Source organism: Hyla sarda, chromosome 3 (genome assembly GCF_029499605.1).
Source record: "Hyla sarda isolate aHylSar1 chromosome 3, aHylSar1.hap1, whole genome shotgun sequence".
In the NCBI taxonomy this organism is placed as follows: Eukaryota; Metazoa; Chordata; class Amphibia; order Anura; family Hylidae; genus Hyla; species Hyla sarda.
Window position 1 is genome coordinate 161,567,204 of NC_079191.1, and position 273,917 is coordinate 161,841,120.

At 42.7% G+C, this 273,917-nt stretch overlaps 1 protein-coding gene across 1 annotated transcript; it reads left to right on the plus strand.

The window, feature by feature from the left end:
- The first annotated feature begins 35,485 nt into the window (after positions 1 to 35,485).
- Positions 35,486 to 171,018, plus strand: LOC130361838 (probable cation-transporting ATPase 13A4). The gene is made up of 30 exons (XM_056565397.1): positions 35,486 to 35,598; positions 42,764 to 42,937; positions 43,031 to 43,177; positions 43,395 to 43,465; positions 46,173 to 46,253; positions 49,744 to 49,813; positions 55,659 to 55,793; positions 56,042 to 56,114; positions 60,132 to 60,263; positions 82,295 to 82,465; positions 82,596 to 82,753; positions 84,269 to 84,457; positions 92,958 to 93,019; positions 106,103 to 106,253; positions 107,421 to 107,507; positions 110,434 to 110,590; positions 118,523 to 118,640; positions 121,487 to 121,611; positions 127,815 to 127,975; positions 128,430 to 128,552; positions 130,168 to 130,247; positions 131,456 to 131,498; positions 143,017 to 143,126; positions 144,721 to 144,817; positions 146,330 to 146,402; positions 146,495 to 146,669; positions 158,628 to 158,815; positions 166,769 to 166,857; positions 166,961 to 167,041; positions 170,463 to 171,018. Exons 1-30 carry the CDS (start codon positions 35,536 to 35,538, stop codon positions 170,688 to 170,690), a joined length of 3,612 nt encoding a protein of 1,203 aa, XP_056421372.1. The 5' UTR covers positions 35,486 to 35,535; the 3' UTR covers positions 170,691 to 171,018.
- The last annotated feature ends 102,899 nt before the right edge of the window (positions 171,019 to 273,917 follow it).

Sequence of the window (273,917 nt, forward strand, 5' to 3'; positions counted from 1 at the left end):
ATGCATAAAAAGAGTAGAAAATAAAAGGGGTGTGGTTTAAAGGGTAGGCATGTCTTTGTGAGATGGTGTGTGGCATGCGGGGAAGGTGTGGCTTGCAAGTCAGACTGACGCACTCCCCAGGAGATGCAAAGGGGAGCTTGTGGAGTAAGGTACCAGAAGCCATACTTGCATGAGAAAATAACCCAAAATCACCAAAAAGAGAAGGCAGCGCTCATCTAAATAAAAGTTGGTATGCAGGGAAAAAATGGATCAGACTCACCTGGTGTAAGTAAAGGGTCACCAAGATTTCTCCCTGTTCCAATTCATTAACACCCATAAACCAAGATGGCGTGTCAATTTAAGTAAAATCCACTCCAAAGATCTAGTCCGTTTGTGGATAGAGAGCACAGGCTAAGCCCCAGATCCTCAGATGCTTAGCAACAGCTCCCAGCATGCAAAAAGGGCATGCTGGGAGCTGTAGTTATGCAACAGCAGGAGGCAGACCACCACAACTCTCAGCATTCCCTTATGGGCATGCTGGGACTTATGATTTTGCAACAGCTGGAGGCACATTTTTTCTATGGAAAAGTGTACCTTCAGCTGTTGTATAACTACAACTGCCAGCTTGCACAAACAGCTAAAGTGCATGCTGGGAGTTGTAGTAGTGCATCTGCTGGTTGCATAACTACAACTCCCAGCATGCCCATTGGCTGTCAGTGACTGCTGAGAGTTGTAGTTTTGCAACAGCTGAAGGCGTTTTTTTTTTTACCTAACTCAGTGTTTCATGACCGGTGTGCCTCCAGCTGTTGCAAACTACAACTCCCAGCAGTCACCTTACACCGTACATGCTGGGAGTTGTAGTTTTGCAACAGCTGGAGGCACACTGGTTTTGAAACACTGAGTAAGGTCACAAACTCAGTGATACATAACCAGTGTGCCTACAGCTGTTGCAAAACTAAAACTCTCAGCTTGTACAGTCTGTCAGCGCATGCTGGGAGTTGTAGTTTTGCAACAGCTGGATGTCCCCCCCCAATGTGAATGTACAGGGTACACTCACATGGGCGGAGGATTAAAGTAAGTATCGGGCTGCAAGTTTGAGCTGTGGCAAATTTTCTGCAACAGCTCAAGCTGCCAGCGAGAAACTACTGTGAACCCCCGCCCGTGCGACTGTACCCTAAAAACACTACACTACACTACCACAAAAATAAAATAAAAAGTAAAAAAAAACACTACATATACACATACCCCTACACAGCCCCCCTCCCCTTCTCAATAAAAATGAAAAACGTCTGGTACGCCACGGTTTCCAAAACGGAGCCTCCAGCTGTTGCAAAACAACTACTCCCAGTATTGCCAGATAGCCACTGACTGTCCAGGCATGCAGGGAGTTTTACAACAGCTGGAGGCACCCTGTTTGGGAATCACTGGCGTAGAATACCCCTATGTCCACCCCTATGCAATCCCTAATTTAGGCCTCAAATGCGCATGGCTCTCTCACTTTGGAGCCCTGTCGTATTTCTAGGCAACAGTTTAGGGTCACATATGGGGTATTGCCGTACTCGGGAGAAATTGTGTTACAAATTTTGGGGGGTATTTTCTGCTTTTACCCTTTTTAAAAATGTAAAATTTTTGGGAAAAGAAGCATTTTACATATGCAAAAGTCGTGAAACACCTGTAGAGTATTAAGGTTCACTTTACCCCTTGTTACGTTCCCCGAGGGGTCTATTTTCCAAAATTGTATGCCATGTGGTTTTTTTTTGCTGTCCTGGCACCATACGGGCTTCCTAAATGCGGCATGCCCCCAGAGCAAAATTTCCTTAAAAAAAGCCAAATGTGACTCCTTCTCATCTGAGACCTTTAGTGCGCCAGCAAAGCACTTTTCACCCCCATATGGGGTATTTTCTGAATCGGGAGAAATTGGGCTTCAAATTTTGGGGGGTATTTTCTGCTATTACCCTTTTTAAAAATGTAAAACTTTTGGGAAACCAAGCATTTTAGGTACATTTTTTTTTTTTTTTTTTTTACATATGCAAAAGTTGTGAATCACCTGTGGGGTATTAAGGTTCACTTTACCCCTTGTTATGTTCCCCGAGGGGTCTAGTTTCCAAAATGGTATGCCATGTGGGGTGTTTTGCTGTTCTGGCACCATAGGGGCTTCCTAAAGGTGACATGCCCCCCAAAAACCATTTGACGCTCCTTCCCTTCTGAGCCCTCTACTGCGCTCGCCGAACAATTAACATAGACATATGAGGTATGTGCTTACTCGAGAGAAATTGGGTTTCAAATACAAGTAAAAATTTTCTCCTTTTTACCCCATGCAAAAATTCTAAAATTGGGTCTACAAGAACATGCGAGTGTAAAAAATGAAGATTGTGAATTTTCTCCTTCACTTTGCTGCTATTCCTGTGAAACACCTAAAGGGTAAAAACGCTTACTGAATGTCATTTTGAATACTTTGGGGGTGTAGTTTTTATAATGGGGTCATTTATGGGGTATTTCTAATATGAAGACCCTTCAAATCCACTTCAAACCTGAACTGGTCCCTGAAAAAAAGCGAGTTTCAAAATTTTGTGAAAAATTGGAAAATTGCTGCGGAACTTTGAAGCCCTCTGGTGTCTTCCAAAAGTAAAAACTCATCAATTTTCTGATGCATAAATAAAGTAGACATATTGTATATGTGAATAAAGAAAAAAAAAAATTTCATCAAATTTTGGGATTTTTCACCAAGAAAGGATGCAAGTTACCACAAAATTTTACCACTATGTTAAAGTAGAATATGTCACGAAAAAACAATCTCGGAATCAGAATTATAACTAAAAGCATTCCAGAGATATCAATGTTTAAAGTTACAGTGGTCAGATTTGCAAAAAATGTCCGAGTCCTTAAGGTGAAAAAGGGCTCAGTCCTTAAGGGGTTAATACATGATGCAATGTTGAATGAATGAATGAATGAATGCTGCATGAATGATTGATGTGTTTGATCGATGTGTTCGATGGGTGATTTATGTATGACATGTCATGTTGGCTATTTTTAAAATATGTGTTTTAAATATATACTTATTGTTAATACATTTACTTTTATGTAATGTGTATTTTTTTTAACATAAAATATGTTAGATACGTGTTTTACACTTGCACTAACCCGGTATTTCTGTTTTCCAATGGACTAGGGTGCCTCCAGCTCTTGCAAAACTACAACATCCAGCATGCCCTGACAGCCAAAGGATGTTCGTGCATGCTGGGAGTTATAGTTTTGCAACAGCTGGAGGCAACCTGGTTCATTGGGAAACACTGCACTAACCAATTTCTGTTTTTTCTTTTTAAAATTTTCCTCTGTTTACTAGACATATAACTGTAATAAAGCTAAAACATATAGACAATTATGGATAAAATGAAATACACCTTCTACTGTACAAAAAAAAAATATTTAGGATATACAGGATCAAACCTAAAATACCGACTCTAAACACTCATTGAGGCCATAAGGGGTCAGGGTGTTCAGTCGGACGATCCAGATAATCTCCCTATGACACAGCCGAGTATAATTACCTACTAATACTGAATCTAATGGGATGGCCCTTAGTTCACTGGAGTCCCCATATGGTATCTAGAAAAATGGCTAGAGACACTATGAAGCTTATATGTTCTTTATGTTTGATCTATGTTTATTCAATCTCTGTCTCAATTAAAATACTGATTTATAGTGTATGGTTGGGCTTCTCCAAAAATAGTAATCTGAGTGGTCCTATGGGCTATATGCATACAGCACTTACACCGCATAGTGCCACACTTGTAGGCCCCTTTCATACGGGTACAACACATAGTTTTCACTTTCATTTTCTTATGCTATCATGGTACTGATGGAGCTATTATATTTTTTAATGTGCGGGCTCTTTTAAAAATACATTTAGGTCTCTTATCAATATGTTTCCCCAAAATAGGATCACTAACTAAAATGCTCCAGCTTTTTTCAAGTATCTTCCAAATATCTGTATGGAACACATTACAGTTGGTAAGAAATTCTATGTTATAAAACCCCTGATCTTTAACCTCACTGTTATATTTATTAGTTTGAGGCCTATCTAAACATTCCTCCTGTGTTGTATTTTCCACTCTTCTTCTTCAGTCAAAGATTTAGGATGTAATGGAGAAGGCTTCAGTGTAGGTGCAGGCTTCAGCGCAGGACACAGGATATCGACAGGTGAGTTAAAAGTGGAGGTAGTTTATTCTCCCAACATGCTAGGTGTTTCAGTGCTACAGCAGCTTCATCAGGCATTCTGTTTTTAAGAAAGATTTAGGATAGCCCTTTTCGTAAAATATACGTTTTAAAACAGACAATTGTTTTCTACATTCAATGTTGGAATTACAATTACATCTGATATGTTTCATTTGTCTAAATGGTATGTTCTGCATTCAAGAATTGAGATGGCAACTACCAAAGTCCAGGTAGCTGTTCACATCCACCTGTTTGAAATGGGTATTGGTGAGACCTGGTCAATGCCGATAATAAGATCCAAAAATACCACCTACTGGGCACTAATAAGGGCAGTGAACTGCAAACCCCAGTCGTTTAGGTTGAGGCTATGGATAAATCCAAATAAAGTTGTTTCAGGACCATCCCAAATAATAATAATATTTTTGATAAATCTCCGATAAAATTTCACATGGGGATCACATATACCCCTCTCCAAAGCTCCCATATACAGATTGGCATAGCTTGGGACAAACTTAGTCCCAATAGCCATGCCGCAAACCTGCATATAGAAGCCCCGGTCATAGGAAAAGTAGTTGTGTCCCAACGTGAATTGTATGGCATCTAAAATAAATTGTTGTTGTTTAGCGGGCATTAGCGGGTCTTCTGCCAGAAAGGATGCCACAGCCTGTACAGCTCTATCATGAGGGATGTTACCGTACAAGGCAGTGACATCCAAAGTGGCCCACAGATATCCCTCTGCCCACTGTATCTCCCTCAGGAGGCTCAGTAACATACCATTGAAGTTAATGGTCAATATATTCAGACACATTTCCTGTTATAGAGCCCATACTGGCAATAATGGGGCGTCCAAGGGGGAGGAAAAGATCCTTATGGATCTTGGGTAAGATATAAAAATATGACACACTAGGATTGGGATTGTAAATACAATCTCTCTCTTTTGAGCAGGCAATATTGATCATAGGCCTCATCCAACAGAATTTTTAACTAAAACCTTCAGTGGAGTCTTGTTCTAGCCTTCTATAATATTTTTCATCTGACAATATATTGAGGAATTCTTGATCATAAAAGTAGTCCATTAGGACTACTTCTCCCCCTTTATCGGCCGATTTTATGACCAATTGATCATTCTCTGCCAGTTCCTTTAACGCTCTCATCTGAGCTTGATTACGATTTTTATTACATCTATTCTTCTCTCTGTTATTTTTCCGATTCAAGTTTCTAAATTCTTCTAAAACTTGAATATAGCCTCCAAAAAGGTTTCTCTACTTCCCAAAGGATAACATTTGGAGGGGGCTTATACTTGCATATCACTTGAAACAAAACCCACATCCTTCACGTAAGGGGTAGGTTAGGGTTAATCTAACTATCATATTTTTATTTGTTTTATAAGTAATAGGTGAAAAATTAATATATATTGATTCACATATACAATATGTCTAATTTATGTTCGCATCATAAAGTTGACATGTTTTTACTTTTGGAAGACATCAGAGGGGTTCAAAATTCAGCATCAATTTTCCAATTTTTCTAAAAATTATCAAAATCAGAATTTTTCAGGGACCAGTTCACTTTTGAAGGGAATTTGAGGGTCCTTCATATTAGAAATACCCCATAAATTACCCCATTATAAAAACTGCACCCTCAAAGTATTCAAAATGACATTCAGAAAGTGTGTTAACTCTTTAGGTGTTTCTCAGGGATGGCAGCAAAGTGAAGGAGAAAATTCAAAATCTTCATTTTTTACACTCGCATGTTCTTGTAGACCCAGTTTTTGTCCTTTTGTGTAAAAGGAGAAAAATCACCCTAAAATTTGTAATCCAATTTCTCTCGAATGAGGAAATATCTCATATGTGTATGTCAAGTGCTCTGTGGGTGCACTAGAGGGCTTAGAAGGGAATGAGCGACAATGGGGTTTTGGAGAGTAAGTTCCTGAAATGGTTTTTGGGGGGGCATGTCACATTTAGGAAGCCCCTATGGTGCCAGAACAGCAATAAAATAAAATAAAAATAAAAAAACACATGGCATACTATTTTTGAAACTACACCCAACAGGGAATATAACAAGGGGTACAGGGAGCCTTAACACAGGTGTTTGACGACTTTTTGTTAAAGTTGGATGTGTAAATGAAATATTTTGTTCACTAAAATGCAGTTTTTTCCCCAAATTTTACATTTTTACAAGGGGATGACACCAAAAAGAGAACCATACCACACATTAAACAGAAAGGTAATAGAATGTACAAAATCAACTTTATTAATACAATTTAGTAATAAAAAATAGATATTAAAATTAGAACAGAGAATGAATAGGCACTGGTGGACATACAAAGATATAGGACAATGGTAGGACACAAATACATCAAAATATGCAAGTATAAGGAGTAAATGCCACGGTAGCTGGTAGGATACAAGGGTGATACCTGCCAAAAGTATGCAATAAAGGGTGCCAAACCATACCTACACCTGAACCCCAACGATCGTTTCGCTGTTATGCCGCTTCTTCAGGGGGCGTCACTTTTACAAGGGGTAATAGGATAAAATGTCCCACAAAATTTGTAACCACATCTCTTCTGAGTATGGGAATACCCCATGTGTGGACGTCAAGTGCACTGTGGGCGTACTACAATGCTCAGGAGAGATGGAGTCACATTTGGCTTTTGGAAAGCAAATTTTACTGAAATGGTTTTTGGGGGCAAGTCACATTTAGGAAGACCTTATGGTGCCAGAACAGCAAAAACAAACCCACATGGCATGCTATTTTGGAAACTACACCCCTCAAGGTACGTAACAAGGTGTACAGTGAGCCTTAACACTACACAGGTGTTTGACAACTTTTCGTTAAAGTTGGATGTGTAAATTTAAAAAAATTTAGTTTTTTCCCCAAACTTTACATTTTTACAAGGAGTAATTGAAGAAAATGACCCCCAAAATTTGTAAACCCATTTCTTCTGAGTATGGAAATACTTGTTTGGACATCAAGTGCTCTGCTGGCGCACTACAATGCTCAGAGGAGAAGTAGTGCAATTGATCTTTTGGAGAGAAAATATGGTTGGAATAGTAGTCGGGGGCCTTGAGCATTTACAAAGTCCCCATGGTGCCAAAACAGTGGACCCCCCCCACATGTGACCCCCATTTTGGAAACTACACCGCTCACAGAATTTAATAAGGGGTGCAGTGAGCATTTACACCCCATTGGTGTTTGACAGGTCTTTGGAACAGTGGGCAGAGCAAATGAGCTATTGGGCTGTGGGCTGAGCAATTTTTCATTTTCACAGACCACTGTTCCAAAAATCTGTCAGACACCTGTGGGGGTATTTCTCCCAAGTACGGAAATACCCCTTATGTGGCCCCTAAATTTTTTCCTTGAAATACGACAGGGCTCCGAAGTGAGAGAGCACCATGTGCATTTGAGGACTAAATTAGGGATTGCATAGGGGTGGACATAGGGGCATTCCACGCCAGTGATTCCCAAACAGGGTGCCTCAAGCTGTTACTAAACTCCCAGCATGCCTGGACAGTCAGTGGCTGTCCGAAAATACTGGGAGTTGTTGTTTTGCTACAGTTGGAGGCACCAATTTGGAAACACTGCTGTACGATATGTTTTTATTTTTATTGCGGGGACAGTGTAAGGGGGTGTATATGTAGTGTTTTACCCTTTGTTATGTGTTAGTGTTGTGTAGTGTTTTTAGGGTGCATTCCCACTGGCACGGGGTTACGGTGAGTTTCCCGCTAGGAGTTTGCGCTGCGGTGGAAAATTTGACGCAGTTCAAACTTGAAGCAAGAAACTCACTGTAAACCCGCCCATGTGAATGCACCCTGTACATTCATATAAGGGGGGGGGGGGGGGCAAGCCTACCTCCAGCTGTTGCAAAACTACAACTCCCAACATGCACTGACAGACCGTGCATGCTGGGAGTTGTACTTTTGCAACAGCTGGAGGCACACTGGTTGGAAAACCTTCAGTTAAGTTCTGTTTTCTAACTCAGTATTTTCCAACCAGTGTGCCTCCAGCTGTTGCAAAACTACAACTCCCAGAATGTACTTATTGTCGAAGGGCATGCTGGGAGATGTAGTTATGCAACAGTTGGAGGTACGCAACTACTAGAAAGACGTTTGCTGTTCATGCATACTGGGAGTTGTAGTTTTGCAAGATTTAGAGGGCCACGGTTTAGAAACCACCGCACTGTGATCTCCAAACTGTGGCCCTCCAAATGTTGCAAAACTACAAATTTCAGCATGCCCAGACAGCAAACTACTGTGTGGGCATGCTAGGAGTTGTAGTTTTGCAAGATCTAGAGGGCCACAGTATAGAGATCACTGCACAGTGATCTCCAAACTGTAGCCCTCCAGCTGTTGCAAAACTACAAATCCCAGCATTCCCACACAGCAAACAGTTGTCTGGGCATGCTGAGAGTTTGGCAGGAGTTCCGGCGGCTGTGGCCCCAGGCAGAGTTGGAGGGATATCCATGTCCGGATGGTCTGAGGGAGCTCGTGGTGATTGCCTGATATCACTGGTCCATGCTTCTGTAGCACCTGCTACGTGGTCTTCTTATGGTAAGGCGTGGAATGAGTGGCTGGAGTTGGTGTACAGTCATAATGTGGTGGGTGTGGTGCCGGATCGGCTGGAGGTTACGGTGGATTACCTGCTGTCCTTGCTGGCTAAAGGGGTTTCTGGTGCTGTTGCTGCATGGCACATGGCGGGGGTTTCCTTTAATTTTCATCTTCTGGGCTGGTCGGATGTCACCAAGTTTTTTGTTATACGTCAGGCCCTTAAGGGGTGGTCCCGCCCGTGAGTGGGTTGGGCTTGATGTTCAGCGCCCGGTCTCTTTTCCGCTTCTGGGTCGTTTGGTGGAGAGTGTCTGTGCGTCGCCTTTTAAGTCAGTTTTGTTCTATACGGATTTTGCGTTTGCTTTTTTCGGGGCTTTGCGTATTGGGGAATTGCTGCCGCCTTCCCGTTTTTGTCCTGGCGGACTGGGGGTGGCGGACATTTTTCTCCATGGTGGTTTTGTGCACCTGCACATTAGCTGGTCTAAGACCGATCAGGCGGGCCGGGGCTCGTGCCTGGTGTTGCAAGCGGTTTCAGGGGTAGCATGCCCTTTCTTTTTGATGTCCTCCTTTTTGGCCTCTCGTCCAGCGGGCCCGGCGTTTCATTTGCATGAGGATGGCTCTCCGCTCACGCAATTCCAGTTTTTGTCAATTTTTGGGGCACTGCTTGTCCTGGGGTTGGATCCTCATGAGTTCGGTACTCACTCTTTTCTGATCGGGGCTGCCACAGAAGCTGCACGGGCGGGTTTGCCGGAAGGCTGCGGTACATCACTTGGGGCACTGGCAATCTGCTTTTTATGCCAGGCACATTAGCCCGGATCTGTTATTTGATTTTTAGCTTTGTTTTGCAGATGGTGGTCGTCAAGTGTTGTTAGTGATTTGGCACTCCCATGTTTTCCGGGTGGCTCAACGTGCGGAAACCCGTCCTGGCGGCAGAAATTTGGGCTTCCAAGGTGTGTAGGTGTGTTGGCGAGGTGTCGGGGGGGCTGCAGTGGCCCCAGGTGCTGGCAGAGATGGTGGGCATCAGTCGGATGTTCTGGGGTCCAGTGCTGCTTGCTCTGCATGTCGAGGGGAATGATCTTTGTTCCACACCATTGGAGGAGCTTCTGACGATGATGCTGGTGGATCTGGTGCAATTCCCTGCCATCATTTCAAAGCTCCTGCTTCTGTGGTCAGAGATCGTTCCTCGGGCTGTGTGGCATGGGGCCCGTGATGTGGATGCTGTGGAAAGGGTGTGCCGGACGGCGAACGCGCGGATGTCTAGATTCATGCGGCTCCGCTCAGGCGTGGTGGTCAGACACATGGAGCTGGAAGGGGACAACCGTACTTTACTTCGGTCTGATGGGGTGCACTTGACAGACATCAGGCTTGATGTCTTTCTGTCAGGTTTGCAGGATGGGATTGAACATGGCCTGTATCTCTTGGGTGGGGGTAGGAGCCCAGTGTAGGGTTAACCGGTCTCCTCGGCAGAGAAATGAAGAGGATGCAGGTCATCCTGGGTAGACCTGTGCACCGGTGGGTGAGACAGTACCTCCTGGAACGATAAGAAGCCATCAGTGCCTTTGTTGAGATGTTTATATATTTATAGTTATTTATTTTGTTATTTATAAATAAAAGCTGTGGCCGACTTTCACCCACATATAAAGTTAATTTGTTTGTCTGACTTTTATTTTAGTAATTAAGGGGAGGGGAATGGGGCATTTGCTTAGGAGCAAAGGTTATGGGTCTCAGCCGTTCATCCTTTTTCTCTGAGGCTTTTTTAGAGTGCCCATTCGCTGCCATGGCAGCCTGTTGAAGACCACCATGGCTGTCATATCATCCCTGCTGGCATAGCTTGCCATAAGCAGGCAGTGCTAACTAAGTGCTATTAAAACAGACAGTACATTAGTATTGCAGTGTTGTGTGTATAATACTCTTTTCACACTAAGCTCTTTCCGGAAGGCATATACATTGATGAACCTCACTGATGAATACCTCCACATACAGTATATGCTATGGATTTCATTCTACAGATTTCATGCTGCAGAAATCTGCAGCATGAAAACTGCAGCATATACTGTCTGTGTGAGCATACCCTAAGGTTGCTTTTAGACACACAAAAACATCAAGAAAATATGTCATGGAAAACAAATCAAAGGAAGTGTCTGAATTTATTTATTTATTTTTTGTTTTTTTTTCCGTTTATTGTTGTTTTTATGGCCACTATTGGAAAAAATTTGTAATTTTTTACATTTTAAGTTGCACTATAGATAAATGTAAGACATCCACATAAATACAGTTGAGAAAATATTTTTAAAACAATAAACAAATGTACATAGGGATCAATAAACACAAGGCTAATGCTAATAGAGTAAGTAACAAAACCAGTACTGGTATAAGCCAGAAACAATAGGAGACTGTCTGCACCTGCATGATAGAAATCTAATATGAGAAACAATCGTGTGTGAGACGCTATTATTGTTGGATTAGAAGGGTGTTTTAAGGAGAGCTGATGCCTCTCAATAAACCACCTAAAACCTTGTCTCCTATGTTCTAATAAAATTAATAATAGAAAAGTGGTTGTCTTTATCTACCAGAGCGATCACAATTAATTATATTGCGGATTAATTGGGTTCTGCAAAATAAGACATTATACCTAAAGCACATGGTAGAAACGTGTGCATGAAGCCAGTACTGTCACATGGAGTCCCTGCAGCTCCATACTACAGAAGTATTATCCCTACATACAATGCTTCTAAGGGAAAATATTTCTTTGGGGCTGTTCACATCATGTTTTTCCTCTACATTAAAGGGGTATTCCGGTGGAAATTATTTTTTTTTATCAACTGGGACCAGAAAGTTAAATAGATTTGTAAATTACTTCTATTTAAAATCTTAATCCTTCCAGTACTTATCAGCTGCTGTATGCTCCACAGGAAGTTCTCTTTTTGAATTTATTTTCTGTCCGACCACAGTGCTCTCTGCTGACACCTCTGTCCGTATCAGGAACTGTCCAGAGCAGGATAGGTTTGCTATGGGGATTTGCTCTTGCTCTGGACAATTCCTGACATGGACAGAAGTGTCAGCATAGAGCACTGTGGTCCGACAGAAAAGAAATTCCCGTGGAGCATACAGCAGCTGATAAGTACTGGAAGGATTAAGATTTTTAAATAGAAGTAATTTAACCTCTTCAGGACACAGGGCGTATGGATATGCCCTGCATTCCGAGTCCTTAAGAACCGAGGGCATACGTCCGTGGGAAATCCGGTCCCCACCGCTAGCCGGTTGGGGACCAGAGCCGGATGCCTGCTGAAATCATTCAGCAGGCACCCTGGCACATCGACCCCCCATGTCGGCGATCGGAGAAAATCGCATGTCAATTCAGACATGCGATTTTCTCCAATTCCGGGCTTATCGGGTCTCTGGTGACCCAATCACCCGGAAAATAGGGCTGATCGGAGTTGTCAGCAACAGCCCCGATCAGCCTAAAGGATAGGAGTGAGGTTGCAAAGCTGCGATCTCCTCCTATCCCCTGCCATTACTAAGAACGGAGTTCTGACCAATGGCAGCGCAGGACAGGGGGTTGCTATGGCAACCCCCCGTTCTGCCCGCCCCTGGATGTCGAGGGGCTCTGGGAAGAAGATGGAGGCCGTACCTGCAGGAGAAGATGCCTGGTGACCCGGGATCTTGGCTGGAGCCTGCTGGATTTTTGCTCAGGTAGGGAATCGACAGTGGGGGGGGGGGGGAATTGAAAGTAAATCGATCTTTACTGTGGCAACCACTAGGGGGCATGCTGGGAGTTGTAGTTCTGTAACATCTGTCCCTTCAGATTTAGCAATTTTCATGACATTTTTGAAAATTGCTGCTCTACTTTAAAGCTCTCTAATTTTTTCAAAAATCAAAAATATGTCCATTTTATGATGCCAACATAAAGTGAACATATTGTATTTGTGAAGAAAAATAACATTTATTTGGAATATCCGTTTTCCTTACAATTAGAGAGCTTCAAAGTTAGAAAAATGCTACATTTTCAAAATTTTCATGACATTTTGGGATTTTTCACCAAAAATGGATGCAATTAATGCCGAAAATTTACCACCAAAATAAAGTAGAATATGTCACGAAAAAACTATCTCAGAATCAGAATATTCGGTAAAAGCGTTTTGGCGTTATTAATTCGTAAAGTGACGGTGGTCATAATTGCGAAAAAGGGCTCAGTCCTTAAGGTGAAAAAGGGCTGCGTCCTTAAGGGGTTAAAAATCTGTATAACTTTCTGGCACCAGTTAATTTATAAAAAAATGTTTTTCACTGGTGAACCCCTTTAACCCCTTAAGGACACATGACGTTCTCATACGTCTCCATTTCCGAGTCCTTAAGGACACATGACGTATGAGAACGTCATGTGTTTTACCGGCCCCCCGCAACCATCTGGAGCGGAGCCGGTCCCCGATGCCTGCTGAAATCGTTCAGCAGGCATCGGGGCATATCGCCCAGGGGGGTCATTATGACCCCCCATGTCGGCGATGGCCGCAGATCGCTGGACAATTCAGTCCAGCGATCTGCGGCGGATTCCGGGTCAATCGGGTCTCCAGTGACCCGGTGACCCGGAATTATTGGCTGATCGGGGCCGTCAGAGACGGCCCCGAACAGCCATAGCCAGCAGGGGTGAGGTGGCACTGGTGCCACCTCACGATCGCCCTGATTCGTCGGCCGGATTACCGGCCGACCAATCAGGGCGCCTGCTGCGGGTGTCACTCCCGCAACCCGCTCCGCCCCTCTTCCGGAGGACGTGAGCGGGTGCGGGACGTGCACCCCGGGTGCTGGGGACCCCGATCCCCGGCGTCCCTGTTGGGATCGGGGCCCCAGGAGCAGCGGCGGCGGAGACGACGAGGGACTGACCTGATGCGGCGAGGATCGTTGGAGGTGAGTGACAGCCTCCTGCTGTTGCTTAGCAACAGCTCCCAGCATGCAAAAAGGGCATGCTGGGAGCTGTAGTTATGCAACAGCAGGAGGCAGACCACCACAACTCCCAGCATGCCCTTATGGGCATGCTGGGACTTGTAGTTTTGCAACAGCTGGAGGCACATTCTTTCTATGGAAAAGTGTACCTTCAGCTGTTGTGTAACTACAACTCCCAGCTTGCACAATCAGCTAAAGTGCATGCTGGGAGTTGTAGTAGTGCATCTGGTGGTTGCATAACTACAACTCCCAGCATGCCCGTTGGCTGTCGGTGACTGCTGAGAGTTGTAGTTTTGCAACAGCTGAAGGCACACTGAGTTAAGTAGTAAACCAGTGTGTCTCCAGCTATTGCATAACTACAATCCCCAGCATCCCCAGCCAAAGTAGTATGCCTCCAGCTGTTGCATAACTACAACACCCAGCATGCCCTTCCGCTGTCCGTACATGCTGGGGGTTGTAGCTTTTGCAACAGCTGAAGGCACACTGGTTGCAAAACACTGAGTTTGTTACCAAACTCGGTGTTTCACAACCAGTGTGCCTCCAGCTGTTGCAAAACTACAACTCCCAGCATGCACTGATAGACCGTACATGCTGGGAGTTGTAGTTTTGCAACAGCTGGATGTTCCCCCCCCAATGTGAACGTACAGGGTACACTCACATGGGCGGAGGATTACGGTTAGTATCCGGCTGCAAGTTTGAGGTGCGGCAAAATTTCTGCAGCAGCTCAAACTGCCAGCGAGAAACTACTGTGAACCCCCGCCCGTGCGACTGTACCCTAAAAACACTACACTACACTAACACACAATAAAATAAAAAGTAAAAAACACTACATATACACATACCCCTACACAGCCCCCCTCCCCTCCCCAATAAAAATTAAAAACGTCTGGTACGCCACTGTTTCCAAAACGGAGCCTCCAGCTGTTGCAAAACTACAACTCCCAGCATCCACTGATAGACCGTACATGCTGGGAGTTGTAGTTTTGCAACAGCTGGATGTTCCCCCCCCCCAATGTGAACGTACAGGGTACACTCACATGGGCGGAGGATTACAGTAAGTATCCGGCTGCAAGTTTGAGCTGCGTCAAATTTTCTGCCGTAGCTCAAACTGCCAGCGAGAAACTACTGTGAACCCCCGCCCGTGCGACTGTACCCTAAAAACACTACACTACACTAACACAAAATAAAATAAAAAGTAAAAAACACTACATATACACATACCCCTATACAACCCCCCTCCCCAATAAAAATGAAAAACGTCTGGTACGCCACTGTTTTCAAAACGGAGCCTCCAGCTGTTGCAAAACAACTACTCCCAGTATTGCCAGATAGCCGTTGACTGTCCAGGCATGCTGGGAGTTTTACAACAGCTGGAGGCACCCTGTTTGGGAATCACTGGCGTAGAATACCCCTATGTCCACCCCTATGCAAGTCCCTAATTTAGGCCTCAAATGCGCATGGCGCTCTCACTTTGGAGCCCTGTCGTATTTCAAGGCAACAGTTTAGGGCCACATATGGGGTATCGCCGTACTCGGGAGAAATTGGGCTTCAAATTTTGGGGGGTATTTTCTGCTATTACCCTTTTAAAAAATGTAAAATTTTTGGGAAAACAAGCATTTTAGGTAAAAAAAATATATATTTTTTTACATATGCAAAAGTCGTGAAACACCTGTAGGGTATTAAGGTTCAAATTACCCCTTGTTACGTTCCCCAAGGGGTCTAGTTTCCAAAATGGTATGCCATGTGGTTTTTTTTTGCTGTCCTGGCACCATAGGGGGTTCCTAAATGCGGCATGCCCCCAGAGCAAAATTTGCTTTCAAAAAGCCAAATGTGACTCCTTCTCTTCTGAGACCTGTAGTGCGCCAGCAGAGCACTTTTCACCCCCATATGGGGTGTTTTCTGAATCGGAAGAAATTGGGCTTCAAATTTTGGGGGGTATTTTCCGCTATTACCCTTTTTAAAAATGTAAACATTTTGGGAAAACAAGCATTTTAGGTAAAAAAAAAATTTTTTTTTTACATATGCAAAAGTCGTGAAACACCTGTAGGGCATTAAGGTTCACGTTACACCTTGTTACGTTCCCCGAGGGGTCTAGTTTCCAAAATGGTATGCCATGTGTTTTTTTTTTGCTGTTCTGGCACCATAGGGGCTTCCTAAATGCGGCATGCCCCCAGAGCAAAATTTGCTTTCAAAAAGCCAAATGTGACTCCTCCTCTTCTGAGACCTGTAGTGCACCAGCAGAGCACTTTTCACCCCCATGCGAGGTGTTTTCTGTATCGAGAGAAATTGGGCTTCAAATTTTGGGGGGTATTTTCTGCTATTACCCTTTTTAAAAATGTAAAATTTTTGGGAAACCAAGCATTTTAGGTAAAAAAAATATATATTTTTTTTACATATGCAAAAGTCGTGAATCACCTGTGGGGTATTAAGGTTCACTTTACCCCTTGTTACGTTCCCTGAGGGGTCTAGTTTCCAAAATGGTATGCCATGTGTTTTTTTTTTGCTGTCCTGGCACCATAGGGGCTTCCTAAATGCGGCATGCCCCCCAAAAACCATTTGTCGCTCCTTCCCTTCTGAGCCCTCTACTGCGCCCGCCGAACAATTAACATAGACATATGAGGTATGTGCTTACTCGAGAGAAATTGGGTTTCAAATACAAGTAAAAATTTTCTCCTTTTTATCCCTTGCAAAAATTCAAAAATTGGGTCTACTAGAACATGCGAGTGTAAAAAATGAAGATTTTGAATTTTCTCCTTCACTTTGCTGCTATTCCTGTGAAACACCTAAAGGGTTAATACACTTACTGAATGTTTTTTTGAATACTTTAGGGGGTGTAGTTTTTATAATGGGGTCTTTTATGGGGTATTTCTAATATGAAGACCCTTCAAATCCACTTCAAAACTGAACTGGTCCCTGAAAAATAGTGAGTATGAAAATTTTGTGAAAAATTTCAAAATTGCTACTGAACTTTGAAGCCCTATGGTGTCTTCCAAAAGTAAAAACTCATAAATTTTATGATGCAAACATAAAGTAGACATATTGTATATGTGAACCCAAAAAAAATATATTTTGAATATCCATTTTCCTTACAAGCAGAGAGCTTCAAAGTTAGAAAAATGCAAAATTTTCATTTTTTTCATCAAATTTTGGGATTTTTCACCAAGAAAGGATGCAAGTTACCATTAAATTTTACCACTAAGTTAAAGTAGAATATGTCACGAAAAAACAATCTCGGAATCAGAATGATATCTAAAAGCATTCCAGAGTTATTAATGTTTAAAGTGACAGTGGTCAGAATTGCAAAAAACGCTCCGGTCCTTAAGGTATAAAATGGCCTGGTCCTTAAGGGGTTAAGCATCCATGTCAGAATATCTCATGCACCCTTAAAATTTCTCCATAGGGTTCCATTGTCATACAGGGGATAGGATAACAAAGACTAGTCTCTCTAGTAATTACCATAGATTAAATTAAATTCCATATTGTTTTAAGATTTATAATATCTTTTAAATGTTTTTTTTTTTTTTTTTTTATGTTTTTTTTTTGCAGACTGAGCACATTAATAAATCAACTCTGAACACCCTAAGAAGCAATTTGATGCACCACTATCTCTCCACTGGTATTGATAAGTCCATGTTTGGAGGAAAAAAATACTGCTCAGCAACACTGAAACATCGCCCTACTATATATGATAAAGGAGGGACCATCATGGGTAGGGCTGATTTATTGCCTTCCACTCTGGATGTTTTGGCAGTCATTGGGGAACAATTAATTCAAATGTGTATCAAAACATTTTTCAGGGTAATAAAGGAATGGCAGTTCATAACCTCAAGCTGTTGAATGATGCAAGTAAATAATGATGCAAGAATGCACACAGGGAAATTAACTAAAGCATCCTTGCAAAGGAAGATTAAAGTGGTATAATAGACAAGTCAGCATCCTGACTAACCCTATCGGGATGCTATACTATTTTAAATCAGCTGGTGCCACTTCTATTTAAAAATCTTAATCCTTCCAGTACTTATTAGCTTTTCCCCAGGAAGTTTTTTCTTTTTGAATTTCTTTTCTGTCTGACCACAGTGCTCTCTGCTGACACTTCTGTCCAGGTCAGGAATTGTCCAGATTAAGATTTTTAAATAGAAGTCATTTACAAATCTGTTAAACTTTCTGACACCAGTTGACAAAAAAAAAAAATCACTGGAATACCCCTTTAACCCCTTAACGACGCAGGACGTAAATGTACGTCCTGGTGACGTGGTACTTAACGCACCAGGACGTACATTTACGTCCTGAGCATAACCGCGGGCAACGGAGCGATGCCGGCATAATGCGTGGCAGGTCCCGGCTGTGGATCGCAGCCAGGGACCTGCCGGTAATGGTGGACACTCGCGATCCGCCATTAACCCCTCAGATGCCGTGATCAATACAGATCACGGCATCTGCAGCATTGCGGCCACTTAACAGGATGATCGGATCGCCCGAAGTGCTGCCGCGGCGATCCGATCATCCTGCACGGCAGACGGAGGTCCCCTCACCTGGCTCTGCTGCCTTTCGGGAGTCTTCTGCTCTGATCTGCCTTCCCGCAGACCAGAGCAGAAGATCACCGATAACCCTGATCCTATATGTCCTATACATAGCACTGAACAGGATTAGCAATCGAGTGATTGCTTTAAATAGTCTCCTATGGGGACTATTAAAGTTTAAAAATAAAAGTAAAAAAAGTAAAACAATAAAGTAAAGAAAAAAAAAAACCTCCCCCATTAAAAACGTAAATTGTCCCATTTTCCCTATTTTCCCCCCAAAAAGTGTAAAAAAATTATTTTATATACATATTTGCTATTGCCGCGTGCGTAAATATTCGAACTATTAAAATAAAATGTAAATGATCCCGTACGGTGAACGGCACGAACGTAAAAAAAAAAAAAAGTCCTAAATAGCTGCTTTTTTATAACATTTTATTCCAAAAAAAATTAATAAAAAATGTAATAAAAGATTTGTATAAGCAAATATGGTAATAATAAAAAGTACAGATCATGGCACAAAAAATGAGCCCTCATACCGCTGCTTATCCGGAAAACTGAGAAAGTTATAGGTGTTCAAAATAGGGGGATTTGAAACGTACTAATTTGGTTAAAAAGTTTGCGATTTATTTTTAAGCGCAACAGTAATAGAAAAGTGTATAATCATGGGTATCATTTTAATTGTATTGACCCAGAGAATAAAAAACACATGTCATTTTTACCATGAATTGTACGGCGTGAAAACAAAACCATCCAAAATTTGCTATATTGCGGTTTTCTTTTTAATTTCCTCACACAAATAGTATTTTTTTGGTTGCGCCATACATTTTATGATAAAGTGAGTGACGGCATTACAACAGACAACTGGTCGCGCAAAAAACAAGCCCTCATACTAGTCTGTGGATGAAAATATAAAAGAGTTATGATTTTTTGAAGGGGAGGAAGAAAAAACGAAAACGTAAAAATAAAATTGTCTTAAGGTCCAAATGGGATTAAGGGGTTAAGGACCAAGCTCATTTTCACTTTAAGGACCAGGCCAATTTTATTTTTGAGTTTTTGTTTTTTCCTTGTTGCCTTCTAAAATCCATAACTCTCTTATATTTCCATCTACGGAGACCCATATAAGGGCTTGTTTTTTGGGTGACCAATTGTACTTTGTAATGAAACCTCTCATTTTACCATTAAATGTACGATGAACCCAAAAGACTATTTATTTTAGGGAGGAAATTTAAATGAAAACCACAATTTTGCACATTTTGGAGGGTTTCGTTTTCACACTGTACACTTTACGGTATAAATGACATGCGTTCTTTATTCTGTGGGTCAATACGATTAAAATGATACCCATGGCTAGATACTTTTATATTTTTGTACCGCTTAAAAAAAATCAAAAACTTTTTGTACAAAATCAGTAATCTAAAATTTCCCTAGTTTGACAACCTATAACTTTTTCATTTTTTCTGTATATAGGGTGGTATGAGGGCTCATTTTGCGCCGTTATCTGTAATTTTTATTAATATCACATTTGCATATATTAAAATTTAAAAAAAAATTTGAATAAAATGTGATAAAAAAGCAGCATTTTTGGACTTATTTTTAATTTTTACATTTACGCCGTTCACCGTACGGGATCATTAACATTATATTTTGATATATCGGACATTTACGCATGCGGCGATACCAAATATGTTTATTTAAAAAAATTACGCTTTTTGGGGGTAAAATGGGAAAAACTGACAATTTTCTTTTTTATTGGGGGAGGGAATTTTTTACTTTTTTTTTACTTTTTATGTCCCCATAGTGGACTATCTATAGCAATCATTTGATTGCTAATACTGTTCAGTGCTATATGCATAGGATATAGCACTGATCAGTATTATCGGCTATCTCCTGCTCTGAACCGCTCAATCTCAGACCAGGGCAGGAGATGCCGCGAGATGGACGGAGGCAGGTGAGGGGGCCTCCATCTGCCACTACAGCTGATCGGATCGCAGCGGCAGCGCTGCGGGTTATCCGATCATCTATTTTAACTTGAGTATTGCTGCAGATGCCATGATCTGCACTGATCACGGCATCTGAGGGGTTAATGGCGGAAATCTGCGCGATCGCGGATGTTGGCCATTACCGGCGGGTCCCCGGCTGCTGAATGACACGAGCACCGCTCCGATGCTCGCAGTCATACACAGGACGTAAATGTATGTCCTGGTGCGTGAAGTACTGCCAAGCCAGGACGTACATTTATGTCCGTGGTTGTAAAGGGGTTATGTGGCTTTAAATTGAAACATTTTTCCCTGTGCAGCGATGTCCCACCTTGGCCAGTGATGTCAATATATATATAGTTATATAAATAAATCAAAATGTAAATACAAGAGAATTAATAATATGAGTTGAGCAAACTTAAAAAAAATAAAAAAAAAAAAATAAAAAGTTTGGTTTGGTTCTATGTGAACAGGCAATGAAATTAGCCTCAAAACATGTGCATAACATTGCCTAAAAGTTCAAAAGCCATGTATAACACTGCTAAGGTCAACTAGCAATGTTTTCAAGTAGTTATAAAGGGGTTTTAAGGCTAAGTAAATGTCAAAGATGCGGCAACATGTGGTAACCAATGTAAACTAACATCTTGGTTAAAAACTTTTACATTTCGTATCATTTTAACTCTAAAATAAAGTTGTATAAGGCTATGTTCACACGGCCGTTTACCTCTGTCCTGCTTTTCTCCCGTCACAGCCTCCTAAACGGACCATATTACTAACGGATGCAAAGTGATGCAAACGGATGACATTCTGTGGCATCCTTTTGAATGAATTTTTCATCAGCTAGTATGAAAAGTCAGCCACCTACAGACTCCGGCATCCAGGACTACTTCTACTCCCATCATGGAACAGACTTGTTTCCATGATGGGAGTAGTAGTTCCTGGCTGCCGGAGCCTGCAAGTGACTGAGGAGGCTACATTAGTGTTTGTACTACTACCCCCATCATGGAACAGAGTATGTTCCATGTTGGGGGTAGTAGTACAAGGAATGAGGGATTGATCGCACCTGGTCTCACTTCTGAGACCCGATGGAATCAGCAGTTATTAAGCAGGTGAGCGGGTGGCATGCTCCACTCCTCTGCGATGTATAGAGTGTTTTTACTTTCATTTTTAAATCCCCCGCTGGGAGCCTAGAATAGCCGGTACCAAGGATCCATTCAGGGCTCCCGGCAGGGTTTTTAAATGAACATTGTGAGTGGGAGCAGGGCCATATGTCTATTCAAAGTGCTGTGGGGGGCAAGATATATAGCGCTGCAGGGGGCAGACATATAGCGCTATATATCTAGACCCCCCCCAACATATTTACAATATATTTCCCTCTTCATATAGTTTTTTTTTTATTATGACATACAGTTTAAGGTAAAAAGGTGTCCTTACAAAGTACAATCGGTTGCGTGAAAAAACAACAAGCCCTCATGTTGTCAGCAAGCAACATGTAAAAAGGTATATGAGAGACATGTATTACAGGCTTCTTGCCTGAATGACATAAAACTGGTGTTTTGGTTTGGGTCGCAATTCAAATTTTATTCGCAAATATCGCATATTCGCGAATTTGCGAATATTCGCAAATATAGCACTATATATTCAAAATTACGAATATTCGCTTTTTTTTCACAGTACAAATCACAGTGATCATCCTTCTCTGCTTACAGCTTGTGTGGTCTAAAGAAGGCTCTAATACTACTGTGTGAGACCGCCGGGCGAGTATTCGCATATGCGAATATTCGCATATGCGAATATTCGCAAATATTGATCCCTCCCTTCTGCTGCTTCTATCAAGTAACATTAGTATACTTGCTATAAAGTTCATCAATTTTCACATATGCGAATTTTCGCATATGCGAATTTACGCATATGCGAAAAAACGTGAATATTACGAATATGCGAATTTAGCGAATATATGGAGAATATTCGTCCATATATTCACGAAATATCGCGAATTTGAATATGGCCTATGCCACTCAACACTATTCTGTATATGTTGCAGTCCTGAACCTGATCTCACGGTTGTGTGAGCACTGCCATAGGAGTTGCTCTGAAGCAAGATCAGTTTATCCCTGGTATGTTGGGCACAAAGCTCTGAGGTGGATGGGTGGAGAAAAGTACAAACTGCATTGCAGAAAATGACTATGGAGGATGATGCTGAAACCTATTTAACCCTTTTTTTTCTCCTCACCTTATAAGACTCATGTCTTTTTTATTTTTCCAAACTTGTATTAGGGCTTTTTATGTGGGACACATTGTACTTTTGTACTTTACTTTACCATATAATGTATTGCAAAGCTAGAACAAAAATAATATGTCAGTCATATTTGAAAAAAAATATGGAATTATGTAATATTGTAAGGCAATTTTTCAAAAGTTCGCAAAATGGTAAAACTGACATGAAGACTTTATTCTATGGGTCAGTACAATTCCAATGATACCAAACTCAAAAACTTGAAAAAAAAAAAATGTTCATTGCTGTGTTCTGACCCCTATTACTTTATTATTTTTCCACCTACGGAGCTGTGTTTGGGTTTATTTTTTGAGCCATGAGCTTTACTTTTTGTGTAGTTCACACTTTTTGATCACTTTTTGTTCAATTTTTTCCTGAGGTGTGATATGTGTGTTTTTATATTGTTGATCATGCAGGATCAGGGATGTAAAAATTTACTAGCTCAGTCAATTATGCACGCAGTGATACAAAAATATAATTTGTTTGAAAAATGGGAAAAGGGAGTTGGATTTTTACTAGGGGGATGGGGTATATGTCTGCTGCTAATCAGTTAAATAGATCCATGATCGGCGCTTGAGGGACACATAAGGCTCCGGGCATCCCAAGCAACCCATCGGCACCCTGTGATTATATCGCAGAGGTACCGATGGGAGCCCTTGGCACTGATTAACAGCATTTAATGTTTAAATGCTGTGAGTGCTATTGATCTCAGCATTTACTCATTTAAATAGCTAATGGAATACATCCTTAGGGTATGTTAACACTACGAATAATGAACGGAATCTCCGCTCGCAGAATTCCGCGAGCAGAGATTCCATTCTGGCGGCCGCCGCCACAATACTTCGGCAGTAGGACCGCTCGGCACTGCACCATCACCATTGACAGCTATGCAGTGTTCGCGGACTTCCGCGCAAAGAATGAACATGATCTCTCTTTGCGCAGAACAATTTCAGCGGCGGAATTGTCCGCCGCTGAAATTCTGCAGTGTGAACGGGTCTCGCGGAAGACCCATTCACACTGATGTTTATGTTCACAGCACGTAATTCCATTCGTGGCATTCCGCTCACGGAATTCTGCAGGAATTACGTAGTGTGAACATACCTTAGGTGAAAGGTGCAACCTGAGTATTGGTGCTTGAAATGTCTGCCAGGAGACTGTTGATGGCAACATAGTTTCTGCAATCCTGGTCTCATGATGCCTGGTAACCTTGCTTAGAGACAATGTTTCCCAGATGTGGTTACTTCTGGAAAAGGCATGGGAGTGATGTGTGCCCATGCTGATGTAAAAGACAATCCAATTGCTCTACTGGGATCATGTATCTTACCAAGTAGGCATAGTCAGAGACTTAAAGTGGAAATCCGGTGGAAATTTTTTTTGTTAATCAACTGGTGCAAGAAAGTTAAATTGATTTGTAAATTATTATTTTTTTTGTTTTAAATCTTAATCCTTCCAGTACTTATCAACTGCTGTATGCTCCAGAGGAAGTTGTGACGTTCTTTCCAGTCTGCCCACGCTGCTCTCTGTCAGCTTCTTTATCTAGGTACGGGTAACCATAGGTCCTCCACTGAATTGGGCGTTGAGCTGGCATCCAAATTTATTACATACTTAGGTGTCAAGGTCGGAACGCATTCAGCCTCCCTGTATGGCCTCAACTATGTGCCTCTATTTTAACATATAGAACAGGAACAGACTAGATGGCAATCTCTCCTGATGTCACTATTTGGCAGGGCCTATCTTCTAAAAATGGTAAGCTTTGGTAGGTTACTTTACCCCTTACAGATAATCCCTTTGCTGCTCCATCATATTGATGTGTCTAGATTACAATCAGCCTTCACAACCTTTCTATGGAAAGGCAAGCGACCATGCATAGCATTTAGGAAAATGTGTCTTCCAGTACTAGAGGAAGGTATTCAGTTACCTGATTTACGCCTGAATAATTTGGAGGTGCTATTTCGTCATGCTTGTGACTGGCTCCTGGAAACTTTGTTGTTCACCTATTCACACCTAGAAAAAGAGTTAGCGGACCCCTGAGACTGAAAAGCTCTGTTGCATGTGCCATATGGGTCTCTACCTCCCTTGATCAAAACGGATCCCCTCCTGAAAGACACTATTGCTGCGTGGAAGGAGTCTAGAAAGCTTTATGGTTTACCGTACATTATGTGGAGTTTTCTCCCTCTCTAGAACTCTCCATCCTTTCCCCAGGGCAGGGTCTAGGAGGATGGAATATGTAGATCAGGTGTATGCAGAGGGTGCTGAGCATTTAATGGATTGGGGGGCGCTACAGCGCACATTGGACTTACCTCCGGGCCACTACCTACAATAAATGCAGCTTAGATCTTATCTTACCAGACTTCCCAGAAGCCATGATTAGGTTACCTCACTAAGGAGGCAAGGTTCCGGGGTTTCTCAGGCCCTGATGATAGTAGTCTCTTCTTGTCTTCCATTTATTTGGAACTTAAACATGTTTCTTTACACCCATTGCGAGAATCTTTGTTTGCTTCTTGGGGGGAGGAACAAGGCATCACTGATGCAGGACCAAAATTGCTCGTGGGATGGAAACATGTTAGGCGGGCCATTCTGAATGAGATATGGTGAGAGACGCATTTTTGCATACTTCATAAGGCCACTTATGCGTTTAATCTATCGTTTAGGGATGCTCCTGCCCACTAGCTTAGTAACTATCCTAAATGTGCCTTAGCTAAAGCCCCACTCCTACATGCTTTGTGGGAATGCCCGCGCTTGACTTCCTTATGGGAGGAGGTGCATAATTACATTAAGTTGGTGTGGAGGTAGAGGTCCAACTTTCCCCTTTGGCCATGATCTTCCATTATTTTCCACTCTCTGCACAGGAAGGGGAAGGCGGTTCAGTGGTGGCAAGAAAGGTGATGCATTTGATGCTATTATCCACAGTTAAATGCCTGCTAAGGCAATGGTTATAAAGTAATTGATGTAATGAAGGGATTGCTCTTTATTGACAGACTGGATACTTTAAGAGACACGGAACGAATGGCCAGTAAATTCTTTCATACCTGGAGGTTATTTATGGAGCATGTATATTTACCCAGTGAGCTACCTGACTTAATGAAGGAGTTTTGCGACTCTTCTTGGTACTGCAGAGCAAGTCTTAGTGGTTCACTGGGTGGGCTACGAGTGAACTGAGTATAAGAGATAGAGGTGTGGGATGGCACAGTGGGTCTTTTGACTTTCTCTTCTTCTTTTCTTTGACTCTTTTTTCTTTGTTCTTTCTTTCCTTACTCCTTACTCCTCTTGTGTTTTTTTCTCCTGTGTCAGTGTTTGTTGTTGTTACGCCTAGCGCTCCGGGTCCCCGCTCCTCCCCGGAGCGCTCACGGCGTCTTTCTCCCTGCAGCTCCCCGGTCAGTCCCGCTGACCGGGAGCGCTGCTCTGTCATGGCCGTTGGGGATGCGATTCGCACAGCGGGACGCGCCCGCTCGCGAATCGCATCCCAGGTCACTTACCCGTTCCCGTCCCCTGCTGTCATGTGCTGGCGCGCGCGGCTCCGCTCTCTAGGGCGCACGCGCGCCAGCTCCCTGAGACTTAAAGGGCCAGTGCACCAATGATTGGTGCCTGGCCCAATTAGCTTAATTGGCTTCCACCTGGTCCCTGACTATATCTATCCTCCTCCCATGCACTTCCTTGCCGGATCTTGTTGCCCTTGTGCCTAGTGAAAGCGTTTTGTGTGTTTAAGCCTGTGTACCAGAACTTCTGCTATCACCCCTGACTACGAACCTTGCCGCCTGCCCCCGACCTTCTGCTACGTCCGACTTTGCTTCTGCCTACTCCCTTGTACCTCGCCTATCTTCAGCAGCCAGAGAGGTGAGCCGTTGCTAGTGGATACGACCTGGTCACTACCGCCGCAGCAAGACCATCCCGCTTTGCGGCGGGCTCTGGTGAAAACCAGTAGTGTCTTAGAACCGGTCCACTAGCACGGTCCACGCAATCCCTCTCTGGCACAGAGGATCCACCTCCTGCCAGCCGGCAGCGTGACAGTAGATCCGGCCATGGATCCCGCTGAAGTTCCTCTGCCAGTTGTCGCTGACCTCCCTACGCTGGTCGCCCAGCAAGCTCGTCAGATCGCCCAACAAGATCACCAGCTGTCGTACTTGACCACCATGACACAGCAACTCCAGTCACAACTACAGCAAGTACAGTCACAGCTACAGCAGCAACAGCCATCTCCTCCGCCAGCTCCTGCACCCCTTCCGCAGCGAGTGGCCACTCCTAGCCTCCGCCTGTCCTTGCCGGACAAATTTAATGGGGACTCTAAGTTTTGCCGTGGCTTTCTTTCGCAATGTTCCCTGCACATGGAGATGATGTCGGACCAGTTTCCTACTGAAAGGTCTAAGGTGGCTTTCGTAGTCAGCCTTCTGTCTGGAAAAGCTCTGTCATGGGCCACACCGCTCTGGGACCGCAATGACCCCGTCACTGCCTCTGTACACTCCTTCTTCTCGGAAATTCGAAGTGTCTTTGAGGAACCTGCCCGAGCCTCTTCTGCTGAGACTGCCCTGCTGAACCTGGTCCAGGGTAATTCCTCCGTTGGCGAGTACGCCATACAATTCCGTACTCTTGCCTCTGAACTATCCTGGAATAATGAGGCTCTCTGCGCGACCTTTAAAAAAGGCCTATCCAGCAACATTAAAGATGTTCTGGCCGCACGAGAGACTCCTGCTAACCTGCATGAACTCATTCATCTAGCCACTCGCATTGACATGCGTTTTTCTGAGAGGCATCAAGAGCTCCGCCAGGAAAAAGACTTAGATCTCTGGACACCTCTCCCACAGTCTCCACTGCAATCTGCGCCTAGGCCTCCCGCCGAGGAGGCCATGCAAGTGGATCGGTCTCGCCTGACCCTGGAAGAGAGGAATCGCCGTAAGGAAGAGAATCTTTGTCTGTACTGTGCCAGTACTGAACATTTTTTGGTGGATTGCCCAATCCGTCCTCCACGTCTGGGAAACGCACGCTCGCACCCAGCTCTCGTGGGTGTGGCGTCTCTTGATGCTAAGTCGGCTTCTCCACGTCTCACGGTGCCTGTTCGGATTTCTACTTCAGCCAGCTCTTCCCTCTCAGCCGTGGCCTGCCTGGACTCTGGAGCTTCTGGGAATTTTATTCGGGAGTCCTTAGTGAATAAATTCCGCATTCCGGTGACCCGTCTTGTCAAGCCACTCCACGTTTCCGCGGTCAACGGAGCCAAGTTGGATTGCACCGTGCGTTTCCGCACGGAGCCCCTCCTAATGTGCATCGGACCTCATCACGAGGAAATTGTATTTTTGGTCCTTCCTAATTGCACTTCTGAAGTTCTCCTTGGACTACCCTGGCTTCAACACCATTCCCCAACCCTGGATTGGTCCACTGGGGAGATCAAGAGTTGGGGTCCCTCTTGTTCCAAGGACTGCCTTCAACCGGTTCCCAGTACTCCCTGCCGTGACCCTGTGGTTCCTCCTGTATCCGGTCCCCCTAAGGTCATTAAGGACTCTGCCTGCCACAGGAAATGCCTCTCCCCCCCTCCCAGTCCCATCAGGCAAGCCCCTGTGTCCCCGCATGGCCCTCGTCCTGGTGTCACACTGCCCCGTGCCAGGTCTCGCCCTCTGCCCTCTCTCCCCATTCCTACTCCTGCTGTTCTGCCTGCCGTTGAGGAATCCCTCCATCCTTTCCCGGTGTCCTCATCCCAGGGGAGGCAGTTACCGGATAAAGAGAAGGGGAGACCTAAGGGGGGGGGTACTGTTACGCCTAGCGCTCCGGGTCCCCGCTCCTCCCCGGAGCGCTCACGGCGTCTTTCTCCCTGCAGCTCCCCGGTCAGTCCCGCTGACCGGGAGCGCTGCTCTGTCATGGCCGTTGGGGATGCGATTCGCACAGCGGGACGCGCCCGCTCGCGAATCGCATCCCAGGTCACTTACCCGTTCCCGTCCCCTGCTGTCATGTGCTGGCGCGCGCGGCTCCGCTCTCTAGGGCGCGCGCGCGCCAGCTCCCTGAGACTTAAAGGGCCAGTGCACCAATGATTGGTGCCTGGCCCAATTAGCTTAATTGGCTTCCACCTGGTCCCTGACTATATCTATCCTCCTCCCATGCACTTCCTTGCCGGATCTTGTTGCCCTTGTGCCTAGTGAAAGCGTTTTGTGTGTTTAAGCCTGTGTACCAGAACTTCTGCTATCACCCCTGACTACGAACCTTGCCGCCTGCCCCCGACCTTCTGCTACGTCCGACTTTGCTTCTGCCTACTCCCTTGTACCTCGCCTATCTTCAGCAGCCAGAGAGGTGAGCCGTTGCTAGTGGATACGACCTGGTCACTACCGCCGCAGCAAGACCATCCCGCTTTGCGGCGGGCTCTGGTGAAAACCAGTAGTGTCTTAGAACCGGTCCACTAGCACGGTCCACGCAATCCCTCTCTGGCACAGAGGATCCACCTCCTGCCAGCCGGCAGCGTGACAGTTGTCTTTGATGTGTGTCTGTGTTTCACCTGTGAGTATTTGTTGGGGATGTATTTTATTCCTCTTGGGAGTGGCTGTGGGGGTTAGGGGTCTTTGGGATAGAGACCTGATGTTTATTTTGTTGTTTGATAAGTATTGTGGTAGTATGGAAGGGGACCGTGAAATCATTATGCACCGTTAATGTGTGCAACTTTTACCTGGGCCCTATATGCGGAGGCCTCACTTATCACATGATACAGCACTGGACTTTGCCTACATATTGACTCTAAAAATGATGCAGTCTGGAGTGAACCTCAGCCATCTCTCACATTTTATTTTCTATCTGGTTTTCTGTTACTCCTTTGACCGCTTGTCGTGCTGTATGATTGTACCTGTATGATGTCTTTCTGTACGGTACATTGTTCCATTGAATATTTTACAGTAAATCAATTAATGATAAACAAATGTCCCAATAATGTCCTATATTATCACCAAAAAAAAAAAAAAAAGTAGGTATCATTAAGTTCCTATTGCTCCTTATTTATCCTGCACAATTGTCTTTAAAAAATAAAAATAAAAACATTCACAAAATAAAAATAAGATAATTTTTACCACATGGTGAACACCTTAAAAAATAAATAAAAAAACACACCAAAATTGCTAGATTTAGTCACCCTGCCTCCAAAAAAGTGGAATAAAAATTATCAAAAGGTAACATGTATCACAAAAATGGTACCAATAAAAAGTTCAGCATGTTCCCACATAAAATTACCCCTCACACAACTTGGTTGGCCAAAAAAAAAGCAGATGGCAACACAGAAAAGGCAATTTTTTTAGCCCCTTTCTGCCCCATGACATATTTTTACATCATGGGCGGGTTGAGGATCACGCAATGAGCCATATATTTACATCATGTGGTACCTCATGGTGACATTTTTGTAATCGCTGCTGCTATCTGTAGCAGCCGATCACAGACAAATTGCCTGCATACTGACCAATCACAGAATTTGTGATGTTGCCTTGCCCCACCTTCTGCAGCATCCCACTCTCTGCACTCAGCAGTATTTAACTGTAGATCAGTCAGTGAGTGTAGAGTGCAACAAGAAGCAATTTTCCAGCCTGTCCCAACCTTCTCCCTGCTGTTAACCCCTTGTTGTCAGTCAAAAATCCTAATTACCCACCCTTATATCACCCTCCCTGTGGGGTCACACTCCCAGTGGGGTTACCCTCCCTGTGTAGTCACTCACCACTGTTATCACCCCCTACCCTGTCATCAACTACCCCCACCCCACTGTGATCAACCATCCCAAGGTCACCCATCCCCATGGTCACGCTTCTTGTGATCACTTCCCCCATAGGTATCTAAAGTACTCCAAATAAATAAAAGGTATACACGTGTTGAACCACCTTCTTGCCTCAGACACATCAGTTCACTAGTTAAAATATGTCCACCATCCTCCTGTCTTCTATGTCCTCTAGTGACTCTGAAGAGCCCCCAAAAAAGACATCACAGGATAGTCACTGCAAAGGCCACTGAGTCATCTGACCCTGAGGGCAAACCCTGAGGACTATGTACCCCAAGTCCCTAGGTTCACTGGGAACACAAGGATACAATTCACCAGAGCAGGGCTTAGGGAGCAGGACTTTTTTAAGCTCTATTTTTTCAGATGAGCTGCCTAGTATAACACTCCATATTTTCATTTTACCAAAATTATTTCAGCAAAATCCATGCTTTAATAGGCTCTGGACAGTCCTTCACTACAGTGTACTACTGTGTGCCCAGTCTGCACATGGTATTGCTGTGTTCAGGAGAACCCACATAACAATTTCTGGAGTCTCTGGGGGCACAAGCTGTATACAGCATATTAGGCACCAAAATCGCCTATTTGTGGAAAAATTTTAATTCAGTCGCTCTGTACAATCCCCCGAGTGCTTTAAATTTTGTAAACCATCTGTTCATATAGAAAGTTTATGTATCTTCAGCTTTCCCATAAAGAAGCACAGAGGGGATGTGTTGGCCCTGCTCTGTGCACAAGGAGAGCTGGGGGTCTGTACAGGAAATTGTGCAGGGTTCCAGCAGTCAGACCCCCCGCGATCAGACATATATTCCCTATAGCGGATACGTGAATAATCACTGAATAATCTCTTTAAGGTGGTATAGTCAATGAAAGGACATCCCACAGAGACCACATGCCTTGGTCCACTTCCTTAGAGGAATAGGGCAACGATACATGGAATATATATATTTTTTCTTTTTGCACTGTGAATGTTTATTTAATGTATTCCACAAAAAACACTAATGGTGAAATTGTGTTTTATTAGTGTTAGATTGTGTATACCTGTAAGGCTAGGTTCAGACTACGGAATTTCAGCCTGCTATTCCCCTTTGAAATTGCAGGCGGAAATTCCGCTTGCTAAAATGTATAGTGTAGTGAATGAGTTTCCGTTCACAAATTCACACTTCGGAATTTGTGAACGGAAAATCCGCTTGGAAATTTCAACCTGAAGAATGGCGTTGCTCTTTTTTCTGGCGGAAATACTCGCGGAACATATTGCAGTCTATTGGAGACTGCAGTGTCCGTGCGGTCCTAGCGCCGACCTATTCAGTCGGAGCTGGCCGCACTCGGAATCTCCGGAAATTTTCTGCCCATAGATTCCGTAGTCTGAACCTAGGGTAATTGTCATTTAGAGGACAATCAGACCACACTTTTATAGTAATCAATGCCAAAGTCAGAGTTTTCCAAAGGATTCATTAACTTTTTCTTGCAGATGAACTTATAGGGGGTGATTTACTAAGAGTGAAGTATAGTTTTCTATTTTTTATTTTGTTTTTTGAGTCAAAGCCAGAAAGGAATTGAATGTATAAAGGAATGACTTAGAAACTCCACCTAGTTTTTATGCCTCAGTGTGTGCCAAGGTTGTTCTTACGTTGTATAACTATACTAGTTTCTGCTGGTAGATGTATCCTATACTTTTCATTATTGACTTCTCATAATGTCTGGAGTTCATTCTCTCCCCATTTTTACGAACTCCAGATTTATGCCTGACTACATCGTCCGTCTGGCTACTAGACTTTATTTACTAGTTACCATGTCTAAAAAGGGACACTCACAGGCCATGCTACCGTATGTCTATCATCTCAGTCACTAGGACACGCTTGTATAGGGCTACTATAATAGTTGTTCATACGGATTGTTGTATACCTTGAACCACCTTTCATTTTCTTTTTCTTGTACCATTTCTTGAAATACAATAAAAATTGTTACTTAAAAAAAAAAAGGAAGGACTTACACTTTTATTTTCTACTGGATCCACGTCTGTCGATTGATAGATCAAGTGTTTCCCACGCCTGGCAGGGGCGGTGGTAACTGCAGAAATTCTGATTGCAAGCTTAGACACCTGGCAGCTGGTGACTTCTGGCTGACATGTCTTTATATCCAGGAATCAGGTCAGTAGAATGGCAGAGAGAGCAGCTATTTACTAAGCAGTCAATGCTGATAATATGACGTACAGAAACTTGGTCTGGCACAGCCCATGGTAATAGGAGCTGCAGTAAAATCTGTAAACTACAGCTAAAAGAGAAGGACATTTTTTTATTTAAACCAAATTAGAAATATTTTTAGTAAGTTTCAAAGATGTCTATAGCTTTTAACCACATAGTAAGCTTTCCGCTCCTGGATAGGGGATAAGATGTCTGATCGCAGAAGACAGCTGCTGGGACCCCTATGATCTCCGGGCCGTACCTCGGCCTTCTGAACCAAAGATCTGGCTGCTGGTCTGGCCGCTGGGACACTCCACGATCAGACATTTTATCTTCTATCCTTTGGACAGGGGATACGATGTCCAGGGGCAGAGTACACCTTTAGTGTACAGTGGTACAAAAAGAAATATGGGGAAAAAATGCAATTTTGCAAACTGTTGGAGGTGTGAAAAAGCTGTGAAAAAGGCTTTCTTATATTTTTTTAGTTTCACAGCCTTCTTTAGTGTACTTGCGCAAATTTTACCACACATCAACTCAAAAATTTAAAAAACAAAAAAAGAGTTGCTATAATTGTCACTGAGGAAGGAACCTATGGCGGTTCTGAAATGACATTTGAAATGTTCTGTTTGATGTATTTTATATATTTTTTTTTATCTTGTACTGATCGCTATTAACCCCCGCTGCTTGTTCAAACTTCGGTCCAGGATATTGTTACCACTCTCAGATATCCGAGCGTCACTGCCACAAGGACACCACCGGGCAGGACACTGACTACGAGAGGTCTCCTTGCTCACCATCATTTAACTAGCAAGAGACGCAGAGCTGAGAGACACTCGAACTCAAGCAGATCTGCACCCTACGCAGGGGGTCATGTTTTAAATAAATGTATAGGATTTATACATTCTTTTGTTCAGTGACCCTTGAGCTCCACATAGAGAATATTTTAGAATATTTTAGATTATTTATCTATTTTTCTCCTTGGGGTATAAAGTAAATGTGGATTGCTTGGACAAGGTGTTTTTTTTTTTGGAGTAAGCCTGATCTGCTAATATTTTTGTGTTATTCAATGTTATGGAAAACTGCTGCATTTATTTGAGTGTTAGCTGTACTTTTTCACACTTTTTGACTAGGTGTGGAATTTCTCTATGCAGGTGTTTTTCCTACTTAAAACAAATGTGTTGCTTTTGTTTGGTGATTTAAATTGCAGTTAAGTTTCTGCATGGATTCTATGCAGATTTTTATTTATTCCTTTTATTTATGAGTGTCGATTAGTTTTTTTTTTTTTTTTATCCATATTGCTGTTAGTGTAAATGCTGAAGTTTTTAGGCATATGCTATGTACCAGAATCTTGGTGTATTTTTCTTAGTAAATCTTAGTAATTTCACACTTTCTTATAGACTACTAGTAAACATCTGTCTGGTCCTTTTGTTTAAGAAAAAAAAAACTCCTGAATAAGGTCATAAAAATGTAATGTGCACTTTTTAACATCCATATTATGGCTCCAAATCTTTGTTCAACTGCAGATGTAATAACCTAAACTAACAGCAACAAAGATCATCCATACAAGTGAATCCCTCTAACACATCCATATACTCTAATAGGGCATACAAACGAGGAGTATCTATTAAAACAGCCCCTTTAACTGTCATTAGAAACACATCAAAAGTTGAGAGACCCGGTGCGATGTGAACTTCTGGGCAAGAGATGTTTTGTATGAGACTAACACTTTACGTTTTTGACTGCAGAATCCCATGATAACCAGGATATAATATTTATGCCCTTGGTAGTCAATCTTGTGATAATAATACAGGCAGTCTGATATTATATTATAAGGGTATTTGTGCAATATACCGTATTTTTCGCCCTATAGGACGCACCGGCGTATAAGACGCACCCAATTTATAGGTGCAAAATCTAAAAAAAAAAAGATTTTGAACCCAATAGTGGTCTTCAACTTGCAGACCTCCAGATGTTGCACAACTACAACTCCCAGCATGCCCGGACAGCCAACGGCTGTCCGGGCATGCTGGGAGTTGTAGTTCTGCAAAATCTGGAGGTCCGCAGATTGAAGACCACTGCATAGGAGGTAGTACTCACATGTCCCGGCCGCTCCGGACCCGTCACCGCTGCCCTGGATGTCGCTCCATCGCTGTCGCCGCGTCCCCGTCGCTCCGGAACATCTCTGCTGCCGGCTGGGTATCCTCGCTCTCCGTCGCCGCCATAACGTCGTTACGCACGCCAACGCACGTACGCAACGACGTGATGACGAGGAAGGAGAGCGCCGGCCATACAGCGGATCCCTGAACGGCGAAGACACCGAGGAGGCAGGTAAGGTCCCTCCCGGTGTCCTGTAAGCACTAACCCGGCTATTAAGTCGGGCTGTTCGGGACCGCCGCTGTGAAATCGCGGCGGTCCTGAACAGCCCGACTGAACAGCCGGGTTAGTGTCACTTTCCCTTCAGACGCGGCGGTCAGCTTTGATCGCCGCGTCTGAAGGGTTAATACAGGGCATCACCGCGATCGGTGATGTCCTGTATTAGCCGCGGGTCCTGGCCGTTGATGGCCGCAGGGACCGCCGCGAAAGGGGTGTATTCGCCGTATAAGATGCACCGACTTTTACCCCCCAGTTTTGGGGAAGAAAAAATGCGTCTTATACGGCGAAAAATACGGTAAGCAAAATAAATGCAAGAAATCGGCTGCACGTGAACATACTGTAATGTAAAATTTCACATTATTGAAACAGAAAATAAAAGAGAACTACGGCAAATAACAAGTTCAACCTTTTAGTAGCAGATTTGGGCTTAACTTTTTAATATTTATTTGTTCCTACAGATAACTTAACCTTGTAAATTCGTTTTAGATTCTTGTCTTAAATACTTGGCACTTATAGAATTCCATTCATGCAAGATTAAAGGGATTTTACCTTGAATTTATAACCCTAATCGTGAACAACAATGTCTGAGGAGTTGGGAGCTAATAAACCCATAAAGCTGCTTACTTGACACACATTGAATACAATGCAATGCAAGAAGTAGGAATGCTTGTTGAGGAAGTTAAAGAGGTGTGTGTATTATTTAAATGGTAATGACTGTTTTGTTTCCCAGAACTTGTGCTGCTTGGTGATGTTAAAGAGAACTGATCTCTTCGTCCTGTGTTTTGCGAAAAGGCAACAGGTGACTGTAAAACATGAAATCGAAAGAACACAAAGACCACCGAGCAGTGATAAATGAAGGGCAAGAAAATGAAATGGTGAGTATTCTGTGCTGCGAGAAATGTTACCTTTCTTATTACTATTAATAAGTAGCTGAGCATTCTCTTTGTCTTAACTATTATGTAGAGGCTTTGACACTGTTGTCGTAGTTCAGGAAAGGTAAATTTCATGAATCTATTTTTATTCTAATTGCCCATCATATTGGTGTATTTGTCTTCTGTGTCTTAGTTTTCGGTATTGTACACAAAGGTTGTTCATTACTTCAGAAGAATGAATGCATTAGAGCAACATTTCATTGTCATTTAATGGTTAAATAATATGATTTGTATGATTTCATGAGTTTGGCTTAAACATTTTTAGTAAAAGCTATATCTACGGCCACTCTCACACAGAAGTATTGTAGTCAGTATTTTACATCAGTATTTGTAATTCAAGACAAGGAGTGGAACCTGCATAGAGAAAAACTACAATGGAGATATTTATAGAGATGTAGCTAGTGCCAACACTATCACATTGGTGTGGCATTTTAAGTTTGACACTTATTGAACAGTAAGTCAGCGATGCTTTGTTCATTATTAATACTGATTCAAAATACTGACTACAATACTGTGAAAACACAGAAAAAGAAGCTATTGTTAATTCATGTTTTTTTTTAATCACATTGGCCCTGATTTACTAAAGCCAAACCAACATTTTTTCTCGGTTTCTGCGCCTAAATTTTTGTCGCACCATCCGTGCGACCAAATTTTGCACCACACAACCTACACTTTTGAAAACACTTGGGGTGCTTTTTTATTACAAGAAAATGGGTGTGGTTAACCCAAAAAAGTGTTCCCGACAAAAAGCAGAAATTATTCGGTGTACTTCCAAAACCACTGCTGAAAAAGCATGAGTCTGGTTCACAGAATAACCAACAGCCATGAAGATGTGTAAAAACTACCAAAAGCGAGTGATTTGGAGTGCTTAAACTATTTTTTTTCCATTGTTTTACAGTTCTACACAAGAATTTTAAGAATATGCAATGCATTTTAAACTTTAAAATATGCCTTTAATTGTGTATATATATTTTTTTTGTGGGGGGGATGTTTTTAAACTCCTATATTAGATGGTCTAAGTCCATAACATTTTTATAGTTATATTTTGTTGCTTAATTCCCATTAAATCTTGTGTTTTGCATGTTTGGTTTGACACATGCTATTGATGATTTGTATTCTATACCCATGTTTTTTCGGAGTATGTGCGGCACATTTTCCCATGCGGCACAAAAAAATCCCATGCGACAGAAAATGAACTGACACGTGTGACACATTAGTAAATCAGCTCCCAGAAAAAGAGGAGTCAAATCTAAAACACTCCAGAAAGAACACTCAGATTTTAGTAAATCAGGGCCATTATGTATCTGGAAAAAAAAATCAATGAATAGAGATCAAAACAAAAATGTCATATTGATAAAAAGTACAGATAATGGTGCCAAAAAATGGGCCCTGATACATCTCCATATACGGGAAAAAAAAAAAAAAAAAGTTATAGGGGACAGAAAAGCACAATTGTATGCATACCAGTAGATAAAAATGATAAATGGCGCTGTGGAAGGAGAATTTTTAGACAAGGTTAACTTAGACAGACTAGACAGTTTTCAAATGCATCAAATTTATTACTGCACACCTTTGGTTTTTATAATCTATTAGCTGACACAGATTATGCACCAGATCATTTTTGATGCTTTTAAGCCACGTCCCTTTTAGTGAGGTCATACTTACTTTGTGGAAAATCATGCACCCTTGTCAAGCAAGACTGTCTAAAAATTATTTAAAACACATAAAAAATGTGGTGCAAGTCACATAAGTTTATTGTTTTATTTTGGCTTAATTGCACCAGTTTTTTTTTTTTCAGTCTTATTTACCTATCTTAATGTGTTTATTGCTTCATAATTGTTAATGCTTCTTCCAGTATTATCAATTCTAAGATTATCTTTCAGATAAGTATTTTTAAAACACCATTCACAGCTGTATGCTCCCTCAAATGGAGCATATATGGAACACAATATAAACTGAGTAGCATTGACACATTCACACAGGTAGAACCATTTGCGAGTAAACCTGCAGTGGACCCCATTAAAGTCATCAAAATCTGCAGTGTATTTTCGCAAAGGAAAACTTGTAGATGATCTGCTCCTATGAACATACCCTAATAGAGATCTCTAATTAAAATATAGCACACAAAAGTACTAACCACAAATAACAGTAAACAGACAACAGTCCCTTATCAAATCTCTCAAGGTCACTCAATCTCAAGTGTCATGTTTAAAGCGTACCTGTCATAGTGCAAAAAAAAGTTTAAAAAAATATATATATGTTACTCAGTACCTAATCCTGATCATGTGCATATAATTTTTATGTGTCTTGGACCTTTATATTCAGAGATAAAAGCATTTATCTGCTGCTGAGTAACTTTTTCATCTTGCTGGCTGGAGGGGGCATGTCAGTCTGTCTCCCTCACAGTGATGACTCATCTGCTCTGAGTCCTGGGAGGAGCCTGAGCTGTCAGCCAATCACTGCACTCTACTCTGTAACCCTTTCCTTTCTGGTTTCATGCTGTACATGTTACGCAGCGGAAGATGCTTGGAGCTTACCTGCAGTATTCCTAAGAAATTATGGCGAGTTCATAACAGGACAAAATGTATAAATATAAGATTAGATCTTTATAAAATTAGTGCAAGGATTTTTTAGATAAAAGTACAGTATTTTTATTAATACATTTTGTATCTGTTTTATCTTTTCCTAGTAAAGCTATGGGGACAGAGATGTCTCTGTGGTCCTAGTGCAGACTTATTCACTCAGTGCTGCATGCACTCAGAGTCTCCGACCGGATTTAATCTGGACAGAGATTTTGCATTGTGAACCTGGCCTTCCAAAATCTGATGGTCTCACACAGCTTTTCTAGGCTCCTGAATAGCACATGTGCTTAGTTCAGCAACCACATGGCGGCCATTCTAGGGATTAGTACTTGTTTCCTGAAATTTGGCTGGTCCTAAAGTAATATAACTATAAGCAGAAATGCAATTCTGGAGCATAGAAAAGCTAGGTGAGAATATCTGACATAGCTTTTCCATGCTCCTGAATGGCATATCTATAGACAATGCAGGAGGTCCAACCTGTCATCTAATTGCTGGCAATTTGTGCTGTACAAAGAAGAGCCCGATGTGGGACTGGTTTATCAATACCACTCCTACCCATTACCAATGATATTTTTCCTGCCCACTCCCGTAGGATTTTTCTCCACTCCCGCCTTCTCCTGCTAAAATGTTTGTCCAATTCCACCCGCTCCTGCTAAAATGTTTGTCCAATCCCACCCGCTCCCACTAACTTAGGAATGTACAGACACTAGGGTGCAATGCTCTGCACATACTCCCCCTGTATACATGTAGTACACAAACTGCTATACATGGAAGGTATGTGCAGAGCATTGCACCCTTGTCTGTAGTACATTTGTGTGTACAATTCTTTTTACATTATTTTATTTTAAAAAATGGAAAAGGCGGAGGGGTGGGGATTCAATTTTTATTTAGGGAAGGGGTTCTGTAGAAGACCCTAGGGTACAATGCTCTGCAGTCTGCACATACCCCCATGTGTATAGCAGTGTGTATGTACATCCCTATAGAGGTGGGGGTATGTGCAGACTGCAGAGCATTGCACCCTAGGGTCTTCTACAGACACGTGTGTGCAATGCTCTGCAGTCTGCACATACCTCCACCTGTATAGGAATGTACATTCACACACTGCTATACACATGGGGGTATGGGCAGAGCATTGCACCTTTGTCTGTAGTACAGACTATGGTGCAATGCTCTGCACATACCCCCACCTGTATAGGAATGTTCATACACACACTGCTGTACACATGGGGGGTATGTGAAGACTACAGAGCATTGCACCCTAGTTTCTGTAGAAGACCCTAGGGTGCAATGCTCTGCAGTCTGCACATACCCACCATGTTTATAGGAATGTACATACACACACTGCTATACCCATGGGGGTATGTGCAGACTGCAGAGGATTGCACCCCAGTGTCTGTAGAAGACCCTAGGTTGCAATGCTCTGCAGTCTGCACATACCCACCATGTATATAAAAGAGTCTGTGCGTATGTACATTCCTATACAGTTGGGGGTATGTGCAGAGCATTGCACCCTTGTCTGCAGTACATTTGTGCATAATTTATTTTTTTTTTTTGCATTATTTTATTTAAAAATGGGAAAGGCGAAGGGGGGATGAAATATAAAAAAATTTAATTAGGGAAGGGGTTAATGGGAAGGTTTTTTTTTTACTTTTTACTTTTTGTTATACCTCCCATAGGGTGTGTGCAGACTGCAGAACATTGCACCCTAGTCTGTAGCATACCATAGGGTGCAATGCTCTGCAGTCTGCACATACCCCCCCCCCATGTGTATAGCAGTGTGGGTATGTACATTCCTATACAGGTGGGGGTATGTGCAGAGCATTGCACCCTTGTCTGTAGTACAGAATAGGGTGCAATGCTCTGCACATACCCCCACCTGTGTAGGAATGTTCATACACACACTGCTATACACGGAGGGATATGTGCAGACTGCAGAGCTTTACACCCCAGTGTCTGTAGAAGAACCTAGGGTGAAATACTCTGCAGTCTGCACATACAAGGGTGAAATGCTCTGCACATACCTCCACCTGTATAGAAATGTACAGACACACACTGCTATGTTATACACATGGGGGAGGGGGTGTATGTGCAGACTGCAGAGCATTGCTCCCTAGGGTCTTCTACAGACACTGGGGTGCAATGCTCTGCAGTCTGCACATATCCCCCATGTGTATAGCAATGTGTGTATGAACATTCCTATACAGGTAGGGGTATGTTCAGACTGCAGAGCATTGCACCCTTGGATCTGTGGAAGACACTAGGGTGCAATGTTTTGCAGTCTGCACATATCCCCCAATGTGTAGAGCAGTGTGTGTATGAACATTCCTATACAGGTAGGGGTATGTTCAGACTGCAGAGCATTGCACCCTTGGATCTGTGGAAGACACTAGGGTGCAATGTTATGCAGTCTGCACATATCCCCCCATGTGTAGAGCAGGGTGTGTATGAACATTCCTATATAGGTGGGGTTATGTGCAGAGCATTGCACCCTAGTCTGTACTAGCTATCCTCCCAGCCCCATGTGCAAAGGCAGTGGCTGGGAGGAGAGCTAAGACGCAGTCACTAACAGACCCAGCCGGGGCTGGAACAGGGGCCGGAGCAGGGGCAGGGGACACAGCAGGTGACGGGGACGCAGCAGGGGACGGGGACGCGGCGATAATCCTCCAAGGCCAGCTCCACAAAATCCAAGGAGACAAAGGAGAGAGGCACAGGAGTTCACACAATGCTGCTGCAGGATTTTGCAGCACTTGCAGGACCCGCAGAGATAGCGCCTGACCGTCCACAGCAGCAGCCTCCAAAATGTCCGCATATTTTGAATTGTGCCCGCGCCGCCCGCAGCAGCCTCCTGACATAATTGGGAATGTATCCTCCGCAGCATGCGAGCATGCGAGGTAAGGCTTCTCAGTGCTCTGTAGGGGCTGAATTAGCAACTTCCCTTGGTGCTTGTCAGGATGCAGTGGAGGAGAGGAGGAGCCTGAGTGACGGCCTATGTGTGCACGCTCCCTTTGCTCGTTCACAGGCAGTACGTGCCCGCGCATACTCTATAGGGATCTCCTATATTGGATACAACTATGCTTTACGGCCGGTATCCAGTATGCTGCAAAATCTAGACTGGTCTGTCTGGCTAAAAAACAGGCGACCCCTAGTGGCAGCTATTTTGAGCTTTTCAGGGTGAAAATCTAAATTTTTGTAGTAGTTGTATATTGTGAAATGACATATTAGAATGAGTCCAGCAATATATGAAAAGTTTTCAACAATGACAGTGCCTCTTTAATCACCATGCTGAAAGTTAGTCCTCAAGCTACAGAACTACTCTACTGTTTTATATACAATACATCACTGTACAGTACTATTGCATAGCCTGTAGTATGGTCCTTGAAACATTGCTAGACTGTAGAACTAGGCTTCACCTTTAGCATTCAGCTTTCCTGGGCCCTAATAATGTCTTCCAGTACCCAAAATCCCCCAAGATTTATAGTAGGGCAAAGTAGAGCCAAATAGGTTTTTCAGCAGTGAGCAGTAAGTAACATTTAGTATCAATGTCTGAAGCAATAATACAAATTGTTAATTTCTCTATGGCAAGAACAAATGGTGGTGGTTTGCTAGGGCTGGGTTCACATATGTCTGGCATAGTTTCCCCTCGGCCTGCAGTGGAGGGAAACTGATGCTAGAACTGATCCAATTAATTTGAATGGGACAGTTCACTATCATCAAGTGTCTCAATTTTGCTTTGGTTGCTTTCCCCTGTCCAGTGTCCAAAAAGAATGGACGCAAGATGCCATACAATGTTGTCATCAGGTATTGCATCAGTCGCGTTGAGATTTAGGCTGACTTCACCTATGCCAGATGCCAGACATATGTGAAACCAGCCTAAATAAATGGTTCAGATGGAGGAAAAACAGCAGACAGACTGGAAACTAGTATTGAAAAAGGATAAAACTATTTAATATGAACAAGGAAAGAGCACAGAGACTCAGATAAATTCAAAAACAGGAAACATTCTGAACTTCACCAAACTGTAGCATAGGGAAATCTCTCCTTACTACTAAATTCAGGAAATAATCATGAAACAGGCAGAAATCAAGACAAACACAAATGGAACAGGTTAGATTAATTATTCCGGCATAAACAAAATGACTGCTGCCTAGCAACAGATTTCACATTAAAGGGCAGGAAAAAATGACATGGCAGGAGAATTCCCGTCATATCTAACAAATATCTACATGTGCAATTCTCCAGACTTAAGAGCGAAAATCTTCAGTAGTAGTCAATTTCCTTATTACAATGGATTATGGAGTGATTTTTTTTTGTCAAATTCCATATATAAAAAAAAACTTCATGCGCCTTTATATATAAGCCAAAGTCTATGGTCTTATGGGTTTTTTGGTCTACAGTTTGGGCACAAAGACTACTATCAGGGACATGGTACAAGTTTGGACAATTCAAAACTGCTAAGAGCTGAACATTACTAAATATATGATTGTGTGCATGAGGCCTTTTATAACTGCTACAATTAATTTTTTTAGGAAATTTTCGGCTACAGGCTGAGTGTTCCTTGGATTATTTTGTGTGTCATTGGATACTGTATATCAGGTGGGATTCTTCTGCTTCTCTTCTATTGGAAGCCTGAGTGGAGTGTCTGGGCAAACTGTGTCCCCTCATCTTTGGAGAAAGCCAATGTGGTTTTACTGAGATCAAATGTAAGGAAATTAGCTTTTTTAAAAACAAAATATTTACAGTACACATTTTATGGATAATTTTTTTTATTTCTAATATTATACTGCTGTATATAGGATGAAAGAAGGAAATACACTAGGAAGAAAGTTCGCTGGTTAACTCTGGCTGCATTTGCAGATTTCTTCCAGAGTGGATTACAGTGTTCTGCCATCACAGACAAAAATTCCATTTTAAATAAAGCTATAAGAAGGCCTGATCTTAAAGTAAGTGAGATAACTGAATAATATATTTTATAAAGAATTTCCCAATTAGGGCAAGTGGGTGTGAGTGTTGTCCCCCTCCTCCCTCTAGAAGTATGGACTGGTGGTAACAAAAATATTTCACTATTTTGTGTATGTAGCACTACTAAAACTTGTTACACATGTGCATATACATTTATATTCAATTATTTAAATCTTGACAAGTTATTTCTTTTTACAGGTTAAGTTCATTAGAGTGCAGAAAATTCGATATGTGTGGAACTTTAGTCAAAAGAAGTTTGAAAATATTGGGTAAGTGCCAGGGTCTTGCGTTAACCTGTTAAGGACATAAGGGGTTATTTATCATCGTGTTATATTCCTTTTTAATTCCGTCATTTTGACCTTTTGGTCTTGCTAGACCAGTTTTTGAAGTGACGGATGCAGTGGTAACGTGTCTATTATCTGCTTTTTTTTATTTTTGCGCAATTTTTTCCACAAATGGTGCAAGGTCCCGAACAGGTCTGAAAAATAAAATTACTACTCCTGTCTGTTTGCCCATAAAAAAAAATTAAGTAACATTAAATATTTTAAAATAAAAAAAATATATAAAAAAAATACAGTAGACATGGAAAAATTGTATTTAACTAGATTTATCTTTTTTATAACAGCATTTTTTATAAATTTTTAAACAGGGATCAATTTATATGTGCGGGCAGGGTACTAAAAAATGTACCCAACAATAATAAAAATTAGTGTGTGTGTTTTTCACTTTTTTTCTTCATTTTTTTTATTTTTTAGATAGTGTTACTACTGCCTGTAGTACCTGTACTAATTGACAGATCGGCCCGGGTCTATTGCAACCCTCCTGTATAATGTATAGATGCAGACGGCCGCTCTTCTATGGTCCCCTGCACTGCCGTATATTGACACCTATTCATATTTCCTGCAGAGACCTGTGATTGACCAGATGGTTCCAGACAATCACAACTCTCTGTGGGAAATATGAATAGGTGTATACATACATCAGTGCAGGGGACCATAGAAGAGCGGCCGGCTGCATCTATACATTATACATGTCAGAAGTGACATCACTGTGATCTTTCCATAACTGCAGGTACTACAGCTCCATACATGGAGCACACTTTAAAGACTAAAGATAATGTATAATTTTTACCATAAAATGCACTGCATAAAAACCAGCCCCCCCCCCCCCCCCCCCCAAAAGTTGCAAAATTGCTATATTTCTTATAAATTTCCGCTCACAAGAAAAGTAGGAAAACTTGACATACATCTGGCAAGGGAAAAAGATAATTCCAGCTATACACCTGGCCAGAGTTCTAGAATGGGGAAGCAACCACATAAGTTATGGGTAGAGGTTGAAGATGCACTGTCTCCCCGGCCCCTGAGGTCACTAATACTCCCTTCTTTGCCTCCTGAAGTTGATACAAAAGCTCTCTGTCCCTTGACTAGGGTAATTTGGAATTGTCAGCTTTCCCAACATAACCTTAGCCCTATAATCCAGGTCAGGGATGTTATGGGGCAAGCTCCAGAACCCATTAAGCTTGGCTGCCCTGGGACTCCCGGCTATCCCTCTCAAACCTTCCGGATGATGAGGGTTCTATCCTTCCCTCCAGTTTCCTCGCACTGCACTCCCTGAAGCCCTTAATACTAGATGTAGCTAAATATGATACCTTTTAAAACCAACTTAAATGGTTTGAAGAAATGTTGTCCATGGTTCAACCCCCGACCAAACCCATATCCACCCTATACAAGAACCTCATCGCTTATCGACTCCCTCGAGCAATCCCCCATTCATTGCTTAATGAGAAACTGACCTGGGACTATCACTTTCTTCCCCTCTGTGAAACACATTATGCGTAAAGCCGCTCAAGATATCGAGACGTGTGTGCATACAATAGAATGGCTACAAAATGGCTACACTGGGTTGCAAAAATAGACTAATTATATTGCTTCGAAGAAATCTCCCACTCGAAACTGCACACCAGATCGCAGTTTTGTAAGGTCTGGTCGCTGTGGAGAGGGTATAGGAACTTTTAATGACCCCCTCACTTTGACATTAGATATAACAAACTATCCTTTACTACTACACATTTTAATCTACAATTTAGATGATCCAGCTTTTTCACTTTAAGCCTAGAGAGACAACTCTTATTCTTTCTCACTCACGCTGATCTGTCACTGTCCTCCTCCTGTTATGTCAGACCACCCACCACCATTTCATGGTTTCTTGATTTTCTTGATGTTATGTTACAGCTACGTTGGTTGATAAGTTTTGCCATTTATAATATGCCCATCTGGTGTGAAAAGTCTCTCAGCATGTTGTTCTCTGCTACATCTATACAAGGCCAATTGTATTTGACACGTATAACTGTTTAATGACCACAGCTGCCTATGTGTCCTGCATTTCAAACTCATGCTTGCATATTGTATTGGTGTTAATATTAAATATTCAATAAAAAAAATTATAAAATAAATAAATAAATAGAGGAAAAAAACGAAAATACAAAAATGAAAATTTACTGTGTCCTCAAGGCAAAAATGTGCCCTGTCCTTAAGGGGTTAAATAGGAATTATGTGTGTTGTTGGCTTCAAGGTTGCATAACAATACCTTTGTAATTAGTGTGAGGGTAACAATAGTTCTGAGCACATGTATGTTATGTATACTCTGTAGAGAACAATGGAGATGCTGACAAGGGGGTCCAAGAAAAACCTAAAAGGGGTGGTTTAGACTGGAAAAGAGGATTGACTTTTCTTCAGAAAGTGGGAACAGCCATAGTATCTGGCATAGGCCCTAGAGGAAAAGTGATGTAGAAACTATACCGTGTGGAGCCTCAACAATTCCACCATAGCGTTGATGTAACTGAGATTTACCCAGACTATGAGCCTAACAAGAATTAGAGAGGATAGACAAGTTAATCATTTTTAAGTAAGAAATTCTTGTTATAAGCTTGCTTAGTTTGGCATTTAATTCAATAGTTTGTATTTTCTCTCATTCCAGCACTTTGGAAGATGAGCATTCTTGCTTTAGCATACATTCTAATTATGGATCTGGCTTAATGGAAAAGGAGCAAGCAATCAGGTAATATAATCATATAATGTAAATAATGAATTGAATATGTTTATACAATGGCTTGTGTACAAAAGAAAATAAGTTCTTGGCATTGCCACAATATAATAGAGAAAAAAGCTGCTTTTGTTGTTTATCCTTTGTGTCTTTGGAGTATTTTATTGACATATAAAAATAAAACAACCCTTACTTACCTCTCTGCTTCCCCACTTCCTTGGTACCTGTTTATCTCCGCTTACTGTTACCTTGTTTTGACACTTGGAATGCCCACTCAGCCAAATAATAGCTTTGGCAGATTTCTGCTGTGGCCAGTGATTGGCTCAGTGTGTATTTCCAGTATGTTGAGACAAGTATCCAAAAAACTGAATAGAGTCTTGGGTAGTGTCAGAATGATTAATCTATATTAAAAAGTACAATATTAAAGATTACTCAAGATACTAAAAATTATTTTCTAGCCTTCAAAATGTGAAATATTCATCACTGGCAGGGCTGGTGCAAGGATTTTTACCACCCTAAGAAAAAGCTAATTTTGCCGCCCCCTTGACTCCGCCTATTAGATCCACCCTTTGACACACACCCACCTTATTACTGGGGTGACACACTGTAACAAACCTCATCTTCATGTAATCACCTTACCAATGGGGTTACACACTGTAACAAACCTCCTTCTGATATATTGGATTACAACACTGGATGTAAAGGTACTTGCACACCACAATTCAAGCAGCAGGAACTGAAGAAACAGGATATACAGGATATAACTCAGGATCAGTACAGGATAAGTAACGTAATGTATGTACACAGAGACTCCACCAGCAGAATAGTGAGTACAGCTCTGGAGTATAATACAGCATAAGTAATGTAATGTATATACACAGTGAAACCACCAGCAGCATAGTGAGTATAGCTATGTTGTGTATACAGGATATAACTCAGAATCAGTACATGATTAATGCAGCTCTAGAATTCACAAGATGTTACTCCTGATCCTAAGTTGCATTCTATATTAAAAGGAATTTGTCATCAATTCCAAGTTGTACAGGCTTGTAGTGTGGGTGACATTGTGACAATACCAGTCCTGGCTCCGTGCCTCCCTTCTGTCGCTATCCTGACTCTTTGGTACATGCAAACACCTCCTCCTATGTGCAGATCCTGATATATATTCTGTATTATATTCCAGATGTGCACTCACTATGTGTAACACACATAGGTACAAATATGTATAAACACACACACAGACACACACACACACATAGACGCATACATAAACATATTGGTCACTCACTTTTTTTGATGTTTGGATGCTGCAGGAGTGGGTCCAGAGCTGAATACAGAGCTAAGGGGGGGGGGGGGGGCGTACAGAACTGGGGGTGAGGGGTGAGTACAGAGCTCGGGGCAGTACAGAGCTGAAGAGCTGGGGGTACAGAGCATAGGGGTACAGAGATGGGGGATGGAGTACAAAGCTTGGGGGATACAGAGCTGGGAGGAGGGAGTACAGAGCTGGAGGATGGATTACAAAGCCGGGGGAGTACAGAGCAGGGGGGGTTGGAGTACAGAGCTGGGGGAAGTACAGAGCTGGGGGGGTACAGAGCTGGGGGGGGGGAGGGAGTACTTAGCTGGGGCGGAGTACTGAGCTGGGGGAGTACAGAGCTGGGGGGGGGAGTACAGAGCTGGGGGGAGTAAGTACAGAGCTGGGGGAGGAAGTACAGAGGTGGGGTGAATACAGAGCTGGGGGGAGTACAGAGCTGGGGGGAGTACAGAGCTGGGGAGAGGAAGTACAGAGCTGGGGGAGTAGAGAGCTGGGGGGGAGTACAGAGCTGGGGAGAGGAAGTACAGAGCTGGGGGAGTAGAGAGCTGGGGGGGGTACAGAGCTGGGGGAGTACAGAGCTGGAGGGAGTACAGAGCTGGGGGGAGTACAGAGCTGGGGGGAGGAAGTACAGAGCTGGGGCGAGTATAGAGCTGGGGGGAGTACAGAGCTGGGGAGAGGAAGTACAGAGCTGGGGGAGTAGAGAGCTGGGGGGAGTACAGAGCTGGGGGAGTACAGAGCTGGAGGGAGTACAGAGCTGGGGGGGAGTACAGAGCTGGGGGGAGGAAGTACAGAGTTGGGGGGAGTATAGAGCTGGGGGGAGTATAGAGCTGGGGGGAGGAAGTACAGAGCTGGGGGGAGTATAGAGCTGGGGGAGTATAGAGCTGGGGGAAGGAGTACAGAGCTGGGGGGAGTACAGGGCTTGGGGGAGTACAGAGCTGGGGGGAGGGAGTATAGAGCTGGGGGGAGGGAGTACAGGGCTGGGGGGAGTACATAGCTGGGGGGAGGGAGTACAGAGCTGGTGGGAGTACAGAGCTGTGGGGAGTACAGAACTGGGGGGAGGGAGTACAGAGCTGTGGGGAGTATAGAGCTGGGGGGAGGGAGTACAGAGCTGGGGGGAGTACAGGGCTGGGGGGAGTACAGAGCTAGGGGGAGTACAGAGCTGGGGGGAAGGAGTACAGAGCTTGGGGGTGTACTTAGGAGGCTGTAAGGTGTTGTACAGGTCTCAGCTGGAGGGCAGGCTGGGGGCTCACTGCATGGTTAAGGGAGCAGGGCTGCCTTTCCTTTCTTCACTGCTGGGTAGGCTCTCCCCAGCATCCAGCATGACATGAGGAACTGCAGGCATAGGGCTGCTGGGAGGAGTCAATAGAAGTCAGCTGGCACATGTCATGTGATGAGTCTGCGCCTTATTGGCTCAGTGTGCCTGCTGAAATTTATTGATACTGCCCAGCAGTCCCTGTCTTGTACCTGTGAAGCGCTTTCCAATGCTGGGCTGTAGCAATGAGGGGATTTGATGGACATGAATGGGATTTTTTTTAAACCGTTTTGAATCCGTTTACAACCTGCAAAAAGGAAACAAAACAGGGATAAAAAAAACGGGGACAGACGGCCATGTGAACACAGCCTAAGAAGAAGAAAACAGCACAGGGCAGCACAGATCAGATGTAACTGTGAATGCAGGGAGTATGGAGCCGCTCAAGTCCCCGGCATACGCTGACAGACTTGCAAGCATTTTTCCCCATGTTCTCTTGTCAGCTCCTGGGGGTGTGTATCTCCTCTTCTACTGCTAGAGCATACTGTGGGGACTGGCCCGGGGCACAGCACAGTAATAATTACTTTGTATGTAATGGCTCGCAGCACCATCAATATTATAATTGAGGCGACAGGCAGCGCCCTCATCAAGGGGGCGCTCTAGGCAGCCGCCTACTTAGCCCATGGCAGGAGCTGGCCCTGGTCACTGGGGCAGTGTAGGTAAACGGGTTGCACAGGTAGCTATTGATAAAGTACTCCTTTGATACATAATAAGGCACCAGTATCATAAAAAGCACATAGTAGATCAAGGCTTGAATTTGCATTGGAGCTTTCAGTTATGTTGCTGATCCTCCCAGTGCTGGAAGCAAAATATACTTTTTGGAAACTGTTACAATTATAATATAATGATCACCCTTTTTTTAAAGATGTTACTTTTTCCTAAAGGAGATTAGTTTGTGGACATAACACCATTGAAGTTGAAGTTGCACCACTTTGGAAACTTTTGATTTTTAAGGTATATTTTCATGTTCTTTAGAATTTACCAAAACAAGATTATCAGATTTTTTTTGTTACATGTTATATTATCTAATCTAACAGTTTACTTAACTTATGTATTGATACAAATGTAGATTAATTTTTCTTACTGCTTCTATTATTGTCCAGAACTAAATTTTAACTTAAATGTGATGTTTGTTCCATGTTTAAATAGGGTGTGTTCTGTTGATTTGCATCCATAAAATACAGTTATTGAACAGTAATTTCTTGGAAGAAAAAATACCCCATTATATAGGACCTGATAAGATGTATCTGTCAATCTGTCAACAAGTTTGTTGATTGTCTGTTTCTAATAGCAAAGAGAATATTTTGATTTTTACCTATGAACTTTACTAAAGTTATCCGGAAAAAAATCTCAGCAATTCTTTCCTTAACCCCTTAAAGGGGTACTTGCTAGAAAACATTTTTTTTTATCATCTGGTGCCAGAAAGTTAAATAGATTTGTAAATTACTTCTATTTAAAAATCTTAACCCTTCCAGAACTTATCAGCGGCTGCATACTACAGAGGAATTTTTTTAACTTCCTTTCTGACAACAAGTGCTCTCTGCTGACACCTCTGTCCATTTTAAAAACACTGGACAGTTTATTTAGTAAACCATAAAACAATAAAACAGAAGGATTACGCGTTTCGAGGGAGCCTCCCCCTTCTTCAAATCAGCATGTCAGATATTACAATCATGCAGGTATATATACAGGAGAAAATGGGCACCAAAAAGGTACTGGGAGGGGCTAAGCACAGGACTCTGGTGCAGTCCTCTTACACCAGAGCTTTGTCCAGGTATCCTGCTTACTTCCAAAATCTGTACCCACCACTGAGCCTACAGACCGCTCACACAATTTTGTCACTACTTTCAGCAGAGAGCACAAGGCCATTAGAACTATACTATCCAAACATTGGTCTGTCCTTCTACACTTAAACCATTACTCATGTTCCGTTGGGCACGTACCCTAAGAAATTTGGTGGCTCCTAGTAAATTAAAATCCACATCCCAACAGTCCCACCCATCTATTATTCCAGACACTACAGCTAGCTTCAGGGGTGGTTTGTCTCGCTGTAAATGTTGTACTAATATCAACCACAGATGACAAACTTTTTCCTCCACTGTCACTGGGGAGACCCATACCTTCAAATGATTCCTTAATTGTGGTTCTCAATACATCATTTATCTACTGCAATGTTCTTGCAACAAGCAATAAGTAGGCAGAACTATACAATGCTTTAGGGAATGCATGAATAAGCATCGGAACAATACGGTACACGGCTTCCTTCTGCACATCTTCTCTCGCCATCTCACGGAACATCACAATGGAGATTTTTAGTGTCATTCAGGCCACACCCATTGAACACATCTCCAAAAATGGGAACCAGAGATTTAAAACTCTGAGAAGACGTGAACATTTCTGAATTCCCGCCCTCCGTACCCTATCCCCAGGTGGTTTAAACGACATGATAGAATGCAACTTATGATCCACCTATCCTATTTTATACCGTGCATTTCACCCCCTGCACCACTATACCGTTTAGAGATATTCGACTCGTAAAGTATTCAGCCATTTAATGTATGTCTGTACATGTCCTTTTGTTTTTATTGTAACCGATCGTTCTTACAGAGCTAGCTCCCATCTAATTTTATACTTGTCTGTATTTGATACACATATTTTTATGTTTATTTAGTGACTCCCATACCTTTTTTAATTTTTTTTATAGTATTTTGTTTTTACTCTTTTACCTTGGATACTTTGAAAATTTTTACATACAGTCTTACGTATTTGCATTCTTATCTTTATCGATATTCAATATCATCCACATAATAAGTACTTTTATTACTTTTACTTTAGACATTTATATACATGGTGTTCTCATGGTCTCAGATATATATCCACACATATTTATAATCAGACCATTAATATGCCCTGGGATATATACTCTATACCTATACATATATCTTGCCTTTGTACATATACATTCCCTAAACACATGAATCATGGTGTTCTTAGGGTCTCATATGTAGATTCACACATATGTTTAACCAGTTCTCTCGCACTATGATTGATAGCCCTTACCTATATACATATATATTGCCCTGGTATATGTATATATATATATATATATATATATATATATATATATATATATATATAAATATATATATATCCCCCAATACAAGAATTATTGGTCCCTATAATACTTGCTTATACTTCAAGCAATGTGTACCACAAGCATTTATACATTTATACATTTTATATATCTTGCCCTCTATCTTAGTCTGCCCCATAGCTGACAGCTGCCTGCGGTTTTTGCGCCGCCGACGGTCGGCACCTACAACATACACCCCTGATAAGCCCGATATCCCATATCACTGTACTCTTACACGCACCAATATTGTGCCAGTATAAAGTACCTCCTTGCCCTCCGATCTATTCCACCTAATAGCGCAGTTCAGCGATGTCATCGGCAGAGCTTGTACACACATATTACACTGCCCCGCTAACCATTGGACAAAGCGCGTCATGTGGTACCTGCCCCTGTGCGACGCGTCCTTAGCAACCACTCTCACTACTGGAGATCACGATCACATATTAGGCTACAGCTTCTACTAACAGTGCTGTAGCCCGCAGTATGTGCATCTGGAGTCTGGATGTTTACATCTGGACGCTGGATGTGGATGCTAGCTGCTGGCAATGAATTAACTGTACTACATATTAGTTTTACACCATATTTGTATTTGTGCAAACTGCCAGATGTCCTTCAATGAAGTTAATCATGCACCTTATTAAATTAAAACAATATGGCCCACATTTATCATATATCATTGCAGTGCAAGTGAAGCATTTTTTACACCTTTTTTTGTGTGTGCTGATAATGTGTAGGAGAACCAAATTTATTAAAAGGTAAAAGAGTTTTGATTAATTTTGTGCAGGTCACATTTTCTGAAATTTCTGTCTACACATACACCAAAAAGCTACACCATGTCTGGGCTGGTGTAGTTTTAGAGACTTTTCAGTGGCTTTGTACCTTTTTTTGCTCCTTTTTACAAAAAGGGGCAATGATAAATCCCTTCCATATCATGTCTATTGCCAAAATCAGTGGATTGCAACTCAAAATCAGTGGATTGCAACTCAAAATCAGCAGAAATGTGTAAACAAAAAGGGGCAAAAAAGGTGCAAAAAAACCATGCTTGCGCCTTTTTTGCCCCTTTTTTAGACACAAAAAACTGTCTAAAGACAATGATAAATGTAGGTCTATGTTTTGTGACCTGTCTGAATATGTGACATACCTGTGCTTAGCCCCTCCCAGTACCTTTTTGGTGCCCATTTTCTCCTGTTTTTATACCTGCATGATTGTAACCTTTGACATACTGATCTGAAGAAGGGGAGGCTCCCCCGAAACGCGTAATCCTTCTGTTTTATTGTTTTATGGTTTACTAAATATACTGTCCAGTGTTTTGTACTACCTACATCTCTGGCTACAGTTTGTTACCCCTACCATTGGAATCAGCAGTGCCATCCAAAGGTTTCTTTTTGCTATTATTGGTCCGGTCTCAGGAGGCGGATTCACATCTCCTGCAAACTAAGGCTCAGCAGCGGTTCCGGCTTCCTCTCTATACCCTATTGTGGGTTGATATGCAAGTTTTTACTTGCTGCAAGGTGAGCAGCTACTACCTAGGGGTCAAATAGGCACCACCATTTCTCTCTCTTTCACCATCCTTACGGTATCACACGAGGCGCCCCCTCCGGTTTCCCTATTTTTTCTCCATTTATAGACATTTTAGGAACTGTCCAGAGTAGAAGCAAATCCCCATAGCAAACCTCTCCTGCTCTGGACAGTTCCTGATATGGGCAGAGGTGTCAGCAGAGAGCACTTGTGGTCAGACAGAAAGGAAATTCAAAAATAAAAGAACTTCCTCTGTAGTATACAGCAGCTGATAAGTACTGGAAGGATTAAGATTTTTAAAGAGAAGTAATTTACAAATATGTTTAACTTTCTGGCACCAGTTGATTTAAAAAAATATATGTTTTTCAATTGAGTACCCCTTTAAGAACACTGCCCATTTTGGCCATAATGACACAGACAATTTTATTTGTGAATTTTCTTTATCAGCAATACCAAATATGTTGATTTATTTTATTATTATTATAATTTTTTTTTTGTAAAATGGGAAAAGAGGGAAATGTATTTTTTAATTGGGGGAGAGGTATAGACGGTATAGACGGGGTACAGGAAAGGATGTACAAAGGAGGTATAAATGAGGTATAGACGGGGTACAGGAAAGGAAGAGAAAAAAAAGAGTAGGTAGGGAAAAACAATAACAACAAAGCATGTTGAGATTAATGACATGAATACAACATATATATGAATATAACAAGTAAACCACAATACCATTGCTGGAACCGATCCAGACACACGTTAGGAACCCTTAGAAAGCTTATGCGTAGGACACATGAGAATTACACAGCCTAGTAAAATATTGAACCACAATCACTTGTAATCAATTAAAGGTTATAGCTGTGCCATGAAAACAAAAGTAAGAGCAATTAGATCCACAATAGAAGGATATCGAAAACAGGAATGAAGACCTACAAAAAGAATCAAATTCAAGACCATACCAGTAAGCTGTGTATTACTGGAGAGGTAGAGATTGTTATAATCCTTTGAGGAAGTATATTACACCCAAGGAAACCATAATCTTGATTGCGCTTCTTACTCAGAAGTATTTGCTACCAAGAGCTCTTCTACACAACTTGTTGATTTCTGTTAACCATTCAGTGATCGTGGGAGGTTGTTGGACCTTCCACAAGTGAGGGATAAATGTCCTGGCAGCTAAGATCAGGAAACAGAAAAGAGATTTGGGAAAGACTTCCAGAAAACATAGAAAGTAGCAGGAGAGCTGGATCATTCTCTATTGACATGCCTGTAATTTTATGAATTATCTCTAAGACTTTCCTATTATTGGATCCTATTTTGTCTAATATTGCAATTCAAACAAGGAAATACAAGGAAATCTCTGTGTATCTAAGAAACTATATATACTTTATATTATATACAAACTTCCGCCCCGCCTGCACATCATTTTTGAAAGCCCCTCCCATTATTAAACCCCACCCTTCCAGCCATCTCACAGATAAAAATGTAACAAATTGGCAGCAAATTCACAGTTACGTAAAATTTTTACAAGACTGTTTGTCTCAGAGATATGCTTACTTGTATCAATCATATCTAGGTTTAGTGTTTCTTTAAGTTTCTTTAAAGGGGTACTCCGGTGAAAAACTTATATTTTTTTAAATCAACTGGTGCCAGAAAGTTAAACAGATTTGTAAATTACTTCTATTAAAAAATCTTAATCCTTCCCGTACTTATTAGCTGCTAAATACTACAGTGGAAATTCTTTTCCATTTGAAACACAGAGCTCTCTGCTGGCATCTCTGTCCATTTTAAGAACTGTCCAGAACAGTTTGCTATGGGGATTTCCTTTTACGCTGGACAGTTCCTAAAATGGACAGATATGTCAATAGAGAGCACTGTTTTCATGATGTCAGCAGAGAGCTCTGTGTTTCAAACGGAAAATAATTTCCACTGTAGTATTCAGCAGCTAATAAGTACAGGAAGGATTAAGATTTTTTAATAGAAGTAATTTACAAATCTGTTTAACTTTCTGGCACCAGTTGATTAAAAAAAATAGTTTTTCACCGGAGTACCCCTTTAAGTCAGTAGATATAGATAAAAACACATCTACGGTTTAGGGAATAAGACTGGTTGCGCACTATTTACCCACATTGATTTCTATGTTGTTTCTGTACACAGGTTTTGAATTTCTTATATATCTACCAGTTTGCTGCTATAACTCTTATGCTGGTAGAAGGATATCTGGGTTACGCCCTGGCCATTCTGGTGCTTTGTATATGTAACATAACATTATCAATGGTTGAATATTATCAGGTATTTAATTCAAGTTTTTCATTCATCCAATTTAACAATTTCTTTGTTGTAAATCATGAACTGTATTGTGATGTATAGATGTATGTATAGATGACAGCTTGCATTATTAGTATGATTATAACTGCTTTTGTTACCACATTTTTTTGCATATAAAAGCTGAAAGTTTTTCAATTTTAATGCTAGCTTTTAATTTATTTGCTAAACAATTGAGCTTACTATATTACATTTTGTACCTGATTTTTGCATAGCAATCCTCAAAGCTCCACAATTTGGTCAAAGCGCATAATAACATGAAAGTGACTGTCTGTAAAAGAAATGAAGGTATGCATATACAAACAGGTAATAAATATGTGGGAAGATGTACTCCAGGTTGTATTAAAGACAAGTGGGGATTTGTATAGGTTTGTCTTGAACAGTATTTGTAACTATGATTATAATACTCAATCCAGGGGTTGCAGAACTGCTTTTAGTATTTCCATGTAAGAGACGTTGACCTGTTTTATAGGGTTTTCTTATAAAGACAATACATATCAGTGGACTTTATAAAAGGGGGCCCCCTTCTCAAGGCTCTGAAGGAACAATTATCTTCCACCCTAAATGATTTACCCCATCTGCTTCAGGGTAAATGTTTGGCCAGTTTATCATCAGGGGTTCCAGAAGCCAAGCCTGCAATGATAAGATGATGATGGCTTGGGTGACTGTCTTAAGAAAAGTTGGGGGACATATTAAAAAACTTGCTTGACTTAGATTAGGCAGTCTGACATTTTGCCAGTTTTTTTTTTAACAATGACTCAGGATGTTTTTAAATCTGTTGCATCTTAAACTGTGTTTAGTCTACACCACCTTTACCTCTTAAAGGGGTATTCCAGGAAAAAAACTTATATATATATATATATATATATATATATATATATATATATATATATATTAACGGGCTCCCGAAAGCTAAACAGATTTGCAAATTACTTCTATAAAAAATCTTAATCCTTTCAGTACTTATGAGCTTCTGAAGTTAAGGTTGTTCTTTTCTGTCTTAGTGCTTTCTGATGACACCTGTCTCGGGAAACGCCCAGTTTAGAATAGGTTTGCTATGGGGATTTGCTTCTAAACTGGGCGTTTCCCAAGACAGGTGTCATCAGAAAGGGATTAGACAGAAAAGAACAACCTTAACTTCAGAAGCTCATAAGTACTGAAATATTATGATTTTTTAATAGAAGTAATTTACAAAACTGTTTAACTTTCTGGAGGCAATTGATATATATAAAAAAAGGTTTTTCCTGGATAACCCCTTTAACGACCAAGTACGTATATTTACGTCCTTGGCCGGCTCCTGCGTCATATCGGTTCGGTCCCGGAATGTATCTGATGCCAGGACCCGGGGCTAATAGCACACGGCAGCGATCGCGGTGCTCGCGCTATGAACCCTTTAGACGCAGCGTTCAAAGTTGAACGCCGCGTCTAAACCGAAAGTGGAAGCTGCCCGGCAGCTCAGCGGGGCTGATCGGGACTACCGCAGTGAAAATGCGGTGTCCCGATCAACTGGGACACGAGTGGAGGTCCTCTTACCTGCCTCCGGCATGTCCCCTCGGTGATTGATTGCTCCAAGCCTGGCTATGGCTATGGCTTTGCAGTGAACAGTGCTGGCAATCAGTGTGTGCAGTGTTATAGGTCCCTATGGGAGCTATAACACTGTAAAAAAAAAAGTGTAAAAAAAGCTACTAAATGTGATTTTACCCTTTCCTTAATAAAAGTTCAAATCACCCCCCTTTTCCCATAAAAAAAACCATGTAAATAAAAATAAATATAAACATATGTGGTATTGCCGCGTGCATAAATGTCCGAACGATAAAAATATATCATTAATAAACCGCACGGTCAATGGCGTATGCGCAAAAAAATTCCAAAGTCCAAAATAACGTATTTTTGGTCGCTTTTTATATCATGAAAAAAAGAATAAAAAGCGATCAAAAAGTCCAATCAATACAAAAATGGTACCGCTAAAAACTTAAGATCACGGCGCAAAAAATGAGCCCTCATACTGCCCCAAATGTGGAAAAATAAAAAAAGTTATAGGGGTCAGAAGATGACAATTTTAAACGAATAAATTTGTCTGCATGTAGTTATGATTTTTTACAGAAGTACGACAAAATCAAACCTATATAAGTAGGGTATCACTTTAATGGACCTACAGAATAAAGATAAAGTGTCATTTTTACCGAAAAATGTACTGCGTAGAAACGGAAGCCCCCAAAAGTTATAAAATTGTGTTTTTTCTTCAATTTCGTCGCACAATGATAATTTTTTTCAGTTTCGCCGAAGATTTTTGGGTAAAATGACTGATGTCACTGCAAAGTAGAATTGGTGGCGCAAAAAATAAGCCATCATATGGATTTTTAGGTGCAAAATTGAAAGGGTTATGATTTTTAAAAGGTGAGGAGGAAAAAACGAAGGTGCAAAAATGGAAAAAACCATGGTCCTTAAGGGGTTAAGGATCGGGACTTTTTTTTCTTTTTTTTGCACTTTTGTTTTTTCCTCCTCCCCTTTTCAAAATTATAACTCTTTTAATTTTTCACCTACAGACCCATATAAGTGCTTGCTTTTTGTGCCCCCAATTTTAGTTTGTAATTCAGCTATCATTTCACTACAAAATCTATGGCAAAACAAAAAAATTATTATTTATGGGGCAAAATTGAAAAAGCAAAAACAAAACATTTTGTAAATTTGGGGGGCTTTCAATTCCACGCAGTGCACTTAAAATGACCCCTTATATATATTCTTTAGGTCCATACAATTAAAATTATACCAAACTTATATAAGTTTGATTTTGTTTTACTTCTTTTAAAAATTATAACTTTTGTGCAAAAATTTGCATGTTTAAAAATGTCCTCTTCTTGTTTTGAAAAAATACAAAGTGAACAAAAATACGCAATTCTGGACTTTGGTATTTTTTTATGTATATGCCATTGACCGTGCCGTTAAAGTAACATAATATTTTTATAGTTCGGACATTTACACATACGGCGATACCACATATGTTTATGTTTATTTTTGTTTACATTTTTTTTTATTGGTGATAAAGGGAGTCATTCAAGCTTTCATTAGGTAAGGGGTTAAATCACTTTTATTAATTTTTTTAAACTTTTTTTTTTACATGATTACATAGTCCCCATAGGGGAATATTACATGCAATCTTCAGGTTGCATACACTGTTTAATGCTACACCATAGCATAGCATTGATCAGTGTTATCGGTGCTCTGTTGCTCCAGCCTGCCATGGCGGACTGGAGCATCAGGTAAGGGCAATCCCACTGTCCTCCCAGCTTATCGGTACACCGTGCACAGTGGTCCCGATCAGCATCACTGAGCAGCTGGTGCGTGTTTTTAACATTTTAGACGCTGTGATCAACTTTGATTGCAGCGTCTAAGGGGTTAATACCAGGCATCCCGTGATTGGTGATGTCCAGCATTAGCCAAAGGTCTCGGCGGCACATAGCTGCCGGGACCACCCCGCTATGACCCCCTTCGTCCCCAACAGGCTAAGGTGGTGTAGTTAAGGATCTTTTTTTTTTTTTTTTTCTGTGGCGTAGACTTTTGAAAATTTGCCACAATTTAAGCCCGCCCCTTTCATGCCCTTTTTCTGAAAAAAAATCACTTTTTATAACAAATTTGGCACCGTTTACACAAAAATATTGCCCCATTATGTTTTTTATCCAACCCTTTTACTGTCTACAGATACTTTTAGCCTAGTTTAAGAATATTGATTTCAGTTATACTAAAAATGTAAATGATAAATAGACAATTGTGCATGTATATTACATATGCACTACTTTTTTTTCTATATTTGCATAAAAAAAAAGACATAAATAAAACAAGATTTGCATAAAATCCATCATGGTTAGTTTAGATTTTTGAGACTTCAAAGGGGTTGTCCAGTGAAAAACAAAGGGATATGTGTCTGAGCAGGACCCCAACCCTCTGAGAAGTGTGCGTGCTGCAGACGACACACGCTCTATTCATTTCTGTGGGAGTGCCCTAGAGACCTGGCTGCTGTACTTAGGTATCTCTGAATGGAGTGTGTGCCATTTGCATGATGCTCTCCACTCAGAGAGCTGGGGTTCAGTTCAGGAGATCGTAGGGGTCCTAGCAGTTGAACCCCCACAAGCAAACATGTATCCCCTGTACAAAGATAGTTTTCACTGGACACCCCCTTTAAGTAGCTAGCTGTAAGTTGCCTTGATAAAGTTCCACCACTATTATAGAGTACTTTGCTAAATTTGTTTATCCTGTAAGGAATATGAACCTTATTCTTCAAACAGCCGTGTCTACATTTCTTTGCAGATTACAGTCAGTTTGAATCTCGCTACTTAGTTCCAGGAGATATTATTGTTTTGACTGGCAAAGACTTTTTTATGTCTTGTGATGCCATAATAATCAATGGGACATGTGTTGTGAATGAAGGAATGTTAACAGGTGAGACCTATCGATGAGGTAAAAAAGCTGAATTGAACAAAACCTGACCACATTACAGATTTAATTGAAGCATATAATACATATAAAGTATGTCAATGTTTTGAGATGTTTTTATCTTTCTTAGTTCCTATTATTAACATATTGGGGACATATTCAAAAACTTGCTTAGTTTAACTAAAACTAGTCAGTGTAAGATTGCTCAAGATTTTTTAAAGATGTTTAAAAATGTTGTGCAGTTAACACTGTATGCTTAGTCTATACCACCTCCATAACGGTGTAGTTAAATACTTTTTTTTGTTGTTGCAGACTTTAGAAAAGTTAGCACAGCTTAAAGGGATACTCCGGTGGAAAACAATTATTTTTTTAAAATCATCTGGTGCCAAAAAGTTGAACAGATTTGTAAACTAATCCTACTTAATAATCGTAATCTATCCAGTACTTATCAGCTGCTGTATACTACAGAAGAAGTTGTATAGTTATTTTCTGTCTGACCACAGAGGTCTCTGCTGACGCCTCTGTCCATGTCAGGAACTGTCCAGAGCAGAAACAAATCCCTATGGCAAAGCTCTCCTGCTCTGACAGTTCCTGACATGGACAGAGATGTCAGCAGAGAGCACTGTGGTCAGACAGAAAGGAAATTCAAAAATAAAAAACTTTCTCTGTAGTATACAGCAGCTGATAAGTAGTGGAAGGATTAAGATTTTTAAATAGAAGTAATTTACAAATATGTTTAACTTTCTGGCACCAGTTGATTAAAAAAAAAAAATGGTTTTCAATGGAGTACCCCTTTAAGAACACAGCCCATTTTGGCCATAATGACACAAAAAATTTCATTTGTGAATTTTGTTTATTTTTCTCCTCACCTTCTAAGAGGCATAACTTTATTATTTTTCCATCATCAGCAATACCAAATATGTTGATTTATTTTATTATTATTATTATTATTATTATTTTTTTAATTGGGCGAGAGGTATAGACGGGGTACAGGAAAGGATGTATAAAGGAAGTATAAATGAGGTATAGACGGGGTACAGGAAAGGAAGAGAAAAAAAGGGGGGTTAGGGAAAAACAATAACAACAAAGCATGTTGAGATTAATGACATGAATACAACATATATATGAATATAACAAGTAAACCACAATACCACTGCTAGGACCAGTCCTTAAGGACATAGGTGTCACGATGCCGGCTGGCAGGTAGTGGATCCTCTGTGCCAGAGAGGGATTGGCGTGGACCGTGCTAGAGGATCGGTTCTAAGTCACTACTGGTTTTCACCAGAGCCCGCCGCAAAGCGGGATGGTCTTGCTGCGGCGGTAGTGACCAGGTCGTATCCCCTAGCAACGGCTCAACCTCTCTGGCTGCTGAAGATAGGCGCGGTACAAGGGAGTAGACAGAAGCAAGGTCGGACGTAGCAGAAGGTCGGGGCAGGCAGCAAGGATCGTAGTCAGGGGCAACGGCAGAAGGTCTGGAAACACAGGCAAGGAACACACAAGGAACGCTTTCACTGGCACTAAGGCAACAAGATCCGGCGAGGGAGTGAAGGGGAAGTGAGGTGATATAGGGAAGTGCACAGGTGTAAACACTAATTGGAACCACTGCGCCAATCAGCGGCGCAGTGGCCCTTTAAATCGCAAAGACCCGGCGCGCGCGCGCCCTAGGGAGCGGGGCCGCGCGCGCCGGGACAGAACTGACGGAGAGCGAGTCAGGTACGGGAGCCGGGGTGCGCATCGCGAGCGGGCGCTACCCGCATCGCGAATCGCATCCCGGCCAGAGGCGGTATCGCAGCGCCCCGGGTCCGTGGAACCGACCGGAGCGCTGCAGTGAGAGGAGTGTAGCGAGCGCTCCGGGGAGGAGCGGGGACCCGGAGCGCTCGGCGTAACAGTACCCCCCCCCTTGGGTCTCCCCCTCTTCTTGGAGCCTGAGAACCTGAGGACCAGACTTTTGTCCAGGATATTGTCCTCAGGTTCCCAGGACCTCTCTTCTGGACCACAACCCTCCCAATCCACTAAAAAGAAGGTTTTCCCTCTGACCTTTTTAGATGCTAAAATTTCTTTGACGGAGAAGATGTCCGAGGAGCCGGAGACAGGAGTGGGGGGAACAGATTTGGGAGAGAAACGGTTAATGATAAGTGGTTTAAGAAGAGAAACATGAAAGGCATTAGGAATACGAAGAGAAGGAGGAAGAAGAAGTTTGTAAGAGACAGGATTAATCTGGCGCAAAATCTTGAAAGGACCAAGATAGCGTGGTCCCAACTTATAGCTAGGGACACGGAAGCGGACATATTTGGCGGAGAGCCATACCTTGTCTCCAGGGGAAAAAATGGGAGGAGCTCTTCTTTTCTTATCCGCGAATCTCTTCATGCGTGAAGAAGCCTGTAAGAGAGAATTTTGGGTCTCTCTCCATATGATGGAAAGATCACGAGAAATTTCATCCACAGCGGGCAGACCAGAGGGCAAGGGGGTAGGGAGGGGGGGAAGAGGGTGACGGCCGTACACCACGAAAAACGGGGATTTGGAGGAAGATTCAGAGATTCTGAAATTATACGAGAATTCGGCCCAAGGTAGAAGATCTGCCCAGTCATCCTGGCGGGAGGAAACAAAATGTCGTAAATAGTCACCCAAGATCTGGTTAATTCTTTCTACTTGTCCATTGGATTGAGGATGGTATGCAGAAGAAAAATTTAATTTAATCTTGAGTTGTTTACAGAGAGCCCTCCAGAATTTAGACACAAATTGGACGCCTCTATCCGAGACGATCTGCGTAGGCAACCCGTGAAGACGAAAAATGTGTACAAAAAATTGTTTAGCCAACTGAGGCGCTGAAGGAAGACCAGGAAGAGGGATGAAATGTGCCATTTTGGAGAATCGATCAACGACCACCCAAATAACAGTGTTGCCATGGGATGGGGGTAAGTCAGTAATAAAATCCATACCAATCAGAGACCAAGGTTGTTCGGGGACAGGCAGAGGAAGAAGAAAACCAGCGGGCTTCTGGCGAGGAGTCTTATCCCGGGCACAGATAGTGCAGGCTCGCACAAAGTCCACCACATCAGTCTCTAGAGTCGGCCACCAATAGAAGCGAGAGATGAGTTGCACAGATTTCTTGATGCCCGCATGACCTGCGAGATGGGAGGAGTGACCCCATTTGAGGATTCCGAGGCGTTGGCGTGGAGAAACAAAGGTCTTTCCTGGAGGAGTTTGCCTGATGGAGGCTAGAGAAGTGGAAATCAGGCAGTCAGGAGGAATGATGTGTTGAGGAGAGAGTTCAATTTCAGAAGCATCTGAGGAACGAGAGAGAGCATCGGCCCTAATGTTCTTATCAGCAGGCCGAAAGTGAATTTCAAAATTAAATCGGGCAAAGAACAGAGACCACCTGGCCTGACGAGGATTCAGCCGTTGGGCAGACTGGAGGTAGGAGAGGTTCTTGTGATCGGTGTAAATAATAACTGGAAATCTTGATCCCTCCAGCAGATGCCTCCATTCCTCAAGTGCTAATTTAATGGCTAGAAGCTCTCGATCCCCGATGGAGTAGTTCCTCTCCGCCGGAGAGAAGGTCCTAGAAAAAAAACCACAAGTAACAGCATGCCCGGAAGAGTTTTTTTGTAGAAGGACAGCTCCAGCTCCCACTGAGGAGGCATCAACCTCCAATAGGAAGGGTTTAGATGGGTCAGGTCTGGAGAGCACGGGAGCCGAAGAGAAGGCAGACTTGAGTCGTTTAAAGGCGTCTTCCGCTTGAGGAGGCCAAGACTTGGGATCGGCATTTTTTTTGGTTAAAGCCACAATAGGAGCCACAATGGTAGAAAAATGTGGAATAAATTGCCTGTAATAATTGGCGAACCCCAAAAAACGTTGGATGGCACGGAGTCCGGAGGGGCGTGGCCAATCTAAGACGGCAGAGAGTTTATCTGGGTCCATTTGTAGTCCCTGGCCAGAGACCAAGTATCCTAGAAAAGGAAGAGATTGGCATTCAAACAGACATTTCTCAATTTTAGCATAGAGTTGATTGTCACGAAGTCTCTGAAGAACCATACGGACATGCTGGCGGTGTTCTTCTAGATTGGCCGAAAAAATTAGGATATCATCAAGATATACAACAACACAGGAGTATAACAGATCACGAAAAATTTCATTAACAAAGTCTTGGAAGACAGCAGGGGCGTTGCACAGGCCAAAGGGCATGACCAGATACTCAAAGTGTCCATCTCTGGTGTTAAATGCTGTTTTCCACTCATCCCCCTCTCTGATGCGGATGAGGTTATAGGCGCCTCTTAAGTCCAATTTAGTAAAGATGTGGGCACCTTGGAGGCGATCAAAGAGTTCAGAGATGAGGGGTAAGGGGTAGCGGTTCTTAACCGTGATTTTATTAAGTCCGCGGTAGTCAATGCAAGGACGTAGAGAGCCATCTTTTTTGGACACAAAGAAAAATCCGGCTCCGGCAGGAGAGGAGGATTTACGGATAAAGCCCTTTTTTAGATTCTCCTGGACGTATTCAGACATGGCAAGAGTCTCTGGGGCAGAGAGAGGATAAATTCTGCCCCGGGGTGGAGTAGTGCCCGGGAGGAGGTCGATAGGACAATCATAAGGCCTGTGAGGAGGTAGAGTCTCCGCTTGTTTTTTGCAGAAAACATCCGCGAAGTCCATATAGGCCTTAGGGAGACCGGTTACTGGAGGAAGCACAGAGTCACGGCAAGGGTTACTGGGAACCGGTTTTAGACAGTCCTTGGAACAAGAGGGCCCCCAACTCTTGATCTCCCCAGTGGACCAATCCAGGGTTGGGGAATGAAGTTGAAGCCAGGGAAGTCCAAGGAGAATTTCCGAGGTGCAATTGGGGAGGACCAAAAGTTCAATCCTCTCGTGATGAGATCCGATGCTCATTAGAAGGGGCTCCGTGCGGAAACGTATGGAACAGTCCAATCTTTCATTGTTTATACAATTGATGTAAAGGGGTCTGGTGAGACTGCTCACTGGGATGTTGAACCTGTTGACGAGAGAGGCCAAAATAAAATTTCCTGCAGATCCAGAGTCCAAGAAGGCCACAGAAGAGAAGGAGAAGGCAGAGGCAGACATCCGCACAGGCACAGTAAGACGTGGAGAAGCAGAGTAGACATCAAGGACTGTTTCACCTTTGTGCGGAGTCAGCGTACGTCTTTCCAGGCGGGGAGGACGGATAGGACAATCTCTCAGGAAGTGTTTGGTACTAGCACAGTACAGGCAGAGGTTCTCCATGCGGCGTCGTGTCCTCTCTTGAGATGTCAGGCGAGACCGGTCGACCTGCATAGCCTCCACGGCGGGAGGCACAGGAACAGATTGCAGGGAACCAGAGGAGAGAGGAGCCGAGGAGAAGAAACGCCTCGTGCGAACAGAGTCCATATCTTGGCGGAGCTCCTGACGCCTTTCGGAAAAACGCATGTCAATGCGAGTGGCTAGGTGAATAAGTTCATGAAGATTAGCAGGCATTTCTCGTGCGGCCAGAACATCTTTAATGTTGCTGGATAGGCCTTTTTTAAAGGTCGCGCAGAGGGCCTCATTGTTCCAGGATAATTCAGAAGCAAGAGTACGGAATTGTACGGCATACTCGCCAACGGAAGAATTACCCTGGACCAGGTTCAACAGGGCAGTCTCAGCAGAAGAGGCTCGGGCAGGTTCCTCAAAGACACTTCGAATTTCCGAGAAGAAGGAGTGTACAGAGGCAGTGACGGGGTCATTGCGGTCCCAGAGCGGTGTGGCCCAAGCCAGGGCTTTTCCAGACAGCAGGCTGACTACGAAAGCCACCTTAGACCTTTCAGTGGGGAACTGGTCCGACATCATCTCCAAGTGTAATGAACATTGGGAAAGGAAGCCACGGCAAAACTTAGAGTCCCCATCAAATTTATCCGGCAAGGATAGTCGTAGTCCAGAAGCGGCCACTCGCTGCGGAGGAGGTACAGGAGCTGGCGGAGGAGATGATTGCTGGAGCTGTGGTAGTAACTGTTGTAGCATAACAGTCAGTTGAGACAGCTGTTGGCCTTGTTGCGCTATCTGTTGTGACTGCTGGGCGACCACCGTGGTGAGGTCAGCGACAACTGGCAGAGGAACTTCAGCGGGATCCATGGCCGGATCTACTGTCACGATGCCGGCTGGCAGGTAGTGGATCCTCTGTGCCAGAGAGGGATTGGCGTGGACCGTGCTAGAGGATCGGTTCTAAGTCACTACTGGTTTTCACCAGAGCCCGCCGCAAAGCGGGATGGTCTTGCTGCGGCGGTAGTGACCAGGTCGTATCCCCTAGCAACGGCTCAACCTCTCTGGCTGCTGAAGATAGGCGCGGTACAAGGGAGTAGACAGAAGCAAGGTCGGACGTAGCAGAAGGTCGGGGCAGGCAGCAAGGATCGTAGTCAGGGGCAACGGCAGAAGGTCTGGAAACACAGGCAAGGAACACACAAGGAACGCTTTCACTGGCACTAAGGCAACAAGATCCGGCGAGGGAGTGAAGGGGAAGTGAGGTGATATAGGGAAGTGCACAGGTGTAAACACTAATTGGAACCACTGCGCCAATCAGCGGCGCAGTGGCCCTTTAAATCGCAAAGACCCGGCGCGCGCGCGCCCTAGGGAGCGGGGCCGCGCGCGCCGGGACAGAACTGACGGAGAGCGAGTCAGGTACGGGAGCCGGGGTGCGCATCGCGAGCGGGCGCTACCCGCATCGCGAATCGCATCCCGGCCAGAGGCGGTATCGCAGCGCCCCGGGTCCGTGGAACCGACCGGAGCGCTGCAGTGAGAGGAGTGTAGCGAGCGCTCCGGGGAGGAGCGGGGACCCGGAGCGCTCGGCGTAACAATAGGGGCGTATGCATACGCCCGTGGGAATTCTTGTCCCCACCGCTAGCCGCTAGTCTCTGGTGACCCGATCACCCAGAAAATAGGGATGATCAGAGCTGTCAGTGACAGCTCCAATCATCCTGAGGGATAGGAGCGAGGTTGCAGTGCTGCAATCTCCTCCTATCCTCTGCCAATGGTCAGAAATGAATTCTGACCAATAGCAGCGCAGGACAGTGGGTTGGCATGGAAACCCCCCATTCTGCCCACCCCTGGATGTCGTGCAGAATGGGGGGAGAAGATGGAAGCCGGTACCTGCAAAGAAGATGGCGTGGCGACCTCTGATCACCGGAGACATCAGCGGAGATCATGGCGCAGGTAGGGACGCGACGGTGGGGGGAGGTGGGTGTTAAGGAAAGTTGCAGTAAAGCGATCTCTACTGTGGCAACCACTAGGAAGGCCAAACTGCAACTCCCAGCATGCCTAGACAGCCAAAGTCTGTCTGGGCATGCTGGGAGTTGTAGTTTTGCAACATCTGGAGGGTTACAGTTTGGAGACCACTGTTACATGTGTGGCCAAGCTACAACTCTCAGCATGCCTACACTGCCCAGGCATGCTGGGAGTTGTAGTTCCATAACATCTGTCCCTTCAGATTTAGCAATTTTCATGAAATTTTAGAAAATTGCTGCTCTACTTTGAAGCCCTCTAATTTTTTCAAAAAGTAAAAATATGTCCATTTTATGATGCCAACATAAAGTGGACATATTGTATTTGTGAATCAATATAACATTTATTTGGAATGTCCATCCTTACAAGCAGAGAGCTTCAAAGTTAGAAAAATGCAAAATTTTCATAAAATTTGGGGATTTTTCACCAAAAAAGGATGCAAGTAACAATGAAAATTTACCCAAAAAATAAAGTAGAATATGTCACGAAAAAGCAATCTCAGAATCAGAATATTCGGTAATAGCGTTTTAGAGTTATTAATACATAAAGTGACGGTGGTCAGAATTGCGAAAAAAGGTCTCAGTCCTTAAGGTGAAAAAGGGCTGTGTCCTTAACCCCTTAAGGACTCAGCCCATTTTGGCCTTAAGGACTCAGACAATTTAATTTTTACGTTTTCATTTTTTCCTCCTCGCCTTCTAAAAATCATAACTCTTTTATATTTTCATCCACAGACTAGTATGAGGGCTTGTTTTTCGCATGACCAGTTGTCCTTTGTAATGCCATAAATCATTATATCATAAAATGTATGGTGCAACCAAAAAACACTATTTTTGTGGGGAAATTAAAAAGAAAAATGCAATTTTGCTAATTTTGGAAGGTTTCATTTTCACGCCGTACAATTTACGGTAAAAATTACATGTGTTCTTTATTCTGAGGGTCAATACGATTAAAATGATACCCATTTTTACATACTTTTATATTATTGTTGTGCTTAAAAAAAATCACAAACTTTTTAACCAAATTAGTACGTTTATAATCCCTTTATTTTGATGACGTCTAACTTTTTTATTTTTCCGAATATGCGACGGTATGAGGGCTCATTTTTTGCGCCATGATCTGTAATTTTTTGTATACCACATTTGCATATAAAAAACTTTTAATACATTTTTTATAATTTTTTTTTAATAAAATGTATTTTAAAAGTAGCAATTTTGGGCTTTTTTTTTTTCGTTCACGCCGTTCACCGTACGAGATCATTAACATTTTATTTTAATAGTTCGGACATTTACGCACGCGGCGATACCAAATATGTCTATTAAATTTATTTTTTTACGCTTTTTGGGGGTTTTACTTTTTTATTGGGGGAGGGGATTTTTCACTTTTTTTTTACTTTTACATTTTTTACATTGTTTTTTACACTTGAATAGTCGCCATAGGGGACTATTCATAGCAATACCATGATTGTTAATACTGATCTGTTCTATGTATAAGACATAGAACAGATCAGTGTTATCGGCTATCTTCTGTTCTGGTCTGCTCGATCTCAGACCAGAGCAGAAGACGCCGGGAGCCGGAAGGAGAAAGGTGAGGGGACCTCCGTGCGGCGTTCAGAATGATCGGATCCCCGCAGCAGCGCTGCGGGCGATCCGATCATTTATTGAAATCGCGTACTGCCGCAGATGCCGGGATCTGTATTGATCCCGGCAGCTGAGGGGTTAATGGCGGACGCCCATGAGATCGTGGGCGTCGGCCATTGCCGGCGGGTCCCTGGCTGCGATCAGCAGCCGGGATCAGCTGCACATGACACGGGCATCGCTCCGATGCCCGTGGTTATGCACAGGACGTAAATGTACGTCCTGGTGCGTTAAGTACCACCGCACCAGGACGTACATTTACGTCCTGCATCCTTAAGGGGTTAAGGGGTTAAAGGGGTATGCCAGGCAAAACCTTTTTATATATATATATATATATATATATATATATATATATATATATATATCAACTGGCTCCGGAAAGTTAAACAGATTTGTAAATGACTTCTATTAGCTTCTGAAGTTTTCTGTCTAACTGCTCAATGATGATGCCACGTACCGGGAGCTGAGCATGATGGGAGAACATCCCCATAGGAACTGCACAGCTCCCGAGACGTGAGTCATCAGAGAGCAGTTAGACAGAAAACAACAACTCAACTTCAGAAGCTAATAACTATTGGAAGGATTAAGATTTTTTTAATAGAAGTAATTTACAAATCTGTTTAACTTTCCGGAGCCAGTTGATATATAAAAAAAAGTTTTGGCCTGGAATACCCCTTTAAGCCATGTCCCCTTTTTTGAGGCTTTGTTGTACATGGTTCAAACAAGGCAAATTTATTTTGAAAATATGTGTTGTGCCTCTTTTTCAACAAATCTGTTGCATTCTGCACACAAAAAAAAGACAAAGCCAGTTTGGAAACCCCTCCCCGCCATTATGTTTTATACATTACTGATGGTTTTTTGACAAGCCCTTAACATTATATATTGGGATAATGGAGAGATTTATCAAAACCTGTGCAGAGGAAAAGTTGCCTAGTTGCCCATGGCAACCAATCAGATCCCTTCTTTATTTTTTGACAAGGCCTCTGCTAAATGAAAAAAGCAATCTGATTGGTTGCTATGGGCAACTAGGCAACTTTTCCTCTGCACAGGTTTTGATAAATCTCCCCCCAATGTTCTCAAAAACAAGAGTACAGACACTAAATAGGAGATGTTTAAACGTATCTTAAATTCTCACTTTGAAAGGTACATACTTTATGAGAATAAAAGGGGTCAGGAACAGGAGAAAGCCAATGTGGATGAATAAGAATGTAAAAGGGACAATAAATGACAAAAAAGCATTTAAGCTACTATAATAGGAGGGCCGTTATGGAGCATTAACCTCTCATGGACTAAGTCCATTTTGGCCTTAACCCCTTAACAACACAGCCATTTTGCACATCTGACCACTGTCACTTTAAACATTAATAACTCTGGGATGCTTTTACTTATCCTTCTGATTCCGAGATTGCTTTTTCGTGACATATTCTACTTTAACATAGTGGTAAAATTTTGTGGTAACTTGCATCCTTTCTGTGTGAAAAATCCCCAAATTTGATGAAAAATTTGAAAATTTAGCATTTTTCTAACTTTGAGGCTCTCTGCTTATAAGGAAAATGAATATTCAAAATATTTTTTTTATTCACATACACAATATGTCTACTTTATGTTGGCATTAAAGATGAGCGAACTTACAGTAAATTCGATTCGTCACAAACTTCTCGGCTCGGTAGTTGATGACTTATCCTGCATAAATGAGTTCAGCTTTCAGGTGCTCCGGTGGGCTGGAAAAGGTGGATACAGTCCTAGGAGACTCTTTCCTAGGACTGTATCCACCTTTTCCAGCCCACCGGAGCACCTGAAAGCTGAACTCATTTATGCAGGATAAGTCATCAACTACCGAGCCGAGAAGTTCGTGACAAATCGAATTTACTGTAAGTTCGCTCATCTCTAGTTGGCATCATAAAATTGACATGTTTTTACTTTTGTAAGACACCAGAGGGCTTCAAAGTTCAGCAGCAATTTTCCAATTTTTCACAAAATTTTCAAACTCACTATTTTTCAGGGACCAGTTCAGGTTTGAAGGGGATTTGAAGGGTCTTCATATTAGAAATACCCCACAAATGACCCTATTATAAAAACTGCACCCCCAAAAGTATTCAAAATGACATTCAGTCAGCATTTTAAACCTTTAGGTGTTTCACAGGAATAGCAGCAAAGTGAAGGAGAAAATTTACAATATTCATTTTTTACACTTGCATGTTCTTGTAGACCCAATTTTTTTATTTTTACAAGGGGTAAAAGGAGAAAATGTATACTTATATTTGTAGCCCAATTTCTCTCGAGTAAGCACATACCTCATATGTCTATGTAAAGTGTTCGGCGGGCACAGTAGAGGGCTCAGAAGCGAAGAAGTGACAAGGGGATTTTGGAGAGTACGTTTTTCTGAAATGGTTTTTGGGGGGCATGTTGCATTTAGGAAGCCCCTATGGTGCCAGAACAGCAAAAAAATCACCTGCCATACCATTTTGGAAACTAGACCCCTTGAGGAAGATATCAAGGAGTTAAGTGAGCCTTAATACCCCACAGGTGTTTCACGACTTTTGCATATGTAAAAAAAAAAAAAGTTTTTTCACAAAAATGTGGGTTTCCCCCCAAATTTCATATTTTTGCAAGGGTTAATAGCAGAAAATACCCCGCTAAATTTGTAACCCCATCTCTTCTGAGTATGGAGGTACCCCATAAGTTGACCTGAAGTGCACTACGGGCGAACTACAATGCTCAGAAGAGAAGGAGTCATATTTGGCTTTTTGAGAGCAAATTTTGCTCGGGGGCATGTGGCATTTAGGAATCCCCTATGGTGCCAGGACAGCAAAAAAAAAAAAAAAAACACATGGCAACCATTTTGGAAACTAGACCCCTTGAGGAACGTAACAAGGAATAAAGTGAGCCTTAATACCCCACAGGGGTTTCACGACTTTTGCATATGTTAAAAAAAAAATTTCACTAAAATGTGTGTTTCCCCCCAAATTTCACATTTTTGCAAGGGTTAATAGCAGGAAAAAAAACAAAATTTGTAACCCCATCTCTTCTGTGTATAAGGGTACCCCATAAGTGGACCTGAAGTACACTACGGGCGAACTACAATGCTCAGAAGAGAAGGAGTCACATTTGGCTTTTGGAGAGCAAATTTTGCTCGGGGGGGTATGTCGCATTTAGGAAGCCCCTATGGTGCCAGGACAGCAAGGGCATGCTGAGGATGTGTAGTTTTGCAACATCTGGAAGGGCACAGTGGTCTTCAAACTGTAGACCTCCAGATGTTGCAAAACTGCAACTCCCAGCATGCCCAGACGCCAAGGGCTGTCTGGCCATGCTGGGAGTTGTAGTGTAAAGGGACCAGATGGAGCAGTGCAGATCGCTTTACGGCAGTCTGGACTGCTGCAAAGGTCCCACAACGTGGCAGAAGATCCACTCACCTGTCGCCAACACCGCCGTCTCCGCCACCAGGATCCGGGTCTTCAGGGCCCCAGCTGCGTCCTCCGGTCTTCCTCCCGTTCTCTCCGGACTTCCAGGGGCTGGGCAGGAGGAAGTAACCGCCCCCCCCCCCCCTGTGATTGGTGATTAGTTTTAACAGACGAATCGCAGGGGATAGGCCTGGATCATGCAAAATTACCGGGCTGTCGGGTCCCAGAGACCCGATGAGCCCGATAACACCGCAGATCGCAGGGGCGATTTCCCTCTCGATTTGCGACGATCGCCGACATGGGAGGCCAACATGGCCCCACTCTGCGTTTTCCCTGGGTGCCTGCTGAAGCATTTCAGCAGGCATCCACTTCCGTTCTCGGCCCGACACTAACTGCTTATGCTGGGCAACGGCAATCAATGACGATCACAGTGTCTAAAGGGTTAAATGCCAGTGTCTAAAGGGTTAAATGCGGCAGGCATACCAGGAGACGAGGGCGTACCTGTAGGCCCTGTGTCCTTGACAAGTTAAAAAGCTATAGAGAAAAAATGTAATATAAAAAAGAAAAAAAACAGATAAAAAGCAGCAAAAGTGAAGACAAAGTCTCATTGCGAAAGATGATAAAACTAACCCCAAAATGGTCTTTAACTACATAAATAGCGAAAAGGTTAAAAATGTAAGTGTTAAACCTTTAAAAAGTAATAAGGAAACAACTATAGACAGTGATTAGGAAAAAAATGTATTCAAGGAAAATGAAATGTATGGTAAAATACAATGGCATATGATAAACGCCATTACAAAAATTCAAAATAGAGAAATCACCAGGTCCAGATTGCATTCACCCCCGTGTTCTAAGAGAGTTAAGTCACATAATAGCCAGACTCCTATATCTAATATTCAAGGACTCTATAGTGACAGGGTCGGTTCCCCGGTACTGGCACATAGCAAATGTGGTGCCAATATTCGAAAAGGGGACCAAAAGTGACCCTGGAAATTATGTTTTAACTGTTTTCTAAGAGATGCTATTTTGGAGTATCTTAAGGGAAATAAATGTATCACTCATATCAGCATGGATTTATAATGGATCGGACCTGTCAAACTAACCTGATAAATCATCAGATCATCAGAGGATGGGAGGACTACAGTACCCAGAAAGATTATCAGAACTACAGCTTAGGGGGTGACCTAATAACTATGCATAAATACAGTCATGGCCGTAAATGTTGTCACCCCTGAAATTTTTCAAGAAAATTAAGTATTTCTTACAGAAAAGGATTGCAGTAACACATGTTTTGCCATATACATGTTTATTCCCTTTGTATGTTTTGGAACTAAACCAAAAAAGGGAGGGAAAAAAGTAAATTGGACATAATGTCACACCAAACTCCAAAATGGTCTGGACAAAATTATTGGCACCCTTTGAAAATTGAGGAAAAATAAGATTGTTTCAAGCATGTGATGCTCCTTTAAACTCACCTGGGGCAAGTATTTTTATTTTTATTTTTTTTCATTTTCATAGTGCATTTAACAGAAGTAAAGAACAGTTTCTCATATGCAAATTTCATAATTATGCAAAAGATAAAACCCTTTATGCCAGAATCATCACCCAGAACCGCCAAAACGGGAGAAAACTCCATACATACACCAGTTATCTCCTTAATTCTCCGACACACTTCTCGCCAATATTTAACAATCTCAGGGCAGCTCCAAAGCAGATGTAATTGACCCGTCTTCTCCGTATCACATCTACTATAGTTACTTCATCTTCTTATACCTATCCTTTCCAGAAAACATGGTGTATAGTAAAGTCTATATACAATATTAAATTGTGTTAATCTATAATTCAAAGTTGGAGATACCAAATTGATATTTTTCCCAACAATGTCCCATTTTATTACTATACTAGGACCAATCTCCTCCTGCCATTGTTGAAAGCTCTTATGGAATAATTTATTTTTATTCAAGCTTACCAAGCCTCTGTAGAAATATGAGATGTGTTTTTCCTTAATCTTACCATCCATTATTTTCCTCATGATTTCAGGATAAACTGAGTGTACATAACCTCCTTGATCAATAAACTCAAGAAATGCTTTTTTTAAACCAATATATTCCAACCATCCACCTTCCTTTAAATTAAATTCTTCTTTCAACTTTATCCAATTCTTAAAGGGGTATTCCAGGATTTTTTTTTATTTGACTATGCTACAGGGGCTGTAAAGTTAGTGTTGTTCATAATATAGTGTCTGTACCTGTGTGTGATGGTTTTCTCACAATTCTTCTGTGATTTTCACTCTAATACTTATTTTTATCAGCATACAAAATGACTGTTGTCTCAGATTTTTCCCAGCTTGCAATGCGGCCGAGACCTGACTCACTAGTCAGCTGATGACAGTGAGCCTGTCTGCTTCAATGGGTGGAGGGATCGCTTGGTGGGAGAGAGATCAATCTGCAACTAATGCAACAGCTGTAGGCACTAGTGTTGCTCGCGAATATTCGCAATTCGAATATTATTCGCGAATATCGCATATTCGCGAATTCGCGAATTTCGCGAATATAGCGCTATATATTCGTAATTACAAATATTCGTTTTTTTTTTTTGTTTTTTTCTTCACAGTACACATCACAGTGATCACCCCTCTCTGCTTCCAGCTTGTGTGGTGTAAAGAAGGCTGTAATACTACTGTGTGAGACTGGCGTGCGAAAATTCGAATATGCGAAAATTAGCATATGCTAATTTTCGCATATACGAATTTTCACACGTGCTAATTTTGCATATGCGAATTTTCACATTTGTTAATTTTCGCATACGCGAATCTTCGCGCATGCGAAAATAAAACGAGAATATAACGAATATGCAAATATTCGCGAATATATACAAATATTCGTCCATATATTCGCGAATATTCGCGAATTCGAATATGGCCTATGCCGCTCAACACTAGTAGGCACCCTAACTGAAAACCACAGGTCTTTTGATGGATGCAGCTCATTTATGTTTCAATGGGTGGGGTGGCTGACATGTGGGAGGGAGGAAAATGGAATTGTGGGATTTATAGTAAAAAAAGGAAAAGTCAAACAGGAAATACAAGTTCACAAAAAGCTAGCCACAGTGTTATGGTGATCTCACAACATAGCCATTTAGCACCAAGACAACCGCAGATCCTTCCTAAGCATGTCCGTTACTGTCTGCCAGGTACGTACTAAAATCCCCTTATGGTGGATAACCCCTTTAAATTTGCCTCTTTCCCAAACATCTTTTATCATAACACACCTCGTATTTCTAAATAAACTATTTTTTCCCATCTCTCTCACTTCAGGTATATTTACGTTATCTAGCATTGGTGTCTCATCCATTATTCCTTTTATATCTGTCTCTCTCTCTCCTTAGTACCCTCCATGTTTTAACCAAGCTTTTAACCATCAGCACCTTCCTCCATTCCCCTTCTTCTAACTTCCCTGATTCCAACAACTGGAATATATCTATAAATTTTGCACCCCTACCGGATAACAACAAATCTGAGAAATCTATCCCACCATTTTCCTTCATTTGACAAAAATGTTCTAATTGAATTATCGTTCTCTTTCTGCCCCAAATTAATGAATTGAAGATTGAAATAATTTTTAAACAGCTTCATCTTGGGGCAGACTCAAATATGTACAGATACGAACAGAATCTTTTGCATCAAAACTGTTTTAATTAATGTTATCTTTTCCCCTTTTGATAAATTTAAATAATTTCATATATTCGCCTTCCTTTCTATATCTTTTATTATTTTTACCAAATGTAATGATGATATCTTCCTATCTCACTAGATAGGGATATATATATATATATATATATATATATATATATATATATATAAGTATTAAACATTTTCCCCATTATCCAACACCCTTAATCCAAATATCTTCCCTACCTTTCCATCTCCAATTGGAACCGATTTTGTCCAATTCATTGCTAATCTAGAAAATCTACCATAGTTATTTATTATCTCTATTTTTTGTGTCCTCAAGAAATAGCAGAATATCATCCGCATACATTGTAATTTTATCCATTCTCCCACCGCTCCAAATCCTACTATTAATTTTCTTTTCTTATACTACTCGCCAATGGTTATATAACCATCGCAGGGGGGAGAGGGGACAACTCTGCCTAGTACCCCTCGTGAACACAAATCCCTTCGAACTCATGCCATCTATGTTTATCTTCCCCGTGGCATTGGAATACATCAACTAAATTATTTTAATCAGATCTCCTCCCATACCATACTTTCCTAATACCCCCCAAAATTGTGCAAAAATATTAACAATCTCAAGGTTACAAGTCCATCTCCAGATATCTAGATTTGCCTTTGTCCACAGTGCGCAACATTATCAAGAAGTTTGCAGGAGACTCAGGAGGAACCCAAAGCTGACACAGAGACATAAAAAAGCAAGACTACATTTGCCAAAATGAACTTGAGTAAGCCCAAAACCTTCTGGGAAAATTTTTTGTGGACAGATCAGACCAAGATAAAGCTTTTTGGTAACACACATCATTCTACTGTTTACCAAAAACAGAATGAGGCCTACAAAGAAAAGAACACCGTACCTACAGTGAAATATGGTGGAGGTTCAATTATGTTTTGGGGTTGTTTTGCTGCCTCTGGCACTGGGTTCCCTGAATGTGTGCAAGGCATCATGAAATCTGAGGATTACCAACAGATTTTGTACAGCCCAGTGTCAGAAAGTTGTGTTTTGTGTCCGGGATCTTGGGTCTTCCAGAAGGACAATGACCCCAAACATACGTCAAAAACACCCAGAAATGGATGGCAACAAAGTGCTGGAGAGGTCTGAAGTGGCCAACAATGAGTCCAGATCTAAATCCTATTGAAATAAGAGAGACCTGGAGCAGTTTGCAAAGGAAGAGTGGTCAAACATTCCGGCTGAGAGGTATAGGAAGTTTATTAATGGTTATAGGAAGTGACTGATTTCAGTTATTTTTTCAAAAGGGTGCAACCAAATATTAAGTTAAGGGTACCAATAATTTTGTCCAGCCCATTTTTGGAGTTTGGTGTGACATTATGTCCTATTTGCTTTTTTTCCTCCTGCTTTTTTTGATTTAGTTCCAATACACGCAAAGGGAATAAATGTGTATAGCAAAACATTGGTACTGCAATACTTTTCTGCGAGAAATACTTCATCTTCTTGAAAAACTTCAGGGGTGCCAACATTTACGGCCATGACTGTATATCACTGGGCAGTACAGAGATCTCTCCCCTGACCTATTTGTACCCAGCACTGTTAGTAGAAAATGGAATGGAAAAGTGCTTGTGGTCACTATAGAGGGGACATTGTCTCCCTCTTGTAAACAAATTGATGCATTCGTTTTTGTGCCTGCTCATAGATGGAATAAATGTAATTTTCTACAAATTTATTAACAGTCTCATGTTTATTTTGATAAGTTGGAAGCAATCCCCTCCAACAATCTTTAAACAGTAACTATAATTGCTGGAAGTCCCATGCTGCCCTCTTTAGGGCTTCACAATGTAATTAGTCCCCCCATTTGTGTCTTTAAACTGTAGAGAGCCCTCCTTTTGTGCCTCATATTTCATTTATGGCCTTTTTTGTACACTCACACTTTAAGTAGGCCCCCAGACTGTAGTTGACACCCATTTGTGTCCCCATACCATAGTTAGTACCCTTTCTGTGTAACAAAACTGTATAAGGGCCCACTATTTATCCCCTATAGGGCCTCCTATTTAGCTCCTGGTTAGGACCATTCTTTGTGCACCCACATTATAGACAAAATGATTCCAGTTCTCGATTTGTGCCTCCACTCTATGGTACAGATGCTTTTTTGTGCGCCCACACTGAAATTAGGCCCCCATTGTTCCACCACAGGCCACTGTGTAGTTAACCCCCTTTGTGAGCCCTGTACATTGTAGTTTGGTGTTTGTTCCCTTACCTTGTAGTTAGGCCTGCCTTTGTCTCCCCACTTTGTAAATAGACTCCATAGATGTGCCCACATTATGATTTTTAGACCCTTTTTGTATCCCTATTTGAGATCAGCGAAAATTAGAACAATTAGATTTTGCCAAATTTTCTGAAAAAATACAGTTTGGTCCGAATTTATTCATGGTGAATCTCTATTAAAAATTGATATTTCTGGCCAACAGAGAGCCTCAATAGGGGTGTAGAACACTTTGCCTTGCTGTAACACGCATAGGGTGTGTGCTGGGTTAGTGAAATAATACTGTTATTCAGTATAAAATGCAGATCACAGGCATCACTATTAGAAGTGGCATAATGACAGAGCCTGGAGGTGGCATCAGTATGAGGAGACCATAAAGTGGCTCAATGACACAGCGTGGAGGTGATGGCAGCATGAGGAGAACATATAGTGCCTAAATGACACAGCGTAGAGGTGGCAGCAGCATCAGGAGACCATATAGTGGCTGAATGACCAAGCCTGGAGTTGGCAACAGCCTGACGAGACCATAGGGCCTCACAATTGAAAAGATTAAAGATATTTATTAACATGAAAATTGAAGATTTCAAATACATAAACCTAGAAAGTTTTATTTAATGTGCCAGCAGCATAAGGAGACCACATGGTGGTACAGTGACATAGCCTGGAGGTGGCGGAAGCATGAGGAGACGGTACAGTGGCTGCATGACACAGCCTGGAGTTGGCGGCAGCAAGAGGAGACCATATAGGGGCTGGATGATACAGCCTGGAGGCAGCAGCAAGAGGAGACCATTTAGTGGCTGAATGACACAGCCTGGAGGTGGCGGAATCATGAGGAGACCATGTAGTGGCTGAATGACACAGTCTGGAAGTGGCGGAATCATGAGGAGACCATATAGTGGCTGAACGACACAGCCTGGAGTTGGCGGCAGCAAGAGGAGAACATATAGTGGCTGAACGACACAGCCTGGAGTTGGCGGCAGCAAGAGGAGAACATATAGTGGCTGAATGGCACATCCTGGAGTTGACAGCAGCAAGAGTAGACCATATAGTGGCAGAATGACACAGCCTGGAGGTGACGGCAGCAAGAGGAGACCATATAGTGGCTGAATGGCACAGCCTGGAGTTGGCAGCAGCAAGAGGAGACTATGTAGTGGCTGAATGACACAGTCTGGAGGTGGTGGAATCATGAGGAGACCATATAGTGGCTAAATTGCACAGCCTGGAGTTGGCAGCAGCAAGAGGAGACCATATAGTGGCTGAATGGCACAGCCTGGAGTTGACGGCAGCAAGAGGAGACCATATAGTGGCTGAATGGCAGAACCTGGAGTTGGCGGCAGCATGAGGAGACCAATTAGTGGCTGAATGGCACAGCCTGGAGATGGTTACAGAATGAGGAGACCATATAGTGGCTGCATGGCACAGCCAGGAGTTGGCTGCAGCATGAGGAGACCATAGAGAGGCTGAATGACACAGCCTGGAGGTGTTGGCAGCATGAGGAGACCATATAGTGGCTGAATGAGACAGTTTGGAGGTGGCGGAAGCATTAGGAGACCATATAGTGGCAGAATGAGCTCAGGCTCTTCTCTGGCACTTCTCTGCCTGACATACTAAGTGCGTATATGAGGGGAGGACAAGACTGACAAGACCATAGGGCCTCACAATTGAAAATATTAAAGATATTTTTTTTTACATTTAATTTGAAGATTTCAAATACATGAACCTAAAAAGTTTTATTTAAAGTGCCAGCAGCATGAGAAGACCACATGGCGGTACAGTGACACAGCCTGGAGGTGGCAGAAGCATGAGGAGACAATATAGTGGCTGAATAACACAGCCTGGAGTTGGCAGAAGGAAGAGGAGAACATTTTGTGCCTCCACTTTGTAGCTTGGCCCCTTTTTGTGCCCTTACTCTGTAATTAAACCCTATCTTTGTGCCCTCATGCTGCAGCTAGACCTCTTCTTTGTGCCCCAAATTTGTAACAATGTGCCCATTCTGTAGTTGGGCCATCCCTTAGTGTTCACCCACACTACAGTTAGGCCCCTATTAGTAAATAAATAAAAAACAGACTCACTTCTCGTCTTTCACATACTGAGTTGCATGTTCTTTTCCTTAAAGCTTATCAGTACAGCCAGTAGGATACATTGGTATGCTTCCACTGCTGATGTTGTGGGGTGTCCTGACCTCTTTTATGCAGCAGTTATAGATAGGCCAGAGGCCTAAAAGAAATGGGGTGGCAGGGAGTCAATGACTCCCTATTTTGTTGTACCAATTGTGTCTTTAGAATGCAGGCATAGTTAAAAGTATTTGCGCTATGTGCCCTGGATCTCTGGACAGAGATCCAAGTCAACTTTTATGGGCCTGTTTTTGTCCAGTGCTTTGTTTTTATGGCTACTTGGCCTGTTATTGGCCAGTGCTTTGTTTTTACAGCTGCTGGGCCTGTTGTTGGCCAGTGCTTTGTTTTCACGGCTGCTGGGCCTGTAGTTTGCCAGTGCTTTGTTTTGTAAATGTGGATAATAGAAGATCCTACACTCCTCTGGTGACAAGTTCGATGATGTCTTTAGTTCTCTACAATTAAGGAGATGAACAAACATTAAGACAAGGTATTTGACAATAAGAGCTTACAGTCTAAACAGATAAAAAGAAGGAGAATTATAGGTACATTGAGTTAGTTTGGTCCAGAGAACCAATCCCTTTTTTGGCATGGGGATATATATAAAGCTGCATGAACCAATCACCAGCTAGTGTCTGAGTCAAAATTAAAGGGGTAATTCCGTGGCAAACTTTTTTTTTTTTATAATCAACTGGTGCCAGAAAGTTAAACAGATTTGTAAATTACTTCTATAAAAAAAAATCTTAAACCTGTCAGTACTTTTTAGGGGCTGTATACTACAGAAGAAATGCTTTTCTTTTTGTATTTCTCTTCTGTAAGGACCACAGTGCTCTCTGCTGGCCTCTGCTGTCCATTTTAGGAACTGTCCAGAGCAGGAGAAAATCCCCATAGCAAACATATGCTGCTCTGGACAGTTCTTTAAGATTTTTTAATAGAAGTAATTTACAAATCTGTTTCACTTTCTGGCCCCAGTTGATTTAAAAAAAAGTTTTCCACGGGAGTAACCCTTTAATGTAAAGTGCAACGAGATACAATAATGTAGCGAGTTAAGGATGTGATGATATAGAAATATTTCTTACAATGTTAGATTGTGTAATGACCCTAGTCAATGGTTATGCAATTTAGATCTCTTAGGGAGAGATTTATCAAAACCTGTGTAAAGGAAACATTGCCCAGTTGCCCATAGCAACCAATCAGATTGATTCTTTTATTTTGCAGAGGCCTTGTTAAAAATGAAAGAAGCAATCTGATTGGTTGCTGTAGGCAACTGGGCAACTTTTCCTCTGGACAGGTTTTGATAAATCTCCCCCATAATGATTGCTGATACGCCTGGCCCTTTTTTTTTTTTTTTAGCTCGATGCGCATTCTTGGCAGGGCTAGAATAAGGCAGCGTAACTCTCCCGAAGGATTGTGGGAGTTTGGCCGTGAACATGATAGCCGCCAATCACTGGCCGGGGTGGGACATCGCTACGGACAATGATTGGCTGAGCTGTGCAGTATGACAAACTAGGCCCCAGCAAATTTCTCAGAATGAGTACAGAACTAGAGAAATCTAGACAGCATTGAGAGAGTATATTAAAAAATTTTATACAGTTTTTAGTCCAGGTAATTTGAATTTTTGAGGACAAACACAAAATGAAATGGTTTCTCAGACTCTTTTTACTTATGATGTAGATCCATGATTTTATGACTTTTTCCAGGAGAATCAATCCCTGTGACAAAAACGCAGCTGCCACACCTCGATGACACAATGCCATGGAAACAGTACAGTGGAGAAGATTATAAGCGCCATGTCTTGTTCTGTGGTACTGAAGTGATAAGAACTGAATCCACTGCACAAGGTCCAGCCAGAGCTGTAGTCCTAAGGACTGGTGAGCTGTTATTGCTTAGATAATACACAATTACTAACAATAATGATACATCTTTTAAGTTACTGACAATATACTACAAAATCTATGAGGACGTACAATGCCAAAATGACAATTTCTGCTTTCATTGAAGGTTTTAATACCACCAAAGGTGACATGGTGAGATCTATATTGTACCCTAAACCTTTAAATTTCAAGTGGCATAGAGATGTACGGTGGTTTTTCATATTTTTGACATGCCTCGCCATCATTGGTCTTATCTACGCAGTCACCATATATGTGGAAAGAAAGGTAATATAGTAGTAGACTTACAGATGATTATTCACTTAATAACTGCACTTATTAAAAGAAGAGCTTTTTTGTGGGCAACTTTAGATTACTCTGACACTGACCAAGTAGTAGTGAGACTACCATACTATGTAGAGGTAAACCCAAATAACAAGGGTATGCAAATGCCCAAGTGTCAGTTTATTCATATATTTCTAGGAGGGATTATCAAAGAAAAGTCTAAGCAGGGCTCTGTACACTGAGGACAAGCAGGACTCTGTGCACTGAAAAAAAGCAGGGTTCTGTACACTGAAGACAAGCAGGGCTCTGTACACTGATGACAAGCAGGGCTCTGTGCAGTGAGGACACGCAGGGCTCTGTGCACTGAGGACAAGCAGGGCTCTGTACACTGAGTACAAGCAGGGCTCTGTGCAGTGAGGACAAGCAGGGCTCTGTACAGTGAGGACAAGCAGGGCTCTGTACAGTGAGGACAATCAGGGCTCTGTACACTGAGGAGAAGCAGGGCTCTGTACAGTGAGGACAAGCAGGGCTCTGTGCAGTGAGGACAAGCAGGACTCTTTACAGTGAGGACAAGCAGAATTCTGTGCAGTGAGGACAAGCAGGGCTTTGTGCAGTGAGGACAAGCAGGGCTCTGTACACTGAGGACAAGCAGGGCTTTGTACACTGAGGACAAGCAGGGCTCTGTACACTGAGGACAAGCAGGGGTCTGTGCACTGAGAACAATCAGGGGTCTGTGCACTGGCTTTGTGCCCCTGGCTCACACAGCAGGATAATTGACAAGCCAGAAGTCTGCATAGAGCCCTGCTTTTCCCACCCACACTACCTATATTTTGTCCCTGCACAGAGACACACAGGCAATAGCTGCAGGGATAGCATTTTATCACCCAAAAATATGCAATTTTTTAACCAGTGTATGTTACAAATAAACATATATAATGGTATTATCTACATTATATATATACTTAAAAAAATGCAAACGGCAGGTACACTTAAAAAAGTAAATATCATATTAGTAACAAAATGAGTACCCCCTGGACGGCTGCACCAATTTTTACCTGGTAAAAAGTGTTAAAAAAAAAAAAACTGAATTACCTGCACTATCTACCTGTATATTTAGGTTAGTGCGGGTGACCTTGCTGTCAATTTCCCTCTAAGCAATTACCTACCACTCCCAACTAGGTTGTGTTGTTTGAAAATTATTGTAAATTTCTTCAGAAATAACACACAATGGCCCAGATTTATCAAAGTGTGTGAGAGAAGAACTAGATTTTCCCACAGCATTCTTCACAGCTGTGATTGGTTGTTGGGAAATTACTCCAGTTTTTCTCTCCCACAATTTGATAAATCTGGGCTAATATTCTTATAATTGATTTAATGTTGTAAGTCTGTTTATTTTAGGCAATCAAAAAACACATAACATTTCTTAATTCAACCACAAGCTGAGTCATATAGTAAAAACTCAAGTGTTTCCAGTGGGCATGAATGTTGTTATCATTTTAAATCTATTTATATTGATAGGTTCCTGCTGGAAGAATTATCGTTGAGGCTGCGGTTCTCATAGTCTGTGCGGTCTCCCCAGTTATACCCGCTGCTCTCATGGTTGGGATCCTTTATGCAAAACGAAGATTGAGAAAGGAGCATATATCTTGTATCAGTCCAGACAGAATCAACCTGTGTGGTCAACTTAATCTCTTTTGCTTTGATAAGGTACATGTATCTTATTCCATTTCATACTTAATGTGATCTAGTCCAAAGCATACCATGCACAGAAGATAATTTAAGAAGAGTTTCCCAACATCCCAATATCTACAGACCAACAAAGTTGGCATTTGAAATGTGAGAGGTTACCTTTTTACTACTTTGTCATAATCTAAACACTTTTATTAACAAAAAAAAAATAAAAAAAAATATTGTGTTGCCACATACCTTTTTAGTTAATTACTTGATGACAGTTCTTACTTTTTATTGGTTACTTGATGGAGCTTACTTTTTTATTGGTTACTTGACAACATAGATTAACTTTTTTATTGGTTACTTTATGGAGCTGTTTAAAAGGGTTGGCAGTCACTTATTCTTATTGATATAGACAATTATTTGTACTCCCGCCTTTTTCCTCCAACCTTTGCCCCTGGGCATCTTCTCTTGCTGTTTTTCTGATGTGCACTGTTTATTTACCTAAATAACAAGAGTCCCCAGGGCTGACATCACAGTCACCTTTTCAAGACTCCCGCTCCACACCCTTCTCCAAATGTACTTCCCCTACTGTACCCATAGGCAGCTAAATACACATGTATGTCTATAGGAAGGCATGATGGCTTACTGGTCATGGGTTCAAATTTACATATTTTTTATTCTCTATTTAAAAAAAATATATTAGCCAAATTATAGGACACTGTTACTACAGAATGGCAGCAGCATGGGAGCTCAGTGGTAGATCAGGAATAAAAGAAAACCAATGTGGATGAATAAAAATGTTAAGGGGGTAATAAATAACAAAAATAAAGCATTAAAACTACTAAAACAGGACAGCAGTGAAGAAGCATTAAAAAGCTATAGAGAAAATGTAAAATATGTAAAATACAGATAAAAGCCACAAAAATAGAGACAGAAAGACTCATTGCCAAAGAGAGTAAAACTAACCCCAAAATGTTCTTTAACTATAGAAATAGCAAAAAGGTTAAAAATGAAAGTGTAGGCCCTTTAAAAAATGATAAGGAAGAAATTATAAACAGGGATCAGGAAAAAGCAAATATATTAAACAAATTCTTCTCCACTGTATTCACCGAGGAAAATGAAATGCCAGGTGAAATACAGCATGATAAGGTAAACTCCCCAGTACAGGTCACCTGTCTAACCAAGGAAGAAGTACAGTGCCGCCTACAAAAAATCAAAATAGACAAATCACCAGGTCCAGATGGCATTCACCCCCATGTTCTAAAGGAATTAAATAATGTAATCGACAGACCCCTATTTTTAATATTCAGGGACTCTTTAGTAACAGGGACTGTTCCCCAATACTGGTGCATAGCAAATTTGGTGCCAATATGTAACCCCTTAACGATGCAGGACGTAAATGTACATCCTGGTGAGGCGGTACTTAACGCACCAGGACATACATTTACATCCTACACATAACCGCGCGCATCGGAGCGATGCTCGGGTCATGTGCGGCAGGTCCCGGCTGCTGATATCAGCCAGGGACCCACCGGTAATGGCCGACATTCGCGATCGCTCGGATGTCCACCATTAACCCCTCAGATGCCGTGATCAATACAGATCTGCGGTCACTAAAATGGATGATTGGATAGCCCGCAGCGCTGCCGCGGCGATCCGATCATCCAGAATGGTAGATGCAGGTCCTCTCACCCGCCTCCGCTGCCTTCCACTGGTCTTCTGCTCTGGTCTGAGATCGAGCAGACCAGAGCAGAAGATGACCGATAACACTGATCAGTGCTATGTCCTATGCATAGCACTGAACAGTATTAGCAATCAAAAGATTGCTAGAAATAATCCTCCAATTAAAGTGTAAAAATAAAAGTAAAAACGTTTTTAAAAAGTTAAAAAAAATGTGAAAAACCCCCTCCCCCAATAAAAACACAAATTGTCCCATTTTCCCTATTACATCCCCAAAAAAGTGTAAAAAAAAAAAAAAAGATATACATATTTGGTATCGCCGCATGCCTAAATATCCAAACTATTAAAATATAATGTTAATGATCCCGTACGGTGAAGAGCGTTAACATATATAAAAAAAAAAGTCCAAAATTGCAGCTTTTTTTATAACATTTTATTCTGCTAAAAATTTATTAGAAAATGTATTAAAAGTTTTATATAAGCAAATATGGTAACAATAAAAAGTACAGATCACGGCGCAAAAAACTGAGCCCTCATACAGCCGCTTATACGGAAAAATTAAACAGTTATATGTCTTCAAAATAGGGGGATTTTAAACGTACTAATTTGGTTAGAAAGTTTGTGATTTTTTTTAAGCGCAACAGTAATAGAAAAGTATGTTATCATGGGTATCATTTTAATCGCATTGACCCAAGAATAAAGAACATGTGTCATTTTTACCGTAAATTGTACAGCGTGAAAACGAAACCTTCCAAAATTAGCAAAATTGGAGTTTTCTTTTTAATTTCCCCACATAAATAGTATTTTTTTGGTTGCACCACACATTTTATGGTAAAGTGAGTGATTGCATTACAACGACAACTGGTCGCGCAAAAAACAATCCCTCATATTAGTCTGTGGATGAAAATATAAAAATAGTTATGATTTTTTGAAGACGAGGAGGAAAAAACAAAAACGTTACAGACCGGGAATTATAGACCGGTTAGTTTAACCTCCGTTGTATGTAATTTGTTTGAGGGTTTTCTAAGAGATGCTATTTTGGAGTATCTTAATAAAAATAAATGTATGACTCCATATCAGCATGGTTTTATGAGGGATCGGGCCTGTCAAACTAACCTGATCAGTTTTTATGAGGAGGTGAGCTCCAGACTGGACCAGGGGGAATCGCTGGATGTCATAAATGAGATGCATAAAATGAGAAGAATTGGGCTGGGGAAAATGTGTGCAAGTGGGTAAGTAACTGGCTCAGTGATAGGAAACAGAGGGTGGTTATTAATGGTATTTATTCTAATTGGGTGACTGTTACTACTGGGATACCACAAGGGGTCAGTCTTGGGTCCTGTTCTATTTAATATATTTATTAATGACCTTGTAGAGGGGTTGAAGAGTAAAGTAGCAATCTTTTCAGATGATACTAAACTCTGTAAAGTGGTAAACACTATAGAGGACAGTGCACTGTTGCAAATGGATAGGTTGGAGGTTTGGGCTGGGAAGTGGCAGATGAGGTTCAACACTGATAAATGTAAGGCAATGCACATGGGGAGGAAAAATCCGGGCTGGGATTATGTATTAAATGGGAGAACACTTGGGATGACTGACATGGAAAAGGACTTAGAAGTCTTAGTTAACAGTAAATTTAGCTGTAGTGACCAGTGTCGGGCAGCTGCTACAAAGGTAAATAAAATCATGGGGTGCATCAATAGGGGCATAGATGCCCACGACAAGAAAATAATTCTACCGCTGTACAAATAACTAGTCAGACCACACATAGAATACTGTGTGCAGTACTGGGCACCAGTGTATAAGAAAGATATAGTGGAGCTGGAGAGGGTTCAAAGACGGGCAACCAGGTTAATACAGGGAATGGGAGGACTACAGTACCCAGAAAGATTATCAGAATTAGGGTTATTTAGTTTAGAAAAAAAGAAGGCTTAGGGGCGACCTAATAACTATGTATAAATATATCAGGGGGCCGTACAGAGATCTCTCCCATGATCAATTTATACCCAGGACTGTATATATAACAACGGGGCATCCTCTACGTCTAGAGGAAAGAAGGTTTCTACACCAGCACAGACTGGGATTCTTTACTGAATGAGCAGTGAGACTATGGAACTCTCTGCAGGAGGTGGTCATGGGGAACTCTGTAAAAGAGTTCAAAAAGGGTCTGGATGCCTTTTTGGAGAGTAATGACATTGCTGGTTATGGATACTAGATTTATAGGGACAGAAGATATATCCAGGGATTTATTCTGAGTGCCATATTGGTGTCGGGAAGGAATTTTTACCTCTAGTATGAGTTTTTTTTGCCTTCTCTCAACTTAATAAGGACTCATTAGGGTTACAGGTTGAACTTGATGGACTCTGGTCTTTTTTCAACCTTATGAACTATGTTACTATGATACTGTTTCCTTACGGTTCTGATGTTAGGGCAGATGTTAGGGGCAGATCAATAGGGAAATTTGAAACACCAAACCCACTTTTCACTCTTCCTCTGCGTTTTTTTTGGCTCAGGGACAGTTATAAAAAGTTGCAGTATGCTGAGTCTATGGCGTTTTTTAGGAAATCTTGGCATTTTTTTTCTCCAATATACATCTGTGGGAGGAAAAAAAAACAGGGGGTGAGTTTAACATTGGGGGTTTTTTTCTGGCATTTTCTTCCACAAATTATCCAACAGAAATCCTAGAGTCACGTGATGTAGTGGGAAAAAAAAAGCCAAGGGACAAACACCAAGAGTGAAAACCAATATTTTGGAATATGTGTTTTAAGTTATGCGCTCCGGCCGCACACGCTGGCCGTGAGCGCATGGTCCCATTACCTGCTGCTGCCGGGTGGGGCGGGGATTTGCATCGTGGGACGTTCCCGCATGCGAATCCCAGCCTGTCACTCACCTGGTGCTTCTCCTGCCCCCGCCTTTGCCTCTCTGCTCCGGCGCATGTATCCCTGTCCCCTAGGGTGCGCGCGCACCGGTGCTTTAAGATTTAAAGGGCCAGTGCACCCATTAGTAAAGTAACACCTGTGGCTCATTGATAAATTCCTCCACCGCACACACTTCCCTGCCAGATCTTTGTTGCCCTAGAGCCTTAGAGAAAGCATTCCTGTGTATTGCCTTGCCGAGTATCATACCTTTGCTCCGTGACCTTGCTCCTTTGCCGCATTTGCTACGTTCTGCTACGTGACTATGCTACTGTGCCACCTGTCCTGACCTCTTGCTATCCAGACCACGAGTTGCCTAATCCCACCTGTGCCTTGAATCTCCTCAGCCGCCTGTGTGGTCGAGCTGTGCCAGAGGTAGCGACCTGGGTGCAGCCTGTTGCAGCAAGTCCATCCCGCTTTGCGATGGGCTCTGGTGAAAACCAGTGGCATCTTAGACTCCGCTCCCTAGTACAGTCCGAGTCATCTAGCACACAGGTCCAGCAGATCCACTATCATCTGTGTTCCAGTCTACTGAAACGTGAGTGTTACAGTAGGATCCAGCCATGGATCCCGCCAAGGTACCCCTGCTTGAAGTTGCGTATCTTCCCTCTGTTGTGGTATGTCAGCAATTGGCGCGACAACTTACCCAACTGTCTGCTATGATGCAACAGCTATTCACCTCGCAGCAACAACAGCAGAAGGTACCGCAACCTGGCCCTCTCCCACAAACAGTTCCTGAAGTCTTCTAGCTCCCAGCTACGACTGCCTTTATCTTCTAAATAGGATGGTGATTCCAAGTTATGCAGAGGCTTTGTTACACAGTGCCCCATGCGCTTGGAGCTCATGTCTGAACAGTTTCCAATGGAACGTGCAAAGGTGGCCTTTGTCATTAGTCTACTGTCTGGAAAAGCCCTGACCTGGGCTACACCCCTTTGGAACCATGGTGATCCGGTATCCTCCAATTTGTCGGCTTTCTTGGCAGAATGTCGCAATGTTTTTGAGGAACGCACATGTGCCTCTTCTGCTAAGACGGCTTTGCTGAACCTCTGTCAAGGGAATTGTTCCATTAATGACTATGCGCTTCAATTCCACACTCTAGCCTTGGAACTTGCATGAATGATGAGGCCTTGTGTGCCACATTCAAAAAAGGACTGTCAAGCAAGATTAAAGATGCCCTCACAGCACTTGATCCTCCATCTTCTTTGACTGAACTTATCCACTTGGCCACACGCATTGATGTGTGTTTTTCTGAGAGACAGGAGAAACTGTGCTTAGAGAGGGAACCTGCCCGAACACGGAGATATCCTTGCCTGGCACCCGTGATTCAATGTCCACCTCTTCAGTTTCCTGTGCCTCTTGCTGAAGAGGCTATGCAAGTGGATCGTTCTCATCTTCTGCAACAGGAGAGGTCATGATGACATAGTGAGAATTTGTGCTTGTATTATTCTAGCCCGGAGTACTTCGTCAAGGACTGGGTATGAATACTACCTGGGTGTGAATACTACCTCTCCACGCTTATTATTTCTATACAAGTCTTTACATCAGCCAAGTCTTCCTTCAGCGCTACAGCATTTTTTTGATTCTGGATCAGCAGGTGACTTTATTGATGCTTCTTTGGTCCACAAGTATCATCTTCCCCTTACTCAGCTTGCCAAGCCCTTGTTCATTTCCTCTGTTAATGGACAAAATCTGGACTGTATGGTTCACTTCCGTACAGAATCTCTCGTCATACAAGTGGGTGTATTGCATAAAGAAAAGATTGACTTCTATTTTCTGCCAAACTGAACTTCAGAGATTCTTCTTGGCCTTCCTTGGCTGCAACGCCATTCTCCGCAACTGGATTGGAAAACTGGAGAAATAATTCGCTGGGGACAATCCTGTCAAAATCTTTGCCTCCGGCCAGTTCAGCCTAATGTTTCTGTGATGTATTCTGCAATATACAGGCTGAGTCTCTGCCTCCACATCGTTCTTACAACTGCCCTACAGATCTTCAGCGTGGTCCTCCTCGTGGAAGGATATACCCTCTATCGGTTCCTGAGACCAAAGCTATGGCTAAGTATATCCAGGAGAATCTCCAAAAGGGATTTATCCTTAAGTCCTCTTCTAACGCCGGAGCAGGTTTCTTCTTTGTAGAGAAGAAGGATGGCTCACTCCGTCCATGCATTGACTACAGGGGACTTATCAAAATCATGGTCACGAACCTTTACCTACTACCTCTTATCTCAGAACTTTTTGACTGTCTATGTGGTGTCAAGGTCTTCTCCAAGTTGGACTTACGTGGAGCGTCTAACATCATTCCTATCTGCATGTTAGATGAATGGCAAACGACCTTCTCCCCTGGGCTGAATTCTCATATAATCATAAGGATTTCGAGTACATGAGGTCGTCTCCCTTTTTTTGTTGTCTACGGACTCAATTTCCATTCTCCTCTTCCTCTCCCAGTTTCCTCCGGTGTGCCTGCTGTTGATGAGCTTGTCCGTTACTCTTCCGCCATCTGGCAACAGACCCGACAGTCATTATCCCAGGCTTCTTCACGCATGAAGGTGCAAGCTGATAAGTGCTCCGCCCTTCTCTCCATGTGACATGGTATAGCTTTCATCCAAGTACATCTGCTTCAAGATACCCTGTTACAAGCTTGGTCCTCGCTACCTTGGTCCCTTCCAGATTCTACAAAAAAATTAATCCTGTCTCCTACAAACTCTGTCTACCTGCTATGTTACATATTCCCAATTCCTTCCACTCTCTCTCCTCAAGCCCCTTGTTATAAACCAGTTTTCTCAAAAGGATCTTGTCCCCACACCTGTCTCCGGCTCTTCTGACATCTACAAAGTTAAAGAGATTCTTGCCACCAAAACCATGAGGAGTAAACAATTTTTTCTGGTCCTGAGGAAAGATTTTAGGAGCCTGAGGAGAATATACTGGACCGTGACCTTCTCAGGAGTTTTCTGAATCATAAAAGGAGGGGGGAGACCAAAGGGAGTGGGGTACAGTTATGTTATGTGCTCCGGTCGCACACACTGGCCATGAGTGCATGGTCCTGTTACCTGCTGCTGCCAGCGAGGCTGGGATTCACATCGTGGGACGCGCCTGCATGTGATTCCCAGCCTGTCACTCACCAGTTGCTTCTCCTGCCCCAGACTCTGCCTCTTTGCTCTAGCGCATGTGTCCCCGTCCCCTAGGGTGCGCGTGTGCCAGAGCTTTAAGATTTAAAGGGACAGTGTGCCCATTAGTAACGTAACACCTGTGGCTCATTGATAAATTCCTCCACCTCCCACACTTCCCTGCTGGATCTTTGTTGCCCTAGAGCCTTAGAGAAAGCATTCCCATCTATTGCCTTGCCGTGTATCATACCCCTGCTCCATGACATTACCTCGCTCCTTTGCTGCCTGCCTACTGACCATTTGCTACGTTCCTGACTACGCTACTGTGCCGCCTGTCCTGACCAGACCATGAGTTGCCTTATCCCACCTGTGCCTCGAATTTCCTTAGCCGCCTGTGTGGTCGAGTTGTGCCAGGGGTAGCGAGCTGGGTGCCACCTGCCGCAGCAAGTCCATCCCGCATTGGCAGGCTCTGGTGAAAACCAGCAGCACCTTAGACTCTGCTGGTCTGAGTCATCTACCACACAGGTCGAATGGATCCACTATCATCTGTGTTCCAGTCTACTGCAACGTGAGTGTTACAATGTGAGTACTACACTGATGTCAGAAATGAAATGCAGTGCAGTCAAGCCGATGGAAGAAGAAGGGATAGAGGAATGTGATGTGTCACTCCACAGAAGAAATAGATAAATACGCAGGGGAAAACATTGTTGCCTTGTGATACTTTTCTACAAATTCTAACTTCTAAGATTAATTTTGATCTACTGAACTACTTCATATTATTAATAGATAATATTGTATTTATTTATATGTATTTATTTATATATACTCACATTATAGACTGGAACTTTAACAGAAGATGGGCTTGATTTAATGGGTGTGATACCAGCAGAAGGATCAAGGTACAGTCAATAATATAATGATAAAAATAATATTTCTGTACTTGACAATTTAGGGGGTACAAATAGGCTAGGTTCACACAGTGGGAAAGTAACTGTCGCTGCACACAATATGTAAAACAATATGGCTACTATTTTTGCAGGGATCATCAACAGAACAAGACCTCTGGTCTATATATAAAAACAAAATGAAAAAGCACCTATCAAAAGTGTACAATACCACAACCTCCAACTGTGTGTATATCACAAGGGCACCAGGGCAAAAAACTGTTTAGATGGCTAAACGTATTGCATAGATGGTCAAGTACAGTAGAGGGAGACACAGGAGAGGTACAATATTAATGAAAATAATAAAGTCCCTTTAAAATACTGTATTATTAAGCATAGAGACTATAATGAAAGGGGTATAGTGCTCTCTAACTCTAGCCCATCCTCACCAACTGTCCCTGCCTTTTGAGGGACCCACCTCCTTAACAGGATGGCCTCAACCATGGTGCCATTCCCTCACCCACTGTAAAGTGAGGGAGAAAACAACAAATAGGATATAAGACAGGACAGAAACAAGATCAGCAAGATATATACCAGACCCTGGAGCCCTCGTGGCACTACACACAGCTGGATAGAAAAAAGTGACACTCAACAAACTATATACAAGATGTGGTCAGATGCCCAAATGGAATATAAGTATAGTTGTCATACAATGTTATTTTTCCTATAACATATGAACTGTTCTAACGCGTTTCACCCATCTGTTACTGTACGGGTTCAACAATGTATCACGACACAGAAAAAACTGATAGAATAGTAACATACCACTGCCCTCATGGAATACCAGTATGCTGGAATATTCAGACCAATTAATATTGGTGGTGTATGATAAACCTATATATACTAACATTCTGCCGATAACTTTAAAGCCATTAATACTGCTAAAAAAGAAAGAGGATAATGTCTTGTCTGACTGGGGGGCACAGGGAGAGTGAGCCCTAAGCTGTCCCTATATACACTCTCCCTGCCTACTTGCTCATCCACCCTAAAAAGTGGATTAACAACTTGGAGCCTGTCCCTCCCTGCGATAAAATGCAATGGCATAAATACAAATAATATACATAGTCGGTCACAGGCCAGAAACAGAAACGGAATAACTACCAAAAACCAGACATAATATAATTATACAAACAGGGCAGAATATAGTGTACTAACAAATAGTTCAAAAACCGGAATCCAGAAAAACGGCAGACATGATAAAATGAACAAGACAAGGTATGGAACAATTATACAGCAGAGCCCAGAAGATGCAGGGGATGGACGGAAGAACTGAATGAAAAATACTAAACTGATCAGGAAAATAGGACACTGTTCACACTGGGACACAGAACAGAAACAAACTGGACACCCCACTCCACAAAAGTAGTAGACAGCATAATAACGACAAATAGATTACTAGCCAGCGAGCACACTCCACAGTGTGATCAGGAAATCAGGATGCTGACCTAGTAGGAAACAAATAAAGAAAACATAGAACACAAGACTAGAACCAGATGAGTTTGAATAGACTCCAGGATACCAGGATAACAGGAATTATAACTTACAGAGCACAGGTAACAAGCAAGACTAACACAGTGTGAACACAGACTAAGCAGAACGGACATACATAATCCTAAAAACTGACAGATGTAACACAGACTAAAAGATACAATTAACAAGACTATTTAACCATGGCTAAAACTCAGATAATATCACAAGATAAATATAAGGTGCATTCTCAAGCAGACATGGAAGTGTAGTGCAAAAATAACCAGCACAGAAAGCAGGAGAACTCTGGTTTGAATAACCCCACCCGAGTTCTCATTGGTTCAGAGCACTAACCATTCCCAATCCAGAGAGAATAGCAACCTGCTCAGAACATCCTAGTGTGTGAATACACACCTAAACAGAAAAATACAAAAACAAATAAATGGACATTACAGATAAACTACCAGGTGTGTAATGGCACACTCTGGGAATACTTATCAAAGTTTGTAGTAGTCACCATAACCACACATCCTCGATACACGATGTAGCACATCACCCCAATGCTGGGCAATGGAGAGGCTGACCTTATGGCTTTAAAGTTCTTGGCAGAATGTTAGTATATATAGGTGGTTGCTGCTGAGTGTTTATCATACACCACCAATATCAATTTGTCTGCATATTCCAGCATCCATGGGGGCAGTGGTATGTTACTATTCTATCAGTTTTTTCGGTGTTGTGATACGTTGTTGTGCACTTGAGTGACATTTTAACTAGACAGGCTGCATTACTTGCTACTGCCTGTATTGGCTATCCTCAAATGGTTTAGCTATATCCTTATCAAGTTGTAGTTTGTTCCCTGATGAACCCGTACAGTACCAGATGGTGGAAACGCGTTGGAGAAGTTCATATGTTATCAGAACAATAACATTGCATGACAACTATACTTATATTCCATTTGGGCATCTGACCACATCTTGTATATCGTTTTTTAAGTGTCACTTTTTCTATCCAGCTTTGTGTAATGCCACGAGGGCTTCAATGCCTGGTATATATCTTGCTGATATTGTTTCTGTCCTGTCTTACATCTTGTTTGTTGTTTTCTCCCTCACTTTATAGTAGGCGAGGGAATGGCACCGTGGTTGAGGCCACCCTGTTAAGGAGGTGGGTCTCTCAAAAGGCAGGAACAGTTGGTGAGGGTGGGCTAGAGTTAGAGAGCACTATACCCCTTTCTTTATTGTCTCTTTGCATATTTATGCAGTATTTTTTAAGGGGACTTTATTATTTTCATAGTTTTTTTTAATATTTTAATATTGTACCTCTCCTGTGTCCCCCTCTACTGTACTTGACCATCTATGTAATAGGTTTAACCATCTCAACAGTTTTTTGCCCTGGTGCCCTCATGATATACACACCATTTGAGGTTATGGCATTGTACACGTGTAATAGGTGCTTTTTCATTTTTTCATATGTGATATTAATGAATACTTGCTCGTTTAATTAACATGAGTTTACCATTAGAAGTTTAGTTTTAGCCCTTATTTGCTGAGACCAGATGTCTTGTTCTGTCAGTGATCCCTGTTTATATATTTACCTCTGTGCAATCACCTGCAAGGACAATGCAGTATTCATATTTGTCCTTGTTGGTGATTGCTACTATTGCAGCCATGTAAAAATTTTAATTTTTAAATATTGTGCTTTATGTAAGGCTGGGTTCACACTACGTTTTTGCCATACTGTTTTCAATCCGTTTTTCTAAAGAAAACCGTATGGCAAAAAAAACGGATGGAACAGTATGGAAAAAAGTAAACCGTATGCGTTTTTAAACAGTATACTGATTTTAAAAGTGCATACAGTTCCGTCAGTTTTTATTTTAAAAAACCCATACGTTTTTGAAAATTTTGTCCATTTTTAATGGGAGGGGTCTTGGGTGGGGACTTTAGGTTTCAAATGCGCATGTGCTAAGTAAAACGTATATGTTTTTCCCGTATGGAACCGTATACATGTGCGTTTCCCATTGACGTCCATGTTAAAAAAAACGTATGCGGTTGCAGTACGGTTTTTAAACCGGAGACAAAATTGTGGTCAACTGTGGTCAATTGTGGTACTGCAACCGCATACATTTTTTTTAACATGGACATCAATGGGAAACGCACATGTATACGGTTCCATACGGGAAAAACGTATACGTTTTTACTTTGCACATGCGCATTTGAATCCTAAAGTCCCCACCCAAGACCCCTCCCATTAAAAATGGACAAAATTTTCTAAAACGTATGTTTTTTTTAAAATAAAAACTGACAAACTGTATGCACTTTTAAAAACAGTATACTGTTTAAAAACGCATACGGTTTACTTTTTTCCATACTGTTCCATCCGTTTTTTTGCCACACGGTTTTCTTTAGAAAAACGGATTGAAAACAGTATGGCAAAAACGTAGTGTGAACCCAGCCTAAGTCTGGGAAAGTAGTTGTCTCTGCACACAATATGTAAAAAATATGGCCGCCATTTTTGCAGCCGCTTAAGTGACATTTTTACATATTCTGTGCACAGACAACCACTTTCCCATAGACTTTAGAACATCAGTGTTAAAAATGCAGATTCAATTTATATGCTATATTGCAAAAGCATTTTTACAAACAAAATATGCCTGAAAAAACAAGGCGTGGCCCTAATCATTAAGACAAGCATCAGACAGTACAATATTACACAAAATATTCATGCAGAAGGAGTGAGGGTCTTGCCTGCAAGAACTTACAGACTGTGAGAAATGGAGTTAAAGGGGGGCTCCACTGGAAAAAAAAATTGGGAAAATAAATTGGTGCCAGAAAGTTAAACAGATTTGTAAATGACGTCTATTTAAAAATGTTAACCCTTCCAGTACTTATCAGCTGTTGTATTTACCAGACGAAGTTCTTTTCTTTTTGAATTTCCTTTCTGTTTGACCACGGTGCTCTCTGCTGACACCTCTGTCCATTTTAGGAATTGTCCAGAGTAAGGGCAAATCCCCATAGAAAATCTATCCTTCTCTGGACAGTTCCTTAAATAGACAGATGTGTCAGCAGAGAGCACTGTGGTCAGACAGAAAGGAAATTCAAAAAGATTATCAATAAGTTATCGGCCGTCGCTGCAAGGTTCAGGCCTAGACTCACTGATCTCAGCAGCGCAGATGCTTCTTGCTTGCTTGCACAGGAACTAGAGAGTGAGAACATGGCCGCCGCTCCCTTATATGGGTTGGGGGCGTGGATAATCTGATTAGTCCGAACATCTGTCACTCACTGTTACACAGTGTGATGGGATTTGCTACGTCACAGGGACCTCCAAAGGTCCTCAAGCAGAAATACCACGTGACCCGCAGGTCCTGCTAAGCTATGGGCAGGTAATTAACTATTTATTTACATTTATACAATCTTATACATCCAAATCCTAAGTGGTTACGGGACAATAACCAACTGGATGAGAGGTGACTAGGGGTGAACTAGACAATTGGGAACCCGACGTCCTAGGGACTCTGGCTATGGGGACCCACAATAAAAGGTACTGGATAGGATACGGTACCGGGACACCACAAACCCCCTTACTTAAGATAAGTCGACCTCGACGTCTGTCCCCTAAGACAGAGGGACTAGGACAAGGACGGTCTATAAATTCACTATACATCCTAAGTAAACATTGAACACATTTACATTCTTTTGATACTCTTACTAGTATCTGGACTAGACAATTAGAATCTATCAAGGCATTGGTGCTATCTAGACAAGAATGCTATCTAGACATTTGAAGAAGCTATCTATCCTTTAGTTTCTAGCTTCCTAGACAACTTTATTAAACTTATTATACATTCTAAAGCTTACTAGACAATTAGGCAGCTATCTGACATGTAGTTGCTAGCTCCTAAGACATCCTATCAGCTCTCTACACATTCTATGAGGCTAAACTGAACATAAGAATAACTCTCTATACATGAGACTATCTAGACATTAGTACAGCTCTATTTACCTTTAAGTTTCAAGCTGACTTAGACACTTTTATTATCTCACACATTTTATTTCTTTGCCAACAAAAAGTTACCAGTAAGTACACATAAGGTTATACTGGCTAGCCGGAAGCTAGGTCACAGTAAGGGTGGCTGCTAGGGTCTATCGGCTACACACTACTTATCCCTAGAGCACTTTAAAAAACAACCTAACTAGGTTATTCTTAGAATTACGTGTTTAATTCTGTATTAGCAAGAGCACCTACTGGCCAGGCAGAGCATCTCACACACGCAACGAAGGAGAAGAAGAAGTGTACCTAACAGTGGCAGGAATTGGGTATCAATATGCTACAATTCCTAAGTGTTTTCTTAAGTGAGATATTTATTTTGGTGTATGTACTAGAGAAACTTGAGTTAGTACATTTAAGTTAGTAATCTAGGGTACTATGTGTGCAAGTACTATTTTAAGGGGAATCCTCCCTACTATTTTTGTTGAGACAGGTGCTAGCGATAGGCAAAAGCAATAATACTACCCTCGGAGGAGCCGAGGTGTCCCCTGTTGAGCTACCTACTAAACACCTTTAGCATTTTATACATTTGTATGTACAAGAATTATATATATTTTTAGTGTTGAGTGTACACGTGCAGTACATCGATATTTTCTGTGTACAGCTCTAACTTACTTTTTATGTACATAGACATTAGACAATTTTTTCTATGTACAAACCTTACCTATATTTTATGTACACAGACATGAGAACACCTTCCTGTGCACAGAACCATATACATATTTACTATACATTTATCAACACTCCAACATGTTTCAGGTACATTCACCCGATAAGTGCAACATTTAGCATAAGAGTTCTTATGAAGCTGCTGGTATATACATAAAGCAGACGTGTAAGGATCAGCAGTCCACCTACATTAAGAGTCCAAGGCAAATATACAAATTGACGTGTAAGGATCAGCAGTCCACCTACACAAAGAGTTCATAGGAAGGGAAAGGTAAACACGGCTTTAACCACAACTCAGCCGGGTACAGTCCTTAGTGAAATTAATAGTCAGGCACAAGCTTAGTGGTTACGTTGCTGAACTTTGAACTGGAACAACTTAGCACAGTCCTGCTAGGCACTATTCTTGAACTTGGTTGCTGTAAAACAAAAATGGTTAGACAGGAAAACAATATGACATTACTGGGATGTTGTAGTAGATAAGGGGTTAATGTTAACCCTATAGTTCGTGACGCCAGGCTGAGGGCTAGTATGCTGAGGTAATTCTCTGGCCTATCGCCACCCTTCCCAGAAACGATAGGTGCATGTAATAAAATGACTGAAGGTCCACAAGGTACTTGAAGTGAACAAACTTTACTTAAGTGCTTGCAGTACATCCAATGAACAATGACAGTCTCAGGCAAACGGTCTCTATATATCTCAATGACTGACAATTGTTGCGGACCTTGAATGATATTAAAAGTCTCTGAATTTAGAGTAGTTATTGCAGATCCGTCCGGATTTAGGGGATAGATAAGGTCCGGTGATCCTGCAGAGTGCGTGGAGATTGATACACTCAGAAATTAGAAGTTATCGGCCGTCGCCGCAAGGATCAGACCTAGACTCACTGATCTCAGCAGCGCAGATGCTTCTTGCTTGCTTGCACAGGAACAAGAGAGAACATGGCTGCCGCTCCCTTATATGGGCAGGGGGCTGGGCTAATCTGATTGGTCCGAACATCTGTCACTCACTGTTACACAGTGTGATGGGATTTACTACATCACAGGGACCTTCAAAGGTCCTCAAGCAGAAATACCATAGAGTTCACCTGACCACGTGACCCACAGGTCCTGCTACGCTATGGGCAGGTAGTTAACTATTTATTTACATTTATACAATCTTATACATCCAAATCCTAAGTGGTTACTGGACAATTACCAACTGGATGAGAGGTGACTAGGGGTGAACTAGACAATTGGGACCCCAACGTCCTAGGGACTCTGGCTATGGGGACCCACAATAAAAGGTACCGGATAGGATACGGTACCGGGACACCACAGAAGTAATTTACAAATCTGCAACAGAGAGGGGGAGAGGACTCTTAAGAATATCACCTTATACCAATAGTACGGTCCTCCACGACTTATGTCATAGTCTCCTGCGGGGTGCACATACAACAGTATGAAGTATCCAATGCAAATACATAAAGAAGCACGTACGTGCACTCACCGCAAAGCAGAGACAGTCAGGTGTGAAGATTCGGTGACGGGGTGCTGAATCTCTGCATCGGCGCTGGCATGCCTCCGAGCACCACACGCCAGCGCAGATGCCGAGATCAGTCACCCAGTCACCGAATCTTCACACTTGACTATGCACGAGTGCACGTACGTGCTTATATATGTATTTAATTTACAAATCTGTTTAACTTTCTGGCACCAGTTGATTTAAAAAAAAATGTTTTCCAAGGGAGTACCCTTTAAGAAAAAAGGCAGAAAGGGCTTTATTGATACGATGGTCCAGCCATGTTTTATAACTATGGTAGGTTACATGAAGGTACGTGAACCAATCAACTAATCTCTGAATTTCCAAAATGTAGAAGGGGACTGCCGAATATGGTCTCCAAGACCCAGAGGTCTCAAAAGGGAGCAAAGTGATAGTAGGGGAGCTTTATTAAGACATGCTATATACCTGCACGAAAATATATATTTTAAAGGAACATATAAAACTGTAGATGTTGGTTATAACTCTGAAGGTTTGGGGTATCGAATTCCAGAGAACTGGTGCAGCACGAGCAAAGTCTTTGAGATAGAAGTGAGAGGTTGAGATTATAGAAGATGTTAGCTTTAGATTATTTGTAGAATTCTAGACAGAGATAGGGGAGGAAATGTTGGGAGTTGCAGCACTGTGGAGAGCTTTGTGGGTGAGAGGATTTTGCACTCTATTATGGACAAAATAGGTAACCAGTGTAGTGACTGACACAGTGGGGAGGCATCAGTGTAATGGCTGGACAGCCTGATGAGTCCAGCTGTGACATTTTGGATGGATTGGAGAGGGGAGAGTTTACAGTAGTTAAGGGGTAATCCACCCCTAGACACCTTATCTCCTATCCAAAGGCGTTCATTTAGAGGGTCGGGTGCTGTGCCGGAGATTCGTGACGTCATGGCAACGCCCTGCTCATAACATTACGGCCTTGTCCCCTCAATGCAAGTCTAGGGGAGTCCCTCCCATAGACTTGCATTGAGGGAGCATGGCTGTAACATCACGAGCAGGGCATGACCGTGACGTCATGAGCCACCGCCCTGCTTCCCCAGTCATCCAGCACAGATCTGAGCAGCAGATGTCTGGGGTGCTGCAGCCGAGATCGTGGGGGTCCTCCACGGCGGGACCCAGACTATCAGACATCTTATTCCCTATATAGGCAGAGTACCCCTTTAAGGCTTAAATAAATGAAAGCAATAATGGCCCTTATTTACTAAGAGCGGAGTGTAGTTTTCTTTGGGGGCTTTAACCCCTTCATGACCCAGCCCATTTTCACCTTCATGACCTGGGCATTTTTTGAAAATCTGACCACTGTCACTTTAAACATTAATATCTCTGGAATGCTTTTACTTATCATTCTGGTTCCGAGATTGTTTTTTCGTGACATATTCTACTTTATGGTATCGGTAAAATTTCACTGATATTTGTATCCTTTCTTGGTAAAAAATCTAAAAATTTCATGAAAATTTTGAAAATTTAGCATTTTTCTAACTTTGAAAGTCTCTGCTTGAAAGGAAAATGGATATTCCAAATAAATTACATATTGATTCACATATACAATATGTCTACTTTGTGTTTGCATTAAAAAATTGACAAGTTTTTACTTTTGGAAGACACCAGAGGGCTTCAAAGTTCCGCAGCAATTTTCCAATTTTTCTCAAGATTTTCAAAATCGTAATTTTTCAGGGCCCAGTTCAGGTTGGAAGTGGATTTTAAGGATCTTCATATTAGAAATACCCCATAAATGACCCCATTATAAAAACTGCACCCCCCAAAGTATTCAAAATGACATTCAGTAAGTGTTTTAACCCTTTAGGTGTTTCACAGGAATAGCAGCAAAGTGAAGGAGAAAATTCTAAATCTTCATTTTTTACACTCGCATTTTCTTGTAGACCCAATTTTTGAATTTTTACAAGGGGTAAAAGGAGAGAAATCACCCTAAAATTGGTAACCAAATTTCTCTTGAGTAAGGAAATACCTCATATGCGTATGTAAAGTGTTCGGCGGGCGCAGTAGAGGGCTCAGAAGGGAAGGAGCGACAATGGGATTTTGGAGAGTGAGTTTTTCTGAAAGGGTTTTTGGGGGGCATGTCCCATTTAGGAAGCCCCTATGGTGCCAGAACAGTGGACCCCCCCCACATGTGACCCCATTTTGGAAACTATACCCCTCATGGAATTTAATAAGGGGTGCAGTGAGCATTTACACCCCACTCACGTTTGACAGATATTTGAAACAGTGGACTGTGCAAATCAAAAATTTTATTTTTCATTTTCACAGACCACTGTTCCAAAAATCTGTCATACACCAGTGGGGTGTAAATGCTCACTGCACCCCTTATTACATTCCGTGAGGGGTGTAGTTTCCAAAATGGGGTCACATATGGATATTTATTGTTTTGCGTTGTCAGAACTGCTGTAACAATCAGCCACCCCTGTGCAAATCGCCTCAAATGTACATGGTGCACTCTCCCTTCTGGGCCTTGTTGTGCGCCCCCAGAGCACTTTGCGCCCACATATGGGGTATCTCCGTACTCAGGAGAAATTGCGTTACAAATTTAGAGGGTCTTTTTTCCCTTTTACCTCTTGTGAAAATGAAAAGTATAGGGCAACACCAGCATGTCAGTGTAAAAAATTAATTTTTTTACACTAACATGCTGGTGTAGACCCCAACTTCACCTTTTCATAAGGGGTTAAAGAAGAAAAAGCCCCCCAAAATTTGTAAGGCAATTTCTCCCGAGTACGGCGATACCCCATATGTGTCCCAAAACTGTTGCCCTGAAATACGACAGGGCTCCGAAGTGAGAGCGCCATGTGCATTTGAGGCCTGAATTAGGGATTTGCATAGGGGTGGACATAGGGGTATTCTACGCCAGTGATTCCCAAACAGGGTGCCTCCAGCTGTTGCAAAACTCCCAGCATGCCTGGACAGTCAATGGCTGTCCGGCAATACTGGGAGTTATTATTTTGCAACAGCTGGAGGCTCCGTTTTGGAAACAGTAGCGTACCAGACGTTTTTCATTTTTTGGGGGGAGGGGGGCTGTGTAGGGGTATGTGTATATGTAGTGTTTTTTACTTTTTATTTTAGGTTAGTGTCAGTGTAGTGAAGTGTTTTTAGGGTACAGTCACATGGGCAGAGGTTCACAGCAAGTTTGCCGCTGGAAGTTTGAGCTGCAGCGCAAAATTTGCGCCATCTCAAACTTGCAGCACTCACTGTAAACCTCCGCCCATGTGAGTGTACCCTGTACATTCACATTGGGGGGAGGGGGCAAACATCCAGCTGTTGCAAACTCCGAGCATGCCCTTTGGCTGTCCGTGCATGCTGGGAGTTGTAGTTTTGCAACAGCTGGAGGAACACTGGTTTGGAAACACTAAGTTAAGTAATAAACTTTCAAGTGTTTTGCAACCAAACTTAGTGTTTCCAAACCAGTGTGCCTCCAGCTGTTGCAAAACTACAACTCCCAGCATGCATGGTCTGTCAGTGCATGCTGGGAGTTATAGTTTTGCAACAATTGCAACAGCTGGAGGCACTGAGGTAGGAAACGGACAATATTTCCCAACTAGTGTGCCTCCAGTTGTTGCAAAACTACAACTCCCAGCATGCCCAGACTGCCAAGGCATGCTGGAAGTTGTAGTTCGGCAATATCTGAAGGATCAGATGTTGCCGAACTACAACTTCCAGCATGCTTGGGCAGTCTGGGCATGCTGGGAGTTGTAGTTTTGCAACATCTGGAGGTCCACAGTTTGGAGACCACTGTATAATGGTCTCCAATCTGTGCTCTTCCAGATGTTAGAGAACTACAACTCCCAGCATGCCTGGACAGACTGAGCATGCTGAGATTTGTAGTTTTGCAACATCTGGAAGAGCACAGATTGGAGACCATTATACAGTGGTCTCCAAACTGTGGACCTCCAGATGTTGCAAAACTACAACTCCCAGCATGCCCAGAAAGCCAAAGGCTGTCTGGGCATGCTGGGAGTTGCAGTTTTGAAACTCTCAGAGGCAGAAGTGAGATCGCTTTACGGCGATCTCACTGCTGCCAATGAAGATGCCGCACTGCTGCCGGAAACTCACCTCCGGGACGCAGCGCCGCCGGGACTGCATGGAGGACGCCGGGACCGCTCGGGACACCGCTCGGACGGGTAAGTGACGCCGGGGGACGGGTCAGGGACACTTAGCAGAGCGGTGTGTGTCCCGATCCCCGTGATCGGGACTCACACACCGCGCTGCTAAGTATTCTGATAGCGAAACGCTGCTATCAGCTAGTCAGATTTGACCAGCTGATAGCAGCGATCGCTGGGGGGGGTGGGGGACGAAACCCCCCGTGGTTGCACGGTAAGATGGCTGGCTATCAGTGATAGCCACCATCTTTCCGGGCGCTGCGGGATGCCGCGAGTAGCGGCAGTAATATCCATGACGTACCTGTATGTCATGGGTCGGGAACACCTTGCCACCCATGACGTACAGGTATGTCATAGGTCGGGAAGGGGTTAATTCCCTAAAAAAAAAATTTGTACGGTATTTACTAAGGTTTCCCTACATTTTGCTTTTTTTTTTTTTTTTTCTTTCTTACAACTGCTCTGATCTGTCGAGTTTTCCTCAGCTCAAATCCACTACATTTTCTGTGGAAACCTTAGTAAATATGTATTTTTTTTATTTATTTTTTTGTGAAAATGTTGGGGACATGCCCTTTTTCGGTGGCCATGCCCACTTTCCTTAGCGGCCACCCCCCTTTTTCGGGTTTTCTCAGTTAAATAGAATGCTAGTCGGGTTTTTTTCAATTCTGGCGCAAATTCTGGCACACATTTGGCACAGAAAGAATATCTGTCACAATGTGCCAGAATCTGGCGCACAACCTGACAAAACATGTCAGGTTTACAATAGTAAATCAAGGCCAATGAGCCTATATCTATTGTATCATATTTTTTGCCTTGTTATTTCTAATTATGTAGGTAAAACTGTGGATGCTGTTCATCTAAATGTTATAGTAACAAGCAGTTGCTATAAAAATAAAGAAAATGCACTGAAAGTGGCTAAAGATGCCTATAATAACATTCACCTAATTTGATGCACAGTAATAATCAGGCATTTGTGACATATGGTGTCAATTTGTATACCTATAGAACATAAATGAAAAACATTGTTGAAATGGATAATATAATTCATTATGAGGATTTTTTTCCCCATAATACCAGGAAATAGGCCTCGGTCTCATGTTAACTGTCTTGACCAAATTAAGTAGGACAATAGATTGAACTAAATGGACTTTAGTTTTTTTCAACTTTATACTTTTTTACAATGTGACACCAGAAAGTTCTGTATTTATAGTTTATTTTCCTTTTTTTGTAGCTTTCAGTCAATAATTACTCAAAAACACATATCCGCGCTATCATGGGGACCATTATTTGCTGCAATGACATGCTGTCATTCTCTTATTATGCTTGATGGAAAAATACAAGGTGATCCGTTAGATCTGAAAATGTTTGAAGCCACTGGCTGGGTAAGGCTCTTAAGTTAAAATGTGATAATTGGAAATTTTTGGGATATATATATATATATATATATATATATATATATATATACACACAGGGTGGGCCATTTATGTGGATACACCTTAATAAAATTGGACTGGTTGGTAATATTAACTTTCTGTTTGTGGCACATTAGTATATGTGAGGGGGGAAACATTTCAAGATGGGTGGTGACCATGGCGGCCATTTTGAAGCCGTCCATTTTGAATCCAACTTTTGTTTTTTCAATAGGAAGAGGGTCATGTGACACATCAAACTTATTGTGAATTTCACAAGAAAAATAATGATGTGCTTGGTTTTAACGTAACTTTATTATTTCATGAGTTATTTTCAAGTTTCTGACCAGTTATAAAATGTTTTCTATGTGCTGCCCATTGTGTTGGATTGTCAATGCAACCCTCTTCTCCCACTCTTCACACACTGATAGCAACACCGCAGGAGAAATTCTAGCACAGGCTTCCAGTATCCATAGTTTCAGGTGCTGCACATCTCGTATCTTCACAGCATAGAGAATTGCCTTCAGATGACCCCAAATATAAAAGTCTTAGGAGGTCAGATCGGGAGACCTTGGGGGCCATTCAACTGGCCCACGACGACCAATCCACTTTCCAGGAAAATGTTCATCTAGGAATGCTCGGACCTGACACCCATAATGTGGTGGTGCACCATCTTGCCGGAAAAACTCATGGAATGTGCCAGCTTCAGTGCATAAAGAGGGAAACACATCATCATGTAGCCAGTTGAATGGCCCCAAAGGTCTCCCGATCTGACCCCCTTAAACTTTTATCTTTGGGGTCATCTGAAGGCAATTGTCTATGCTTTGAAAATATACAAGATGTGCAGCCCCTGCAGCATTATTTTTCTTGTGAAATTCCCAATAAGTTTGATGTGTCACATGACCCTATTCCTATTGAAGAAACAAAATTTGGATTCAAAATGGCCGACTTCAAAATGGCCTTCATGGTCACAAGTTTCCCCCCCTCACATATACTAATGTGCAACAAACAGGAAGTTAATATCACCAACCACTCCCATTTTATTAAGGTGTATCCATATAAATGGCCCACCCTGTATATGTAAGATACTGTATGAGCACACAGCAATATATTTTGTGATTATATATTTATCATTTCCAGGTAATAGATGAAACCTGCTCAGATGTTCATGATGGACAGTCTTCTGGAAATATTATTGTCCGACCTGGGCCCAACTCAACAATTATGGTACTGTATACTAATCTTAAATCAATAAATCACTATCAACCCCTTAAGGACTGAGGGTTTTACTGTTTTTGCACATTTTTTCCTCCTTACCTTTAAAAAATCATGGGGGGATATTTATCAAAGCTGTCTATGTCCCGCATCAATATAGACCGAACCACAGAGCATTGGGCCGGTCTATTGTGCACCTAATTTATCAAAAGGTGCACGACTCTTGATAAATTCTGCGCACGGACTTCGGGATCTATGCTTTAGACTGTATTTAAACCTGCTCCAACATGATCTGACATTTTGGCGTACTTTCAGGCGATGCAACTTGTCACTGAAAAGTCGCTTTTGATAAATTCAGCACCAATGCATTTTCCAATGCATTTCCGTCTAAAATAGACTAGAATGCATCATGTTCTAAAAATCCTCTAAAAACCAGTCTAAATCCTTTGATAAATATCCCCCATAATTCTTTCAATTTTGCACCTAAATATCCATATGATGGCTTATTTTTTGCGCCACCAATTCTACTTTGTAAGGACATCAGTCATTTTACCTAAAAATCTATGGAAAAATGGAAAATAAGATCACTGTGCGACAAAATGGACAAAAAACGCCATTTTATAAATTTTGGGGGCTTCCGTTTCTACGCAGTAAATATCTCGGTAATAATGACTCCTTCTCTTTATTCTGTGGGTCCATACGATTAAAATGGTACCCTACTTATATAGGTTTGATTTTGCCGTACTTCTGGAAAAAATCATAACTACATGCAGGAAAATGTATACATTTAAAATTGTCATCTTTTGACCCTATAACTTTTTTATTTTTCTGCGAATGGGGCAGTATGAGGGCTAATTTCTTTGCGCCGTGAGTTTTTAGCAGTACTGTTTTTGTATTGATCAGACTTTTTCATAGCTTTTATAAATTTTTCCATTATATAAAAAGTGACCAAAAATACGCTATTATGGACTTTGGAATTTTTTTACGCGTACACCATTGACCGTGCGGTTTAATTAACAATATATCTTTATAATTCGGACATTTCCACACACGGCAAAACCACATTTTCTTTGTTTACACAGCTTTTTTTTTTATGGGAAAAGGGGGGTGATTCAAACTTTTATTAGGGAAGGGGTTAAATGAGCTTTATTAACTTTTTTTTCACTCTTTTTTTTTTTTTTTTTGCAGTGTTATAGCCCCCCTAGTGGCTATAATACTGCACTAACTGATCTTTTACATTGAGCAATGGTATCTCATAGGAAACCATTGATTGATGATTCTGCCGCTCTTGACTGCTCATGCCTAGATCTCAGGCACTGAGCAGTCATTCAGCAATCGGCGATGCAGGAGGAAGGTAAGTACCCTCCTTGTGTCTGCCAGCTGTTCGGGACGTCGCGGTGGTCTTAAATAGCCCACTGAGCTAGCCGGGAGTAATTTACTTTCACTTTAGACACGGCAATCAAATTTGAAAGCAGCATCTTAAAGGTTAATAGCACGCGGCACTGCAATCAGTGCTGTGCTCTATTAGCCATGGGTCCCGGTCGTTGCTAGGTGCTGGGCCCCACCTGCTATGATATGGGGCCATGCCGTGGCCCCAGGTTATAGAAAGGGAGCGGACTCTGGGGGCATTCAGGTACGCCCTGCATCATTAAGGGGTAAAACTTATATACAGTATAGATGAGTGACTTTTTAAAAAGTTTGGTTCTGCTAGTTCGTTGAACTCGTTGGAACTGTTTAAAGTTACGACAACATGCATGGTTATGACAACATGCATGGTTATGAGTAAAGGGATGGTACCCGATAGTAGCTATGAGGTTGAATAAAACACACTGAATTAGTGAATTTTTTTAAAGCTTCTTAAAATGAATGTCCAAAAATTAGCCCTGTTTGAGAGTAGTAACAGATTTTGTGCCCCAAAAGTGAAGAAACAGTGGCTTTTTGCTTTTTACAAACTGTGAAAAATGATTCCCAGTTTGGAGCACAGCAAGAAATGAACAAAGTGACACAAAACCCTTTATGCACTGATTTTTCACAATTATTGTAAAACAAAAAAAAAAAATAGCACACAGAAACTTTTTGCACTGACAGAACAGATGCAGAATGCTCTCTGCAGTGCTGATTTTCTACAATTATTAGATTTTTTTATCTGCGTTGTTTACTGTTTAGTGCCCCTCACAGAGATCTTCACCTGCTATCCCTAAAAAGGCATTATGGGATTCCCTAAGGTCATGTGATCCTTTCTCCTTCTGATTTCTGCCATGTGGTTAATGTTATTTTAGCAGATTTTCCCAAACCGAATTGCCCAAACCAAACTTATAGCAAAGTTCTGATCAAACTCAAAATCTACGGATTTGATTTTCTCATCTCTTACTTATACTTATAACTTGTAATAATTTTGTAATAAGAAATATATGCTGCTTAAATTCATGTATTATTAAATACATTTTCTTAAAGGGGTACTCCAGGGGAAAACATTTTTTTTTTTTTAAATCAACTGGTTTCAGAAAGGTAAACAGATTTTTTAATGACTTGTATTAAAAAATCTTAATCCTTCCAGTACTTATCAGCTGCTGTATGCTTCAGAGGAAGCTGAGTTATTTTCAGTCTGACCACAATGCTCTCTGCTGACATCTCTGTTTATATCAGGAACTGTCCAGAGTAGGAGAAAATCCCCATAGCAAACCTCTCCTGCTTTGGACAGTTCCTGACATGGACAGATGTGTCAGCAGAGAGCACTGGAGTCAGAATAAAAAGAACAACTCAACGTCCTCTGAAGCATACAGCAGCTCATAAGTACTGGAAGGATTAAGATTTTTTTATAGAAGTAATTTACAAACCTGTTTTACTTTCTGGCACCAGTTGGTTTGAAAAAACTTTTTTCTAATGCAGTACCCCTTTAAGTATCCAACATTGTGACTACATGTTACCTTTTTAACAGGATAATGTGAAGGGGCTGAAAGTTTTATTCCAGTACCCCTTTTCTTCGGTCATGCAACGTATGTCTGTTATCACTGATGTTATTGAAAAGGATGAGCTGATAATGTACATGAAGGGAGCGCCTGAGATGATCGCAAGTTTTTGTAAACCAGAATCAGGTATTATGTGCAACAGAAAATGTTGTGTATTTTAGAGGGTTTGAAACAGATCCAGAATGTGTTCCAGAGTTAGCAAACAATCTTAAATTTTATTTCTAAGGCTATGTTCACACATTGTTTTTTCAGAAATATGACAGCAAAATTAAGATTTTTATAATTAATGTGTCCTAGGAAAGTCTATGGGAAAGTGGTTGTTTGTACACACATTATGTAAAAAATACAGACACAATTTTACAGCCACATAAATCAGTGATTGTTATGCCGAGCGCTCCGGTTCCTCCTCCTCCTCCGGAGCGCTCGCGGCGTCTTCTGCCCTGCAGCGCTCCGGTCAGCAGCACTGACCGGAGACACTGCTCTATCGTGCCCGGCGGGGATGCGATCCGCCTAGCGGGACGTGCCCGTCCGCGGATCGCATCCCGTCCCACTCACCTGTCCCGATCTCCTGCTGGGTCCCGATGCGTGCGGCCCCGCTCTCCCGCCGGGGCTCTCAGATTTAAAGGGCCAGCGCACCGCTAATTGGTGCCTGGCCCAATCACCCTAATTAGCTTCCATCTGCTCCATGTGTATTAAAGTCTGGTTCCCCTTCCGTTGCCTGTCGGATCTTGTTGCCTTGTGCCCTGTGAAAGCGTTATAGTGTGTTCCCAAGCCTGTGTATCCAGACCTTCTGCTGTTGCCCCTGACTATGAACCTCGCTGCCTGCCCTGACCTTCTGCTACATCTTACCTCGCCTCTGTCTAGTCCTTGTGTACCGCGCCTGTCTCAGCTGTCAGTGAGGTTGAGTCGCTATCGGGTGGAACGACCTGGGGGTTACCTGCCGCTGCAAGTCCATCCCGGTTTGCGGCGGGCTCTGGTGAAAACCAGTAACCCCTTAGATTCCGTTCTCCTGGTACGGCCCACGCTATCACCTCACTGACACAGAGGATCCACCACCAGTGTCCTCTCCGCATACCAGTCATTTATTTACTAGACTATGCGTACTACAAATGACTGCATGTATGCCAAGATTTCAAACCTCACAGGAAAAAAAGTAAAAGTGAACGTTAATCAACATTTATCTTGACATTTACCAAATCAGTAAAAAATGTAATTCCCAAAAGTAGCAGATAACACAGTAAAAATAAAAACAGAAGCCAGACCCAATTGAATGTCTATAACAATTGTTAGCATAGGTCTGTAAAAGCGGGGACCATAGTATCAACCACAAAGGAAGAATAGGGAGAAAAATACACTCAGCCAATGTTTTAATACAACTAGAGATGTGCGAATCGAATGTGACAAATCCGATTTTGTTATGAATTTCATGAAAAATTTCATTTGTAACGAATGTGAATATCGACGCAATTCTATTGCGCAAATCGCTTCATTAAACTCCATTTAGTGCGGTCCAGGCTCCAGGGCATGTAAAATGGCAGATCTACATGTGAGGACATGGGGGAAGGAACTCTGGGAAGGCGGGAACAAGGGTAGGTGGGATGACCCTGATTCACATGCAGGATGCAACTGAACAGCAGTCAGTCACCCCTGTGATGTCACAGCCCTATCTAATTGGCAGCCATATTCCAGCTAGTCACTTCATGCTTTTACCTCAGAGAGATAGGAATGTCAGCGCTTTGTGCGTTACACAGAAAAGCTTTTTTTCCAGCAAAGTTTCACCTCCTAGTCACGTCAGTGTTCTGGTGGACAGAGAGCAGTGCGTTTTTCAGTGAAAATTAATTTTTACTGCAGCCATTAACCTCCCAGTCACTTTCTACAGCAGTGTTTTACAGAGAGGGGCAGAGAGCTGTGTGTTGCATCATACATTTGAACAAGCTGGCTCAGCTTGAGAAACCTTAGCAGAGGATGAAGGAATAATTTTTCAGCCAACTCTGTCTGTTTGTTCCACAACAAATGGTCTGCTGGTTATACTAGTCTGTAGACGGTATAATACCAAGCAGTCTATTCCTAATAGTCTTTGAGAGAGTGCAATTTTAGGTTCAGTACACAGAGACTGTGTGCTGCAGCACTGTTGTGTACTGCTGGTGTTGTGCAAAAATAAATTTTTTAAGCGTACTGTAGCACATTTTTCTGCCCTCATAAGTGCATACCACATACAGTACGTACATCTAAGTAGTGTACTATTTTGTACCTGTTAATCTGTCAAGGATCTAGATACTGTGAAAGGCCAGGCAATAGTAATCACCGGCTGGGGTTTTACTCCACTACTTCTTTAAGCCTACTGTAGCGCAGTTCTTCTGCCCTCATAAGTGCATTCCACATACCTACATCTAAGTAGTGTACTATTTTGTAACTGTTAATCTGTCAAGGTACTAGATACTGTGAAAGGACAGCCAAAAGTAATCACCTGCTGCTGTTCTAGACAAATACTGTTTTAAGCATAGTGAAGCGAATTGTACTCCCCTCATATACGCACTAAGTATGTCAGGCAGAGAAGTGCCAGGACATGCAAAGAGAAGTGTCAGAGGCCTTAATTAATCAGGCTCAGGCAGAGGTCACAGCAGAATAGGGGCGAGTGGCAGGAGGAGTCACAGCGAGAGGCCTGAGCTCCCGGTATCAGCTTGCGGTCGTGTCTCGACCAGCAACCCATCGGCCATCATCGTTTGGTTAACACGGTCATCCACTTAATCACAAGTGACATCTGATACCCCCAGTCAACAGTCGGTGGGTTCCTCAGACACAGACCTCAGTTGGTATGGCCCGGAAGCAGTCCCTGTCCTTCCATTGCCTCTGTCCTATTCTGTTCCCTATCCTAAAGATTCAGTGAGGATGATCTAATAGAGGAAAGTCAGCATCTACTGCCCAGCCAAGAAGTGGAGTAGACATCTGCCGCTTCCTCCGCTAGGCGGGCAAGTAGTGATGAGGAGAGTGACGTGGGAGGCGGTGATGCCAGCAGACACTGTTTAGGAACCTGAGGAGGACATCAGTGATGTGCAGACTTTTTATGATGATGAAGCCAATTGCAATTGGGAGCCGGGTACAGAAGGGGGTTCATCATCCTCAGGAGAACCGAGTTGCAGGTTGCTCATGAGGCAGCAGCTGAGCCAGCAAGGTGGTAGCATGGTTGGCAGTCAGCATGGTGGCAGAAGTGGAAACTCTGGAGCCAAACGTGCACGGGGGAGACCACCTGCTTGGCGGCAGCCTACCTAGTGGAACAGGGGTTCCTGGAGACGGCGGCAGTAGCAGTCAATTAGTGTGGACTGTTGGTGGGAAAATCGGCTACTCGGCGGTGTGGCAGTTTTTCTTTAAGCATGGAGGAGGTTAACATAGCCATATGCAGGATGAGTCGGCAGAAGATGAAGTGTGGCCAGGGTCCCAATGTTGGTACCACGGCCCTGCGTCAACAAATGCTGCGCCAACGTAAAGTGGCCTGGGAGAACTGTGGCTCCGATGCCGCTCCCTCTTTCAGCCAGCCAAGGCTCAACCCCCTCAGCCGAAGGGAGCTATTTGTCATAGCCTCTTTCGGTTCCTCCAGATGCTCCTGCTCCTCCTACTTTTAGTCAGTCATTCTGCCAACAATCCATCGGTGAAGCCATGTCCAAGAGACAACAATATGCGCCCACTCATCCAACCGCGCAGAAGCTGAATGTGCTCCTGTCCAAGTTGCTGGTGCTGCAGTCCCTCCCCTTTCAAGTGGTGGACTCTGTACCTTTCAGAGAACTGATGGTTTGTGCCAAGCCAAGGTGGAGAGTGCAAAGCCATCATTTCTTTGCGAAGAAGGCAGTACCAGCCCTGCACAAATTTGTGGAAGAGAAGGTGGGCAAGTCCTTGAGCCTGTTGATGTGTACCAAAGTGTATGGCAACGCCGACGTCTGGAGCTGTAACTATGGTCAGGGACAGTACATGTCCTTTAGGGTGAGTGTGGTTCCTGTACAGCCACAACACCATCTTCGAAAGGTCACGCTGCTTCCTCCTCCATGCTTTCAGGCCTTTGGTCCATTGACAGTGTGAGACTCCCACTCCTCATCCTCCACCGTGTCCACCAGCCTGCACTGCAGAGACATGTCTCAGTGCCCCTTCAGCATATCATGTAGGCAGGGCACCGCGGTGTCACGCGGTTCTTCACATGGTTAGCCTTGGCGAGTCACACAGGGGAGGAACTGCTAAAATTAATTCATAAAGAAATCTGAGCATTGCTTACTCCACGAAAACTGGAAATGGGAACCATGGTGACTGACAACGGAAAGAAAATCTTGTCTGTGCTGCAACAAGAATGGCTGAGCCATGCGCCCTGCATGGCACACGTGTTCAATCTGGTTGTTAAGTGGTTCCTGAAGTGTTCCCCCATTTGCAAGACATCCTAACAATGGGAAGGAAACTTTGCATGCACTTCAGCCACTCGTACACAGCAAGGCACACCCTCCTTGAGTTGTAGCGTCACAACGGTATCCCCCAACATAGTCTGATTTGCGACCTTCCACACGTTGGAATTCATCCCTCCATATGTTGGACCGATATACGAACAGAGAAAAGCCATCACTGATTTCTTGATGATCCAAGTGGATAGGGGGACTCACCTGTGTAACTTCAATGTCAACCAGTGGCAGCTCATATGTGACACCTGCCATTTGCTCAGGCCCTTTGAGAAAGCCACATTATTAGTCAGTCGCCAGGATTATGGGATGAACAACGTCATTCCACTGCTTCATTTCCTACAACACGTGTTGGAAATTATGGCTGGTCAGGGCAATGGAGACATGACGCCTGTATCTCACAGCCACATGATCCCTGTGGGGGCTGAACTGGAGGAGGGGGAGGGGCACAGTGGAGCACAGTTTAGGTTTCACGAAATGGGCGGTTTTTCTAGTCATCTGACAGGAGAGGAGGAGCAGGAGCAGCCAGAGTAGCTAGAGGGTTGAGGAATGAAAGACAGAGGACCCAGACACACCTTGGCAGTATGCAGTGGAGATGAAGGCAGGGAGTCCCTCCGAGTCACTTGCACAAATGGCAGGATGCATGCTCACTTGCTTGCATAGTGACCACTGAATTGGCACCATTACGCAGTGGGATAACTTCTGGCTCTCCACCTTATTGGACCCTCACTACCTCCACAAAATGGGAGTCTTTTTTACACCAACTGAGAGGAAGGAGAAACTGACCTGCTACAGAGACATCAGTTTGCCGATGCCTATTGGCGCCATCATCCATCCTCTCGCAGGTCTGACTCGGGGGGCCCTCTGCGCTCACCTTCCACTGCCATGGCTGCTGGGGAGGGGTGGGGTGGAAGGAGCAGTACCAGGTCCATCAGCAGCAGCCTGAGTCTACAGTCGATGATGAGTACCTTTCTGTGAAGTGAAGCAACTCATCAGCAGCAGGTAGACCTGGAACAGGACCTGAACCAGCAGGTGGTGACATAACTTGACATGAGCATGCCCACACACCTTGAAGACCCGCTGGACTTCTAGGCAGCCAAACTTGATTTGTGGCCGCAACTAGCAAAGTTTGCCCCGGAAAAGCTGTCCTGCTCGGCCAGTAGTGTACCATCAGAGTGGGTGTTTAGTGCGAAGGGGGCCACAGTCACCACAAAGAGAACTCTTCTGTCCACAAAAAATGTGGAGAGACTGACCTTTGTGAAGATGAATCAGGCATGGATCAGCCAGGATTTCCACCCACCAATGCCTGATGCATCAGAGTAGATTTACCATGGTGCCACACCAACACTTCACAAATATGGATAGTGCCAAACAGATTTAAGGCGCTGCTCCCCAGTTTCAAACATTCCTCCGTATCAGACTTTTTTTCACCCACATTCGTCATGGGTGCTGGTATTGCCACCCACCGCACCACTCTGTCACTGGGTCACTTTCAGGACTCCTGATGCTGCTGCTGCCACCTCCAGGCTGGCTCATTCAGCCACTATATGGTCTCCTCATGCTTCTGCCACCTCCAGGTTGTGTCATTTAGACACTATATCTTCTCCTCATGCTGCCGCCACCTCCATGCTGTGTCATTCGGGCACGGACTGGAACAGGGGGTAGATCGCCTTGTGGCAAACCGCCAGCTCGATGCTCACCAGAATGGGTGCTCAAAAAATTTAAATACATTGAAATTAAATTAAATTTACATATAAAAATCTATTTATTCTCTTCAATTTTGATGGCGTATGATTGATCCAGACGCTTTGCTGCAGTGATTCTAATAGCGATGCCCGTAATCTGCATGTCATACTGTATAACAGTATTATTTCACTAACACAGCACACTCCCTATGCGTGGTAGGACAAAGCAAAGTGTTCTATACCCCTATTGAGACTCTCTGTAGGCCAGTAATAGCCATTTTTAATAGCGATTCACCGCAAATAAATTCGACCCAAACCAAATTAATTCGGAAAATTCGGCAAATCGAATCAAAAATTTGCTCATCTCTAAATATAACCAAGAACAAAATGAGTCTACATAGAAATCTTCTGACAAAATAACCCCCCCTCCCCTAATACTAAGATGGTTTCCATCCATCCACACTCATTACTGCCCTCATAAACAATGAACTTTTAACATCGAGGGGATCTTCAGGGGAACATAGACCAAAATACTGGATTATTACAATATGGCATGTATACACGCCAATAGAAAAGCGCAGTACATGTGTAGTTATATAGTACATGTGTAGTTTATAGTTATATAGTTAAGTTCCAATACATGATAAATGTATTACAAAACATTGAAAGGTATGTATTACCATGTATATACTGCACTTTTTTATTAGCTTGTGTTCTTGCCATATTGTAGTACTCCTGTATTTGGTTCTGTGTTTCCCTGAAGATGTTCTTATGTTATGATTTCATTGTTCATGTGGACAGTTTCTGTCTACATGAACAGTGAAACCATAACATAAATTAAATATATTAAATAATTAGCAAATTAAATAAATACCCTCTAAGTACTAAGAAGGTTCCTAACATATTTCGTGTTAGGAACCATCTTAGTACTTAGAGGGTATTTATTTATTTAATTTGTCTGCTGATTTTTATGTACTTGGTTATATTGAAACAATGGTTAAGTGTATATTTCTCCCTAGGCTCTAGTGTTGGGTAACAATTCCTCTATTCAGTGTGATGAATACTATGGTCTCTGCTGTTACATATCTATGCTTACAATTGTTATGAATTCTCATTTGGGTCTGGCTTTTGTTCCTATTTTCACTGTGTTATCTGCAACTTTTGGGAATTAACTTGTTTCCTTACTTGGTGGATTTTGAGATAGATATTGATTAAACCTTAAGTTTAACAGTACCTCTATTTTTACTTTAGTTTATGCCACTTATTTATGTAGCTTTAAACATGTTTTGTCAGGTTGTGCGTGCGAATTTGGTGCATTGCACCACAAATTGTGTCTGTGCCAGAATTTGTGCCCAAAAAATGTAAAAACCCGGCCAACTCTCCATTTCATGCAGAAAACCTAAAATAGGTCGTGGCCATCTGGAAATGGGCATGGCTTGCAAAATGGGGTGTGTCCTCAACATAAAAAAAAAATACTAACATGTTTAAGGTTTCCACAGAAAATTTAGGGGATTTGAGCACTTGAAAACCCCACAGAACAGGGCATGTGTAAAAAAAAGGAAAGTGTAGGGAAAAAGGCAAAATGTAGGGAAACATTGGTAAATACCGTGGAAAAATATTTGTAGGGAATTTAAAACCACAAAAAAAAAAAACTACACTCCTCTTTTCCATAGACGTTCATAGAGCACATTAAAAGGGGTACTCCGCTCCTGGATATCTTGTTGTTGGTAATAATTACACAAAGGAAATTTGCATAAAAAACACTGTGAACATAGCCTGTGTTTTTTGTTCTGAAACATTACAAAGACATGTGGCCCAGATTTATTAGACTGTGTAAACTAAGACTCCTCAGTCTAAGTATGTGCCAGAAGCCCAGAAGGTATAAAAATAGTACATTAAAATAAATTGATGTATAGCATATTCATTATGTCCTTTTAAAGTTCCCAGCGGATTTTTGAAAGAACTAGAGAGATACACATTTCAAGGCTTACGAGTAATTGGTGTGGCCTACAAAAAGCTGATGAATATCAGTTGTGAAGACTTACAAAACATTGAAAGGTATGTATGTATGTATGTAAGTGCACAGAGTATGCTGGGGAATATATTGGTGCTATTTTGAATATATAGATTATAAATAGAATATATACTGCGATAAGTATAGCAATGAATGTAAAAGTAAAACATGCAAACCAGTGCAGGATACCAGACAGGGATTAGACGGATGCAGTTATGAATAGGTCACAACATGCCCCATGGTGTTGACACCCCTGAGGAAATTGCCTAACAGCGATGGAACGTGAGGGGCTGTGTGGGGGGCACATGTTGTGACCTGTTTATACCTGCATCTGTCTTATCCCCATTTGGTATCCTGCACTGGTTTGCATGTTTTACTTATACATTCATTGCTATACTTATGCTCTGTAGGTTAGCCAGTTCAGCCTGTACATTACTTTGTCTTGATGTTATACTGTGTAATTTGATTCTGTACACTAGGTAATGTTTTTTCTGCCACATATATGGTTTAAACTAGAGGTGCACTGAAATGGAAATTTGAGAACGGAAACAAAACCAAAATTAAAAAAAATGTCCGGCCGAAACCGATACCGAAACCGAAAATGACTTCTCCCCGTCTTCTGGTAAAATGCAGCGCTCCGCTTATTAGATTAGATTAGATTCCCCCACATTAGATTGCCAGCTCCCCCACATTAGGTCGGGAGTTCCCCCACATTAATAGGCAGCTCCCCCACAATAGTAGGCAGCTCCCCCACAATAGTAGGCAGCTCCCCCACATTAATAAGCAGCTCCCCAACAATAGTAGGCAGCTCCCCCACAATAGTAGGCAGCTCCCCCACATTAATAGTCAGCTCCCCAACAATAGTAGGCAGCTCACCCACAATAGTAGCAGTTCCCCCACAATAGTAGGCAGCTCCCCCACATTAGGTCAGCATTTCCCCACACAATAGTTGGCAGGTTCCCCACAATAGTAGGCAGTTCCCCCACAATATTAGGCAGCTTCCCCAACAATATTAGGCAGCTCCCCCCACATTTGTAGGCAGCTCCCCCCCACATTAGGTCAGCAGTTCCCCCACAATAGTAGGCAGCATCCCCCCACCCCACAGACATACAGCTTCCAGCCATATACAGTGTATCGCTGGAGGCTGTATGTCTGTACTGCTGCCCCCACAGTGATCGGGTCACCGCTCCTCCGGCCCGGGGTCACATCTACTGCTATAGCCTATGGACCATAGCAGTAGGTGCCGGGACCGGAGGAGCGGTGACGGAACACTGAAGAAGATGACGCGCCGCCGGTCACTTACCAGGCCCCGGCCAGCGCGCGTTCTCCTGCGATGATCCTGCGGTCCTGCTGCGATGATCCTACGGTCCTCCTGCGTCTCTATGGTTGTACGCACGGGACGTCCCGTGCCGTGTGTACAACCATAGAGGCAGAGAAGCGAAGGACCGAAGGAGGAAGCACGCTGGCCTGGGAATGGTGAGTGACCGGCGGACATCCTTATGTCCCGAAAAGATTTTTCGGGACACAGGGATGTCCGGGATAGGAACACTTCTTTTTATGTGCCTGGGCCGGCTCCCGTGTGTGGCTGCAGGTGGGGGGCGTCCAGAGCATATAAAAACTAATACTGTATACTAAAAACCAGGGGGCCTCCAGCTGTTGTCAAACTACAACTCCCTGTATGCCCGGACAGCCTTTGCCGGTCCGGGCATGCTGGGAGTTGCAGTTTCACAACAGCTGGAGGCCCCCTTGTTTTTAGTATACAATATTAGTTTTTATATGCTCTGGCCGGCCCCCGCCTGCAGCCACATACGGGAGCCGGCCCGGGCACATAAAAAGAAGTATTCCTATCCCGGAGAGCGTGCCCCCCCCAGATGTTGCACCCGGTGCGGCCCCCCCCCCCCCCCTGCACCCCCCACGCTACGCCTCTGGCACTGGCAGTGTTTGTAACTTGTGCTGTGGGCGGGCAGGGGAGGTGCACATTTTTTGTTGTTTCAGCATTTCCCCAATGTACATGTGCCCTCTTGAGGGGGGTTATAGCCTCCCCTGATGTAGGAGGTTGATCTGGTTAGAGCAATTTTAATTGTTTTTAAAGGGGTTATCCGGGAAAAAACTTTTATATATATATATATATATATATATATATATATATATATATATATATCAACTGGTTCCAGAAAGTTAAACAGATTTGTAAATTACTTCTAGTAAAAAATCTTAATCCTTTCAGTACTTATGAGCTTCTGAAGTTGAGTTGTTCTTTTCGGTCTGTGTTCTCTGATGACACGTGTCTCGGGAACCGCCCAGTTTAGAAGCAAATCCCCATAGCAAACCTATTCTACTCTATGCAGTTCCCAAGACAGACAGAGATGTCAGCAGAGAGCATTGTTGCCAGACAGAAAACAACAACTCAACTTCAGCAGGTGATAATTATTGAAAGGATTAAGATTTTTTAATAGAAGTAATTTACAAATCTGTTTAACTTTCTGGAGTCAGTTGATATTAAAAAAAAAGTTTTTTCCTGGAATACCCCTTTAATTGTACTGTGTGTTTTTTGTATCAATGTATTTTTGTATATCATTTGCTAATAAAGATTAATATTTTATACAGAATATTGTTGTTATTGATAGGTGTCCACTGCACTTTAGTATATCCGCTTTTATCTCCTTTTGTTTTGAATATGTCTAGGATAGACTGCTTTGCACCCTGATATGTACTCTGATGTAGAGGTTGAGCCCCATGTTTTTGTGTTTGTTTGTATGTATAAGCCTTGCACTGTAGAACTTGGTCAGTACTTCCTTTGCTTGACTGTGGAGTGGAGGGTAAAAATGTAATCACTGAATCCACAATGGCCTAATTCATTGATCAGTTATTTGCTTCTATTTCTCTAAAGGGAAGAAGTTGAAAAAGATATGACATTCCTTGGTTTGCTGATATTAGAAAATCGGCTTAAACCAGAAACTTCAATGGTCCTTGAGGAGCTGCATGCAGCAAACATCAGAACAGTTATGATTACAGGTATGCGTATAGAGAACCACCAGAGTGAAAAATTGCTGCATTATTTATTAGTGCCACAGTATGTTTATACTGCTGTTATATGTATCAGGTATCACAAGATTGATACTGTAAATTGTAGTGAGCAACAAATCTAATGCCTCATTAAAATTGCATATATCTTTTGCCTTTTGTCAACATAAATTATTTTATTTAAATGAGGTCAGAACTCTATAGCTCCAAATGGAAAGGAACATGGAATCACCACACACAGACCATGCTCTGTAATTATTAATTAAATCCCATATACAGTATTACACAAAACAATGTTTAATAGCTTAACATTTGGATTGTATGAAACAAGCCTTTAGCTAATTAAGTAAATTATTTAAAATAATGGCAAATGTTTTGCACGTTTTCTGTCATCTCTCTGATTTATGTATTAAAGGGGTTCTCCAAAGGATAGGGGATAAGATGTCTGGGCTGTCACCACGGCATTCTGAACACTGAAGTTTAGAGCTTACATGTTCATGATGTCACGCCACACGTCATGCTGTAGACATGAATGCAGGGGGTGTGATGGTTGTGGCCACCCATCATACAGCATGGAATGGAGTTTGCACCTTGTATCGGATGACTGGGGTGCAGCTGTACCCCCGCAATCAGACATCTTATCCTCTATCCTTTGGAGGGGCATCTTTAAGTAAAAACCTTGACCTTGACTCTTGTTATTGACTATGGGCTCGGTCTGATTCCATTATTGACATGCTTGCTTTGTTTTGACCCAGTTAGATAACTATTCTTCCCTTTCTTGTTCACATATTTAATGGAAGGGACCATCGCCTAGTTAGGGGCCATTGTTTTGGGAAGGTACTCCAAATAGGTAGAGAAAGTATTGCGAATGAAGATTAGGGATGCACATACTTGCCCTTGAACCTAGTAGACAAAAGTCATGACTGAGCTTACTATAGTAATATACAGTAGCTAGGTACAGAGGTGAGACAAAGAACAGAAGGAATATCTCTCACGAGGATCTGCTAACCTCTTGTTGTTTGAAAGACACAATAACTTGTAATAGCCTAATATGTACATTGGTGCAGCCTCCCTGGATGTTAATGTAAGGATGTCTCCTGACCGAATTGAGAAAACTACAATAGGACTTCTTGACGCAAACCACTTTTTTAAAAACAACTTTTGAATAAAATCCAGTTCATTTATTCTAACACCAAACATATAATGGCCCAGATTTATCAAACTGTGTGAGAGAAAAGTGGAGTGATTTTCCCAAAGCAACCAATCACAGGTCAGTTTTCACTTTACCAGAGCTCGTTAGCTGAATTGTGATTGGTTGCTGTGGGAAAATCACTCCACTTTTTCTTTCACACAGTTTAATCTGTTGATCTGGGTCAATGTGTTTCACGGCAATGTTGCCTCATATTGTATACCACCAGAGTACATCTGAGGAAGATGTAAAATTGCCTTTAATTGCAATTTTTTTTTAAATTAATTTAATTTAAATAAAATTGGAAATGAGGCTGATTACAATTTTTATTAGGGGAGAGGCTTTTATAAATTTAAAGAAAATTGTATTTATATTATTCTTTTTAATTTCCCAAAAGGGACTATTATAAGCAAGTTTTTGATTGCTTTCACTGTTTAACTCTTTAATGACGCATGAGATCTTTTGACCTTAATGACCAATATGGTAAAAGTTCTGGAAGATTCTGAGATTTGAACTTCTCTACATGTAATAAAAATTGACATGTCAAGTGAATTAGTTGCTCATTCACATTTACAATATGTCTACTTTATTTGGCATGATTTGCTAAACATTAGAAGGCTTATAATATTAGAAGCATTAGAAGGCTTATAATATTATGAGCATTTTTTCCAAATTTTCAAGGAAACTTCAAAGTCATGTTTTTTTGGTGTGCCACATGTAATCACTGATGTCCACCAGTAAACATTGCAGAATCGAAATGTATATCATGGTGTGCAAAGTACCAGGCCACCAGGACATACATTATTGTTATAGTAGGTATTATGCACACTATTAGTTTGCCATGTTAAGATGCACAAATTTGTACATGATTTTAAATAATTTTGTCCTAAGATAATTTACATACAGTAAATACCTATTAGTCATTGTAATAATCAATTGAATAACATTGATTATCTTTGAACAATGAATCCTGTGGTGGTATATGTTATGCAGCAAGTAAATAGTCAGTTCTTGAAGTGGGCAACAGTAAGTATCTGAGTGACTTTTATAAGAGCCAAAATGGCAGCCCTTTTGGGGTGTTCCCAGTATGAAGTGATTAGTAGTTGCTAAAAGGACAAGGTAATGGGCACCCAAGGCTCATGTGTGTGGGGAATGAAGGTTAGGATGTCTGATTTGATAACAGAAAAGTTATTGTAGGAGAAATTCCTAAAAAAAAAGTTAAAGGGGTACTCCCGTGGAAAACTTTTATTTTTTTTTAAATCAACTGGTGCCAGAAAGTTAAACAGATTTGTAAATCACTTCTATTAAAAAATCTTAATCCTTCCAGTACTTTTTAGGGGCTGTATACTAAAGAGATGTCATGTGATGTCATGACCACAGTGCTCTCTGCTGACCTCTGCTGTCCATTTTAGGAACTGTCCAGAGCAGGAGAAAATTCCCATAGCAAACATATGCTGCTCTGGACAGTTCCTAAAATGGACAGCAGGGGTCAGCAGAGAGCACTGTGGTCATGACATCAGAGGAAATGCATTTCTTGTTTGGAGGTCTCTTTAGTATACAGCCCCTAAAAAGTACTGGAAGGATTAAGATTTTTTAATAGAAGTGATTTACAAATCTGTTTAACTTTCTGGCACCATTTGATTTAAAAAAAAAAAAAAAAAGTTTTCCACGGGAGTACCCCCTTTAACCCCTTAAGGACCGGAGGTTTTTCCGTTTTTGCATTTTCGTTTTTTGCTCCTTGCCTTTAAAAAATCATAACTCTTTCAAATTTACACCTAAAAATCCATATGATGGCTTATTTTTTGCGCCACCAATTCTACTTTGTAATGACGTCAGTCATTTTGCCCAAAAATCTATGGTGAAGCGGGAAAAAAAATCATTGTGCAACAAAATTGAAAAAAAAACGCTGTTTTGTAACTTTTGGGGGCTTCCGTTTCTACGTAGTACATTTTTCGGTAAAAATGAGACCTGATTTGTATTCTGTAGGTCCATACGATTAAAATGATACCCTACTTATATAGGTTTGATTTTGTCGGACTTCTGGAAAAAATCATAACTACATGCAGGAAAATTAATACGTTTAAAATTGTCATCTTCTGACCCCTATAACTTTTTTATTTTTCCGTATATGGGGCGGTATGAGGGCTCATTTTTTGCGCCGTGATCTGAAGTTTTTAACGGTACCATTTTAGCATTGATAGGACTTATTGATCACTTTTTATTCATTTTTAAATGATATAAAAAGTGACCAAAAATGCACTATTTTGGACTTTGGAATTTTTTTGCGCGCACGCCATTGACCGAGCGGTTTAATTAATGATATATTTTTATAATTCGGACATTTCCGCACGCGGTGATACCACATATGTTTATTTTTATTTTTATTTACACTGTGTTTTTTTTTTTATTGGAAAAGGGGGGTGATTCAAACTTTTAATAGGGGAGGAGTTAAATGATCTTTATTCACTTTTTTTTTTCACTTTTTTTTTGCAGTGTTATAGGTCCCATAGGGACCTATAACACTGCACACACTGATCTTCTATGTTGATCACTGGTTTCTCATAAGAAACCAGTGATCAACGATTCTGCCGGATGACTGCTCATGCCTGGATCTCAGGCACTGAGCAGTCATTCGGCGATCGGACAGCGAGGAGGCAGGTAGGGGCCCTCCCGCTGTCCTGTCAGCTGTTCGGGATGCCGCGATTAGCCGCGGCTATCCCGAACAGCCCGACTGAGCTAGCCGGGAACTTTCACTTTCACTTTTAGCCGCGCGGCTCAGCTTTGAGCGCGCGGCTAAAGGGTTAATAGCGCGCGGCGCCGCGATCGGCGCTGCGCGCTATTAGAGGCGGGTCCCGGCTTCACTATGACGCCGGGCCCGCCATGATATGACGCGGGGTTACTGTGTAACCCCGCGTTATATCAGGAGAGCAGGACCAAGGGCGTACCTGTACGCCCTTGGTCCTTAAGGGGTTAATATTGGCTATGATTAACCCCTTAAGGACCGAGGGTTTTTCCGTTTTTGCATTTTCGTTTTTTCCTCCTTGCCTTTAAAAAAATCATAACTCTTTCAATTTTGCACCTAAAAATCCATATGATAGCTTTTTTTTTTGCGCCACCAGTTCTACTTTGCAGTGACATCAGTCATTTTACCCAAAAATCTACAGCGAAACAGAAAAAAAATCATTGTGAGACAAAATTGAAAAACAAAAACGCTGTTTTGTAACTTTTGGGGGCTTCCGTTTCTAGGTAGTACATTTTTCGGTAAAAATGACACCTTATGTTTATTCTGTAGGTCCATACGATTAAAATTATACCCTACTTATATAGGTTTGATTTTGTCGTACTTCTGAAAAAAATCATTACTCCATGCAGGAAAATTAATACGTTTAAAATTGTCATCTTCTGACCCCTATAACTTTTTATTTTTCCGCGTATGGGGCAGTATGAGGGCTAATTTTTTGTGTCGTGATCTGAAGTTTTTAGCGGTACTATTTTTGCATTGAAAGGATTTATTGATCGTGATATAAAAAGGGACCAAAAATGCACTATTTTGGACTTTGGAATTTTTTTGCGCGAACGCCATTGACCGTGCAGTTTAATTAACTATATATTTTTATAATACAGACATTTCCGCACGCGGCGATACCATATATTTTATTTAAATTTTTATTTACACTGTTTTTTTCTATGGGAAAAGGGGGGTGATTAAAACTTTTAATAGGGAAGGGGTTAAATGGTCTTTATTCACTTTTTTTTTTGCAGTGTTATAGCTCCCATAGGGACCTATTACACTGCACACACTGATCTTTTGCATTGATCACTGGTTTCTCATAGGAAACCAGTGATCGAGGATTCTGCCGCTTGACTGCTCATGCCTGGATCTCAGGCACTGAGCAGTCATTCGGCAATCAGACAGCGAGGAGGCAGGTAGGAATCCTCCAGCTGTCCTGTAAGCTGTTCAGGATGCCGTGGTTTCGCCGCGGCTATCCTGAACAGCTCCCTGAGCTAACCGGCATGCTTTCACTTTCACTTTAGACGCTGCGTTCCACTTTGAACGCCGCGTCTAAAGGGTTAATAGCGTGCGGCACCGCGATCAATGCTGTGCGCTATTAGCCACGGGTCCCGGCCGTTGTTAGAGGCCGGGCCCGACCAGCTATGACGTGGGGCCACGCCGTGGCCCCGGGTTATAGATCGTAGCGGACACATGACGTACCGGTACGTCATGTGTCCTTAAGGGGTTAAAAGATGTCAGAACACAAAGTGCATCACCGCTTGCTTTGTATGGGTTTGCATGGTCACAGACTGGTTAAAGTGCACATTCTGACACTTGAGAACTACCAAACAGTTTCAGTAATAGGAACATGATCACCAGAGCTGGACCATGGGACAATGGTAAAGGATGGCCACATTTGATTGGTTGTTTGTCACTTACCTGAGAAAGAAATGACAGGATGTATTGTGGAAAGAAAACAAGCCAGCAAAGGCTAGTAATGTTCAGCTTGCAAAACCTTGACATCTATGTGGATGTTGCTTTTTCAGATACCTCCTATCTGGTGCAGATCAAGTAAACCCTTTCGACATTGGTATCCACTAATGACAATGACCTTTTTTTTTAGCAGGATAAGGCTGCAAATGTTGTTAAGGAATGGTTTTCATAACATTGACAAAGAATTCAAGGTCTTGTCTTTGCCAAAAAATTCCCTAGTTCTCCATCAAGCATCTGTGGGGTGTGCTGGTGAAACAAGTCTAATCCAAGATGGAGCTCCCACCTTACAAAAAAAAAAAAAAAATAAGGGCATTTTTGTGAATTTCTTAGGGCTACAAAATATACTAGTGGAAAAAAAAGGCTTGTAAGGTTCATTTGTGGACAGGTCTGAGTCGTGTTGGCTGCTTTAGGACCTACACAATATTTGGCAGGTGAAGTTAATGTTTTTGTTGATTTGTATGTACAGATACCTGCTATGCATGAAAGAGTCACAATAATACTGTGCCTATTGTGTTTTAGGTGATAACATACAGACAGCAACCACAGTTGCAAAAAACTGTGGGATGATTCCAGAGGAAAGTAAAGTGGTTCTAGTAGAAGCCAATGCACCTGAGGGCTCTTCTCCAGCTTCTCTCACTTGGAAACTTCTAGAATATCCAGAGGATGAAAATAAAGTTAAAGTAGATACCTTTTTTGTGTCTTAATGTTTTGATTTAAATTAAAAAAGCACTCCAGTTTTTTTTGTTTTTTTTTTGCGCATCTAATGCCAGCTCACCCCAGGAATCCCTTCAGTATCCTTTATTTCATCCCAGCACAGCTGTATCAGTACTTTTCATTACTGCAGCTGGTTCATATGATCCTTATTCTGACAATCAATAAATGCCATATTCTAATGTGTAACTACAGATAATTCTCACCTTGGCCTAAATACAAAGTTCAAATAGCATAAAAATATAGAAAACCTTGGCCATTCTTATGCATATGTTCTCATTGGCTAAACTAAATTATGTCATTAAAATCAATTAAATATTTGGTTATAATGTGAAACTCAGAATTTATAGCCTATTTATAGCATAGTTAAAAAATATATAAACTTTATTAATAGTAATCTATAAAATCTTTAATTATTAATAGGATTGCCACAACAAGGTTGGAGATGAGATGAACAACAAATATCAGAAAACTTATTATCATTTTTCAATAAGTGGAAAGACATATGAAAACCTGGAGAAATATTTCTATGACTTATTGCCAAAGGTAGATCATAATAAAAATTAAAGAATTATACTTGAAATGATTTATCTTAAGGTGACTTCAAATGCAGGGAAGATCAATAAAACGGTGCACCAAAAACAATCTAAAGAGAGGGGAGGGAGGTTGGGTTGTTGGTCCTAGCAGTTGTACCCTGGACCCCCTGCGATCCAAAATTTAAAGGGCTATCCCGGGATTTAAGATTCTTTGAATGTAAGACAGGGCACCAAAGTTAGTCTAGTTGCTAAAATACTTAGCTTACCTGTGTTTGGTGTAATGATTGTAATGTCTGTTTTGGGTTATGTTCAGACTGCCATTTGATTTTGGTGGTCTGAACAGTTTTATGTTCCCTGGCCAGAGTATAGTTAAAGTTATAGTTAGGCTTTTCATCCAATAGCTCTTTGGGTGTGTTTAGATAAGGCCAGCTCAGTCTAGCTTCTGAGTTGTTGATTGACATCCTGTCTTGCTGCTGACATGCTTGACATGCTGCTATGAAGCTGTTGGTGAAACACTGCTTTAGCATGCACTTTGTATGTTCTGGGTTTTAGCCATGGTTATTTAGCATGCTCATTGTAAATTTTAATCTGTGTTTGATTAGTCGGTTTTTAGGATTTATATATCCTTTTTGCTATATGTCTGTTCACACTGTGTTTTCTCTTGTATTCATTTTCTGTGTTAGTACAAGAGATCTCTGTGCTCCATGGAGATTGCATTCTAGTATCAAGACATTCCTGTGTCTTCTTGTGGTTATGGGGTATTTTGTTTATTTCTGTTTAGCAATAGGTCCCTTTTACCTTTGTGTAGGGGACACTGGGGGCATTGATTATTCCCTTTGTCTACCGAAGGTTATCTGCGAGATTGAGCTTATTCCTGTTTTGTTCTTGGAGTCTATTCAGACTCATCCTGTTCTGGTCTGGTATTGCCTCTGCTCTGTATGATATAATTCCTGGAGTCTATTCTGACTCATCCGTTTCCTAGTCTTGTGTCCAGTGAGAAGAGTTTCCCATATTTATATCCTGTTTGGTTGATACAATCTTTGTCCTTTGTACTTGTACCTGTTTGATAACAGTGTTCTGTTAGTATTTATATCCTGTCTGGTATATCTGGTTGTCTAGTAGTTTTCCGTTTCTTGCCTGTGACCAACCATGTATATGTGTTTTTACTCCTCTGCACTTTAGCACAGTTGTCGATACTTCGTTTAGGATGGTTGGGCAAGTAAGCAGGGAGAGTGGTTTTAGGGTCAGTTTAGGGCTCACTCTCCCTGTCTCCCCCTGTCAGTCCTTACACAATGATATTGAATTACTTTGTCTTTCTTTTCCCCTGAAGTATATTTCTTCAACTCTTATCCTTTGTATAGGTGATATGTTTTCCTATATGTTACTACTCCTTTAAGCAGTTTCTGAGCAAAAAAACTAAGTAGGCTTAAAAGGAATAGGAATAACAAAGGCATGACCTTTATCTTCTGGACCATCCTAAGCAATGTTTTTATAACGACCCAGTTGGTACACCATTTTTAACAAGTCCCCAAAAAGAGATAAATTATATACATATTCTTTTATGATTAATTTTATTTGATTATTATATATTTAATAACATCACATCTTCTTGCATTACTATACAGATATTAATGAATGGTACGGTTTTTGCACGAATGTCACCAGGACAGAAATCAACAGTTATTGATGAATTTCGAAAGCTTGAGTAAGTATTTTTATTAAAAGAAATCTGTCTGCTCTATATGCTGCTAAGAACTTCAGACACCATTGGATATCTGTTAGGGTTAAAAAGCACAATCTGCCTTTCCTGCCCTTCCCCCAAAAATGCTCCCTGTCTATCTTCAGGTTGGGTGTGGTCCTGCTACTCAGTTCCATTGAAGTGAATGAAGCCAAGCTGTAATACCACACCCAACCTGGAGACAGATGTGGAGCTGTTTTTAAAATAAATTAGCTCTGTTTTTCTATTCCTGGATAACCCCTTTAAAACAGCTCAGCAGAGCCTCCTTGACATTTGGCTAAGTAAAAACCGTATTTCCTACTGTATATTTGGGAAATACAGCTGAGAGAGTACCTTTATTTTGCAATAATACATTATAAAACACATTTATGACTGACAGAAATCTCTCAGATTTGTCAGAAAGTTGATCAATTTTATATTTTTGATCTGCAATAGTTAAACAAAAGCCATTAAAAACATTGCCACAAAAACATATATAATTAACAATGCATTGATTACCTCATTGTGATCTGTAACACTGCCAGATACCCTCAATAAAGGATCTGGTTTACTAAGGATTTACATTGCCCATGTAGTTAGGAATCCATTAAATGGGCACTCTCATTAAAACTAATTTTTGCTATTGCACACCTTATGGTAAATAAAAAAATCTTTCTAATGTACTTTGTTTAAAAAAATGAAGTTTTCTATGTTTTATTTGTGTTTAAAAAAGCTGCCACTAGGTGTCTCCCTACTTGTCCAGAGCACATTTCCCCCCATCTTTTGCACAGACTTTGGACTCCTGTTGGCCTGGCAGAAGTCCAAAATCAGGAAATGCTGAGGGTGTGTGTGCAGCCTTATCCAATCATAGCTCATCTCACACTGAAATGCTCTGGGCTGTGTGTAGCAGAGTGAGGGAGGAAATTCTCCCCTGTACGGCTTCAGATGATGTCACACCTGCTGGGGAACGCCCCCCTCACAGTCTGTGAATCTGACTGAGATTGAGCAGAAAATAGAGAGCAATATCAAGGTAGAAAACTAAAAAATTATATAAAATAAAGGCATGGGGTGGTTTATCATGATGGGGCAGTGAACTAGGAGGATTATAAAAGTTAAAAAGATCATGACAGGTACTCTAACTACTAGAATGTTGTGCCTTTTCCTTCTAAAGTATTGCATCCATTTCTGTCTTGTAGCTATTATGTGGGGATGTGTGGAGACGGAGCCAATGACTGTGCAGTAAGTCAATATGTTCTACTTTTCTCCTTAATCGCTATGTTATATAAAGCTTTCCTATTATTTTTTTTTACTAATTGTAGAAGACTATATCACTTTCAGGTTTAGCAATAGGAATAGGTATGGATTTGACGATTACAAGTATCATGGATTACAATTAGAGATGAGCGAATCGAAGCTGACAAACCCAATTTCGTTACGAATTTCAGGAAATATTCGATTCACAATGAATGCGAATATCGCTGCGATTCTATCGCGTGAATTGCTTCATTAAACTCCATTTTACAGCGTTCCAGGCTCCAGGGCCTTCACTGCGGCAGGTGATTGGCTGAGAGCAGTATGACTCGCCGACCACCAGCAACCAGGAAGAGGATCGTGGCGGAGACCAGAGCCGGTTACCGGAGGCCGCGGGCAGGGCCGGACTGGGGGTAAAAACCAGCCCTGGAAATTATTGCATACCAGCCCCACCGCACTGTGTCATTGTGCCAGCCAATGGTTGCCAAGCACAGGCGTATCACTTTACAAGGATATATATATATATATATATATATATATATGTATATATATATACATATATATATATATATATATTTACATACACATACCTATATTAATGTATATATATATATATATATAATATATTTATATCTCAAAGAAGAAATACACCACTACTTTGCCAAATGTTTCAGTTAAATGGTATCAGCATCCAAGACTCAATCAAAGTCTGTGAATTCAAAAAGTAAAATGGTGCAAAGTTTTAAAAAGGTTCTATGTAAAAATACAGCATACAAGTAGAATTATTATCACCATACATATGACTATCATACTGTTACAGACCAAATCCTGAGTTATTAAGACCAATACTACATATAATACCAGCATACAAGAAAGAATATTATTACCATACATATTACCATCATACTGACCAAATCCTGTATACTGAGAACAATATTACCAATAATACCAGTATATAAGGAAAATATTATCACCATACATATTACCATAATACAGTTACTGGACAAATCCCGTATACTGAGATTAATATTATAAATATACAAGGGACAAATAATACTGTCACACCAATACTATCATAGAATAACTGAAAAAAATCCATTATGCAAAGATCAAGGTTTACCCCCTACAGTGATCATAGATACCAACACTACACATGCGGTGTAGACTATATAAATGCTTACAGTTACATCCAGAGCATCAAAGGTGATGTTTTCTTTCTTCAGAGTCGTTCACTTTTACTTTTCTTCTCCAACGGTCCTGGCATTACGAAAACGTCTCCTGGCCAGGACTTGTCTCTGCAGAGTCTGACAGACAAACATTTTAGGCTCCTTGTTTCAGCACCATCCCCGCTACTATACAAACTTGCAATCAATATTGTCTCACATAGTAATAGTGTCCCCATATAGCAGTTAGGCCCCCTCGTTGCCCAAAGTTTTAGCCCCCTCTATGTGCCCCCATATTTGTAGCCTCCTCTCTGTGCCCTCAGTTGTAGCCCCCTCTCTGTGCCCCCATAGTTATAGCCCCCTCTATGTGCCCCCATAGTTGTAGCTCCCTCTATGTGCCCTCATAGTTGTAGCCCCCTCTATGTGCCCTCATAGTTGTAGCCCCCTCTCTGTGCCCCCAGTTTTAAAACCCTCTATATGCCCCCATAGTTGTAGCCCCCTCTCTGTGCCCCCTATTTTATACCCCTCTATGTTCCCCTATAGTTGTAGCCCCCTCTATGTGCCCTCATAGTTGTAGCCCCCTCTCTGTGCCCTTAGTTTTAGCCCCCTCTATGTGCCCCATAGCTGTAGCCCCTCTATGTGCCCCAATAGCTGTAGCCCCCTCTCTTTGCCCTCAGTTTTAGCCCCCTCTCTGTGCCCCCATAGCTGTAGCCCCTCTATGCACCCCTATAGCTGTAGCCCCCTCTCTGTGCCCTCAGTTCTAGCCCCCCTATGTGCCCTCATAGCTGTAGCCCCCTCTATGTGCCCCCATAGCTGTAGCCCCCTCTATGTGCCCCCATAGCTGTAGCCCCCTCTATGTGCCCCCATAGCTGTAGCCCCCTCTCTGTACCCCCATAGCTGTAGCCCCCTCTCTGTGCCCCCATAGCTGTAGCCCCCCCTCTCTGTGCCCCCATAGCTGTAGCCCCCTCTCTGTGCCCCCATAGCTGTAGCCCCCTCTCTGTGCCCCCATAGCTGTAGCTCCCTCTCTGTGCCCCCATAGCTGTAGCCCCCTCTCTGTGCCCCCATAGCTGTAGCCCCCTCTCTGTGCCCCCATAGCTGTAGCCCCCTCTCTGTGACCCCATCGCTGTAGCCCCCTCTCTGTTCCCCCATAGCTGTAGCCCCCTCTCTGTGCCCCCATAGCTTTAGCCCCCTCTTTTGCCCCCATAGCTGTAGCCCCCTCTCTGTGCCCTCAGTTTTAGCCCCCTCTATGTGCCCCCATAGTTGTAGGCCCCGACTTCTGTGCTCCACTGCTCCCCTAGTATGGGGTCGGGCAAGATCTACTGTTATGGGCTGTAGGGGCAGTGGAGCACAGAGCTTACTTACTGATTCAGGGCTGGGCAGTATGTTCTCTATGTTGCTCTGTGCTGAGCTCCGGACGTCACGTGTAATGGTCGTCACGTGCCTGCGCGAGGCACGTTTCCTTCCCAACCTCCCGACAGGCACTTCTCCATTAAAGGGACAGCGTCTGCCAGCGGAGAGATAAAATCAGCCTCTCCTTAATGTGACAGCCACTGGCAATAGCAGCAGCCAGGTTATGACTGTCAGCCTGTGTGCAGGCTGCCAAGCACGGGCCGGCTTTATGTTTTTACTGCCGGCAGTATGGGGAACTATTTTTATATTCTGGAATTCTCCTTTAACCTCACAGTCACTTTCTTCGGCATAATATTACAGAGAGGGGCACATAGCTGTGTGTTGCCTCATAAATTTCAACAAGCTGCATCAACTTCATAAACCTTAGCAGAGGAGGCAGGAATAATTTTTCAGCACAATTCAGTGTCTTTGTTCCACAAAAAAAATCATCTACTGGTTATACTAGTCTGTAGGCGGTATAATACCCAGGAGTACATTCCTAACAGTCTGTGACAGAGTACAATTTTTTGTTTAGTACACAGCTTTTTTGGGCTGCAGCACTGTTGTGTACTGCTGGTGTTTTACAAAAATATATATTTTTAAGGGTACTGTAGCGCATATTTCTGCCCTCATCAGTGCATACCGCATACGTACATCTAAGTAGTGTACTATTTTGTACCTGTTAATCTATCAATCGCCTACATAATGTGAAAGGGCAGACAATAGTAATCTCCTGCAGGTGTTTTACAAAAAATACAGAGTTTTTAGGCGTATTGTAGTGCATTTTTCTGCCCTCATAAATGCATACCGCATACCATACACATCCAAGTAGTGTATTATTTTTTACCTGTTATTCTGTCAAGGGCAAACATACTGTGAAAGACCAGGCAAAAGTACTCAGTGGCTGGTGTTGTACTCAGATACTTTTTTAAGTGTACTGTAGAGCATTTTTCTGCCCTCATCAGTGCATACCACATACCGACATCTAAGTAGTGTACTATTTTGTACCTGTTAATCTACAAGGGCCTACATACTGTGAAAGAACAGCTTAAACTAATCCCCAGCTGGTGTTTTACAAAAATACAGAGTTTTTAGGCAAATTGTAGCGCAGTTTTCTGCCTTCATCAGTGCATACCGCATATGTACATCTAAGTAGTGTACTATTTGTACCTGTTAATCTGTCAAGGACCTACATACTGTGAAAGGACAGTCAAAACTAATCACTGGCTGGTGTTTTACAAAAATACAGAGTTTTTAGGCATATTGTAGCACATTTTTCTGCCCTCATCAGTGCATACCGCATACCTACATCTAAGTAGTGTACTATTTTGTTCCTGTTAATCTGTCAAGGGCCTAAATACTGTGAAAGTCCAGGCAAAAGTACTCATCGGCTGCTGTTCTGGACAAATACTGTTTTAAGCATAGCGAAGCGTATTGTACTCCCCTCATATACGCACTAAGTATATCAGGCAGAGAAGTGCCAGGACGTGCACAGAGGAGTAGCAGAGGCCTAATTCCTTCAGGCAGAGGTCGCAGCAGACTAGGGGCGAGTGTCAGTAGGAGTCGCAGTGAGAGGCCTGAGCTCCTGTTATCAGCTAGCGGTCGTGTCCAGACCAGCAACCAATCTGCCGTTGTCGATTGGTTAACACGGTCATCCACTTCATCACAAGTGACATCTGAAACCCCCAGTCAACAGTCGGTGGGTTCCTCAGACACAACCCTCAGTTGGCATGGCCCGGGAGCAGTCCCTTCCCATTGCCTGTGTCCTATGCTGTTCCCTCTCCTACAAAAGTATTTTATGCTGTGGGTTCAGCTACACTAATTACTGAGGACAATCTAAGAGAGGACAGTTAGCAGCTACTGCCCAGCCAAGAAGTGGAGGAGATATCCAACACTTCCTCTGCTAGGCGGGCAAGTAGTGAGGAGGAAAGTGATGTGGGAAGCGCTGTTGCCAGGGTTCAGGGTCCTGAAGCAGAAACTGTTGAGGAACCTGAGGAGGACATTAGTGACATGTAGACACTTGTTGATGATGATGAAGTTGATCGCAATTGGGAGCCAGGTGCAGAAGGGGCTTCATCATCGTAGCATGGTTGGCAGTCAGCGTGGTGGCAGACCACCTGCTTCGTGGCAGCCTACTTTTCAGGGAGGTAGTGGAACAGGGGTTCCTGGAGACGGCGGTACTAGCAGTCATTTAGTGCGGACTGTCGCTGGGAAAATCAGCTACTCAACGGTGTGTGGCAGTTTTTCATCAAGCATCTGGAGGAGGTTCACATAGCCACATGCAAGATGTGTCAGCAGAATGTGAAGCGTGGCCAGGGTCCCAATGTTGGCACCACGGCCCTGCGTCAACATATGCTTCACCACCATTAAGCGATCCGGAGAACCGTTGCTCCGATGTAGGTGTCCAGCCTGCTGCATCACCCAGTGGCACACTGCTCCGTCTTTCAGCCAGCCAAGGCTCCACCACCTCAGCCGAAGGGAGCTGTGTGTCATAGCCTCCTTCTGTAGCTCCAGATGCTCCTGCTCATCCCCCTTTTAGTCAGCCATTGCACCAAAAATCCATCCGCGAAGCCATTTCCAAGAGACAACAGTATTTGCCCACTCATCCAGCGGCGCAGAAGCTGAATGTGCTCCTGTCTAAGTTGCTGGTGCTGAAGTCCCTCCCTTTTCAAGTGGTGGGCTCTGCGCCTTTCAGAGAACTGATGGCTTGTGCCAAGCCAAGGTGGAGAGTGTCAAGCCGTCATTTCTTTGCGAAGAAGGCAGTACCAGCCCTGCACAATTTTGTGGAAGAAAAGGTGGGCAAGTCCTTGAGCCTGTCGGTGTGTACCAAAGTGCACGGCAGCACTGACGTCTGGAGCTGTAACTATGGTCAGGGACAATACATGTCCTTTACGGCTCACTGGGTGAATGTGGTTCCTGCACAGCCACAACCCCAACTTGGACAGGTCACGCCGCTTCCTCCTCCACGCTGTCAGCCCATTGGTCCTGTGACAGTGTGCGACTCCGCCTTCTCATCCTCCACCTTGTCCTCAGCCTCCACTGCTCAGACAAGTCTCAGTGGCCATTCAGCATGCCATGTGTGCAGGTCACGGCAGTGTCATACTGTTCTTCACATGGTTTACCTTGGTGAAAAGAGTCACAAAGGGGAGGAACCGCTAAAAGTCATTCATAAAGAAATCTTAGCATGGCTTACTCCATGAAAACTGGAAATGGGAACCATGGTGAGCGACAATGGGAGGAACATCTTGGCCGCACTGCGACAAAGAAGGGTGAGCCTTGCACCCTGCATGGCACACGTGTTAAATCTGGTTGCCAAGCAGTTCCTGAAGTGTTCCCACCATTTGCAAGACATCCTAACAATGGGAAGGAAACTTTGCATGCACTTCAGCTACTCGTACACCACAAAGCACACCCTCCTTGAGCTGAAGCATCTGAATGGTATCCCCCAACATAGTCTGATTTGTGACGTTGCCACACATTGGAATTCCACCCTCCATATGTTGGACCGACTGTACGAACAGAGAAAAGCCATCATTGATTTATTGATGTTCATAGAGGATAGGGGTACTCACCTGTGTAACTTCAATGTGAACCAGTTGCAGCTCATATGTGACACCTGCCGTTTGCTCTTTGAGGAAGCCACATTATTATTCAGTCACCAAGATTATGGATGAACGACGTAATTCCACTGCTTCATTTCCTACAAGTGTCGGAAAAGATGGCTTGTCAGGGCAATGGAGACGTTGCGCCTACATCTCACGGCCACATGAGCCCTATGGGGGCTGAACTGGAGGAGGAGGAGGAGGGGCACAGTGGAGCACAGTTTAGGTTTTATGAGATGGGCGGTGCTTCTAGTCATCTGACAGGAGAGGAGGAGCATGATCAACTAGAGGACCTAGAGGGTTATGAGGAAGGCGAGACAGAGGACCTAGAAAAACCTGGCAGTATGCAGTGGAGATGGAGGCAGGGAGTCCCTCCGAGTCAATGGCACGATGCATGCTCAGTTGCTTGCATAGTGACCTCTGAATTGTCAATATTCGGCAGCAGGATGACTTCTGGCTCTCCACCTTATTGGACCCTCGCTACCAGCACAAAATGGGGGCCTTTTTTACACCCACTGAGAGGGAGGACAAAATGACCTACTACAGAGAGATCCTATGTAGCCAGTGGGCCGATGCCTGTCGGCGCCATCGTCAAACCACTCACAGGTCTTACCTTCCACTGCCATGGCTTCTGGGGAGGGGTGGGGTGGCAGGAGCAGTACCAGCTCCATCAGTAGCAGCCTGAGTCTACAGTCGCTGATGAGTACCTTTCTTCACCCACATAGTGAAGCAACTCCTCAGCAGCAGGTAGACATGAAGCAGGACCTGAACCAGGAGGTGGTGGCATACCTTAACATGGCCATGCCAACAAACCTTGAAAATCCACTGGACTTCAGGGCAGCCAAACTTTATTTATGGCCGCAACTAGCAGAGTTTGCCCTGGAAAAGCTGTCCTGCTCGGCCAGTAGTGTGCGGCGAGGGCCATAGTAACCCCAAGGAGAACTCACAAAAAATGTGGAGAGACTGACCTTTGTGAAGATGAATCAGGCATGAATCAACAAGGATTTCCACCCACCAATGCCTGATGCATCAGAGTAGATTGACCATGGTTCTATACCAACACTTCACAAATATAGTGTCAAACAGATTTAAGGCACTGCTCCCCATTTACAAACATTTCAGCCACCTTCATCACTGGGTACTGGTATTGCCACCCACCACACCACCACACCACTGCTGCTGCCACTTCCAGGCTGTTTCATTCAGCCACTATATGGGCTCCTTCTGCTTTCCCCACCTCCAGGCTGTGTCATTCAGCCAATATATTATTTTCTGATGCTGCTGGGATTGTCTTGGATATTACCTACAATTTTATGGTAGTACTAGCAAACATACATGCTCAATAAAGATTTCAACATTGATCTTTTAATGTTAGGGGTTGTGAAAGCCTCTTATGTATGCATCCTGCTGCCTGATCCAGGCTGTGTGTTTCAGTAACTACTTGGCTTATTGATGCTGCTGGGCCTGTGCCTAAAAATTTTTGATGTTAGCACTAGCTAACATACATCTTCTATACAGATTTCAATATTCACCTTTTATTGTTAGGGGTTATTAAACCCTCTTGTGTACTTCTGCTGCTGCCTGATCCAGGCTGTGTGTTTCAGCAACTATATGGTTTAATGATGCTGCTGGGCCTGTGTCAAAATTTTTTTGATGTAAGCACTAGCTAACATACATCTTCTATACAGATTTCAAAATTAACATTTTAATGTTAGGGGTTGTGAAGCCCTCTTGTTAACTCATGCTGATTCCTGCTGGAGGCTGTGTGTTTCAGGAACTACTGTGCTTAGTGATGCTGCTGGGCCTGGGCCTTAAATTCTTTGATGATAGCACGAGGTAACATTTCTCTTCAATAGAGATTTCAACATTGATCTTTCAATCTTAGGAGTTATGAAACCCTCTTGAGTACTGCTGCCGCCTGCTCTTGACTCTGTGTTTCAGGAACTACTTGGATTACTGATGCTGCTGGGCTTGGGCCTTACATTTTTGGATGTCAGCACTAGCTTACATACATGCTTAATTGAGATTTAAACATTGATCTTTCAGTGTAAAGGGTTATGAAACCCTCTTGGATACTGCTGATGCCTGTTCCTGACTGTGTGTTTCAGGAACTACTTGGCTTACTGATGCTGCTGGGCTTGGGCCTTACATTTTTGGATGTTAGCACTAGCTAACATGCATCTTCAATAGAGATTTCAACATTCACCTTTTAATGTTAGGGGTTGTGAACCCCTCTTGTGTACTCATGCTGATGCCTGCTCCTGTCTGTGTCATTCAGCAACTACATGGTTTAGTGATGCTGCTGGGCTTGGGCCTTAAATTTTTGGATATTAGCACTAGCTTAAAAACATGCTTAATTGAGATTTCAACATTGATCTTTCAATGTAAGTGGTTATGAAACCCTCTTTTGTACTGCTGTTGCCTGCTCCTGTCTGTGTGTTTCAGGAACTACTTGGCTTACTGATGCTGCTGGGCTTGGGCTTTAAATTTTTGGATGTTAGCACTAGCTTACATACTGCTCCTGTCTGTGTCATCAAGCAACTACATGGTTTAGTGATGCTGCTGAGCCTAGGACATTACCTATACATGTTTATGGTAGCACTAGGTATCATACATCTTCAATTGAAATTTTAAAATTCATCTTTTATTCTTATAGATTTTGAGGCCCAATTGTCTCCTCATCTGCCACCAACTCCAGGCTGTGTCATTCAGACAATATATGATTTACTGATGCTGCTGGGCCTGGGAAAAAAAAAACTTTGTTATGTTAGCACTAGCTACCCAAAATCTTCGGTTTAAATTTCAGAATTCATCTTATAATCCTAGGGATTGTGAAGGCCTAGTGTCTACTCATGCTGCTGCCAACACCTGGCCCTGCAATTCAGCCACTATATGGTCTCCTCATGCTGCCAACACCTCCACACTGTGTCATTCAGCCACTATATGGTTTCCTCATGCTGCCAACACCTCCACGCTGTGTCTTTCAGCCACTATATGTCTCCTCATGCTTCAGCCTCATCCAAGCTGTGTCATTCAGCCACTATATGGTCTCCTCATGCGGCCAACACCTCCAGGCTGTGTCATTCAGCCACTAGATGGTCTCCTCATGCTGCCAACACCACCACGCTGTGTCATTCAGCCACTATATAGTCTACTCATACTGATGCCACCTCCAGGCTCTGTCATTGTGCCGCTCTGCGGCAGTGATTCTAAAAGTGATGCCAGTAATCTGCATGCGTGTTAGAACACAGCAAAGTGTTCTACACCCCTATTGAGGCTCACTGTAGGCCAGAAATAGTCCTTTTTAATATAGATTTGCCGCAAATAAATTCGGATCAAAACCAATTTTTTCGAAAAATTCGGGGAATCGGCCAAATCAAATTTTTCAAAAATTCGCTCATCTCAATCAAAATACGGTAATATAGGAATTACTTCTGGCAAATAAATATGTGTACCTATTTTTTTATTTAATATAAAAAGAAATATTCTTAGTCAAATATTGTGAAATCCTATTGATCTGACTACCCAAATTTAAGTTCAAAATGTCTCTTATGGCGTGCCCTCTTAAAAAAAGTACAGTATATGTAATGCAGGATCAAGTGTCTAATGCGTCTGGTCTCCAACCTGTCTCACTATTTAATTTCTACTGCCCATCAAGTCTTGCCATTTCATTTCTGGTCCCCAGCATGGGCACTATCTAATTATTATTATTTTTTTTTTTTTATCAACTAGTGCATGAAAGTTAAACGGATTTGTAAATTACTTCTATAAAAAAAATCTTAATCCTTCCAGTACTTATTAGCTGCTTAATACTACAGAGGAAATTCTTTTCTTTTTGGAACACAGTGCTCTCTGCAGACATTATGACCTCAGTGCTCTCTGCTGACATATCAGTCCATTTTAGGAACTGTCTAGAGCAGCATATGTTTTCTATGGAGATTTTCTCCTACTCTGGACAGTTCTTAAAATGGACAGAGGTGTCACCAGACAGCACTGTTTTCATGATGTCAGCAGAGAGCTCTGTGTTCCAAAAAGAAAAGAATTTCCTCTGTAGTATTCAGCAGCTAATAAGTACTGGAAGGATTAAGAAGTCATTTACAAATCTGTTTAATTTTCTGGCACCAGTTGATTAAGAAAAAAAAAGCTATCCACCGGAGTACCCCTTTAACTTTAAGACTAGTCCCTCTAAGATTGTGTAAGATTTCTAAAAATGTATCATGCTGTTTCAAAAAATCTGACACAGTTTACACTGTGTGCTCAGTCTACACAACTTCTGTGGTGTTTTAGTTTAAGAATTTTTTTGGGCCAAACACTTTATAAAATTTGGCCATGTCCTTTAAAAAAAAAACAATTGTCTTACATGTTGCAAACAAAGCAAAATTACTTTTGAAAATGTGTTGTTGGCCACCATCGACCTGGTGCAGTCTGCCTCCCAAAAAAGTTCACTTTTGAATATTTCCCCCTATATGTTCCATCTTGCCCGTATATCATTTGCACTTATATTATTTCCTTACGTTTTATCTTAAGATAGAAATGTGTTTCATTTGAAGATTTACTTTTTCTTAGGCATATTTAACCCCTTAAAGGAGTAGTGCAGTGAAACATAACTTATCCCCTATCACTCATTTTAACATCAAATGTATGGTGCAACAGAAAAACATTTCAATTTGTGTGGGGAAATTTAAAAGAAAGTTTTCAAAATGCCATATTTTCTTTTTTCTGTGGGTCAATACAGTACAATTAAAATGATAGCCATGGTTACATGCTTTTCTATTATTGTACATCTTTAAAAAAATCTCAATCTTTTTTAACAAAATATGTATCTTTAAAATCACTCTGATCACCTGTAACTTTCTCATTTTTCAGTATATGGGAGCTGCATGAAGGCTCATTTTTTGCACTGAAATCTGTCTTTTGAATAAAATATGACAAAAAAAGCAGCATTTTTTTTCGGACGTTTATGCACTCGGTGATACCAAATATGTTCAATAATAATTTTTCTATGCTTTTGGGGATAAAATAGGTAAAAGGGGCCATTTTAATTTTATTAGGGGAGGGGCCTTAAACTATTTTTTTTTACACTTTTATAGTCCCCATAAGGGACTATTTATAGCAGTCATTAGATTGCCTATACTGAATAGTGCTATGCATAGGCAAAGCACTGATAAGTATTCTTGGCAATCTTCTTCTCTGGTCTGTTTGATGTCAGACCAGAGGAGAAGACCCGGGGATGATGGCCATGTTGGATGATTAGATCGCTTGCGGCAGTGCTGCGACAGCAATGTCCTGGATATGTATGATTGTACACTTATTCACGTTATATTGATCAAATATATCATGTTATGTATCTAGGCTTTAAAAATGGCGAATGCTGGGATTTCTTTGTGTGAACAAGAAGCTTCTGTAGCTGCCACATTTAACTCACAGATCCCAAACATTTCCTGTGTACCGGATTTGTTGAAGTAAGTGATTTTGATAATTTTAGCCAAACAGACTAGAAACTTATGAAACATTAAAAACTATAGGGCTAAAAAAAATGTTTGCTTGTTTTTGTTTTTTATTTACAGTGATAAAGGACTAATGTGGTGATATCTACTACTGACTGTGTGCAGGGTGTATAAATCAGTTCGTGACACCAGGGTACCATTAACCTACACAATACGAGGTTGAGATAGCTTCTTGTGGGCCAGACACGGGAAATTAATACACTGATGCAAGGTTACAGATAACTATGTTTACTTTGCTGAAGGTATCAGGTCTCAAACAATACAGTATCTTGTGCAGAGGAATGGGCAGAGTGGGACCCGGGGAGCCTGTCACCCTGCAAGTTGTAGTTGCTGTTGAACACAGCTTTAAGATTATTAGCAGCACACCCTGACTTGAAAGACTTAACTTGACTAACTGAAGAAGATATTTTCCCCAAGAGCTATGCTTACCACCAGGCTTTGACATTTACCTGCGCGCCAGGATAAATTGGCATGGCTGTGGAATTTTGTAGTTTTCTTCTCCCTAGGTTTCACCTCACAGTACATCAGCTTACTGGCTGGAACACACTCTTCCTCACTCTCCCTCACTGACTAGAACGAAACTCTAACTGAACTCTTCTACCCCCTACACTACATAAGGGTTAGTTTTGGGGGTCCCCCCCATTGGGGCGACAGGGTCACCAGGTCACTCGCCCCAATCCCTTAAAGGTACAGTGTATAAATTAATATATAACATTACACATCAATATATCACAGTCTAACAGGTCAGACAATGGAGCAGTGGGAACAACATATAGACAGCAGAGTTGCCCGAGGCAATCTTTAGCCCACGGGACAGCTCTTAGTGCTGGGACAACACACTAACAGTAATCTTTAGTTTACATTACATTTAGGCTGGGTCCATACTCATATCGGGCCCTGAGCTGATTACTGTAGCTGGGGGCCTATGCTAATAGCCAGCACTACTGGAATTGTCCTCTATTCGGCGGGTGAAAATGCATTAAGTCTTATGGGCTCTGCTGGGGAATAAAAAACTGTCGGCTATTGGCAGGTGTACCATATTGGGAGATGTCCACTAAGGGAAGTTTTACTGTATCGCAAACCTGAAATGCATTAATAACGTCATTTATCATGAAAAATCTAAGCATTGTAAGTTGCCCTATTGCAAGGCAGTATCCTATACATTAATATATCAGGGTTGGGGCTTGAAAGACAAATTTGCCAATGTACTCCTATGCGTTAGACTTGGTTTCATGAGCCTATTAGAGAAGATGATTCTGAGAGTCTACCCTCTAGCTATGGAAAACATATTGTTCACTTCTGATTCCATCGTAATTTTTGTTGTTATCATATCACATACGTATCCTTAGTAAGATCTAAGACATCATTTGTTGAATCATCCCACAGGGAATAGAGCAATGGCTAGCCCTTAAGTCATCTCCATGGTACTCTGTTGTTGTAGTATGATCCTGGCCTTTAACTTAGATTTATATTTCTGTGCTGCCAATCCCCATAGTATTCAAGGCAGTGATCCCTGTTAATGATGTATACAATTTTGTGTTTCCAACAGGGAAGGACGGGCAGCCATTGTCACATCATTCTGCATGTTTAAATACATGGCTATGTTTGGACTAACGGAATATGTTAACACGTTGCTGTTATACTGGGTAAGATGTTGCTTTTCCATTTCATAATTGTTTGTTACATAGGAATGTTGGTGCTATGGTATACAGTAGTATAAGATAAGGTTTATATCTATGATGACTAAATATGCATCTGCATTTTAAAGTGCACCATAGCATGGTTATGCCTCTTTCTCTTTTTTACCTTTATTTATATTTTCGCCATTGTACAGAGAGTGGCATCACTCACATCAGTTTCTGTGTCTGAAAATTGAATTCCATTCATTAACTACAAAAAAGTCCCTCTTGAGAGAGGAGATGGACTATCTGCCCATTGAGAAATTGAGAGTATACAATGGAGAAAGAATTGAGCTGCAGAGTGAGAAAAAGGCAGAGAGAGACAAAAGAGAGACAGACTAAGAGCCATAGTAAGACTTGTATCTCTCTCCAGTGCTTTATTCACAGTTTGCACTGTTCAGTACTGCTTTATAATATCCTCAATGCGGTCACTGTTTCTGGGGGGGGTATGCTGATAAAAGAATGTGTTGCCTATTTACTTTATAATTAGAGTCAGATACTGAAACATATTTTTTCGAATCTGTTTCAATGTTCTGAGCCTAGATAGAGGAAAACTGGTGCAAAGGTCATATAAAAGTTATATAATTGGCAGAAATAGTACACCTCATCATGTACAAACACGCCAGCTTATTCTGAAAAGTTTATTAAAAGTTTACAGTAACTTTGTAAATATTAGAGTAAGGCTGGGTTCACACTACATTTTGGCTATACGGGGGACCGGCCCCGGCCCCCATCTCATTTATTTGAATGAGCCGACCGGAGTAAGATAGTGACTCCGGTCGGCTCATTTTGGCCCCGTATACAGTTTTGTGGTCCATGGTATACCGTAGTTTTAGGTCTGGTCACAAAACCGGATACAGGGCAAAAATTTGCCGACCTGAGTCACTATCTGACTCTGGTCGGCTCATTCAAATGAATGAGATGGGGATCTGGTTCCCGTATAGCCAAAACGTAGTGTGAACCCAGCCTAAAAGTAGGTCTATTATGGTTCTTAATTGCTGTAGAATGTTTATGCAATGTCCTGCTCATTTGCCATTTTTAGTGTTTATAAGAAGGCCCTGCAATTCCTCTTGCTGGAGTAAGCATGAGACATTGCCAATCACTGACCGCCAAGGTGTCCTGCCTCAGCCAGTAATTGGCTGAACATCATTGTTTAATGCCAACCCCTGAAGAGAAATAGTTTTGCAGCAGAGACCAGGCACAAGGAAAATTAGAACAGTTTTTTTATTTTATTTTATAATGCATCCTGGACATAGTTATGAAGAAGTTCCAGACATTACTATTTTATTTTTTCATTAAGTGCTTTTACATTTTGAATAAGCATTCAATATGTATATTGTATGTATTTGCATATAAACATAGCATTTATTTATTTTTCTGTTTATAGTCTAAACAGCTTTGAACATTTTTTGACTTTCTCAGTCTTGAAGTAAATATTTTTATGTAAAAAATAATACTAATTTTATATTTATTTTTCAGCAACGAAACATTTTTGGAAATAATCAGTGGCTCATACATGACTTTGCTATTGTGTTTGTCATCTTTTTTACAAGTAAGAGAATAAAAACTACTTGTTTTATTACTTAACTCGTGCAACCTATTTGTGAAATCTAAACATGTATATGGATTTCATGGCTTTTTCAGTGAGTTCTACCCCTGCCTATCCGAAACTTGCTCCATACAGACCACCAGGACAGATGATTTCTCCCCCTATGTTGTTTTCTGTGTTCTTCAATGTGCTGTTTACAATAGCCATGCATACCTATGCATTTCTTATGGTACAGCATCAGCCATGGTACAATAAAAATGACATTTACAGGTATAGTACATATTTATGAACTGGTTATTGTGGTATATTCTATTTATTGTGATTTTCATATTAATTGTAGTCACAACAATTAGGTTCTAGTAGAGGTGAAAATGAAAAACAGGATCTGCTCTGTACAGCACTTAAGGTATCTATACAACTTTAACAGGTGTTAGCTCAATGCTAACTCACCCAATAGCTATTCCTCCTGTTTCCCCCCTAGGCATAACGTATACATACTTGGATCATCCAAGCATGTATTTATTGTCAGACACCTCTGGTGGAGGCTTATATGCAGGGAGAACATCATTGTCAATTATTATTATTATTATTATTATTTAGATCAGCCATAATCTTTTATTTATATTATTTTCAAATCATCTCTACAAATTGTGCCTAATTTTGTTTATCTATTGTTTGATAACCTGTACAGGTCCCTGATAAAAGTGATCTTCTATAAATGTCTGGTTACCAAAACCAGATTGATCCCAAGAAGGTTTAACCCTGAGACAGTGTCAGTGACGACCAGGCCCTATGTTGCACATTTAACTCAGTCCCTTTAAGTGAATGGGGCCATACAGTTCTCACAAACCTCCTGCACAGGAGTGTAGTTGTTTATGGAAAAAGGAAAGGAGTATAGTTGTGCAAACTTTTGAAAAGTTTGGTTCGCTGGGCTTGCAGAAGTTTTCAAAATAGTTTGGTTTGCGGTAAATATGTTCTAAGCAAACCTGCAATACAATAACCATCAAAGCTTGATTATAACCCTGCCTAAGATCTCTATAGCGCTGTAACACTGCTAGGGTCACCTAGGAAATTGAAAACGTTATGATTTTTAGAAGGGGAGGAGGAAAAAATAAAAGTGCAAAAACGAAAATTGGCTTCGTCCTTAACCCCTTAAGGACCCAGCCCATTTTCACCTTAAGGACCCGGACATTTTTTGCACATCTGACCACTGTCACTTTAAGCATTAATAATTCTGGGATGCTTTTACTTTTCATTCTGACTCCGAGATTCAGAAAATTTTGCATTTTTTTACTTTTAAACTCTCTGCTTATAAGGAAAATGGACATCCCAAATAAATTATATATTGATTCACATATAATATATGTCTACGTTATGATTGCATCATAAAGTTGACATGTTTTTACTTTTGGAAGTCATCAGAGGGCTTCAAATTTCAGCAGCAATTTTCCTATTTTTCAAAAAATTTTAAAAATCTGAATTTTTCAGGGACCAGGGAAGTGGATTTGAGGGGCCTTCATATTAGAAATACCCCATAAATGATCCCATTGTAAAAACTGGATCCCTCAAAGTATTCAAAATGACATTCAGTAAGTGTGTTAACCCTTTAGGTGTTTCACAGGAATAGCAGCAAAGTGAAGGAGAAAATTCAAAATCTTCATTTTTAACACTCGCATGTTCTTGTAGACCCATTTATTTTTTGTTTTTACAAGGGGTAAAAGGAGAGAAATCACCCTAACATTTGTAACTCAATTTCTCTCAAGTAAGGAAATACCTCATATGTTTATGTCAAGTGCTCTGTGGGTGCACTATAGGGCTCAGAAGGGAAGGAGCGGCAATGGGATTTTGGAGAGTGAGTTTTTCTGAAATGGTTTTGGGGGGGGGGGGGCATGTCACATTTAGGAAGCCCCTATGGTGCCAGAACAGAAAAAAAAAACACTTGGCATACTATTTTGGAAACTACACCCCTCAGGGAAAGTAACAAGGGGTCCAGTGAGCCTTAACACCCAAATTCAGGTGTTTGACAACTTTTCGTTAAAGTTGGAGTTGTAAATATATTATTTACTAAATTTATTATTATTTTTTACTAAAATGCAGTTTTTTCCCCAAATTTTTTATTTTTACAAGAGGTAATAGGAGATAATCTCCCCCAAAATTTGAAATCCCATGTATTCTGAGTATGGAAATAATGTGTGGACGTCAAGTGCACTGCAGGCGTACTACAATGCTCAGAAGAGGAGTCACATTTGGCTTTTGGAAAGCAAATTTTGCTGAAATGGTTTTTGGCGGGCATGTCACATTTAGGAAACCCCTATGGTGCCAGAACTGCAAAAAAACAAAAACAAAACAGATGGCATACTATTTTGGAAACTATATCCTTCAAGCAACACAACATGGGTTACAGTGAGCCTTAACACCCCCCCCACACACACACACACACACACAGGTGTTTGATGACTTTTCATTAAAGTTGGATGTGTGAATGAATTTTTTTTCACAAAATGCTGGTTTTTCCCCAAATTTTTCAATTTTACAAGGGGTAATAGGAGAAAATGCCCCCCAAAATTTGTAACCCCTACACTACAATGCACAGAAGAGAAGGAGCGCCATTGAGCTTTTGGAGAGAGAATTTGGTTGGTATAGAAGTCGGGGGCCTTGTGCATTTACAAAGCCCCCCCCCCCCGGTGCCAGAACAGTGAACCCCCCCTCATGTGACCCCATTTTGGAAGCTACACCCCTCACAGAATTTAATAAGGGGTGCAGTGAGCATTTATCCCACTGGCTTTGACAGGTCTTTTGAACAGTGGGCTGAGCAAATGAAAAAATGCATTTTTCATTTTCACTGACCACTGTTCCAAAAATCTGTCAGACATCTGTGGGGCATAAATGCTCACTTCACCCCTTATAGCATTCTGTGAGGGGTGTAGTTTCCAAAATGGGGTCACATGTGGGGGGGGGGTCCATTGTTCTGGCACTGTGGGGGCTTTGTAAACACACGCGGCCTTCAATTCCGGACACATTTTCTCTTGAAAATCCCAATGGCGCTGCTTCTCTTCTGAGCATTGTAGTTCGCCCGCAGAGCACTTAACATCCACATATGGTGCATGTTCTTACTCAGAAGAAATTGGGTTACAAATTTTGGGAGGCCTTTTTCCTTTTTTCCCTTGTGAAAAAAAATATTTTGGGTAACACCAGCATTTTAATTGAATTTTTTTTTTTTTGTTTTTTTGTTTTCCCATCCAGCTTTAACAAAAATTTGTCAAACACCTGTGGGGTTTTAAGGTTCAATATATCCCTTGTTATGTTTCATGAGGGGTGTAGTTTCTAAAATGGTGGGTATTTATTTTTTTGCGTTTATGTCAGAACCCCTGTAAAATCAGCCACCCCTGTGCAAATAACCAATTTAGTCCTCAAAAGTACATAGTGCGCTCTCACTCCTGAGCCTTGTTGTGCGACCGCAGGGCATGTTATGCCCACATATGGGGTATTTCCGTACTAGGGAGAAATTGCGTTACAAATTTTTTTATTTTTTTTACCTCTTGTGAAAATAAAAAGTATGGGGTAACACCAGCAGGTTAGTGTAACATTTTTTTTATTTTTTTTTACATTGGCAGGCTGGTGTAGACCCCAACTTTTCCATTTCATAAGATAAAAGGAGAAAAAGCCCACAAAATGGTAACATAATTTCTCCCAAGTATGGAAATACCCCACATGTGGCCCTAAACTGTTTCGTTGAAATATGACAGGGCTCTAAAGTAAGAGAGCCCCATGTGCATTTGAGGACTAGGGATTGCTTAGGGCTATTCTATACCAGTGATTCCCAAAAAGGGTGCCTCCAGCTGTTGCTAAACTCCCAGCATGCCTGGACAGTCAGCGGCTCTCCGGAAATGTTGGGAGTTGTTGTTTTGCAACAGCTGGAGGCTTCATTTTGGAAACTCTGTCGTACAATACATTTTTCATTTTTATTTGGGGGGGGATAGTGTAAGGGGCTGTATATGTAGAGTTTTACCCTTTTATTATGTGTTAGTTTAGTGTTAGTGTAGTGTTTTTAGGGTACATTCACACGGGCGGTGGTTTACTGTGAGTTTCCCGCTAGGAGTTTGCGCTGCGGCGGAAAATTTACTACAGCTCAAACTTGAGGCAGGAAACTCACTGTAAACCTACCCTGTACATTCACATGGGGGTTGGGGAAACTCCCATCTGTTGCAAAACTACAACTCCCAGCATGTACTGACAGACCATACATGCTGGGAGTTGTACAGCTGAAGGCACACTGATTGGAAAACCTTCAGTTAAGTTCTGTTATCTAACTCAGTATTTTCCAACCAGTGTGCCTCCAGCTGTTGCAAAACTACAACTCCCAGCATGTACTGATCGCCGAAGGGCATGCTGGGAGATGTAGTTATGCAACAGCTGGAGGTATACAACTCCCAGCATGGCGAGACAGTTGTTTGCTGATCGGGCATGCTGGGAGTTGTAATTTTGCAAGATTTAGAGTGCCACGGTTTAGAAACAAACGCACAGTGATCTCCACACTGTGGCGCTCCAAATGTTGCAAAACTACAAATTCCAGCATGCCAGACAGCAAACTGCTGTGTTGGGAATGCTGGGAGTTGTAGTTTTGCAAGATCTAGAGGGCCACAGTTTAGAGATCACTGCACAGTGATCTCCAAACTGTAGCCCTCCAGATGTTGCAAAGCTACAAATCCCAGCATGCCCAAACAGCAAACTGCTGTCTGGGCATTCTGAGAGTTGTAGTTTTGTATCATCTAGAGGGCTACAGTTTAGAGACCACTCTATAGTGGTCTCCAAACTGTAGCCCTCCAGATATTGCTAGGCAACTCACCGGCTTCCGTAGTCTGCAGCAGGGAGTCGTCATCACCACTAGACATGTGCAATTCGTTTCGGACGTAATTCGTTTTTGTCCGAATTTTTCATATTTCATACATTCGGATTGATCCAAATGTACAAAATATTTACATCCGAATGAATCCGAACAAAACAAATTGTACATGCCTACAAAATTGTGAGAAACAAATTTTATTTTTGTTAAAACAAAATTCTTTTTCATCTAGAAGCAAGGGACCATTATCGGGAGCGGGTGCACGGAAAAGAAGAGACCCGCGGAGATCAGAATATTAAGACAGGTAAGATAATGTATAATTCTATGTGATTCATTAATACATGATGTAATGTTGAATGAATTAATAAATGTATGAATGAATTAATGCTGCATGAATGATTACTGTGTTTGATCGATGTGTTTGATTGTCGGCTGATTTATGTCATGTCACTTGCGCTAACAGTGTTTCTGTTACTGTTATCAGGGTGCCTCCAGCTGTTGCAAAACTACAACACCCACCCAGCACGCCCTGACAGCCAAAGGATGTCTGGGCATGCTGTGTGTTGCAGTTTTGAAACAGCTGGAGGCCCCCTGGTTCGTTGGCAAACATGCCATAACCTATATTTCAGTTCTTTCATTCTTAAAATCCCCTCCTTTTTTCTGAACTGGGTCAGTAGGTCAATGAGATGCATAGTAATTGCCGTGGGAATTTTTTTTGTTCTGCAGACATAATTGGATAATTGCCGTTTAGAACGTTTAGGGTCCCAACGTTCTAAACGGCAATTATCCAATTAAGTCTGCGGTTTTATGAATAGAAAAATTTTCCCACGGCAATTACTATGAGACATATCGCCCCAGGTGTTAGTCGTGACACCCGATGCAATCGTCCATAATATAGTAGAAATGTGGAGCTGCTTTATACAGCGCTCACATCTCTGCTCGCTCCAGCCAGTGAATAGAACATCACTCATTCATATTTCCCACCCAGAGCTGTGATTGGCCGGATGCTTGCAGCCAATCACAGCTGTGAGGAAAATATGAATGAATGAGTGGCCGGAGTATAGAGCAGGGATGGAAGTGATGTATACAGCCGCTCCATCTCTGCAATACACAGGACGATCACATTGGGTGTCAATAGTGATACCCGCTGTTATCTGTTCTTACCTGCAACTACTACTACTACTACTACTACTACACACTCTGCTCCATGCTGGGAGCTGTAGTATCTGCATTAATGGACAGATCGCAGCGAGTGTAACTTCTGACACCCGCTGCGATCTGTCTATTAAGAGTAGAGTGTGCTCCATGTTGGGAGTTGTAGTACCTGCAGTTACAGATACCTGCAGTTACAGAAAGATCACAGTGGATGTCACTCCTGACACCCCCTGTGATCCTCCAGCATAATGTATTGATTCGACCGCCGCTCTTCTATGGTCCCTGCACTGCCGTATATATACACATATTCATATTTCCCACAGAGAGCTGTGATTGGCCAGATGGTTCCAGCCAATCACAGCTCTCTGTGGGAAATCGGAATGTGTATATATACGGCAGTGCAGGTGACCATAGGAGAGCGGCCGCATCTATACATTGTACTGGAGGATCACAGGAGGTGTCAGGAGTGACATGATTGGCGGTGATTGGCTGCAACCATCTGGCCAATCACAACTCTGGGCAGAAAATATGAATAAGTGATGTTCTATTCACTGGCCGGAGCAGAGATGTGAGTGCTGTATAAAGCCGCTCCACATCTCTACTATATTACACCCGGGGCGATATGTCTCATAGTAATTGCCGTGGAAACATTTTTTATACATAAAACTGCAGACTTAATTGGATAATTGTCGTTTAGAACGTTGGGACCCTAAACGTTCTAAATGGCAATTATCCAATTAAGTCTGCGGATTTATGAATAAAATTTTTTCCCACAGCAATTACTATGCATCTCATTGACCTACTAACCCAGTTCAGAAAAAAAGGAGGGGATTTTAAAAATGAAAGAACTGAAATATATGAAATATAGGTTATGGCATGTTTGCCAATGAACCAGGGGGCCTCCAGCTGTTGCAAAACTGCAACTCCCAGCATGCCCAGACAGCCTTTGGCTGTCAGGGCATTCTGGGTGGGTGTTGTAGTTTTGCAACAGCTGGAGGCACCCTGGTAACAGTAACAGAAACACTGATAGTACAAGTGACATGACATGTTATACATAAATCACCCGACAATCAACACATCGATCAAACACATCAATCATTCATGCAGCATTCATTCATACATACATTTATTCATTCATTCATTCAACATTACATCATGTATTAATAAATAACATAAAATTATATTATCTTACCTGTCTTCCAATGTTCCGATCTCTGCGGCTGCCCTCTTTTCCTGCACACGCTTCCGATAATAGTCCCCTGCTTAAAAAAGATTTACCCGAATGTACCCGAATGCCGAATGTATCTGAAAACAATCAAACCCGAACCCCCGAATACCGAATGTATCCGAAAAATGAAGCCCGAAAAATTTACCGAACCCAAAATTTTACCGAAAATGAAAAAAACGAAAGGAAACAAAGCGATTTTTCTTGTGCACAAGTCTAATCGCCGATCGTCACCAATGCCGATGGTAAGTGGACCTCCGGCGCTGGTCCCCGTCAGTTCCCCCGTTCTAACCGGCCTACTGTGGGTGGGCAGAATGGGGGAAATTAACTTTAACCCCCCCGCCCCCGATCTGCTATTGGTCGGTCGCTTCTGACCCCTGCCACCTCACTCCTATCCCTTCAGGGGGATCGTGGGTGTCTTGGACACTCCCAACCCCCCTTTTCCGTGTCTGAATTGACCGGTGATTTGCAGTGATTGCTGACATGGGGGGGTCTCAGGACCCCCCTGGGCATTTGCACGGGATGACTGCTGATAGATATCAGCAGTCATCCTGGTCCAGTCCCCACCCAGCGCAGCAAGGACCGAAATTCCCACAGGTGTACAGGTACGCCCTGGGTCCTTAAGTACCAGGGAGCCATGGCATATCCATATGCCCTGGGTCCTTAAGGGGTTAAAGCGTACCCGTCAGATCCAACAAAAAACATATATTTTAATATATCACTCTGTACCTAATCCTGACAATGTAAATCTAATTTTTATGTGTCTAGCACCATTTTTTTTTATTACACTTTTAATTTAGCTCACTAGTCTGAATTCCTCTCAAAGGGAGGGTGTGTGGCCTCACTGCAGGTCTCCGCCCCTTCCCTCAGTATGCTGTCTGCCTACATCTCCCCTAGCATTTGCAAAACTACAACTCCCAGCTTGTCCTCACTGACAGTAGCGGGACACAAGCTGACAGTAGCGGCACACAAGGTCGTGTTTTTTGCGTCACCAACTGTACTTTGTAATGACATCACTTATTTTATAATATAATCTGCGGCGCAAAAAAAATTTGTGGGGTGATATAAAAAACAAACAAACGCCATTTTGGAATTTTGAGAGCTCCCGTTTCTATGCAGTGCACTTTTCGGTAAAAATGACACCGTATCTTTATTCAATTACAAGGATACCCAATTTAAAACGGCCTTATTTTAATGCTAAAAAAAATTATATACTACATGCACCAAAATGAGTATGTGTCATGACCGACTGGGGGGGACAGGGAGAGTGAGCCCTAAGCTGTCCATAGTGATACTCTCCCTGCATACTTGCCCATACACCCTAAGCGGTGAATGGACAACTTGGAGTCAGTCCCTCCCTGCGCTACAGTGCAGTGGTGTAAAAACAAATAATATACATAGTCGGTCGGAGGCCAGAAACAGAAAACTACCAGACAACCAGATATACCAGACAGGATATACATACTAACAGGGCAGAATATTGTGTAAAAACAAACAGTTCATAAACCAGATATCAGATAAACGGCAGGCATGGTAAAATGAACAAGACTGGGCATGCAACAAGAATACATCAGAATCAAAAAGATGCAGGGGATGGACGGAAGAACTGAAAGCTAAAACACTAAACTGATCAGGTAACATAGGACACTGCTCACACTGGACAAAGGTAACAAACATATAAGATATAAGAAAACCAAACTCTACAATGTAGAGGAACACTGGTCAGGATACTACTAGACAGGATATTTCTCAAGCTTCAAAACAGGATAAATTCAAAACCATGTGGAGGGACCGGACAGGATTCTAACACTGTGAACACTGGCTAAGCAGAACAGACATACATCCTAAAAACCGACAAATGTAACAGACTAAAATCTACAATAAACAAGACTACTTAACCATGGCTAAAACTCAGATAAAATATCACAAGATGAATACAAGGTGCATGGTCAAGCAGACTTGAAAGTGCATTGCACAAACAGACATCATAGTAGCATTATTGCACAAAATAACCAGCAACAAGAATGCAGGAGAACTCTGATTAAAATAGACATACCCGAGATCTCATTAACCATTCTCAATGCAGGGAGAATAGCAAACTGCTTAGAACAAACTAGTGTGTGAATACATACCTAAACAGAAAAGTACAAAAACAAATAAACGGACATTACAGCATGTTTAAAATTGTCATCTTCTGACCCATCTTCTGACCCCACATATGGCTATATGAGGGCTCATTTTTTGTGCCATCATCTGTAGTTTTTATCGGTATCATTTTTGTCTTGATGGGACTTTTTGATCACTTTTTATTAATATTTTTATGGTATAGGAAGTGACCAAAATGCACAATTTTGGACTTTGATATGATTTTACTTGTACGCCATTGTTTAGCTTACCTTATCTTTTAATAGCTCAGATATTTGCACACACGGCAATACCACATATGATTATTTTTATTCTTTATTACATAATTTTATTTTAAAAAATTGGAAAAGGGGGGAATTTAAACTTTTAATAGGGAAGGGGTTAATAAACTTTTATAAACTTTTATTTTTGCACTTTTTTTTAGCCCACTACAACATGCAATCTTCTGATTGCATACACTGATCAATGCTTCCAGGCATGGAGCAGTAGATCACCGATCGGATGACGGAGAGGCAGGTAAGCACCCTCTCGTAATCCGGTAAGCTGATCGGGACATCACGATTATGTTGCGATAGTCCCGATCAGCTCAGCTTAGCTGCTGGGATTCTTCCACTTTCGTTTTAGACGCCGTGATGAACTTTGATCGTGGCATCTAAAGGGTTAATGCCGGGCATCAGTCCGTAGCAACCAGGACCCACCGGGTTTAACCCGTTCTCCGCTGGTGAGAATAGTTTAAACCCGATAAATGGGACCAGGGTGTACAAGAGGTTAAAGAACATCCTCTAACTTAAGGTAGTTGGTGACAAAAGTTATATAATGGTTGACTAAAAGAACTATGGTGCATTCTTGGGAACCTGTGGATAATATCCAAACCCCAAACCTTGCAAAGAGATTCTTCCAGTGCATCAGGGCGAGAGGGCGACCTTAGCTGAGCCACCCACAGCATCTCCTCCATGCTGCAGACTCCAGAAATGGTGACAGCTTCTGGGGCACCCCATAGGGGCCAAACGTGTGCAATCTCTGTTTTTTTTTTTTAAGGATCCTTGTGCATCCCTGATTCCTGTCCTCTTCCAGACCCTGCCAGGCACCACCTATATGAGAGCACCCCTCCCTTCTTGTGGTAATTCCTTAGCAATAGTGTAGTTTTAATACTAACTAAGGTCTTAGGCCTGTCTATGTCTGATCTTGCTTGTACCTTCCTGATTTCCCCAGTGCATGACCCAGATTAATGACCACACCTCTGGCTATTATTCAAGCCTGCTTCACCTGGCTGCATCTGAGCTCCACAGCTCTACAGTTTTAACACCAAGTCAATGCTTCTTCTGAGAATCGATTGCTGCACTAATACCATCTATAGCATCAGCTTGCCCCACCTGCTTTTATCCCTAGTTCTTGGCACAGAGTGTTCTGGCCTTCCTGGCCAGCTGCCTATTCACCGAAACCACTCTTGCGGTAGTGACCTGGTGTCTCCCCTGCAGCTGAAGTCCAGCTTCTGCATCCTGGAGTGGAATAGAGGGTGAAAAGCAGGGAAACCCTTGGAATTTGCTCCCAGTTTGGGTAAAAAGCCAAATGTCAGCGCCCGCAATCTGCACAATGTCCGCACAGAGATTTTCCGTGCAGACATTCTGGACGTGTGAACATAGCCTTATAGTGATATCTGTGTGTGCTCAATGCTCAGCTTGACTGTCTCAGATCAAGGTTGCAATGCAGTGCATGAGGTTTTATCACTCCTTTTAGACCCACTCTCCTGTGGTCTCCTGATTGGCCAGGGATGTTTATGCAATCAATGATTGGCTAACCTGCGGTTATGTGAGCTTGTTAATAGCTGCAAACTATGTTGGGCTATCCTGACATCATCTCAGTGCTCCTACTCCCTCCTCCTATGCATTCAGGCTCCAAAATGGCATCTGTTCCTCATCACTTCTCTTATAATTGTGCCATTTCCGGGCTCGTGCAGAGAAAAACTGGCAAAGTAAAAAATTTTTGCCAAACTTAATTGTTTTAAAAGTTCTGAGCGAAACCAGTTTCCACAGTTTCGGCTCGCTTATCTATACAATGTGTTTTCATTGGCTGAGCCACATGCTTTGGACACCCAATGATCAGACATTGATGCATATCTATTCAGTCATAAATTCATTATTACCCTATATACTCATGTATAAGCCGAGTATTTCAGCACATTTTATATGCTGAAAAAAGCCCCCCTAAGCTTATTCTCAGGTGAGGAGCCACCACCAGGCTGCATTTTGCCAGTGGAGCAAGACACAGTAATAGATCTTGTGATCAGGTAGGTCCGTAAGACGCCCCACCCCCAATTAATTGCCTGTACACTCCATGCATTGTGCAGGGCCATTTAACATCGCAGCACCTGCTGTTACCAGGGAGGAAGACGTCAGTGACATCACAAGCCCCACCAGAGATCAGCACGGCAGAGCTTAAGGCTGCTGCAGCCACCACACAGTGCCATTTTATCAGTAAGGAGGTGACAAGCCTTCTGAAAATGTTTGATAAAAAAATATTAATATGGTACAACATGAGCTTTAGGTTTGGGCCAGCAGCATAGGCTGTATCAGGGCTGCTGGGCATTGTATTTAGTAACAGCAATGCCCAGCATGCCCTGGTACAGCCTATAGCTCTGCAGGTGTCCCAAAATTACAATTCCCAGCATGTTGCACCATAACCTATTCTGTAGTATTATATAGTGTAACATGCTGGGAGTTGTAGTTTCAGTTCAGCTGTAGAGGGCATGCTGGGCATTGTAGTTAGTCACTGCAGCACCCAGAATGATAATTTGTTCCAAAGTAGGAAATCCACAACTGTATCGATGTTACCTAAACTAACACAATTCTGTTTTTCCTAGTGCCTGTTATCCAGGAAATGAAAGCTTAAACTGGAATCTTACCTATGTGTTAATTCATGAAGGAACTAAAATAAACTATGAAAGCTTTGAAAATACAACATTATGGCTCATAACATGCGTGCATCTGGTGATCTTTGCTTTCATCTTCTCCAAAGGAAAACCTTTCCGAAAACCATTGTATACCAACTGTGAGTTCACATGTCTCAGCACATTTCTGCCTGTTTCATGAATATGAGTGAAACTTTGTTGCCAGATAATCTTGTGGGTGCCAGATAATCTTGTGTATAACATGACAGATTTTGGGGAAAATGACTTGCAATAAATTCCAGTTACAACCTTTTAATCCTTTAAGGACACAGCACATTTTGACCTTAAAGGGGTTATCCAGGAAAATTTTTTTTTTCATATATCAACTGGCTCCAGAAAGTTAAACAGATCTGTAAATTACTTCTATTAAAAAATCTTAATCCTTTCAGTACTAATGAGCTTCTGAAGTTAAGGTTGTTCTTTTCTGTCTAAGTGCTCTCTGATGACACGTGTCTCAGGAACCGCCCAGTTAAGAAGCAAATCCCCATAGCAAACCTCTTCTAAACTGGGCAGTTCCCGAGACACGTGTCTTCAGAGAGCACTTAGACAGAAAAGAACAACCATAACTTCAGAAGCTCATAAGTACTGAAAGGATTAAGATTTTTAAATAGAAGTAATTGTTACGCCGAGCGCTCCGGGTCCCCGCTCCTCCCCGGAGCGCTCGCAGCGTCCTCTCATTCGCAGCGCCCCGGTCGGACCTGCTGACCGGGCGCGCTGCGATATTACTCCCAGCCGGGATGCGATTCGCGACGCGGGACGCGCCCGCTCACGATGCGCATCCCGGCTCCCGTACCTGACCCGTTCCCCGTCTGTGCTGTCCCGGCGCGCGCGGCCCCGCTCCTTAGGGCGCGCGCGCGCCGGGTCTCTACCATTTAAAGGACCACTGCGCCACTGATTGGCGCAGCAGGCCTAATCAGTATCCTCACCTGTGCACTCCCTACTTATACCTCACTTCCCCTGCACTCCCTCGCCGGATCTTGTTGCCATTGTGCCAGTGAAAGCGTTTCCTTGTGTGTTCCTAGCCTGTGTTCCAGACCTCCTGCCGTTGCCCCTGACTACGATCCTTGCTGCCTGCCCTGACCTTCTGCTACGTCCGACCTTGCTCTTGTCTACTCCCTTGTACCGCGCTTATCTCAGCAGTCAGAGAGGTTGAGCCGTTGCCGGTGGATACGACCTGGTTGCTACCGCCGCTTTGCGGCGGGCTCTGGTGAATACCAGTAGCAACTTAGAACCGGTCCACCGACACGGTCCACGCCAATCCCTCTCTGGCACAGAGAAACCACCTCCTGCCAGCCGAATGGTGACGGTAGATCCGGCCATGGATCCCGCTGAGGTCCCGCTGCCAGTTGTCGCCGACCTCACCACGGTGGTCGCCCAGCAGTCGCAACAGATAGCGCAACAAGGCCACCAGCTGTCTCAACTGACCGTGTTGCTACAGCAGCTACTACCACAGCTTCAGCAATCATCTCCTCCGCCAGCTCCTGCACCTCCTCCGCAGCGAGTGGCCGCTTCCAGCCTCCGATTATCATGGCCGGATAAATTTGATGGGGACTCTAAGTTTTGCCATGGTTTTCTTTCGCAATGTTCCCTGCATTTGGAGATGATGTCGGACCAGTTTCCAACTGAAAGGTCTAAGGTGGCTTTCGTAGTCAGCCTTCTGTCTGGGAAAGCCCTGTCATGGGCCACACCGCTCTGGGACCGCAATGATCCTGTCACTGCCTCTGTACACTCCTTCTTCACGGAGATTCGAAGTGTCTTTGAGGAACCTGCCCGAGCCTCTTCTGCCGAGACTGCCCTGTTGAACCTGGTCCAGGGTAATTCTTCTGTTGGCGAGTACGCCATCCAATTCCGTACTCTGGCCTCCGAATTATCCTGGAATAACGAGGCCCTCTGCGCGACCTTTAAAAAAGGCCTATCTAGTAACATTAAAGATGTGCTGGCCGCACGAGAAATTCCTGCTAACCTGCATGAACTTATTCATCTTGCCACCCGCATTGACATGCGTTTTTCCGAAAGGCGTCAGGAGCTCCGCCAGGATATGGACTTTGTTCGCACGAGGCGGTTTCTCTCCCCGTCTCCTCTCTCCTCTGGTCCTCTGCAATCCGTTCCTGTGCCTCCCGCCGTGGAGGCTATTCAAGTTGACCGGTCTCACTTGACACCTCAAGAGAGGACACGACGCCGCATGGAGAACCTTTGCCTGTACTGTGCCGGTACCGAACATTTCTTGAAGGATTGTCCTATCCGTCCTCCTCGCCAGGAAAGACGCACGCTGACTCCGCACAAAGGTGAGACAGCTCTTGATGTGAACTCTGCCTCTCCACGTCTTACTGTGCCTGTGCGGATATCTTCTTCTACCTTCTCCTTCTCTGCTATGGCCTTCTTGTATTCCGGATCTGCAGGAAATTTTATTTCGGCCTCTCTCATAAACAGGTTTAACATCCCGGTGACCAGTCTCGCCAGACCCCTCTACATCAACTCTGTTAACAATGAAAGATTGGACTGTACCGTGCGTTACCGCACGGAACCTCTCTTAATGTGCATTGGACCCCATCACAAAAAAATTTAATTTTTGGTCCTCTCTAACTGCACTTCAGAGATTCTTCTTGGATTACCGTGGCTTCAACGCCATTCCCCAACCCTTGATTGGACCACAGGGGAAATCAAGAACTGGGGTACTTCTTGCCACAAGGACTGTCTTAAACCGGCTCCCAGTACTCCCAGTCGAGACCCTGTTGTTCCCCCGGTATCTGGTCTTCCTAAGGCCTATATGGACTATGCTGATGTTTTTTGCAAGAAACAAGCAGAGACTTTGCCTCCTCACAGGCCTTATGACTGTCCTATTGACCTCCTCCCGGGTACTACTCCACCCCGGGGCAGAATCTATCCTCTGTCTGCTCCAGAAACCCAAGCCATGTCGGAATACATCCAGGAGAACTTAAAAAAGGGGTTTATCCGCAAGTCCTCCTCTCCTGCCGGAGCTGGATTATTTTATTGTCTCCAAAAAAGATGGCTCCCTACGCCCTTGCATTGATTACCGCGGACTTAATAAAATCACGGTAAAAAAACGCTACCCCCTACCTCTTATCTCGGAACTCTTTGACCGCCTACAAGGCGCCCACATCTTTACCAAGCTGGACTTAAGAGGTGCTTATAATCTCATCCGCATCAGGGAGGGGGACTAATGGAAGACTGCATTTAACACCAGAGATGGACACTTTGAGTATCTGGTCATGCCCTTTGGCCTTTGCAACGCCCCTGCCGTCTTCCAAGACTTTGTAAATGAAATTTTTCGTGATCTTCTATATACCTGTGTTGTGGTTTACCTGGACGATATTCTGATTTTTTCTGCCAACTTGGAAGAACACCGCCAACATGTCCGCATGGTTCTTCAGAGACTTCGGGACAATCAACTTTATGCCAAAATGGAAAAATGTCTCTTTGAATGTCAGTCTCTTCCTTTCCTAGGATACTTAGTCTCTGGCCAGGGACTACAAATGGACCCAGATAAACTATCTGCCGTATTAGATTGGCCACGCCCCTCCAGTCTCCGTGCTATCCAACGTTTTTGGGGGTTCGCCAATTATTACAGACAATTTATTCCACACTTTTCCACTATTGTGGCTCCTATCGTGGCTCTAACCAAAAAAAATGCCAATCCTAAGTCCTGGTCTCCTCAAGCGGAAGACGCATTTAAACATCTCAAGTCTGCCTTTTCTTCTGCTCCCGTACTCTCCAGACCTGACCCATCTAAACCCTTCTTATTGGAGGTGGACGCCTCCTCAGTGGGAGCTGGAGCAGTTCTTCTACAAAGAAATTCTTCCGGGCATGCTGTTACTTGTGTTTTTTTTTTCTAGGACCTTCTCTCCGGCGGAGAAAAACTACTCCATTGGTGATCGAGAATTACTGGCCATAAAATTGGCGCTTGAGGAATGGAGGCACCTGCTGGAGGGATCCAAATATCCAGTTATTATATACACTGATCACAAGAATCTCTCTTATCTCCAGTCTGCCCAACGACTGAACCCCCGCCAGGCTAGGTGGTCGTTGTTCTTTGCCCGTTTTAACTTTGAAATCCATTTTCGCCCTGCTGACAAGAACATTAGGGCTGACGCCCTCTCTCGTTCATCGGATGCCTCTGAAGTGGAAACCTCTCCACAACACATCATTCCTCCGGACTGTCTGATCTCCACTTCTCCAGCTTCCATCAGACAAACTCCTCCTGGGAAGACCTTCGTTTCTCCAAACCAGCGCCTCGGGATTCTCAAGTGGGGACACTCCTCCCACCTCGCAGGCCATGCGGGCATCAAAAAATCCTTTCAACTCATCTCTCGATTTTATTGGTGGCCTACTCTGGAGACTGATGTTGTTGATTTCGTGCGGGCCTGTACTGTCTGTGCCCGGGATAAGACTCCTCGCCAGAAGCCTGCTGGTCTCCTTCATCCTCTGCCTGTTCCTGAACAACCTTGGTCACAGATTGGAATGGACTTTACTACTGACCTGCCCTTATCCCGTGGCAACACAGTTGTTTGGGTGGTCGTTGATCGATTTTCCAAGATGGCACATTTTATCCCTCTTCCAGGCCTTCCTTCTGCGCCTCAGTTGGCAAAACAATTTTTTACACACATTTTTCGCCTTCACGGGTTGCCCACGCATATCGTCTCGGATAGAGGCGTCCAATTTGTGTCTAAATTCTGGAGGGCCCTCTGTAAGCAGCTCAAGATCAAATTAAACTTCTCTTCTTCTTATCATCCCCAATCCAATGGGCAAGTAGAAAGAATTAATCAGGTCCTGGTTGACTATTTACGACATTTTGTTTCCTCCCGCCAGGATGACTGGGCAGATCTTCTACCATGGGCTGAATTCTCATACAACTTCAGAGTCTCCGAATCTTCTGCTAAATCCCCATTCTTCGTGGTGTACGGCCGTCACCCTCTTCCTCCCCTCCCCACTTCCATGCCCTCTGGTTTGCCCGCTGTTGATGAAGTGACTCGAGATCTTTCCACCATATGGAAAGAAACCCAAAATTCTCTTTTACAGGCTTCATCCCGGATGAAAAAATTTGCTGATAAAAAAACTCCCCCCATTTTTGCTCCTGGAGACAAGGTATGGCTCTCCGCTAAGTATGTCCGCTTTCGTGTCCCCAGTTATAAACTGGGACCACGCTATCTTGGTCCTTTCAAAATCTTGTGCCAGATCAACCCTGTCTCTTACAAACTCCTTCTTCCTCCTTCTCTCCGTATTCCCAATGCCTTCCATGTCTCTCTCCTTAAACCACTCATCCTTAACCGCTTCTCTCCCAAAGTTGTTTCCCCCACTCGTCTGACGTCTTCTCCGTGAAGGAGATTCTAGCGTCCAAGACAGTCAGAGGTAAAAAATTCTTCTTGGTTGATTGGGAGAATTGTTGCCCAAAGGAGAGATCTTGGGAACCTGAGGACAACATCCTAGACAAAAGTCTTATCCTCAGGTTCTCAGGCTCCAAGAAGAGGGGGAGACCCAAGGGGGGGGGGGTACTGTTACGCCGAGCGCTCCGGGTCCCCGCTCCTCCCCGGAGCGCTCGCAGCGTCCTCTCATTCGCAGCGCCCCGGTCGGACCTGCTGACCGGGCCCGCTGCGATATTACTCCCAGCCGGGATGCGATTTGCGACGCGGGACGCGCCCGCTCGCGATGCGCATCCCGGCTCCCGTACCTGACCCGTTCCCCGTCTGTGCTGTCCCGGCGCGCGCGGCCCTGCTCATTAGGGCGCGCGCGCGCCGGGTCTCTACGATTTAAAGGACCACTGCGCCACTGATTGGCACAGCAGGCCTAATCAGTATCCTCACCTGTGCACTCCCTACTTATACCTCACTTCCCCTGCACTCCCTCGCCGGATCTTGTTGCCATTGTGCCAGTGAAAACGTTTCCTTGTGTGTTCCTAGCCTGTGTTCCAGACCTCCTGCCGTTGCCCCTGACTACGATCCTTTCTGCCTGCCCTGACCTTCTGCTATGTCCGACCTTGCTCTTGTCTACTCCCTTGTACCGCGCTTATCTCAGCAGTCAGAGAGGTTGAGCCGTTGCTGGTGGATACGACCTGGTTGCTACCGCCGCTGCAAGACCATTCCGCTTTGCGGCGGGCTCTGGTGAATACCAGTAGCAACTTAGAACCGGTCCACCAACACGGTCCACGTCAATCCCTCTTTGGCACAGAGGGTCCACCTCCTGCCAGCCGAATCGTGACAGTAATATACAAATCTGTTTAACTTTCTGGAGCCAGTTAATATATAAAAACATCTTTTTTTTTTCTGGATAACCCCTTTAAGGACACAGCCAATTTTATTTTAGCGTTTTTGTTTTTTCCTCCTCGCCTTCTAAAATCCATAAGTCTCTTATATTTCCATTCACAGACCAGTATGAGGGCTTGTTTTTTGCTTAACCAGTTGTACTTTGTAATGACATCACTCATTTTACCCTAAAATGTATGGTAAACCCTTATTTTTTGTGTAGGGAAATTTAAAACGAAAATCATAATTTTGCTAATTTGGGGGTTTCATTTTCACGCTGAACCCTTTACGGTAAAAATTACATGTTTTTTTTTCATTCTCTGGGTCAATATAATTAAAATAATACCCATGTTTACATACTTTGATATTTATATTTTTTAAAAGCAGTACAATAATAGAAAACTTTTTTTTACAGAATCAGTACGTGTAAAATTGTCCTATTTTGACACCCTTTAACTTTCTTATTTTTCCATCTTCAGGGATGTGTGAGAGATGATTTTTTGTGCTATGATCTTCAGTTTGTTTTAGCACCACTTTTGCATATATGTGACTTTTTTGATTGCTTTTTATAAAAAAAAAATTGCAGTTTGATGTGACAAAAAAGCATACATTTAGATTTTTTTTTCTTTTACGTTTATGCCGTTCACCGTAGGGGATCATTAATTTTATATATATATATATATATATATATATATATATATAAAATTATATTTTTATAGTTCAGACATTTACGCACGTGACAATACAAAAAAAATTCTATTATTTATAGTTTTTTAAATTAACATGGGGAAAAGATGTGATTTAAAACTTTATTGGGGAGGGGCTTTTTCAAATTTTTTTCACTTATGTTTTTTACTTTTTTACATTTATTTTACACTTTTTTTGTCCCCATAGGGGACAAATCGTCAAATTCCTAATACTGTTCAGTGCTATGCATAGGGCATTGCACTGATCAGTATTATCGGGGATCTTTTGCTCTGGTCTGCTGGAAAGCAGATCAGTGAAGAAGACCCCCAGGAGGTCCCCTCACCTGCCTTCGTCTGCCATCTTGGCTGATCTGATCCCAGTGGCAGGGCCGTGGGCATCCAGATCAGCCATTTTAAATGCCACACTGCTGCAGATGCCGTGATCTGTATTGAGCACGGCATCTAAGTTAATGGCAGACATCAGCACGATTGCTGATGTTTGCCGTTACTGGTGGGTCCACGGCTGCTGACAGCCGCCAGGACCTGTCGCGAATGAAGCGAGCGCAGCTCCTGCGCTTGCGTCACAGCCGTGTCGTAAATGTACAGCGCTGTGGGCTAAGTAGCGCTAAGCAGCACCGTACATTTACAGCGCATGCCCTTCAGGGGGTTAAAGAAACAAATACCTTCTACATAAGGTATATTTACAATTGACTAAAAGAAAAAATATCACTGCACCCTACATGTTATATAGACATATAATTGAGTAGTAATCGGTAAGTGTAACATAACACATTTTAAGAAAATGTTTTCCTCTTTTTTTCATTCCCCCTAGGGAAATGCTTATACAGTTCATTGCAATACATATGTATTAGACAACATGTTTGAGACTGGAGTACAGTGGATCTAAACAGTAGAAAGTAAAATAGGCAATAATATTAATACATTTGAGTGTAGGCTCAAGTGAGGAAGAGAGATGAGGAAGTGAGGAAGAGAATGAAAACTTAGAAGTGATATTGTGCTGTTGAAATGATGTGCTGTGCCACATACATTCTATGTATGGTTTGGGTTACACCATAACCCTATTCTTATAGTCATGTGTTTTGTGTTGCAGATTTGTTTGTGATTGTACTGATAATAGAAACCGCCTTCACCATCTTCTTCATATTTGCTGACTTTCCAAGAATCTATCTTGATTTAGAAGTAAGATTATTTTATTATTGAATAGACTGTTTGGGAAATATTCATATGTTCATACTTCACATTGTCAAACATCAATATTAACTTGACTTTTCTTTATTTCTAGCTTGTCTGCACTCCCATGAGCTGGAGAATACACATGCTTATTTTACTAGTTGTGTGTCTAGTTGTGTCATTCCTTGTGGAGGTCAGTAGTGGTTGTGCTGTAAGCAATTTACTTGTGCCTTAGTACTTTTATGTACACATCATGCTCAGTATTACACTATACACAATTACTAAAAATTACTGTATTAGTAAGCCTGCTTTACATAATCAGATTACATATTAGGCATCACAAATACAGTGGTGTCTCAATATACAGTATTATTTGGTTGCAGGATGACCATTAAATGTTGAGCCTTTGAATGTTAAGTCCATAATTATGGAAAACTGGAAAATGGTTCAGAATTGCCCAATAGAACATTTATATACAGTAGTCCCCCGACATACGATGGCCCCGACATACAATAGTTTCTTAGTTTCAACATATGATGGCCTCTCAGAGGCCATCGTATGTTGAAGGCAGCATCAACATACAATGCTTCTGTGCATCAGGGCGATCGGAAAAATGGCTATCCGGCAGCGCTGACTGCTTCAGCAGCCGCCGGATAGCCGTTTAAAGGGGTAATCCACTAGAAAACATGTTCTTTTACATTAACTGGTGCCAGAAAGTTAAACAGATTTGTAAATAACTTCTATTAAAAAATCCCAATCTTTCCAGTACATTTTATATGATGTATACTACAGACGAAGTTCTTTTCTTTTTGAATTCATTTTCTGTATGACAACATGCTCTCTTCTTACATCTCTGTCCTTGTCAGGAACTGTCCAGAGCAAGAGAGGTTTGCTATAGGGATTTTCTCCTACTCTGGACAATTTCTAAAATGGAAACGACGGTCCGCCTGGAACCAATTACCATGGTATGTTGAGGGACCAATGTATATATATATATATATATATATATATATATATATATATATTTATATATATATATATATATATATAGTGGCGTGACTGAATGGCGTATGGTGTAGGCTAATTGGATACATGGTTGTTACCATACTGGTGTCACTTACCACAACTCCAATGTCTCGGTAATCTGTCTATCTGTCTATGAGAACCGGGAATACATAACTCCTCAAATGCTGGGGTATAGAATGACCACTATTGAACTTTACTGAATTAAATGCAGGACAGTTGTACAGACAATACATTCCAAAGGCTGCGGAGAGGATGACAATAGAAGCAATGGATGAGCTGGAAACCACAGTTGCTCTTATGGGCTTACTGTGACTTGAAGTTATGGTTCTCTCTGTCTTGACCAACTTGACTTGACTTTACGTTAGAGGAGCTGACAAACTCTGACTTGAGCTGCTTCACAACAATTCCAATTTAGTGCATACTGCGAGGCTGCTACTGCCCCAGTGTTTTTTTTTTTTTTTTTTTTTTTTTACAATACAATAAAATGCATTTAACTCTTCACATATGAATAAAGGTACAATATCACTAAAATTGAGAAACAATAGTAAATTTTTCTTGACATATCACATTAAAGGGTTACTTCGCCCCTTTACATCTTATACCCTATCTAAAGTTTGGGGATAAGATGTCTGATCACGGGGGTCCCACTGCTGAGAGCCCCCGTGATCTTCGTGCAGCACCCAGCATTCTAAACAGTATGTTTAGAACGTTGGGTTCCCCCGATGGGAGATGTGCTGTCATGCCACGCCCACCTATGATGTCACACCCTGCCCCATAGACATGAATGGGGAAAACAAGGAGGAGGGAGACTGCTGACCGGACAGAGAGACTAATTGTAAAGAACTGTCACTCACTGTGTTTCTACTACACATTGTGCAGCAGAGCATGACAATAGGGCAATAAAGCAGCTTCTGTAGCAGACACACTGAAGTTAGAAGCATTGTAACATTGTAATAAGAATGTGCTCTGAGTGGCCATCGTAGGTTGACTCAATAATTTATCGGTGCCAACGTATGTCGGGTAATCCCTGTAGTTTTTATGTTATTACTGAATCAGTGGTAGGGTACCTGAACATGTGATGGATGCATTACAAGATTTCATACAAAAAAGTAGTCTTATCCACATGCTGCAGAAAACATTCCTCACAAAATCCATACAGAAAGAAAGTGGCCTGTGGTTCATATTTAAAAAAAATGTTTTGCAGTATGTAAATTTACGTTTTGGATCCATTGCAGATTTGTTGCAGATTTTTCCCCATTGACTTCAAAGGAGTAGTCAAAATCTTGAATAATTCCACAGTGTTTGAGGAAAAGGTTCTTTAGCCTTGAATGGGGCTACGCTGTTTTATCTTGCACTGCCACTGCTGAAAGTACAGCAATGCAGGTATGAGCAGCAGTAAACATCAAATAGGATGAAGTGATCATACAAACTTTAGGGTTTCTACAAACAGCTGATCAGCAGGGTTCTAGGAGATTATATTGATGGCCTATCCTAAAGTCAAATTAAAAGCCAAAAGAAGTCCATGACACATTTCTAAGAACATTGCCCAGAACATCACAATGCCTTTGCTGGTTAATCTTCATCCTATAGTACATCCTGGTGCAATCTCTTTCTCAAGTAAATGGGAACCTGACTATCTACATGATTGTAGAAAGAATATTCATTTGATAAGTCCAGGCCAAATTTAGCTCTTTCAATAGTGAACAGGGGTCAGCATGGGCAGCCTACCTAGTCTGTGGCTATGAAGAAAGCTGTTAGCACCTATCTTTCATAGCCAACACAAATTTTTTTTTGAAAATGTTTGCTGTAATAACCCTTCTGTGAGATTGGGCTAACAAGCTACCTATGTGCAAAAATGAGCCTTGACATTCATGACCCATTAACTGGTTCACCAGTTGTCCCTTATAGGAACACTTTTGGTAGTATCAACCCACAACTGCTTTGACCCTGTCATCTAGCCATCACTATTTGACCCTTATGAAATCATTAGATCAGATCATACATACACTGGCCCATTTTATCTTCTTCAAAAATCAAACTTCAAAAATTGACAGTTCAATTTATTCCTATTATATCTCACATCTTGACAGATGCCACTGTAATAACATAATGAATGTTAGGTCCTGTGCACACTGTGTTTCTCATCGTACACCTTCAGTAGAAGCTTTCAACATTTGCCACTGTGTAGGCATACAGTGACATACATTGCTCATTGACAAATGTAAAAAATAATATTAATAACGAATGGAGGTTTACGAGTAGAAAAAAGGTTTACCTACGTATACTTACCTGACAGATGCCAAAAGTACTTTGACATACTGTATATGTTGAAAGCTTTTTCTGGCAAATATACCAAATATTGAGCTCAAAAGCATTGTGTACAGATTCAGTTTACTAATCTGTGGTTTTAATATTATTGTAAATATATTTGTATATATAAATATAAATATAGTACATTTTCTATTTTTGCTAGTATGAAAATGGGTAGAATATATTTACATTGGGCTCTTCTTCTTTTACATATTCACCATCTGGTAAATCCTAATGTTTACAGCTTAACTTTTTATTAATTCTTGGTTTTTTTTCAGGAATTCATTCTGGATAACAGGGCTCTCTGGTTGGCTGTGAAAAGATGCCTGAACATTAAACCCAGTAGTAAGTACAAAAAGCTTCACACCATATTGGAAGAGGACACGGATTGGCCACCTATTGGAACTACAACTTATAGGAGTGGCATGATGGCCAATGAAGATGCCAAAATCTACATTAACCAAGGTTATGAGCATGAAAATGTTTTGAATGCTGAACAGTACTAAGGCCATGGGCAGTATAAGTTATAAAAGAAAACATGTGTCTTATATTTCAAGCACAAGGAGTTGAAAAGTAGTAAAATATTTTTTTTTAAACCTTTGTGTTCTGTATAATATAGCGACACATTAAGTGGATTTGTAGGAGCAGATTTTTAAATTTATTAAACCACTGTTGAAGCCAAAAGAATGGTGAGTTGAATAAAATAGTATTTCACATTTATTATAAACCGGTAGATAACATTTAGATTTGTAATGTTATTATTTTTTGTTTGGTTGTATTCAAATGAAGCATTGCATATTGTACTGATTTCTGAACTGGAAAAATAAATGTGAACATGTAACAACATGAGTAAGCTGTTTATTTTTCCTGGTGTTTCAATAGGATTGGATTCAACTGTATGTATTTATGGATGCCATACTAATATGTCAAACTCATCCCTGTACCCTGATTTGTAAACAAGAATAAGATCTCATGCACATAAGTATATTTTAGACCTGTATTACAAGAATACTGTTATAAAGTACGTGGTTTAATGCACCATGTATACCACCATGAGGTAAACACATGCAATGTTCATGTAAGAAGTCAAATGCTGATTGTATAATGCTACAACAAGAGAATTTCATCTGTAAAAGAGTACCACTTTTATAATCCTTCAACGGAGCCATATAAAGACATACCTCAGCTGAACCACACGCTCAACTTTCCTTCCTAGCTACAGGCTCCTTGGCACTGTCGCACCTGGCAACAGTTTCTAGTGCACCCTATAGGGGCCATGCACGGACATTTACTGTAGCTTTAAGGGTTCATACACATCCACAATTCCTGCCCTCTTTCAATTGCTGCCAGACACTGCCTATATAACATTCTCCACCAGTTTTCTGGTGCTTTAGCAACATTGAGTATTCACTCAGCGACGATGTCTGTTTGTTCCTGTATTCCAGACCTAACCTGTTTCCTGACTTTGTCTCTGCCTGCTCTAATTGTATTTTGTTGCCCTCCAGAGTATAACCTGGATTGTCGACCACACCTGCTAAACCCCACCTGGCTGCTTTTGAGCTACTCATCTCTGCTTTAAACACCATCTCAGCTCATCAAGCTCTAATTGTTGTGCTTATACCATCTACAGCTTCAGCTCGCCCCTCCTGACTAAATATGCTCGGTACTTAACCGGGACCACTCTTGTGGTAGTGACCTGGTATATCCCCTTTTAAAGTCCAGCTTCTGAATTCTGGAGTGTGGGATAAAGGGTGAAGACAAGGGCAATACTTAGACTTCACTCCCAAGATTGGTCCAAAGCCAAAAGGGTAAGTGGCCCAGTGGGTCCACACCCGTTTAGGCATTACAGAGACTAATTGTTCTTTGTATGTACACCTTTCATTTTACTATAACATGTACAGTGAAAGCAGTAAAACATTTTCATGCATAATGTCGAAAAAATTTGCAGGTTTTTACACAGTGCACTACTAACAAAACTATCCTTAAAATCGCTATGTTTGGACTCCTATATCTTTTATTTTTATTTTTTGATCTATGGAGCTGTGTGAGAACTATTTTTTGCAAAGTGATCTGTATTTTTTTGGTACAGTTTTAGGGTACATAATACTCTTTAATTACTAATCAAAAATCATCAATTCTGGTGGTATTTTTTTTTTCATTTAGGTATTTTTTTTTTATGCAGCGCTCCCGGTCAGCGGGTCTTTTTTTCAGACCCTCTGACCGTGAGCGCTGCTCCTTTGTCCCCGGCGGGGATGCGATCCGCGTGTCGCATCCCGATCCTCTCACCTGCCCCGTCCTCCTTCGGTTCCATCCCGGCGCGCGGCCCCGCTCTCTAGGGCACGCGTGCACCGGCTCTCTGAAATTTAAAGGGCCAGTGCACCACTAATTGGTGCCTGGCCCAATTAGTGTAATCACTTCCAGTTCACTTAAAAACCCTCTTCCCCTTCCTGTCCTTGCCAGATCTTGTTGCCTTTGTGCCAGTGAAAGCGCTTTTGTGAGCCCAAAGCCTTGAGAAAGCGTTCTGGTTAACATGAAATTGTTGGTGTGCTTCTCTCTGCTGTGACCTGCTACTAAGCAATAAAGAAGTGATTTTATTTGCACAATTGCCTGGAGTGCCGCCTGCTATTTTCTTATCTATTGGAATATACATATATATATATATATATATATATATATATATAAAACAAACAACAAAAAACGTGGTCTCAAATGGCTGGAGGTGCTCAACCCCAAATGCGGTTGTGCATTTATACTGGGGGAGCAGATCCTGCCCTTGTAGTCCGTTGCTAAGGGCGATCCCCAGCACAAAAATGCATACAATGGAGGATGCCTGCAGCGGACTACAAGTGCCACAATAGAATCCTACACCAGATAAACGGTGTGGATATGTAACAATTAGAATACAATACAAGAATATGGGTGCACTACTGTGGTAGATGTAAACAATACATTGGCTATCCCTCAACACTGATGTTAAAATTGAGACATTCGCCAGTGTATCCTTATATGAAGGACACACCAGAGCCCGCACACCAACGCCAAGGTTTCTCATTTTGGTGCGAGACCTACCGCTAGTCCTACCTGTGCTTGATAACTCCAACATTAATGCGCCTTGAATATCTACCAGGCAGCATTAAGGTAGCACCTGTGAGGCCAGGCACCCATAATAGCCAACTCAGGTGGGGCTTGCAGCTTGCCTCCCTCCTCCCATTGCATGTGTGCGTAGTAACACTGGAGGGTATCTGGAAGGAAGTTGTGAGCCAGGCGAATGCTGCCGTAATTGCCCACTGGCCCCTGTTCTGTTTATCAAGCACAGGTAGGACTAGCGTTAGGTCTCGCACCAAAATGAGAAACCTTGGCGTTGGTGTGCGGGCTCTGGTGTGTCCTTCATATAAGGATACACTGGCGAATGTCTCAATTTTAACATCAGTGTTGAGGGATATTCTTGTATATATATATATATATATATATATATATATATATATATATATATATATATATAGATATATATATTGAGGCAGTAGAGGAAAGGTAAGACGAAACTACTAATGGTCATAGCATGCAAAAATATAAAATGTAAATGGTCCCGTGCAGGAGGAGCAGATTCTGGAGAACAGGGGTGCCAGATGATTGTAAAATAGAGACATCTATGCATGAATCCGAAAGAAGAAATTCCCATCTGCACTCACCTGTGTACAACTTCACTTTATTTCGTCATCATAAAGAATATATCGGGAAACAAGGAGCGCAACAGCCGGGGCTGTGCGGGTGGGCGGCAAACAGCTGGTTTCGCGGGTAAAACCGCTTCCTCTGGCCAGAAGTAGAAGTAGAAGTAGAAAAGCGCAGCACTCCTCCAGTAAGTGAAAAAAAGTGGACCATTTTCAAGCTTAGTGACACAATTCAAAAAGAGGGTTTTTATACCCACATAAGGTGCTTAATCAATTACATAATAAAGTGCTCCTAAGCGTCATAAAAGTGCATAAAAATCATTTCAAATCAGTGCAATACATATAGGGTACGTTACATGGTAATATACAAAGTTTTATAAAAAATGTTTACATAATAAAGTGCAAAGTGAGATTGAAAACAAGCTTGAAACATGTTAATGAATAAATAATTCTATCAGCTGTCACATATTAAATGTAATAATTACAGATAGATACCTGTGTGACGTATTCTGTGTACAGATCTACCGGCATGGCGTCTGCAGCGTGGAACACCGCTCCAGGCATTCTCGGCTGTGGGAGCTCTAGTTCCGGTTACCTGATCCCATGACTCAGCTATGTCACGTGATCACGTCGCTATGGAGAGCCGGGACGCTGGAATCAGCGCACATAGCTCTCCTATAGCGGCAGCTAGATGACCACACAGCGCCGAGTGTGTACAGGTTCCTACCGTTCGCATCCATAGTGTATTGCCAGCCGTAAAAATCACATCAACTGGCGAGGAGGAAAATAGTACTTACATCTGTCAGACATAAAGAAACTTAATCCAGAAAAAATAAAAAATAAATTGATAAAGTACAAAAATAAATAAAATAAATGAGATTAAAAAAATAAAAATAAAAACCAGAATAATGATAAAGAAAAAATTGCAAGAAAAAAGATAAAAAATAAAAGATAAAAAGCAAAAAAAATAATAATAATAATAATAATAAAAATCGCAGAAAAAAATATATAAAATAAAAATAAAAATTTTAATTAAAATTTACAAATGTTTAAAAAATTTAAAAAATAATTGTTAAATAAATGGACAATATTTCTCAAACACAGCTGATTGCTGTATTAACCCTTCACAGGCCATATATAACTAGGGTGATTCCCAGGTTTGTAGGGAGGGTGTGCATGACCCCAACTCTGGTTGTCAATGCAAGACCCCCACAGGGGAGACCAAGGTGGTGGGGCTCGCACAGAGAATCCCAACCTGTGTAGTGGGGCTACAGCCAATTGGGAGTGTGCCGGCTATCAAGCGGCACTGACCACCCATACATGCAGGGAAGCGATAATAGGCCAACTAGGGTATATAATGTGTGTTTTATTAATATTGATAGTCCATAAAAAATAATAATAAAAAAAATTAAAAACAAAAAACATACTAAACAAAGAATAATAATAAAAAATATATAGAACAAAATAAAGACAACATTAAGACAGTAATTTCAATAGTTCCTCCAGCTTAAGTTAGTGTGAACCGTATCACTACGGCAACTGTGTCGTCATCAATAGGCAACATGAATAACAAATAATCGCGAATGATGTTGATAATTGGTTGCAAGATGGTCGCACAGGTATCTTCCGCACATAATTCAAAAAACAAAAACAAAAAAAAAAAAAAAAAGAAGAAAATAGAATAAATAATCAAATAAACACATACAGTAATAGTAACATATAAATAATATATAAATTATGTCTGACTATACAAAGAATTTGGCCGAGCGGATAGAATGGAGAAAAGATAGTTCTAGCTCACAATCAATAGTTATTGCTATATCAGATTATACAATATTGAACTCAACATTAAGGCCTGTAGGACAGAGTGTTTTGAGCTGGTGTATCCACCAAAGCTCTCTTTGTTTTAAAAGGGCCAGCCTATCTCCTCCCCTCTTTGGTTTTGGAACAAAATCAAGTTCCATGAAGCGTAAATCTTTGTCGCTATTTCCCACCTCTACATAGTGTTTTGAGACCGGAAGGTCCATTTTGCATTTACGAATGCTATATCTGTGGTTATTGATACGAACTTTAAGGCTCCATGTGGTCTGGCCCACATAGAGCATTTTGCAAGGGCATATCAATACATAAACCACCAGCTGGAGTCACATGTAAGGTAATGTTTTAACGTATACCTACGATCTGATGAGGGATGAACAAATACCTGACCTTTTTGCTTCTGAGCGCAGTTTATACAGGTGAGGCAAGGGAAAGAAACCATGTTTCTGGGTTCTAAAAAATGTCTGCCCTATATATTTCTCCAACGGAACCTCTGATTTGACTAATTTGTCTTTTAAATTATAGGACCTCCTATAGGACATGAGTGGGTTATTTTGAAATTCAGTAATGTTCTTATAACTATCGTGCAGTATAGACCAATGCTTGATCAAAATTTTTTACATTAAATTGCTATGGGCTGTATACGTGGAAACAAAAGGAATCCTAGCGTTGACGGCTCTTTCCTTGGCTTGAAATATAGCCCTTCTCTCTAATTTCAAAACCTCCTGTTTGTGGGTGTTTACAATCTTATTGGGGTAACCTCGATGTAAGAAATTGGTGGACATTCGATCCAGTGTATCTTGCAATACCACTTCATCATCCACGATCCTCCTTGCCCTAAGCATTTGGCTATAGGGCAAGGAGTTAACCATCCTGCGTGGGTGACAACTTTGGTAATGGAGGAGGGTGTTTTTGTCGGTAGGTTTAATAGTTTGGTATACCAAAGCATCAAGAAAACTGACCTCATCTCTAGAGTATGTGATGGTGAATTGAATATTAGTGTCCATTTGATTTAAAAATTGATGAAACTCAAGTAGCTCTTCCTCAGAGCCACCCCACAGGAGGAAGATGTCGTCGATGTATCTCCACCACCCCAGACAATGTCTGAAGTGATGTGACACATAGACAACATCTTCCTCCAGCGAACCGACATACAAATTTGCATACATTGGCGCAACGTTCGTCCCCATAGCGATCTCAACTAACTGTAAATAAAATTTATTGTCAAAAACTAAATAATTGTTGGTTAAAATTAACTCTACCAGTTGTAGCATAAATTGTTGGGCCGCTATGGGGAAGAACGATGTCGCCAATGTCTTTTGAAATGCCATCATACCCTTTTCATGTTTTATAGACGTGAAGAGGCTGGAGATATTGAAAGAGACCAATATGGATCTCGATGTCATGGATTTTAGATAAAAAATCATTAGAGTCACGGATATATGACCTGGAATTAAAGACTCAGGACTTTATCAAGAAAAATGGAGACATTACTCAATATCACATCACTACCCGACACGATGGGACCGCCAAGTGGGTGGGTCAAGGTTTGGGGAACCTTTTTTATTATGTATAACAATGGTGTTTAAGGATGTTTAACAAGAATAAACTCTTTTAACTGTTCATCAATAACACCATTGACCAAAGCTTCACATATTAGTGTGTTCAGGCGGCAATAAATCTCCTGGCAGGGGTCATGGTCTAATAATTTGTACGTCTCGGTGTCTGCAAGCTGTCTATACACCTCCCTTTTATAGTCCCTGGTGTCCATAACCACGATCCCACCACCTTTATCCATAGATTTGATGGTGAGATCGTGGTTATTGGTTAACTCATCCAGGGCCGCCTTCTCTGCATTAGTCATATTAGGATGTCCCCTCACATTATACTTATGTCTCAGATCCTCTATGTCTTGTTTTACCAACGACATAAAGGTCTCTAGAGGATGTGATAATAAGATCGGATCAAACACACTCTTGTTTTTTAAATCAAAATCTTTCAGTTGTAGCATACATCCAGCGTTGGTTCTGGACTTGGGACAAAAATCACCCTGTTGAGTACTGAACCACACTTTGAGTTTTAAATTCCTGAAAAAATATTGTAGATCACTCTCAACCTTGAACCAATCAGTGTGTATATTAGGACAAAAAGACAATCCCTTAGAGAGTCGTTGTACCTGAGTCTCTGTGAGGACATGTGAGAAGAAGTTAATGACTGTGTCTTTTCTTTCTTCTTGTATTGGGAGCGTGGATTGTACTGTTTCCCCTGGCATTGTGTTATGGTTCTTCCTTGACCTGTGGCGCTTTTGCCCGCCTCTCCTTGTGCGTTTCCTGGTGATGGATTGTGGATGGAGTCCTCCCCTAAAAAATCGCCTGCTGTGGAAGAATGCATATCAAAGTCTTTAGTAGCTGTCTTTCTCTTCCCTTGTTTGGGAGTAACATTTGATTGACCCGGCGCATAGTTGTATTGCTTGTTCCAGGTATAAATGCGTCCCTTAGAATAATCCCCTGCATCTCTGTACCATTTCTTTTTCTTTGTCTCCATAACCCCATTTTTAAATTTGTCAAAAAAGCTATGGGATCTCTTGATGTATGCAGCGTAATCCTCACTGGACAGCATATTTTTGTCAAATTCACCCACTTTCAACCGTGCTGTTTCTAGTTCTTTTTGCAAAAAATCGAAGTTCAATAATATAATGTCCAAAGCATACCAGTCTGAAATAGCCTCGATTCTGCATATATTTTTTTATTATTATTCTTTGTTTAGTATGTCTTTTTATTTTTTTTTATTTTTTTTTATTATTATTATTTTTTGTGGGCTATCAATATTAATAAAACACACATTATATACCCTAGTTGGCCTATTATCGCTTCCCTGCATGTATGGGTGGTCAGTGCCGCTTGATAGCTGGCACACTCCCAATTGGCAGGTTGGGATTCTCTGTGGGAGCCCCACCACATAGGTCTCCCCTGTGGGGGTCGTGCATTGACAACCAGAGTTGGGGTCATGCACGCCCTCCCTACAAACCTGGGTGTCACCCTAGTTATATATGGCATGTGAAGGGTTAATACAGCAATCAGCTGTGTTTGAGAAATATTGTCCATTTATTCGACAACATTTTTTATAATTTTTTTATTTTAATTTAATATTATTATTTTTATTTATTTTATTTTTTCTGCAATTTTTATTATTTATTTATTTATTTTTATTTTTTTGCTTTTTATCTTTTATTTTTTAACTTTTTTCTTGCAATTTCTTCTTTATTATTATTCTGGTTTTTATTTTTATTTTTTTTATCTAATTTTTTTTGTTTCTTTATGTCTGACGGATGTAAGTTCTATTTTCCTCCTCGCCAGTTGATGTGATTTTGACGGCTGGCAATACACTATGGGTGTGAACGGTAGGAACCTGTACACACTCGGCGCTGTGTGGTCATCTAGCTGCCGCTATAGGAGAGCTATGTGCGCTTATTCCAGCGTCCCGGCTCTCCATAGCGACGTGATCACGTGACATAGCTGAGTCATGGGATCAGGTAACCGGAACTAGAGATCCCACAGCCGAGAACGCCGGGAGCGGTGTTCCACACTGCAAACGCCATGCCGGTAGATCTGTACACAGAATACGTCACACAGGTATCTATCCGTAATTATTACATTTAATATGTGACAGCTGATAGAATTATTTATTCATTAACATGTTTCAAGCTTGTTTTTCATCTCACTTTGCACTTTATTATGTAAACATTTTTTTTAACACTTTGTATATTACCATGTAACGTACCCTATATGTATTGCATTGATTTGAAATGATTTTTATGCACTTTTATGACGATTAGGAGCACTTTATTATGTAATTGATTAAGCACCTTATGTGGGTATAAAAACCGTTTTTTTGAATTGTGTCACTAAGCTTGAAAATGGTCCTATAGTAGGACAGAAATGTTGCTGCTTTACATGTGAGCAAATAAATCCACTTTTTTAAAGGCTAAGCGCAGGCTCCCAGCGGCAGTCCCGGTTTTTTATACAGATCCGGGACCTTGCGCATGCTCCGTGCGCCAGACGCCACGCTGCGGCTGCGCACTAGGCTTACCCCGTGCCATCTTGGTGCACCCGGAGACTCCGTGCACAAAACCTTGCCGTCCCGAAGCTATGGAGATCTGTGCGACCTTGCGCAAGCTCCATGCGCCAGACGTCACGCTGTGGCTGCGCACTAGGCTTACCCCGCGCCATCTTGGTGCACCCTGTGACTCCGTGCACAAATCCCCTGTGCGCGCCCTACGCTTCACATCGGCGGGACTCACCTTGCTCCAGAGGCTATGGAGATCCGTGCGATCGCCCATGGAAGGACATGCTGCCATCCAGGGATACCCCTAGATACCGCAGCGACGGGGCAAGCCGAGGGACCAGGGAAGCCCCCGGTATACAGCTAAACTTCGCTCCAGGGACCCCAGCAGCCCGAGGTATGGAGCACTTGCATCCTTGTTCTTCCTGCTAGAAGAAAATTAAATACATGTGTACTCTGTCTCTGTGGGAATATATACAAGGGGGGCGGACCAAGAGTTAAGGGGATGATTTGGTTAACTATTTCAATTGACTTGCATCCTGCATGTATTGCTTTGTATGTTCTTCTGTTTTCTGGTACTGGAAAATCCTTTAACCCATTGTGCCACCGTAGGACGATCAGGAAATGGAGAATTCACACTAAGATAGGCCATAAATTGTCCTGCTATAGGATTATAGACTAGACTAAATAGATAAGCCTATGTTCCTATAGCAGGACAATTCAGTCTATGTTCCTATCTTAGTGTGAATTCTCCACATCTTTTGTCTTAACTAGGGATGAGCGAATTGAATCCGCTGGACTTCTGGGCAGCCAAGCTTGATTTGTGTCCACAACTAGCAGACTTTGCCCTGGAAAAGCTGTCAGTAGTGTGCCATCAGAGTGGGTGTTTAGTGCGGCGGGGGCCATAGTCACCCCAAGGAGAACTCGTCTGTCAACGAAAAATGTGGAGAGACTGACCTTTGTGAAGATGAATCAGGAATGGATCAGACAGAGATTTCCACCCACCAATGAATGATGCATCAGAGTAGATTGACCATGGTGCCACACCAACACTTCACAAATATGTATAGTGCAAAAAAGATTTAAGGCACTGCTCCCCAGTTACAAACATTCCTCCACATCAGACCTTTTATCACCCACCTTCGTCACCGGGTACTGGTATTGCCACCCACGAAACCACTCTGTTACCAGGTCCCTTTCAGGACTCCTGACGCTGCTGCCACCTTGAGGCTGCCTCATTCTGCCACCATATGGTCTCTTCATGCTTCCTCCACCTTCATGCTGTGTCATTCAGCCATTATACGGTCTACTCATGCTGCCGCTAACTCCAGGCTGTGCCATTCAGCCACTATGTGGTCTCCTCATACTTTTGCCACATCCAAGCTGTGTCATTCGGCCACTATGTGGTCTCCTCAAGCTGCCGCCAACTCCAGGCTGTGCCATTCAGCAACTATATGTTTTACTCATGCTGCTGCAAACTCCAGGCTGTGCGGCTGTTCCATTCAGCCACTATGTGGTCTCCTCATGCTGCCGCCACCTCCAGGCTGTGCCATTTGGCCACTCTATGGTCTCCTCATCTGCCACCAACTCCAGGCTGTGCTATTCAGCCACTATATGTTCTACTCATGCTGCTGCAAACTACAGGCTGTGCCATTCAGCCACTATGTGGTCTCCTCATGCTTCTGCCGACTCCAGGCTGTGCCATTCAGCCACAATATGTTCTACTCATGTTGTCGTCAACTCCAGGCTGTGCCATTCAGCCACTATATGGTCTCCTCATCTGCCGCCAACTTCAGGCTGTGCCATTAAGCCACTATATGTTCTACACATGCTGCCCCAAATTCCAGGCTGTGCCAGTCAGCCACTTTGTGGTCTCCTCATCTGCCGCTAAATCCAAGCTGTGCCATTCAGCCATGATATGGTTTCCTCGTCTGCTGCCAACTCAAGGTTGTGCCATTTAGCCACTATATGTTCTACTCATGCTGCCGCCAACTCCAGGCTGTGTTATTCAGCCACTATGTGGTCTCCTCATTCTTCTGCCACCTCCAGACTGAGTCATTCAGCCACTATATGGTCTCCTCATCTGCCGCCAGCTCCAGGCTGTGCCATTCAACCACTATATGTTCTACTCATGTTGCCGTCAACTCCAGGCTGTGCCATTCAGCCACTTTATGGTCTCCTCATCTGCCGCCAACTCTAGGCTGTGCCATTCAGCCACTATATGTTCTACTCATGCTTCTGCCTCCAACTCCAGGCTGTGGCATTCAGCCACTATGTGGCCTGCTCATGCTTCTGCCATCTCTAGGCTGTGTCAATCAAGTGCTATGTGGTCTCCTCATGCTTCTGCCACCTCCAGGCTGAATCATTCCACCACTATACAGTCTACTCATCTGCCGCCAACTACAGGCTGTGCCATTCAGCCACTAGATGTTCTACAAATGCTGCCGCAAACATCAGGCTGTGCCATTCAGCCACTATTTGGCCTCCTCATGCTTCTACCACCTCCAGTCTTTGCCTTTCAGCCACTATATGGCCTCCTTATCTGCCGCCAAATCCAAGCTGTGCCATTCAGCCTTGATATGGTCTCCTCATGCTTGTGCCCCCTCCAGGCTGTGTCATTCAGCAACTATATGGTCTCCTCATCTGCCGCCAGCTCCAGGCTGTGCCATTCAGCCACTATATGTTCTACACATGCTGCTGTAAACTCCAGGCTGTGCCATTCGGCCACTATGTGGTCTCCTCATTCTTCCGTCACCTCCAGTCTGTGCTTTTCAGCCACTATATGGTCTACTCATCTGCCGCCAACTCCAGGCTGTGCCATTCAGCCACTATATGTTCTACACATGCTGCCACAAACTCCAGGCTGTGCCATTCAGCCACTATGTGGTCTCCTCATGCTTATACCACCTCTAGGCTGTGTCATTCAGCCACTATGGGGTTTCCTCATTCTTCTGCCACCTCCAGGCTGAGTCATTTAGCCACTATATGGTCTCCTCATCTGCCACCAACTCAAGGCTGTGCCATTTAGCCACTATATGTTCTACTCATGCTGCCGACAACTCCAGGCTGTGTTATTCTGCCACTATGTGGTCTCCTCATGCTTATGCCACCTCCAGGCTGTGTCATTCAGCCACTATGTGATCTCCTCATTCTTCTGCCACCTCCAGGCTGAGTCATTCAACCACGATATGGTCTCCTCATCTGCCGCCAGCTCCAGGCTGTGCCATTCAGCCTCCATATGTTCTACACATGCTGCAGCAAACTCCAGGCTGTGCCATTCAGCCACTATGTGGTCTCCTCATCCTTCTGCCACCTCCAGTCTTTGCCTTTTAGCCACTATATGGTCTCCTCATCTGCCGTCAACTCCAAGCTGTGCCATGCAGCCACGATATGGTCTCCTCATCTGCCGCCAACTCAAGGTTGTGCCATTTAGCCACTATATGTTCTACTCATGCTGCCGCCAACTCCAGGCTGTGTTATTCAGCCACTATGTGGTCTTCTCATGCTTATGCCACCTCCAGGCTGTGTCATTCAGCCACTATATGGTCTTCTCATCTGCCGCCAACTCCAGGCTGTGCCATTCAGCCACTATATGTTCTAATCATGTTGCCGCCAATTCCGGGCTGTGCCTTTCAGCCACTATGTGGTCTCCTCATGGTTCTGCTTCCTCCAAGCTGTGTCATTCAGCCACTCTATGGTCTCCTCATCAGCCGCCAACTCCAGGCTTTGCCATTCAGCCACTATATGTTCTACTCATGATTCTGCCACCTCCATGCTGTGTCATTCAGCCACTCTGTGGTCTCCTCATTGCCGCCAACTCCAGGCTGTGTTATTCAGCCACTATGTTGTCTCCTCATGCTTATGCCACCTCTAGGCTGTGTCATGCTCCCATTTTAATGTCTCCTCATCTGCCGCCAGCTCCAGGCTGTGCCATTCAGCCACCATGTGGTCTCCTCATGCTTCTGCCACCTCCAGGCTATGTCACCTCCAGGCTGTGTCATTCAGCCACCATGTGGTCTCCTCATGCTTCTGCCACCTCCAGGCTATGTCACCTCCAGGCTGTGTCATTCAGCCACTATATGGTCTCCTCATCTGTTGCCAACACCAGGCTGTGCCATTCAGCCACTATATGTTCTATTCATGCTGCCGCAAACTCCAGGCTGTGCCATTCTGCCACTATGTGGTCTCCTCATGCTTCTGCCACCTCCAGGCTTTGCCTTTCAGCCACTAAATGGCCTCCTCATCTGCCGCCAACTCCAGGCTGTGAGATTCAGCCACTATATGGTCTCCTCATCTGCCGTCAACTCCAAGCTGTGCCATGCAGCCACGATATGGTCTCCTCATCTGCCGCCAACTCAAGGTTGTGCCATTTAGCCACTATATGTTCTACTCACGCTGCCGCCAACTCCAGGCTGTGTTATTCAGCCACTATGTTGTCTTCTCATGCTTATTCCACATCCAGGCTGTGTCATTCAGCAACTGAATGGTCTCCTCATCTACTGCCAACTCTAGTCTGTGCCATTCAGCCATTATATGCTCTACTCATGCTGCCGCCAACTTCAGGCTGTGCCATTCAGCCACTATGTGGTCTCCTCATGCTTCTGCCACCTCCAGGCTGTGTCATTCAGCCACTCTGTGGTCTCCTCATTGCCGCCAACTCCAGGCTGTGTTATTCAGCCACTATGTTGTCTCCCCATGCTTATGCCACCTCTAGGCTGTGTCTTGCTCCCATTTTAATGTCTCCTCATCTGCCGCCAGCTCCAGGCTGTGCCATTCAGCCACCATGTGGTCTCCTCATGCTTCTATCACCTCCAGGCTATGTAATTCTGCCACCTCCAGGCTGTGCCATTCAGCCACTATCTGTTCTATTCATGCTGCCGCAAACTCCAGGCTGTGCCATTCAGCCACTATGTGGTCTCCTCATGCTTCTGCCACCTCCAGGCTATGCCTTTCAGCTACTATATGGCCTCCTCATCTGCCGCCAACTCCAAGCTGTGCGATTGAGCCACTATATGGCCTCCTCATCTGCCGCCAACTCCAGGCTGTGCCATTCAGCCACTATATGTTCTATTCATGCTGCCGCAAACTCCAGGCTGTGCCATTCAGCCACTATGTGGTCTCCTCATGTTTCTGCCACCTACAGGCTATGCCTTTCAGCCACTATATGGCCTCCTCATCTGCCGCCAACTCCAAGCTGTGCGATTGAGCCACTATATGGCCTCCTCATCTGCCGCCAACTCCAGGCTGTGCCATTCAGCCACTATATGTTCTACTCACGCTGCTGCCACCTCCAGGGTGTGCCATTCAGCCACTATGTGGTCTCCTCATGCTTCTGCCACCTCCAGGCTATGTCATTCTGCCACCTCCAGGTTGTGTCATTCAGCCACTATATGGTCTCCTCATCTGCCGCCAACTCCACGCTGTGCCATTCAGCCACTCTATGGTCTCCTCATCTGCCGCCAACTCCAGGCTGTGCCATTCAGCCACTATATGTTCTACTCAATGCTGCCGCCAACTCCAGGCTGTGTTATTCTGCCACTATGTGGTCTTCTCATGCTTATGCCACCTCCAGGCTGTGTCATTCAGCCACTATGTGATCTCCTCATTCTTCTGCCACCTCCAGGCTGAGTCATTCAACCACGATATGGTCTCCTCATCTGCCGCCAGCTCCAGGCTGTGCCATTCAGCCTCTATATGTTCTACACATGCTGCAGCAAACTCCAGGCTGTGCCATTCAGCCACTATGTGGTCTCCTCATCCTTCTGCCACCTCCAGTCTTTGCATTTTAGCCACTATATGGTCTCCTCATCTGCCGTCAACTCCAAGCTGTGCCATGCAGCAACGATATGGTCTCCTCATCTGCCGCCAACTCAAGGTTGTGCCATTTAGCCACTATATGTTCTACTCATGCTGCCGCCAACTCCAGGCTGTGTTATTCAGCCACTATGTGGTCTTCTCATGCTTATGCCACCTCCAGGCTGTGTCATTCAGCCACTATATGGTCTTCTCATCTGCCGCCAACTCCAGGCTGTGCCATTCAGCCACTATATGTTCTAATCATGTTGCCGCCAATTCCGGGCTGTGCCTTTCAGCCACTATGTGGTCTCCTCATGGTTCTGCTTCCTCCAGGCTGTGTCATTCAGCCACTCTATGGTCTTCTCATCAGCCGCCAACTCCAGGCTTTGCCATTCAGCCACTATATGTTCTACTCATGATTCTGCCACCTCTAGGCTGTGTCATGCTCCCATTTTAATGTCTCCTCATCTGCCGCCAGCTCCAGGCTGTGCCATTCAGCCACCATGTGGTCTCCTCATGCTTCTGCCACCTCCAGGCTATGTCACCTCCAGGCTGTGTCATTCAGCCACCATGTGGTCTCCTCATGCTTCTGCCACCTCCAGGCTATGTCACCTCCAGGCTGTGTCATTCAGCCACTATATGGTCTCCTCATCTGTTGCCAACACCAGGCTGTGCCATTCAGCCACTATATGTTCTATTCATGCTGCCGCAAACTCCAGGCTGTGCCATTCTGCCACTATGTGGTCTCCTCATGCTTCTGCCACCTCCAGGCTTTGCCTTTCAGCCACTATATGGCCTCCTCATCTGCCGCCAACTCCAGGCTGTGAGATTCAGCCACTATATGGTCTCCTCATCTGCCGTCAACTCCAAGCTGTGCCATGCAGCCACGATATGGTCTCCTCATCTGCCGCCAACTCAAGGTTGTGCCATTTAGCCACTATATGTTCTACTCATGCTGCCGCCAACTCCAGGCTGTGTTATTCAGCCACTATGTTGTCTTCTCATGCTTATTCCACAACCAGGCTGTGTCATTCAGCAACTGAATGGTCTCCTCATCTACTGCCAACTCTAGTCTGTGCCATTCAGCCATTATATGCTCTACTCATGCTGCCGCCAACTTCAGGCTGTGCCATTCAGCCACTATGTGGTCTCCTCATGCTTCTGCCACCTCCAGGCTGTGTCATTCAGCCACTCTGTGGTCTCCTCATTGCCGACAACTCCAGGCTGTGTTATTCAGCCACTATGTTGTCTCCCCATGCTTATGCCACCTCTAGGCTGTGTCTTGCTCCCATTTTAATGTCTCCTCATCTGCCGCCAGCTCCAGGCTGTGCCATTCAGTCACCATGTGGTCTCCTCATGCTTCTATCACCTCCAGGCTATGTAATTCTGCCACCTCCAGGCTGTGCCATTCAGCCACTATCTGTTCTATTCATGCTGCCGCAAACTCCAGGCTGTGCCATTCAGCCACTATGTGGTCTCCTCATGCTTCTGCCACCTCCAGGCTATGCCTTTCAGCCACTATATGGCCTCCTCATCTGCCGCCAACTCCAAGCTGTGCGATTGAGCCACTATATGGTCTCCTCATCTGCCGCCAACTCCAGGCTGTGCCATTCAGCCACTATATGTTCTATTCATGCTGCCGCAAACTCCAGGCTGTGCCATTCAGCCACTATGTGGTCTCCTCATGCTTCTGCCACCTACAGGCTATGCCTTTCAGCCACTATATGGCCTCCTCATCTGCCGCCAACTCCAGGCTGTGCCATTCAACCACTATATGTTCTACTCACGCTGCTGCCACCTCCAGGGTGTGCCATTCAGCCACTATGTGGTCTCCTCATGCTTCTGCCACCTCCAGGCTATGTCATTCTGCCACCTCCAGGTTGTGTCATTCAGCCACTATATGGTCTCCTCATCTGCCGCCAACTCCACGCTGTGCCATTCAGCCACTCTATGGTCTCCTCATCTGCCGCCAACTCCAGGCTGTGCCATTCAGCCACTATATGTTCTACTCATGCTGCCGCCAACTCCAGGCTGTGCCATTCAGCCACTATATGGTCTCCTCATGCTTCTGCCACCTCCAGGCTGTGTCATTCACGCACTATATGGTCTCCTCATCTGCCACCAACTCCAGGCTGTGCCATTCAGCGACTATATTTTCTACTCATGTTGCCGCCAGCTCCAGGTGGTGTCATTCAGCCACTATGTGGTCTCCTCATGCTTCTGCCACCTCCACGCTGTGTCATTCAGCCACAATATGGTCTACTCATCTGCCACCTACTCCAGGCTTTGCCATTCAGCCACTATATGTTCTACGCATGCTGCCGCCAATTCCAGGCTGTGCCATTCAGCCACTAGGTTGTCTCCTTATGCTTCTGTCACCTCCAGGCTGTATCATTCAGCTTCTATATGGTCTCCTTCTCTGCCACCAACTCCAGGCTGTGCCATTCAGCCACTATATGGTCTTTTCATCTGCCGCCACCTCCAGGCTATGCCATTCAGCCACTATGTGTTCTCCTCATGCTTTTGCCATCTCCAGTCTGTGTCATTCAGCCACTATATGTTCTCCTCATGCTGCCACAAACTCCAGGCTTTGTCATTCAGCCACTATATGCTGCCGCCAACTCCAGGCTGAGTCATTCAGCCACTATGTGCTGCCACCAACTCCAGGCTGTGTCATTCAGCCACTATGTGGTCTCCTCATGCTGTCACCACCTCCATGCTGTGCCATTCAGCCACTATATGGTCTCCTCATGCTGCTGCAAACTTTAAGCTGTGCCATTCAGCCACTATATGTTCTCCTCATGCTTCTGCCACTTCCACACGGTGTCCATCAGCAACTATATGTTCTCCTCATGCTGCTGCCACCTCCATGCTGTGTCATTCAGCCACTATATGCTTTCCTCATGCTGTAGCCACCTCCACGCTTTGCCATTCAGCCACTATGTGATCTCCTCATGCTTCTGCCACCTCCAGGCACTGTCATTCAGCCATTACATGTTCTCCTCATGCTGCCGCAAACTCCATGCAGTCATTCAGCCACTATATGCTGCCACCAACTCCAGGCTGTGTCATGCAGCCACTATGTGGTCTCCTCATGCTGCCGTCAACTCCAGGCTGTGTCATTCAGCCACTATATGGTCTCCTCCTACTGATGACACCTCCATGGTCTGTCATTGTGCCGCCATGTGACATGTGACTCCTTGTTAGATTTGGTAATTTGAAACCACACTGTATATTCAAAGTAAACACCGGAGTCCGGGACAATAAACTTGGTAGTGTAATATTGAATTTCAATTTCAAAATTTTAAATTTCAATTTCAAAATCTTAAATTTCAATTTAAAAAAATCAATGTAATCTTTTCAAGACTCGGGCCCTATGGTCGTCGATGTCATATATTAGCTGTGGAATTACCACAAGAATCCAGTGAAACAGGTTGAAGCTATAACAATGAACCATAACTGATTAAATTAAACATTTACAGTTCCACAAAGAGTAAGACAGTGGGAGGGGGGGGGGCAGGGCGGGGGCGCTGAGAGACACCAGGTGGTAGCTTACCTCATGGTGGACTGCCAGCTCAACGTTCACCAGAATGGGTACTCAAAAAATATCAATAAATTCAAATAAAATTAAATAAAAATTACATAAAAAATCTAGTTATCCTCTTCAATTTTGACGCCATATGGTCTCCCTGCTGCCACATTCAGACGCTCTGCAGCAGTGATTCTAATAGCAATGCCTGTAATCTGCATGTCATACTGAATAACAGTATTATTTCACTAACACAGCACACTCCCTATGCATGTTAGGACAAAGCACAGTGTTTTACACCCCTATTGAGGCTCTCTGTAGGCCAGAAATAGCCATTTTTAATAAGGATTTGCTGCATAAATTCATCCCGAAACTAATTTTTTTCTTTAATTCGGCAAATCGGCCAAATCAAATTATCAAAAATTTTCTCATCTCTACTATTTAACTCCAAGTCAATCACACTTCTGTTAAATCACACTGTCCACTCAGGAAGCACCACTGATTTACAATCAATTTCACATGCTGTTATGCAAATGGAACAGACAATAGGTGGAAATTATAGGCAATTAGCAAGACACTCCCAATAAAGGATTGGTTCTGCAGGTGGTGAACACAGACCACTTCTCAGTTTACATGCTTCCTGGCTGATGTTTTGGTCTCTTTTGAATGCTGGCGGTGCTTTCACTCTAGTGGTAGCTTGAGATGGAGTCTACAACCCACACAAGTTGCTCAGGTAGTGCAGCTTATCCAGGATGGCACATCAATGCGAGCTGGGGCAAGAAGGTTTGCTGTATCTGTCAGCATAATGTCCAGAACATGGAGGTGCTGCCAAGAGACAGGCCAGTACATCAGGAGACATGGAGGACAACAACCCAGCAGCAGGACCACTACCTCTGCCTTAATGCAAGGAGGAGCACTGCCAGAGCCCTTCAAAATGACCTACAGCAGGCCACAAATATGCATGTGTCCGCTAAAACGGTCAGAAACAGAGTTCATGAGGGTGGTGTGAGGGTCCGACATCCACAGGTGGGGGTTTTGCTTGCCTCTTTGGTATATGCCATCTGTGTTATAGTAACTCTTAGGTTTGTTACACACAAATGTCTTTGCTTGGTTGAGGGAGGAGAGGAGAAGAGGGGAATACGCTGCCACCATATTCTTCTACCAGTGGCTTATCAACAACACAATTTACAAGGATTTCATCCTGCAGAAATCAACAGTTTGGATATTCATATATTTATTATATACTGTATGACCAGCTTTACTTTATATGAATTACTGAGGATATCCTGGTGGGAAGACTTCCAACCTATCATACACAACCGGAATACTATGTCTGTGTCACCACTGTTAACAATGAAATCTGTGTAAAAGCTCTTGAAATACATTCTGTTGTAAGTTCATTCCATTTCCTGCGTGAAAGCTATTTCTCGGAATGCGTTGCTTTTGGCCACTTACAACTTTTTCAGGATTTAAGCATATGGCAGTACAATTGCAAGATAATAATTTTATTGAATCTGTTTCAAAATCTTTCTTGCATAACATCCACAAAGCTAGTAAAGGAAAATATACAGTAGAATCTCCCACTAGTGGACACTCCTGAGGAATAGAAAAAAGTGTCCACTATTGGGAGATGTCTTCTATTGGAAAAAAAAAAGGCTTTAACATCTTTCTAAATGACAGAATACTGTTCTTTACTCACTCCAGAGTGAAATTACCTACAAAACACGATAAAAGCAAAATATAAATAAATAATTTTTCACTGTAATAAGGCTTTAAGAAAATCTCAACAATATAATTAATTAGGAAAAGTAATGCCAAATCATTCATGTCAAATCATTCTCCCCGCAATGCCAAATCATTCCCCCATTCCCTATTCCCCCTGTTCTTCCTACTAGCAGGCAGTGACGCTCCCCTGCGCTTCATGCAATGTGGGCAGTGGCAGCTGCCAGCTGTAACGAGTGACGCTCCATATGTCACTCGTCATTTCGGGCAGCCACCGTTGCTCACGGTCGTCACTGTCCTCACTGATTTTTAAAGAACTTATTTGTAAATTATGGTGGTAAATAAGTATTTGTTCACCTACAAACAAGATTTCTGGCTCTCACAGACCTGTAACTTCTTCTTTAAGAGTCTCCTCTGTCCTCCACTCGTTACCTGTATTAATGGAACCTGTTTTAACTTATCATTATAAAAGACACCTGTCCACAACCTCAAACAGTCACACTCCAAACTCCGCTATGGCCAAGACCAAAGAGCTGTTGAAGGACACGAGAAACAAAATTGTAGACCTGCACCAGGCTGGAAAGACTGAATCTACAATAGGCAAGCAGCTTGGTATGAAGAAATCAACTGTGGGACCAATTATTAGAAAATGGAAGACATACAAGACCTCTGATAATCTCCCTCGATCTGGGGCTCCATGCAAGATCTCACCCCGTGGTGTCAAAATGATCACAAGAACAGTTAGCAAAAGTCCCAGAACTACATGGGGGACCTAGTGAATGACCTGCAGAGTGCTGGGACCAATGTATCAAAGGCTACAATCAGTAACACACTATGCCACCAGGGACTCAATCATGAAATGCCAGCTGTGTCCCCCTGCTGAAGCCAGTACATTTCAGGGCCAATCTGAAATTTTCTAGAGAGCATTTGGGTGATCCAGAAGAGGATTGGGAGAATATCATATGGTTAGATGAAACCAAAGTAGAACTTTTTGGTAAAAACTCAACATCGTCGTGTTTGGAGGAGAAAGAATGCATCCAAAGAACACCATACCTACTGTGAAGCATGGGGGTGGAAACACTATGCTTTGGGGCTGTTTTTCAGCAAAAGGACCAGGACGACTGATCCGTTTAAAGAAAAGAATGAATGGGGCCATGTATCATGAGATTTTGAGTGAAAACCTCCTTCCATCAGCAAGGGCATTGAAGATGAAATGTGGCTGGGTCTTTCAGTATGACAATGATCCCAAACACACCGCCCAGGAAAGAAGGAGTGGCTTCGTAAGAAGCATTTCAAGGTCCTGGAGTGACCTAGCCAGTCTCCAGATCTCAACCCCATAGAAAACCTTTGGGGGGGGAGAGTTGAAAGTCGGTGTTGCCCAGTAACAGCCCCAAAACATCACAGCTCTAGAGGAGATCTGCATGGAGGAAGTGGCCAAAATACCAGCAACAGTGTGTGAAAACCTTGTGAAAACATTTGCCATTGCCAACAAAGGGTATATAACAAATTATTGAGATTAGTTTTTGTTATTGACCAATTACTTATCTTCCACCATAATTTGCAAGTAAATTTTTTAAAAATAGACAATGTGATTTTATGGATGTTTATTCTCATTATGTCTCTTATAGTTGAGGTATACCTATGATGAAAATTACAGGCCTCTCTCATCTTTTTAAGTGGGAAAACTTGCATAATTGTTGGCTGACTAAATATTTTTTGCCCCACTGTATATCCTGCTCCTTCGTTTACCTCTCATGTATACCTTATCGCCTCTGTATAGCCCTCATATCCTTCCCCTCCGTATACCTCTCTCTTCTTTATTACCCTTCTTCTCTGTATATCCTTCATGTATACCCCTCTTCTCTGTATATACTTCATGCATATCCCTCTCCTCTGTATATCTTTCATGTATTTCCTTCTCTTTTGTATACCACTCTCCTCCCTGTATACCCATTGTACCCATTTCTTTTCCCCCATGGATGAAACTGTTTTTGGGTGGCCACAGTGGAGTGTGCAGAAGATGCTGGAGCCCCCTTCCTAGCTCTCACTTTCTACAGCCCGGGCAAGAGGCAGAATCAAGCACATGATGATCCTGCAGAGGGCCATGTTGATCTGGCTGTGGACAGTGCTCACATCTGTGCTGGGGCCTTTGGAGTGGCCTGGGTGATATCAGCCGTTCCAACCATGAGACAGAGGGGAGACCATGCAGATCACTCCACCACCCAGACAAGGGACATCTCAGGGTTACACTCTCCCCCCACCAAATTGGTGGAGCTTAAATTTTGTTTTCATTCCACTTTTTTCCCAGATAATTCAGATTTTCCCGATCTCCCCCCTCCCCTCTCACCACCTTGGCACCCAAAGGAAGCTGCCATAGCAGCCTAATTTTAGCACTGACAATGAAGAGCAGTCCTACTAGGTAAACTCTAACAAACCTAAGGGGAAGAAGATAATGTCTGTAATGTTTAAGTAAAAAAAGTTCTTGCTGTTCCATCTGAGATATTATATCCTGTAAGATAATGGCACACTGTGCTGCTTACCCTCGATAATATTCATGCAGTTTCCTTGCTGATGTCTGGTTTTCCTCAACCTCCACATTGTGATCGTTTTACCCGCTAGTGACCATACACAGTGCGGAGGTTGAGGAGAACATACATGGCTAAGAATAAAAATAGGGGGAATAAATAAATAATCTGCGGAGTTCCCCCTTTTTTTTCTTAATCAGATACACACCAAGCAGCAACAGCCTGATGTTACCAGGGTGCGCAAGGACATGTATGTTCAGTCTTTTGCATATTTTAATTTTATTTCACTATTAAGATTGTTTGCTGTTGCTTAGGGTTTCCCCCACTAGAGCACATGTACAGTATATAAATCCAGGGATCATCCCCTTCAGATAGGCCGGATGAAGCGTCATTCATAACGTGAAACAACTCGTTGCCTTGATTCTCATGCCCCACACCTGTGAACCACTCGCCCTGCCGTCCTGACCTGATGCTGTATGGAACTGTTTTGTAACATGCTGACTGCTATGTGAATGTTCCTGAATAAAAGCCTACACAGTTCCCTGGATTGGTGAGTGCGGCTTTCTTTCTTCTAAGTGTATTCTGCTTTTGCATCTGGATGTTCCGCACCCCGCATTGGGAACCAGGTCAGATTGTTACACTTGCATACCTAGTGGTGTATTGAAGATGTCCATGAGTGGTGCCTCCACTTATTCTTTCCTCTGTTGTGCACTTCTACTGATCAATGTCATGTTAATGCATGGCAGTGATCAGTGTAGGAAACCAGTGTGTGCAGTGTTATAGCCCCATATGAGGGCTATTACATAAAAAAGGGGAAAAAAGTGTTAACCCCTTCCCTAATAAAAGTCAGAATCACCCCCCTTTTCCCATAAAAAAAAACTATGTAAATAAAAATATATAAACATATGTGGTATCACCGTGTGCATAAATGTCCAAACTCTAAAAATATATTTTGTAATAATGTTAATTAAACCGCACATGGTGTCCATGTAAAAAAAAAATCCAAAGTCCAAAATAGCGTATTTTTGGTCTCTTTTTATACCAATAAAAAAATAAAATAAAAAGCAATCAAAAAGTCTGATCAAAACAAAAATGTTACCAATAAAAACTTCAGATCACGGCACAAAAAATGAAACCTCATACATCCCCATATGCGGAAAAATAAAAAGGTTATAGAGGTCAGAAGAGGACATTTTTAAACATATAAATGTTTATGATGTTAGGATTTTTTCCAAATAGTACGACAAAATCAAACCTATATAAAAAGGGTATCATTTTAACCGTATGGACCCACAAAATAATGAAAAGGTGTCATTTTTACCGAAAAATGCACTGCATACAAACAAAATGGCTTTTTTTTTTTCAATTTTGTCACACAATGATTTTATTTCCGTGGATTTTTGGGTAAAATGACTAATGTCACTGCAAAGTAGAAATGGTGGAGCAAAAAAAATAAGCCATAATATGGATTTTCAGGTGGAAAATTGAAAGGGTTTTGATTTTTAAAAGGTAAGGAGGAAAAAACGAAAATGCAAAAACTGAAAAACACCTTTCAGGGGTTAATAAGGGGTCAATATATATATATATATATATATATATATATATATATATATATATATATATATGGGATTATGCAAAGCAGCTCATTACACCACCTTATTCAGGCAGTGTTCCCTGGTATCAGCTTAGCTCCTGTTAAGCAATATGAAAAGCTAATCGAGATTTATACCAAGCCAGACTACTTCCCAAAAGGAAAGTTTCTACTCATCTGCAGACATCTGTTTCGTGGTTTTTGCCACTCGTCAGTACAGAGCAGGGTGATCTGGCTTGGCTGGGGTAAGAGGCCTGAGAGCAGCTAAAGGGGATGAGTTTTTATCTCAGGGAGAGATTACCACTCCTGGTATGACAGAGCTTCACAAGGCCATTTTGCACTCTGCGGGCATTCTGGGTAGGGGAATATGCAAAGCAGCTCATTACACCACCTTATTCAGGTAGTGCTCCCTGGTATCAGCTTAGCTCCTGTTAAGCAATAAGAAAAGCTAATCGGGATTTATGCCAAGCCAGACTACTTCCAAAAAGGAAAGTTTCTACCCATCTGCAGACAGCTGTTTCGTGGTTTTTGCCACTCGTCAGTACAGAGCAGCGTGATCTGGCTTGGCTGGGGTAAGAGGCCTGAGAGCAGCTAAAGGGGATGAGTATTTATCTCAGGGAGAGATTACCACTCCTGGTATGACAGAGCTTCATAAGGCCATTTTGCACTCCGCGGGCATTCTGGGTAGGGAAATATGCAAAGCAGCTCATTACACCACCTTATTCAGGTAGTGTTCCCTGGTATCAGCTTAGCTCCTGTTAAGAAATATGAAAAGCTAATCGGGATTTATGCCAAGCCAGACTACTTCCCAAAAGGAAAGTTTCTACCCATCTGCAAACAGCTGTGTCGTGGTTTTTGGCACTCGTCAGTACAGAGTGGGTGGTAGGATTATCTATAAAATCCCTATTTGTCTACACTAGACGGAAAATAATGATAAAAAATCCCTCTTTCACCACCCAATTAAATCGCTGCCACCACCTGTCAATTTCAAGCCGACAGGAAGCTATCAATCCAATCTGGATATGTTACAATTCCCAAATATAATCTACTATCCCCAGTAGTATATAAAAACAGGAAAAAGATTAAACCAAATCTATAATGTAGCCGAAGTAAATTTAAGACTATAACTTCAATTTCTTCAAGGACAAAGTGTGTCCGTTTTACCAGACATAAGGCGGTACTTAATAAATGAATGATTTATTATGAAAGAAAAATATTCACAGTACATATAAAAATTGATTTTAACAAGAAAAAGTTTTACAATACAGAAAATAAAATAAAAGGGAAAAACATAGAGTCCTTACTTTCCAAAGTTAGAGTTCTATCCCATGGGGTCTGGTAGGAAATGGCGTCTGGCATCAAAAATTAGATCTCGTCCCCCATATATATGTTACAATGCCCATAAAGATGGAAAATAGGATCCATAATAATAAAACTGTACTTAAATTTTATTACAAACGTCATGCCACAGGGAGATGCATGACCTCCTAGAAAACGGATTCTAATGACTCATTGAGACCATGGGGGCTGAGGGTACCAAATCGAAAAATCCAATACATCTCCCTATGGCATAGCCATTAAAATCCCCCATTTTAATATTATCAATGGGGGTAAATCTCAATCCAGAGCAATTTCCACTATGATGGGTCGCAAAATGACGAGTGTGTAATTGATACTGATTTTATATGTTGAATCTATATTGAGTGAGTCATTTTCTCAAAGAATTAGTGGTGCGTTCTATGTATCTGAGGCCACATGGGCCCTTTAACATGTATATAACATATCTGGTTTCACAATTAAAATATGAATTGATGATATATGGTTCAGTTTCTCCCTCAATATTGAGCTGTCTAGCTTTATGTGCAATATATGGACAGCATATACACATTATACACATTTGTATACCCCTATGAATCTCCCACCCTTTAGTTTCTCTCCGTCCTTCTGCTGGTGGGGTATAGAGGGAGTTACAATATTTTTCATACTACGGCTTTCCGAAAAATACATTTAGGTCTATCAGTTATGTTTTTCCCTAAAATAGGATTGCTTTTTAGGATTCCCCAATGAGCTTCTAGTGTCCCTTTTATTTGATTATGCAGTGTGTTGAACTGGGTCAAAATTGCTAATTAAAAGCCATCCTTTGTCACTGTTGATGAATATGGAGTTTCTATTCTATATAGACAGTCTTCTTGGGAAATATTCATGATTTTCTTCTGTGCCCCTTCTATCAAAGATTAGGGGTAACCTTTTCACAAAAGGGATTTTTAATAATGGCAAGCTGATCTTGACATTCCCTATTAGAACAACAATGGCACCTATTCCTCTTCATTTGGCCTAACGGCATGTTTCGTTTCCACAATTGGAGGTGTCAGCTCCTAAAATCCAGGTGGCTGCTCACAACCCCCTTTTTGAAGTGGGTATTTGTGCGAACAGCTACCTGGTCCACCCCTATATTAAGAGCTAAAAATACCACTTCTCGGGCAACTATGTGGGCTGTAAAACCCAAACCCCAATCATTTTGATTCAGGGCTTGGCTATATTTCAACAGTTCCCCCTCAGGGCCATTACAAATGATAAAAGTATCATCAATAAACCTCTTGTGGAATTTCACACAGGGATCACATATACTCTTCTCGAAGGCTCCCATAGACAGATTTGCATAGCTAGGGGTAAACTTGGTCCCTATAGCTGTGCCGCAAACCTTTCTATAGAAGCCCCGGCCATAGGTAAAGTAATTGTGTCCCAGCATGAATTTGATGGCATTCAAAATGAATTCCTGTTGTTTTTTTAGTCATCATAGTATCCACTTCCAAAAAGGATGCCACGGCTTGACTCCCTTTATCATGGGGAATGTTACTATACAAAGCCATGACATAGATACCCTTCCATCCATTCAAACCCCCTTAAGAGGCTCAATAGATGTCCAGCCTGGCAGAGGAGATCGCTACATGGGACAGGTGAGTATTTCTTTTTGTTTTTGCTTTTTTTTATTTCAACCTAGCACAAGGAGGGGGGCTACTTAACTACCTTTATACCTGGCCTACATAGTTGCCCTGCTAACTACCTACCTACATACCTGGCTATCTAACTACCTTCATACCTGGCCTACATATCTGACTGCCTAACTACCTTAATGCCTGGCTGCTTGACTACCTACCTAGATACCTGGCTACTTAACTATCTGGCTACATAACAACTGTCACGATGCCGGCTGGCAGGAGGTGGATCCTCTGTGCCAGAGAGGGATTGGCGTGGACCGTGCTAGTGGACCGGTTCTAAGTCACTACTGGTTTTCACCAGAGCCCGCCGCAAAGCGGGATGGTCTTGCTGCAGCGGTAGTGACCAGGTCGTATCCACTAGCAACGGCTCAACCTCTCTGACTGCTGAAGATAGGCGCGGTACAAGGGAGTAGACAGAAGCAAGGTCGGACGTAGCAGAAGGTCGGGGCAGGCAGCAAGGATCGTAGTCAGGGGCAACGGCAGGAGGTCTGGAACACAGGCTAGGAACACACAAGGAAACGCTTTCACTGGCACAATGGCAACAAGATCCGGCGAGGGAGTGCAGGGGAAGTGAGGTATAAATAGGGAGTGCACAGGTGAACACACTGATTAGAACCACTGCGCCAATCAGCGGCGCAGTGGCCCTTTAAATCGCAGAGACCCGGCGCGCGCGCGCCCTAGGGAGCGGGGCCGCGCGCGCCGGGACAGGACCGACGGAGAGCGAGTCAGGTACGGGAGCCGGGGTGCGCATCGCGAGCGGGCGTCACCCGCATCGCGAATCGCATCCCGGCTGGAGGCGGTATCGCAGCGCACCGGGTCAGTGGATCTGACCGGAGCGCTGCAGTAGCGAGAGTGTAGCGAGCGCTCCGGGGAGGAGCGGGGACCCGGAGCGCTCAGCGTAACAGTACCCCCCCCCCTTGGGTCTCCCCCTCTTCTTAGAGCCTGAGAACCTGAGGAGCAGACTTTTGTCTAGGGTATTGTCCTCAGGTTCCCAGGATCTCTCTTCAGGACCACAACCCTCCCAATCGACCAAAAAAAAAGTTTTCCCTCTGACCTTCTTGGAGGCCAGTATCTCTTTTACAGAGAAGATGTCCGAGGAGCCGGAAACAGGAGTGGGAGAAACAAGTTTGGGAGAGAAACGGTTGATGATGAGTGGTTTAAAAAGAGAAACGTGAAAGGCATTAGGAATACGAAGAGAAGGAGGAAGAAGAAGTTTGTAAGAGACAGGATTAATCTGGCACAAAATTTTGAAAGGACCAAGATAGCGTGGTCCCAATTTGTAGCTAGGGACACGGAAGCGGACATATTTAGCGGAGAGCCATACCTTGTCTCCAGGAGAAAAAATGGGGGGAGCTCTTCTTTTCCTATCAGCAAACTTCTTCATGCGTGATGAAGCCTGTAAGAGAGAATTTTGGGTCTCTTTCCATATGGTGGAAAGATCACGAGATATTTCATCCACAGCGGGCAAACCAGAGGGCAAGGGAGTAGGGAGGGGGGGAAGAGGGTGACGGCCGTACACCACGAAAAATGGGGATTTGGAGGAAGATTCAGAGACTCTGAAGTTATACGAGAATTCGGCCCATGGTAGAAGATCTGCCCAGTCGTCCTGGCGGGAGGAAACAAAATGCCGTAAATAATCACCCAGGACCTGGTTAATTCTTTCTACTTGCCCATTGGATTGAGGATGATATGCAGAAGAAAAGTTTAATTTAATCTTGAGTTGTTTACAGAGAGCCCTCCAGAATTTTGACACGAATTGGACCCCTCTATCCGAGACGATCTGCGTGGGCAACCCGTGAAGACGAAAAATATGTACAAAAAATTGTTTAGCCAACTGAGGCGCTGAAGGAAGACCAGGAAGAGGGATGGAATGTGCCATCTTGGAGAATCGATCAACGACCACCCAAACAACAGTGTTGCCACGGGATGGGGGTAAGTCTGTAATAAAGTCCATACCAATCAGAGACCAAGGTTGTTCGGGGACAGGCAGAGGATGAAGAAGACCAGCGGGCTTCTGGCGAGGAGTCTTATCCCGGGCACAGACAGTGCAGGCTCGCACAAAATCCACAACATCCGTCTCCAGAGTCGGCCACCAATAGAAACGAGAGATGAGTTGCACGGATTTCTTGATGCCCGCATGACCTGCGAGATGGGAGGAGTGACCCCATTTGAGGATTCCGAGGCGTTGGCGTGGAGAAACGAAGGTCTTCCCTGGAGGAGTTTGCCTGATGGAGGCTGGAGAAGTGGAGATCAGGCAGTCAGGGGGAATGATGTGTTGCGGAGAGAGCTCTACTTCCGAGGCATCCGAGCATCGGCCCTAATGTTCTTATCGGCAGACCGAAAGTGAATTTCAAAATTAAATCGGGCAAAGAACAGAGACCACCTGGCCTGGCGAGGATTCAGCCGTTGGGCAGACTGGAGATAGGAGAGGTTCTTGTGATCGGTGTAAATAATAACTGGAAATCTTGATCCCTCCAACAGATGCCTCCATTCCTCAAGTGCTAATTTAATGGCTAGAAGCTCTCGATCCCCGATGGAGTAGTTCCTCTCAGCCGGAGAGAAGGTCCTAGAAAAAAAACCACAAGTAACAGCATGCCCGGAAGAATTTTTTTGTAGAAGGACCGCTCCGGCTCCTACTGAGGAGGCATCAACCTCCAATAGGAAGGGTTTAGATGGGTCAGGTCTGGAGAGCACGGGAGCCGAAGAAAAGGCAGATTTGAGCTGTTTAAAGGCGTCTTCCGCTTGAGGAGGCCATGACTTAGGATTGGCATTCTTTTTGGTTAAAGCCACGATAGGAGCCACAATGGTGGAAAAATGTGGAATAAATTGTCTGTAATAATTGGCGAACCCCAAAAAACGTTGGATAGCACGGAGTCCGGAGGGGCGTGGCCAATCTAAGACGGCAGAGAGTTTGTCTGGATCCATTTGTAGTCCCTGGCCAGAGACCAAGTATCCTAGGAAAGGAAGAGATTGACATTCAAACAGACATTTCTCCATTTTGGCATAAAGTTGATTGTCACGAAGTCTCTGAAGAACCATGCGGACATGCTGGCGGTGTTCTTCTAGGTTGGCAGAAAAAATCAGGATATCGTCCAGATATACAACAACACAGGAATATAAGAGATCATGAAAAATTTCATTAACAAAGTCTTGGAAGACAGCAGGGGCGTTGCACAGGCCAAAGGGCATGACCAGATACTCAAAGTGTCCATCTCTAGTGTTAAATGCCGTTTTCCATTCATCCCCCTCTCTGATGCGGATGAGATTATAAGCACCTCTTAAGTCCAGTTTGGTAAAGATGTGGGCACCTTGGAGACGATCAAAGAGTTCAGAGATGAGAGGTAGGGGGTAGCGGTTTTTTACCGTGATTTTATTAAGGCCGCGGTAGTCAATGCAAGGACGTAGGGAGCCATCTTTTTTGGACACAAAGAAAAATCCGGCTCCGGCAGGAGAGGAGGATTTGCGGATAAAGCCCTTTTTTAAATTTTCCTGGATGTACTCAGACATAGCAAGAGTCTCTGGGACAGAGAGAGGATAAATTCTGCCCCGGGGTGGAGTAGTGCCCGGGAGGAGGTCAATCGGACAGTCATAAGGCCTGTGAGGAGGTAAAGTCTCAGCTTGTTTTTTGCAAAAAACATCCGCAAAGTCCATATAGGCCTTAGGGAGACCGGTTACAGGGGGAACCACAGGGTCACGGCAGGGAGTACTGGGAACCGGTTTAAGGCAGTCCTTGGAACAAGAGGGACCCCAACTCTTGATCTCCCCAGTGGACCAATCCAGGGTTGGGGAATGGTGTTGAAGCCAGGGTAGTCCAAGGAGAATTTCGGAAGTGCAATTGGGGAGGACCAAAAACTCAATTTTCTCATGATGAGGTCCGATGCACATTAGGAGGGGCTCCGTGCGGAAACGTATGGTACAGTCCAATCTTTCATTGTTAACACAATTGATGTAGAGGGGTCTGGCGAGACTGGTCACCGGGATGTTGAACCTGTTGATGAGAGAGGCCAAAATAAAATTTCCTGCAGATCTGGAATCCAAGAAGGCCATAGTAGAGAAGGAGAAGGTAGAGGCAGATATCCGCACAGGCACAGTAAGACGTGGAGAAGCAGAGTTGACATCAAGGACTGTCTCACCTTTGTGCGGAGTCAGCGTACGTCTTTCCAGGCGGGGAGGACGGATAGGACAATCCTTCAGGAAGTGTTCGGTACCGGCACAGTACAGGCAGAGATTCTCCATGCGGCGTCGTGTCCTCTCTTGAGGTGTCAGGCGAGACCGGTCGACCTGCATAGCCTCCACGGCGGGAGGCACAGAAACGGATTGCAGGGGACCAGAGGAGAGAGGAGCCGGGGAGAAAAAACGCCTCGTGCGAACAAAGTCCATATCCTGGCGGAGCTCCTGACGCCTTTCGGAAAAACGCATGTCAATGCGAGTGGCTAGATGAATGAGTTCATGTAGGTTAGCAGGGATTTCTCGTGCGGCCAGAACATCTTTAATGTTGCTGGATAGGCCTTTTTTAAAGGTCGCGCAGAGGGCCTCATTATTCCAGGATAGTTCTGAAGCAAGAGTACGGAATTGTACGGCGTACTCGCCAACGGAAGAATTACCCTGGACCAGGTTCAACAGGGCAGTCTCAGCAGAAGAGGCTCGGGCAGGTTCCTCAAAGACACTTCGAATTTCCGAGAAGAAGGAGTGTACAGAGGCAGTGACGGGGTCATTGCGGTCCCAGAGCGGTGTAGCCCATGACAGAGCTTTTCCAGACAGAAGGCTGACTACGAAAGCCACCTTAGACCTTTCAGTAGGAAACTGGTCCGACATCATCTCCAAGTGCAGGGAACATTGAGAAAGAAAGCCACGGCAAAATTTAGAGTCCCCATCAAATTTATCCGGCAAGGATAGTCGTAGGCCTGAAGCGGCCACTCGCTGCGGAGGAGGTGCAGGAGCTGGCGGAGGAGATGATTGCTGAAGCTGAGGTAGTAGCTGCTGTAGCATCACGGTCAGTTGAGACAGCTGGTGGCCTTGTTGCGCTATCTGTTGTGACTGCTGGGCGACCACCGTGGTGAGGTCGGCGACAACTGGCAGAGGAACTTCAGCGGGATCCATGGCCGGATCTACTGTCACGATGCCGGCTGGCAGGAGGTGGATCCTCTGTGCCAGAGAGGGATTGGCGTGGACCGTGCTAGTGGACCGGTTCTAAGTCACTACTGGTTTTCACCAGAGCCCGCCGCAAAGCGGGATGGTCTTGCTGCGGCGGTAGTGACCAGGTCGTATCCACTAGCAACGGCTCAACCTCTCTGACTGCTGAAGATAGGCGCGGTACAAGGGAGTAGACAGAAGCAAGGTCGGACGTAGCAGAAGGTCGGGGCAGGCAGCAAGGATCGTAGTCAGGGGCAACGGCAGGAGGTCTGGAACACAGGCTAGGAACACACAAGGAAACGCTTTCACTGGCACAATGGCAACAAGATCCGGCGAGGGAGTGCAGGGGAAGTGAGGTATAAATAGGGAGTGCACAGGTGAACACACTGATTAGAACCACTGCGCCAATCAGCGGCGCAGTGGCCCTTTAAATCGCAGAGACCCGCCGCGCGCGCGCCCTAGGGAGCGGGGCCGCGCGCGCCGGGACAGGACCAACGGAGAGCGAGTCAGGTACGGGAGCCGGGGTGCGCATCGCGAGCGGGCGTCACCCGCATCGCGAATCGCATCCCGGCTGGAGGCGGTATCGCAGCGCACCGGGTCAGTGGATCTGACCGGAGCGCTGCAGTAGCGAGAGTGTAGCGAGAGCTCCGGGGAGGAGCGGGGACCCGGAGCGCTCGGCGTAACAACAACTTACTTACATATCTGGCTATGTAACTACTTACCTACAACTACAACTACCTACAACCTGGCTACCTGACTATATACTTGGCTACCTACGTACATACCTTGCTGCCTAACTACTGAACTTACATACCTAGCTACAGAACTACCTACCTACATACCTGGCTGCCTAGCTAGCTACCTGTATACCTATATACCTGGCTACTTCATTACCTAATTACATACCTGCCTAGATACCTGGATACTCAACTCCCTAGCTAGCTAACTACTTACATGCCTGTTTACCTAAATACATATATAGCTACCTACCTGACTACCTACCTGCCTGCCCTTTTCTGTGCAGGACACCAATGGGGGAATTTTTACAGATCAGGGCCAATAGATTGGGAGACTGTCTAACATGTTTGTCTAACATGTTTGTTTTGCAGATATTAAGTGATGAGTTTTTTTATGGAAGAAGTTGAAATGGCGGTCTGATCGGGATGGAGAAGTAAAGGAAAGAGGATGATGCTAATCTGAAAAGATGTCTATGAGTTCACTAGATGTAATTCTAATCCCTTATCTGGTATACAGATCCTGTGTACAGCTGGTATATACCTCTATATGGTCCTGTATATAATCACCTAAATGGTATACAGATCATTTGTACAGCTTGTATATACCTCTATATGATCCTGTATATAATCATCTATATGGCATTCAGATCATGTGTACAGCTGGTATCTACCACTATATGGGCACTGTATGGGGGAATATTGATCTGTGTATAGCGGTTTTATTTAGTACAGTATGGTAGTATTACCCAGTCATTGTTTGGTGGTATATACTCCTTGTATGCATGAACATATATATAATTTTATTTTGTGTGAAGGGGTGGGGCATGAGGGATCTGGGTAGGATAGGGGTGTGACGGAGGCATTGACCAGGGCAGAGTCTTGCCAGGGGCCCGTGAACTGGTGCCATTGAGGTTTTGCCTAGGGTGGCAAAAATCCTTGCACCAGCCATGTCTCCTTGACACTTAGCTGAGAAAAAAAAATAAGGTATTTTATAATGTTGAAAATTATCATCAGTTACAGAAAGGGTACAGTTTGCTTTTATACTCCAACAATTATCCAGTGGTGTCTATAGGTCTTAACAGTAAATATACAAGTCAGATCCCCTTTAATGTAATGATTACTTATGTTTATTTCACAAGAAATAACTGCAACGTTTCCTCATCCAATAATTCTCGACACGTGCAACTAATGAACATTGGTTCAGGAGGAAGTATTACACCATATTTAACAAAACAAAAGTCCCTGGCAACTAAGGGGTTTGTGTAAAATCGTATGTCCAATAAAGTATATAATACACTTAATTGTCAACTATAAAAAAAAAGCCATTCTTTGCTGTATTAATAGAAAACACGTCTTTACTATCTAAAAGTTGGCTTCTGCTCCATCACATTACAAAACCCATAGTGTATATTAGGCCATAATCTTCATATATTTAGATATACAGTAGAATCTCCCGAAAGTGGACGCTCATGGGGAATAAAAAAAGTGTCCTCTATTGAGAGACGTCCCCTATTGAGAAAAAAAAGGATCAAAAATAGTTCTAAATGACGGAATATTGTCCTGTACTCACTACAGAGTGTAATTACATATAAAGCACAATAAAAAGCAATATTCCAGTAGAATCTCCAGTGCTGTTTAATCACCCCTTATCCCTCCCTTGTATCATTTTGTTCCCCTTTATAACCTGGGCCACCTTATTCCCCCGTGCCTTGTACCAAATTATCCCCCCTTACCCCCTGTGCCACATAATTTCTCCTTGATCCCCTGTGCCATATTATTCCCCCTTTATTACCCTCTGTGTAAATTCATCACCCCCCTCTTTATGAAGTGACCAAGGGGGTAAAGGGGGAATAAGATGGCATGGGGGGGGGAGAAATGGCACAGGGGTGGTAAAGAGGCGGTGATGAATTTGCACAGAGGGTAATAAAGGGGGAATGAAGTAGCACAATTTGCAAGAAGATTTTACCATACAATACTTTTAAAATGTTGCTGTCATTATAAAAAAAACTTGGCACAGAGAAGAAGCGTAGTCGGACGTAGCACGGGTCAGGAGGCTGGCAGCAAAGAAGAGTGATCGGGTCACAGGCACAAGGTCAGGAGACAGGAAGCAGGCGGCGAAGGAGCAAAGTCGGGTCACAGGCAAAAGGTCAGGAGGCAGGCGGCAAAGGTGCAAAGTCAGATTACAAGCTTGAGGTCAAAAACACTAATATGGCACAAACTCACAAAAGCTTTCCCTAGGGCACTAAGCACAAAGATCCGGCACCATATTAGGGAAGTGCCGGACTAATATAGAGTCTGCCAGAGATTAACTAATTATGGGCGTACTGGCCCTCTAAATCTATCAACGCCAGCGCGTGCCCTAAGGGGAAGGGATGCACGTGCCGGCGAAGGTGGGCAGAGGAACTGCTGGGTGCAGAGCAAGGTAAGGGGATGCTCGGGACTCGCATGCAGGCGCGTCCTGCAGAGTGAGTCCTGGAGCTGCCACAGCCACTGGATGTGGAGCACTCACGGCCAGACAGAATGGCCGGAGCATTGCCCCTAGCAATGCCCGGGACACACGTGCGGGTGCATCCCACACCGCGAGTCCCAGGATGGGCAGAAACAGGGGAGCACTCACGGCCAGGATGGATGGCTGGTGCGCTGCCCCTAACAATAGGAGAACTGTTACCTAAGGAACCTACTTTTATTTTTTCGAAAACATCTAATATAGGTAATTATATAGCACCCATGGTAAAAAATAAATGTTAAATCCGCCAATCAATCTGTCTTTTCAGTTTCCATGTCTTTTCAGTGTCCATGCGAAAAAATATTGTTGGGAGCAGTAGTACCTGCAGTTAAGGACAGATCACAGCAGGTGTCACTCCTGACACCCGATGTGATCGCCCTATCTAGATACGAGAAAGCCGCCTACATTTATACATTATCATTATACAGGACGATCACAGCGGGTTTCAGGAGTGACACCTGGGACGATCTGTCTATTAGCACAGGTACTACTACTCTCATCATGGAACAGTCTGTCCCATGCTGGGAGTAGTAGTACTTACCTAAAAAATGTAAATAAACTTAGGGAAAAAAGTGAAACACACACACTTTATTAAACACATCATTAAAATACATTACAAATAAAAATTTGCCAAGAATTTATTCAGATTGAATTGGCGAATTTATTCAGATCGAATTGGCGAATTTTTAAAAAATTTGCTCATTTCTAATTATAAGCATTGAATTTCTGAGTGGTAAAAGCAGGGATCCACTTGGTAGTATCTTGACGACCTTAGGGTGGTGAAAAAGAATTCAGCACCAGTGATCCCAAGGGTAAGGGTTAATTGGGAGCTAAGGCTAGCAGGATGGTATTATAGGTAAGGGAGGGGGAAGGACCTATATGGATATTTCTGTATTTATTTGGAGCAGTATAGTTTGAAGATTAGACCTTGATAAAGGGAAAACCCAAAACACATTGGTCATCATGTGATTTTATTGATCCCCCATTGTGTATTTCAACATTTTAAATAAATCTGGATGTTTTAAGGACCTATTGCCTGAGTGCTGGGATACTTCACCCCATTTGGGGTTTACTTCGTACTGACATTTTGTTCAAATTATGATGGGATAATTTTTTCACTTTTTTTCCCACCATAACCTGCATTGAATTTATTTTTTTGTATTACTGGAAGCAAGAGGCCCTTATCCTATTTTTTTTTCCTGCCACCCACCTGTTGTACTAACTTGGAATTCTACTTTACCTAGTGTGCTCCTGTCTTGTGTTAAGTTTAGAGATAAGGAGAGACATATCTTTAACACTGCTGTATACAATACATACATAGGAATTCTACAATATCATACACAAACAATCAGTCATAATTAGTGTTGAGATAACTCTGGGGGGGTTTGTGGCTAGCTGAACCTTCAAACATTGTCAGGTTCAGCTCGCATGACAGCAGTGAGTTCAGCTGAGCAAAGCGAGGAAGGAGTTAATAAGCTTTGTCAGTTAATGAGGGGGGGGGGGGGTGGTGTATACATTATACAGCCATCTATGTTAAGAGAGTGATACTTAAATCTCGTTGCTGGTCCAGGCCTCTTCTTGTGTAGCTCAGCTCCAGTTGACATCATCACTAGAGGCGGAGTTATATAAGAAGAGGCCTGTACCAGTGGCAAAATGGTAAGTGTCACTTTATTCACTGTATAAATTATACAGCCATATAGATGTAAAGCCATATACAGTGATCCCTCAACTTACAATATCCTCAACAAACAATGGTTTCAAAATACAATGGTCTTTTCTGGACCATTGTAAGTTGAAACCAGACTCAACATACAATGTACAGACAGTCCAGATCTGTGATACCTGTCAATGGCCGGAAGAACCGACCAATCAGAATGGGCAATTTACTGGTTAAACCCCTGTATTACTGAAGCGTATGCACTGACTGATGTCTGGTAGCGCCCCCTAAAGTACAGGAAGGTATTACATGTTCTATACACTTTACCTGTACCAGGGTTACCTGCTCCTTTGGACACAAGGTAAGGGCGAGTTGTAGTTTTGCAACAGCTGGAGGCTCCCTGCTTGGAAAACACTGACATAGACAGTGATTTACAGCTTCCAGCAGATCTTTCTTACTTTTATATGTAAGGACTTGCTTTATCTATATTAGTTATCTATTTATTTTTCTTTAATCCTCACTTTTTCCTATTTTTAGATGACATTTTGGATCTTTAGAACCAATTACCAGGTTTCCATAGAGTTATGGTCTCAACATACAATGGTTTCAACATACAATGGTCGTCCCAGAACCAATTAATATTGTAACTTGAGGGACCACTGTAGATATACACACCCCTCCCCACAAGGAGTTAACTAGCTCTGCTCAGTAGCACAAATTAACTCCTTACGTGCTGGTGCATTGTGCTCAGCCTTGAGAGATCTTACAATAAACAAGTGGATTAATTGGTTTACTTTGATTAAAGAGTACCTCTCATTAATTTGATCAATTTTATAATGCTCCCAGTTCACTGCCCCTTCATGGCAAACAATCCACTGCCTTTATTTTTATTATTTATTAGTTTTCTACCTCAATATTGCTCTGTATTTTCTGCTCAGCCTCAGGTTCAGGTTCCCAGACTTGGAAGGGGCATTACCCAGCAGGCGTGACATCATCTGAAGCCATACAGGGGAGAACTTCCTCCCTTACTCTGCAACCAACAGCAAACGGCAGTTAAGTGTGAGAGGAGCAATGATTGGATAAGGCTGGACACCCTCCCCCCCCCCCTCAGCACTCCAGGCTGCATTTCCTGTGTTTGGACTTCTGCCAGGCCAGCAGGAATCCAAAGTCTGTGGAAAAGATGGGGGGAAATGTGCTCTGGACAAGTAGGGAGACACCTAGTGGCAGATTTTTAAAACACAAATAAAACACAGAAAACTAAAAAGAATTTTAAACAAAGTATATTAGAAAGATTTTTTTATTTACTATAAGGAGTGCAATAGCAAAATTTTGTTTTAATGAGGGTGCCCATTTAAGTTGTGCTAGCCTTTCACTGCCGGTTATGAACACTGCCAAGTCCTTAATGACCTGGTGTGTTAAAGGGGTACCCCATCCCTACACATCTTATCCCCTAAAGGATAGGGGATAAGATGTCTGATCGTGGGGGTCTCGCCGCTGGGAACCCCTGCGATCTCTTTTGCAGCACCCTGTGTCATCTGCTGCATGGGCGATACAGGGGGCGGAGTATCGTAATGTCACTGCCCAGCCCCCTCAATACAAGTCTATGATGGTCGCCACGCCCCCTCCCATAGACTTGTATTGAGGCGGTGGGGTGTGATGTCATGCGGGGGGTGGGGCTGTGACATCACTATACTCCGGCCCCTGTATCGCCCGTCATTAGACACAGAGTGAAGTTTGCTCCATTCAGCAGATGGCACAGGGTGCTGCAAGAGAGACTAGGGGCAGAGTACCCCTTTAAGTCCAAGATGGCAAAGGCATACAGGGGTTAAACAACTAACTGAGCCAGATTAAATTTGCATACATTTTATAGGGTGATATAAAATAAGTATGCTCAATAAAAAATTGTTGTGTATCAACCTATAAAAAAATATGCAAGTATGCACTTATGTTTTAATGTATGAGAAAATGAAACTTTGCATACAGAATGTTTCTATTTTCGCAATACAGTAGTAGAAAACAAAGGATGATCTTAGTTAAATACAGAAGTATCTAAACTTCCATTCATCTTGGTAGGAACACATGAACAATCTTCCCTGGGAACAATTTGTCACAATGTACCAGTTGTGCCTCTGGCAGTTCCTGTGAAGATGACAGATACAATAGTTATTTTTCTTAGTATTGAATTTTTAGTAAAAAAAAAATAAAAATTTAAAATCCTCTTTTGTTTAACTACTTAATGGCCAAGCAAATTTAGAGTTTTTGTTTTCCCCCTTCTCACTTTCTAAATTCCAAAACTCTATCCATATGGAGGCTTGTTCTTTACACCACTAATTTTAACACGTGGGCCACTTACCTTCTAGACTGTGGGCTATACTATAGTGCAGAGCGGATGACTGAACTTTTATTTTGCTCCTTATCTTGTGCAGTTTATAGTGTGGATATTGTTTATATAGCATTGTGACCAATTAGCAATGCATAGTATCCCCATCACTCGGCACTGCAGTGTTTCAGATCAAGATTTATTTTCCATCTCTACTCATTTTCATCCTAACACAGCTCCGTAGGTGGAATAAATAAAATAGCTATTGGGTTCAGAACATAGCAATAAACAGAATTTTTTTTTTCATTTTCAATTTTTTTAAACCATAAAACAAGACTTATTGCCCTACAAAATTGTGCAATTCCATTTGTTAAAATGTTGCTATCTATGTTTAACCAGCCAGACACCTTGCCCCTGAATATAATACTGTCATATACTCTTACTCCTGAATACAACCCTGCCACATGCTGTACCCTGTATGTGAATTGATATACTGTACCCCATATATGAATTACTATACTGTGCCCCTTATTTGAATTATATATTTACTGTACCCATTTATATGAATTTATATATACTGTGCCCACACCGTTAATAGTTGTGTACCACAGAGGTCAGTTTGGGGCACAGGGGTTAGTTTGGGGGGAAAGAAGGTTTCTACACCAGCACATACGGGGGTTCTTTACCGTAAGAGCAGTAAGACTATGGAACTCTCTTTCAGAAGATAGTGAACTCAATACAAGGGACCTGGACACATTCTGGAGAATGGAGAGAGAATTAGAGCTTAAGCCCTTAGGGACCGGGCCAAATTTAGTTTTTGAGCTTTTTTTTTTTTTTTTCCTCCTCACCCTATGCTTTCAATTTTCCACTTACAGATAAACATGAGGGCTTGCTTTGTGTGCCACCAATTTTACTTTGTAATGACATCAATCATTTCACCTCAAAATCGCCAAAACAAAAAAAAAAAAAAAAAATATATATATATATATATATATATATATATATATATATATATATTTGTGTAACAAATTTTTTTTTACAAAAAAGGTACTGTCAATTATTCAGCAGACAACCAATACTTAGGTAAACTCCCAGCATATAGAATGTATCATATTCAAAACAGCCTATATACCATAGAGTAAAGTGTAGGGAGAAGCTTAAAACTTACATTTTTATACGTGCCCATTAAAAGTGCTTAAAACAAACAACCAAAGAGATGCAAGTCGCTATCTCTGGTTATGCTGGATAGAACAGGAGTCATTCACTGTTATGGGCGACTATCCTGTATATTCTGATGTATGTCAGACCAAAGGACCAACAATATCCAATATAGATACAATAAGACACAAGTCATTATCTCTCAATATGTCATATGAATAGGTAGTCATTATTCTCTATAGTAATAAAACAATGCATGTAGGTTTCTGATGCATTTCTGCTGGGATAAATAGGCGTCCTCAGGGGAAACCTAGAGTTTTGCAACATATGTGGAGGGAATAAAGTGTGCTTGGAGAGGTCCCAGGAAGTTCAGCCCAAATTAACCATATAGTTACAAAGGGACATATACCCAGAAAAAGGGTTTGCAAGTATAATATCCCCAAACTGTAACATAAATGAAGACTGCAGGTATCCAGGTACCTATATAAAAAATATTGGGGGGAAGAAGACAAATAATCCATTCAAAAGTCGTCCTTGATGAAAAGAAAACACAAAGTCCCCCAGGTCAAGTACTCACAAACAGATAGTTGTCACAGGGATAAACCTAAAGATAAAAATTGATATTGCCCCAAATACTGACCAAACATGTCAAATAATCTAGAATTAAAAGCGTTCCACTGTGTGGGTGCTCACAGTCAGGAGATCCAGCTTAATGTTCAGATGGAGCGCATACCTGCAGTGGCAGGGAGCCGCGTATATGCCGGCTTCACTGTGCTTTGAACTGAGCGAGTGGAGTCTGACGTAATATCTAGGGATGAGTGAATTGAATCTGACAAATTTGTTACAAATTAAACTCCATTTAGTGCAGTTCAGTTTCCAGGGCATCTAAAATGGTGGATTCACATGTGAGGACATGGGGCAAGAAATCCTGGGAAGGCGGGAACAAGGGTAGGCGGGATGACCCTGAATCACATGCAGCATGCAGCCTATCAGCAGCCAACACCCCCTGTGACATGTCACAGGCCTATATAATAGGCAGCCATCTTGCGGCCAGCCACTTCAGGCTTTTATTGCAGTGTTCTGTTGCACAGAGAGAGGAACAGAAAGCAGTGTGTGTTGCACAGAAAAGCATTTTTACAGAAGCGATTCACCTCCCAGTCACTACAGCATTCTATTAAACAGAGGGACAGAGAGCAGTGTGTTGCACAGAACAGCAGCGGTTCACCTCAAGCCCTAATCCAGCTAGAAGCACCGATAGGGAATGGAGTGAGATTGAGAGTGAAAGTGCAATTTTGGGTGTATCCTTCCTCATAAGTTCATACCACATATGTACATCTAAGTGGTGTACCATTTTGTTCCTGTTAAAGTCTTAAGGGCCTAGATACTGTGAAAGGCCAGGCAAAAGTACACACCGGTTGGTGTTGTACACAAATACTGTTTTAACTGTACTGGAGCGCATTATCCTCCCCTCATATTTGCATACCACATATGAACATCTAAGTGGTGTACTATTTTATTTCTGTTAAAGTCTTAAGGGCCTAGATACGGTGAAAGTCCAGGCAAAATTACACACCGGCTGGTGTTGTACACAAATACTGTTTTAAGCGTATTGGAACGTATTGTACTCCTCACATATACGCACATATACGCACGAGGAGTTGCAGAGGCCTAAATTCATCAGGCAGAGGTCGCAGAAGACTAGGGTCGAGTGGCAGCAGGAGTCGCAGTGAGAGCTCCCGGTATCAGCTAGCGGTCGTGTCTCGACCAGCAACCCATCTGCCATAATCGATTGGTTAACAGGTCATCCACTTAACCCCTTAAGGACCAAGGGTGTACAGGTACGCCTTTGCTCCCTGGTACTTAAGGACCAAGGGCGTACCTGTACGCCCGTGGGAATTTCGGTCCCCACCGCGCGCCGGGCGGGGATCGCGCCGGGGTGACTGCTGATATCTATCAGCAGGCAACCCGCGCAAATGCCCAGGGGGGTCATTAGACCCCCCCATGTCGGCGATCGGCGCAAATCGCAAGTGAATTCACACTTGCGATTTGCGCCGATTCCGGGTCATACGGGTCTATGGTGACCCGGTGACCCGGAATAGAAGGGGATCGTGGGTGTCCTAGACACCCACGATCCCCCTGTAGCGATAGGAGTGAGGTGGCAGGGTTGCTACCCCTCCTATCTCTGCTATTGGTGGTCTAGACGCGACCACCAATAGCAGATCGGGGGCGGAGGGGTTTACTTTTGGTTTCCCCGTCCTGCCCTCCCACAATAGGCGGGGCAGGACGGGGAAACCGTCAGGGACCGGCGCCGAAGATCCAATTACCCATCGGCGACGGCAGCGGGCGATGATCAGCGGCGGCAGCAGGCGACGATCGGCGTAAGAAGAGGACCGCGACGCAGCTCCCTGGATCCGGTGGAACGGAAGCCGGTGAGTTACTTAGCAACATCTGGAGGGCTACAGTCTGAGACCACTATAGTGGTCTCTAAACTGTAACCCTCCAGATGTTGCAAAACTACAACTCCCAGCATGCCCAGAGAGCTGTTTAGGCTTGCTGGGAGTTGCAGTTTTGCAACAGCTGGAGGTCTACAGTTTGAGATCACTGCAAAGTGATTTCTATACTGTGCACCTCCAGATCTTGCAAAACTACAACTCCCAGCATGCCCAGACAGCAGTTTGCTGTCTGGGCATGCTGGGAGTTGTAGTTTTGCAACATCTGGAGGTCCACAGTTTGGAGACCACTATGCAGTGGTCTCTAAACTATAGCTCTCCAGATGTTGCAAAACTGCAACTCCCAGCAAGCCTAAACAGCAAACAGCTGTCTCTGCATGCTGGGAGTTGTAGTTGCGATCCCTCCAGCTGTTGCATAACTACATCTCCCAGCATGCCTTTCGGCGATCAGTACATGCTGGGAGTTGAAGTTTTGCAACAGCTGGAGGCACACTGGTTGGAAAATACTGAGTTAGGTAACAGAACCTAACTGAAGGTTTTCCAACCAGTGTGCCTCCAGCTGTTGCAAAAGTACAACTCCCAGCATGCACGGTCTGTCAGTACATGCTGGGAGTTGTAGTTTTGAAACAGCTGGAGGTTTGCCCCCCCCCCCCCCCCCATGTGAACGTACAGGGTACATTCACACTGGCGGGTTTACAGTAAGTTTTCTGCTTCAAGTTTGGGCTGTGGCAAATTTTTCACCGCAGCGCAAACTCCTAGCGGTAAATTCACTGTAAACCTGCCAGTGTGAATGTATCCTAAAAACACTACACTACACTTACACATAATAAAGGGTAAAACACTACATAAACACCCCCTTACACTGTCCCCCTAATAAAAAATAAAAAAACGTATTGTACGGCAGTGTATCCAAAACAGAGCCTCCAGCTGTTGCAAAACAACAACTCCCAGCATTTCCGGACAGCCACTGACTGTCCAGGCATGCTGGGAGTTTAGCAACAGCTGGAGGCACCCTGTTTGGGAATCACTGGTGTAGAATACCCCTATGTCCACCCCTATGCAATCTCTAATTTAGTCCTCAAATGCGCATGGCGCTCTCTCACTTTGGAGCCCTGTCGTATTTCAAGGAAACCGTTTAGTGCCACATATGGGGTATCTCCGTACTCGGGAGAAATTGCGTTACTAATTTTGGGGGCTTTTTTTCCTTTTACCCCTTATGAAAAAGAAAAGTTGGGGTCTACACCAGCCTGTTAGTGTAAAAAAAAAATTTGTTTTACACTAACATGCTGGTGTTGTCCTTTACTTTTTATTTTCACGGGAGGTAAAAGGAAAAAAAGACCCCCAAAATTTGTAACGCAATTTCTCCTGAGTACGGAGATACCCCATATGTGGGCGTAAAATGCTCTATGGACGCACAACAAGGCTCAGGAGTGAGAGCGCACCATGTACATTTGAGGCCTAAATTGGTGATTTGCACAGGGGTGGCTGATTTTACAGTGGTTCTGACATAAACACAAAACAATAAATACCCACATGTGACCCCATTTTGGAAACAACACCCCTCACGGAACGTAACAAGGGGTATAGTGAGCCTAACCACCCCACAGGTGTTTGATAAATTTTCATTAAAGTTGGATAGGAAAATGAAAAAAAAAAAAAAAATTCACTAAAATGCTGGTGTCACCCTAATTTTTTCATTTTCACAAGGGAAAATAAAAAAAAGCCCCCCAAAATTTGTAACCCAATTTTTTCTGAGTAAGAGCATACCCCATATGTGGATGTAAAGTGCTCTATGGGTACACTACAATGCTCAGAAGAGAAGGAGCGCCATTGGGATTTTGAAGAGAAAATTTGTCCGGAATTGAAGGCCACTTGTGTTTACAAAGCCCCCATGGTACCAGAACAATGGACCCCCCCATATGTGACCCCATTTTGGAAACTACACCCCTCATGTAATGTAATAAGGGGCGCAGTGAGCATTTACGCCCCACAGGTGTCTGACAGATTTTTTGAACAGTGATCCGTGAAAATGAAAAATTTAATTTTCCATTTACACAGCCCACTGTTCCAAAGATCTGTCAAACGCCAGTGGGGTGTAAATGCTCACTGCACCACTTATTAAATTCTGTGAGGGGTGTAGTTTCCAAAATGGGGTCACATGTGGGGCGGGTCCACTGTTCTGGCACCACGGGGGGCTTTGTAAATGCACATGGCCCCTGACTACCATTCCAAACGAATTCTCTTTCCAAAAGCTCAATGGTGCTCCTCCTCTTCTGAGCATTGTAGTTCGCCTGTAGTGCACTTCAGGTCCACTTATGGGATACCTCCATACTCAGAAGAGATGGGGTTACAAATTTTAGGGGGTATTTTCTGCTATTAAAACTTGCAAAAATGTGAAATTTGGGGGGAAACACACATTTTAGTGAAAAAAAATAATATTTTTTTTTACATATGCAAAAGTCGTGAAACCCGTGTGGGGTATTAAGGCTCACTTTATTCCTTGTTACGTTCCTCAAGGGGTCTAGTTTCCAAAATGGTATGCCATGTGTTTTTTTTTTTTGCTGTTCTGGCACCATAGGGGCTTCCTAAATGCGACATGCCCCCCCCCCCCCCCCCCCCCGAGCAAAATTTCCTCTCAAAATGTCAAATATCACTCCTTCTTTTCTGAGCATTGTAGTTCGCCCGTAATGCACTTCATGACAACTTATGGGGTGCCTCCATACTCAGAAGAGATGGGGTTACAAATTTTGGGGGGTATTTTCTGCTATTAACCCTTGCAAAAATGTGAAATTTGGGGGGAAACACACATTTTAGTGAAAAAAAAATATTTTTTTTACATATGCAAAAGTCGTGAAACACCTGTGGGGTATTAAGGCTCACTTTATTCCTTGTTACGTTCCCCAAGGGGTCTAGTTTCCAAAATGGTATGCCATGTGGGTTATTTTTGCTGTTCTGGCACCATAGGGGCTTCCTAAATGCAACATGCCCCCCAAAAACCATTTCTGAAAAACGTACTCTCCAAAATCCCCTTGTCGCTCCTTTGCTTCTGAGCCCTCTACTGCGCCTGCCGAACACTTTACATAGACATATGAGGTATGTGCTTACTCGAGAGAAACTGGGCTACAAATATAAGTATACATTTTCTCCTTCTACCCCTTGTAAAAATTCAAAAATTGGGTTTACAAGAACATGCGAGTATAAAAAATAAAGATTGTGAATTTTCTCCTTCACTTTGCTGCTATTCCTGTGAAACACCTAAAGGGTTAAAACACTTACTGATTGTAATTTTGAATACTTTTGGGGGTTTAGTTTTTATAATGGGGTAATTTGTGGGGTATTTCTAATATGAAGACCCTTCAAATCCACTTCAAACCTGAACTGGTCTCTGAAAAAAAGCGAGGTTCAAAATTTTGTGAAAAATTGGAAAAGTGCTGCTGAACTTTGAAGCCCTCTGGTGTCTTCCAAAAGTAAAAACATGTCAATTTTATGATGCAAACATAAAGTAGACATATTGGAAATGTGAATAAAAAAAATATTTTTAATATCCATTTTCCTTACAAGCAGAAAGCTTCAAAGTTAGAAAAATGCAAAATTTTCAAATTTTTCATCAAATTTTGGGATTTTTCACCAAGAAAGGATGCAAGTTACCACAAAATTTTACCACTATGTTAAAGTAGAATATGTCACGAAAAAACAATCTCGGAATCAGATTGATAACTAAAAGCATTCCAGAGTTATTAATGTTTAACCCCTTCAGGACGGAGCCCATTTTGGCCTTAAGGACCGGAGCGTTTTTTGCACATCTGACCACTGTCACTTTAATCATTAATAACTCTGGAATGCTTTTAGTTATCATTCTGATTCCGAGATTGTTTTTTCGTGACATATTCTACTTTAACATAGTGGTAAATTTTTGTCGATACTTGCATCCTTTCTTGGTGAAAAATCCGTAAATTTGATGAAAAATTTGAAAATTTAGCATTTTTCTAACTTTGAAGCTTTCTGCTTGTAAGGAAAATGGATATTACGAATACATTTTTTTTTGGTTCACATATACAATATGTCTACTTTATGTTTGCATCATAAAATTGACGTGTTTTTACTTTTGGAAGACACCAGAGGGCTTCAACGGTCAGCAGCAATTTTCCGATTTTTCACAAAATTTTCAAACTCAGTATTTTTCAGGGACCAGTTCAGGTTTGAAGTGGATTTGAAGGGTCTTCATATTAGAAATACCCCATATATGACCCCATTATAAAAACTACACCCCCCAAAGTATTCAAAATGACATTCAGTAAGTGTTTTAACCCTTTAGGTGTTTCACACGAATAGCAGCAAAGTGAAGGAGAAAATTCACAATCTTCATTTTTTACACTCACATGTTCTTGTAGACCCAATTTTAGAATTTTTACAAGGGGTAAAAGGACAAAATTTTTACTTGTATTTGTAGCCCAATTTCTCTCGAGTAAGCACATACCTCATATGTCTATGTAAAATGTTCGGCGGGCGCAGTAGAGGGCTCAGAAGGGAAGGAGCGACAAGGGGATTTTGGAGAGTACGTTTTTCTGAAATGGTTTTTGGGGGGCATGTTACCTTTAGGAAGCCCTTATGGTGCCAGAACAGCAAAAAAAACCCACATGGCATACCATTTTGGAAACTAGACCCCTCGGGGAATGTAACATGGGATAAAGTGAACCTTAATACCCCACAGGTGTTTCACGACTTTTGCAAATGTAAAAAAAAAAAAAAAAATTTACCTAAAATGCTTGTTTTCCCAAAAAATTTTTATTTTTAAAAAGGGTAATAGCAGAAAATACCCCTAAAAATTTGAAGCCCAATTTCTCCCGATTCAGAAAACACCCCATATGGGGGTGAAAAGTGCTCTGCTGGCGCACTACAGGTCTCAGAAGAGAAGGAGTCACATTTGGCTTTTTGAAAGCGAATTTTGCTCTGGGGGCATGCCGCATTTAGGAAGCCCCTATGGTGCCAGGATAGCAAAAAAAAAACACATGGCATACCATTTTGGAAACTAGACCCCTCGGGGAACGTAACAAGGGGTTAAGTGAACCTTTATACCCCACAGGTGTTTCACGACTTTTGCATATGTAAACATTTTTTTTTTTTTTTACCTAAAATGCTTGTTTTCCCCAAAATTTTACATTTTTAAAAAGGGTAAAAGCAGAAAATACCCCCCAAAATTTGTAACACAATTTCTCCCGAGTACGGCGATACCCCATATGTGACCCTAAACTGTTGCCTTGAAATACGACAGGGCTCCAAAGTGAGAGCGCCATGCGCATTTGAGGCCTAAATTAGGGATTGCATAGGGGTGGACGTAGGGGTATTCTACGCCAGTGATTCCCAAACAGGGTGCCTCCAGCTGTTGCAAAACTCCCAGCATGCCTGGACAGTCAACGGCTGTCCGACAATACTGGGAGTTGTTTTGCAACAGCTGGAGGCTCCGTTCTGGAAACAGTGGCGTACCAGACGTTTTTCATTTTTATTGGGGAGGGGAGGGGGGCTGTGTAGGGGTATGTGTATATGTAGTGTTTTTTACTTTTTATTTTATTTTTTGTGGTAGTGTAGTGTTTTTAGGGTACAGTCGCACGGGCGGGGGGTTCACAGTAGTTTCTCGCTGGCAATTTGAGCTGCAGCAGAAAGTTTACGGCAGCTCAAATTTGCAGCCAGATACTTACTGTAATCCTCCGCCCATGTGAGTGTACCCTGTACGTTCACATTGGGGGGGGGGACATCCAGCTGTTGCATAACTACAACTCCCAGCATGCCCGTTGGCTGTCGGTGACTGCTGAGAGTTGTAGTTTTGCAACAACTGTAGGTACACTGGTTATGTATCACTGAGTTTGTGACCTAACTCAGTGTTTCACAACCAGTGTGCCTCCAGCTGTTGCAAAACTACAACTCCCAGCATGTACGGTGCATGGTGTAAGGTGACTGCTGAGAGTTGTAGTTTGCAACAGCTGGAGGCACACCGGTCGTGAAACACTGAGTTAGGTAAAAAAAAACTCTTGAGTTTCACAACCAGTGTGCCTTCAGCTGTTGCAAAACTACAACTCTCAGCAGTCACCGACAGCCAACGGGCATGCTGGGAGTTGTAGTTATGCAACCAGCAGATGCACCACTACAACTCCCAGCATGCACTTTAGCTGTTTGTGCAAGCTGGGAGTTGTAGTTATACAACAGCTGAAGGTACACTTTTCCATAGAAAGAATGTGCCTCCAGCTGTTGCAAAACCATAAGTCCCAGCATGCCCATAAGGGAATGCTGGGAGTTGTGGTGGTCTGCCTCCTGCTGTTGCATAACTACAGCTCCCAGCATGCCCTTTTTGCATTCTGGGAGCTGTTGCTAAGCAACAGCAGGAGGCTGTAACTCACCTCCTGCTGCTGCTCCATCGCAGGCTGTCCCTCGCCGCCGCAGCTGCTCCTGGGGCCCCGATCCCAACAGGGGCGCCGGGGATCGGGGTCCCCAGCACCGGGGGTCGTCTTCCCGCACCCGCTCACGTCCTCCGGAAGAGGGGCGGAGCGGGTGCGGGAGTGACACCCGCAGCAGGCGCCCTGATTGGTCGGCCGGTAATCCGGCCGACGAATCAGGGCGATCGTGAGGTGGCACCAGTGCCACCTCACCCCTGCAGGCTCTGGCTGTTCGGGGCCGTCAGAGACGGCCCCGAACAGCCAGTAATTCCGGGTCACCGGGTCACCGGAGACCCGATTGACCCGGAATCGCCGCAGATCGCTGGACTGAATTGTCCAGCGATCTGCGGCGATCGCCGACATGGGGGGGCATAATGACCCCCCTGGGCGATATGCCGGGATGCCTGCTGAACGATTTCAGCAGGCATCCGGCTCCGGTCCCCAACCGGCTAGCGGTGGGGGCCGGAATTCCCACGGGCGTATGGATACGCCCTCGGTCCTTAAGGACTCGGGATGCAGGGCGTATCCATACGCCCTATGTCCTGAAGAGGTTAAAGTGACAGTGTTCAGATGTGCAAAAAACGCTCTGGTCCTTAGGTGTAAAATGGCCTGGTCCTTAAAGGAGTACTATGGTGCACAATTCTTTTAGCCCAAAATGTTCCCCGCGGCTGTACCTTTCTATCAATGTCCTCCTTTCAGAAGTCGGTCTGGCCGTTTTCCCGTGGCAGCACTGCAAATTTCCCGGTTCTTCCGGGTTATGGTGGTGTGGAGGATGACGTAAAAATCGTCATCCCCCATGCTGCCTTGCTCCAGCTTCCAGTCCCTCCGTGCTTCAGTCCTTCTCACCCCCTCCTCTACCTCATCCTTTCCCCTCCCTAGTAATTATATTAAACTTGCCCCTTTGAAACGTTACACATTGAAATCATGTGTAACTTGTTTGAAGAATATCCCTGTTAGTTACGGCAGCGTAACTAACCGGGATATAATTGGCCAGGAGTGGTCACATGTTCGGTCCCGGGGAAATGCTGAGTGCGTCTGCGCGCTCAGCTTCATGTGATAGGCGGGAGGCATTCAGAGTTGTTTGCGCAGTCCAGCCAATGACGGCTGCGCAAACGAGGAATATATGAATATGTAAAATATGGGAGCGGGGAAGGACCTTTACAGTGATGACGTTTCGTTACGAAGATGGCCGCGGCAGGTCGAATACTGGGGAACGAAATTCATAATTGTGAGATACTGGCTGCACTTCCGGTTTTCCGAAAAGTCGTATATGCGTGCAGTTAGCGCAACGGAGGTAATTTAGGATATTATATAACTTTGGGTGAGCTTTACAATGTGCAATAAATATTTGTGACATCTGACACCCCCATTCAACTGTTGGTGGGTTCTTCAGACACAACCATCAATTGGCATGGCCCGAGAGCAGTCCATGTCCTCCCATTACCTCTGTCCTATGCTGTGTCCCCCCCCCCCCCGCCCTCAGAAGTATCTTATGCTGTGGGTTAAGCTCCACTATTTAGTGAGGACGAACTAGAGAACAGTCAGCAGCTGCTGCCCAGCCAAGAAGTGGAGGAGACATCCACCGCTTTCTCCTCTAGGCGGGCAAGTAGTGATGAGGAGAGTGGCATGGGAGGTGGTGTTGCGAGCGTTCAGGCTCCTGATGCAGACACTGTTGAGGAACCTGGGGAGGACATCAGTGACGTGCACACACAATTCAATGATGATAAAGCCGATTGCTCTTGGGATCCAAGTGCAGAAGAGGCTTCATCATCCTCAGGAGAAGAGGGTTGCAGGTTGCCCGTGAGGCAGCAGCTGAGCCAGCAAGGTGGTAGCATGGTTGGCAGTCAGCATGGTGGCAGAAGTGCTTGGGGGAGACCACCTGCTTCTCGGCAGCCTATCTTTCCGGGAGGTGGTGAAACAGGGCTTCCTGGAGTTAGCGGCAGTAGCAGTCAAGCAGTGCAATCTGTTGGTGGGAAAATCAGCTACTTGGTGGTGTGGCAGTTTTTCATTAAGCATCCGGATGAGGTTAACATGGACACATGCAAGATGTGTCGGCAGAAGGTGAAGCGTGGCCAGGGTCCAAATGTTGGCACCACGGCCCTGCGTCAATATATGCAGAGTCACCATAAAGCGGCCTGGGAGAACCGTGCCTCTGATGTGGTGGTCCAGCCTGCTGCATCACCCAATGGCACGCTGCCTCCTCTTTCAGCTGGCCAAAGCTCCACCACCTCACCCAAAGGGAGCTGTGTGTCATACCCATCTTCTGTCGCTCCAGATGCTCCTGCTCCTCCTACTTCAAGTCAGTAAGTCTGCCAGCAATCCATTGGCGAAGCCATGTCCAAGAGACAACAGTATGCGCCCACTCATCCAACCGCGCAGAAGCTGAATGTGCTCCTGTCCAAGTTGCTGGTGCTGCAGCCCCTCCCTTTTCAAGGGCCAGTCCTTGAGCCTGTCGGTGTGTACCAAAGTGCACGGCAGCACCAACGTGTGGAGCTGTTCCTACGGTCAGGGACAATACATGTCCTTTACAGCCCACTGGGTGAATGGGGTTCCTGCACAGCCACAACTACAACTTGGACAGGTCACGGCGATTCTGCCTCCACGCTCTCAGGCCATTGGCCCTGTGACAGTGTGTTACTCGACCTCCTCATCCTCCACCGTGGAAGAACATCTTGTCTGTGCTGCGACAAGGATGCCTGAGACATTCGCCCTGCATAGCACACGTGTTCAATCTGGTTGTCAAGCGGTTCCTGAAGTGTTCCCCCATCTGCAAGACATCCTAACAATGGGAAGGAAACTTTGCATGCACTTCAGCCACTCGTACACCGCAAAGATCACCCTCCATGAGCTGCAGCATCAGAACGGCATCCCCCATCATAGTCTGGTTTGCAACATTTTTACATGTTGGTATTCCACCCTCCATATGTTGGACTGACTATACGAACAGAGAAAAGCCATCACCGATTTCATGATGATCAAAGCGGATAAGGGGGACTTCCCTGTGTAACTTCAAAGTCAACCAGTGGCAGCTCATATGTGACACCTGCCGTTTGCTCAGGCCCTTTAAGAAAGTCACATTATTAATCAGTCACCAGGATTACGGGATGTACGTTATTCCACTGCTTCATCTACTACAACACGTGTTGGAAACAATGGCTTGTCAGGGCACTGGAGACATGGCACCTACATCCCATGAAAACATGAGCCCTGTGGGGGCTGAACTGGAGGAGGAGGGGAGGGGCACAGTGGAGCACAGTTTTGGTTTCGCAAGATGGGTTGTTTTTCTAGTCATCTGATATTAGAGGAGGAGCAGGAGAAGCAAGAGGAGCTAGAGGGTTATAAAGAAGGCGAGACAGAGAACCCAGGCACACCTTGACAGTATACAGTGGAGATGGAGGCAGGGAGTCCCTCCGAGTCACTTGCACAAATGACACGATTCATGCGCCCTTGCTTGCGTAGTGACCGCTGAATTGTTACCATTCGGCAGCAGGATGACTTCTTGACTTCTGGCTCTCCACCTTATTAGACCTTCTCTACCTACACAAAATGGGGGCCTTTTTTACACTCACTGGGAGAGAGGACAAACTGACCTACTACAGGCACATCCGACGTAGTCAGTTGGCCGATGCCTATCTATGCCATCGTCCATCCTCTCGCAGGTCTGACTCGGGGGGCCCTCTGCGCTAACCTTCCACTGCCATGGCTGCTGGGGAGGGGTGGGGTGGCAGGAGCAGTACCAGCTCCATGAGCAGCAGCCTGAGTCTACAGTTGCTGATGAGTAGCTTTCCTCACCCGCATAGTGTAGATACTCATCAGCAGCAGGTAGACCTGTAGCAGCAGTGGTGGCATACCTTAACAAGACCATGCCAACACACCTTGAAGATCTGCTGGACTTCTCGGCAGAAAAACTTGATTTGTGGCCGCATTTAGCAGAGTTTGCCCTGGAAAAGCTGTCCTGCCCTACCAGTAGTGTGCCATCAGAGTGGGTGTTTAGTGCCGCAGAGGTCATAGTAACCCCAAGGAGAATTCCTCTGTCCATGAAAAATATGGAGAGACTGACCTTTGTGAAGATGAATCAGACATGGATCAGCCAGGATTTCCACCCACCAATGCCTGATGCATCAGAGTATATTATCCATGGTGCCACACCAACACTTCACAAATATGCATAGTGCTAAACATATTTAAGGAGCTGCTCCCCAGTTACAGACATTCCTCAGCATCAAACCACAATTAAGTATTCAGGATATGCATTACGTAAACTTAACCTTTAATAATATTCTTAGGATAAAACATATGTACCCACATTTTTTGTTAAATCAAACAAAAGGAAAGGTGTGCAAAAAACACCATGTGCCACCTACACCACCAAGTATTGATGTGATGCAAAGATCTCTAAAAGGTTGAAGGGAACAACGTATGGTCCATTGTAACCGGTGGGGGTAAAAACTTCCCCTGTAAGGCCCTACTCTTGCATTAATAATTCCCTTCTTGGCAAGTGTTAGTCGCCCTAAAAAGGGTGGCCCCATACAGGACCTTCTCCCTATTTCCCTCTACAAACACTGCCATTTCCCAGGGTTTTTAGGTGGAAATAGAGAGTTTCCTGTGTGGAGATGCCCTTTTTAGGGTGAGTAACAATTGCCAAGAAGGGAGTTAATAGGGTGAGAGTTGGGCCTTACAGGGGAAGTTTTTACCCCCACCTGCTGCAATTGACAATACGTTGTTCCCTTCCACCTTTTCGACGAAAGTGTTACTAGTCCTAAAAAGGGCGGCCCCACACAGTAACCAATCCATATTTCCATTTAAAAACCCTGGGAAATGGCAGTGTTTGTAGGTGGAAATAGGGAGAGGTTCCTGTGTGGGGCCACCCTTTTTGGGGTGAGTAACATATGCCAAGAAGGGAATTATTAATACGAGAGTAGGGGATTACATGGGAAGTTTTTAACCCCACCGGTTACAATGGACCACACGTTCCCTTCCACCTTTTAGAGGTCTTTGCATCACATCAATACTTGGTGGTGCGGGTGGCACATGGTGTTTTTTACACACCTTTCCTTTTGTTTAATAAGCATATTATCCTAAGCATATTATTAAAAGTTAAGTTTTACGTAATGCATATCCGCAATACTTGTGCACATTAAAACGTTTATAAAAGAGACCGTTTTCTTCTGCCTACCGGCCTCAGCTACTGTTCTGATCTTGCCACCCGCCTGATGCCACACATCCGATGCCAAGTTGTCCTTTTTTCACCCATCTTCGTCACCAGGTAATGGTATTGCCACCCACCGCACCACTCATTCTGTCACGATATGTTCTCCTCATGCTGATGCTAGCTCCAGGCTGTCTCATTCTGCCACCATATGTTCTCCTCATGCTGATGCCAGCTCCAAGCTGTCTCATACTGCCACCACATGTTCTCCTCATGCTGCTGCCACCTCCAGGCTGTGTCATTCAGCCACTATATGGTCTACCCATGCTGCCGCCAACTCCAGGCTGTCATTACACTGTTTTTTTATATGGGAAGGAAGGGGTTAAATGATCTTTATGAACTTTTTTTTTTCACTTTTATTTGCAGTGTTATAGCCCCCTCTAGTGGCTATAATACTGCACTAACTGATCTTTTACATCGATCTTTTTTATCTCATAGGATAACATGATCAATGATTCTGCCCCTTGACTGCTCATCCCTGGATCTCAGGCAATGAGCAGTCATTCGGCGATCGGCGACACAGGAGGATGGTAAGGATCCTCCTTGTGTCTGCCAGCTGTTCAGGACGCCTCGATTTTGCTGTGGCGGTTCAGAACAGCCAGCTGAGCTAGCTTACTTTAACTTTAGATGTGGCGATCAACTTTGAACGCCGCGTCTAAAGGGTTAATAGCGATCAGTGCCGCGCGCTATTAGCCACTGGTCCCGACCATTGTTAGAGCCCATGGCCCTGCGTTATAGAAAGGGAGCAGACTCGTGGCATACAGGTACGCCCTGCTTCCTTAAGGGGTTAAGCCACTATATGGTCTCTTCATGCTGCCGCCAACTTCACGTTGTGTCATTCAGCAACTATATAGTTTCCTCATGCTGCCGCAAACTCCACGCTGTGTCATTCAGCCACTATATGGTCTCCTCATGCTGCCACCACCTCCACGCTGTCATTCAGCCACTATATGGTCTCCTCATACTGATGCCACCTCCAGGCTCTGTCATTTTGCCGCTCTGTGACAGGGATTCTAATAGCGACGCCTCTCATCTGCATGTCATACTGAATAACAGTATTATTTCACTAACTCAGCACTCACCCTATACGTGTTACAGCAAGGCAAAGTGTTCTACACCCCTATTGAGGCTCTCTGTAGGCCAGAAATAGGCATTTTTAATAGCAATTTGCCGCAAATAAATTTGGACCCCAAAAAAATGTTTTGGAAAATTCAATGAATCGGCCAAATCAATTTTTTTTTTTTATTCGGTCATATCTAGTAATATCCTGTCTCTGGAGTGACACATCAGCTAACCGTGCCCCTGCCTGACGCTACAAGCAAGCCTGGTAATGTTGCGCTGATGTCTCACTGAACGCTGCCAGTGAACGGAATAAGAAGTTTTGTTTACAATGGAACCGAGAATCTCTATATCAATCAGAAATATGAATAGAGTGACATTGTTGATCTCTCGAGGCATAAAGTAGAGTTAATAGAATAAATAGATGGAAAAGTATTTGTTAACATGAGTGATGAGATATAACATCATGTGCATGGATATTAAAAGATAAAATACATTAGCAAGAACTCGATTTTATTTAGTGTGTCAAATAATTAATCTCACATATGGCTAGGGGGAGAAAGTTGCCAATCTAGTTGATACCCCACTTACCTTGGTAGCCCACATGTGATGGTGTAAACACTGACATGATCGTTGTATAGCATGTCAGGTAAGTAACCACATATAAAAATGAATATGAGGGGGAATGAACCCAATACAGTTGGTACCCTAAATAGGACCCAAGTCCCGGTGCCCTATATAAAAGGGGCACTAATATTGATCTTGGGTGACAAAGGGTCCTATTACAGAGGACCCTTTGTCACTATTATAGAGAAATAGAAAAAAGGAACGACAAGCGGCCCCTCGGGTATAACCCCAGGATATGTCAGTATGTAAACAGCGCGATCGCACCTGTCAGAAACAGCTGACAGAGCGCGATCGCGCTCAGCAGCCATGAAGAACAGAGCGAGCGCCCTCGCTTGGTAACCAGGGACGCGGGGAACGAGTCGCAGAAGCGAACCGCGATCCGCTAGCAGATTAGAATGGTGGGGTATAGGTACCGTTTGAGCAAATGCCTATGTAGTGTGCGATAGGCTATAGAAAAGTATATAGAGAGTCATCAGAATAGGTTATATTCCAGAATAGGTAATCAGAATAGGTTATATGCCAAGTATAGGAGGTAATCATATAGAGGAAGCATATAGAAAATAATCAGAATAGGTTGTATGACACATAGGTCTATTATTAAGGTATATAGGGGCCATTACAGGGTATGCCTGTGGTGTGTGCAACAGCAGGGAGAAATCAAAACGGGAGATATTTATAGCACATACAGTAATGTATAGGGGCAAAAAGATATAAAAAGACATATATGTCAAGGGTGCATGAAAATGAATATAAATATAAAAGATATATATAAATATATATATATATATATATAAATTATTTATATATATATATATATATATATATATATATATATATATAACAATGTATGTATAAACATTACAATAAGATATGCAAAGTGATGACCACATATACATATAAGAACCACATGGTAAATAAGCCTGAGGAATGAAACAAACAATATAAAAAACACTAAGATATATATCTAAAAATCTATCAGGAAGAGTACATGTACATACAAAAATATATACTATAACGTGGTTTGGTTTTTGTAATAATCAGATCAAATATCATAAAAATAATATTATAATCTGCTACTGTTGTCTGTTCAGAATAAGATAGAAGTTAAGAATTACAGGGAACTCTCAATAATTTTGTTCAGACCAGAAGGGGTAAGTGTTTGCAGTTTGTAAATCCAGTAGTTTTCACCTCTCCGCAGGGTGCTAAATCTTTGAGGATTGTCTCTGGGGATTTACTGAGATACATCCAAAATCATTATTATGATGTTGTGTGATATGGCGGGACACACTATGCAGTAAGAAACCATTGGCAGAATTGTTTCTGTGTTTAGTGATTCGTTCAGGGAGACATCTAATAGTCCTACCCACATATTGGAACCCACACTGACAATCGAGAAGGTACATCACATATTGGGTAGAACAATTTAATACTGTTTTAATCGGAAACGTGTCTCCCGTGGTTTTAGAGGCAAATGTTTTGTTCATACTGACACATGTTCATACTGACACAGCACTTAGAAAGACCACATCTGTATGACCCCGTCACAGAAAGGAAGTTGTCGATATTAGATGTTTTGGTCATTTTTAATTGGCTACGGGCTACTATGTTCCGAAGGGGTTGCTCCTTCTAAAAGTGACTCCAGGTCTCTTAGAAAGGATATTGCATACAAAAGGGTCATTCAGAAGGATGGGCCAATGCTTATGTAAGATATTCTTGATATGTCTATGCTCTCTGGTGAAGGTTGTAATAAAATTTGTAGACCAGTCTTTCTTAGTATCACTCTTGTCATACATTTGGTCAGACACTCAGCTTTTTTTTAAAAAAAGTAGACAGTAATAGCTACCTTGATTTTATGAGTTCTCATTACAAGAAATGGCTTGTCAATGTGCCCTATGGCCAATTTAAATGGATTAGACGAAACTGTTCCTCCTTTAAAGATTTTAAAGAGCAGAGTTCTATTGTAAAAAACGTTTTAAAGCTAAGAAATACCCCAAAACCATTGTGGACTCATCTTTCAAGAGGGCTAGTATTTTAAAGGGGTATTCCAGGCCAAAACTTTTTTTTATATATCAACTGGCTCCAGAAAGTTAAACAGATTTGTAAATTACTTCTATTAAAAAATCTTAATCCTTCCAATAGTTATTAGCTTCTGAAGTTGAGTTGTTGTTTTCTTTCTAACTGCTCTCTGATGACTCACGTCCCGGGAGCTGTGCAGTTCCTATGGGGATATTCTCCCATCATGCACAGCTCCCGAGACGTGACATCATCATTGAGCAGTTAGACAGAAAACTTCAGAAGCTAATAACTATTGGAAGAATAAGATTTTTTTTATAGAAGTAATTTACAAATCTGTTTAACTTTTCGGAGCCAGTTGAGATATATATATATATAAGGTTTTGCATGGAATACCCCTTTAACTCAAGCTGAGTGTCTGACTAAATGTCAGCTGTTTCTGACAGGTGTGATCGTGCTGTTTACATACTACACTAGCCACATGTGCTGATATTTACAGGCACCGCTGCGGTCTATACTTCCCTGACAATTTTTTGTGATAATACCCATGTTTCTGCTACTATATATATATATATATATATATATATATATATATATATATATATATATATATACACATTTGGTTGTGTCATTATGTATGGCTATTCCTATTTAGTTTAGTACATGAGCTATAAGTTTATGTATGCAGTCTCTCATAACCATTATTCTGGAAACCACTCCCTCTGACTCTGGCAACCATCATGTAGCCTTATATAAACCCTGCATGGTAGTGTTTGTGTACTCTGATCTAAGGAAGGGAGGGCTCCTCCCGAAACGCGTAATCTACAATTTTATTGTTTTATTTTACTTTTATTCAATATATGGTCCTGTCAAGGATCTTGTACTTTAACCTGGACTTCGTTGTCTTCATCTTCAAGAATTTCAGCGCCGGTATTTAAGGGTTCCCTTTTACTCCTCATGATATTACGGAGGAGCAACTGTATCGGAGGAAGCAACACAGTGAGGAATTTGATGAGAGAGAGGACAAAAATCTTAACCCCTTAACGACGAAGGATGTATATTTACGCCCTCCGCCGGCTCCCGCTATATATGCCGCGGGGTCACGCAGTCGCGGTGAAACCCTGTATTAACCCTTCAGACGCGGCGATCAAAGCTGACCGCCACGTCTAAAGCGAAAGTGAAAGTATTCCAGCTGTTCAGTCGGGCTGTTTGGGACCACCACGGTGAAATCGTGGCATCCCGAACAGCTTACAGGACACCAGGAGGGCCCTTACCTGCCTCCTCGGTGTCCGATCGGCGAATGACTGCTCCGTGCCTGAGATCCAGGCAGGAGCAGTCAAGCGCCGATAACACTGATCACAGGCGTGTTAATACACGCCAGTGATCTGTGTAAAAGATAAGTGTGTGCAGTGTTATAGGTGCCTATGGGAGCTATAACACTGCAAAAAAAAGTATAAAAAAGTGTTAATAAAGATCATTTAACCCCTTCCCTAATAAAAGTTTGGATCACCCCCCTTTTCCCATAAAAAAAATAAAACAGTGTAAATAAAAATAAACATATGTGGTATCGACGCGTGCGTAAATGTCCGAACTATACAAATATATTGTTAATTAAACTGCACAGTCAATGGCGTACACATAAAAAAATTCCGAAGTCCAAAAAAGCGTCTTTTTGGTCACTTTTTATACCATTAAAAATGAATAAAAATGATCATAAAGTCTGGTAAAAACAAAAATGGTACCGATAAAAACTTCAGATCATGGCACAAAAAATGAGCCCTCATACCGTCCTGTATGTGGAAAAATAAAAAAGTTATAGGGGTCAGAAGAGGACATTTTAAAACATATAAATTTTCCTGCATGTAGTTATGATTTTTTCCAGAAGTACGACAAAATGAAACCTATATAAGTAGGGTATCATTTTAACCGTATGGACCTACAGAATAATGATAAGGTGTCATTTTTTCCGAAATATGCACTGCGTAGAAATGGAAGCCCCCAAAATTTACAAAATAGCGTTTTTTCTTCGATTTTGTCTCACAATGATTTTTTTTTTCCGTTTCGCCGTGGATTTTTGAGTAAAATGACTAATGTCACTGCAAAATAGAATTGGTGACACAAAAAGTAAGCCATAATATGGAATTTTAGGTGGAAAATTGAAAGGGTTATGATTTTTAAAAGGTAAGGAGAAAAAAACGAAAATACAAAAACTGAAAAACCCTGCGTCCTTAAGCGGTTAATAAACTGAAAATATAGAGAGAGAGTCAAGATCCCCACAATTGAAGGGGGTACCCTAATTATATGGGGAAGGGGATTAAGACTGGGCCTAAAGAACCTATTGCATCCTAAATGCACTCATAGCACTTATGCCTAGGCAGGATGATCTGCCCAAAAAAGGGCTGTCCCACTTTTGAACCTCCTAGAGCCCTACATGCCCTATCCCTTAATGGTGACACTATCTCATACAGATCAGCTTAGCTCTCTACTGATTACCTAGATGTCACCAAACAAGGGAGACCGTGATCCATGAGGGGGGAGACATCCATATATAAAAAGCACGCAAAGTTAAGTTGTTCATTGATTCCCGAAGGGTGTACCATGCCCAGCATGTAGATCCAGCGACTCTCTTTTTGGAGTAAAAGCCACCTTCTTGCACTGATGGTTTTAGACTCTCACTACTGTTCCCTGCTTGAACCTGATTAATGTGCTTTGCTATCTGGGTATCATGAATGTGTCTTATGTCTCCAAGATGTTCTAGTATCCAATTTATTTTTATTTTTTTTAGTTCTCGTATTGTCTTCTCTATGTATCGCAGATCCCATCCACAAACTGCCATATAGTTGGAATAACCTGTATTACAGTTGATAAATTTGTGAATGTTGCAGGCAGGCCCACAAGGGAAGCTCCCCTGGGTTATAGAGATTCTATCCAACCAGGTTTCTCGTGATCTCATGTTAGGGGCCAAATGACTCTAAGATCTTGATCCATTTTTAAGATGTTCCAATATTTCTTCAAGATCCCTCTCATCTGTGTAGAAGGTTGATCAAAAGTTGCAATGATGTGAGTAGAGTCTCCCTAGATGTATCAAGGGCTTGTCTATAGGCCATAGTAAGAACATAGTCAGGATAACCCCTATCCCTGAATCGTTCTCTCAGCTTCTGTGCCTTACTGATGAAGTCCCCTGTCTCAGAGCAGCACCCTCAGGATCCCCCTTTGAGGGGCCTGGGTGGCAGCTCTATCATATTAGGAGACCGTTGGTTGCTGTGGGTTTCCTGTGTATCGTAGTACACAAATTGCCACCCTGATCTTTACAAATGACAATATCCAAAAATGCCAATCTGGAGTCGTTAATTTCAAAAGGGAAATGTAACCCAATATCATTATGGGTGAGAGAATTAACAAAATCCTCAAAATCTGAATGTGTACCATGCCACCTTGTTTAAGGTGATTAATTATTTCACCTTTCATAGAAATCTCAGGTGTGTTCCATCTTTTTGCTATGGCTAGCCGTGTAATAGCTAAGATGTGAAACACTATAGTGCAGCATTTTCTTGGCAATCTCTCCAAGCCCAACGACAGTAGCGCTACTTCTGGTTCCCATTCTACATCACTTTCACAAAGAGTTCCAATCAAGGTGTGAATATCTTTCCACAACCCCTGCACCAAATGGCAACCCCACCATATGTGGATCATTGAACCTTCTTCCAGACCACATTGCCAACACAAAGGGGATGTGTTTGGGTAAATTTTGCCAACTTTTGAGGTGTTTTATACCACCAGTACAGGAGTTTGCGGGCTGATTCTAAATGTGATATATTATGGGAGATTCTGAGAGGTAAAAGATATGACTTTACCCAGGTTGCTCGTAAGATGCTTCTCCCAAACTTTTTTTTTCCCAATTTACTTGGGATTTACGTTCTATTGGTTGCTGCATAGCATGTAAAGCTTTATAAGCTTTAGATATGCATTTTTTTCCCCTACTAATCAGAGAAAATATAACTCATATGGTCCTGGAGGGGTCTCACTTCCCCAGTCTAAGGAAAGGATTGCATGGCGAAGCTGCAAATAATTAAAGAAATATTTACTTGGTAGATTATACTGATCACAAATTATATTAAAAGGTAATAATGTTTTATCTTTACTAATGTCTCCAAGAATGTTAATTCCTCTTTTGACCCAGGATGAGAAATCTGTATCCGGGATTAATATTTGGAAAATTTTCATAGGGGTAGTTTCGAATCTGATAGGGTTCAAAATATGATGGGAGATAACATAAGACCATACATTCAATCCTGCTTCTATTGGTGGCTTTTTATGATAATAGCGTTTAATCTGAAGTGAGGATGTCCACAAGGTGTTTTGAGAAGAGGATGTTCCCCTTATTTGTGATTCTATTGATACCCATTGAGCCGTGGCGTCATTATGCCACCATTTTTGGAGTTGGGAAAGTCGTACAGCTTGATAATAGGACATTAAGTTAGGGCACCCAAAGCCTCCCTGTTCGATTGGCAAGTAAAGGGTCCGGGCAGCTACTCTTGATTTCTTATTCTGCCAACTAAAGTTTAAAAGTAGTAATTGTAAACGTCTAATTGCTGCTTGAGTAAATCTTAGCGGTAAATTACTGAAAATATTTTTTACATCTTAGTCACTGCTATACGTCCCATCTATGAAATAGGGACTTAAGAGTAGGATAGAATGTCTGTTTTAAGTTGAGAAGTAATATGTTCTAAATTATTATGTAAGGTTCGAAAAGGGGAGGGACTTTAGTATACAGCTATAGTATTTTCAGCATAGAAAGATCGTCATAGCTTGTTTTTTCGTTGCATTTAATTTATAATAGCTCACCTTGCTGAATGTCACCAGTAGTTCCATTAATGATTGGAGTGACTGTTTCTGGTCTGTCAAGGATAAAAGTACATCGTCAGCAAATAAGCCTATACAGTGTTCCTTAACCCCAATTTGTATACACTGGATTTCTGATGATTCCTGAATATGTTGAGCCAATGGCTCCCTGGCCAGAACAAAAATGAGAGGGGACAAGAGGCAACTCTGTTGGGTAACGTTGGTTATATAAAACTCCTTCAAATGACTCTCCCCGTGTATTACCCTTGCTGACGGTGTTGAATAAAGTGCCATTGCTGCCTTATTTAAGGCCTCTGGGAATCCAAATGTCTCCAACACTGCATGAAGATAACCCCAGTGTACACGGTCTAATTCCTTCTCCGCATCTAAGGAAAGGAGCAGAGAAGGCACCCAACCGTGCACTGCTTCACTTATAACATTCAAGAACCATCTGGTCCCATCCAAGGTTTGACGTCCCTTCACGAACCCGACCTGGTCATTTCCCACCAATTCCGGGAGTACCAGGGAGATTCGTAATGATAAAATGCAACATATGTTTATATTTATTTTTGCTTATATTATTTTATTTTAAAAATGGGATGATTTAAACTTTTATTAGGAAAGGGCAAATTTAGGGGACTATTGCATACAATCTTCAGACTGCATACACTGATCAATGCTGTCCCATAGAACAGCAATGATCGGTGTTATCAGCTTTCCATTGCTACAGTCTGCCACGGTTGGCTGCAGCATTAGAGCGCTGATCAGACGGTGAGAAGGCAGGTAAGGGCCCTCTCGCCATCCTCCCAGCTGATATGGACTCTTCAATTTTGCCACAGGTGTCCGGATTAGCTCCATTTAGCAACTGGCTTTAATCCCTGTGTCTTTAAAGGGGTATTCCAGGCAAAAACATCTTATCCCCTATCGAAAGGATAGGGGATAAGATATCTGATCGAGGGGGGGGGGGGGGGGGGGGCTTTTCCTAGAAATTAATGGAGGGGGCGTGGCGTTAGCCCGGAGGTTTCTAAAACTTCAGACGCAGCTACCCATAGAATGCGGGCTGTTGCAGGGAGATCGCGGGGGGTCTTTCGATAGGGGATAAGATGTTTTTGCCCGAAATACCCCTTTAAGGTGTTAAAGTCACTATATTCTGAACAATAGTTGTTGATCTAGGAATTTATTCTGATTGCCAGAATTGGCTTCTACCTCATTGGGTTTTTGCCATCCTCTAGATAAAAACTATAGGGTAATAGGTTGAATTGTATGGACATACTTTACGATACATCTGGCATCTTTTCTGACATCTGACATCTTTTCAAGCAAAGGATTTAAACTGCCATGACAATGGATCAGCTCCCTTTGATTATGTTGCAAGGAGCCCATCCAACCCCTATACCATTAACGATGAGGGCTGCTACTGTTGAAATACTGCTGTCAGCATTGACATTTCATTTAAACTATTCAAATAGCTAGCATTGGAGATTGATCCATACAGGTTATTAGCATCAGCCTTCCCCTGCTGAATGTAGCTCGGAACCATCGGATATGGAGTGGGTTCAAGTATTGAGCCTACTCCATGCTCCCTTAACAACACAATCACGTACATGCACATGATTGGTGGTTATGGGGTTATACAACAACTTATAGGAATTACAATGATTTTAAATTTGAATGTGTTAAAGTGACAGAGCCCCATTTTACTCCCTATTTGGGAGACAAAAAAAGTTGCCATAGTTTCAAAAGTTCACGCCATCTTCTTTACTGTGCATATAAAGCATTGCAGTGTTTCAACCGATCATATTAACGGGTCTTTGCCAAGCCGAACACCTGCCTAAAATATCCATATTTTTAAGTGATCATCCACCAATCACATCAATTATAGCTATATTTAATGTATAAATGTGTAAATTTCAAAACATCAGCAAGTTTAATACTTTTATATTACTTTTGTGGATATTTATGGGCTTGATACATTAAGCCATTATTTAGCTAGTTAATATTGTGATGTGATCGGTGGATGGCTACAGAAATATGTGGACATTTCAAACAGTGCAATATGTATATCTGCAGAGGATACACCTAGATTCAACCCTGTATACCTTCTCGCACATTGAATTACCTTTGCAAACTGAAAGTATAATACCCCCTTCAATGGGGTATTCCAGGAGTATTTTTTATTTGACTATGCTACAGGGGCTGTATAATTAGTGTAGTTCATAATATAGTGTGTGTTCCCATGTTTCGTGGTGGTTTCACAATTTTTCTGTGATTTTTGCCCCTAAATTTATTTTCAACAGCAAACAAAATGAGTAACATCTCAGGTTTTTTCCAGGTTGCAGTGAGGCTTAAGACATTACATCATTAGTCAGGTGTTCAAAGGGAGCCTGTCTTTGCTTCAATGTTCGGACCGTGGTTTGCCTCATTTTCCTCCTGAAGACGGTGTGGTGACACCAAAACATGTAGAGGGGAGCAATTGTTCATGGATTTTAATTGCATCATATATACCTATATACCCAATACTAGCACTCGCAGTGGAAGAGACTGTAGGCCCCACCAGAAAGGAGGTGGTTAAACCTGTAGGCACCATTCACTAACAAAAATAAGGTGGAAGAGCCTGTATGCCCCACCAGGGAACAAAATAAATGAGTGTTATGCTGGAATAGATTGAGTGGAAGAACCTATAGGCCACACCAACTGTCCCTTACACTGTATGACAATAAGCAGTGACAGATATGCGGGGTATAGTGACACTAATTTTAACACCACTAATCACCAGGTTTATTTAACGCTAAATTCATTGAAAGCTAAGTTTCAGGTAGTCAGTCCCAATCAGGACCTTTGTGCTCTGGATCTTTTCACTCTGAAGCAATTGTGAATTCATAGATTTTTTGGTCCCAGACTTACCTGGGTTTATTTGTGTTTAGTGTTCATTTTGGTGGTACTATAAGTTTCCCCTCTCTGGCTGCTCCTGTCAAGATGTGTAAGGGTTAAATTGCTGGAATAAGTAAACCAAAGTGATAACACAGGATCAGACAGAGAAGAGATCCTTGTCCTGGGCATTTCACCTCATAGCTCCCGGCCAGGATGACAAGAATCTTCCTCCCTTAAGAGATGAAGATAAGGATACCTGACTCATAACTTATGGCCTGCTTACTCAGAGGTGGGCTGCATCTCTCCCTCTCTGTCCACGCTGTGTTCACTGACAACTAGGGAAAGGAGATTAGGCATCTCTCTCTCACTCACTGCGCAGAGCTCTTAAAGTGGAAGCCACAGCTCTTAAGGTGGCAGCTCCAGAGTATTTAGGACAGGCGGGGGGACAACCTGGCCCATGGACAAATGCCCTGTATGCCCAATGGACAGTCCATCCCTGAAGGTAGCACATGTGTGTTTCAATGGGTGGGGTGACTGATGTGGGGGAGGAAGAAAAGTGACCTCACACTTACAAACAAGGAACTATGGGATTAGTAGAACGAACCCCAACAGGAAATAGCCACAATTTTATGGCAATCTCACAACATAGCCATTTAGCCCCAAGACAAGCGTGGATCCTTCCTAAGCATATCCATTACTGTCTGGCAGGTGTAAACTAAATCCCTTTATGTTGCCAAAAGAGTGCTCATGTAACAGAATGATAGGATCTTAAATAGGCAATTGTAAAGAAATAGGTCAAATATTACACAACATTTCACTCTAGCATCCTCTGTAATCATTGTTAAAATCCATATTCATTAAAAGAGTATACAGTTCTCAATTGTTCACTAATCTTCATTGACCTTGAAATGTCAAAGTTCACCTGATGTGTCCACGTCTTTTTCATTTACGAGTATGAGCTTGACTTGCTGGCACATTTGGCTTTTTGCCCTATTATGACTGCATTAAACATGTGAGCAATAATGTAAATATATATAGTCAACTTCCTTATCAAACTGTAAGTTGCCAGTTCTCTGTGAATGTTCCTTTGTTCTGGAAGTTCTTAACTATATCTAGTTCTCATAAAGAATTGAAGAGGCAACTGAAATGATAGATTCCTTTGTGAATATGTAACACATGATAACTATCTTTACACTGAAACCAATTAAGTTCATTTCTGCCTGAGAGGGATTCCACTGCTGATAATGGTTATAAAGAATAGCACTATGTCATCACCTGTACACTTTGGAATATAAAGATCATAGACATTCTCCCTGCTGGGATTCCCAGCAACTAGATCAAATCTATGGCTGAAAATATTTAATTCCCCTGCAGCACCACCACAGGGAGCATTACACAATTTCCATTTAATCAATGGCATGTCCTTCAGGGTGAGGCACATTCAATTTTCATCATCCTAACCAAAAGACTCTTCTCTATCAACACAACATTCCCTAACAACATATATGAAAGTGGATAATACCTTTGACTCACAACACCTCAAATTTTGATTTTTGGCATACCTCTTCTTCCTCCTCACCTTTTAAGACCTATATTTTTTTCCACTTCCAAAGTATTTTACGGGACAAGTTTTACTATTCATTGGTATGCCACAAGATAAATCCCCTAGGGGTTTCTGGGCCGATTTAAGTAACACAAAACCTACTTGGGGAATAAATCCCCTCAGGATAAACCCTGACTAGAAATCCCCCATAAAATATGACTTTTAATTATGCTCATTAAAATAGTGTCCAAACTAGTATATTGCACATTTATTGCATCTAAATAGTAGTGGTGTTTAAAATTATCAGCACTGTATCCAGTTAGTTCCTATAGTATCATGAAAATGTCTGTCATGCAGACTATTAGTTTGTCATTACTATCTAGTGTACCCCGGTACCGTGCTGCAGCTTTGGCACTCGGTGTACTCACTTGGAAAGGTCTCTGGTACAGTCTGTTATTAAAACATTAATCCTCTCTTCTAAACGTTATGCCTCATTTCTTTGAGAAAGCCATTCAGAATGGCGAAAACGTTTAGAAGAGAGGATTAATGTTTTAATAACAGACTGTACCAGAGACCTTTCCTAGTTAGTACACCGAGTGCCAAAGCTGCAGCACGGCAACGGGGTACACTAGATAGTAATGACAAACTAATAGTCTGCATGACAGACATTTTCATGATACTATAGGAACTAACTGGATACAGTGCTGATAATTTTAAACACCACTACTATTTAGATGCAATAAATGTGCAATATACTAATTTGGACACTATTTTAATGAGCATAATTAAAAGTTATATTTTATGGGGGATTTCTAGTCAGGGTTTATCCTGAGGGGATTTATTCCCCAAGTAGGTTTTGTGTTACTTACTGTTCATTGGTGCACTTTATGTATGTAGTGCAAAATTTAAAAACAATAAAAAATAAATAATAAAATGGGAATTGTGCACTTTTGGGGGGCAATCCTTTTTTAGGATATATGGTAAAACTGACATTCTAACTTTATTCAATGGGTCAGTACAATTCCAACGATACCAGACTTGGATAATTTATGTCTCATTTTATGGTTAATACAAAATAGAAAATTTGCAAAAGACTCCTATATATATATTTTTTTTCCACCTACGGAGCTGTGTTAGGGTTTTTTGCACATGAGCTTAATTTTTTTAACAGGCACATTTGTAAAGAAGGGAAACGATTTGGTAAAGCAATCAGAGGACAAGAAATATGCTCTTATATGTGTCGGGTAGTGGAGTTAGTTGACTGGTAGTACTGTGGGAAACTTAGGTCCTTAGCATCAAAATCTTTAGCTTTATTCAGTTATGAAGACACACAACAGGGGAGGAAAAGACATCAATGTGCATCATAACTGAAAAAAAAACAAAGATTTTGTTACTGATCAACAAGGTGTGCCGCAGTATCTCCTTGTTTGCTACTTAATTTTTTAACATAACCCATATTGTGTAGTTCTGGCTTTTTTTAATCACTTTTTATTACATTTTCTTGGGCACGTGATATGACCAAGTATCAGCAAATACACATGGGGTGAAACCTAATATTGTTTATTTATTTATTTTTACAGTGTTTTATTTAGAAACTATGATTTAAATTTGTATAAGTTGGGTGTTTTTGTTTGCTTCTTGGCCACCTCTAGGGCCCTATTATAAACTGTCAGTCGATGGCTATTGCATTACATTGATCTATGTTATTGGCACTTGATTGCTTAAGCCTGTTCAAGGCAGCTTTAACAATCATTGATAGAAGGAAGACACTGAGGCACAGGTAAGGCCTTGAGTTTCCCCAGCAACCTATCTGCATCCTACAATAACATTGCAGGGGGGGGGGGGGGTGGCGACAATGGGACCACTAGACACCAGGGTTTACTGACATTTAGCGGTCTCTGATGTCTGCCTTACCAGCAGATGTCAGCTATTGACAGCAGTGGGAATCTGCTGGCCACGGTGTGGACCATACTCTCGAGCTCATGCCATATCCCCTCACTCATTCCATGATATACCGGTATGTCAAGGGTTGGAAAAGGGGTTAAGGACTGAGAGCCCTTATACATAGATAAACAGCTTCTAATTGGCAGACATAAATGCATGTGGCATCGCTGTGTGCGAAAAGTTTCAAACTATTAAAATATGAGGCCGCACGGTTAGTGGTAAAAACATTTTTTTTTTTTATTCCAAACCCCAGAATTGCTGATTGTTAGTCATTTCTAATATCAGAAAAAAATTGATAAAAAATGTAAATAAAAGTTCAATCTAAAAAGGGGTTAAAAACAGTATGCCCCTGCTCCTTTAACAATTTTTCTTTACCTATAAAACTTTTTTGGGGATCTGCTGTGACCAAAAACTTTGTCCAGATAATTCACTCTACGTCTGCGGTGTAAAATGAAGGCTTCCTTATCATTTTTAATCATAAAGTTTTGAGTGATTGTTCCTTGTGTAAATAGAGAAATCGAGTTTATACTATTGTGTGGCCTTGGTGCTGATGTTGGTAGAGTACCTATGTGAGAAGAGATATGAAAGCTGCAATATTGGATGAAGATTATATTGATATTTAAACCTTGATGAAGAAAGAAAATGTTTGGTGTAATATTATGGTATGGGGGACATAATGTGGATTTTAATTACTTAAATTTGGGACATGATTCTACTTCACAGTCAAAGAGGAGAACAATTCAACAATATGCTGCAGAATAAAATTTATAGCCCAGTTTTTGGAAGCCTTAACTAGAAATAATATTCCTGGTAAAGGTTAACAATGCACAGCTTGTTGTAATTGTCAGTGTTTGGACAAAACCTTGGTAACTGTGACTGTAATATAATTTAGTTTTTCCTAAACTGCCAAAAGGAAAATACCAATGTCAGCAAAGTTAGGATACTGAAATAATGGAATTACTGAATGTCACTGGATAATAAGGAGACATCAATAATAATAAGTAGCTGGTTGCCAGTGTTGTTAACTTAATTGGCTGAAAATAAATCTGGTTTGTCACTTTGCTCCTTAAGGTATACATAGAGACCCTCATTTACTATTGCAAACCCGACATGTTTTGTTGGGTTGTGCGCCAGAATCTGTCGCATTGCCCCAAAAATTCTGTCTGCGCCAGATTTTGCGCCAGAATTGAAAAAACCCAACTAACTCTCCATTTTGATAAGAAAACCCAAAAAAAGGGCATGGCTGCCAGGGAAAGGGGGCATGGTCTCAGAAAAGGGGCGTGTCACCAAAATTTTCACAAAATCCCAACATATTTACTAAGGTTTCCACAGAAAATGTGGTGGATTTGAGCTGAGGAAAACCAGACAGATCAGAGCATGTGTAAAAAAAATGCAAAGTGTAGGGAAAGTGGAAAATGTAGGGAAACCTTAGTAAATACCGTGGGAAATAAATTGTAGGAAATTAAAACCCTCAAAGAAACCTACACTTCACTCTTAGTAAATGAGGGCCAGTGTATTTTACACACAGTAGGAAAGACACTGCATATTCTCCTATGAGCAGACACACAGTGCTAACCTCTGTGACCCATTGCAGTATCTAAAAAGTGAGCTATAGGGATATACCTGTGTACGAGTACCTCTCCTAACTTTACTATTCCTCCCTGGGAAACCAACGTTTTCGTTCAATATGCCCATTCCTTTACCCCATGTTTCCTTAGAGGAGCTTTATTTTAAAATGGGTTCTTCAAGATTGTTGTGAGAAGCAGGGGTAAACCAAATAACAAATTTAGCTAAAGATAATTTCAAAGAAAATAATTTAACAAGTAATGTGTGCTTTAAGGATTTCCAGGTTAAGCAGACTAAACAATATACAGTATAATAGTATTTTTCTTACTAAATGAATGGAAGGTCTAATTAAAAAAATGTGGTAAATAATAACACAGGAAAGAAAATGCTTGACTTTTCAATATAAAAATATGTTGGTTAGGGTGGAAGATAAGGTAAAGTTGCAAAGTATGGTGGCCTGAAAAAAAGAATTGGGAGAGATTCAATTAGATCAATGACAGAGTATATTGAAATGCAAGACATCTCCGAATGGAATCTTTATTTTACTAAATTCAAAATAATACATCAATTATATGACTCACTGGTATTTTTACACAAGATTAATAAATGAAAAGATTTATATGCTAAGTTTTAATGATATAAGATGACATTAGTAATGTCTAGGTTGATTTTATACTTTTTAAAGTGTTCTATAGAGTGGGGCAAAAAAGTATTTAGTCAGCTACCAATTGTGCAAGTTCTCCCACTTAAAAGATTAGAGAGGCCTGTCATTTTCATCATAGGTATACCTCAACTATGAGAGACATAGTGAGAAAAAAAATCTATAAAATCACATTGTCTGATTTTTAAAGAATGAATTTGCAAATAATTGTAGAAAATAAGTATTTGGTCACCTTCAAACCCTGGCTCTCACAGACATGTAACTTCTTCTTTAACCCCTTAAGGACTGAGCATTTTTCTGTTTTTGCACTTTTTCCTCCTTACCTTTTAAAAATCATAACCCTTTCAATTTTGCACCTAAAAATCCATATGATGGCTTATTTTTTTTCAGCACCAATTCTACTTTGTAATGACATCAGTAATTTTACCCAAAAATCTACGGCAAAATGGGAAAAAAAAAATCATTGTGAAACACAATTGAAGAAAAAACACAATTTTGTAAATTTTGGGGGCTTCCGTTTCTACGCAGTAAATTTTTTGGTAAAAATGGTACCTTATCTTTACTCTGTAGGTCCATACAATTAAAATGATGCCCTATTTATATAGGCTTGATTTTGTAATACTTCTGGAAAAAATCATAACTACATGCGGGAAAATGTATACGTTTAAAATTGTCATCTTCTGACCCCTATAACTTTTTTATTTTTTACGGGGAGGTATGAGGGCTAATTTTTTGCACCGTGATCTGAAGTTTTTAGCGGTACCATTTTGTATTGATCGGACTTTTTGATAGCTTTTAATAAATTTTTTCATGATATAAAAAGTGACAAAAAACATGCTATTTTGATCTAATGGGTTAATAGCGCAGCACCACGATCAGTACCATGTTCTATTAGCCATGGGTCCTGGACGTTGCTAGGTGCCGGGCCCGACCTGTTATGATGCAGGGCCATGCCGTGGCCCCGCGTTATAGAAAGGGAGTGGACTTAGGTACGGGTACGCCCTGTGTCCTTAAGGGGTTAAGATTCTCCTCTGTTCTCCACTCAATACCTGTATTAATGGCACCTGTTTAAACTTGTAATCAGTATAAAAGACACCTGACCACAACCTCAGGCACACTCCAAGCTCCACTATGGCCAAGACCAAAGAGCAGTCGAAGAACACCAGAAATTAAATTGTAGACCCGCACCAGGCCGGGAAGATTGAATTTGCAATAGGCAAGCAGCTTGGTGTGAAATCAACTGTGGGAGCAATTATTAGAAAATGGAAGACATACAAGACCACTGATAATCTTCCTTGATCTGGGGCTCCACACAAGATCTCACCCCGTGTTGTCAAAATGATCACAAGAATGGTGATCACGGGGGGGGGGGGGGGACACACACACACACACACACACCTAGTGAATGACCTGCAGAGAGCACGGACCAAAGTAACAAAGGCTACCATCAGTAACACACTACGCCACTAGGGACTCAAATCATGCAGTGCCAGACATGTTCCCCTGCTTAAGCCAGTGCATGTCTGGGCCCATCTGAAGTTTGCCAGAGAGCATTTGGATAATCCAGAAGAGGATTGGGAGAATGTCATATGGTCAGATGAAATCAAAGTAGAACTTTTTAGTAGAAACTCAACTCGTTGTGTTTGGAGGAGAAAGAATGCTGAGTTTCATTCAAAGAACACCATACCTACTATGAAGCATGGGGGTGAAAACATCATGCTTTGGCGCTGTTTTTCTGCTAAGGGACCAGGATGACTGATCTGTGTAAGGGAAAGAATGAATGGGGCCATGTATCTTGAGATTTTGAGTGAAATCCTCCTTCCATCAGCAAGGGCATTGAAGTTGAAACGTGGCTGGGTCTTTCAGCATGACAATGATCCCAAACACACTGTTTGGGCAACGAAGGAGTGGCTTTGTAAGAAGCATTTCAAAGTCCTGGAGAGGCCTAGCTAGTCTCCAGATCTCAACTCCATAGAAAATCTTTGGAGGGATTTGAAAGTCCGTGTTGCCCAGCGACAGCCCCAAACATCACTGCTCTAGAGGAAATCTGCATGGAGGAATGGACCAAAATACCAGCAACAGTGTGTGAAAACCTAGTGAAGACTTACAGAAAACGTTTGACCTGTCATTGCCAACAAAGGGTATATAACAAAGTATTGACCAAATGCATTGTGTGTACTGTACTGGACCCTGAAGAATCTCCTGTCTTCTACATAGACAGTGATTTACAGCTCCCAGCAGATATTTCTTGCTTTTATGTGTAAGGACTTGCTTTATCTGTATTAGTTATATACTTTTCTTTAATCCCCACTTTTTCCTATTTTTGGATGACATTTTTGGGGCTTCATAACCAATTACCAGGTTTCCATAGAGTTATGGTCTCAACATACAATGGATTCAACATGCAATGGTCATCCTGGAACCAAATAATATTGTAACTTGAGGGACCGCTGTACTTATTTTCCACCCTAATTTGCTAATAAATTCTTTAAAAATCGGACAATGTGATTTCATGGATTTTTTTCTCATTATGTCTCTCATAGTTGAGGTATACCTATGATGAAAATTACAGGCCTCTCTCATCTTTTTAAGTGGGAGAACTTGCGCAATTGGTGGCTGACTAAATACTTTTTTGCCCCACTGTCCAGAGCAGGATAGGTTTTCTATGGGGATTTTATTCTAATCTGGACAGTTCCTGACAAAGACAGAGGTCGCAGCAGAGAGCACTGTGGTCAGACTGAAAATAACTACAACATTTTCTCTGTAGTATACAGCAGCTGATAAGTACTGGAAGGGTAAAGATTTTGAAAAAGAAAATCTGTTTAACTTTCTGGAGCCAGTTAATGAAAAAAAAAATTTGTTTTCTACTTGTTTCCACCGGAGTTCCCCTTTAAAACGCACCAGCCTGTTTCAATTAAACACACATTAGCCCTCATTTACTAAGAGTTTTGTGTAGATTTCTTTGTGGGTTTTAATTCCCTACAATTTTTTTTCCACGGTATTTACTAAGGTTTCTATACATTTTCCACTTTCCCTACACTTTGCTTTTTTTACTCATGCTATGATCTGTCTGGTTTTCCTCAGCTCAAATCCACCACATTTTATGTGGAGACCTTAGTAAATATGTAGTTTTTTTGTTAAAAAGGTCGGAGACACGCCACTTTTCTGAGGCCACGCCCCTTTCCCAGACGACCACGCCCCTTTTTCGGGTTTTCTTAGCAAAATGGAAAGTTAGTCGGGGTTTTTACTATTCTGGCACAAATTCTGGCGCAAAATCTAGCGCAGACAGAATCTCTGGCGCAATGTGACAGAATCTGGTGCACAACCCGACAAAACATGTTAGGTTTGCAATAGTAAATGAGGGCCTATATCTTCCTAGTTGCTAAGTAGCAGTGAAGTAAAAGCAGTGGCATTGCGACCCAGGTGCGGGGGGTGCGGCCCGCACCGGGTGACACCAACCTAATGGGGTGACATCAAGACGCTCCTCAGCATCCCCCCCCCCCCGGACTTAACCTGCACTGTGCGCCCGTCCGTCATCACCGCCCCCCCCCCCCCCCTCGCCTTCACCAGCAATGAATGTGCCCGGCCTCCGCTCCCACGTCTGCGCCGGCCTGACGTCACACCGCATGACCGCGCAGGAGGAAGTCAGTTACCTCACAGGGCGCCCGGTGAGAAGGATCGCTGCGCTGGATGGGTGAGTGTGTGTGTGTGTCTGTCTCTCTGTCTGTGTGTGACTCTGTGTGTGTGTGTGTGTATGTGATTGTGTGTGTGTATGTGAGGGTGTGTGTATGTGACTGTGTGTGTGTGTGACTGTGTGTGTGTGACTGTGTGTGTGTATGCGACTGTGTGTGTATGTGACTGAGTGTGTGTGACTGTGTGTGCGTGACTGTGTGTGTGGGTGTGTGTTTGTTTGTGTGTGTGTGTGTGGGGGGGGGGGGGGTTTGAACCAGCGATTTAATGTGGTGAGACTTTGACCCATTGTGGGGAACCTGCAGCCTAATGTGGGGAAACTACCACCAAATGTGCGGGGTCTATGCTACCTAATGTGGGGAGTCTATGCTACCTAATGTGGGGAGACTGCTACCTAATGTGGGGAATCTGTGCTACCAAATGTGGGGAGTCTATGCTACCTAATGTGGGGAAACTGCTACCTAATGTGGGGAATCTGTGCTACCTAATTTGGGGAAATTGCTACCTAATGTGGGGAATCTGTGCTACCTAATGTGGGGAAATTGCTAACTAATGTGGGGAACTGCTGCCTACCTAATGTGGGGGAACTGCTGCCTACCTTATGTTCCCCCCCCCTGGCAGTAGCACCCTCATCATCCACCAGCAACACCCCCCCCCCCCCAGCAGTAGCACTTCCATCAGCAGATCCTGATGGTGGATGATGGCGGTGCTCCTGCCAGGAGGATGATCCTGCCAATGGATGATGGGGGTGATACTGCCAGGGGGGGATGGCCATTAGCACCCTCATCATCCTCCAGCAACACCACCCTCCCAGTAGTAGCACCCCCATCATCGCCTAGCAACACCACCAATACCCCCCTGCCGTGGTAATAGCATCAGCTAACGGATGTTGAGGGGTGTTACTGCGGTTGTGGTATTATATTCAGAGGGTGCACTGTATGGCAACGTTATATTCAGAGGGCGCAGTTTGTGGTAGTATTATTAGAGATGAGCGAACTTACAGTAAATTCGATTTGTCACAAACTTCTCGGCTTGGCAGTTGATGACTTATCCTGCATAAATTAGTTCAGTTTTCAGGTGCTCCGGTGGGCTGGAAAAGGTGGATACATTCTTAGGAAAGAGTCTCCTAGGACTGTATCCACCTTTTCCAGCCCACCAGAGCACCTGAAAGCTGAACTAATTTATGCAGGAAAAGTCATCAACTGCCGAGCCGAGAAGTTTGTGACGAATCGAATTTACTGTAAGTTCGCTCATCTCTAAGTATTATATTAAGAGGGTACAGTATGTGTTGGTATTATATTCAGAATGTACAGTGTGTGGTAGTATTATATTCAGAGGGTACAGTGTGTGGCGGTATTATATTCAGGGGTACAGTGTGTGGTAGTATTTTATTCAGGGGTACAGTATGTGGCAGATTTATATTCAGAGGGTACAGTATGTGTTGGTATTATATTCAGAATGTACAGTGTGTGGTAGTATTATATTCAGAGGGTACAGTGTGTGGCGGTATTATATTCAGGAGTACAGTATGTGGCAGATTTATATTCAGAGGGTACAGTATGTGTTGGTATTATATTCAGAATGTACAGTGTGTGGTAGTATTATTTTCAGTTGGTATGGTGTATGGAAGGATTATAATCAAAGAGTATAGTGTATAATAGAGGATACAGTGCCTGGCAGGTTTATAATAATACTTGTTTTCATATAGAGGATGAGAATGTGCTGACATAGTGAGGAGACGTCTGGGCGTCACATTCTACAGACAGAAGTTTTAGCTGGACCAGGCGGTATATACCATCTGAATTAGATAAGGAAAGACTATAGAGAAGATGTCACCTGTAGTCACTGATATCATTGTGTATTCTCCTCACTATAGAGAAGACGTCACCTGTAGTCACTGATATCATTGTGTATTCTCCTCACTATAGAGAAGACGTCACCTGTAGTCACTGATATCATTGTGTATTCTCCTCACTATAGAGAAGACGTCACCTGTAATCACTGATATCATTGTGTATTCTCCTCACTATACAGAAGACGTCACCTGTAATCACTGATATCATTGTGTATTCTCCTCACTATAGAGAAGACGTCACCTGTAGTCACTGATATCATTGTACATTCTCCTCACTATAGAGAAGACATCACCTGTAATCACTGATATCATTGTGTATTCTCCTCACTATAGAAAAGACGTCACCTGTAGTCACTGATATCATTGTGTATTCTCCTCACTATAGAGAAGACATCACCTGCAATCACTGATATCATAGTGTATTCTCCTCACTATAGAGAAGACGTCACCTGTAGTCACTGATATCATTGTGTATTCTCCTCACTATAGAGAAGATGTCACCTGTAGTCACTGATATCATTGTGTATTCTCCTCACTATGTCCTATCAGAGCTGTAGTCGCTTGTCAGTTCTACAGTTAGGGCAGTGAAACTACAACTCCCAGCATAACCTTACCACTGCTCAAAGGGGTACTCTACTGGAAAACATTTTTTTTTTTATCAACTGGTGCTACAAAGTTAAACAGATTTGTAAACTACTTCTATTTAAAAATCTTAATCCTTCCAGCACTTATTAGCTGCTGTATAAGTGATTCACAGGAAGTTATTTTCTTTTTTAATTTCTTTTCTGTCTGACTACAGTGCTCTGTGCTGACACCTCTGTCCATGTAAAGAACTGTCCATAGTAGGAGCAAATCCCCATAGCAAACCTATCCTGCTCTGGACAGTTCCTGACATGGAGAGAGGTGTCAGCAAATAACACTGTGGTCAGACTGGAAAGAACTACACAACTTCCTGTGGAGCATACAGCAGCTTATAAGTACTGTAAGGATAAAAATTTTAAATAGAAGTAATTTAAAAATCTGTTTAACTTTCTGGCACCAGTTGATATAAAAATAAATGTTTTCCAGTGGAGTACCCCTTTAAGTAATTCTGGGGGCTGTATATTTAAATGGTGAAAACTTCTTTAACACTTTCCTATTCTGTGGCAACTGGTATATCTGATTATTATACTGGAATTTCTCACAATGCACTACATCAGTGGTGTCTGTCACAACAGGCTAAAAACTTACTGGGGGGAGGGGGTAGGTATGGGGGTGACACCCTTTTCTACCGCACCGGGTGACACCAACCCTAGCAACGCCACTGAGTAAAAGTGTTTGCCTGTGACTTGGATCTGCTCTGTTAACACAGTTTTTGTGAATATAATTGGTTTCCTCAAATACAAATTAAATCTTCACAGTTGTGTGATAGCAGCAAAGTAAAAAGGGCATGCATGTGCCACGGATCTGCCCTACTAACACATTTTTTGTGAATATTATTGGTTTCCAAAACATGGATTATATCTTTCTAGTTGTGGGATACGGACAAAGTAAAAAGGCGTGCAAGTGACACACATCAGTTCTGTAAACAGAGTGTTCGTGAATATTATTAGTTTCATCAAACAAAATCTTTTACAATACTCAAATAAATATGTCTTGTAAAGGAATTGTTGGTCCTAGATGCTCTGTTTTCTCATCTCTTTCTTTATGTCCCCCTATACTGCTATGCAGATGGATAGCACAAGCCACAAGGAGGAGTTGTGTCATGGTCATCCTTTGAAGCGTGTTACTGAGGTGGTGTTGTTGAGGCTGTGTTGCTGAGGCTGTGATGGTGGAAGCAGTGGCCGAGCATAGCACTAGTGGGAATGGTGGTGGTAGACTTGGTGGGGATAAAGTAAGACATCATGGTGGATGTGTTGAGGGGAAACAAGGAGGCCATGATAAAACATCAAAAGTTCTTACTGAGATTAGTGGTGCGATTAATGAAGAGGAGTTGAAAGATGAAGAGGTCAGCATGCTTGTTGGTCTGAGCAGCTTAGAAGCAGGTGACAGTGACGCTGTTGCTGGATCTGCAGGCTTGAGAAGAAAAAAGTTTTAGAACAGGGGTACAGTCAAGTGGAGATGTACCTAGCTATTTACAGCATCCTGCCATGTGGAAATTCTTTACAATGTTACCAGATGCAGGAAAGCAGGCACAGTGCCATATCTGCAAAGAGAAAGGAAGGTACAGCCAGGGTCTGACTTTAGCAATTAGGCCTCTGAGTCATATGGTGTTGAGGATGGACAACTCCATGCAGTTGTTGGTGTGCAGCACAACCCATGCAGTGCAGAATTTGACTACTTTCAGCCAGATCTGGGCTGCCTGGCAAAAATTGTAATCACATCGATATTTTTACCTTCTGCTATCCACTTGCTACAGATACTATTAGTCCCGGCTGTGCACAATTATGTGGTGCAGAGGGTGGGCCACCCCATACAGTTGTCCATGTGCAACACAATCCATGCTGTGCAAGTAAATTTTTAACCTCTTGCTGTCCACAGGCTACTACAAACCTTACCAACCTGTCTCTTCCTGCTGTATGCTGGATTCTACAAGTCCTACTAGCCCATCATGACCCTTGCTGTTGCTACCCCCAGCCAGTCCTGGGTTCCTCCCTTATCAATAGCTACCTCTGTGCAGAAATCCTTTAATTTTGTAGTATCAGGAACAACAAGGTCACACAATACAACATTGTTATATGACAAATATAACAATACGTCAATATTCAATGCTTTTAATGACCATATGTCAGGATGCAATTACTGCACAGCTCTTTTTATCTCAGAGTTTAATCTCGGACTATGTTCTTTAGGTTTCTGTTTGTATATGGCCTCTGGGTAATACAGTTCTCAGATTTATAAGATAAAGTTACATCTTTATTATCTTTATTTATCATCTGTGACATGAGAATGAATGATTGGCACATATTGTAACAGTTCAGACGACTAAAATGTAAATACATTGGGTTGCAAAATAAAGAAAAGTATGAAAGGAGAATGCTGAGGACATAAAGAACCCAAGACAGGAAAAACAAACTGCATTTATACATGGATTTGATGATACAATGCTGCCTACTACGCAATAAACACAAGTTAGTGTTTTTTGTACTGCTAAATTGTCTAAGTTGTGTAGCATTTCTGAAATGTTGACATACAAATGTACCTGGGGATACCTGTGACCCTTTGGACTGAAGTCTGAAGTTTCACTATTATAAACTGGCAATCTGGCAACCTTTTTCAGATTATTTTAGTAAAAAGTATGCTTTAATGATCTGTGGCTTTCTAATATGCATAATAATGTACCACTTACAGCACTATAAATATAGGTTTTATGGTTTTATATGGTCACGGGACTAGGGTAGACTCTATATGTACCATTAAGATACTTAAGAAAGAAAAATTCATTAAAGCATCTATTGGCAGGTTGAGCCACCCACAATGTTCATCTCAAAACATTAGAGGACCACACAGCATCTTCATCTGTTCATGCTGTTACCACCCAACACTTTATTCATGCTCACCAGATGCATTCCTGAAAATGGTATTCTTAGGTCATTCTCATGTAATGCTTTCCGATCCCGTTTGCTTAAGGCAGGGCCTGCAGTTGGTGTTCAGGCGCCCTGTGCGAGCCAACCTTGTAGCGCCCCCCCCTCCTATTACCCCATAAACATATACAAAGAGGAAAAAAATCTTTGTAACAAATATTTTTTTAAATATTTAATCAGTCCCCTGCCCCCTTAATCAGTCCCATGTCCCCCTTCACCAGTCCCCTGCCCCCCTTAATGAGATGCAGTATAGTTCCCCCACATTAGGGGCAGTGTAGCTCTCCACATTAGGTGCAGTATAGTTCCCCCACATTAGGTGCCATATATTTCCCCACATTAGGTGCAGTATAGTTCCCCCACATTTGGTGTGGTATAGTTCCCCCATATTAGGTGCCATATAGTTCCCCACATTAGTTGCAATATAGTTCCCCCACATTAGATGTAGTATAGTTTCCCCACATTAGGTGCAGTATAGCTCTTCTCATTAGGGGCAGTGTAGCACTCCCCATTAGGTTGGCAGTATAATTCCCCACATTAGGTGCAGTATAGTTTCCCATATTAGGTGCAGTATAGTTCTCCACATTAGGTGCAGTATAGCTCCCCACATTAGGTGCAGTACAGTTCCCCCACATTAGGTACGCAGTACATTTCCCCCACATTAGGTGCCATATAGTTCCCCACAATAGGTGCAGTCTAGTTCCTACAGTGTATGGCTGGAGGCTGTATGTCTGTGTACTGCCCCACTTCAGTGTTCCGACCACCGCTCCGGGGTCACGATCTACTGCTATGGCCTATAGATCATAGCAGTAGGTCCTGGGACCAGAGGAGTGGTGGTCGGACACTGAAGATGACGTACAACATACAGGTAACTTACCATGCGCGCCTGTCCTTTTCCTCGCTGCTCCGCTGTTGCTATGGGTGCACGCACGGGACGTCAGTGACATCCCTGCGTGCCCTATCTCCCGGCGGCCCCTGCATTTTTAAAGTTAACGCGGGTGGCCGCCGCAGAGAGGTAGCAAGACATCCTTGTGTCCCGAAAAGATATTTCGGGACACAGGGATGTCCAGAATGTGACGGAGGCCCCTGCGGGTTGCTTAGGGGCGGCCGTGGACCCCCCCCCCGGCTCAATTAGTGTGTGCCCAGGCACACCCGGCACACCCCGTGCGCACGATTATGGCTTCTCCCCATCTTCGGCCGGCCTGTTACACTGCGATCTGTGTCGACTGCCCAGCGCCCCTGTTGCTATGGCGTCCTGTGTGGCCGCACAGCTCGCACACCCCTAAGGCCGGCCCTGGCTTAAGGCATTCATATGTAACTTTCTATAATGCATTAGGGGCAAAAGCTTTTCCCAATTCAAATGACCTTACTATTCCTAGTGTAAAGGCTACATTTTCCAGAGAAAGCTATGTGGAGACACCAGTGGAGTTTTCAATACCTGAACCCCCCAGAATTCACAGGAGTATGTTAGGATGAAGGCATAACTGTCAGACAAAATTAAATGAAAGCATCCAGCATAGTCTGACAACTGATTATCAGATGGTGGCAAACTGTGACACACACATGACCCCATCAAATAGTAGATGAAGGCAACACCTCATAAGAATTAGTAGCTTCTATTCACACCAGTACACCAAATTCTCATGACCCCAGAGATATACTATTCCGCCATATGTGCCTGATATAGTGAGCACACAAGACTTTAAAATTAAAATACTAGAGCTGAAAATTGAGATCCAAGATCACAGGCCAGAGTTCGTACAGAAAGAAAAAGTTTGAGATGAAAGAGCTTTCGAGAAATTTCAAACAATTCTCGTTTTGGCCCATGCGAATCGGGAAATGTGCAAAATCATTAACACTAGTGTCGTTGCCCAGTACGGGATGATGTTTCCCTGTACCCTTCTCCTGCCCTGTCAGGCAGAGTCTCATTATGTCCCCAGGGCCCCTTGCCATGTTATCCCCTATGTGCATATGTTATACGTTAAAAGTGTAATGTTTCTTTAATTATTGTGACCATGTGCTTGTTACCCAGGAGGCACTAGTGACCAGGTGACCCCTCAAGTGACCTATGGGCTCTTTGCTAGACACCCCTATAAAAAACAGGGGTGGAGCTAAAATCTCTATCTTCCAGCATTCTTACTCCTGCTGAGGTCCAGTGCAGTCATCTTAGTGTGTGTGTCCAGAGCATTGGAGGCCTGAAGCATAAAGTCTGCAGCTACAAAGTAAGCTCAAGTAAGCTCAAAGTCATCTTCATGTCAATTGCCAAGTCATTCAGGTCAAGTCTTCTATATAGTCACCGTGGCCTGCACTAAAGTATCTCTACATAGTGTAAGTCCCAGCAAGCCTGCAAGGTCTCCCTGTGTCATTGATCACCTCCTAGGGATATTGGCTGTACTGAATAGAATGTATCACCTGTCTACCCTCAATAAAGCTACATGTGAATGGTTGGTCAAGACCTGAGGACCCAATAAAAGGGATAAAACTGGTGCTTGAGTGATGGTATAGTCTATTCTGGAGGTTGAACCATAAGATAGAAGATAAGATAGAAGATAAATATGAGGGCTAAGACTTAATGGAGGAGCTAGATACATACTTATATACAATATATGCAATGTAGTTGAGGCAAGTGAGGAGAAGTTGCATTGTCGCCCAGGTGCCGGGGGAGTATGCCATATGTATGGGAGAGGCTAGGAAAACATGTAGCAAGGTTGGATGAAGCTAGTGTGTAAAGGTATCCCAAAGTAAGTTTAGTGTATACATGACCCTGGGTTTACCTGATCACATACATTCAGGTGGATGAAGATTAGTGAGGATGTCCTGGTCTTCTCAAGGTTGATAGTATGTTGCTTGCACAAATTAGTGAACCTGTATTAAATATAACATTGTTTATGAGGAAACATGATAACGGAGATGCTGGCTGTATATTAAGGTGGATACGGGACAAATCACCTGTCGGGGAACAGGACCGGGTATAGGGATGTTTCCTGTAGATCCGTCTAATAATAACTCCCCCATGCGATTTGGTCTGTATATTGAGTCCCTGGGATAAAGGGAAGCCATCAATATAGAGACAGCATATTGTAAATATAGTTATACATGAGGAAAACGCATGCTATATGCTACATGGTAACTCACCAGGCTGCTTGTATGTGCAGAGTTCCGGTCCGAAGTCTGACAAAGGACGCGTGGCAGCCCGTATCTGATATGCGCGAGCGCGAGGCACCCAGAAGGGCGCCCCACACAGACCACGAGTGCGTTCCAGTGTGGAGCGTATTGTGGTGCGCATTACCTAGTATTGGAATGTGCACAAATTAGGGAGGCATGCTGGGAGATCATGCGTTCCAGCATTGACCACACTATTTGCCCATGCACAAATGTACTGCGGGCGGTATTTGTGGTATAGTGAGCCTCATCCATCTAAGTTGGTGATGAGGTTATTAAAGTGCTCCCTTGGGGTATTGGATTGTAGAGAAATAATACAACTTAAGTATAGTTGAAATGCAACCTGGTGAGTTAAGGAAGGATAGTTATGGGTCCCAGACTAGAGATGATAAATTGCAGGGTTAATAGACTAGTAGAGATTAGAATAGGCATCACAGGATTATTCAACAATGGGTCAAACGGTGTTCCCTGTAATGCAAGGGTATATTTTAATTTTTAAATAAAGCTGGCTAAGTTAAGATTCTCATTGAGCCCGTGGGGGTGGACAGTATACAGGGTGAAGATCCACTGGGTCTCTTTTTGGGTTAGTAGCCTATCTATGTTACCTATTCTAATGGTGGGTTGGACTACTTCTAGCATTTGGAATTTAAGGACCGTTGGGCGGCCCTCATGTTTTGTATTAACATGCTGTGCAATTGGTTTGTCTCTATTATGGTTAATGTCCCCCGATGTGCTCTAGGATAGACTTCTTAAATTCACTTATTTTTTTCCCCACGGATCGTAGAGCGCATGAACATACTGTTATGCAGACTATCCCTTTTGTTTTACAGTTGGCAAAGGATTTGCTTGGGAATGAGCGTGCCAATGTCTCATCCCAATAGATGTTACTTTGGTTTATGAATTGGCATGCCCGGCATTTTTCTAGACTGAAACATGCCAACTTGTCTCCTTGATAGCCAGGTCCTGCCAGTTTCTGGTGGTGTATAGTGACTTTTGACCAGTCTGTCCTTCAAATTCCGGCCTTGTCTAAAGGTACTGAGTGTGTAGGGAAATGGATTCTTTCAAGTCCTGGTCCATTTTAAGAATATCCCAATGCTTATTGATAATGATACTGATCTCCGAGGAAGCTGTATTGAAGGTGGCTATAATCCGTGTGAAGCTGGAGCCTTCATCTTTTTGCTTGGTGTCAATCAGATCTTTCCTATCCGTGCTTCGGGCAGCATGGAAAGCCTGTATTAGACAAGAGTCTGGGAAGTCTCGTTCCTGAAAGTGATGGTATAAATTTCTTGACTTTTCATGAAAGTCTTCATCAGAGGAGCAGTTTCTCCTGAATCTGAGAAACTGTCCCTTGGGGATACCTCTTCTGAGGGGCTTCGGGTGGAAGCTTTGCCATCTGAGGAGGTTGTTGCAAGCAGTGGTTTCCGAAATATTGTCCCTCAGGACCCCTGTAGATTAAAACGTCCAGGAATGGAAGTCAATCTTTTTGTATCTCATACGTTAAGAAGAGTTCAATTTCATTTTTATTCAGTGTGTTGACAAACACCTTAATTGAGTCTTCAGTGCCAGACCAGATAATAAAAACTTCAATATACCTGGTCCATATGATGATGTGTTGGGTCCAGTTGGTGGTTTCAGAGTTGAACCCACCACCAACTGGACCCACCACATCGTCGTTTAGGTCTGACCGGACCTAAAAACATGGTATACCGGCCGGCTCATTGAAATGAATGGGGTTCGGGTCGGATAAGGCTTGGATACAGGGGTTTTCGCTCCTCCCAACTGGATCTGGCACCCATACACTACTACTAATAGTGGCAACCCACCCTAAGCATTGTTCTAGGCAAATGCAAATATCTGTAAAACTGAACAAAGCTGTTGGTTTATCTCACTGACCTCCTGTGCTGACCCTTGCTGCAGAAGCCTCATCATGCACTACAAATCCCAGGCAACATTGCAACATCTGTACAACTGAGAAAAGTTGTGGGCTTACCTGTATGATAACAATATGCATTTAAATTAGCATGAATGCAGCATAGCCATCTAAAGTGCCTTTCTTACATTAACGGGATTTAATCGTTTTAAGCTAAGAGTGCACATAAAAACATCTACATTTAATGTACATTACACTTCTAAAGCCCTTTAAGTACATATTCATGGTTTATTAACCCCTTAAGGACTTAGGGTTTTTCCATTTTTGCACTTTTGTTTTTTCCTCCTTACCTTTTAAAATTCATAACCCTTTAAATTTTGCACCTAAAATTCCATATTATGGCTTATGTTTTGCAACACCAATTCTACTTTGCAGTGACATTAGTCATTTTACCAAAAAATCCACAGTGAAACATGAAAAAATTCATTGTGCGCCAATATTGAAGAAAAAATTACAATTTGTAACATTTGGGGGCTTCCGTTTTTGCGCAGTGCATTTGTCGCGAGAAATTACCCCTTTTTTTTATTCTGTAGGTCCATACGATTAAAATGATACTCTAATTATGTAGGTTTGATTTTTGTCTTACTTCTAGAAAAAATCTACTTGCATGAAAATGAATACGTTTAAAATTGTTATCTTTGGACCCCTATAACTTTTTTATTTTTGCGCATACGGGGCTGCATGGGGGCTCTTTTTTTGCACTGTTATCTGAAGTCTTTAGCGGTACCATTTTTGTATTGATCTGACTTTTTGATAAATGTATTCATGATATAAAAAGTGACCAAAAATACGCTATTTTGGAAGTATACCATATTTGCGCATACGCCATTGACCGTGCGGTTCAGTTAATTATATATTTTTATAGTTTGGACATTCCCGCACGTGGTGATACCACATATATTTATTTTATTTATACAGTTTTTGATTTTTTTTATCGAAAAAGGGGGGTGATTCTTACTTTTATTAGGGAAGCGGTTAAAAATCTTTATTAACTTTTTTTTCCGCACCTTTTTTTTGCAATGTTATAGTCCCCTCTAGTGGCTATAACACTACACACACTGCACTTTTACACAGATCCCTGCCATGCATTAACATGGCAATGATCAGTGTTATTGGTGGTCGAATGCTCAAGCCTGGCTTTCAGGCTTGGAGCAATCAATCCCCGATTGGACGCCCCGGAGGCAGGTAACGGACCCTTCGCTCACGTTCTAGCTGATATGGACATTGCGATTTCACTGCGATGGTCCCGATCAGTCCGAGTGTATTTTTGTTACTTTAGACGCGGCGATCAATTTTGAACACCGTGTCTAAAGGGTTAATAGTGCGCAGCACAGTGATCAGTGCTGCACGCTATTAGCCCAGGGTCCTCGCTTTCATTAGCCGCCGGCACCGATCCGCTATGATGCGGGGTCACGGCGTGACCCAGTGTTATAGACCGGACGCAGGGTGTACAGGCACACACTGCGTCCTTAAGAGGTTAAAACACATATTTACCTAGTTGTAAGCAAACAGCGTAATAAAAGGTGTCTACATTTAATGTACATTAGCCTTCTTAAGTGCATTATGTACATGTTCTTGGTTTAACAAAAAACACATGTTATATTTACCCATTGGTATGCTAACAGAGCAAAAAAAAAAGTGTCTAAATTTAAAGTGCATTAACCTTCTATAGTGCTTTACGTACATATTCTTGTTTTAATGAAACTTAAGTTATAGTTAACTGGTTGTAAGCTAACAGTGCAATAAAAAAACTAAATATAATGCACATTGGCCTTTTAAAGGGCTTCACGTACATATTTATGGTTTAATCAAACACACATTACATTTACTTGGTTGTAAGATAATAACGCAGTTCAAAGCATTAAAAGTTAAAGTTGACTAGTAGGTGAGGGAAAAATCACCCCAAAACGATCAAAATAACCTCACAATGTTTTAAAATAAAAAATATGTCTGGAAAAGGAATTGTTGGATGGTTAAGAGGACAGAACACTCCTGCCATGTCATCTGCAGGAAAAATTTTGGTGGCAGTACCAGTATCAGTACAGGTAACAGCAGCAGTCAGGTGCCTGGTGGTATTAGTAGCAGCCACATCAGTCTCTCAAGTTCTCACTGTATGCCAGAGGTTGTGTGGTTTTACAGGATAGTATGACCCTGAACTGGTTGACTCATTTAAGGTCTTCTCAGAAGGAGAAAAAAGAGTCTGGTGATATGACAATGAGCCAGCTGTCAGTGGGTTCCTCGTCCACAGTTATATAGCGCAATGGAAATGTCCATTCAAGATGGTCTGTTTACTCATCTCTGTCTTTGCTTCCCCCCCCCCCCCCTACTAGGCAGAAGGATAGCACTAGCCACAAGGAGGAGATGTGTGAGGACAGTGAACCTTTGGAGTGTGTAGCTGAGGTGGAAGCAGTGGCTTAGGCTAGCACTAGCGGGACTGGTGGTGGTAGATTTAGTGGGGACTCTGTAATACATCATGGTGGCTATTCTTAGGGGAATCAAGGAGCCCAAGAAGATCATGCAGAGAGAGGTGGTGGGAACGATAATAATGGCACACACATCTTAAAAGAGCTGCACATAGTTGGCATTAGTGTTGAGCGGCATAGGCCATATTCGAATTTGCGATATTTCGTGAATATATGGACGAATATTCGTCATATATTCGCTAAATTCGCATATTCGTAATATTCGTGTTTTATTTTCGCATATATGACAATTCGCGTATGCGAAAATTAGCATATGTGGAGATTAGCATATACAAAAATTTGCATAAGTGAAAATTCGCATATGCAAAAATTAACATATGCAAATTTCCGCATATGAGAAAATTCGCACACCAGTCTCACACAGCAGTATTAGAGCCTTCTTTACACCACACAAGCTGGAGGTGTGATCACTGATGTGTACTGTGAAAAGAAAAAAAAAAAAGGAATATTTGTAATTACGAATATAGTGCTATATTCGCGAATATTCGCGAATTTGCGAATATGCGATATTCGCGAACTAAAATTTGCATTGCGAATATTCGTGAGCAACACTAGTTGGCATGACACACTCACCCTGAATAGCAAATGTGTTAATCAAACTTGTAAAAATAGTAGCAGTCTTAGGGATGTGCTGACTATGTGCAGGAAAGTTTGTGTTCACTTTAGTAATTTTCCTGCTTTTTAACATGCTCTCCTTGACCTACAGCACCAAAATGGTCTTCCTCAACACTGCCTCATTTGCGATGTTCTAACACGGTTGGACCTTTTGCATCATAAGCATAAAGTGGTAACAGGCTTGCTAATGCACCAGACAAACAATTTTTAGAACCAGTGTGAATTTCATCTGAGACATCGGCAGCTAATCAGTGACACCTGTTGCACGTTCTAGCCTTTCAAATAGGCAACAAGATTTGTCAGCAAGGACGACAGTGGACTTCATGTTATGCTGCTGATATTCCTTCTGGAGCAACTGCTCACATTGATGATTGAGGAAGGAGAGTTGGAGGAGGGTTCACATCTGGCTGTCAACAGTATGGATGTTTTCCTTGAGGAGGAGTTGGATGAGCATGATGAGGAAGTGGAATCTGAGAAGGAGGAATTGGAGATAAAATCTGTTGAAAGGATAGGGGATGAGGAACCTTTACAAGGTTACAGTCATGATGATTTTGATGACAACGTCTAGGACCATGACCAACCTTGGCAGTATAGGACCAAGCTTAGCCCTCGCAACAGCTAACAAGGATGGTAAGCTGACAAGGATGTATGATTTCTTACTTGCACAGTATGAAGCAACAAGAAAAAACAAAACTGGAGAGCAGACTTTCTATTCACTATACATCCACAAACTTATTTGACCTAAAAGCGCACTTACTTCACTGAGGGGAGTAATTTGAATCACCACTCCCCTTGAGCCGGCATGCTTGTCAGAAACTCCCGGCGTCTTAGCTTCCTCCTTCCTTTGTTTTCACCGTTTCACCAGGACTTCTCCTGATTAATTCAGACCCAAAGCATCGGTCTAATACACAATAACTTATTACACAATTAAATCCAGAATGGACTGCGGAAGTAGCTATGTAGTATATGTTTTGGAGTGTCCGTGTGGCATTCAGTATGTTGGCAGGACATCCAAAACATTTAGGTCAAGAATAAATTCCCACCGTTTTAACATCGAACATGAAAAAAGACCAGAGTCCATCAAGTTCAACCTATAACCCTAATGAGTCCCTACTGAGTTGAGTTTATCCAGAGGAAGGAAAAAAACCCTCATACTAGAGGTAAAAATTCCTTCCCGACTCCAAAAATGGCAGTCAGAATAAATCCCTGGATCAACGTTCTGTCCCTGTAAAACTAGTATACATAAACAGCGATGTTATTATTCTCCAATAATGCATCCAGGCCCTTTTTGAACTCTTTTACAGAGTTCACCATGGCCACTTCCTCAGGCAGAGAATTCCAAAGTCTCAATGCTCTTACAGTAAAGAAACCCCGTCTGTGCTGGTTTAGAAACTTTCTTTCCTCTAAACGTAGAGGATGCCCCCTTGTTAAAGATATAGTTATGGGTATAAATTGATCATGGGAGAGATATCTGTACTGTTCCCTGATATATTTATACATAGTTATTAGCCCCCCCCCCCAGTCTTCTTTTTTCTAAACTAAATAACCCAATTTCTGATAATCTTTCTGGGTACTGTAGTGCTCCCATTCTCCGTATTACCCTGGTTGCCCATCTTTGAACCCTCTCCAGCTCCACTATATATTTCTTGTACACTGGTGCCCAGTACAATACACAGTATTCTATGTGTGGCCTGGCTAGTGATCTGTACAGCGGTAGAATTATTTCTTGTCGTGGGCATCTATGACCCTATTTATGCACCCCATGATTTTATTTACCTTGGCAGCAGCTGCCCGACACTGGTCACTACAGCTAAATTTACTGTTAACTAAGACTCCTAAGTCCTTTTCCACATCAGTCATCCCAAGTGTTCTCCCATTTAACACATGATCTGAGCCCGGATTTTTCTTCACCTTGTGCATAACTTTACATTTATCAGTGTTGAACCTCATCTGCCACTTCCCAGCCCAAACTTCCTACCTATCCAGATCCATTTGTAACAGTGAACTGTCCTCTATTGTGTTGACCGTTTTACAGAGTTTAGTATCATCTGCAAAGATTGCTACTTTACTATTCAACTCCTCTACAAGGTCATTAATGAATATATTAAATAGAACAGGACCCAAGACGGACCCCTGTGGTACCCCACTAGTAACAGTCACCCAATCAGAATAAGTATAATTAATAACCACCCTCTGTTTCCTATCACTGAGCCAGTCACTTACCCACTTGCACACATTCTCCCCAGCCCAATCCTTCTAATTTTATGCACCAACCTTTTATTTGGCACCGTATCAGATGCTTTGGTAAAATCCAGATATACGACATCCAGCGATTGCCCCTGGTCCAGTCTGGAGCTCACCTCCTCATAAAAGCTGATCAGTTTAGTTTGACAGGACCAATCCCTCATAAAGCCATGCTGATATGGATTCATACATTTATTTTTATCAAGATACTCCAAAATAGCATCCCTTAGAAAATCCTCAAACAATTTACATACAACGGAGGTTAAACTAACAGATCTATAATTCCCGGGGTCACCTTTTGGCCCCTTTTTAAATATTAGCACCACATTTGCCATGCGCCAGTCTTGGGGAACCTTCCCTGTCACTATAAAGTCCCTGAATATTAAAAATAGGGGTCTGCCTATTACAATACTTAATTCCTTTGTCTATTTAGATTTTTTGTAGGCGGCACTGTACTTCTTCGTGGGTTAGACAGGTGACCTGTACTGGGGAGTTTACCTTATCTAGTTGTATTTCACCTGGCATTTCATACAGTGGAGTAAAATTTGTTTAACATATTAGCTTTTTCCTGATCCCCGTTTATAATTTCTTCCTCATCATTTTTAATGGGCCTACACTTTCATTTTTGACCTTTTTGATATTTATATAGTTAAAGAACATTTTGGGGTTAGTTTTAATCTCTTTGTCAATGAGTCTTTCTGTCTCGATTTTTGCGGCTTTTATCTGTTTTTTACATATTTTAAATTTTTCTCTATAGCTTTTTAATGCTTCTTGACTGCTGTCCTGTTTTTAGTTTAAATGCTTTTTTTGTTGTTGTTTATTTCCCTCTTAACGTTCATATTCATCCATATTGTTTTTCTATTATTTCTGACCCTTTTATTCCCATAAGCCATATACATCTTACAGTGAGAATTTAAGATATTTTTATAAGTCTCCCATTTAGTGTCAGTATTCTTGTTTTTGAAGACATTATCCCATTTTATAATGTTAAGGGCTTCTCTGAGTTGATCCAACTTTGCCTTCCTAAAGTTCATTGTTTTTGTAGCCCCTTGAGAGACTCCCTTATTGAAGAACAAGTTATAATGTATCATATCATGATCACTATTTCCTAGGTATCCTTCTACTTGCACATTAGTTAGTCTGTCAGGTCTTTTGGTTAATCTTAAGTCTAGTAGGGTGTCCCCTCTGGTCAGGCCCTGCACAATTTGGGACAGATAATTGTCTTTAGCTATAGTCAGAAACCTGTTTCCTTTAAGGGATTCACAAGACTCAGTCCCCCAGTTTATATCAGGATAGTTAAAGTCTGCCATTATTATTACCTCATTTTGATTTGCTGCCTTGTTTATTTGCCTCAGGAATTAATCTTCGGCCTCTTCCATTATGTTTGGTGGCTTATAGCAAACCCCTATCAGAATTTTTTTCATTCTTATCTCCACATATTTCTACCCATAATGACTCCACATTTTCATTTCCCTCCCATATATCCTCCCGCAGTGTGGCCTTCAGACTGGACTTTACATAAAGACAAACTCCTCCCGCTTTCCGTTTCGTCCGATCCTTCCTGAATAGACTAAAACCCTGTATGTTGACTGCCCAGTCACAGCTATCGTCCAACCAAGTCTCTGTTATACCCACTATTTCATAATCCTCCTCAGAAATTTTCAACTCCAGTTCGTCAGTTTTATTGGTCAGACTTCTGGCATTAGTCAACATGCAATTCAATTGTGTATGTTTTTTTTTCCTATGACGTCTATCCTTATTAACTATTCTAACCCCTCCCTTCACTCCACCCCCAGGTACATTATTACGTCCCCCTCTCTATCTACACTATCTTGTATGTGACGAACTTGAGCACCAGGAAGACAACACACTGTTCGGCAATCCAGGTCTTTGTGACAGATCGCCCTGTCTGTCCCCCTAATAATTGAGTCACCCACTACCAGTACCTGTCTGGCCTGCCCTGCACTCCTCTCTCCCTCCTTACTGGAGCAGACCCCCCCCCCCCCCCCTGGCAGTCAGAGGCAGAGTCTTGCTGCAGTACTGCTAGCTCTGAAATGGCATCCCCCTCATCTGCCAACCGGGCAAACCTGTTGGGGTGAGCCAGTACAGGACTAGCCTCCCTAACACTTTTCCCTCTACCCCATTTTCTAACTGTAACCCAGCTAACTGCCTGACTGTCCTGCACCTCCGTCTCACTATCCTCCCCCACCTCTACCCCAGAGAGTACTTGCTCAGTGAGCAGGAGACTCCTCTCCAGGTTGTCAATGAATCTCAGTGTTGCCAGTTGCTCCTCTAGATCCAGGATCTGGGCTTCCAAATGAACAACTCGCACACATCTCGGACAACAATATGCACCCCCAAACTGCTGTTCAAGGATTGCATACATTGTGCAAGCTGTACACCGGACTTCATTTTCCCACATGGAGGCCATACTAGATTTGGGCATTGCAAAAATTAACAGTAAAGAAAAAAAAATCAAATATTTCAATTTAAACTCCCTGAATTTAAAGTCCCTTAATTTTAAGTCTCTCTTACTTTTATACTTATACTCAATTGTATACGTCACAGTCTTGTATACAAACACACAATCGCCAGCTCAACAATCACTTAGTGTACTTGCTTTTGTATTTACCACAACCACCTCTCTTCCACTGGAAGTGAAGGCAAAGTGCATTTTAACATAAGCAGGCATGTACAAAAAACCAAGGATACATGCATCATCGGCACTCCCATAGATATTAATGGAACATGTGCCCATCCTAGAAATCACGGGAGGTCCCAGCGATCGGACCTCCCCGCGATCAGCTACTTATCCCCTATCATTTGAAAAGGAGACAAGTACATTTTCGCTGGAGTACTCCTTTAAAACCACTTTAACATTACTTTTACAGGATTGATATCCTCAGTCCAAATGCCTTGTAGCAGCTGTGGTGCTATACAAAAATGGCCAGTAGTATGCCATCAAATAAGATAAACTGTAAACAATAAAAATAACAATGCAGTAAGCAGTAATATTTCCCCATAACATGCTAAGCAAAAATCAGTAAGGAAAAATAGGTACACATAGAAAGATTAGATTGTAAATAAAAGCTGAGCCATCATGTTTGGTACAGATTCATTGATTCATTTAGACTATAAACATTTGGTTATGCAAATATTAACCAAATATTTGTACATGGGCTGCCAAAATTTGTGAGTTACTGGAAATTGAGCATGAACTTCCTTTTGTGAGAATAATGGAGGCAGGCATGAATGGACACTAAAACTTTGTTTTTTTTAAGTTGGAACATATAATTAAAGAGGCCCTAAAACTAAAAAACTACTATGAGATCTACTATATGTGTTCCAGATATTATATAGGTTTGGGAATAGATTTAGTGGCAACAATCTAATAACATTTCACATCATATATATATATATATATATATATATATATATATATATATATATATGTTAAAGGGGTAGCCCAGTGGTGAAAAACTTATCCCCTATCCTAAGGATTAAGGGGATAAGTTTCAGATCGCAGGGGGTCCGACTGCTGGGGCCCCCGCGATCTCTCTGTATGGGGGCCAGGCTCGCTGGCCAGAAAGCGGGTGTCGATCACCGCACGAAGCGGCGTCCGACACGCCCCCTCAATACAACTCTATGGCAGAGCCGGAGATGCTACAGATTCTCACAGTGTAGCTATCAATAGTATATTGCAGAAAATGAAAAGCACTTCTGTAAAACATTGAAGAGGTTATGACACTTGCACATGCATCGCAACCTCTTTATAAGGCTCATCTGTGGGGTGGCAGATGTTGGACCCCTGCCGATCTAATGTTTATGGCCTATTTCCTTTAAGTGAAATTTCCTGACTTTGCAGATAAGAACCTTTTTTGTTTCAGCTTGAAAATGTTCAAAAGCATAAGTTAAGGCCATAAAGTAAAAGTTTGCCAAGTTTTGTAAGTTCCTAACTTTGCAGGTAAGAAACTTTCTTGTTTTAGCTTGGCCAAGTTCAGTGCTTTTATGGAGTGATGGCCTCTAACGTATGAGAAATATTTGCCAAAACTTATCACTTAAAGAAAAACTCTTGTGAATGGAGGGCTTGAAGCAGCAATGGGGGGGGGGGGGGGGATTCTTACTTTATGCTACCCCCTGTTATACCCTTTCTATAAAAACAGCAGTTAGGCAGGCACATGGAAATTTATAGCCTCTATAACCAAGCGACACAAAGCTGCTTTAGGCAATAAGGAAATGCCCTGGAAGTGTGCAGTAACAATATGACAATATACGTATTTCAAAACTGTGAAGCAATTTATAAATCTATGGCATTGTCAACACAATGACAGGGGTGTGTTCTTGTGACAGAGGATACATAAGGCACATTGTGAATGAATGGTTGATATAAGGCAAGCTTGAAACCTGTAACCAGTGCAGAACAGTTACCAGCTATTTTTAGGAAGCCTTTCACTGGGCAGAAATTCGCAATTTGATGGAGAGCAATGGCACTAAAAAGCATCAGTCTATTCTTAATCAAGGAGAAGAATGTGAGATGGTGAGACTCATTTATTATCTTGTAAACTGAGCTACAGGGTATTCTATTGGTAATATTGTTCTTATAAAACTCTCCAAAGTTCTTGGTGTAATTGCACGTGTAACATTATTGAGTTTAACCAATATTTTATCAGTTATTTTGGTGTGTAGTCATAATGAAGTATTGTAGTATAAATTGTTTTATTTGTTCATCTGCAATGTAAATTGTTAATAAATGCCATGCTGCTGCATAAAATACACAGACTATAACATAAGACTGGTGTAATAAGCTCTGTGAAACCTGTACCAAAAACAAGAAAAAGAATCACTTAAGACTAGTGTATACCCAAAATACAAAAATACACATGGATTCTTTACACTCTAGATAAAAAAAAATTAAAAAATGAAACCAGCTTTAGAAGAGAGCTTAGCTACAACATGAAGGGACTCTCTTGCTCTCCCTCTGGAAAACACATGTCTAAAGATAGATAATAATAATAACCACTTTGCTACTAGCAAAATGTAGCAAACAAATACATATTATGCATCTACCATTTGAGTGTAATAGCTAGTTGTGTGTTGTAATAAAGTCTAATTTTCATAATTATTATACCTGATAATGGTTAATAATTCTACATCTATTTCTACATATTTCTACATATGGTAATCCTATAGGCCTTTTCAAAGGGGTACCTGTCCTTATCTTCCACCACTGCCATAACAGTGATGCTTATTTCTGTTTTAGATTATGTATTTCTGTTTTAGATTCTGTTTTAGATTATGTGCCACCCCTGGAGGGAAATGCTCACTTAATCAATATCTGGTTGCCAGTGATTGGCTGAGCGGACAGCTCCTGCAGGCAAGGCTGGATTTAGACTAAGTGTGGCCCTGGGCAAAATTAAAAAAATGGGGCCCCCAAATTGCGTGACCAAAGATTACTTACCAGGAAAGATTAAAGGACCTTAACATGTATAGCTTGAAAAAAAGAAGAGACAGAGGGGATAGAAACTTTTAAATACATAAAGGGAATCAACAAGGTAAATGAGGAGAGCATTTTTTAAAGAAGAAAAACTACCACAAGAGGACATCGGGCAAAGTTTTAAAAGTAATATGAGGAAGTGAGGAATAGTGAATGCATGGAATAGCCTTCCTGCAGAAGTGGTCGCTGCAAATACAGTGAAGGAGTTTAAACATGCATGGGATAAGCATAAGGCTATCCTTCATATAAGATAGGGACTATTGATAGGATTCAGATCATTGGGCAGACTAGATGGGCCAAATGGTTCTTATCTTCCGACACATTCTATGTTTCTATGATTTTCCTGGTTTCCACTGTTTTGTGATACAGAATACACAGCACTAGATTACTAATCACGCACTACGTGAATACGGGCTGAGATCCAAATCTAATATCTATTGTAAATATTTTCTGTGTTTAAGAGAATGTTCACACGTTTGTAACTAATTGTAGGTTTCTATTGCGAGTTACGCTACCATTCACTTGTTTGGGTACATGGACAGTCCGCAATAGTGGCAGATTTGCAGACCCATTGAAATGAATGGTATCGTAACCCGCAGCATTTTTTCCGCAGTGGGAAGCAGGCTGCTAGTTACAAGCGTGTGAATGTACCCTGAAGGAGAACTTCAGTAAAAACAAAAATTATCCACTATGTCCAGGCTGCCAGTGCCAGAATAAAAATAATATACTTTAACAAACCCTGATGCTGCACCGGTCTTCTTCTGGCTTTTAGTGCCCGATTAAAATAATATATAATGATCCCGTACAGTGAACAGCGTATACGTAAAGAAGCAAACAACCTCAAATTGCTGCTTTTTGGTCATTTATTTCAGAAAATGAAATAAAAAGTGATCAAAAAGTCACATAAACACAAAAGTGAAACCAATAAAAACTACAGATAACAGTGCAAAAAAACAACCCTCATACATCTCTGTATATGGAAAATTATAGAGTTATAGGAGGCAGAATAGGGCAATTGTTACGCCGAGCGCTCCGGGTCCCCGTTCCTCCCCGGAGCGCTCGCCTCATCCTCGTTGCTGCAGCGCCCCGGTCAGATCCACTGACCGGGTGCGCTGCGGTCCCGCCTCCAGCCGGGATGCGATTCGCGATGCGGGTGGCGCCCGCTCGCGATGCGCACCCCGGTCCCCGTACCTGACTCGCTCTCCGTCGGTCCTGTCCCGGCGCGCGCGGCCCCGCTCCCTAGGGCGCGCGCGCGCCGGGTCTCTGCGATTTAAAGGGCCAGTGCACCTATGATGGTGTCTGGCCCAATCTTCCAATTAGCTTAATTAGTTTCCACCTGTGCACTTCCCTATATTACCTCACTTCCCCTGCACTCCCTGGCCGGATCTTGTTGCCTTAGTGCCTAGTGAAAGCGTTCCCTTGTCTGTTCCTAGCCCGTGTTCCTGACCTCCTGCCGTTGCCCCTGACTACGATCCTTGCTGCCTGCCTCGACCTTCTGCTACGTCCGACCTTGCTTCTGCCTACTCCCTTGTACCTCGCCTATCTTCAGCATCTTCAGCAGCCAGAGAGGTGAGCCGTTGCTAGTGGATACGACCTGGTCACTACCGCCGCAGCAAGACCATCCCGCTTTGCGGCGGGCTCTGGTGAAAACCAGTAGTGGCTTAGAACCGGTCCACTAGCACGGTCCACGCCAATCCCTCTCTGGCACAGAGGATCCACTACCTGCCAGCCGGCATCGTGACAGTCCACTAGCACGGTCCACGCCAATCCCTCTCTGGCACAGAGGATCCACTACCTGCCAGCCGGCATCGTGACAGTAGATCCGGCCATGGATCCCGCTGAAGATCCTACACTGGTCGCCCAGCTAGCCCTAAAGATCGCCCAACGAGATCAACAGCTGGCATACTTGACCTCCGAGGCACTGCGTATTCAGTCACAGATACAGCAGCTGCAGATACAGCAACAGCTACAGCTGCAACTACCATCTCCTCCGCCGGCTCCTGCAACTCCTCCGCAGCAACCGGCCGTTCCTAACCCCTGCTTGTCCCTGCCGGACAAATTTGGCGTAAAGATCGCCCAACGAGATCAACAGCTGGCATACTTGATCTCCGAGACACAGCGTCTTCAGTCACAGTTACAGCAGCTGCTGCCGCAGATACAGCAACTTCAGTCACAGCAGCTGCTGCCGCAGATACAGCAACTTCAGTCACAGCAGCTGCTGCCGCAGATACAGCAACTTCAGTCACAGCTACAGCTGCAACAACCATCTCCTCCGCCGGCTCCTGCAACTCCTCCGCAGCAATCGGCCGTTCTTAACCCCTGCTTGTCCCTGCCGGACAAGTTTGATGGGGACCGCAATGATTCTGCCACAGCCACAGTCCAGTCCTTCTTCGCTGAGGTCCGTGGTGTCTTCGAGGAGCCTGCCCGAGCTTCTTCTGCCGAGATTGCCCTGCTGAACCTGGAACAGGGTGTTTCTTCCATTGGCGAGTACGCCATTCAGTTCCGTGCTCTTGCTTACGAGTTGTCCTGGAATAGTGAGGTTCTCTGCGCGACCTTTAAAAAAGGCCTATCCAGCAACATTAAAGATGTTCTGGCCGCACGAGAGACTCCTGCTGACCTACATGAACTCATTCATCTTGCCACTCGCATTGACATGCGTTCTTCCGGATGGCGTCTGGAGCTCCGCCTGGATATGGACTTTGTTCGCACGAAGCGTTTTTTCTCCCCGGCTCCTCTCTCCTCTGGTCCTCTGCAATCCGTTCCTGTGCTTCCCGCCACGGAGGCTATGCAAGTTGACCGGTCTCGCTTGACACCTCAAGAGAGGACACGACGCCGCATGGAGAATCTTTGCCTGTACTATGCCGGTACCGAACACTTCCTGAAGGATTGTCCTATCCGTCCTCCCCGCCTGGAAAGACGTACGCTGACTCCGCACAAAGGTGACACAGTTCTTGATGTCAACTCTGCTTCTCCACGCCTTACTGTGCCTGTGCGGATATCTGCCTCTACCTTCTCCTTCTCTACTATGGTCTTCTTGGATTCCGGATCTGCAGGAAAAATTTTTTTGGCCTCTCTCATCAACAGGTTCTACGTCCCCGTGACCAGTCTCGCCAGACCCCTCTACATCTATTGTATTAACAATGAAAGATTGGACTGTCTCATGCGTTTCCGCACAGAACCCCTCCTAATGTGCATCGGACCTCATCACGGAAAAATTGACTTTTTTTTCCTCAGGTTCTTTGGCCCCAAGAAGAGGGGGAGACCCAAGGGGGGGGGTACTGTTACGCCGAGCGCTCCGGGTCCCCGTTCCTCCCCGGAGCGCTCGCCTCATCCTCGTTGCTGCAGCGCCCCGGTCAGATCCACTGACCGGGTGCGCTGCGGTCCCGCCTCCAGCCGGGATGCGATTCGCGATGCGGGTGGCGCCCGCTCGCGATGCGCACCCCGGTCCCCGTACCTGACTCGCTCTCCGTCGGTCCTGTCCCGGCGCGCGCGGCCCCGCTCCCTAGGGCGCACGCGCGCCGGGTCTCTGCGATTTAAAGGGCCAGTGCACCTATGATGGTGTCTGGCCCAATCTTCCAATTAGCTTAATTAGTTTCCACCTGTGCACTTCCCTATATTACCTCACTTCCCCTGCACTCCCTGGCCGGATCTTGTTGCCTTAGTGCCTAGTGAAAGCGTTCCCTTGTCTGTTCCTAGCCCGTGTTCCTGACCTCCTGCCGTTGCCCCTGACTACGATCCTTGCTGCCTGCCTCGACCTTCTGCTACGTCCGACCTTGCTTCTGCCTACTCCCTTGTACCTCGCCTATCTTCAGCATCTTCAGCAGCCAGAGAGGTGAGCCGTTGCTAGTGGATACGACCTGGTCACTACCGCCGCAGCAAGACCATCCCGCTTTGCGGCGGGCTCTGGTGAAAACCAGTAGTGGCTTAGAACCGGTCCACTAGCACGGTCCACGCCAATCCCTCTCTGGCACAGAGGATCCACTACCTGCCAGCCGGCATCGTGACAGTCCACTAGCACGGTCCACGCCAATCCCTCTCTGGCACAGAGGATCCACTACCTGCCAGCCGGCATCGTGACAGCAATCTTACATATTGATTCTGAGTTGTTGTTTTTTTTAAACCAGTACAATAATAGTAAAGCATGTACCCATGGGTATCATTTTAAATGTATTGACCTACAGAATAAAGAAAATATGGCATTTTTAACATAAAGTGTACTGCCAAAAGCTGCAAAATTGTGGTATTCTTTTTAATTTCCCCACAAAATAATATTTTTTTGAGTTTGCTGTACATTTTATGGTAAAATGAGCAATGTCATTACAAATTACAATTGGTCATGCAAAAAACAAGCCTCATATGGGTCTGTGGATGACTCTCAGAAGATGTGGAGGAAAAAATGTAAACACAATAATAAAACCCGACTGTGTCCTGAGGGCCCATAGACAGCACACACAGACTTAGTATGTATCTTCCAAGACCTGGGATGGCTCCTATTGGCTTGGAGTCTTGATGATGTCACCAAAGGTCCTAGAAAATCCAAAGTGTGTGTGATGTCTAAGGGCTCTGTGGCGCCTGGACAGCTTTCGGGCTATATTGTCACAAGTGGTGTTGCTGGGATCGGTGTCACCCAGGGGGTAGAAATTGGTCTCGCCCCCTCCTCCACAAACTGTGAGCACAATTTCAACCAAAAAGTTAAAAAAAAGAAGTGATATCTCTCTCGCTCCCCCACAGCTGCTGTGCTGACCCTCCTGGTCTCTGCTCATTACTGCAAAGGAAAATGTATTCATGTATTTTGTTTTACGTGTAGATTTTTGTCCATAATCTGCAAAAAAAAAAAAAAAATCAGGTGCAAGAAAAAAAAAGAAAAAAGAAACAGTGAGTCTGTTTTTTTTGCAGATTAAAGGCAGTAATCCGTGCCTAAAATACGTTGGCAACTTTTCCTATGAGTGAACCCAGCAAGTGTGTTGTAAGAAATTTATTTTGGGGGGTTTGAGTATTTTTTTATTTTATTATTATTGCTTTTTTTAATATTTATTTTAGCAGAACACCAGGTACCCCAACACACATGGCAGTCCTGGGGGCCTTCACAAGGCCCCTGTCATAGGCACCCATCAGCACTGGTGATCATGTTGCCAGGAAGCTGATGAATGGTCCACATAAACTCCCTTTCTGTAAGGCGTTAATCTACCAGGAGCGGAAGACTGATGTATCGGCTTCTGGTAGTTACAGTGGGTTACTGTGCTGCCCTATTCTAGCTCTGTCTTAAAGACATGGAAGGCTAGAATTTGTACCCTTTATGACCTCCTAAAAGGTGTATTGGTGGTTATTAAAAGGGTTGTTCAGCAAAAAAAAAAAAAAAAAAGCAATAAAGGTTTCCAGGCTGTGTGATAACATAAAAAAAAGCCTAAACTTACCTCTCTTTCTCCTCAGCAGACGCTGTTATGATGGCACCCGGTCTGTGTCCCGTCTCCACTGAACTTCGCTTCCCGATACTGCAGATGGCACGACACATTGCTGCTCAGCCAATCACTGGCCACAGCATTGTGCCACCTCAGCCAGTTATTGGTGAGCGGCAATGTGATATACTGTCTGCAGCACACAACCTTGAAACCTCATTCATTGAAAGCATATTTTTTTGCTGGAAAACTACTTTTAGGAAGCTAACACAATTTCATTAGCATTTTATGTACATAGACGAAAACTGTACACACACGCTAGCAACCACATACACCACTTACACACACATTTATACATAAGTACACCACACTTATGCACTTACGTAAAACCATACAATACACCAGTAGTCTCCAAACTGAGGTCATTCAGCTGTTGCAAAACTTCCAGCATGTCCTGAGAGCCAATAGCTGTCTGGACATGTTGGGAGTTGTAGTTTTGCAACAGCTGGATTAACTCACTTTTACAGACTACTGTAATACACTAACCTCTAAATACACTAACCTGTTTCATGTAGCCAGTCTCCTCAAAGATATTTTACTCTGATCTTGGGACAACTGTGAAAGTTGGGGGGGGGGGGGGGGGGGTCTGAAGCCCGTAGAAGAGCAGCTGAAGTGTTGAGGAGGAGGACGGGACAAATAGCACAGGCAGCTTCTTGGCTTTGATAGCCTTTGACCTCTGCAGGCTGCCATGCTGATCTGCCTCTCCCCCTCCTCTCTGTCCAGACGTGAAGCTCGTACAGGACAGTAGAAGACTGAAGGAGCACAGCTGAAGTGTGTGTAACTAACACTGCGCGCCTCCAGTCTGTTCAC

Bases quoted from the DNA above. Each gene is read 5' to 3' on its own strand.
- LOC130361838 (XM_056565397.1), top strand. From the start codon at position 35,536: ATGAAATCGAAAGAACACAAAGACCACCGAGCAGTGATAAATGAAGGG. The intron at 127,976-128,429 runs GTAGATACCTTT...AATTATTAATAG, and splicing joins AGGATGAAAATAAAGTTAAA to GATTGCCACAACAAGGTTGG. The intron at 128,553-130,167 runs GTAGATCATAAT...ATTACTATACAG, and splicing joins TCTATGACTTATTGCCAAAG to ATATTAATGAATGGTACGGT.